The sequence below is a fragment of the Hemicordylus capensis genome, chromosome 6 (assembly GCF_027244095.1).
Source record: "Hemicordylus capensis ecotype Gifberg chromosome 6, rHemCap1.1.pri, whole genome shotgun sequence".
Taxonomy (NCBI): Eukaryota; Metazoa; Chordata; class Lepidosauria; order Squamata; family Cordylidae; genus Hemicordylus; species Hemicordylus capensis.
This window is the reverse complement of record NC_069662.1, coordinates 80806559-81037090: the sequence shown is the minus strand read 5'-3', so window position 1 is coordinate 81037090 and position 230532 is coordinate 80806559. Positions and strand designations below refer to the sequence as shown.

The window sequence follows — 230532 nt, the reverse complement described above, 5'->3', positions numbered from 1 at the left end:
GCCCCAAGGAAGCAGAAGGCTGAGAGCTGCTGGGCAAATGGGAAGGCTGCAGCCAGTGTGTAGGACCAATTAGGACCAGTTCAGGTAGACACATAAAGGGTTTTATATTTTTCTTTTCTTTATTGCAGGAATCTGTGTTGCCTAATTTAATGAAAACTCTTTCTTACAATTGTTCTTACTGCATACCTTTTTCTTTCAATCTAATAATAGATCCTTGATGCTGAAGTGTGCTACTCTTCATTTTGAGTCTGCTTTAGTCATACACGTCTTTGAAGGCTTAGGACTGCTCAGCTCTTTGGGGGAGCATTTTGCCACTATAACCTCCTCCAGGAAACGTATGTGGATGGAGTGTTTTGTTCCACATTAAAGTAAAGTGGATGGTGGCAGCCTATTGTGAATCTCTCGCAGTCAAGGATTCACCCCAGTGAACTCCCCTCTCCTCCACTGACTCTGGTAAGAGTCATGACAACTTGTATAGCTAGGGCGGGGGCTAGGCTGGGAGATGAACACTCACCTGTGTTTCTGGGTCCCCTCTCCTCACTGCTTTGCCCCATCCTCTTTATCCCGGTGCAACTGGGAGGCCAGAAACAATCTTGTTTAGAGAGCAACAGGAGCAGAAAGGATTCCACATACATCTCCAGCCTGCCCATTCAGCATTTGAAATCACCTGCTCCTCTCTTGCTTTATGTGAATTTGACCCGAGGTGGGTTGTGGTGCCATGTCAGAATATCTTGGATTAAAATTAGTTTTGTTAGGGTCGTTGGTACAGACATGCGACAGTTGCATTCTAAAAGTCTGCTCGGACATTCTTTAATGGGCACAGACATGCATATGTAAAGGGACACATAATCAGCTGTTATGTCAGTTTAACTTCTTTGTCTTTTGACTATGACTCATTCTAATGTGAATCTCCATATCCTTTCTGCTGCCAAGCAAAGATATGGCTCTTTGAGAAGGCTTTTCATGGAAGGCGATGAGCTGGAGCTGTTATGATGATCGTTGTTGTCATGCTGACTGTTCGATTGCTGCTCTGATTTGAACAACTATTTTGCTATATTGTTGTTCCTCTTTCTGTTCCTTTGCTTTTAGTTTTTTAAGTAGATTTGATAATTCTTAGAGAAAAAACAATGTACCATTTAAAAGTAGATCAATCAGATGAGAGATTCTGAGGCTCAACACTACTTGGGACCTCTTACAACCTGATTTTTTTATTTTAATGGTCCCAGGCGGGCACCAGCTGAGATCTGTATAGCTTTAATAACATGGCATCATGTTATCCACACACAGCTTTCCAGTTCAAATCTTCCTTGTTACTTTTCTATATTTCAGAAGTGAACCTTAGCTCAAAAGCAAAACCTTGGATCAAATCAAGTCTGCTTTAGAAGGATACCAGCAAAGAACTCAAGGAGATGATAATCTCTTTTACTTATTTAACACATGATCAGAATGACAATGAGTATTTATTTTGTTAATATATTTGTGACAAAAATTGAGAGGATAATGGTTAATCTTTTGCTGAGAATTAAACGTCCCCCACCCCCTCTTCTTCCCACAAGCAATAGTGCTTATAATGTATGGTCACTGTCCGAAATTCCTTCCTATGATTTTGTTCAAGAATCTTAGACTGCAATTCCTTGCACACTTGCTTGGAAGTAAATTCTTTTGCTGTCAACAAGGATTACTTCCAGAAGAATGAGCTTAGGATTTTCACAACAATGCAGTTCACAACTATTTACGTCAATTCTCTGCCAGGTTTTCTTAGATGTAAGTAAGCTGTGTCAAAAGTTTATCCAGTTTCATTGCTACGCTGTATGATCAACAAGAAACTACAGCATCCCTAGAAAACAGGTTCCATAGCTAGGGCTGGATTAATCATGATGTGAAGTATGCTGTAGGCAGGGTAAGGCCCTGACTGATTTGGCTGTTGTACTGCAATGACTGGAGCACATCAGCTGGGTGGAGAAGGTGGGGCTCCTGCTGCTCAGTTCCTGTCACATTTCTCAAGGCTGAATATAGAGCAGTTGTTTCCTTATTCATGTGGCCGAGGAGCAGTGGTAGAGCTACCACTTGTGGAAGTCAGATTTCTGAACGATAGGGATAATTCACAGGATGATAAAGGGAATAACTGTACTCTCTGTATCACAGATTTTTGTGGAGATATTAAAAATAATGGCTGACATGAGGAGGAGCATTAGGCAATGCCCTGCCTAACTTGTCCTTTTGATTTCAAAGGGACTTATTTATTTGAGCAATTTTCCTTTTGTCAGCCAGTCAATGTAAATGCTGTTATGTTGGATTGCATCTCAAGGTTCCCTTCTATTGGAAGAAAGAAATATTTGAATGCAATCCACTGTTTGTTGGCACCTTAATCTTGAAGATTTATTTATTTATTGCACTTTTGGCCACATTTCATCTAAGACTCTAAAACAGTTTACAGCAAATTATAATATTATTAGTTAAAACCGATTAATTCCCTAAAAACTAAACTACAAGAATAAAAAAAAATACATCCAGCAGTGATTAAAGGATTGTATATAAACACACACACAGAGGGAGAGGGAGGGAGAGAGGGAGGGAGGGCTCTCTCTCTCTCCTTTTGACTTCTGCCTTCTTCAGTTGCTCTAATGTTATATGAAAGATACAGTAGCTGCAGTAACAGTTATAGAATGTCCGTGATGGAGTGTTCAGCAGTCTAGGATTGACTGCTGTGGACATGTCATGTGCTGTCTTCGAGGCTGAGGCCTCTTGAGGTGAGTGTCCCAAGTGTATGGATCCAAAAGTTCATTCTCGCTTCCAGTTTCAAGGCATCTGGTGGCATTTCTATAGCAGTGATTCACAGATACCAAATCTGCATAGAGTGCTAGTGAGAGCTGTAATTAAATCACCAGTTAGGAATCAAGGATCACACTGTTGTGATTCAAAATGATGCATCACCTGTCTCTCTCTCAACATATGAAATCAAACCGAACATCAACTGCAGATCCTGTATGTGGCCTATCTGACTGAGTGTCAATGACCAGGACATGGGTAAGACAACAAATGGCCTACGTACTTGCTTCCATAATCACGCCTACAATAACAACAACAAAAATTAGACCATCCAGTAGCCAAATGTTTTAATGCTGGCTAACATACATTGAGGCGAACATACAACCCGAATCGCCACTAGGGGGAGAGGACTGGTGGGGAGGCAGGCAAGAGACTGCCTCCTCGCACATGATCTCCCTCCCCCATTCACTCTGCCGCTCACCGTGGCACACAAGCGGTGCTGTGGCAAGCAGGGAGCTGGAGGAGGAAGTCCTCTGGCATCCCTTCATGCACCACAACAGGAGTTCAGTGCAATGAGGGATCCTCCCTTAGCCAGGTGCTCTTGCCACCCAGCTTGCTGTATGATTGGGCTGCATGCAGACTGAGCATACCCACAACCCCGGCACCAGGCTTAAGGGCGTGCTTGCACTCTTAACCCTGGCTAAAGAGAGCCAGCGTGGTGTAGTGGTTAGAGTGCCGGACTAGGACCGGAGAGACCCAAGTTCAAATCCCCATTCAGCCATGAAACTAGCTGGGTGACTCTGGGCCAGTCACTTCTCTCTCAGCCTAACCTACTTCGCAGGGTTGTTGTGAGGAGAAACTCAAGTATGTAGTACACCACTCTGGGCTCCTTGGAGGAAGAGCGGGATATAAATGTAAAAAATAAATAAAATAAATATAGCTCGGGATCAAAAGTAGGGTTAAGAGAGGAGGCCGCACTGGGATTGGCCCCGATCCAATGCACACAAGCAGCCTAACCCAGGCTGGGCTGCCCTAGCCTGGATTAGGCTGCTCATGAGAATAGCCTTCCTAACTGACTTGTCAATCACTTCAATAGCGATGCCATTGGATGGAGTGAGATTGGAAGCGAGAATGAACTTTTGGATCCATACAGTCAGGACATTCGCCCCAGGAGGCCTCATCCTTCAAGACAGCACATGACATGTCAGCAGCAGCCAATCCTAGACTGCTGAACACTCCATCATGGACATTCTTTAACTGTTACTGCAGCTACTGTACCTTTCATATCACATCAGAGCAACTGAAGAAGGCAGAAGCAGAAACGTCTTGCACATTATATTTCTGTTTGTTAATCAACAACAACACCACACACACACACACACACACACACAATGCAAATAGGCCTTTTAACCTTCCAAAAACCTCTTAACCCCCACCACTGAAATATCTTGGCTATGGTCCTAACTAGAGATGTGAAGGAATAGGAAAAACCTGGGCGGAAACTGCATTGGTCCCCCCTTCCCCCACCCCAGGCCTTCACATCTCTAGTCCTAAGCAGCATTGTTAATAGATAGCAAGCCCTGATGAACTCATAGGAATTTCGCTTTCATCTAGTTTATTTTTATTTTATTTATTATTTACATTTTATATCCTGCTCTTCCTCCAAGGAGCCCAGAATGGTGTACTACATACTTAAGTTTCTCCTCACAACAACCCTGTGAAGTAGGTTAGGCTGAGAGAGAAGTGACTGGCTCAGAGTCACCCAGCTAGTATCATGGCTGAATGGGGATTTGAACTCGGGTCTCCCCGGTCCTAGTCCAGCACTGTAGCCACTACACCACACTGGCAGTTTAGGATCAAGCTACCTATAAATTCTGTTTTCTTGTTTTCCTATTAATAATTAGTTGTCACTTTTACATAGCAATCCTAAGGCCATTTTTAATATGACAACTGCCGGGGATGAAGCCTGCATCTAAGGGCATATGCAGGCAATTGGCAAACAGGTGCCCTAGCAATATTTTACTCCTTGTACAAGAGTTCTGCAAGCCTATAATAAAAGACCATAATTCAATATCCAGACCACATATGAAGGAGGGAAAGCTTTGCATGAGTAGGACAGCCACACTCCTGATGCAGGACCTAGGAGAAGGAGAACCATCCTATATATCATGCCCCCAAATTAGTAAGTGTCATTCTCCAACAGAAATACTGCTAAGCGTCTAGTGATTGATGTGAGCAGTTGTCATCTTTTGCTGGACAAATGCTTCAGGTTAACCTTTTAAGTTTCTGTCTACTGTGTGGCTAAGGAGGTTTAGGGGATATTTTAGCTGCATATTTTTCAGCCACCATTTTCAATATTTTAAAACTGTATTTAAAAAACACTATTTTCCACCCCACATTTAAAGAAAAAGAGAGGCCAAAACTTTAAAAGCAAAAATATAAATACTGACATTTGTCATTCTGGGGGGTGGGGGGAGAATGCTTAGACTGGAAGGTCATTTCTGACCCTTGTAGAAATCCAGTTCTTAGGCTACTTTAATAGCAGGAAACACATATGGAGGTCATTTACACAATCAAAAACTGTGTTCTACCCAGGTTTGATTGCTGTGTGTGCTCCCAGTTTTTGCTTGTATGGAAGCAAGTATAGAGGAAAATCTGGGTAGAAGTGATTCTGTGGAAGCAAGGTAGGAGAAAAAGCTATCCAGGTTTTCCTCTAACCTTGCTTCCACACAACCAAAAATTGGGAGCACACATAGCTCCTAAACCGGGTAGAACACAGTTTTTGATTGTGTGAATGACCTCATTGGTTCTTAAACCACTCCACCCATCACAACTTGCTCAGGCCACATAGTATACCTTTCTGGGTCTACTTTCAGTACAATGGATCCAGTTTATTCATGTCTCCTTGACAAGACATGGAGGCGAGTCTCACAATCAGAGAGACCTGCTGGTGGGGGTTCTGCAAGGAGAGCGTGCTTTGCCTGCTCTCCCTGCAGACAATCAAGACAGAAGCCCAGGTAGTCAGAGAGGAGAGCTGGTCTTGTGGTAGCAAGCATGACTTGTCCCCATAGCTAAGCAGGGTCTGCCCTGGTTGCATATGAAAGGGAGACTTAATGTGTGAGCACTGCAAGATATTCCCCTCAGGGGATGAAGCCACTGTTCCCCCTGGCTTCTCCAAGATAGGACAAGATTTTTATAGGACAAGATTTATTTATTTTTGAATTGTTTTTATATTGTTTTAGCATTGTTTTAATTGTGGCTTTTATGCCTTTTTAAAAGTTATTGTACACTGCCCAGAGCCGCTGGATGGGGCGGTTTATAAATGTAATAAATAAATAAATAGGGAGAATGACAAGTATAATACATTACACAGAACAATGTTTCCCACAAGGTTCATATGATGAATCATCTTCGGATGTAATTACTTCCAAAACTGAGAATATATTAATTTTTAAAATGTTAATTGCTATAGCTCCCCTGTAAGGGTGGCTAAATATGGTATATGGCAAAGTAAAGCCAACTGGTGAGCCAAATGGTAGTTATAACCATGTTTGAACGAATTGCTTTACATACTTCAGGTCTGGAAATTTTACCACACTGAGTGACAAACAATGTGAAGTTCACTGAGTGCAGTAATTTCTGATGATGGATCAGATGAAGCTTAGAAATGTGCATATTTGTACAACTAGAAATGGAGTTGCTGCTATCCAGCATTAGAGACTGGTCTGAAGGTGGCCCATATTTACAGCTGAAACTAAACAGGAATAGCCCTGTAAACTAACTGGACAGAAGATTGTCTAGGAAATATGCATGACTGCTTTGTGTTCTTCGGAGAAGGAGCAAGGTACTAAATAAATATGTGAAAGATATGTGTAACTATGAAGAAATGTACATGAAAACTCACTCTGAGGGTTCAAAATATCTTGAATAGGTAAAATAAATATAGTGTCCTTCTCTATATTAATGTAAATTTTTTTGGCCATCAAAAATGGTCATTGAAAAAAGGAAAGAGAGAAAGAAAATAATATACAGGAAGGGCTATATGCTTTATTCACTACATACCTAATAATAATACTCAGAGGCGTAACTATAGGGGGGGCAGGGGGGGCACATGCCCCGGGCGCCATCTTTTCTGGTCACGTGGGGGGCGCCGCCATGATCAATTTTTTAAAAAATTTTTGTTAATACAAATGTTTCCTGCTCAGTGCAGCAGTGCTGCAGCAGTCAAGGAAGCGCGTCGGTGCCCCCTTCCCCACGAGCAGTCCCTTCCACGCTGCCTGCGCCCCCCCATTGCTTTGCTGGCACCTGGCGGCCAGTCAGTGGCCTGGCTTGGCGGCGGCGGCGGCGGGTGCTTGTGAGGAAAAACCTAAGTGTAATGTAGTATGTTGGGGGGGAGCAGGGGGCACGGTGGGGGGGCGCCATTTCAGTGCTTGCCCCGGGCGCCGTTTCCCCTAGTTACGCCTCTGATAATACTGAGAGAGACTCCTGCCTGAACCTTGGAGAAGCCGCTGCCAGTCTGTGAAGATAATACTGAACGAGATAAACCAATGATCTGACTCAGTATATCTCAGGAGTGCTACTCATCTCCCATGTCTCTACGCTGTGATTTATAAATTATGCAAATAGATTATATTAACTACTACTTGTAAATTAGACAGACTGGTCAAAAGTATCTGACATGCAGTGCATTCCTATGCATGTTTACTTAGAAATGTAATTGATTTCAATGGGATTGACTTTCTGCATAGAATAGCATCCTTACTTAGACTACAATCTTCTGTGCATTCATCTGGAGTAAACATACATAGGATTTCACTGTTCATTGCTTAACTTGTTTACTCATAACAGTTCACTGTACTAATTTAATCACCTTACCTACTCCTTTTGCTCATTTTCTCTCTTGAACAAGTAAAGTGTGTAAGATGCTGTTGGCTACAGTTTGTCTAATGATCTGGCAGCACTAGACAATTTTACTTTTCTGTTTTCATCAGGCAACGCGTTCCTAGTTTAACTTTCTGTATCATCAACCACATTGTACTTTGGGATGTCATTTGAGGATTCATTCATTATTCAGAAGGGAAACAAATTATTGGGAAACACAAAATATAAATGTGACAGCAATGCCTGATTAAGTAATTTGAGTCCTTCCTATAAATTAATGGTGGCATGTTGCTTTCACCCTATCCCCTATGTAGCTGGGCTCCTTTCACATTGCCCCACAACTCAAAACATTGTGGCCTCTTCATCACAGGTGTGTGGGATTAGCAGTACCCTTGAGGTATTAAGTAAATTAGCCCCTAATTCTGAAAGTAGTTGGAGGCTGTTTTTTGTTGTGAATGTACTCCACATCATCGAAATACTGTCTCAGGCAAGAATAGTCTGCATAGTATCAACTTTACATAAACTCTTTTTTATAGCTCCAGAATCAAAAATTTAAAAATCATATTTATTTGTTTTCTTAAAATTAAATTAAAATATTGTAGCAGATTACAAGCCTTTGTCTCAGAGCAAGCCCATGTGAGGGGAAGAAAAATGCTGTGTCATCTCCTCTGTGCTTCCCTAGCAAGGCTTTCCCATAAACTTTCCTGTATCTCTGGTAGTTCTAAGGCTGCCACAACCACCCAGTTACCAACAGAGCTTAAATCCTGCCTGGCCTACTTCACAGGGTTGTTGTGAGGAGAAACTAAAGTATGTAATATACCGCTCTGGGTTCCTTGGAGGAAGAGCGGGATATAAATGATTGTTGTTGTTGTTGTTGTTTAAATCCCACCCCACTGGGCTTGGGTGGAAATCCCAGGGAAAACTCTCCCCTTTTTTGCTATTGTAAAAGTATACAAAAACAAACAAACAACCTTCCATGTGCAAGCTTACATATGGAGAAAAAACTGGTAGTTGCAGAACATCTGAGACATGTTACACCAGAAGAGACCCCCCCTTCCAGCCCCGCCCTTCTCCTGAGTAAAAAAAAAAATCCACTCAGAGAGGCTTGTAAAAATGCAGAGACAGAGAGAGAAAGGCAAAAACTTTATTCAAATGCTGTAGACTGCTTTGGTCTGAGGCTCCCTCAGCTTTTAGTTGCAGGTTAAAATACTCAGTAGGTTACAATAATACTTCAAAGTACCCTAGATGATGTTGGGGTGGCACACTTTAAAAATCATGGTTACCCAGTTGCAAAGAACATGGATGTAGGAAAATGTAGGAAAATACAGAAACACATTTAAAAGCTTACAGAGAGAGACCATCCTACAACAGTATCAGGGATTTTAAAAGCACACAAAAGAAATATAAGTTTCTAATGCAAAATCTGACTAATAAACTGTTCCCTAGGCTGAATCCCCTTTTCCTTGAAAATTCACCCACCATCTGATGAGAATCAAGCTTCATGCAATCCTGTCTCTCAAGGATCTGCAGAGATCCTTCCAGGAGAGAAATCTCCAGGCTAGCTTTTGACCTATTGCTCCTCACTAAGCCTTTCTGCCTGTGCTCCTCTCATCTCCAGCCTAGCTTCTTCTGACAAAGGAACCCTCTCTTCCTTCTCATGGCTCTCTAGGTCCCACTCATCTGGTGTGCTAATTGGCTGAGCTCTGGAGTTCACCAGCCTGTCAGTCAGGACAGGGGTCGCTTCTGGTTTACTCTTTAGGGGAGATGAGGGGCTGGTCAGTGATTGATCACTACATTCCTCTCCTTAAATTGAGACAAGTGGCTGGAAACAGGAGTTCACAACTCCTGTCTCAACAGGGAGTTGAGAACACCAAGCTTATTTCCTAACTTAACTATCTAAACATACAAAACAGTAATAAACAATAATATGTCAATATAACATTTGAATCTCTTGCCCTGTTGCTTTCACCCTCCCCCAGTATCCTTAGGTTCCAGAGGAGATTTCAAAGGGTCCCTGTGACAAGGCCCTTGTCACAATGTTCTTCTTATTCCTGGAACATCATGACAAGGGCACTACAATTGGTGGCCTTAGGGGATTTCTTCAAGTTGGAGGACTCAGGGCTGTGCACATCCTCTTTGTGCACATCCCTATCAGAAAAGCATGATTAATGGCAGACCCATGACTCTATTACAAGTCTGCTGTGAAATCAGAGCAGATCAGCTAATTAAATTGAAAGATGTGGGAAAAAGAGAGAAGACAGCAGCTAGAGGAAGAGAAATGGAAGTAAAATGAGGAATTATTTTCCTTTAATATTTCAGAATCCAAGTGAAAGTTACAACTGTGCTGGATCTGAAGTCAAGTGGCAAAGCGCTCTTTCCACATTTGGATATAAAATCATTATGGTTCTCAGTTGTTTGCAAACCAACTGATCTGTGCTAATTTGTATCTAACAGGAAACGGCCTAAAGATTCAGGTGAGGACACAGCTATACTCATTGCTACATTCTGAATGGGGAGGGGGAGAGCTGTGGTTAATTATACAGATTGCTAATTTAATGCCACTCTCCAGTGATTTATTATATATGTCTTAAATGCACTCAGCATGACAATTCCCCCCTCTTTTCAGAAAGTAAACCCTAATGATTTAGGGAGGATTAAAACTAATCCTTGTTATCAATGAACAAATGTCCTTTCTGTTAAACCTCACTAGTTTTTCTATAGAACCACACAGGCCGAGCTTCAAGCAGATGAATATGAGGCAAGCAATATAGAAATGTTCTGATATTTGTGGGCTGAGGATGTACAGAGCAGCAGGAGCTGCACAGTGTAACTTGTGTGCAATTTACCAGCAGCTACTGTTGGATAATGATATTTTGCTATTAGTAGCGGCCATCTAATTCTTTCATTGGGCAGATTCCTGGCTCTCCAGCAAATGCAGTCAATGTTCCTTAAGAGTCAGTAGAAGGGGCATAGCTAGGGGAGAGGGGGACCATGTTTACCCCTCTCCCCGGTGGCATCTTGGAGTGAGGGTGATAATTAAGAAAATAGAAAGGGGTGGAGCTGGGGAGCGTGGGTTCTTTGAACCCATCTACTCAATTATAGCTACATCCCAGGACAGTAGATTTTTTTTTAAAGATAGGAGTTAATTGTTGAGGCATATACCGAGATGACTCTGGAATGTGGGAAAGGCAACACACCTGGAAGATTTTCACCAGCTGAGAAGAGGGGCTAGTATGTGCGTGAAAGGAAACTGCAGTTTGAAGTATTCTAGGTAAGACAGGCTGAATTAAAGACTAAGCTGACATCTGACTGAGGGTACCTGGGGAGGCAGAATTGTCCTTTGGGGAATCTGATATTAGTAGGTGTCTTGCTGCCAGACAGGAGTTATCTCCACCTGACACTCAACTTGTAAATTAATCAGAATATTACAAAGACACCATAAGAGTCCAGTGAGCTCTGGGAATCCAAAGGAAGTCAGTGAAAAGGCAGTGAGAACAGAAAATTCAATTTTGGGAATTATTAGATAAGGAATTTTTTAAAAATGCACAAGCAACTGTAACACCTGCGGACTGAGGAGTGGACATTTTCTATCATCCATTCCCCTAATTCTTCATAAGCCACCCTTGCCACTGGGAAGAGGCAGGAGCTGCAGACTGTCTAGCTGCCAAGGTAAGAGAAGGCCCTGCTCTACTAGGAACAAAAACATCGTGTGCTACCTGACCTTATTTCCTAGGTAGTGTATTTTCAGTGGGGAGAAAGCCTATTTCTTTTCTTTGGTTACACAGAATATTAAAGGAGCAGCAGTTAGATGTCATGATCCCAAATCCATGAGCCCCTCCCTTGGATGATTTCTTTGGCATCAGAGCCCTGCCCCCACTGGGAAAACCAAATAAACCTGAGCCGGTACCCCCCACATACAACCTGAAGGCACAGCCCTGAGTCCTCCAACTTAAAGAAATCCCCTAAGGACCCACCAATTATAGTGGAGCCCCCCATGGCCCCAGTGTCATCAGACCCAGCACTTGAAGAATTGGATAAGGGCCCTATATGGAACAGAGAAAGGGATGGAGTCCACTCAACCTGCCTAGGCACTTTTTAACATGGTGATTTTCTTTATTTAGCAGGGGGAGAGTAACTGGCCCTATCCACCCCCAGAACAGTACCTCCAGCGACTGTTGCTGGTGTCTATCTTGTGTTTCTTTTAAGAATGTGAGCCCTTTGGAGACAGGGATCCATCTCATTTATTTATTATTTCTCTGTGTAAACTGCCCTGTGCCATTTTTTGGAAGGGTGGTATAGAAATAGAATGAACGAACTATAAAAGCCAACAGTCTGCTGCTAGAACTTGTTGGATCAACATTGTCTTATACTCCAGTACCCAGCCCTGTTACTTTCTTTGGCCCTGGTTCTTGGAGCTGTCTGGGCTCTGGTGCTCTTGTAGAGACCCTATTACAGCCTGAAACAAGATACTAAAAGAATCACAATAGCAGGAGTTGTAACACCAGAGGCCTGGAGAGTGGACATGCTAACATCTTTCATGTTTTTATGATATTGTAGTTGTAAACTGCCTTGGGGTCTTTGGAAGAAAGGCAATAAATACATGTGTATGTGTAAATAAACAGATATTTTAATTATTTATTTATAAGATAGGATAAAATGATTAAAACAATTTTATGAAATAAAACAAGCAATTAAAAATTAACTAACTAAAGGCCTGAGAAAGGTGTACCCTGTCCTCTGCAGATCCAAAGCGCCATAGACAAAAATGGGGATGGGGCGTGCAGTGACCTCTGGTGCCAGGTTGAATATAAAATATAGGTTGAGTATCCGTTATCTGGACTGGTTGGGACCAGCAGTGTTCTGGATTTTGGACTTTTCCAGGTTTTCGAATATTTCCTCATTCGTTTAGATTTGGTTGGCTTTCAGTTAGTTTTTTCAGTTTTCCTTGCCTTTTGGTGATTTGAGCCTTTTAAATACATGGAGATTTCTCAATTGGGAGACTCCCTGAGAGGCTCCCTGTTAGAAGGGGCTCTCTCGGAGGTCGCAACGGTTCCCTCACTCACTGGGACCACAGCTGCGACTCTCCCTAAGGCGTCCGAAGCAGTGGTAGCTTCGGCTCCGATGGCAGCCCCTGTCACGGCTACTTTGCCGCCCAAAAAAGTGGCGAAGAAGACAAAGCACTTAAAGGACCAGGCGGGTCGAGAGAAAAAGAAAAAGTGTAAGCGCACCTCAGTGAGAGGTTGCAGCTGCAGGCAGTTTTGTGGGGTTTTTTGTTACGGTTTTTTTTGTTACGGCATGGTGTCCGGATTTTGTAGCATTTCAGATTTCAGATGTCTGGATAAGGGATACTCATCCTGTATTGCATTTTATATATGTTGGGAATTCTCTCTGGTAAGAGATACCCTTCTATTACAGCAGAGTGCACAGAGGCAAAACACAGCGGAGTCTGCCTAGGCATGCGTGTATGCTGAGAGTAAAAGAAACTTGGAGCCAGTTCATAGTTTCAAATCAATATAAGGAGTCTTTATTGGTGAACTCCATTCTAGATAGGAAAGTGGGGAGATAGGCTCTCTAATCTAGCTAGCTAGCTGGATGCAGAGGGATAGTTTCTGCATCGCTGCACACATGGTGCAGGGAGAGAGAAGCGTGGGTGTTGCAAGGGGGAAGAAAGGGAAAAGGAAGAGGAAGTGGCAAGGCAGGCAGGCAGGAAGTCCCTGAGAGTATCAATCTACATATTAAAGGGATAATGTTAGACCAGTAGAGAAGGGATGACCAATGTCTTGACCCCTCTAGCCCTCTGACTCACTAGTCTGTCCCCCTCTGCCACTGAGAAATTAGACAGAAATTAGCATTTGCAGAGTCCTTCACTTCCAGCAATATAAGCATACAAGTGAATTTTGGCCCGTTGAATAACGGGCGCTAGTAACGGCGCTCCTGGCCCCCCGCCGCCATTCCCCCTCCCTCCGCCGTCCGGCCGCCCTCCCAGCTCCTTTGTGTGTCCCCCCACCTTTAAGGGCCAAATCGGCCCAGGCACTTGCCCCCGCCAGGCCGGGGAGATGGAGGCTGGGACCGGGGGCGGAGCGGAGGCCATGTAACTTTTAAAAAAATTGCTTCTGCCACCGACGCCGCCGACCCTCCCTCCCAGCTGCCGAGTCCCCCTTACCCTGGCCGGCTGCTGTCGGCTGAAGGAAGTCCTTAATTTAAGAGGCAGAGAGGAGCTCGCAAGCAGAGCTTCTCTCTGTGCAAAGCCTCTTGCCAAACTGCCGCTTTGGGCGCAAGGGCTCCACCCCCGGCCCCCGGCCCGCCCCCGGCCTCCGTCTCTTTCGGCCGAGGCGGCGGCTGTGCCGCCGCCTCGGTCAGTTTCCCCCGCCGCCGCTTCTCCAGCGTCTTCGGGGCGGCTGCTTCTGGCCGCCCAAGATGGCTGCCGGGTGCCAGCGATCGTGTCTCCCGCACGGACACCAAGCGTTTTATTAGAGAGGATGGTACATTTTGAGTGCCCCATCTTGAAAATAATATCACAGAACTGCAAAAATTACAAAGGAAGGGCAACTAAAATGACCTAAAAAGGATTCGCTACAATTAATGGAGGATGGATATATCAACTGCTATTGGCCACTATAGATATCTAGAATTGCCATTCTGATAGACAGTGTGCCCTAATGCTGGAGACATCACTTCATGCCTTGCTTGTGAGTGCCCAGAAGCTCTTGGCTGGCAGTCATTGATGGGAAACAGAATGCTCAACTGGATGGATCTTGATCTGATCCAAGAATAATGCTTATGTTCTTGAGATAACAGTTTTCTTCCTCCAGCTGCTGCATTTTCCCTCCTGTTGTTTTGGGGGAAATAAACACAGTATTTTAGTTAATCGTCCAGAATGTACATTGATCACTACTGCTTTATGAGTGACTTCCCTTTTTTATTTGAATGAAGGTTTCATCGCAAGGAAGGGAAAGGCGTTAGCATAGGGAGATGGATAGTAAAAATAAAATTTAAACTGTGGCCCACATCTTCCGCAGCACTACAAGGGCAGGCGAAGGGCGGTGTGCTAGCAGAGCGACTGGAGAATAGCTGTGTTGAAGGCTTCTTCTGCAGCCCAGCATGAGTGGATGCAATTTTTGCATCTCTCTTTTCCCTCCAAAGGCCCTTTGACGCCAGGAATATGTACCTGAGTGACGTGCAACCTTTTGTATGAGCATTTGCAGAATGAACTTCTATCAGCTCCAATAACTGTTTCATAAATGATTGCTTTTAATACATGGGAGTAGTGTGTACACACCACCTTGTATGAAGATTCATACCCTTCAACATTATATAGATGAATAAAGAGATGCCCTTGGGTACTTACATAACTATTCTCATACCAGGAATTGCTGCCTGATTGCTTCTGCCCCCACTATTACAGATTGCTGAACATCTTTTAAACACTGCATATATTTACCCTGCAAAAGCTTGTCTTGCACTGCCTTCTGGGTGTGCTGGTATAATGACCATAACATTTCCCCTTTTAAAATAAACTTTGGAATATCAGAATAGACCTGGTCGTATTTTTTTCTATAGTAGTTGCACTGGAAATGCTTAGCAACATTTACTGTTTGTATTGGTATAGGTAGTTGCTGAAACATACTCTGTATGAGTATGCACATCTGAATAAAATAAGTAAGTAAGTAAATAATAATATAATAAAGCCTCCCCAAAAGGAAAAACAGAGGCTATAATTTACACAAGACAGGTATAGTCCATGAGCCAGGCCCACAAATTTTGACCTGGTACCATCTTTTGACATGGAGGTTGCTGGTTTGAATCCCCGCTGGTATGTTTCCCAGACTATGGGAAACACCTATATCGGGCAGCAGTGATATAGGAAGATGCTGAAAGGCATCATCCCATAATGTGCAGGATATGGCAATGGTAAACCGCTGTTGTATTCCACCAAAGACAACCACAGGGCTCTGTGGTCACCAGGAGTTGACACCAACTCGACAGCACACTTTGCCTTTTACCATCTCAAGGGGGCGGATGTTCACAGTAGTTTTTGGCAATGACTACCCTGCTAAAGATCTACTTCCAAATGATTAGGCTAAAATTTCAGCCATGCTTGCACAGAGGAAAGGGTTAGGGTAACAATGAACAAGCTGTTGTGCCCTCTCTCTTTGGAAGGCATTCCTGCCCATGTTCATTTCCTGACAACATCAATGGAATTTTATAGTCATTTTTGTGTTTTAAAGACTTTTAAAAGCTTTTAAAAGACCATTGCACATTTGCCTTCTGCAGGCCTGATGGTCAGGACAATAAAATAACACTGAAAGCTGCAAGTATTACAAGGCTATTTTCAATACTGCAAGTCTTACAATGCTATTTTTACAATGCTAATGCAATGCTATTTCCCATCTCTAGGGGAGTAGACCTTGTCAATTATCACAATGAACATTCATCCCTCCAGATGGTAATGGTGACCTCAGCTGGCTCATGTGTATGAGAAAATAGAGATTCTCCCTGGTAAATTGGGACAATTGGAGTATATGAGACAGCACACATGTTATCATGTGCATATGCCTTGGCAATTTCCTGCCTGCCAATGATACACATGCACAATCCTCCAATGTGATTCTAGTTTTTCCTCACTGCACTCCTGTCACGTCTGAGATAGCCCTAAAATAAACAGAGTAAGGATTCAGACATTTCTGAGGGTACCGCTGCTGCTGCTTATGATTTTATATACAGTAGTGGCATCCGTATACATACAGTAAAAAAGCAAGACCTGGCCCCCAGAATTATATAATCTAAAGTTAGGCAGGCAAGTGGAGAGACAAAGGTAACAAGGCATGAATTGAAAGCAAGTTGATGTATAAACATAAGCTTTGTTTCAGAAGACTAAACAGTCAAGTCAAAGGCTTAATGTTGGAAGTATGTTTTGACTGTGAGCTGGGTAGGAATAAATCAGCGGTACTGTATAGGTGTTCTAGGAAGTAATAACAGGCATAAGAGGTAGCAAGGGAGAACAGGCAGAGTTGTTTAAGAAAAGAGCAGCCTTAGGACAAGAGAGGGTGACAGGGCTGGAAATTTTATATACTGTACTACAACAAACCTAGTACTCTTAACGTAAAGTGTTGGTTCACTTCATACGTATTCAGAACTCGAGAACAACACCACATGCATGAGTGATTAGGCCGTCACAGATTAATGGTAATAACTCAGAGATAACTTTAATATTTCTTCAACACAATGTTTCAAAGGCTTTAGTTCACACATTCAACTAATAATAATCAAGTAGAAATTAACCAAGTGATGCACATGCATGGATGAACTAGCCCAAGGCTTTAGCCAATTCTGGCTTCCTGAGAATCACACTTGTATGCTATACACACACTTTAGAAAATACATTTGGTGGTTTTGTTCTCTCTTTAGTGTTGAGCTGCCATAATGTTGTTGCACTAGTGCAAGGACATTGTGCAGGAATGTTGTGCAAAGAAAGGAATATCCATTCCAGATGAGTTCTTGCATCTTGAAAGGTTGCAGAACAGTTTGCAGTATGGCCACATTGAGGCTGTTCACACAACTGAAAACTGGGTGTGTCTGGGTGCACTCCCAATTTTCAGTTGTGTGGGAGCAAACAAGTAGATAAGAGAAAACACGAGCTGGGTAGGACAGCTTTCCCTCCTACTTTGATCAAATGCTGGGTATGATGGCGCTGTCCTGCCCAGCTCTTGTCTCCCATACAATCACTTCTCCCTCCTCCTACCTACTTGTTTGCTCCCCCACAACCACAAATTGGGAACTCATACAGCTCCCAAACCTTGGTAGGACACTTGTCTTGCCCTGTTTGCGCTTGTGTGAACAGTCTCATTGTATATGGCCAAAAGAAAGTCTTCCATTAGCAGCTGCACAACATTGTGGAGCTCCACAATTTTGCATAATTCTTCACACCAGTGTGTGCAATTTATTTTGTTGTGTTAGTGCAACACTACTGGATGTCAGCCGTTATGTTTGAACTAAGGTGATCTGAAAGATCTATTGATGGTGCTAGATTTATGATGGTCCAGTCACACATGTGACATGTGAATCATTGCTTGCCATTGTAGTCGCCAAGTGACTATCACATATAGTATAAATAATGCTCGGCTGCAACCCTATACTCATTTACTTGGGAGTAAGCCCCTAGACACAGTGGACAACATCCAGACTAGTTAGTCATTACTGAGCACCATTGTCATCAATTAGACTGCAGGTTGGTAATGGAAGTCGTTCTCTAGGCATTTTGGCTTGCTTCTTCCTCTCTTCCCTTCCAGGCAATACTGCAAAATTCATTGGGGGAATGGCTGTGTTATTTTATTATCTTTTTAGGTACTCGGGATTGCATTTACCTTTTCTGCCATTCATTCTCTCAATCCCCCCTTCCCACAAATCCTCCTCTCCTGCAGCAAAATCCTCTTGCAATACAAGGGGTTTGATGTTAAAATCCCTTATTCTGTAGATGTAGTGTGTGTGTGTTTTTTAAACCAGTTGCCATTTGTGACTGGTTCCACCTCCCAAGGCTGCTGTTTCATGCCTCCCAAGGCTACTGGTAGCTTCCAAGGGTCTGGAAAACTGTAAATCTTCCCACCCCTGAATCACACAATTTAGTCATGATTGATTGATTGATTGATAAAATGCTGTCAAGTCAGTTTCGACTCTTAGCAACCACATAGATAGTAGGGATGGGTCCGAACCGGTCCGGAGGCCATTGTAAAGGCCTCCGGATCGTCTGGACCGGTCCAGACCTGGCCGGTTCGGGTTGAGGGGGTTCCTTTAAGAGCGGGGGAGGGGAGACGTTGGGGAGACGTGAAGCTCGCGCGCGGCGTGCATGTGCACAAAAGGCGTGTTGGAGCCTTTTGCATTGAAGAGCAAGAAGGGGTGGCAGGGAGGTATCCTGTCGCCCCAATTTTTACACTAAATACGAGCGCTGGAGGGGGCAAAGCGGCGGGAGGGGTAAGTAAACCCTCCCCCGCTCTTAAAGGAACCCACCCCACAGTGCCGGACCGCAGCTAATAGATACTCTCCAGGATGATCTGTCTTCAACTTGGCCTTTAAGGTCTCTCAGTGGTGCATGCACTGCTGTTGTAATCTAGTCCATCCACCTTGCTGCTGGTTGTCCTTTAAATTGAGTCCCTTTAATTTCAATGGGTCATGACTATTGTAGTTTGGATATTGCCCAGTGTGATCTACTTCTAAGTAAAAATGCATCCACCCTCATACACATACATCAAACTGAACCCGCTTGTAGATAAACACCATGGAGGACCTAGTCCTCAGAGTGGGGCTTTACAGTAGCCCTGCAATGGCCTTCCAGGTGAGGCCAGCCAGAAGATGCTCTTCCTCTCTGCTTTTTTGCAAAGGCTGTAAAGGCTATCTGCTTCAATTAGATTTTAGGGATGTGCACAGAACCACACCGGGTAGCTCAATGGCGGTGGGGAGTCGCACTGTAAGGGTGGGGGAGGGTGCACTTACCCCTCCCTCCACTTTCAAACTTCGAATTGCCCGGTTCTTGCACCTGTTCGGAGGCCCGTAAAAGGGCTTCTGGACAGGTTCGTGCACATCCCTATTAGATTTAGCCAAGACTGGCTGCTAACTCTTCCGGCAAGGTTGGATTACCATATTTACAAGAATCGCAGAGGACTCTGAATTTAAGACGATGCCCTTAAAAAGGGGGTTAAATAAATACCCCCTAAGAGGGGTTAAATACAGGTTATACCTGCATACTTGAAAGGAACAGGACTCTGAATTTAAGATGAAAATCCTGGTTTTTAACATAAAGAAACTGGGGGATGAGTCTTGGATTCAGTATATTTTCCAAGCGGCCGACAAGAGCGAATTTTATTTGTGTAGGTGGTTTGTACTTTTGAAACGCTGTGCACATTCTTGTTTGCTTGTCACATTGAGTTTGTTTCTATTATAGCTTCGAACGGAGCCTAAGCCTGTTTTTTGTCTATGCATGTCTGTATAAGGAAAGCGGGGGGGGGGAATGAAGAGTCCGTCGCACTTGCTTCCTGCTACTAACAAAACATTCCCGGGATGGGGGAACAGAAACGAAGAGCTCTGTTGGAACAGCAGGGCCCCTTTTTCCCGCCTTCATTTTCAGTTGCCCCAACGGGCGTAACTACTGCGCCGATAGCGGTTGGCCAAGCGGGGCGAAGGGAGGAGGGAGAGAGCACGACGAGGCCGGGAACGCGACGAGGACGCCCGGCTCACCCCCCCTCTCGCCTCCGTCGGTTTCTCTCTCTCTCTTTCTCCTCCCTCCCGACGCGAGCCTGAGACGAACCAGGGAAGGGCAGGGGCATGACGCTCACTCCACGGCGGCGGATCCGGAAGAGGCGGGCGGGAGTGTGTGGATGGACGGACGAGGCCGCCACCGGGGCCTGCCTGGCTAATTGACTGACTGGCTGGCTGCGGGGACGCGCGATGTGGGGGTGAGTGCGAGGCGGGGAGGAAGGCTCGGACCCTGGCTGGGAAGGGCAAACGGAGCAAGAAGGGCGGGTGAGCGGGAAGGTGAGGAGTCGCGCGGCGCGGCGGCTGGCGAGAAGCAGGGAGGGAGCCGCACAGCAGGCCTGGTCCCGGGTTGTGGCGCAGCGAGGCCGAGCCGGGTCGAGCGGGGTTGCTGGGAGGGAGCGGGGGCTGGGAGCGCTGTCGGCGAGAGGGGGAGGCCAACGGGCGGGCTTCAGTTGCGGAGGATGGCGGAGGAAGAGAGGCCCGACCGTTGCCGGCGCCGCTGCTGCTTAACTTCCCCGTCGGGCTTCCATTGTAGGCCCCTCACGCAGCAAAGATGATGGTCGAGGCGCTGGCGAGGTCCGCGGCAACCACCGGCTTTTCCTTCCTTCCTGTGTCTTCCCCACCCTTCTGAATCTTGTCATCGTCCTGAGAGGCCTCCTCGAATCTAACTTATCTCCACCCCCACCGCTTTTTTTCCTGCATCGTCGCTCAAGCACTGCTCAAGGCCCCCCCTCTCCCGATACACACTCTCATCTCCCCGCTCCCTATCTCTGTGTATACGTTCCCCCCCCTCGGTTTTGCTTGGTGGTTTTCCTCCAGAGGCACAGGCAGACCTTCCTCCGCCCAAGGCTCCGTGGCTGTTTAGCCCCCACCCCCACTCCCCGTTTTATTTGCTGTTGACGCCTTGTTCCCTATTCCAGTGGTTTGCCTTGGAAATTAATCCGTGTTAATGTGCTCTAAACATTCCCTCAACCAGGGTGGCTAAAGAGTGGCAAACCAGTAGAGTTCCCCATGTAATTTCCATGCATGCTTATTTTTGTAACTGGGAATATAAAACCTGGCCCCAGAGGTACCTCTTAATAGTGGTGATTCTCTTTATTTAGCAGAGGGAGAGAAACTGGCCTTATCCACCCCCAGCATGGCACCCCCCCCAACGTAGATTGTGAGCCCTTTGGGAACAGGGATCCATCTTTATTTATTTATTATTTCTCCTCTATGTAAACCACTTTGGAAATTTTTTTTGAAAAGCAGTGTATAAATATTGGATGTAGTAGTAGAGTGGGGGTGAACAAAGTGTAAATAAGTGTACACGACTTATTTTTGTGTATATAGTGCAGGTGACTCCCCCACCAAATTTCAACTCCTGTACTCGCTTCCTTTGATAATTTTCTTACAAACTCTAATCTACTTGCTGCTTTCTGTTAAGCTTCCCCCCAGTCACTTGATCATTCAATATCCTCCTTTTAAGTTCCACAACTCCATTACTGTCCATCATGGCTTGCCTTCCATTCTCTCTCTTTGCTGTCAGGCCTCAAAAACCTGTTCTCTCTGCTTTCTGAATCAAGTTTTAAAATACTTTTATTTATTCATTCATTTTTTACATTTTATATCCCGCTCTTCCTTCAAGGAGCCCAGTACTACATACTTAAGTTTCTCCTCACAACAACCCTGTGAATTAGGCTAGACTGAGAGAGAAGTGACTGGCCGAGTCACCCAGCAAGTATCATGACTGAATGGGGATTTGAACTCGGATCTCCCCGGTCCTAGTCCAGCAACCAGTACACCATGCTGCCGCTCAGCTTGCTTGCATCAACTATTGGTTGTCTTTTAATTGGGACCTTTTAGCCAAAAAACAGACCTCCCCTAAATATAGTTTTATGGGAGCTTCTCTCCCCTTTCCCCTTAATAGGTTTTCTCCCCATAAATTGCTAATACCCCAGCTGTGAATCTTTGTGCTATCTTTCTTTACTTTGTAATGGTCAACACATGTGTTGAGGAGAAGGAAAATACTTGTTCACAATAAGTTATGTGTTGATATGAGGAAGCAAGTACATCTCAAGCATAATTATTTTTCCTTGAATTTGGTAGTAATCCCCTTGAGTTAATCTCTGTGCAAGCAGTTATATTTTGAGACAGATAATCTTTCTTTATTTTAATCTTGATTTATTCTGCCAGATATGTTAATCAAGAGTGCTGGTTGAGAGAGGTGAGTGTTGTGCTGTGTGCTATTTTAGGATTATGTATTCTATCTTAAAATAGTTCACTCACCTTAGTAGCTTCTGGCAGAATTGTCCTTTAAAGTTTTTAATACACGCAGAGTACAAAGGGTATTTGACTATTGCACTAAAATTAGCTAGTACATGTGTTCCTCTCTCTGAGCATGGGGACATTTCATAGATTTAAAATAAATTTATAATAACTAATGCTTTGATTTCTGTGATATGAGAAATCAAAAGTGTATTTGCACTTTGGGGGAATTTTATGGCCTTCTGGAAGGGATTTGTTTTGAGGCTTCTTTTTTCCTGCATAATTCCTTGTATTGTGGTTTTATGACTGATTTGAATATACATATTTCAAAATGGCACTGATGATATTAGTTCTTGGCTGGATAAGAAGAACTTTTGTTATAGATCAGACATGGGCCTAGTTCAGATGTTGCATGGAGTTAGGATTGTAACCTGGTTTTGTACAGTGTCCCCTATGCTATAGAATGTGCTCAAGGGAAGTGGACATAAAGGGAGCAGTGGTTCTGCTTTGGAATCTGGTGATCCAGACTTATTCTAGCCACAATTTGTAGATAAACCAGCATTTGAAGTTTGATCCCAAGCTGGATTTTCCCATTTAAGACATCAGGACAAATCCTGGCTTGTTCGAAGTCAGAATAAAACTTCACCTTTCACATGCAAGGGGTGGAAGGAGCATCTGTGTCCAAGGGTAGGGAATGTTGCACACCGAGACCCCAATAATGACAGGACACATATAATTTGAAAGAACTAGGACCACGTAATTGATCAAATTTACAAATAACCTTCATTGAGGAACATACTAAATAGAGTATGGGTGCCACCCATGTGGGTCAGCTTCATAAGGAGGACTGCGCACAACGGTCCAAGAACTGGGTGTTGATTCAGCCTGGCTCCAAGTCCGGACATCATCACAAATGCAAGGTTTTATTCCTGCTGAGGGGAGGCCAGCCTGCCCCACCTGACCCAGCCACAAAACATTGAGTGATAGGCCCAGCCAGTCTCTGAGTAGGGGCAGATCCCAGCCCAAGGGCTGCAAAACTTGCAAGGGCTGTTCCTCGGCTTCCCATTCACATTAATTAGTCCTCCGGTCAAACACCAGTACGAAACAACCTACCTCAACCCGCACTCTCCTGAAAAATGACCAAACATCCTAAACAGTGAAACCCTACCAGGAGAAGTAAGCGAAAAAAGGCCACCCCCAAAGCCAATCGGGTGTGTCCCAAAAAATTCCTACTTGGCCCCAAAAAGGTGACCAGATAACCCTCATTGAAATGGGATGGGTGGGCAGGTGCCTTGCCCCAGAGCAACTGAGAAAGAGCGAAGGGAGCTGGCTGCTTATGCAGCTGCTCCCCCACTCCCGTTGGCCGGCCACCATCACATGCTGGGGAAACAAATAGAAGCCCCTGTGCCCATCCATGGGGCTGTGTGTGGCCCCTGCTTTATCGTGAAGTGCAGTAGTGGGGAGCAGTTTTGTGTGAAACCAGGATTTAGTTAAATTTCTAGACTCCCCGGTTCTTGGGATTTGTCAAGCCCTATCTTGGGCCAGGTTCAAATGTAACACTGAGCCATAGGTTAGTAGTGCTATAAGAATGACCCTTTTGCAAGCTGTGTGCTCATTTGCTTCCTCCCTCCTCTCTTGGTTTGACCCTGGTTTTCACTAGCCACAATCTTAGACTTAATGAGGAATGTAGTTTGTTCGAAAGGGAAAGAGAAAACTTTTAATCATTCACAGAGGAACAGAAGGAAAAATGGGCCTCTTGGAGCCTCTTTTCATGATGTCAAACCAGGTCATTGGTACTAATACTATACTTGGGCAATTTAAGATACAATGTAACCTCTTATATGTAGCACTTTATTTTACAGGCATGCTTGAAATTCTTCCTACTCCTTTTTTGAAAATAGTATAGTTTGACATCATGGTCAAGTCCTGGTTATGTTAATACTCGGTGCAAGCATGTTAATACTTGGTGCAGTTTGTAGTTATGAGGTTATTCTTCAATTTCCAGGTTGTGCTTCTGTATTAAAATATATCTGTGTGTGTTGGTGCCTTTTGGAAAAGAATGGAATCAGAATCTCAATCTTCACTAGAAGTTAATTACTTTGGAAGATGTGTACTTGGAATTATGTCTGCTTCAAGTGGGACTGTGCTCATTTGTAGCTAATTTATGCTTAGAAATGGAAACAATAATATTGCAATTTTGATTATTAGGGTACCACCTTCCTAGCCAAAGGTATAAGCTAGCATGTGCTATTCTGCTGCCTATAAGGGGATAAGACAGTGGTATAAAGTCTTGAACAACCCCCTCCCCCAAAGGGGGGGATTTAGCAGCCAGACTATGAATACTTACATTACTGGGCTTAATGACGGACATTATTTTTTTAAAAAAAATCATATTTATATACTGCCTGATATCTATCTATCTATCTGTCTATTGGCATGTATGTAAACCAAGTTACAACAATTAAAACACTTTCAAAGAATAAAAGCAATACACAGAATAAAACAAAACAATTTCAGAGAATAAAACAATCAGTTTAAAACTAGCTTAACCTGCACAGAGCATCTGTGTGCTAGTACTTGAATGTTCCCCTCACCTCTTGCCCCAGTCCCCCACACAGAGATCTCCCCTCCCTCACCTGAGCCGCACTCCTGCTCCTCCTCAGTCTGGTTGCTTCCATCCCCCTCACCCCACTTGGTCATTCCTCCATCCCTTTACTCCACCCCCCTCCCTCACCCCTCTTGGTCACAGCTGCGGCGTTGCTGGCACCTATCGTCCAAGTTGCAGCCCCCTAGCCCCAGAGACCTCCTCACCCAAGCCTTGCCCTCCCCACAGGAGCAGCAGCAACGGTTGACCAGGTCCTTTCTCACTGCCACCATGGCCGCTCGATCCCCTCAGGCCACTGACAGGCCCGGGCCCATCCCTTGCCTGCCTCCCGCCCTCCACTAATGACCTTTGTAGCCCCAAACAGCAGCTGTGCTTGACTGGGCCCTTCCTTGCTGCAAATAGGCGCCACGATGGCCGCTCGTTCCCCTCAGGCCACTGACAGGCTTGAGCCCAACCCTCGCCCTTCATTCTTTCTCTCCCCTTCTATTTTCCTCTCTCTCCTCTGCTCACTCTTCCCTTCTGTCTTTGTTCCCCTCCCTCCCACCTTTCTTTCTTTCTCTCTTTCTCTCTTTCTCTCTCTCTCTCTCTCCCTCTCCCCCTCCCTCCCTCCCTCCCTCCCTCCCTCCCTCCCCCCCTGAGTTAACAGAGCTTGTTTCCTCATCTAATTCACACAAGGGCAGCCTCCTTCTCCTGAAGGGGCTCTTTCCTCCCTCACAACCACTCTCTTCACAGACCCCTGCCTGCTATCCTTCTCTCTCTCTCTCTCTCTCTCTCTCTCTCTCTCTCTCTCTCTATATATATATATGTGTGTGTGTGTGTGTGTGTGTGTGTATGTAAAAATATTCCTCTCTTCTACAATCAAGAACGTCTTCCAGCCAGTAACAGTTGCACTCCAATTGACCTACAGGTGAAACTCGGAAAATTAGAATATCGTGCAAAAGTCCATTAATTTCAGTAATACAAATTAAAAGGTGAAACTGATATATGAGACAGACGCATTACATGCAAAGCGAGATAAGTCAAGCCTTAATTTGTTATCATTGTGATGATCATGGCGTACAGCTCATGAAAACCCCAAATCCACAATCTCAGAAAATTAGAATATTACATGGAACCAAGAAGACAAGGATTGAAGAATAGAACAATATTGGACCTCTGAAAAGTATAAGCATGCATATGTATTCAGTACTTGGTTTGGGCCCCTTTTGCAGCAATTACTGCCTCAATGCGGCGTGGCATGGATGCTATCAGCCTGTGGCACTGATGAGGTACTATGGAAGACCAGGATGCTTCATTAGCGGCCTTCAGCAATTCTGCATTGTTTGGTCTCATGTCTCTCATCCTTCTCTTGGCAATGCCCCATAGATTCTCTATGGGGTCAGGTCAGGCGAGTTTGCTGGCCAATCAAGCACAGTACACTGTATACTTTTCAGAGGTCCGATATTGTTCTATTCTTCAATCCTTGTCTTCTTGGTTCCATGTAATATTCTAATTTTCTGAGATTGTGGATTTGGGGTTTTCATGAGCTGTACGCCATCATCATCACAATTATAACAAATTAAGGCTTGACTTATCTTGCTTTGCATGTAATGCGTCTGTCTCATATATCAGTTTCACCTTTTAATTTGCATTACTGAAATTAATGGACTTTTGCACGATATTCTAATTTTCTGAGTTTCACCTGTAAACCATCACAGGCTCCTCCTCCTTATCTGCATATGGATCCCCACTGCCCAGTCACCACAGTGCCACAGGCTCCTCCTCCCTATCTGCATATGGAACCACTGCCCAATCACCATGGTGCTTCTGCTCACAAACTCTTGTGAGAGCTGCCGTGCATAGGATTAGCGACGGGTACGTCTAAGAGAAATAAATAAATAGATTAGTTTTAATTAGAAGCCTGAGAAAACAGGTGTGTCTTAAGTGTCTTTTTAAAAAACAGTCAGAGCTGGAGAAGCTCTTATTTTGACATGGAGTGCATTCCAAAGCCCTCAGGCAGCCACAGAGAAGGCCTGGCCCTGAGCTGCCACCAGACGAGCTGGTGGCAACCATAACCAACCTCCCCAGACGATCTTAATAGGCAGTATGGTTTATGACAAGAGAGGTAAGAACATAAGACCAGACCTCCTGGATCAGGCCCAAGGCCCATCTAGTTCAGCATCCTGCCTCGCACAGTGGCCCACCAGATGCCGCTGGAAGCCACAGGCAGGAGTTGAGGGCATGCCCTCTCTCTTGCCATTACTCCCCTGCAACTGGTACTCAGAGGCATCCTCCCTTTGAGGCTGGAGATGGCATATAGCCCTCAAACTAGTAGCCCTTGATAGACATCTCCTCCATGAAGTTATCTAAACCTCTCTTAAAGCCATCCAGGTTGTTGGTTGTCACCACATCCTGTGGCAGAGAGTTCCACAAGTGGATCACATGTCGTGTGAAAAAGTACTTCCGTTTGTTGGTCCTAGACCTCCTGGCAATCAATTTCATGGAGTAACCCCTGTTTCTAGTGGTGTGTGAGAGGGAAAAGAATTTCTCTTTCTCCACACTATGCATGATTGTATAGACCTCTATCATGTCTCCCAGCAGTCATCTTTTTTCTAAACTAAAAAGCCCCAGGTGTTGTGGTCTTGCCTCATAAGAAAGGTGCTCTAGGACCCTGAACATCTTGGTTGCCCTCTTCTGTACCTTTTCCAGTTCAACAATGTCCTTTTTAAAGATGTGGTGACCAGAATTGTACGCAGTACTCCAAGTGTGGTCTCACCATAGTTTTGTATAAGGGCATTATAATATTAGCTGTTTTATTTTCAATCCCTTTCCTAATGATCCCTAGCATGGAATTTGCCTTTTTCACAGCTGCGGCACATTGAGTCGACACTTTCAACGAGCTGTCCACCACGACCCCAAGATCCCTCTCCTGGTCAGTCACCAACAGCTCAGATCCCATCAGCATATACTGAAGTTGGGGTTTTTCATCCCAATGTGCATTACCTTACACTTGCTAACATTGAAGCTCATTTGTCATTTTGTCACCCACTCCCCCAGTCTGGAGAGATCCTTTTGGAGCTCCTCACAATCAGTTTTGGATTTCACTACCCAAAAGAGTTTGGTGTCATCTGCAAATTTGGTCACCTCGCTACTTACCCCTGTTTCTAGATCATTTATGAATAAATTAAAAAGCACCCGTCCCAGTACAGATCCCTGGGGGACCACACTTCTTACTTCCCTCCATTGTGAAAACTCTCCATTTACACCTACCCTCTGTTTCCTGTCTTTCATCCGGTTAGCAATCCACACATGTACTTGTCCCCTTATCCCATGACCACTAAGTTTCCTCAGGAGTCTTTGATGAGGAACTTTCTCAAAAGCTTTTTGGAAGTCCAGGTATACTATGTCAGCTGGATCACCTTGATCCACACACTTGTTGACACTCTCAAAGAACTCCAAAAGGTTCATTAGGCAAGATTTACCTTTGCGGAAGCCATGCTGGCTCACTCCCAGCAGGGCCTGTTCTTCTAGGTGCTTTACAATTTTATCCTTGAAGATGCTTTCTATCAATTTGCCTGGAACAGATGTTAGACTAACCGGCCTGTAATTTCCCGGATCACCCCTGGATCCTTTTTTGAAAATCGGTGTTACATTTGCTACTTTCCAGTCCTCTGGTACAGAGCCTGATTTCAGGGATAAGTTATATATTTTTGCAAGAAGGTCGGCAATTTCCCATTTGAGTTTTTTGAGGACTCTTGGATGGATGCCATCTGGCCCTGGTGATTTGTTAGCTTTCAGTTTTTCCAGACAGTTTAGAACATCATCTCTTGTCACTTCAATCTAACTCCGCTCTCTAGCCTCCATCCCTAAAAAGCCTGGTTCAGGAACAGGTATATGCTCAGTATCCTCTGCCGTGAAGACAGACGCAAAGAACTTATTCAGCTTCTCTGCAACCTCCATATCCTCCTTAATAATCCCTTTCACTCCCTCATTGTCTAATGGTCTAACCGCCTCCCTGGCAGGTTTCCTGCATCTGATGTATTTAAAGAAGTTTTTGTTATTCCCCTTGATATTTTTGGCTAAATGTTCCTCAAACACTTTTTTTGCCTTTCTTATTGTCACCTTGCATTTCTTTTGCCACAGTTTGTGTTCCTTTCTATTCTCTTCATTTGGACAGACCTTCCAATTTTGGAAGGAAGTATGGCTTCCTTGACAGTACCTGTTAGCCATGCTGGCATCCTCCTGGACTTAGTGGTACCTTAGCTCCTTTTGGGTATACAATCTAACTGGGCTTCTAGTATTGTGGTTTTGAGTAAACTCCATGCACTCTGGAGCGAAGTGAGTCTCCTGATTTTCCCTTTCAGCTTTCTTTTCACCATACTCCTCATTTTGGAGAAGTTTGGAGAAGTTTCCTCTTCTGAAATTCAAATGTCTGTGTTAGACTTCCTTGGTGATTCTCTCCCTGCATGTATGCTGAATTTGATGGCACTGTGGTCACTGTTCCCTAAAGGGTCGATGACACCGACATCACGCACCAGATCCTGGGTGGCACTCAGAATTAGGTCCAAGGTTGCCTTCTCTCTGGTTGGTTCCAAGACCAACTGTTCTAGGGCACAGTCATTTAGCGTAACTAGAAATTTGACCTCTTTGTCCTGACCTGACTGTGAATTTACCCAGTTTGTGTGTGGGTAGTTGAAGTCACCCATAATTACAGCCCTTCCTCTCCTTGACGCCTCCCTGATTTCCTCCTGCAACTCCCAGTCACTGTCGGTGTTTTGATCCGGAGGGTGATAGCACATCCCCAGTAGCACGTTCCCTTTCAGGCCTTGTATTGTCACCCACAGGGTTTCTGTGGTGGACTCCAGTCCACCTAGGTTTTGTAGCGTGTTAGAGGTGCTCTCTTAAATGAACCTAAGCTGTTCAGGGCTGTATAGGTAATGATCAGGACTTCGTAATTTGCTCGGAAACATAGCAGCAGCCAGTGTAATTCGTTCAGAATCTGTGTGTTATGGTCCATTCGGATTTATGAGGAGAGCTGATCTTGTGGTAGCAAGCATGACTTGTCCCCTTAGCTAAGCAGAGTCCACCCTGGTTGCATATTAAAGGGAGACTAGAAGTGTGAGCACTATAAGAGATTCTCTTCAGGATGGAGCCACTCTTGGAAGAGCAGAAGGTTCCAAGTTCCCTCCCTGGCTTCTGCAAGATCGGGCTGAGAGAGATTCTTGCCTGCAGCCTTGGAGAAGCTGCTGCCAGTCTTTGAAGACAATGCTGAGCTAGATAGACCAATGGTCTGACTCAGTATGTGGCAGCTTCCTATGTCCCAGAGACCAACTTGGTCACTGCATTCTGGACCAGCTGCAGTTTCCGGACTATGTACAAAGGCAGCCCCACATGGAGTGCATTACAGTAGTCAAGCCAGGAGGTAACCATCATATGTACTACTGTTCTAATGTGTCAGTCTGGGCGTGTCCTCAACCAAGGTGGTCAGCTAGAAGTTCCTGGGCCAGGCTTCAGAGATAGGGAAGGGGGTTATTGGCACCCAAGTCGTCCTCCTAGGCAGCTCCATCCTGGACTGGCTCCTCACCAGGAGACCACAGCCCTCTCTCCCATTCTGCCACCACATCACTGGCTGTGCCATATTTAAAGGCAGCTTCACAATCTGAACACCCGAGCCCCACCCTTTCTGGATCCTCCGTGTACTTTATTTATGCATCCATTATGCAGAGGGGGAGAAGGAAAAAAATGGGACAGTGGGAGCCTGCAGAACACCAAATCATATTCTTGTGGTGCTAAACGTAAACAGGTTTAGTCTTGGGTCTAAAGGACATCTTATTCTTTGGGCCAATTCAGACATAACACCAAACTGCAAGTAGGTGTACTTGAGCTAGAGCTGAGAATTTCACCACACACAATCCAGGAAGTGAAGTTTGGTTACCTCCACCTGCTGCCTAGAGTCTTCCCTCCTCCTCCCTAGTCGTCCCAGGCTCAATCCCAGTACTCGTGGCATTGCTTGAATTGCCAGACCGTGGGCATGGTGTCAGCAAAATACTGAGGCATGGACCATTGGCTACAGCGTTAGCAGGGGCGTGATATAAGGATTCCCTTATATCTTATCTGGCGGCTGTCTTTGACAGGGCAGAGACAAATTAACCCTACCCTTTCCTCCCAACTAACACACGGTTCCAGTCCAAGGCTGAAACTGTTTCTTTTGTGTATGAAACTGGAAACTGTGTGTGAATTTATCTGGCCGACTGCCCCCCCCCCCCGATTTTAAAAATAAATAAATAACAGAACCCAGATAAATATGACGAAAGCTTCATATGCCCTCGTTCTGGTGGGATTAGGGGGAAATCCCGTCTCCTACGCTGCACCACTTCCAACCAGCCCTCCCTTGGTCCCACAAACCCACTTCCCCCGAACCTATCCACTTTAAAGGTGGTTCTTTGTCCATTTAGCAGGGAATATAAAGCAAGCAAGCAGACTTTGGGCTTTCATCCCTCCCCTGTGCCCTTATGCCCATTTCTGATTCTGTGCCTTTTGATGAGGAAAATCTAGCAACAAGACATACCTATTTCCAGGCAGCGAAAGGAGGAGTGAAGTGACGAGTTGCTAGGCAGCAGAAGGCGGAGCATTCACTCTGAGAAACAGCCAGCAAGAGACGTGGGCTGCCTAGAGCTGGCCCATTTCAGAGTTGCTTAGAGCCTCCAAAGGGAGGAGCTTTGCGGGAGGAGCTTCAGCATGAACCCCAGGTTATGGAGGTGCTGAATTTGAATTACATGATGGGGCCAGCAGACCTGTGGTTGCAGCAGCCTAACCAGCTTGAAACCAGGGATCAAATTGAGATTTTGTGGCACTAACAGAACCGTGTTTGGGAAGAAATCCCACATTTGGATGGTCAGAAATGCCTCGAGTAGACTTAATCATGGTTTGGCATTATGTCCAAATTGGGCCTTTTACTGCTCAGTGCACTGGAATTTCTTGGTAAAAAAATGATTTTGTGATAGAAATGTGTTTATAATGTTGTTTTTTAATCTGTAATGGCTGCTCAGCATCTTCAGCTAACTATATGAAAGCATCTGGTTGGTAAAGACCACCAGATAAAAATGAGATATTTTTTGAGTGAGAGAAACTGTTAATGCTTTTCTCTTACGCTTTACTGACTTTTTTCTGTGGCTGCTTGGCTACTCTTAAGTATCAATTCCTTTTGATAATTTTAATATTGTTTTGCCCAAACCTGCTTGGCGAAATGTTACTTGATTTGTTACAAGCTGCTGTTGTGTTGATTTAAAAATTAATATTTACCTGTTTTTTATTTTGGCTTTTTATTTTTATGTTGGATGAATTTTTGGGATTATTTTGTGCAAATGATTACATTGATTATAAGCGTAGTTGAAGCTACTAACTGGGCTAATTGGGAAATTGAGAGAGTTGTGTTAAGCAAGATCCTAAATATACTGTCAAGTAGGTGCGGGCTGGTGTCTGACTCATTGTATATGAATTCAAAGAGAGAGTCATGAAATAGGATCACAAACAAAACTGGGGCCAGAGAATTTTTTTCTTAAACTTCAGTGCTGATGTTTGCTATATGTGTTGTTCCTGTAGTCAGATGAGTTCTTGTTTATGTGTTGTTCCTGTATTCAGATGAGTTCTTGTTTACAAAACATACATACAAATAAGAAATGACACATATTAAAAAACTTAGTCTGTTTTCTTATGTGTAGCAATGAAATGCAGACAACTGGATCTAATCGGATTCTTTGACCTTGAAAGTTTATGCACATCTCCTCCCAGCTCTTGTTTACTCTGCTTCTGAAGGAAGCAGAAAAAGATATCATTGTCTTGCCACCTTTGTCCTATAATATAGTTAGGATAGATTCAGTGGTTCCTCTAATTTTTTTCCCATCTCTGCGTGGAATGAGTTTTGTTCTGGGCAGCACTATGAAGGCACTGTGTGCGCATATGCATTCAGGGTGAGGCCTTCCTAATTCAACCTGAGCGGGGTCTAAAATCAACTGAGCGAACATCATAAAACTTGTGCGCACATGTATGCCTTAGAGGAAACAGTGGATGGATTTCTTTTTAAAGAAGTATTGGTCAATCATATTAATTTTAATTGATTGATTAAATTATTGATTGATTAAATCTAGATAAATATGCATTTTAATAAAGCAGTGGCAATAAGCGGGGAAAAAACCCTTATGCCTTGATTTTAGAGGGAGCATGAATGTGTAACAGCAGATGCTGTGTTAGAATAGGCATTCCCTCCTATGGGGAGATAGAAGGGGGAATACCTCTGCAGTTCTGTAATAACTTGTATAAAGAATAATACACTTGCAAATAAATGTTTTGCCTGATTGATTGGGGTTAACTTTTTAAAAACTTTAAATGACTAAAAGTCCTAAAATCATTTAACTAATGAATCAACCAACTAGTCGTATAATATATAATACTTAATTTGTTTGCTGTGCCGCCTTTTAACACTAACTGAATATAGAATTTTTGTTCCAATTATTTTTTTAATATGGCGGGAATCCAGCATAAAAGCAGCCCTGCAGGATCAGGCCCAAGGCCTATCTAGTCCAGCATCCTGTTTTACACAGTGGCCCACCAGATGCCTCTGGGGAGCCCACAGGCAAGAGGTATGTACATGCCCTCTCTCCTGCTGTTGCTCCCCTACAACTGGTATTGAGAGGCATTGTGCCTCTGAGGCTGGAGATGGCCCATAGACACCAGGCTAGTAGCCATTGATAGACATGTCCTGCATGAATTTGTCGAATCCCCCTTTAAAGCCACCCAAGCTAGTGGCCATCATGTTTCTGGTCCTGTGGTATACTAGTGTTAATATCAATTTTTGCTGTGCTTGCACCTTTCACATAGTTAGCCCACCTGAATGGTTATTGAAGGAACCAATCAATTTCTTAAGGTTTACCTATACAAAACACATGGCCTGTCCGATTAAGTGTGCATACTTCGAGCCTCTGTGAGGACTCAGTGGGAGCTGTTGCACAACCACTCTAGTTCTCTAGCATGTGCAATGTTGTGTAAGAGTGTAACATCAGAGCACTGCTTTCACTTCAGAAACATTCTGTCAAAGCAGCAACGTGTTTCTCCTTTTATAGAGTGCTCCTGGAGCATGGGCAATGCTTGGAAGTATTAGGGTTCTTGGGCAGCAGCAAGTGTGCTAGAGGATTGGGGGAATTGAGTGGGGGCTCCCTCTGCACCCCACAGAGGCTCAAAGCACATGCTTTGTAAAATGTCAACCAGGGTGTTCTGGTAGAGTGGGATGTTGTCGCATTCAAGGCTGTAGGAAACCTAGGAGAAATGGTATGGGTGAAGGGGTGAATGAACAGTGACACATAAAATTAATGAAGAGAGAATAAAAAATACTTTCACACATTCTTTGTCTTAATATACCTATAAAGCACACATGAGTGTGCAAAAGAAAACTATGGTTGAAATCTTTGCCATCATACAGTTGGGGTGCAGGCATGGAGATAAAAGGTAAAACTGGGTTCCCCCTGCCCCCCTTCATAGTTAGGAAAATAGGAAGCTGTGATATACTGAGTAGGACCATAGGTCCATCTAGCTCAGTATTGTCTTCACAGACTGGCAGCGGCTGCTCCAAGGTTGCAGGCAGGAATCTCTCTCAGCCCTATCTTGGAACGGGTGCCCTCATACTAGGGAATTGGAACGTTCCCCTTCTCGTAATCAGGTTAGTAAACCTGTATGTCATTTATGCAATGCTCCTGCATAGGAATAGGGAGGGAAAACGCGACCAAGAGGTTCACGCAGATGAGACAGTAAATCTCTTCTGGAAAAGTTTGTATGGTTATGTGCAAAAAGACAAGAGTATCTCTTCTAAACAGCAATGGGACAAATTGTGGAAATGGATGTTGGACGTAACCCCCCCGATTACCTGATGTGCCTTGAAATCCCCGACCCCCGAGTTACAGTATTACCTGCATATACTTCATAACCTTGTGGGTTTCCAAATCCTTGTGTGTAAATCTTTGTAGATATATCATGTACAAACAACCACTTTGTATATAATTGTGCTTTGGCAACGTACTGTATGCTTTGTTGGTTCAATAAAAAAAATCTTGTCCTATCTTGGAGAAGCCAGGGAGGGAACTTGGAACCTTCTGCTCTTCCCAGAGCGGCTCCATCCCCTAAGGGGAATATCTTACAGTGCTCACACTTGTAGTCTCACATTCATATGCAACCAGGGCAGACTCTGCTTAGCTTAGGGGACAAGTCATGCTTGCTACCACAAGACCAGCTCTCCTTTCTGTCCAATGTTTTGCTTGTTTTTTGGAAGGGAAATAAAGGTATTTCAGGAACACTTCTTTGAAAATACTGCTTTTCCCAGACATTCAGTTCAGCTGTATCATTTGAAGGGTACACTAAACTATGCTTTAGTGCTATCAGAACAAGCACCAGTGAGTTCTGGGCTTGTGTCCTTTTGGTTTATGATGTCCCACAGGGTTCGGTCCTATCCCTTGTGCTGTTTAACATCTGCATGAAACTGCTGAGTGAAGTCACCCATGTTTTTCAGACTGGGTATCACCAACTGGCGGATGATACCCAGCTGTACGCATGTTGATACTATCTGCCATGGAGTGGCTGCAGGTGCACTGAACAGGTGTGCAGAATTGGGTGATGGGATGAGGGTGAGCAAGAGTGTAGGAATCAGAATTATCTGCCCTCAAAGGAGTCTGTTTCTAAACAGCGTGAAACCCTGTTTTGTGTGTGCCCCTAGTGAGATCTAAGGAATCCTATTTGATACTGATCTTGAATATTAATAATATTAATAATAATTAATAATTCAGTTTCTATACTGCCCTTCCAAAAATGGCTCAGGGCGGTTTACAAAGAGAAATAACAAACAAATAAGATGGCTCCCTGTCCCCAAAGGGCTCACAATCTAAAAAGAAACATAAGACACACACCAGCAACAGTCACTAAAAGTACTGTGCTGGGGGTGGATAGGGCCAGTTACTCTCCCCCTGCTAAATAAAGAGAATCACCACGGTAAAAGGTGCCTCTTTGCCCAGTTAGCAGGGGAAAGACTGCAAGTCACACACATTCCCTTCAACTGTACTGGTAAAACAAACTTTAGCCCCTGTCCAGTAACTTGAATAGTAAAGCTGTTTTATAGTGCTTGTTTTAAACAATTCAGTAGAGCCACAAATGTGAGCCCTAATGTTCTTTGGTTTGAATATTAAGAGCTTGTAAACTTAGAACAGTGAGAAAGATCAAGTGTATGTATACAATGGGCAAATTATAAAATGGTGTACCATTCCAAACTTGTTTCCATGTTGGCAAATATACCTTTCTTAATAGAATAAGATGTATTAAATATTTTGATTCTGTGTATACTGGGTATGGCTATTCAATTCCCCAACTTTAGAACTTAATACATTGTCTGTTGTGTCCTGAATACTACTTTATTTGGGGGCAGATCACATTCTGAAATGTTACGATAATGGGAGTTGGGAGGAAGAGTAAGAAGAATTCCATAGTGGTGTGCAAATGTACTGACATGTTTTGGTGGCTATCAGCTGAGCAGTTTTAATTTTTTCCAGGGTGGATTTGATTTAAATCAGACTGATTTAAATCACGATTTATATCACTAGCAGGGTGGATAAAAATAAAAAAAATCTGATTTAAATAAAAAATTGGATTTTTTTAATTTAAATTGGATTTTTTAAATTTAAATTGGATTTTTTGATTTAAATTGGATTTTTTTATTTAAATCAGATTTTTTTTATTTTTATCCACCCTGCTAGTGATTTAAATCAGTTTGATTTAAATCAAATCCACCCTGATTTTTTCATTATCTGAGCACCTCAGAAAGTGTGAAGTGTTCTTTCTTTTCACTGGTAATATACTACGTGTACTTTGTAGAAAATGACAAGCAGTGTAGAAGTAACTAGATATCTCATTTTCTCTTAGCGATCTCCGTATAAGAGGGGTTGGTTAGACTGCACCCAGGCTTGATATATAGAACCTTGATTTTCTTCCTCTGCATGGTATCATGTGAGCTTGAACATGCAGTTCTTGAAAGGAGAGAGGCTTTACCCTTTCCTTTCCTGAGGAGTATGGTGAAAAGAAAGCTGAAAGGGAAAATCAGGAGAGTCACTTCACTCCAGAATGCATGGAGTTTACTCAAAACCATAATACTAGAAGCCCAGTTAGATTGTATACCCAAAAGGAGCTAAGGTACCCTGTTTCCCCGAAAGTAAGACCTACCCCGAAAGTAAGACCTAGCAGTAATTTCTGATGTACCACTAATTGCCCTAGTGCATTTTGGGGGGCTAAAATTAATATAAGACACTGTCTTATTTTCGGGGAAACACGGTACCACTAAGTCTAGGAGGATGCCAGCATGGCTAACATGTAAAGTCAAGGAAGCCATAGAAGGGAAGAAGACTTCCTTCTGAAATTGGAAGGCCTGCCCAAATGAGGAGAACAGAAAGGAACACAAACTCTGACAAAAGAAATGCAAGGTGGCAAAAAGGGAGGTGAAAAGAGAGTTTGAGGAACATTTGGCCAAAAGCATCAAGGGGAATAACAAAAACTTCTTTAAATACATGAGATGCAGGAAACCTGCCAGGGAGGCCGTTGGACCTTTGGATAATGAGGGAGTGAAAGGGATTATTTAGGAGGATATGGAGGTTGCAGAGAAGCTCAATGAGTTCTTTGCATCTGTCTTCATGGCAGAGGATAAACCTGTTCCTGAACCAGGCTTTTTAGGGATGGAGGCTAAAGAACTGAATCAGATAGCAGTGACGAGATGATGTTCTAAACTGTCTGGGAAAACTGAAAACTAGCAAATTGCCAGGGTCAGACGGCATCCATCTTAGAGTCCTCAAAGAACCCAAATGTGCAATTGCTGGCTTTCTTGCTACAATATATAACTTATCCCTGCAATCAGGCTCTGTACCGGAGAACTGGAAAGTAGCAAATGTAACACCGATTTTCAAAAAGGGATTCAAGGGCGATCCAGGCCAATTAGCTTAACGTCCGTTCCAGGTAAATTGATGGAAAGCATCCTCAAGAATAAAATTGTAAAGCACATAGAAGAAGAGGCCCTGATGGGAGTGAGTCAGCATGGCTTCTGCAATGGTAATTCTTGCCTCACAAACCTTTTGGAGTTCTTTGAGAGTGTCAACAAGTGTGTGGATCAAGATGATCCATGTGACATAGTACCTGGACTTCCAAAAAGGTTTCGTTCAAGTTCCTCATCCAAGACTCCTGAGAAAACCTAGCAGTTAGTTTGAGGGGATCATTGACACTCCTGGGTAGGATTTTTCGATCTGCTTCGGTGCTGTAACCACATTTGGCTATTTTTCATGTGAACCTCCCAACAGGGCTATTGAGAGTTCTAGTTGTGGAACTTTCGTGTTGTGTCTAGTTTGGCACTGACTGTAACATGCCATTTTATCCTGGCATGTGATTCCCTAAATCTGATTCACTATTGTATCTTAAGCTGGGTTTTGGCTTTTCTCAATTCAATCTAAATTCCAACTAGATAGTGTCTTACACAGGGTATTAGCCATATAGATAAGTTCCCTATATGTCCCTAGCATGTGTTTTGCAGGATGTGTGTTCATCCCGCCCAGTGTTACTTAAGTTGTTTACAAGTATTGATCAACAACTCTTGCTGAAGTTGGTAAATATCTTGAGACTGAACTAGTTTCTTTCATTGTACTAGCTGCAAGGCAATCTTGCTACTTGGTAGAAGTTTTGGGTGTCGTCATGGGTATTTCAGAGGAGGACATTTTTGTAAAGGTAGGTAGGTTGTCATTGGACTGCTGAAGAGAGAGAATCTACATTACAGCATCTTGCATCCACAGGCCCATGTAGAACAGGTGTGTTGTAAAAGCCCTTCTAGCTTTAGAACATAGAGTATTAAGACTCAAGTTCAAGCTTTGATGGTTTCTAGTAGCTATCTTATGTTTGCTCTGAACAAAGGGTGGGATTTGTTTCCTTGTAGGTGCTTTAGGACAGTGTTTCTCAATGGCCGGTCCGCAGACTGGTGCCGGTCTGCGAGGCGTTGGGTACTGGTCTGCAAGGCATCACTAAAAAAAATCACCTCCCCATACACAAAACAATTTTGGGCTGGTGGGGGCTGCCGTTGTGAGCTCACTGGGGCTCATTTTTAGGCAGGCAGCCCTCACTGCTGGATAATGTTCATTTTGAGGAAGCGAAATGAATGTTATCCAGCAGTGAGTGCTGCCTGCCTAAAAATGAGCTCCAGAGAGCTCACCTGGGCTCTGTGGATCCCGCCCCCCCTTTGTGTGTGATGTCACATGTAGAGGGCGGGACCTGGGACCCACTGAGCCTGGGTGAGTTGTTTGGAGCTCATTACTAAGCAGGCTCCCTCACTGCTGGATAATGTTCATTTTGCTTCCTTGAAATGAACATTATCCAGCAATGAGGGCTGCCTGGAAATGAGCTCCAGAGAGCTCTCGCTGGCTCAAAATTATTTGGGGTGTGTGCCTGGGGGTGAGGGTGGGGGCGAGGGGGGCAACTGCTTTACTAATTGCTGGTCTGGGAAACTGCGCATGAAGAATGTACCAGTCCATTCCTCAAAAAACATTGAGAAACATTGCTCTAGGAGCATGTTAATGAAGCCTTTCTCTGTGAGGGGCATTAGGCTATACTTGTTCCCTTCTGTTGATTAAGCAAAGTGAAGTTTGGTTTTTTTTTTTCCTTTACTGTACCTATGACATGCATATGACTTATATTCAGGGTAGATTTGATTTAAATCAGATCATTTTAAATCACAATTTAATTCACTAGTCAGTAAGACTAGATTTAAATCATGGTTTTTTACATAAAGACTCATTCTTGCTGGTATAATATTAATATTTACAACCGATGAAGGTTTCATTTTTGGTCCTCTTCTAGATAGCAAAATTGCCCAAAATAATCTTACAGAAACCTCTGGAAGAGCATGATATTGTGAATGGATTAATGGAGTTCATTTACCAAAAAACTGAAACATTGCATATATACATCTTCATGCTACATAATTAAAAACTAATCCTTATTTCATAATGAATACCTTTGGACTATAATGTATCTTAAATAGAAAACTATCTTTAGATAGATTTTTCCCTCAAAAATCATTTTATTTAAAAAATCTGATTTAAATATAAAAAATCCTATTTAAATAAAAAAAATCAGATTTTTTATTTTTATCCATATTTTATTTTATTTTAATCTAATCTAATCTTTGCATTCAGAAGTGATACTAGCCATGATACTTGCTGGGTGACTCTGGGCCAGTTGCTTCTCTCTCAGCCTAACCTACTTCACAGGGTTGTTGTGAGGAGAAACTCAAGTATGCAGTACACCGCTCTGGGCTCCTTGGAGGAAGAGCAGGATATAAATGTAATAATAATAATAATAATAATATTTTAAAATATGATGTAAAAATATTATGGGACTTCCGATTACAAACAGACAAACATCTGCCACACAATACACCAGATATAAGTGTATTTGAGAAGAAAGAAAAACAAGTCAAAATAATCGACATAGCAATACCAGGGGATAGCAGAATAGAAGAAAAAGAAATAGAAAAAATCACCAAATACAAAGATCTACAAATTGAAATTGAAAGGCTGTGGCAGAAAAAGACCAAATTAATCCCAGTGGTAATTGGCACCCTGGGTGCAGTTCCAAAAAACCTTGAAGAGCACCTCAACACCATAGGGGCCACAGAAATCACCATCAGCCAGTTACAAAAAGCAACTTTACTGGGAACAGCCTATATTTTGTGACGATATCTATAACAGCAACAACACTGACAATAAAATTCAGCCATCCCAGGTCCTTGGGAAGGACTCGATGTCTGGATAAAACAAACCAGTCAATAACACCTGTCTGACTGTGTGTGTAAATAAATAAATAAATAAATTGCCCTGGTAATCTTTTAATATATATTGCTAGCCTAAAACACCCTGCAGAAACATTCTGTTTGTGTAGAAAGAAATGTAATGGGTGAAATCTTCCTGGAATCCACATTTAAAAATAAATGTACTCTGTCCAGCTATAACTTGGTTATGAAATGGTTATATGAATTACAGAGCTCATGTAACAGCTACAGTAGTTTTACTGTTGCATGTTAATAGGCCTTACACAATGGCCCGGTTCACACGTACAATTTAATTGCAGTTAAAGCTACCAGAATTTGTAACTGTAGTGCGCCTGAATGCACAAAACTGCAGTTGAGTCTCAGAAGTAAACTCCAGTTTGTCCCAACAAACTCCAATTGGAGCCTGAAGCTTTCTCCAAGGTTCACCACCGATAACCGCAGTTTTGCTGCTGAAGTGCTATGCTCAAAGGCAGACTCGCCCCTAACCACAGTTAAGTGCCCATTTCCAAACTCCAATCAGAGATGGTGGATGAGGATGCAGCTGCTCCATACTTTTGGCACATCTCGCTGGTAGCCTCTCAGAAAACCAGCCCTGCCCTTCCTGTCAGCTGTGCAACTATGGAGTTGCCAGGCTACAGGGACGGCAACACGCTCCATCTTGGACCAGCTATCCTATCAAGCCGCTCAGCCGCCCGGGGCGAGCAATCATGGGTGTCCACAAGCGCAAACACACCAAGTGGAAACACAAGCAAGGGAACAAGAGGGGGAAGCTGAGAGGCAGACCCAAGTAGGGTAGCTGTAGCAGCCAAGTTCTGTTGTTCACAAAGAAAGGGTGGGGAAGGGGGACTCAGCCCCATCATTGTGGGGGAATCTTTGCTCCCTATGTCTTACTCATGAGAAGAACCATCCAGGGAAGTGACCAGAATTCCCATGTTGTATCTAGATATTACCCTGCCATTACTGACCAGGACTGCTGTCTCATGAGAGTGACAGGCCATGGAGGCACACATGTGCACTGGAGGGCTTCAGATGCCCAGCCGGGATACTATGTCCCTGCAAGCCCTGGGGCAGGGTACACCAGCAACACCTTTCCTGATCTAGGTGGGTGGTGGACTGCAGGATTACAAGCAGTCACCTGGCAGTCAGGTCGCCCCACAACACGTATGCATGGATTTCTCTGCCCACCATGTCCACACAGCTTGGCAGGGATAGCTGAAAATGCCATCTCCCCTTGCCCAGGGTTCCCCGCGGTGGCTCATCTACATACACCACAGCAATGGCCCTGGCTTGGGAATTCTGAGTGGCTGGAAGGGACTGTTCTGCAGCCCACTGTCCACACCCTCAATGCAAATGGTTTTGGGGGGGTTGCTATTGGCAGGGTCTGAAAGGCAGGCCCGCAGAAGGGATTCCAGAGCAGCCAAGTTCTATTCCTAACCAAGTAAGGGTGGGGAAAGAGGGCCCAGCCCCTTCCCGGGGCAGGGGAATGTTTGCTCTCTTAAGTTTTGCTTCTGAGAAGAACCATCTTTTGGGCACTAACTGAAAATTTACATGTTGGCATTTGTGTTCCAGCCACCATAAGTGGCGCAGCAGGAAATGCCTGACTAACAAGCAGAAGGTTGCTGGTTCAAATCCCTGCTGGTACTATATTGGGCAGCAGCGATATAGGAAGATGCTGAAAGGTATCATCTCATACTGGGTGGGAGGAGGCAATGGTAAACCTCTCCTGTACTCTACCAAAGAAATCCACAGGGCTCTGTGGGCACCAGGAGTCGAAATCGACTTGACGGCACACTTTACCTTATTTGTGTTTTAGGCCAGCCTATTACCCCATGGAGTTCTCTCTTTCACGAGAGTGACAGCCTAAAGAGAGTGAGGGAGGATGCTCCATGCAGGAAGGCTGTGAGGACGGGCACTCGGGCAAGTGGTTTCCTGGTCTCGGTGACTGCGGCCAAGCCACTGTCTAACCCTGCGCCCTGCCAGCCCACCCGCCAATATTGAGATGTGCACCCCTACCTGTGGCCCCCAGTGTGCAATGCAGCTGTCCCGGGGTGGCTTGAAACCAGGACTCTCTACTCCCGGGGAATCTCCACGCCTCTAAATCGCTGACCCTGGCCTGGGAATTTCGAACGGCTGGATTGGTTTTTGTTTCGGTGCTATGGGCAGGGTCAGAAAGTCAGACCCCCAGAAGGAATTCCAGAGCAGCCAAGTTCTGTTTTTCATACACAAAGGGGTAGGGAAGAGGGGCCCAGCCCCTTCCTCTTTTGGGGTTAGATGCCCACAGTGGCTAGCTCATGAACAGGACAGGTCACTGAGGACAGGCTTGGGTCAGGTGAGATCCTTTTTCAAGGAAACCATTGGCTGACCCAGGACGCAGTGGCTGGGCATGAGAGTGACAGGCCATGGGGACACCCCCAGATAGCTCATGAGAGGGACTGTTAGAGTGGAGATGGAAAAAGTAATGTGCCCAGAAAAAGCATAACTGATTCAAGAGGACAATACATTCTCTTCTCCACCTAATACCTACCTCATGAGAGCATCAGGCCATGGCTCCTCTGGTTCATGGCCGTGGCGACTGCTGTCCCAGGGAGCACATTCCTAGTCTTGGGGACCACAGGCAATTTGCTGCAATACTGTGCCCCCCTTCCTGCCTGCACGTCCATATGTACCCTTTCCAGCACTCCGGAGTGGCAACCCCCACTCTCCATGGTCATCTGGAGAGCAGGAGGACTTGCCTCTCCCATACATCCCTGAGCCTGCAGATCTGAATGCAGCAGTAGGGCGGACCGGGAACTGGGAGTCCTGAATGGGAAGAAAGCTTTGTGCCTGTCTGTGTCCATCCCTCTACCAACACCTCACATGTGCTGGGGAGAGGAGGTGTCTAGATGCCCTCTGGGTACTTGCAGGTCTGCACAGGGGAGGAGTGTAGAGAGGTTTCGGGGGGATCTGTTCTATCTTTTAAAAAACAAAAAACAAAGAAAGGGTGGGAAAGTGGGGCCCAGCCACTTCCCTGTGGGAGAGGGGTCACAACCCTTTTTTATTCATAAGCAAGGCCTTGGTTGCTCCTCATCAAAATATGATGGGTGTGGCGACTAAATGGCCACGCAGATTACACTCACTCACAAGAGTGTCAGTCCATGGTTGCTTTGAGTTGAGCTGTGTTGGCATCCAATGGGCAGGGGTGTCCCAGAGACTGCGTTCCTGCTCCTGGGGATGGCGGCTGAGATGCCAAGAAAATCAGCCCCCTGCCCGGCCATCTGCACCTGTGCACAGGTGATCTGTCTCCAGTGGTTCCAGCCGTCCACCCAGCTGCCACATGGTTGGGGGAGCAGAGAAAAGTGGCTTCTCCCACAATTTCCCGTGGCTGCTCATCTGCACAGGCGGACCAGACCTGGGAACTTTAGAACTTGAGCGAATGTGCTGTTCCGTTGGCCCATCTCATGGCTGTGCGCACAGCCAGGCTATGGAACACGATGTGTGGGGATGTCCTCCGAGGTGCGTGCAGTGTTGAAGAGGGATTAGGGGATAGGGGAGTTTTATGTTTCTCAACAAGGATAGTCGGGGGCCCCACTAGAGCGGGGTCCCCTTGAGATTCTCTGGTGGTTAAGTGACTGGCTAAGCTCGTGAGCTTACAGTCCATGGATGGGGATAATGCCTTAATAGGCTCAGGCATATCCCCAATACACTGGCCCTCTCATAAGATTGTTAGCCCGCTGGGGAGCAAGCTGCTTGCAGTGGATTAGTGATAGGTCTGGCTGGAGTGCTCTGCCAGAGCCTCCCCTCACAACACCCCCAGCACAGTACCTCCAGTGACTGTTGCTGGTGTCTCTCTTATGTTTCTTTTTAGATTGTGAGCCCTTTGGGGACAGGGAACCATCTTATTTATTTATTATTTCTCTGTGTAAACCGCCCTGAGCCATTTTTGGAAGGGCGGTATAGAAATCGAATAAACAAACAAACATCTTCCCTCGTGATGGTGGAACAGAACAGAACCCCGCCCCCCCGCATCCTTTGCCCTGCTCCATCTGTATGTCTCATTCTGGCAAATGTGGGTTCTCGCCTCCCATCCTGCAAAGAAAGTGGGATTCCAGGCCCCCCCCCCATGGCCCTGATCCCCCCCCAGGGATTGGAGTTTGGGTGGTGTTTTCTGGTGTGGGGCAACTGGGTGGGGGCGGCGGCAAGGTGCCATGCTTGGCAGAAGCAGGGCATTTAAAGGGCTTTCGCTGCGCTTCCCCTGCCAAGGGTAGGCGGAGCACTCTGAAGACGCACAATCTCGCTCGGCACGCCCCACTGGAGACCGTGGCTAATCACAGTTGACATGGTGACGCTTTGCCCACAGTCTGGCCACCTAGCTGGCGAGGATCAGGCTGAGCAGTTGGGAGGGGCTCCCCTCTCCCTCTACTCCAGTTAGGCTAACAGCAGTTGTACGTTTGTGGCATGAATTGGAGTTGTAATTTTAACTTCGGTTAGGGTTAACTGCTATTAATGTGTATGCCTGAAGCTGGCCCAAGTATATTAGCTGTTGCTAGTCTGAATTAAGAGATATTGGCAGACGCCCAGTGCAGTGTTACGTGTCTACAACGCTGTGCTGTGAGGGCAGCTGTACCCTTCCAAGCCTGTATTGGGACTGTGCAAAACAGGCACATGTGCAAGCAGTGGTTTGTAGGTTTCCCTATATTCCTGAAGGGGAAACTTATGCAAATGCTGCTTGCACAACCACCCATTTTGTACAGCCTCAGCACTGCCTTGGAAGAGTGCAGCATCAAATAACATGTAACTCTGCGCTGGATGTCAGCCTTTGTGCTTGTACAATCTGTTGTCTTGTTCAGGGCTTGCATTTTGGCTTTATTACTCACCTTTACTTTTACACAGTTAAGGATGGAATTCCCAGCATATTAATGGGAATGCTATTGGTTAGGTTCAGTTACATTAATAAGGTGGTATTTGGGCTGCAGCAGGATGGGGGGAATGGTACTGTTATGCTGCTTTATTTTCTTCTGAATTTATAGTATGCTAATATTTTGAGTTCTTCCTAAATGATTAATAAAGGTAAAGTGTGCTGTCAAGTCTATTTTGACTCCTGGGGCCCACAGAGCCCTGTGGTTTTCTTTTGTAGAATACAAGAGGGGTTTACCATTGCCTTCTCCCGCGCAGTATGAGGTGATGCCTTTCAGCATCTTCCTATATCGCTACTGCCTGATAAAGTACAAGTGGGGATTTGAACCGGCAACCTTCTGCTTGTTAGTCAAGCATTTCCCCGCTGCGCCACTTAAGGTGGCTCTAAATGATTAATAGCCACCACAAATTAATTTTTGTTTAATTTTTATTGTGATTTTAGTAAAATAATTCTTGAGAAGCAAGCCTGTCTAACCTAATACAAAAAGTCTGTCATATTATTTCAGAGGTGTTTTGTTTTTAAGAATTACATTGGACCAGACTTATAAATAGTCTCATACTCGGTTGCCTGTGATGAGTATAAATCTGCCTTAGCTGAACAAGCAGGGAAGCTTTTGTACATTAGAACAACACTGTCTTGGTGCATGCTGTCTGTGAACTGACATTTGGGGAAGTATACATTGTATGAATAAATTCTGGGAAGGTTGATATACCAGCTTGATAGTTACCTCTTCTTATTTACTCTCTGGTACAACTCACTCCTGTCTGAATTAACTTTTTAAACTAACTGAATTGATAGGCTATCGTAACAAAGGTGCGTACGTACTATTATAGGCACCTTTAAGAGTATAAAGTTGTCTATAACAGTAGGTAGTTACATGATAAGAGTTACCATGTTATCATTAAGGGTTACATTATATAGCATGTTTACTCTTCATCTCATATTAACAGAGAATAAGCCAATCTTGTGATTATTCTGACTGGTTCATAAAATGCCATGAAGTGCGTCAGTGTAGAAATTGCAGATTACGATCCACATTTTGAGGGGGTCTAAAATCAAGTGGACTAAAATGGTTTAAATCCAGCTGCTCTGGTTTCCATTATTTGTGGACTGAGCTGATAATGTAGTGATTAGTTCAGTGAGAATATAAACCCGTTTCCAGAGTGATGCTTGGGTTTTCTTAGCAGACACAGTTAAAAATGTTCTATGACATTTTTCCTTTTGATATTAAAGTAGGTCTGTTTTTGTGATGGTTTGTTTTAGTTCCTGGTGAAATTAAGATGAACCTTCTCCCTTTTCTTCCCTTTAGGGTTTCTTCTGACAGAATTTCAGTCTTCATATGAAAAGAACATATTTTCTGAGTGATTCTGACAGAATTTGGAATGTTGGCTTATTTCAGCTTCTGATGGAGGAATAACTGGATCTCTCTCTGCTGCACTGGAAAACTTCATAGAAAAGAAAAGAAAATGTCATCAAATAGGAGTCAGAACCCCCATGGACTTAAACAAATTGGTCTTGACCAGATATGGGATGACCTCCGAGCTGGAATTCAGCAAGTTTATACAAGGCAAAGTATGGCAAAGTCCAGATATATGGAACTCTACACGTATCCTAATGCATACTTTAAAGTAATCTACTGCTAATGTCTTTGTCAGTATAGAACATAAACATAAATCTATTCAAGGTTGTAATCTTGTACACCATTGTATGTTTACAAGCTCCTCTGACTTTAAGGAGGTTTACAATCATGGCTCAGTATGCGATATTGCAGCCTAAGTGGCTTTTTAAAGTTAGGTATCTCTATATGAGGGGAAACTGTTAATGAACTTGGAACCAACTATTGTTTCAATTAGATGCATTTTTAACTTGGAGACTGCTTCTCGGTTAGGTTAATTTTAATGTTAATAGGTGTTACTGTTTTCTAACACAGGGTTCAACAAAATTCCAGGCATCATGATGCCTAGAAATTTAACTGTGGCACATAGAAAAAACTGACTTAATGATGACTTAATGATTGCTTCATAGTAATTCTGCCCCTGGGCCAGTCCATTGTCTCTTCTAGTCCACCTTGGAGTTCTCCTGGGCACATCCTCCTCCTTCAGCTTCTCCATGGAGACAGATGGATCCCCTTCCTTTTTGGATGGAGCAGTATTGCAAGAAGCTACCAGATTGTGAGGTGACAGCTGCTGCTTCCTGTAGTGGAGGGATCTAATGCTGGAAGGAGTGGCAGCAGGCAGGAGATATTGATTGTCACTGCTTTGGAGTAGGAGGAGAGCACATGTTTGCTGGTCAAAAGGGGGCATGGAGGCCGGCCATGTGAACAGTTGGACTTGAGGTACAGAGAGGAGGAAGTTCTGGGCTGCACATTCCTTCCCCACTGTGAAACTGCCACTGCCCCTTTTTTCCTCCCCTGCATGCTCTGACATATACCATTGTTGCTATTCCAGCTTCATACACTCTGTGAACGTTTGGCACCGGCACCTACACGTAAAACAGTACAGAAGACCCTCATTATCCTTGTTTCATGTATTTGTGGATGGGCCTTGGAGACCAAGTTTCTTGTTCTGCGGCAGGAAATATATGCAATTTTCACCTATCTACGTCTCCTGAGTGACCAGAAATGACTTCTGATGTCATTTCTGATCACCGTTTTGAACCACAGAACCATTTTGTGGCTCTTAAAAAAAAACAACACCCCCCCACCCCCCCATTTTAAAATGAAAAATAAGAGCATTTGGGGGGCGTTCCTAGAAACCTGGAGAACAAGGTACTATGCTTTTCTACCCTTATTTTTGCTCTCTTCCTGCTTTTTTGACGTTTTATTTTTATTTGTATTTATTTATTTATTTATTTATTTATTTATTGGTTCGATTTTATTTTAGAGTAAGGAACCTAATCCCTGAATTCCCATAGGAGTAAAATTTCTTTATTTGCGGTTTCCATATTTGTGCTCATTGGCAGGAACAGAACCCCGCAAATAAGAAAGGCCTCCTATAATTCTTTTGTTGAAGCTGAGACAGAAAAACCCACACTGCTGCTTCCCACAACTCTTATTCAGAGGCATGCTTCCTCTGAACCTGAAGGTAGGATAGACTACCATGACAATTAACCATGGATTTGTTCTACATGGCTTTGTCTAATTCTCTAATAATTAGAGAATTGTGATAATTCTGTAAAATAATTGTGTGCTATGTGAAGAAGTACTGCCTTTTGTCTGTCCTGGATCTCTTGCAAATCAGCTTCATTGGATAACTCCATATAGGAGGAGGAAAAAACTTTTTGCTGTGTATTTTCTTTACAGCATACATAACTGTATCAACATGTCTTCTATAATATAGACTCATATAGTCACCATTTTTCTAAACAGCTCCAAATGTTTTAGCCTTCCTTTGTAGAGGAAGTGTTCCAACCTCCTCATAACTTTGGTTGTCGTTTGGCATATATTTTGAGCTCTCTTGGGATGCGGTGGTCAAAACTGTGCACATTATTACAAATATGGCCACACCTAAGAATTATATAAGGCAGTATAATTATATTGAATTATATAAGGCAGTATAATTATATTGGCAGTTGTATTTTTTGATCCCTTTTCTAATGTAGTGGTTGACATGACGAGGAAAATTATTCAAATCAATCAAATTGCCCAACTTGTCCCTTTAATTTCAGTGGGACTACTTTGAGTAACTTCATGCCAGCCAGTGTATCATAGTATACACATATTTAATTAAAATTAATTAAAACGTGTGTGATCAAGTTTTAGCCATTTAGGCAAGATTTTCCTTGGAATTTGCTTGTTAGCTTCATTTATGGCTTTATAAGAATCTCTGTTTCTATTTCTGTTCGCATGTTGCACATTGGTATAGATTATTTAGGTTGATTTGTGAGATCTGCAGTATAGATCATGCTGCCTTGGGCAAGTGATTGGGTTGGAGAATGTTAGTTTTCAGTCTTTGAAGGACCCTACAATCCATACACTTGCACCTTATTTAAAGAATAATGCCTCGAATTCCAAATTTGAATGCCTCTAATTTCTTTGACGACCTCTTACCTGGGCCGGCTCCTACCTACCTCCCCACAGACTATCAGCAAAGACAAGTAAAAGTTGCCGATCATGCACGCCTTGGTGGCGATTGGCAGTGTGCAGATGGGAGGAGCAAAGTGCACTCTGGGTCCTCCATGGGCCCAGAATGCAGCACACACACAACAGAGCAGCTGCTTTTGGTATAGCAGCCACTCTGCTCTGTGTGGCTACTCATCCCACCCCACCCCACTTGCTCACTGTTGGAAATGGTGATAGGCCAGGGAGAATCCCACTTACCCAGGGGTTCACACAATCACTTGCTGAGGCAAAACGAACCACACTTTACCTTGGTAAAACCCTGGGTACCAAAGTTGGGCTACCCTCTGCTGGAGCAGCTGTGAGCCCTCCGCCCCTGGTGCTCCAGATGACATGAGCTGTCTGGGGTAACCCAAGTAGCTTGTCTTGTGAGAACAGCCCTTGTGTCTTCCACAGATTAAACCATGGGTAGCTTTAGGTTTTCCACAGAAACTCATGCTGTTTTACTCAGCCCTTGAATATATGAAGTCAAATGTCTGGGTGTACACAGTCATCCTGGAATAACAACCCTTAATCTCTCTTCAATCTCTGATTTATTTACAAGTTCAAGTAGCTTTTAGAGGCTTCAGTGAGAGGGTCAACAGAACTCCATGACAAAATGAGAGGCTTGGGCTCACATCTCCCCCTTCTCCTCTCACTCTCTTTTGCAAGGTTATCTTCTCTTCCTGAATTAGGATGGATGTCCAGAATATGCCATGCATTCTCCCACCTGGAAATAACAAGCTAATGCATAGGAGGTGGTTAACAGATAGTAATCTTGTAATTGCAACCTTGACCAAGCAAGTTAAATATCTTATACCGAAACCAACATCTATCTTCTTGTAAATGGGGATGGTGCATCACAATGAAAGCAACTGCTCTGAAGATTAGATAGGAGGTTCAGTGATTTGACTTATCATTGGTGACTATTTTTCTCATGGAATTATAGTTCTATCCTGTGTTTGACGTTTGTAACATGAAATATTCATTCTTTGAAATAGGAAGTTACTATTTCTGTAGAGCCATCATATGGTGCTTTACAACTTAATAAGTAAAGACAACAAATGCCTGCCCCATGGAGCTTAAAATTAAATACATGTAGGTTTTATTAAATATTTAAAATTCATTGGCTGAATTTAACAAAGTGTGCACTTTAGGCTCTGGTAGGACATAATGTGGCCCTGCCCATGCTGTAGCACCAGCAGGCAAAACCTCCGGCTGTGCTCATGCCCCAGAAGTGCCCTTTACGAGAAGAAACACGTTGCTGATGGTCTACACTGTGTCTCCTCTCTTATGGAGCACTTCTAGAGCAATGCTTTTCAACGTTTTTGGAGTCATGGACCGGTACATTATTCATGCACAGTTTCCTGGACCAGCATTTAGTAAGGGGGTTGCCCGCCTCACCCCAACCCCACCCCCAAGCTCCCCCCCAAAAACAATTTCGGGCAGCTCCCTGGAGCTCATTTCCAGGCAGCCCTCACTGCTGATCAATGTTCATTTCGAGGAAGTGAAATGAATGTTATCCAGCAGCAAGGGCTGCCTGGAAATGAGCTCCAGAGAGCTCCCGGTTCCCTCCACTGGCCCAAAATTTGGGGGCAGGGGTGATATTTATTAGTGATGCCTCATGGACCAGTACACAATGCTTCATGGACTGGCACCGGTCCATGGACCGGTGGTTGAGAAACACTGTTCTAGAGCATGGCTGTGCTAGAAAGTTTTTTCTGCTGGTGGAACAGTGTGTGTGGAGGACTGGGGGAGTTGCACATGGGCCCCTGTCACATCCCTGCAGAGCCTCCTGATGCGCTCACACTGTTAGGATGTCAGCCAGCCTTTCTCTCTTTTAACTTGAATGTTGACTTCAAATTTCCCATACTTGTGAATCTGGGGGTACAGGCTTCTTGACAGGACCTTAAATTGTAAATTGATAGTGCGGCTCAAGGAAAATTGGTTGGTGAAACAAAGAAAGAGATTTATGCTATTTTTATTTCATTTTTCATATTTTATAGTAAAACAAAACAGTTCCCAAAAGAAAAACAAAGGAGTGAGTTCTGTATATTGCAGTAGGGTGGTAATCAGATATTTTAAAAACCAGGGTTAAGGCATAAGAGCCACCAGGTTGTCAAATGTTTAAAGGATGTTCAGATTTCAGTTCTGAATCTCTTATTCAGATTCCAGTTTCTTAAGGAGAAATATCCTGTATCTGTATGGATTTTTTTTTAAACTTAAATATGCAACAGCCCATTCTTATGAATGTTTACTCTGAGTTCAACAGGGACTTTCTTTTAAAGTGCACATTGCAGCTGTAAATTACAGTCAAGTATATGTGACTGCATTGTCTTGTTTGTGATTGAAATTTTTATATCAGAGCTGGAGTTCAGTGTATGTGCTGCCTTATTGGCATAAAGTGTTGCTTACTGTAAAGTGGCAGCTTTTATAGATCCCTCCTTGTAATTCTTGGCTTAACTGCAGTGTACTTCATTGGTTGCAACATGACAGATAGATTACATGCACTGCATTTTGGATGTTGTTTTGAATCAACCCTTGTGACTCTAGCCGAGGTGGAACAGATGGTGCAAATTTGTAAACATCACTTGCACGTGGAGAGTTGGCTTGAATGTTATATATTTTTAAAGAATGTATATAGGAACAATGTTTTCTGACAGATCACTCAGAAGTAAATACTGTAATTCTGGACATATATCTGTTTGTTTTGCAAGGTAGCCAGGGTTTTGTCCTACCTAGCCTGTCTGAGAGCTTTTTATTTTCAACAGTCTTAAGCATATTGGGTTTTAGCTTGAAGAGTCTGAAAAGGCAGTATGTGTAATGGATGTGATTTTTCTGGGTAGTTCTTCAGGCATGCCTTCACCACATGTGAATGTAAAGTTCAAAATGTATTCACCAATTATCTAGTTATGTTTTCATGCATTTTCAAGCTGATTTCCTATACACAATCTTTTTGACTGAAATCCAAATTACTGATACATGTGCCAAAAAGAACACAACAGAGGAGGTGATTTTCCTTTATGTCCCCTGCTCTCTGCAGCCTGTTGTGCTGTCTGAAAATAAGTCCCTAAGGATTCTGCGAAGCTGAGATTCATTTTCAGGAGACCCAGTGGGCTGCAGAAAGAAGGGGATGTTGGCAAAAATAGTTCCTTTCCTGTTGCCTGAGTTCAGTGTCTTCTGTTGCATGCAATGTTAGTCTGGATATCAGCCTTTGTTTTTATATATGTTCCACCACTGTTCCCTGTGTGTGTGTGTGAGAGAGAGATAGAATAGTTGCTTGAGGAGTGGGGTACAAATTCTGTATTCTATATATAAAACAAATTGTATATATAAAATATGTTTCCCAGCTGGGTAGGTGGATGGTGTGAAAGCCAAGAGTGCATACAAGTCAGTTTTACTTGCATTTTATTCCATTTTATGATGTGTTCTTAAAATTGTAAACCACCTTGAGCCATTTTTGGAGGGGCGGGATGTAAATCAAATAAATTTTAAATAAAATAATAAAATTTAATGCAAGCTGCCTTGAATCAGCTGTGAGAAGAGCAGGCCAATAAATATGTTTTAATCCTGCCTTTTAACCATTTCTCTTTTACCAATAAGGTAGAGTTAGATGAGAAACAAATACAGTCTGCAGAAGCTCTAGCAAAGGGAATGTAAGGAAACAATAATAAGGGATGTGAAAAAGCTTAAGAAACATATGGCTAAAGACATAAATTGCTGAACTCCTTGCAAAAATATACAACTTATCCCTACAATCAGGCTCTGTACCAGAGGACTGGAAAGTAGCAAATGTAACACCGATTTTCAAAAAGGGATCCAGGAAATTACAGACCAGTTAGCTTAACATCTGTTCCAGGCAAATTGATGGAAAGCATCCTCAAGGATAAAATTGTAAAGCACCTAGAAGAACAGGCCCTGCTGGGGGAGAACCAGCATGGCTTCTGCAAAGGTAAATCTTGCCTGATGAACCTTTTGGAGTTCTTTGAGAGTGTCAACAAGTTTGTGGATCAAGGTGATCCAGTTGACATAGTATACCTGGATTTCCAAAAAGCTTTTGACAAAGTTCCTCATCAAAGACTCCTGAGGAAACTTAGCAGTCATGGGATATGGGGAGAAGTACATGTCTGGATTGCTAACTGGTTGAAGGACAGGAAACAAGAGGGTAGGTATAAATGGAGAGATTTCACAATGGAGGGAAGTAAGAAGTGGGGTCCCCCTGGGATCTGTACTGGGACTGGTGCTTTTTAATTTATTCATAAATGATCTAGAAGTTGGTGTAAGCAGTGAGGTGGCCAGATAAGTATATGACATAACTCTTCTGGGTAGTGAAATCCAAAACTGATTGTGAAGAGCTCCAAAAGGATCTCTCCAAACTGGGGGAGTGTGTGACAAAATGGCAAATGTGCTTCAATGTTGATGCACATTGGGACAGAAAACCACAACTTCATGTATGCAGTGTTGGGATCTCAGCTGTTGGTGACTGACAAGGAGAGGGATCTTGGGGTTGTGGGTGGACAGCTCGTTGAAAGTGTCGACTCAGTGTGCGGCAGCTTTGAAAAAGGCCAGTTCCATGCTAGGGATCATTAGAAGGGGGATTGAAAATGAAACTGCTAATATTATAATGCCCTTATACAAAATGATTGTGTGGCCACACTTGGAGTACTGCGTACAATTCTGGTCACCACATCATAAAAAGGACATTTTAGAACTGGAAAAGGTTCAGAAGAGGGCAAAAAGGATGATCACGGAGGGGCCTAGAGCACCTTCCTTATGAGGCAAGACTACAACACCTGGGGCTTTTTAGTTTAGAAAAGAGATGACTGCGAGGAGACATAATAGAGGTCTGTTAAATCATGCATGGTGTGGAGAAAGTGGATAGAGAGAAATTCTTCTCCTCCTCACATAACACTAGAACCAGGGATCATCCCATGAAATTGCCAGGAAATTTAGGACCTGCAAACGGAAGTACTTTTTCACATAACTCATAATCAACTTGTGGAATTCTTTGCCATAAGATGTGGTGACAGCCAACAACCTGGAGGGCTTTAAGAAGGGTTTGGATAACTTCATGAAGGCGAGGTCTATCAACGGCTACTAGTTGGAGGGCTATAGGCCACCTCCAGCCTCAAAGGCAGGATGCCCTGAAAACCAGTTGCAGGGGAGTAACAGCAGGAGAGAGGGCATGCCCTCAACTCCTGCCTGTAGGCTTCCAGTGGCATCTGGTGGGCCACTGTGTGAAAAAGGATGCTGGATTAGATGGGCCATGGGCCTGATCCAGCAGGGTTTTTAATATGTTCTTATGACATCAAGGAAAATAATAAAAATAATTTAACTTTACTTAACTACATTAGAAGCAGGAAATGTGCCAGGGAAGTAGTTGGACCTTTAGCCTGTGCAGCAAGGCTGATCTTATGAAGCCAAGACTGATTCATTAATATCCACGATGCACGTCAGTCAAAGCAAACTGGTACAAGTTGCCTTAAGGCCCCTGCTACCATAAGAATAAAGAACCTTGCTTTTAAAAGTCCTTAACTGTTGTCCATTTCTCCCTGTGGTGTCCGAGTAGGGTAAATGGAAGCCAGTCATTCAGTACAGTAGGGGAAATCCTCAGTTATGTGGCTCCCAAGAAAAGAAATGAAAAATAATATCTGGTTTTGCACAGAGGTGTGGTGCAGACATGGTTTCTCGCTACATAATAGAGCCCTGTAAAGCCATGTGCTTGAGTGCTCCCCCTTTCCCTGGAGGAGGAGGTTGAAAGACTGGAGGGAAGAGGTTGGAAGATTCTGCTTTCAATTTTAAACTAACTATAAACTTGTGCGTCATCCAAAATTGGGGAACTGTGGTTAGTTTTAACTGGTTCATTTAAACTCAAAATCAAGCACTGGTTTCAGATCCTAATTTGTGAACAAACCACTAGCAACAATTCATTCCCTGAGTTTGGGTAACATGGAACTGTGGTTAGTTTATAATAGAATCTTTCAGTCTACTTTTTTTGGGCATAAACCAGGCTAGAGATTTAGTAGCCAGAATAGAGGCACAGGCATAGCTGTCGAAAGCAATGGAAAAGGTACATTCTCCTGCTCTACCCAGTACTAGAGAGAAGGATATATCTACATGGCATTATATTATATGTAGTAAAACGTTTTGGTGACCAGCAAGGAGTTTGGGATTTTCCTATCATTGCCACTGAAGAAGACTGGTTGCCAAAATGTGTATGGCTTGTGGGACACTTCTTTGGATTGGACTCCATTCATCCAGAGCTTCATAGGAAGCTTTTATTGGCTCCCTTCTCCAATATCACAGGCAATTGATTCGACTTCTATGAACACGAGATCTATTGTATGAGTCGTATCTGTATAGTTTATAATGATTTTTATTATCCTTTTCACATGGGTCATTTGTGAAGGTTTTACTATCGTATCAGATGAAAGTGGTTGTCACAATATAAGGTTATGCACATGGCAGCCGTGCCCAGGTTAGGGAAGCCCTACCTGGGTAGGGCTGCTTGTATGCAGTGCCGGGATCAAGGCTGATCATGGTGCTGCCACCCTGCAAGCCCAGGTTTCATACCCGGGCTTTTACTTGGGTTAAAGGGTGAGAGTGCACCCTTTACCTCAGGTACCAGCTTGTGTGCATGAGCCTGAGCATACACAGTTGAGTGTCTAGAGCACTCATCTCCCGGGGGAATTTCCAAATGCACTTTACTCATTGTGCAGATTTTGTGGGCGCGCAGTGGTGTGCCAAAAAGAAAAGGTTCATCTAGGGGAAGGTAGGTGAAACTCGTGAGCATAGCTTCATTATGTTATATGCTAGATTAAATAAGAATTTGTACTTGAGGATTTAGATTCTGTTTGGGGTTCTTCATGTATCATGATCACAGGTGGTTCCAATTTCTTTAAGATGGCGGATTTGTGGTTCCTGAAATGCGTCCTTGGGTCTGTGGATGTTTTGCTTGTGTATTGCATGTGGCAGCCTGAACATTTGCATTGTATAACATAAACCATATTAGTGGAAGTACAGGTGAGGCTGTGTCTGATATGATAGATGCCCGTGGTAATGGTACTGCTAAATGTGATGGTATCCCTTAGAAAAGTACAAGTAATATAACAACTGTATTGACAGAGGTGTGATCCAGGATTGCTGATCAGTGGTTTTAGGATAGCTTTCACTAACAGCCTGTGTAGATTAGGTGGTTGATGAAAGCAATACATGGAGGCTCGCTGATAGCTTTTTTCAGATGTTCAGAATTCGCTATCACTGGGTAGCTTTCTTTTATTGCCTGGTGATAGTTTGATGAGGCAGGATGGAAGTCTACTACAAATAGGATTCTTCCTTCCTTGTGCATATGTGTTTTGCTTTTGTAGAGGAAAGAATCTCTTGATATGGCTGATGTCCTATTGCTGTTAGAATCTATAACATGAAGAGAGTATCCATGTTTTAAAAGCTGTTCATTCAGTTCCCTGATCTTTTTGAGGAAATTTTGATCAGGTAACACCGTTCTTCCTCGAAGTAGGAGGTCACGGCTTACAATGGGTAATCTTCCACTCCTTGCTCCAGATAGACTGGAAGTCTCAGGTGTTTTAGATAGGTGAAGATCCGTCCCCTTCTCCCAGCATGCCCAGGTGTAGTTCCCCAGTTTCTTCCTGACTTTGCTCCTGAATAGATGCTTTTGGGCAGGCTCCTGCCCAGATCAACTTTCTAACCCTTTTCCTGCTTCGGTGAGCTTCCTTTTAGTGAATGCATGGATCTTTCTCAGGCAGGGGATACCCTACAGGGATTCCTCTCAGAGAGCACCGGCGGGTGAGGGGGAGGAGGATCGGAGGGCCTTCAAGGAAAAGGCCCACAAGAGGCATCACTGTTCTTCTTCTCCTGACCCATGTGGACAGAAAAAGAAGAAAAAGAATTCGCCCCCCCCCCATGAAAGAAAATTGGGGGGAAGGTACATTCAGCGAGCTGCGTCCCAACGTTTGACCTCCTCCTCTGTGGACTCCAGTCCAAGGAAGGAGGCAATTCCTCCTCTGGAACGAGGACGGTTTGCACCCAAGCCGCTGAAGCATCATTTCCACCACTCTTCCAGTTCTGATTCTGGAGCTAGAGATACCAAACACCCCCAACTGCCCAGAGATCTACCACAGCTGCCTATCTCTGTGGCCCAAGGGCCCCGTGCTATTTTACCTACCCCATCCCAGCTTCCTCCACCTTTGCATAATCCTGCCCATCACTCCGTCATGGGTCTGATTCTGATCTGCCGGTGCCCCTGCACCATGATGAGTCAGAATGGGAAAATGGGGAACTCTCAGAGAAAGTAACTGCCCAGTAGCACCTGTCTCTCCCCGCCTCTTCTCATCCTCTGATTTTTGATGTCCTTTAATCAAAAGCTAAGCAGGCTATTAATGATGTTTCTCCAGTGGATGTAACATAACCCTCAGAATTAGATCAGAATGTTTTTCCTTCCACTTCGGGCCCCTCTGCTTCGGTGCCTTTTCCATCTTTGTTTAAGCAGGTGGTGTTAGCAGAAAGGCAAAACCCAGCTTCCAGTAGACCAATTGGTTCCTGTCCCAGGAAACACTATGCCCTGTCCCCCGAGGTCGCCTCCTTGCTGGCAATACCTCGGGTAGATCCTCCCGTCGTGCAGATGGTCTCAGATACGCTTTTGAATGTTAAAAGCCAGGAACAGTTGAGGTCTTCTAAGGATAGAAAATGCAATCTGTGGCTAAAGAAGGCCCATGAGGCTTCCTCCACTGTTATCAGGGCAGCCACAGCTAACGCTTATGTTTGTCAGGGCCTCCATTTTGTGGGCTAAACAGCTTGCTCCGTTAGTCCCCCCCCCGGAAACTCTAAACTGAGGCAAGTTATTAACAAGATGGCCAAGGCCGCGGCCTTCATAGCAGACTCTAGCCTTGACTATCCAGCAAGCGGCTAGAGTCTTGGCAGCTGGAGTAGTCTTACACAGATCGTTAAGTGACAATGAGTCCCTGCCCATAGGGGGCAGACTTCAGCCGTTTGCCCTCATGTGGCTATCCATGACCCAAGATCGCTGGGTGATAGACATGGTTTCCCAGGGCTATTCGCTGGACCTATCCCTGACACCCCACGATTACTTTTACGCCACCCTGTGCTCCCGGAGAATGGAAAAGCATTTTCTGATGAATGAGGCGATCCAACATCTTCTTCATATTCGGGTGATCAAGCCCATTCCTTGGACACAAAGATGTTTCGGCATTTACTCGCATCTCTTCCTGGTGCCCAAGAAGGATGGGTCCTGGAGGGCGGTGCTAAATCTCAAACACCTCAACAAATACATCAAGAAAAGGAAATTCAGGATAGAATCCTTGCGATCCATCAAGCAGTCTATCCTCCCAGGCGACTTCCTCGTGTCAGTGGACCTCTCAGAGGCATACCTGTAGTCAAGTCAAGTCAAGTCATGTTTATTTACGGTCATAGACCAAAATTTACATACATAATAATACACGTAATATAGTAATAATATATACATAATATAATCAGGAACATGGACTCATCCTAATCAGCAATTTTCCGTTAGCATAATCTGATTTACCATCTGTTGTCTAGCCTTCTTAGCTGCCTCACAGAACTTAGCAACTTTAAATGTTACTTCCTCCTTCTGATCTGAGAGCAGATAGTTGACGTAAAATGCATCTGTATGCCCTGGGAAATCAGTCAGTAAGGAGGAAATATAACAAGTTCGTAAGTCCCTATAAAAAAGACAGCGGAATAAGATATGAAAGATAGACTCCTGTTCTCCAGAGCCACAAGGACATAGTCTCTGTTCTTTTGGGATCCCTCTAAATTTACCTTCTAATTCAGCTGAAGTTAGCACATTAAATCTGGCCAATGTAAACATCCTGCGATATTTAGTGATAGTAATCTTACCCAGGTAATTTGCAGGTTTAGTATTATACATTTGTAAACCTAGGAAAACTTCTTTAGAGATTAAAGATCGATCAATCTGCATTTCCATATCATAGATCCGCTGCTTTAATATCAGTCTCGCGTGACAAAAACCCATTTCTAATAGACCATCCAGGCTAAAGCCATATAAACTTATTTGGCAAGATATTGACTGTTTCCAGCTAGAATTAAATTTATCAGTAAAAATTAAGTGAGCAAGGCCTGTAGAAAAGAAAGAAAATCTCAACCAGAAGCTGAGAATGGAAAACCACATCCGGGCTTCCATCTTAGGCATGCCAGTTTCCATCCTCAATATTACATTGGGAACACATCTAGGGATCTGTAAAATAGATCTCAGAAACTTTGTCTGAACTATCTCTAGTGGAGTGCAGTTAGTATATGGGCCCAACTGCGACCCATAAAGCAACTGAGAGCAGGCTTTAGCTGTAAATAACTTAAGGGCGGCTGGTACAAATTGAGCCCCCTCTTGGTGGAAATATGATTGGATGGTCAATGCCGATTTACGTGCATTTTGGGTAACATATTGCAGATGTGCTTGGCATTTCGTAGTGGCCTGGAAAACAACCCCTAGATATTTAAAGGTCTTAACCTGTTCTAGTTTATGTCCAGCCAAAGACCATTTCAAGGTCTTTGGGTGTTTAGCAAAGGCCATAATTTTGGTCTTGCTATAATTGATTTCCAGAGCGTATTCATGGCAAAAATTAGCCAGAGAGCAAAGCGCTCTACGGAGGCCGACAGGAGTCCGAGATAAAATTACTGCATCATCTGCATAAAGCAAAATATTAACCTGTCTACTGGCCAATTTAGGTGGATGGAAAGATGGATTAGTAATAATATCCACAATGGGGTTAATATAATAATTGAAAAGAGCTGGGGCAAGTATACAGCCTTGCCTCACTCCTCGAAAGGTAGGAATTTCTTTAGTGAGGATTCCAGCTGAGCTACATCGAACCTTCAGACGTGAGTTCTTGTGGAGTTTATATATTAAAAGTAGCAGACGTCGATCAATAGAGGAGTTAAACAGTCTTTCCCATAATTTATCTCTGGATATGGAGTCGAATGCTGATTTAAAATCCACAAAGGCAGCAAAAAGAGTGGAACGGGGTAGATTAGAATATTTCTCCGCTAGATGTTGTAAGACTAAAGCATGCTCAATAGTAGAATGATTGGCCCTAAAGCCTGCCTGCTCATCAGCCAGCACCTGCTCTTTGTCCATCCAGTCCTGGAATTTATTAAGTAGGTGAAATGCATACATTTTGCCAATAACATTAAGAAGGCTGATAGGGCGATAATTAGATGGCAAACGTCTTTGGCCTCTCTTATGTATAGGAATTACAATTGCCAATTCCCATTCACTAGGGGGCGAGGTCGTCTGATCAATTGCTGTAAACAGAGAGGCTAATACCGGCAGCCACCAATCCATATTATTCTTGATGGCCTCTACCGGCAAATTATCTGAGCCAGGGGCCTTACCAGTTTTAAACTGATTCACTATTGAAGCAATCTCTGTATATGTTACTGGGGTCCACTCAGGTAATAAGTTAGGGTCCAGTTCCTGTTCTATTTGTAAAAATGTTGTAGTTGCTCCCTCTCTGACATATAGAGCACAGAAATATTCAGTCCATTCTCCAACAGGTATATAAAAAGATGGCGGGGAAGGTCTGAATTTAGAAGAGAATGATACCAAAGACCAAAACAAAGACACGTTTTTAGCCTGTGCGGTACAGATAAGACGCTGCCAATCTAGCCCTTTGGCCTAGGCATACCTGTATATTCCTATCCTCCGGGAGCACAGAAGATTCCTACATTTCTCCTATAACAGCCTCCTTTTTCAGTATTGGGCACTCCGGCCTAGCCTTGGCCCCACGGGTATTCACGAAGATAATGGTCCATCTCCACCTGCAGGGGGTATGCATTTACTCATAACTGGATGATCTCCTCATCAGGGCTTCATCCCTCCTAGTTGCCCAGGACCATGTGCAATGCACTCTGATGTGTCTCAAGGACCACAGATTTGTAGTAAATCTAGACAAGTCTGCTGCATCTCTCACAATCACTGCAGCACCTAGGAGCCATCTTCCACACCATTCTTGCGACCGTGACTCTCCCACCCAAAAGGAGAGACATGATCATGGATATCATCACCCCTCCCCCTCTGCGCCGAGTGGACCTGATGTTGCTAGCTCATATCCTGGGGCTGATAGTCACCAGAACCTAAGGGGTATACTCGTGAGTCAAATGGGCTTTAAAAAAGCCAAATCTGGCAACAGAGGCACCACCATGGAGTGTACACCTTGGGCCAGGTGGCATTCCCGGCCTCTTCAATGGCTCCTCCTGCTGTTCTAGAACACCATCATGTCTGTGGATCACTGACCAATACACCTCCAAAGTCCAGTCAGGAAGTCCTTCATATTGTGGCTCTCCCCAGCCCTGAAAAGGGGCCTGCTTTTCACAGACCGCAGTGGGCCGTAATTATGATGGGAAGCAGGGACCCTGGTCCAAAACGGAAAAGAGCTGGAGCATCAGCCGGCTAGAGCTGAGGGCAGCCAGACTAGCACTCCTCCATTTTCAGGCATTGGTCAAGGGCAATCAAATTCTCATTTGGATGGACAACACCACCACCTATGCCCACATAAACTGTCAGGGGGGCACCTGCTCCAAGGGTCTGATGAAGGAATCTGACCTTCTCTTCAGCTGGGCTGAAAAGCATCTTCTGTCCCTATCCGCGGAACATCTCAACGGGTCAGACAACCTGCAGGCAGACTGGCTAAGCCGCCAGTCAGTGGATGCTTCGGAATGGAGACTACATCCCCAGGTCTTCCACCAGATCTCCAAATGTCTGTGCTCTCCTCTGGTGGACCTCTTTGCGTCCCCCCTCAATGCACAAGTACCTTCTCCAGGTCTTCTCCAGCTTCCTGTCTCATCAAGTGGAAGCCACGGATGCTCTCACATCCCCATGGCCCCCTGGGCTGCTGTATACCATCCCGCTGACGCCCATCCTTTTGAAGGTCATCGGAAAGTTACAGCTGGAAGAAGCGGAGATCGTCCTGGTTGCCCCTCACTGGCCATGACGTGCGTGGTTTGCAGATCTGATCAACCTGTTAGTTTCCCCTCCACGGTGCCTTCGGCTCTGCCAGGACCTTCTGTCGGAGGGGTCCATTCACCATCCAGACCCCTGGTGGCTCCAACTTCACGCCTGGAGGTTGAATGCCAAAAACTAGCTCATAGTAGATATTCGCAACAGGTTCTGGATACCATCATAGCATCCCCGATGCCCAGCTACTCAGCTCATCTACCAAGCCACCTGGGCGACTTTCTGCAGATGGGCTTGTAGGAAACACGTCAGTTCTATCTCGGCAGAGGTGCCCGAGGTACTGGTCTTCCTCCAGTCAGGCCTGGAACTACAACTGAAACCAGCGACATTGAAGAGACAAGTCTCCTCCCTGGCTTTGATACTGGAAATTGTGGAGCCTGATACCCAGTCCCTGCACCCACACATCTCTCGTTTTCTCAGGGGGACGATGAATTTGGCTCCACCCCTAGTCCCTCATTTTCCATCTTGGAACCTGAATAAGGTTTTGAACGCCCTCATGTCCCCTCCCTTTGAGCCCCTGAGTTCTGTTCCCCTGAGGATACTTTTGTACAAGACTCTTTTCCTGGTGGCCATTACCTTGGCTCACAGGGTTTCGGAACTAGGGGTTCTCTCAGTTTGCAAGGAGCTATTTTTATTTCACCCTGAGGTGGCCGTGTTGAAGCTGGACCCAAACTTTTTTCCAGAGGTTAACATGGTATTCCATCACTCTCAAGAGATTATCTTACCCTCCTTCTGTCCCAACCCTGCACATCACAAAGAGAAGCTATGGCATAATCTAGACATGTGCTGCGCCTTATGTTTCTACATTCAGCGCACTAAGGAAGTCAGAACATCAGATTTTCTGTTTGTGTCTTTCCAATCTCGTACCTTCAGCTATAAGGCATCCAAGACTTGGTTGGCGTCCTGGAATAAGGCATCCATTAAGCTGGCCTACAAGTCACAGAATTTGGTGCCCCCTACGGGTATTACAGCTCATTCCACACGTAGTGTGATGGTGTCCGCAGCCTTCTCTACTCAGACACTGCTAGCTGGTATCTGCAGAGCGGCTATGTGGAGTTCGGCCACGCTGTTTATCCACCATTACAAGATTCCTTCCTTTGCTTCTTCACAGGCCACCTTTGGCTGTAGGGTACTGCAACAAGTAGTCTAACATCCTTTCCCACCCATGTATCAGAATACCTCTAGGGCATGTCCTTTACTGATGAGTTCCAGTACAGGGGGGAAAAGAACATTGGTCTTATCTGAAGGGTTCTTTCCCCCTGTAACTGGAGCTCATCAGGCCCAACCGGATGTTTTTCATCTGGAGTTGGGCCTGCTGATCTATTGTATATAGTTGGTGGGGACAGGTTCACTTTTGGGTGGAGGCAGCTCCAGGGTTCTAGTTTTTAGATTACCTGCCTCTCCTTTTCTGTCACCCTAAACTTCTTGTTCTTACTGTACTTTCTGCGTTAGTTAAATTTGTTTTATTCGAAGTTATCTGGTTTCCTCTAGCAAAATCTCTACCTGTAGACTCACTCTTTGCATCAATCCCAAAACTGGGGATATTGTTCTCTGGTGGGAGGAACTAGCCTTCGTTGATTTCCGGCCTGTCTCGAGCATGCTCAGTGACTAAACCCATACTGATGAGCTTCAGTTACAGGGGAAAAGAACCCTTCACAGGTAAGACCAATGTTCCTTTCTCATTAAAGGTGAAGTTGTTGCATGTAAGGACTAGTGATGCAAGCATGGTCAGCACCTTTGTTAAGTGGCTTCTTAGAGACTTTGTTTTCTATAAATTCTGTAAGAGCATTAATTAATTTATTTTTATTTATTTTTTACATTTATATCCCACTCTTCCTCCAAGGAGCCCAGAGCAGTGTACTACATACTTAAGTTTCTCCTCACAACAACCCCATGAAGTAGGTTAGGCTGAGAGAGAAGTGACTGGCCCAGAGTCACCCGATGTCTTCAGCATGTGGTATATTGGTGTACAGAGAGGTTACAGCATACGTGGCTAGAATAGTATAATTGTCAAACTTGTGCTGTTTGCTAAGGAATTCTATTTTAATTAAAATTCATATATGTATTTAATGTATGTTGGGAGTTCAGATACAAGAAGTTATAAATGTGAATCCTAAATATAGAGATACTCTTTCTGTGGCTGTATTTTTAGATAATACTATGGGACTTTCAGTGTTGTTGTCTTGGTGGGTTTTTGGTAGCGTGTAGAACCTGCCAACAGTGGGTCCCTCTCTAGAGGCTTGTAAGTCTTACCATCATTAAGTTGTCTTAGATTTTCAGTGATGCATTCTTCTACATTAATCACAAATGAGCCCCCTTTGTCCGCTGGTCTAATGGCAGTGTTTTTTTTTCTCATTTGGAGATTTTTCCGGACTGTTCTTTCATTGATGGATAGGTTGTCAGAGGTAGGTGGTGCTGTATGGTGATTCGTTTTTCTGTTGATAGAGAATAAGAAAGTCTCATGTTGTCTCTTGACAGGAGGACTGGATTCCTGTTTGGATTGGGAGTCTAAGTTTTCTTGGGCAAGAACTGAGAAAGTGAATTATCACAGGGTAGCTTAGAGTTCTCGTCAGAGTAGTTTTTAAATCAGTTTTCAAATGCTTTTATATCAGTCTTTATCTGAACAATATTACGTTCTTTTGGTGTGGGGCAAGGCCCTCTCTGTGATTGAAACTCTCTCTATGATAGTCTTCTTGAAGTTAGGTCTACTACAAGTTTTGTATCTAGTATACCATTGGAATCTGATTTTGTTTGGAGTTCAAGGACATTTTGTCAATATCACTTGAATCTTCTATTTTTCTTGTGTTTCCTGCTGTAATAACTTTTTCTTTGAGCAGAAAAGGTCTGTGTGACCTACTAAGAGAGAGTTACTTAGAGAGTTGAATGGAAAGAGAGGCAAGAAGCATTGCAAGATCTCTTTTGAGTTACCTGGTTTTGATGGAATAAGAAGTGTCAAATGTGCTTGGTTTCACTTTATAGATTTATTGTTGGTGATATTCTAGGTTTCTAAATTAGTTTCTTTTTCTGCTGTGATAGTTGTAGATGTTTCTCTAGCAAGGGAAGCTTCTGCAGATAATGGAAGGAAAGAAGGAAGCCCAGCTCGGTTTTGCATGCACATATGAACTGCCAGGATCGGGCTCAATCCCGGCAGCAACATGGTGACAAACCCGCCTGTGAAGCCCCACCTCAAAATGAGGTTAGGAGAGCAAGCGCTCTCCTAACCCCATTTTGGCAATCGTCTGTCAGCTGTGTGTGGGTGAATCCCAATAATGCACTGTGCACTTACACAGTGCATTATTGGAGCTGGGGGTGGGGTGGGGTGTGCGTCTTGGCACACCAACTCCTGGAGCTACTGGAAGGAGCTTGTGATTGTCTGGGCAGGTGATCTGCCCGCCCAAGGAGGCAGCACTGCTCGTCTGCAGGGAGGGTAAGTGTAACTCACTCTGCCCACAGACCGTCCCAGAGCCCTTCTTACGGATCGTAAGAAGAGGCTCAGTGATTACTAACTGAAGCTAGAAGTAGCATATTCAACTCATGTTTCATCTTGTACCAGTTTAGTGGAAGTATAATGACCCTTGGGATAGATAATGGATAATATAGTTCAAGAACATTAGGCATAATCTGGAGGACCTTATATAGATATTCTGTTGTAAGCTGACATTTAGTAATTTTCTCCTGTCGAAATAAATATATAGAAGGAAAACCTTGAATAAAGATACCTTGAATAAAGATGTCTGTTATTCATACTTCTACTTCTGAAGAAGATTTGTTGGATCCCAAGGTGATGCCAGTTACTCATATGTTGTATAGTAGCATAAAGTTGAGAAGGAACTTAACAGGCTTGTCTGGAGGCTCTGGATCCTGGAAGGATAGTCACCAAATATATATACAGTACAAAAAGATGACTGACAACAGAGAGTCAGAGGAAACCAAATTTAAGTTGAATGTTTCGGCTTACGCCGCTTTCAGAAACAGATGGATTTTTAGATTTATTAAAAATATACACCTTACAAGGTGGCAGTTAAGAATGCTGTGTTAGCAGAGTTCCAAGGCAGGTAACAGGAAAAGGATGACGGACGGATGTTGCATATGAATTTTACGTGCTATCCTCCAAATTCAGTCCAAGAGGTGTGAGAGTCTTGAGTCTATATATCCAAATATTTTCTTCTGTGACAGAGAGAGTTTGATTTTTAGATACAAATGTGTTTGCTTCTTCACTATTTGACAGTTTCATATAGCTTGATATCGTTTTCTGGTAACATTTGTAATTGTATACCCTTTTCCTATCAACAAATGGTAGTATATTCAGTGCTTAAAGCTGTCTTCTCTTCAGTTGGCTGAGACCGTTGTTTTGTTGTTTGTGGTATGCAGAGAACAGTATTGTGAATAGTTGTGTACAAAACTTTGTCAGCCATTGCTTTAGTGTTTCTCAACCGCTGGTCTGGACCAGTCCGTGAGGCATTGGGTACTGGTCCTTGAGGCATCATTAATAAAAACTACCCCCTCAAAAAACAATTTTGAGCTGACGGAGACCACCAGGAGCTCTCTGGAGCTCATTTCCAGGCAGCCCTCACTGCTGGATAACGTTCATTTCACTTCCTTTGGGGGTTGCCTGGGGGTGGGGGCGAGGGGGGTGACCCCCTTACTAGCTGCTGGTCCAGGAACCTGCGCATGAATAATGTACCGGTCCATGACTCCAAAAACGTTGAGAAACACTTCTGCAGACAATCAGACACAAAAAGAATCAACCTCAACAGATGTTTATCCTGTCGTCTTAAAAAATAAATAAATTACATTATAACAGATTTTCAGACTTCCTTATGACAATTCTGTTCAAGTTTTACTGCAGGAAGCATCTTCCAAATAACCAGCCTAAATCTGGTGTGCATTTGAAACCATTGCTTCCTTTAAGATCCTGGTAAGCAATTCTTTTTATGGTTTCCTTCTAGATATTTGAGAGCTGGTATAGAGGCTATGGGGAACACCTATATCGGGCAGCAGCAATATAGGAAGATGCTGAAAGGCATCATCTCATACTGCGTGGGAGATGGCAATGGTAAACCCCTCCTACCAAAGAAAACCACATGGTTCTGTGGTCTCCAGGAGTTGACACTGACTCGATGGCACAACTTTACCTTTCATAGAGGCTAGAAGGCATAGATTCCCCCTGCTGACTTGGCAAAGAGGCACCTTTTAATGTGGTGATTCTCTTTATTTAGCAGGGGGAGAGTAACTGGCCCTATGCACCCCCAGCACAGTACCTCCAATGATTGTTGCTGGTGTCAGTCTTATGTTCCTTCTTAGATTGTGAGCCCTTTGGGGACAGGGATCCATTTTATCTTTATTACATTTAATCTTTCTTTGACCATGAGCCCACTTGATGGTGTTAAGCAAGAGGCCAAGTGACTTGCTTAATGGCCTCTCCCTCCTGTCTGCAATATAGGGATAATACTCACCTACCTTGCAGGGTTGTTGTACAGATGAAAAGATAATATATGTGAATGACCTTGGGCATCCATAAGTGCTAAGCATTAACTTTATATTTGTTTGTTTTTAACAAGCAGCGTACACTATATTCCTTAATTCTACCAGTCATGTCTATAACTACTGTACTAGTGTGCATCAATCTAATCAAGCACGAGGTGCTGGTGTACCCACTTCTAAGTCTAAAAAAGGCCAAACACCTGGAGGAGCTCAGTTTGTTGGTTTGGAACTGTACAAGCGGCTTAAAGAATTTTTGAAGAATTACTTGACAAATCTCCTTAAGGTAAGACAGTAACTTTTTCAATGAAATGCTAAACTACCTGGAGATGTGTGTTTGGGGCAGTGCACAAATATATTAACTAACTAACTAACTAATAAACAGGAGAGAATCTAAGGCAGTATTGTGCAACTTGCCTTACAATTCTGTATATTGCTGTCAGTTTTAAAATATAGTTGTTAGGCAGAAATGCAGGCATTGGAAAGACGATCAGAACATGCTATGATCTGCCTGATAGCATCTTGTCAGAAACACTGTTTCAGCTAGGTTGCAAATAAAATGCCTAAGCTTTTAAAATCTATTTCAAAATCCAGTCTCCAACTCAAGCACAGCATCCCCCTGGTGCTGGTTGCTGGTGTCTGTTTAGATTGTGATTTCTGTTTAGATTGTGAGCCCTTTTCAGTTAGGGGACCACCATTTAGTTTTCTATGTAAACAGCTTTGAGAATTCTTTTGGTTGAAAAGTGGTATATACATTTATATTTTTATACTACTCTTCGTCCTAAGACCCCATAATATGGTCACTACAGTATTACTACTAAATATTTGTAGCAGTATGTTATTAAAGCTCATAATACACTTACAGTAATGTAATTATTTTTTACTAAAAATGCTTGAACATGGTGTTTGCAGTGAGCAAATTACTCTATTTGGAATTATTTCAAATGCTGAAGAACAGCAAAGACTAAACACTACTGCGGTCAATGGAGATGGCACATGAGAAATAGGAATGAAAGTGAACATTGTGAAGGCTTAAGAAAGACCTTTGAATTGGGCTGTAATTATACATGTTGTTTTGCAGATTTTTTAATTTAGTTTTTAAGCAAAGTTCGCCCCAATTCAAATGATCCAACAAATAAGAGCAAATGAGCAAAGAAGGAACTAGCTTGATATCCTGGTTTATAGAGTTTCTTAAAGCATAGAATTTTGAAGTTGGGAAGGACCTTGGTGACCTTCCAGTCCAACCCCCTGCTCATTACAGATATCTGCTATAGTATCCATGATAGCTGGCTGCCCAACCTCTGTTTGAAAACCTCTAGCAAAAAGAGCCCACCACTACACGAGGCAGGCAGGTTCACTGTCAATCAGGAGGAATTTTCTGATGTGTAGCCCAGTTCTACTTCGTCTTTGTGACAACCATTCAGATATTTGTAGGCAATCATATCTCCTCTTAGTCTTCTCTTCTCCAGATTAAACATATTCAGTGCCTTCAATCATTCCTCATAGGTTTTGGTTTCCAGACCCCTCACCATCTTTGTCGCCCTCCTCTGAACTCCTTCCAGCTTATCAGTGTACAGAATGAGAAGAGCTCAGAATTGGACAGGATATTCTGAATGAGGTCTGACCAGTGCAGAATAGAGTCGAATGATTACTTCTCATGATCTGGACGCTATGCCTCTGTTAAGGCAGCCCAAGATTGCATTAGCTTTTTAAAGCTAGGATGAAAAAAGAGAGGGGAACATGCTGTCTTGTTTCTCCTTCTTGCTTGTTCACTGGTTTGTTGGATTGTCTGAAATACACCTATGGTATGCCCAAACATTTTACAAAGTGTTATGAATTGCAGAGAAGCTATATATCTCCTTTTAAAGATTTCTGTTATACCACTTTTCAACAATATAATTCTCAAAGCACTTTACAAAGAAAAATAAGATGATGATGATTCCCTGCCCCCAAAGGGCTTGTAGTCTAAACAAAAACACAAGGTAGACACCAGGAACAGCAGCTGTAGGAATACTATGCCAGGGTTAAAAAGGGCTGGGCTGGCTTCCTTCTGCTAAATATGAGAGAATCACCCTTTTGAAATGTGCCTCTTTCCCTAGTTAGCAGAGAGTTTCTTAGTATTTACTGTACCCAGTAAGACTTTAAGTTAGCTCTAAGCCTTGTAGATGGGCTGCCAGGCTCACATTATTGGGTTCTGAATTACAGGTGGCCCTCGTTATTTGCACTCGTTATTCGCACGGGTTCTTTTCTGGCCTACAACTCCGGATAATGAAACCACAGATAATGAAACCATAAGCCAGTTGGAGATGGGGGGTGGGGGTTAGGTTCTGGAGCCCAGGAAAATGACCAAAAAATCACTGAAAAGACAGGGTAAAATCAGAAATAAGGATGGAGCACAGCACTCTACCTTGGCTACCTCAGCCCTCCCACTCGCCAATAATGCCCCCCAGCTTCTCCAGTAATGCTTAATCATGATGTTTCCTCACCCCACTGTTGAAGTCCAGCACTTAGCAGCACAAGCCCCTTGGCCTGTGGTTGGCCAAAGAGGCAGCACAGAATTAAATCCAATTCAAGTACATACACAGAAGAGTGTGTGAGAATCAAGGAGGAGAATCAATTTTCAATGGGTAATTAAATCAATCTTTCATTTAAATTGGATTTTAATTACAATTTAAATTAAATACAGTACTATAATTATCAAAATAAAAAATAAACTAGTTTAACCCACGCAGAGCATCTGCGCACTAGTACTTGGTTGTTCCCCTCACCCCTTGCCACAGCCCCCCTCACCTCAAAGATCTCTCCACTCTCATTTGAGCTGCATTCCTGCTCCTCCTCCTCCATCTTATTGCTTCCATCCCCCTTACCCCTCTTGGTCACAGCTGCAGCGTTGCTGGCACTTATTGGCCATGCTGCAGCCCCCTATCCCCAGAGACTTCCTCACCCGAACCCCGCTCCTGCTCTTCCCCACAGGAGGAGCAGCAGTTGACTGGGTCCTTCCTTGCTGCTGCCACTGCCATGGCCGCTTGTTCCCCTCAGGCCGCTGACAGTTCTGGGCCCATCCCTTGTCTGCCTGCCTCCCTCCACCATTGGCCTCGGTAGCCCCAAACAGCTGCAGTGCTTGACTGGGCCCTTCCTTGCTGCCAGTAGGTGCTGCCATGGCCGCTCGTTCCCCTCAGGCTGCTGACAGGCTTAGGCCTGTCCTTCGCCCTTCCTCCTTTCTCTCTTCCCCTTCCTTCTTTTCTCTCTTTATTTCTCCTCTACTTCCTCTTCCCCCTCCGTCTTTCTTGTCCTCCCTTCTTTTTTTCTTTCTATCTCTCCCTTCCTGAGTTAACAAATCTTTCATCTTGTTTCCTCATCTAATTCAAACAGCAGCCTTCTTCTCCCGAAGGGGCTCTTTCCTCCCTCACGACTTCTCTTTTTGCAGACCCCTGCCGTCTGTCTGACTGGCTATCTGGCTATCTATCCCTCTCCTCTACAATCCAGAACATCTTCCCACCAGTAACAGTTTCATTCCAACTGACCTTAACCATTACGGCTCCTCCTCCCTATCTGCATATGGCATCCCCACTGCCCAATCACTATGGTGCTTCTGTGCTCACAGGCTCCTCCTCCCTATTTGCATATGGAATCCCCACTGCCCAGTCACCATGGCGCTTCTGCTTGTGAGCTCTCACGAGAGCCACCACACACGGGATTAGCCACAGGTAAACTCTAAACATGCACACCAAAGCACTGCACTGTCCTCCTCCAAACTCCTTTCAGAATCAATGAGTACATGTAGCAAGAACACAAGCATGTAAGGGCAGAATGGCACTGCCAAAAATTGCAGATATGCAAAGCCACATGCCGCACATAATGTGGCCAAGTATAAATTGCCTGATGGCAGATATGTGAAACCACAAGTGCCAAAACTGCAGATAATGAGGGCCACCTGTATTGAAAGATACCAATTTGGTTGCTTTTATTAACAGGTAAAAACAAAGCCAAAAGTGCAAACATCCACTCTGAATCTATTGTGAGCACTTAAGGCTCTTTCTTCTCCATGAAATAAAATAATCACAGTGCAGCTTACCCTCAAGTTGTTTTCCTGAATAAGCTAAATAAATATGTAGCTAGTTCTGCACTTCTTAGGACCTTAGAGTTAAACAACTCTGCAGCTCAGATGGGGCGAATGTGCTTGGATTGTTTATAGAGTGATCGGTTAATACTCCATTGTCTGGAGTGTTGATTTCATGTTGATCCCAGAGAAGTGTAGTGATTTCTGTTTAATGCTGGACCAACCACTGGCTGATGAGCAAACGCACATATGAGACTTTCCATAGAGATGTTTTTAATGGCTTAACAAAAAAGGGAAAAAAAGTGGTAAAGCCTCTTGAGAGAGGCTGTTCTTTCTTACCTTCCCACAGAAGTGGAACCAACAAAAGGCATTGGACTTGTTTGCTTTCATAAACATTCCTTTGACCACTTCAGGGCAAGTGACTAAGGGACTGATTTAGGCACAAAAATCTTTTGTAGCAGAAGTTAATTTGAAGCCCATATCTATATAATCATTTTGTATATGAATATAGAAGAATTTGCAAAAGAAAACCCAAGACCAAGATCAATGGCAATGTTTGACTTCTACCTTTGTATGTCCCTGGTGATTCAGGAAGATTGGTGATTGTGAGTACACAAATAGCACTGGATTGTAAATTTTACTTGAAGGATGACTTCTGGGTAACTTCTAAAATAACAATTTACTTCATTTTTATGCTTGTAGGATTTTTAAAAGCCCTGGCATTACAATTTGATAATAAGTTTATGATAATGGTGGACTAATACGGATTTTGTACAGGCTGCCCTTTAGATATTTTTAGTGGCATACAATTAGAAGATGTAATGAGAATACTGCCTTGTGTTGTTTCTGTTATCTTTTTTTGATCCTGGTACACAGAGGAATTGGGATTTGGCTTGCCAAGCGGAACCCTGTACTTCTGGCTACTTCATTTTTATCTCTTTCTAGAACCTGTGGGTGCTGTTCGGCATAGCTGCTTTTCCAATTCAATTCAGTTTATTATGATCACAGATCAGCACACAGATCAAATCCAGATACAAGAGTCCCCAAAAGTGAACATTGATACCAGTGCATGCATATATATAAACATACACATAAAATATACAATTAAGAATTATTACATAAAATATAAAATTGAATAAGTTAACAAAATAAAAGCAAAATAAATTAAGAACCTATATTAACCATCTCCAACACATTTATTTTATTTATTTATTTTATTATACAAACTTATATACCACCCAACATTTGTCTCTGGGCGGTTAACATAAAACACACACAAAAGTTAAAACAAATCAACAGTTTAAAATCAACTATAAAATTAAAATAAACAATTTTTAAAAACTGAGAAAGCTTGTGTGAAAAGATGGGTTTTCAGGTGTCTTTTTAAAATTGCCAGAGATGGGTGGATCGTATCTCTGCAGGGAGCGCTGGGACTCATCGTTTGTGGGTCTTAATTGCAGCTGTACAGAATTTGGCCAGCAGATGTGAGACATCGGTATACATATCGGAAAGAAATAAGTTTATATAAAACTTATACTTTTCCATGAGAAGGGCAAAGTTACACTTTGGGAAGCAGTGTTGTTGGTTCTAACAGCCAGGCAAGCTGAGGACATTCCTCTTTGACAATTCTGAGACAGCTCTTAGGTTTGTGCCTCATAGTGTCTTTGCCATTGATTTAGATGCCAATCTCCATTTCTGAATTACAGTGCTTGTCACTGTTCACTGCCCCCAAAACATATTCTGCAGTAACTGGACCCACACACTAAACATTCTCCCAACTCTTGGTTTATTCCTTCCAGCAAACTGTTGCCACACATTTGTACAGAACTAAGCTGGTAACTATCCAACAGATGTAGCTCTTTCAGAAAGAGGCAACCATTTTCTCCCAGTGTGCTTTGAGACTTGGAAGGAAGTCAGAGATTGTCCATTCCTCAAGTCATGGGAAGATGGCTTCCCCTTGAGTTACCACACACCTTGTGGAAAAGAAGTGTGGTGTAAAACACAGAAGCAAGGCTCTGCTTGGCAAACCAAACCTTAAGTGTCACTTGGTTGCTTCTCAGGCTCCAGCTGTGCACCTGACTTGGGGGTGGGTATGTAAAAGGGGGCAACAGTTGCTTGTAGCTTTGTATTATGTCCTTTCTGTATTGGTGGTTTATCTCTCTTTCAGGATGGAGAAGACTTGATGGATGAGAGTGTTCTGAAATTCTACACTCAACAGTGGGAGGATTATAGGTTTTCAAGCAAAGTGCTGAATGGGATTTGTGCCTACCTCAATCGACATTGGGTTCGCCGTGAGTGTGATGAAGGCCGTAAAGGAATATATGAAATCTATTCAGTAAGTGTTCATAAAAGCCAGTAGTTTTCAATGGGGAGGTTGCTGGGTTTTTTTGGTTGAGGGGGGAGGCATAGAAATTGTGTATATTGTGTTGCTTTGTTTTGCTTCATGTAAATCCCTTCTGGAAATGTATTGGACTGGATTTAGAAGGATTTCAGTAGCAGTGATCTGCAACTATAAAATTTAGTCTGCATTTTTAACTCAAGAAAGGTCACTTGTGTTCCTTGTCTTGTGGGCCTCTTGATGCATTTCGCTGACTGAATCTTACATTTCTCATATTGATAAATATCATGTTGTGAAGTACGCTCATGCATTTCGCGTTATTACTAGACCTCAGTTTGTACAGCAACATGAACCGGCCATAAAGTGGTATGGGTAGAAGAATTATGTAAGCATTATGTAAGAATAATGTATGCGTTGGGTCCTGATGTTTGATGGCTGATTGTATGGAGACCTGTTCACTCTGGAGACTGTCTGTGTGGAGTATGGGAGGGGCTTGTGCAGCTCCTCCTCCATGCTGTTTTAGTGCTGCCCCCCAGTGAAAATAGAAACTGGGACTAAGTGATTCATGATTTGAAGTAAATAAAGCATACACCCGGTATTTGGATTGTGAATGTTTCTACGTTTTGCTGTTGCTGACAAATAGTGATGAGTGCCAGTCCCTTTATTTCATTTACTTACCTGAGCATCACCAAGATGCTCTGTTTTTTCACAAACACTTCTTAGCTGAACACAATTTCTAATATTGCCAAGAGGTCTCTGCAGAACTGATGGGTGTTCTGTTCAACAGCTCATGAATTAGGTGGTATTTGCCTACCCTATCTGCTTGACTCCAGGTGTATTCACATCCAACATCAGTGTAACACATCTTTCCTTGCAATGTGAAATTTGTAGCCTTCTGATGTTCATGGTTCTTTTCTTTTCTTTTTTGTTGTACCCTTCCATTTCATTTTCCAATGATAGGATAGTTTGAGGCATTTGAGAAAGAAACAAAATAATACCATGTAAAGGTTATGATCAGTGGGAAGGGGGGCTGTGATGGATTGCCCTTTATGGAGTGTTCTGTTGACTCCTTCCTTGGGTCTGAAAGATGGGGTATTAAATCCCTTACATAAATCAATGATCTGGATAGTGATCCGTTGCATTCATAAAGAATGGGTTCTGCGCCTGCGCAGGGACCTCGCGGACCGATTGACTAGCTCCTCGTGCCACCTCCAACTGCCTTGCACCTGATCATGCTCTCATTAAACAAGGCAGTTGGGGCGTGTCTTCCTCAGTTTCTTTTAGACCACTATTGCGTCTAAACCTCGGATCAGATTGCTCCTCAAAATTTATTCTTTGATACTACGGCAAAAGACTTGGAACGGATTCGGAACAACGTTTTGGTACTCAACTTTGGACTGTTTAAAGGACGTGTTTTGGGTTTAATAAATAAAGCCTTTGGGCTTAGAATTGCCATGAGGCGGATTGGACTATGGCGTCAAAGCCGGCAGTTAAAACGACGTTTAAAAGATGTACTAACTGCCGAGTGAAATTACCTTCTACTGATACCCATGACGCCTGTCTGCTATGCCTGGGAGAGCAACATAACCCAGCGAACTGCAAAATCTGTTGCTCTTTTTCTAAACAAACTCTGAAAAATCGAGCACTGAGATTGAGAGCGGCGCTTTATGAAGACGCTCTCCGACCCCCGACTCTGAGACCTTCGGTATCAGGACCCTCAACGTCGAGGTCGGTGTCGAGCGAGACGGTGTCTTCAGTATCGGTACCTCTCTTAGTGTACTCTGCAAGCGCGCAGTCTAAAGCCACTACAGAGCAGGAGTTTAAGCAACCAGAAGCTGTGAAGAGGAGGAGGCATAAGCACAAGAATGCTTGTTACTCCTCCACGGATGAGGAGGGCAATTCCTCACCACCTAGGAAGAAGACCAGAAAGACTCGTATTCAGAGTAGAACTCCTTCGCCTACGGATTTGCAAACCGAGGCTGAGGATTGGGACACTACTCTGAAGATAACACCGTCGCCTTGGGTGCTGCAGAGCTCGCCATCGTCGGACGGTTCGCCCTCAGCGTCGGGATCGGCAGTGGCATCGGCATTGACAGTGGTGCCGAAATCTGCATCGATGCCGGGATCGGTATCGATGGAGCCAGTAATATTGACATCGACAGCGCTGTTGGCACTGGAATCGGCATCCATGGAAGGGCCGAATGCTCCGTGCGTGTCGACATTGACAGCTTCGACATTGAGGGGAGTGCAACCTGCGGTATGACACTGAACGGCAGTAGTCTTGACTCCTGCACGGACCCCGATTCAGTCTCCAGCAGCAACGCCTCTAGATGCCTATAGGCCAGAAGAGTTTATGGACTTTGGGGAAGCAGTGTTGGAAGAGGAAATGGCCCTACCTAAGGCTAGGACTTCGCTGATGGCTCTGTTGGAGTCTAGTGAGGGCACACCATCGGGCTCGACCTTCCACGGTTTTACTGCTGTTGAAGCATTGGAACAATTAACAACCGCTGAGGTTCCCAAAACTCCATCCTTGTCACCAGTGAGAGCACCGTTATGGCCACAAGAGTCGAGTCGCCTCGTTTCCACTTCAGCGAGCCCAATTAGGCATCTAGTGGCCCCGACAGCTGAGCAGCACAGTCTTCCTAGGCCCGTGACTGTTTTGGCGCGCCCAACTAATGTAACTGCAGCCATGTCGTTGGATATTGGTCACATCACACATACTTGTGGATTCAGGCTTAGCCCAGACATAATCTATCCACCAGACTATGCTGAATATAAAATCTGGAAGGCGCAGCAGAGACTCTGTCATCCTCGTTCGATACCGCCACTACCAAACATGCAGCAGTGCCCTTTAGAGTCGCAGAGGGCACCAAACGTAACTAGACCAACAAGACGTCCAAAGGCTGTTATAAAAGATCAACAGTAGCCCCTAGGGGTAGGGTGGCTTCTATGCATGACACTTTGAGCAGTAGTGGTAGTGACACGGACACCTCATATATATCTGACACTGACGGGGGTAATCTGCCTGAACCTAGTGAGCCTGACCCCCCTTCGGAGGTTGCGCCGAAAACTTCAATTTCTCCCATAGAGGAGTTGAAGGTGTACCACACATAAATACGGGAAATGGCGGAGGCCTTGGGCCTTGAGGTTAAGTTCCCAGAATTAGATCTGAAGGATCCCGTATACAATATGATGGCGAAAGCAAAGCTTACCCACCCAGTATCTCTTCCAATGATACCAGCTATATCAAAAGTGGCTCAGTCCACGTTGGAAGTACTGCAGCCATCCACGGCCACCTCGAGAAAGTTGGAAGGTTTATATCGGGTACAAGAGAAGGAGAACACTTACCTTGTGAGACATCCAGATCCAAACTCGATAGTGGTTGAGTGTGTGTCTATGAAGGGTGGTCAGCGTCACACTACCCCTGCAGACAAAGAGGGTAGAAAGCTCGATGTTTTGGGGCGGAGAGTGTATTCCACTTCTAGTCTCGCTGTCAAAATAGCGAATTATTCTGCCTGTATGACACAATACGTGCACCACCTCTGGGACATGTTCTTCCAGGACTCGCCGTCAGTGTCCTCCGATTACTTGCAGAAGGCATTGGCACAGACCTATGAGAAAGCAACTGTAGTGACTAGGCATTTGCTTAGTACTTTTAAACATCCGGCTGAGACTGAGTCACGGGCCATGGCCATGGCTATTACTTTGCGATGCCATGTGTGGCTCAGATCGACAAATTTACAACCCAAAATGAAAGATAAGATTGAGCACTTACCCTTTGATGGGAAAGGGTTGTTTGCAGAGTCAACGGATGGGACGATGGAATTGTGGAAGAAGATGAAGTTTACAGCAAAGTCCTTTATGGCAGCTACATCTTCGACGGGACAGCAATCCCGTAGTCTCTCCTATGGAAGACAACAAAACCGTTATTCTTATAGACAGGATAGAAAGGAGTACAGAAAACAAAATAGACCTTACCAAAGGAATAAGCCCTATTTCCAAAAATCAGAGGGCCAAAAAACAGCCAAAGAGCAGTCAAAACAGTCTCTTTGAAGTTCAAGTCCATCCACAGCACAGGCACATAGTAACACCAAGTTCAGTACCCGAGGCTCCCAACACCAGCCTTGTGGTGGCCAATGTTTCCATCAAATTGGCAAGGCTTGTACAAGCGTGGCACAACATAACATCAGATCAGTGGGTGCTGAAAATCATAAACTCTGGTTATGCAATAGAGTTCAAGACTTTGCTACCTTTTCAGGGTGTGAAGTACACCAGGTCAACACAGGTGTTACGAGAGGAAGTAGAGGTGTTACTAGAGAAACAGGCAATAGTGCAGGTGCAGTGGATGGACAGAATGAGGGCGTTTTAATCCAGGTATTTTCAAATCCCCAAGAAGGATGGCGGGATTCGGGCGATAATGGACTTGAGAGATCTGAATTGCTATGTAGATACGAGGAAATTCAGAATGATAACTCTGCAGGGAATTCTACAATTCCTGGTGAACGAAGAGTGGGCTGTCACTCTGGATCTGAAGGACGCCGATTTTTACGTGGGGATCTGCGATAGGCACCAGAAGTACCTTCGCTTCACAATAGGCAATATAGCATACCAGTACATGGTTTTGCCGTTCGGCCTCTCTACGGCCCCACGTGTATTTACAAAGGTGATGGCAGTTGTTGTAGCATTCTGAAGAACAAGGGATGTGATATTATATCCTTATTGGACGACTGGCTCATTGTGAACAGCAACAAAGAAAAGTTACTTTCTCAGATTCAGCTAGTCCTGCAGCTCCTGAACACTTGGGGAATCAATGTGAATTGGAAAAAATCAAAATTGATCCCGCAAAGGCAGGTGGATTTCATAGGCGCGGTGCTGAATTTGGAGGAAAAGAGAGCATATTTACCAGAGTCCAGATACCAACAGATCAGAGACCTTGTACTCTTGTTCGAAAGGACACCGCGATCCTGGCAGAGTCCATTCAAAGGCTGCTGGGGTTAATGGCATCCTGCAACTCAACCGTAGCCTATGCCCGTCTACACATGCGTGATCTCCAGTTATGGTAACTGCGCAGTTTTTGCCCAAACCTAGACAATCAAAAGAAGCTGTTGCTGATTCCAGGGTATGTGTTAGAATCTCTTCGGTGGTGGACCCAGCACAACAATCTTCGGACGGGGGTAATGTTCCAGCCCAGAGCGCCATCACATTGGGTGACAACAGATGCCTCCCTTTGGGGTTGGGGAGCGCATTGTGGCCGTCATCAGGTCCAGAGTCAGTGGACCCTGGAGCAGAGGCGCAAGCATATAAATTACCTGGAACTCCTGGCTGTGTTCTTGGCGTTGAAGGCTTTTAGACCCCAGTTGAGAATGGTGCAAATAAATCTGGACAACACAACCGCCATTGCATATTTGAACAAGCAAGGAGGGACGGTGTCCCGGTCCCTGTGTCAGCTGAGCAAGCGGATTTGGATATGGTGCATTGCACACGACATATTCCCCATGGCGTTGCATATCAGGGGAGAGGACAATGTCCAGGCGTACGAGCTGAGCCGGAGGTTACATCAGAACCAGCATCACGAGTGGGAGATAAACGAGGTTTATCTGCGGCCAGTGTTCAAGAAATGGGGCTGGCCAGAGATAGACTTGTTTGCGACTGCTGTGAACAGAAGATGTCAGAGGTTTTGTTCGCGTGCAGGACATGGCGAGAACTCTCTGGGTGATGCGTTCCAGCATCTTTGGACAAAGGGTCCCTTTTATATGTTTCCTCCACAACCACTGATCTCCCGGGTGTTGTCACAGTCCGAGATGGAACGAAGGGGGTCCTAATAACTCCATGGCGGCCCAGGCAACCATGTTTTGCACTCTTGCTAAGGCTGTCCCGTGGCCAATATCATCGGTTTCCGGATTGCCCAGACATGTTAAGCCGAGACCAGGGACTGATACTACACCCGCAACAAGACACGTTGAAGTTGACAGCTTGGCGAATAGGTTAATGAGTAAATTACTACTTAATAGTAGAAAACTATCAACCAGGCGTAATTATACAAGTAAGTGGCAGAGATACAAGATCTATGCAAGACGGAAGGGGCTCTTCCCAAGGATAGCGACGGTCAAGCAAGTTCTACTTTATATGACTACCTTGAAGATGTCTGGTTTGGCAAACGCATCTCTCCGTGTGCACCTTGCGGCGATATCAGCAGAGCATAAGGGCTGGGATGGAACAACAGTTTTTTCACATCCTGAGAGTAAAAAGTTCCTGAAAGGGTTAAATAATTTGTACCGTTGTTAAGGCGGCCCGTGCAACAATGGGACCTGACGTTAGTTTTGAACGCAATGACAGAGCAACCGTTTGAACCTTTGGCGGCAGCTGCATTGAAGATAGTGATGTTGAAGACGGCATTCTTAATTGCAGTGACGTCGGCTCGTAGGGTAAGCGAGTTAGCAGTGATGCATGCTCACCGCCCTTATACCCAGATTTACCTGCAGAAGGTCTTAATGCGCCTAGATCCAAGATTTAGGCCAAAAGTGGTCACAGAATTTCATATAAATGAGGATATTGTGCTACCTGCATTCTTGCAGAGCCCTCAGACACAGTTGGAAGTAAGGATGCACTCATTGGATGTGAGGAGAGCATTGTTACACTATCTACAGGCTACTAAATCGATAAGGAGAACGAACAAACTGTTTGTGCTTTATCGAGGGAAGGCTAAGGGCGCTTCGGTTACGTGTCAGCGACTTTCCCAGTGGATTACACGAGCTATAAGGATAGCGTACAACTCTCAGGGCGTGAGGCCGCCAGGTTCTATAAGAGCACATTCTACAAGGGCTTATGTAGTATCGGCTGCAAATTTGGCGGGGGTGCCAATGCCAGATATCTGTAAAGCGGCTACTTGGACGACATGTCATCCATTTGTAAAGCATTATGCTCTGGACATTTGGCAGTCAAAGGATGCAGAGTTCGGCCGTAGTGTTCTTAAAAGAGGCCTGCCTTGATGACCCGCCACCAGAAGGGGAAGCTGGCTAGTCACCCATTCTTTATGAATACAACGGATCACTATCCAGATAAACAGGTTGCTCACCTGTAACAGATGATCTGGAGGTGATCCGTTGTATTCATAATACCCGCCCAGCCTCCCCGCAGAATCAAGGCGATGGGATCAAAGTAGCAGAAGAGATTGTCAGTACAAAGAACTATCACTGGCGGTCTGCAGAAACTGAGGAAGACACGCCCCAACTGCCTTGTTTAATGAGAGCACGATCATGTGCAGGGCAGTTGGAGGCGGTACGAGGAGCTAGTCAATCAGTCCGCGAGGTCCCTGTGCAGGCGCAGAACCCATTCTTTATGAATACAACGGATCACCTCCAGATCATCTATTACAGGTGAGCAACCTGTTTATACCATGGGACAGGAAAGCTTTGTGATGTAGCTATGAGTGGACAGTGTGAGGCAACATGCCTTGAGCACTGGGAACACTCTGAGGCAGGCCTGCTCGACTTTGGCCCTCCTGCAGATGTTGGCCTACAACTCCCATAATCCCTCGCTATTGGCCACTATGGCTGGGGTTTGTTTGTTTGTTTGTTTATAATATTTATACCCCGCCCCTCCAGTGTACTACTGTTCGGGGCGGTTCACAACAACACGATAGACACAGATACAATAAAAGTAATAAAATTAACTAAATTTTTAAAAGTCAGATTAAAAATTATTATTAGGTTCAAATTAAAACTGAAAATTATAAAAAGCTAAAGAACCTACCAGATATAACAAAACAATAATGGAGCATTAAAAAGCCTCCTTAAAAAGGTGTGTTTTGAGATGTTTCTTAAAAACACTGGGGGAAGGAGCATGGCAAAGCTCTTCAGGGAGGACGTTCCAAATCTGAGGAGATTATGGGAGTTGTAGTCCAAAAAATGCGAGGGGGCGCCTACGTTGAGCAGGCCTGCTCTGAGGGAACTGCTTCCAACAGCATCCATGCTTGGAGCTGAGTTGAGCCCCCTACAAAAATGCTTCAGCTGGAAGTCAGAATCCAGTCTGTACAAGCAAACCCTGACTGATGTTATAGCAGCAAGTGTGTTTAAGTAAAGCACATATCTTTGGTCAAAATTTGGCTAATAAAGGCAGTGCATACAAACTGAAGGGATTGGAGTAGGTTTCCTCTGCCCTACATGCTAATTTTTCACTCCTCTTTTTCTGTTCAGCAGTTGGCACTCATGGGGGAGGGGCTTTATAATGCACTGAGCAAGTAAGAATGTTGAATGCTGTTCTTTCTTCTGTAACTCAGTGACTCAGAAAACACTGGAAAGGTGTTTTGCATGTAATTAAGTTGAAGAAATACTGGTCTCTTAAAAGTACAACCTTCTCAATTGTTGTCTGCTTTACATTTAGGCCAAGCAAATACATATTTTTCTGATATTGACACTGCAGCACTTTTCCATGTCCATTTCCTACCAAAAAACCCCCAGACCTCTGCTTGTAGCTTTGCTGACCTTTCGTAAATTCATCAGCTTGGTGTTACAGCTATATTATAAAAGGATCTCTTCCTGTTCTGTTACCATTTTCTCATCCATAAAAACATCTGTGGGGCTTTTACACAGAGATGTGTGACATCTGTGGAGCTTTGCAGCATTGTAACGTATTTATCTGAATCCAAGACTAGTCTTTTCCCAAGTTATTTGAAGTTAGAAGTTAGGGGGTCATCTTAAATTCAGAATCCTCTTCCTTTCTGGTAATACACTTATAACCTGTATTTAATATCTATTTTTAAGGGGGTTGTCTTAAATTCAGAGTCATCTTCTGTTCAGGTAAATACGTAATATTATCAGTACTCCTTCCTGTTTCTTGACAGTAATTTTCCTGATTCCTGGTTCTGTAATTCTCCATTTCATGCTCTCTTTTGAAACATTATTTCAGTACATACAACCCAAAGAGGCTAAATTTAGCAGTGTTAATAATGCTATTTAAGATTTTAATGTGTTCTTCCTGTGCTTTGATGTTTAGATTTCCAAATACATCATTTGGTAGGGGGGGAAATGGGCATTTTATGGGTGGTGTCCTTGAATATGACCTTAATGTTGACTACTCTAAGTTCAAAACCACTAGCTGATATCCAAACTAACATTGTGTGCCAAAAAATGTTTCATGTGCACAATGGGAGTGGGGGGTGGGCAATTTTTCACCGATCTTGTCTTCTCTTTGTAGCCTACTGTCCCTCCTGAATACATCCTTGGGGATCTGTTTTTGGGAGCCAAAGAGGGCTACAGAAGAAAAAGGGAATGGTGAAGATGGTCTCTATCCCATTGTGTTTGTGATCATTTTTTGGCACATGCAGCATTAGTCTCGATGTCAGCCACTGTTTGCTTTGTAGCTAGTATGTGTAAACATTTTGTCTTCATTGACATTTATTAATTTATGGAATGTGATGGGCACTGATCTCAAAATAAGGGGAAATGATTGGTATGAATTTAGAATATTTGGATTCAGTGTTTGAAAGACTCTGGGATAGCTTAGTTAGCCTATACTGTCTCTAGTAATGTATGTCTTAAGCCAGTGAATTGCAAACTGTGTTTCAGGGAACTCTGGTGGTCCTCATTGAGAAGAACAATAATGGCAGACAGGGTTACCTGAACGATGGTGTACCCACTCTTTTCCTGCAATGCTCACCCACAGCGCAGTGTTAGGCATGCTCTAGGGCATATTCTCATTCCATATGGGCAACAAGTGTAGCTACTGTCTTCCATGACCAGTGTCTGTGTCCCAGAATCCTCCGTAGTTCGCAGAAATATTGTGGCAAATGCTCAAGGCCCTTCAGAAGATGAGCTAATTTTGAAAGTGTTCCTGAAAGGAAGGTGTTTCCCCCCCCCCTTTGATCACTGTCTTCAATACGTATTATCATGCAAATTCTACAAACCACTCTTTTTATATTTATTGCCCTTTCCTTTTTTAAATCCTAGCTTGCATTGGTGACCTGGAGGGACTGTTTGTTCAGGCCACTAAATAAACAGGTACATATTTCTACTGATTGCTGTATCGCTTTATGAGGTTTGCATTATATGTCACAAATCAGTATTAAGATTAATGGCAAATATCATATATCTTAAATAAGAGTTGGCATTTCAGTAAATGCAAGATATCAGCATCTGTCAAAAGAAGATATGCATAATATATGGATGGGTGTAGTGCCTTATTGATCAGGATCTGAATGTGTGCAGGACCACATCCCAAAAGAAAACTTTAATTTGGCATAGCTCCATCCTGGGAACAATTAGGGGAGTGGTGGTGGTGGGGGTTTCCAATTGGCTACAATGGAATCATCTACAGCATTACAAGGTATGTACTCTTAACCAGTGGATCTATGTGCATCTGTTGGAGAACTGCATCCAGAGCCAGAGGTTTTTTAGAAGTTTCTGCTGAAAGCTGTTTCCATTACTGAAGAATGAAATGGTTTAAAAACTCAAGTGGCTTACCTCTTCAGAAGTGCAGATGAGTGGAGTGGAATAGCAGATCTTTTGCTGTGTTTGCAGTTCTCTTCTATTTGATCGCAGGTGCCATTCATAAATTTATCTAATTTGTTCTTGACACTGTTGACTCAAAACTTTGAGCATTTTTCCTACCAGCAGTGAAAGGCAGGGTGGATAAGCTTAAAATCACCAAGAAAAGATCGGGTTAAAATCAAAGGTCTCATTTTGAAATCTGTGTATTTCCTGAACTGATAGGTATAATATATTGGTTTGCAACCTACCTAGGAGCATAATCTGAAAACTTCTGTCATTGAGCCCACATAATTCAAGATCATATTTACTTTGAGGCTAGAGACCATATTTATGTTTGGCTTTTCTCGTACAAAAACACTTACTTGAATGTTGACCCTGCAATTATATTCATACTCATTTGAAAGCGTTTGCATTTAATAAAGTGAACGTGCTTCTGTGTAAAATATGCATAGGATTGGACTGTAAGTGTCCAGACGTTTCATAAGCAAGGGCTAGTAATTATTGTGCAAAATATTTTTCAGTGAGATGAAAAGAATGTCCATGCTGTTTCACTGCTAGAGAAGTAAATATTTATAGCTAGAAGGTGTGGCCTGTTGTTGACTGGGTGAAGTCATTTTACATAGATTACACTGATAGGAAAGTTCAAGAGATGAAATATAAGTCATATAATTTTTTAATAATGTGCTTGCAAAAGGGAATTAAAAGAACAGTTTGAAATTAATAGGATTACAACTTCAATCATTTATTCATTTTACTGAATAATTACCATAATTTGAATTTGGGAAGGATCTTCTTCTTTTGGGTTTGTGGATTATTGACCCAATTATTGAGCATTAAAAATCTTTTGAGAACAATAACAGTTAAAATATTATATTCAGCATTTCTGCTAAAAAAAACACCCAACAATTTTTGAAACCTTTCACTGAGCATATTCTAATGGCAGGAGTGTGTATGCAAAATGTATCATTAGGTAATTGGGAAATAGAATTTTATTTTGCACAAATTCTTCAAAATATATATAAAATCTGAGAACTGAACACATTGCAGAGCATTGTAAAGTAAAAAGAACACATTGCAGAGTAAAACAGGAATACCAAATCACCCATATGATCTCCTTGCATGGGTCTGGAGATACATGTTGTAAGCGGTCTTGGAGAGCATTTAATCAAAAGGCCAATCTATACATCTTTAGAATAAATAAACAGAATGACATCTTTAGGATTCTAGTGCCTATGATAACTTGCTAGTCCCTGTGTAACCCGCACTGAATAAATACTAGCCAACCCCGCACAGAGCATCTGTGCGCTCATTGGGGCCAGCTGTTCCCCCCTCACTCTCCCTCCTGCTCTGGTCTCTCTTACCCTCCCCCGCTTCCATTCCTCTCCTCCCTCCCCACCACCACCTGCACAGAGCATCTGCGAGCGGGAGGCCAAAAAGAGCCCCGCTGCTGTTCCTCCCCCCGGGCGATGAACAGGGAAGCCCCGCCGCTTGTTTCCCTTCCACCCAGCCTCCAACGGGTGTTGCACATTCAGCCCCACTCCTTTCCCCCCTAGCCCTCCCCCCAGCTTCTGCCCCAGTCCCAATGCCCGCCCGCCTGCTTCCCCCCCATTCCTTCAGGCTGCTTTCCCCCCCACTCCCCGCCGACAGTTTCTGCTGCCGTCTCCTGATGTCCACCTCCTCACTGTGGCTGCCAGCCACCATCTTGCCTGAGCCCACCGCCGCCTCCTCTGCGCCGCCTGCTCACAGCAGCCGTTGCCAGCCACTGCCAACGCCTCCCCGCCGCCGCTGGGACTGCTGCTTCCGCCTCCGCCTCCCTGCTGTGGCCAGGCCTGCCACCTCTGCCTCCGCCTCCCCAATGCGGCTGGGCCTGCCACCTCTGCCTCCACTTCCCCAACATGGCTGGGCCTGCCACCGCCGCCTCGCCTGCTTCTCCTCACTGCCATTAGTTTTCAGTCTGGCGAACATCAGCCAACCGGCATCCAGCCAATCAGGTGCCTCCCTCGCCAGCACGCATAGCCTTGCCACATCCCTACACATGGCTGGTGGCTGGCTAAGAGAATTAAGTATAATGATAGACTGTCAGAAGTCTGATATTTCCCTCATGGTTCTCATACATGATTATGTTTGTTTGATATATAGCAGGTTCAGAAACTACCATGGGGTCCTAAACAACATACAAGTGGGTCCCAAATAACTCAGTAGGGAGCTGTCAGGAGGGTAGAGGCCTTACCCGACCTATCCAAAGTGTGGAGAGAGTCAGGGCCTTTGGGAGGGTGATAGAGATAGAAGCCAACAACTACTTGGTTTCTTTGCCGCTCACAAAGCCAAGAGAAGGTGCAGCAGTGGCAGTTCTTTGGTTGATGGGCCAGTGGAGAGTTCCCTCTTGGGAGAAACACTCTAGGGCTCATCTAGTGAGTGGTTAAATAAATGTCATTGCTGTGCTGCCCTTGGCTTTGTGAGCAATGGAGGATCCAGGTGGTTTCAGTTCCTGTACCCCTGCCTGCTTCCCTGTGCCTCGGATAAATCAGAGCAGTTCTTCACTTTATGTTCTTGACAATGTCTCCTCCTGAATTTTGGATAATTGTGCAAGTTGAGTACAAAGAATTAAGTGAGGAAGCTATGGAGATACTGACTCCCTTTGGTAGATTCCTGCTTGTATGAATCAGAGTTTTCAGCAGTTTTTGTTATGAGTAAATACCTAGTGCAAATAACTTGGAACCAGAAATGAGATTGGCAATCTTAAACATAATACCCAGGTTTGAAAAACTAAGTAGGAGCAAGCAAGCTCATCCTCATTTAAAAGGTAAATGTGCTTTATCTCTACCTAATCAAATAAATGGCTGACATCCCGACTAACAAACTCTGTGTGCGCCTGACATTAATGATGCACTAGCGCCTGTGCTGGTCTGCTGTCCGTCTAAAGCAGGGATTCTCAAGTCCAGATGTTACTGGACTTCAACTCCCATAATTCCCAACCAAAGGCCGCTGGGGATTATAGGAGTTGAAGTCCAATAACATCTGGGGACCCAACGTTGAAAATCCCTGGTCTAAAGCATAGGCACTCTTCCAGTCTTGTGCAAGAGTGCAAATACTTTTTGGAGCCTGCCTGAACTTTGGAAGCACTCTGCTAGACTGGAAATGTGTCACTTGACTCTCAGCAACGTGTTTGGTCTACACATCATTAGTCAGGATGTCAGCCAGTAGCTTTAAATAGGGGGTGGGGTGTGTGTGTGTGTGTGTGTGTGTGTGTGTGTGTGTGTGTGTGTGTAGCTTTAAATAGGGCTAGGATGTGGGGGGGTCACAGTATCAGAACGTTTGAGAACCACTGATATATAGCAGTGGTTCAGTTCTAGAATATCAGTTTAAGCACATCTACATTAAAATTAAATTTTCTTTTAAAACCATGTTCTGTTTAAAAAGCAACATTAACTTCAATTGAAATTTGTTTGAAATGGATGAGAATTCAATTGAAATTAACTATAATTGAAATTAAAAATATTTTATCCACTTTGGTAAAAAGAAGTTAATAGGCTTCATCTTTCTGGTTCTATTATAAGGAGTTTTGGGCAGTCCTACGCTCTCAAGTATGTGCTAAGGTGCCATATGTAATTTGACTAGTTAATGTCTTAACTTCTAAACCCATGTTTCTAAAGGTAACAAATGCTGTGCTGAAGCTGATTGAAAAGGAGCGAAATGGTGAAACAATCAATACGAGACTCATAAGTGGAGTTGTTCAGTCTTATGGTAATTGTTTTCATTGTGAATATCCATATGCTAGACATACATGTAAGGCCTGAGAGTATCCAAGGCCCAAGCCTATCGAAAGCGGGGAAATGCTTGTGTCTGTGTATCTTTCCATGTCTTCCTTGGATTCACAGATTTGTAGTAAGACTTCACAGCTTTTCCAGCCTCTTGCAACAGCCCACCATGCTGCACTAACCCATGTCTAAGATTCCCTTAGAAGAGTGTATGAATTGCTGGGAAAGTGAAAGTCTTATTTGCTATTATCACTGAATTTGAGTTGGGGAGGAACAGAAATAGAATAACCAAAAAAAAAGAAGGCTGAAGGAATAACTAAAGGGTGGAGTGACAGTTGTGTATGCCAGCTCATAGAAAAGTTCCCTGTGATGTAGAAGCAGGAGTCAGATGCTACTTCTCAAAGACTGGAGCTCATCAATAACACTTTCAGAGGCCTGTCTTGTCAGATGAGGTTGTTGCTTGTGAAATGGATGTGTACAATGGCCTGTGTAGATATGGGGTAGTGAATAGCTTTCCCCTCCTGAAAACAAGCAAGTCTTTCCTAATAAACAATGGCAGCTTGTGATTTGAGGAAAACATTCATTGTGATAGAACTGTCTCAAATGAAAGCAACTCTGTCCAAATGTTTGCTTTAGTGAAGCTCCTAAGACTGAAGTCCTGTGCAGACATCATTGCAAAGCAGTCCAGTTGAAATCAGTTGCATAGATTGTGCTGCATTCAGAACTTGTAGACTGGGCAGAACTTGTATTTTAGTTTTGGGATTGTTGGCATAAGTTTCCTCCTCTGCAGTTCTCATGGGTAGAATTTGTTCTTATAATGAAAAAAGTATTAACAAATTCAGGTTCTTAAACTAATAACGAAACAAAGTTAGAATTTATAGACCATGACAACTTCATGTAAGATTGTCTTTATGGCTTAGATCGCAAAATATTACTTAACTAAATCTGAAAAGGTTTACATACAGGTTCCCTCCTGTCTTACGTTAGCTTTCCTAAATAAAGTTGACTGAATCTGAATGGCTTACTAATAGTTTTGTAATTCATTTGTAATTGGAAATTTTAATCAAGCACATGAAATTTACACTATTTAATAGCCTATTTCTTGAACAGTAAATGTACTTTTTCTCCCCGGTATGTGTGTGTTTCTGCCCCTTGTGCTTTTAGTGGAGCTGGGACTGAATGAAGATGATACTTTTGCTAAGGGGCCTACACTGACAGTCTATAAGGAGTCCTTTGAATCCCAGTTTCTTGCTGACACAGAGAGATTCTATACAAGAGAAAGCACTGAATTTTTACAACAGAATCCAGTTACAGAATACATGAAAAAGGTATGTGAGTATTCCATTGTCTGCTTTCTAGATCAGGAAAGTGCTTATTCTGTTTAAAGAAATAGTTTGAAATCTGTCTTGTATTGTAGAGGTTGAGGGGTTACCTAGTGCCAGTCAACTCGAATCTTTCAGTTTCCATTAACAGATTCAGCAGAACAATAATTTGGCTAATTGGCTTTTCTCTGGATTCATTTAAATGTTAGTTTTAGTCACAGTATTGAGGAATGAAGGAATAGCTCTAATTGTCTTCCTAGACATTTGGCTTGGTCAAACTTGTTGACTGCAGGTCTCATAGAGGAGAGCTGGTCTTGTGGTAGCAAGCATGACTTGTCCCCTTAGCTAAGTAGGGTCTGCCCCAGCTGTATATGCATGGGAGACTTGATGTGTGAGCACTGTAAGATACTCTCCTTAGGGGATGGAGCTGCTCTGGGAAGAGCAGAAGGTTTCAAGTTCCCTCCCTGGCTTCTCTAAGATAGGGCTGAGAGAGATTCCTGCCTACAACCTTGGAGAAGCAGCTGCCAGTCATTGTAGACAATACTGAGCTAGATAGACCAATGGTCTGACTCAGTATATGGCAGCTTCCTATGTTTTTAAAGGAAAGCCATGTGAAGGTCACCACAGCTATTTCAAAAGGAAATAGTTCTCGTTAAGTATAGAAATCCTAGCAGTATTCAGATAAATCTTAAAATACTTGAAATCTTGTTGAAAATGAATCAGATTGAGGAACTAGCTTTCATACTCCCTTCCCACAATGATGAATTTTATGTTGGAGATACTGATAAAAACTCCATAAGGAGGTACTGGTAAGCAGGAAGACCTTTGCTTTCCAAGGATTTATGTCTTTTCAAAAATAGGCATAAATATGCTGGCATAATATTAATAAAAATAGGCATAAATATTACCACCATATTTACCCTTTTTCTTTTTTTCAGAGAGCATTTCAGCTCTGAGGAACCCAAAGTCTTGATCTAACTGAAGAAAGTAGTTGTTCACTTTTGTGTTTAACCTTTTTTTAAAATTCAAGTTTAGGGATGCACATGAATCAATTTGAATTTGAATTAATTTGATTTGGAACAGTTGAACAAAGTAGAGATTCATTTGAATTGATTCAAATTCATCCAAATTTGAATCAAATTTGGGCGAATTCAATCCACTCTGTTCAATGGTTCCAAATTGAATCAATTTTAATTCAATTCGAAGTCGGATTGATTCATGCGAATTTTGTGCCCATCCGTATTCAAAGTGGTGTGTGTGTGGCTAAACTGTTTATATCTTGCAGCATCCTTGTGTGGTAGGTTAGGCTGGAAAATGGTGACTAGACAAGGTTACCCAGTAAGTTCTATGGCAAGTAGGATTTGAACCCAAGTTTTCCTGATCTGTATCTAATACACTGACTGATTACCACATGGAGACTAAGTAGCCAATAAACTATACACACATTAGGCTCTCTGCTGGATTAGACCAAGGATCCATATCATCCAGCATTCTGTTTGCAAAAGTGACCATTTAGGTGCTTCTGGGAAACTCACAGGCAGGGTAAGAAGGAAACACCCCTCTCGTGATAGTAAATAATTATGATCCTGGAAGAAAAAGTCACAGAGTGATTTGAGTATGGCCTACTGAAATAGACTGCATGCCAATATGATGAATACTTCCAGTGTTGATAAAAATAAATGGTTTTTTATTTTATTTTAAAATTTAAATCAGATTTCAAGGCCTGGTTGCCGAAATGAAACAGCATTATGAGAAGTGTATGCCTATTATTATAGTGTGCTCCTACCTTCTAAAAATGAAACCTACATCTATCTCTGAATATGTATTAAGGTTACATTAGGCTCTGTGGTCAACAGGAGTCGACACTGACTCTACGGCACAGCTTTACCTTTAAACAACAAGAAGGTACTAGAAAATGTACTTTTACTAGAGGATGATCTTCCTGACTAGTGGTTTAAATAATTAAAATTTGTCCTCCGGTGAAGTGATTTAAATTGATTTGATCTGATTTAAATCAAATCAACCCTGAATACTTGCAGTACTGACTGATATTTTCAACTGTGAATAGTTTGAAGGGCCGATCTACACATTGCAGTCTCTTTAAAGTCACTATACTGGGACTACCCAAGGAGTCTCAGAGGGAGACTCCTTGAAACCCATCTCCCTGTGGTATTTTGTCATTGCAGTCGCTGTAACATAGAGCCCTGCATTGTGTGGAGATCCTCACCACCACTATGCTTCTGGGTGGCTGGTGCTATAGAGATGCAATACATAATTAGGGTGTCTGTATGTGGTGGGGGTGTGTGTGGCAGCAGTAAAGTAAGAATCAGTCTTGGTTGGATAGTGAGCAAGAGATGTGGAGTTTATTTTTATTAAGCTTATTTATTTAAAAAATATTTTTATATAAAATTTTTATTTAAAATATTTCTATACTGCCCACAACTTGTGTCTCTGGGTGGTATTATTAGTCTTTCGTTTGCTGAAACAAGTTAATTCTCAACATAGCATACCGAAAAGCTCCCCCTTGCTATTTTTTTCAATGAAAATATTAAATAATGATAGTTCTCATTCGTCTTTGCAGTAGTAGTGAACTCCATGTTATATTAGCAGTATCTGAGTTTTTGGGAAGGGCAGGCCCCAGAAGGTACCTATGTAAACCGTTCCTTTGTGTGAGCAGTAGCTGTAACATAGTTACAAGTTCCTTTGAGAACCTATTTTATTTTATTTTATTTCAATTTATTTATTTATTTATTTATTTAAAATTTCTTGTATATCACCTCCTCCAAAGACTAGGTGGTGAACAACAAAAATACCAATAACAACTTAAAAAGAAAAGAATTAAAGAGCAAAAGCCTGGCAAAAACAGGTAGATCTTAAGAAGGGCCATAAAAGCAACTTAAAGAAGAGGGGGCTAAATGAATCTGGGGTGGGGGAGAGTGTTTCAAAGAAGAGGGGTAGCAACAGAGAAGGTCCTCCTATGGGCCTAGGCACACTAGACCTCACAGGATGGGATACAACTGGCTGAGAGAGGCGGCGGCAGCAGCAGCAGCAGTAGTAGTGAGTGTAGAATAATCAGTAACATACCAGATAGTTGGAAATACTAGCCTTATATGAAGGACAACAAACTGCTGTAGATTCCCATTAAACTGCAGCTTCCTTCTCCAGTATGGAATGACAAAGGAGAATCCAGAGTTTCGCTTCTGTTTCTGCAGTAGATCATAGCCATACAATCCGATCACAAACAGAATAGGTGTCCACAGATCCACTCAGCAGGGGGAAGTGCCCTGGTGAAATGGACAGCCAGCAACGCTCCTCCTGTCTTTTGAGCTCTCACTTGCATTGTAATTTAGAGTAGGGATGTACACGGAACCGTGGAGCTGTGGTCCGACACTGGGGTGGGGGTTCCTTTAAGGGCGGGGGGAGGGTGTACTTACCCTTCCCACCGCTTCCCCCCGTCGGCACACGGGCTTTTTTGTAAGCATTTGGGGTATCCTGCCACCCCAAATGCTTACCAAAAAAGCACGCTGGCGGAGGAAAAGCACCCTGCCCTTAAAGGAACCACCGAACAGCCCCAAGATTGGACCGGTCCGGAGGCCTGTAGAGTGGCCTGCGGACCGGTCCGTGCACATCACTAATTTAGAGATGATACAATATGGCGGGAGTCTCCCCTAATGTTTCTTGTCATAGTCCTCTCCCATTAGAAATTACAAGACTCGAGGTAGAGGAAGCTGGTTTGTGATGAGCCCAAATGGAGGCTGGCTAGTAAGCCAGGGAAACACTGGTAAACTCCTGATGATACAAGCAAGTGTATAGAAGGGCCCATAGCTCAGTGGTAAGAGCACTTGCTTTTTGAATTCTTAAGGTCACAAACTTATACCTAGCATCTTCAGTTAAAGTACTTCAGACTGCAGGACAGGGAAAGTTCTTCGTCTGAGACTTTTGGAAGCTGCTGCCAATGAGGTAGTAAGAGTGCTTAGAACCTTAAGGCAGCTTCATATGGTGCAAAGTAGTATACATTGGGATAGTTTTCAAAAGCTTTTCTCCAGATAACTCCAAATACTCTACCATTATATTCATCAGCATAGATGAAACAAATGTAGCAATAAAACCTTCTATGAGCTGTCACAATTCAGAAGTTAAAAACAGCAAATATTTTCAAGCGACACCCGCCAAGAGCTGGGTTCAAATCCTCACTCACCCAGGAAGCTCCCTTGGATGCTTTAGGCCAGGCATCCCCAAACTGCGGCCCTCCAGATGTTGCTGAACTACAACTCCCAGCATCCCTAGACACAATTTTTTGTGGCTGGGTATGCTGGAAGTTGTAGTTCAGCAACATCTGGAGGGCCGCAGTTTGGGGATGCCTGCTTTAGGCCAATCATTCTCAGTCAGCCTCACAGGGTGGTTGTGAGGATAAAATGGGAGGGCACAACTGTGTACACTTCTCTGAGCTCGTTGAAGGAAGGGCAGAATTAAAACGTGGAAAGCAAATAAAATACCTAAATGCCTCTACATGTAAAATGTTTCTTTGCAGGCGGAAGCTCGCCTTCTGGAGGAACAGCGAAGGGTTCAGGTCTACTTACATGAGAGCACACAAGATGAACTAGCACGAAAATGTGAACAAGTACTTATTGAAAAACATTTGGAGATCTTTCACACAGAATTTCAGAACCTATTGGATGCTGACAAAAATGAAGGTAAACTGTCTCAAACTTGGCTTGTGAACATTTTCTAGTGATATGTGTTTATCTAAACGTGCTCTGGGTGGTTATATCAGGAGAAGAGAAATACGTTGTTGAATACAGAGACAAACTCCATTTGTAAAGTTTTTAAAGAATTACAGTGCACAGTATTTTAACTTTGTCACTCAAAAAATCTATTTTCAGTCACAGGAGCACTTCTGTGGAGAAAGGCTAGATATAAATTAATAAGCAAACTGAGATATGGGAAGGAAGTTAAAGTAAGGATCACTTGCAAAATAATTCTCAGTTGGCCTGTTTGAACATTACAGTGATTTCTATTCCTTAATAATTTTGGGCTGTTGCGTTGTGGCTGCTTAGCTTACAAACAGTAGCCTAGTTACCTTGGTATATTGTGTTCTCTCTAGTACTATTATTTTCTAGCCTATGCAGGTGTTGACAGTATTCCTTCGGCAGCTGAAACACTAGAGTTTTCAAGTTGTTTAGAAAACATTTTAATAAAATATATGCTTTATTTTAGCTCTAAAAAAAATGTGCAACCATAATGTTCCTTCTGAACAGTGGATGCTAGGTCATCTTATGTCAGCAGTCTCCCACTCTTTTAAGGCTGTGAAATTCCTACAATCTGTGTGAAATGTTGAGCAGGATGCTATGTTGTTTGCTCAGTATCTCCAGGAAATAATTTCCTTTGACCATGCATAATAAGATTGCAAAGATGGCCAGAATAAAACTTAAGATGTATACACCAGCCTTATGATGTTGCTGTCAAGGTTATAATCTGGGGCAGGAGGGAGTGGACAGGCGAGGGACGAGTGAGAGTGTGGCAGTGAGGGGGCAATAAAGCAGGGGCAGTAGCAGAGGGCAAGGAGAGCAAGAAAGTCCTAGCTCAATAATTAGTCAGAAAACCTGCAAGGTTTAAGACCAGAGTTAAGGCTGTCTTACTTTGGCTCAAGCCTCACAAAACCAGGAAATTGGAACCTAAGGATGATGGCATCATGGATGTGCCATGTGATCAGTAATTATGATGTGCAATGCTACAAATTGTGTTCGCTTACAGATTGTCCTCCATGCACCCACTTTTCCTTGGTCTTTGAGGCCCAGCTCAAGATGAGGATGGAGTGCCTGGCACCATGGTGTCCATATGGGTTCATTGGAGGCAAGCTGTAACCAAGCAGAATTTGTGACATTGCACAACATCATTATTGATCATGTGGCACATCTATTAAGGCATCAGCTGTAGGTTCTAATTTCCTGGCTTTGTGGAGTTTGAGCCAAAATGAGATAGCCTTAACTGTGGTTTTAAATCAGCAGGGTTTTTTTGGCTATCTCATTTCCATGGTTTGTGAAACGGAAACTTATCATCATTGTTGACAATCTAATACCCTTCCCAATGTCATATTTAGCTTTGATTCTAATGAACACTGTATAATATAATACAGTGAATTGCAGTATATTTCTAAAACAGTTGTAAGATATTCTGCATTACAATGGTGTAGTAGAATCCGTGTGGGGTAGTGACTAGAGTGGTGGACTAGAATTGGGAAGACTCCAGTTAAAATGTCCATTCAGCCATGAAACTCACTGTTTTTCTTAAAGTCTCCCTCTCTCTGCTGCTGGGGAAAGCACAGCACTGTGTGGTGTGTGAAATGTTCTTCACACTGGAGATTTATTTATTTATTTTGGCCAAAGTGGTCCCCGCTGGAAAAATATTGAAGATCACTGACAGCTGAAGCTTTCCCACTGTAAAAATATAGCCTTTCCCCACTCACCAATGCATACAGTTCTGAAAAAAGCTTAACTCAAGCTGTTAATGTAGAATACCAATCCTAAATTGATGTGTCATCAAATTAAAATTCTGTATTACTGAAGTGACCATGATTTTTATATCTTTGTGGACTGTAAAATGTGGCTTATTATTTAAGCAAAGACTGAATTGTTCTCCTTTATCCCCTGGTGCAGAGCAGGTCAATTACACTAAAACAATCCAAACAATTGTATTTATTGATGGATTCCCCCATCCAATAGTTCTTTGGTGAAAAATTGGGATGATGGAAGTGGAACTCAAGTTAATAGAAATGTAAGAATGTGTTTCCTTTTCTTTCAGATTTGGGGCGTATGTATAACCTTGTGTCTCGAATCCAGGATGGCCTTGGGGAGCTGAAAAAACTTCTGGAAACACATATTCATAATCAGGGTCTAGCTGCCATAGAAAAATGCGGAGAAGCTGCTCTAAATGCAAGTATTTCTTCAGAATTAGTTTCATGTTGAATGCCTTGCTTAATGTTTGTGTGTACACATTCACCTTATTCCAGATTCATAATGACTTTATTAAAGGGAGTTGAAATGGTTTCCATCAAGTTTACAAAAGGGTAGAATAGTAACTAGATATTTCTTACAGATTCAGGGGAAAAACCTAAGTAGTTTGATTTCATGGTTATATCCAGAATTGGCAGTCCTAGCATATGCCTGCAGGCAGTTAGAGTAGGTTCATACCATGTTGCCCCATGGTTTGCAGTCTCATTAGAACAGTCCTGCTCAGTTGGGCTCCAGGCCTATCCAATCCAACATCTTGTTTCTCACAGTGACCCACCAGATGCCTGTCCATTTGGACAGGCCACTCTGTTTAAAAGAGTATATGTGAAATAGCCATTTTAAGAGCACTCAAACAACGATTTCATGCTACCCTTTTGATGGTTCATTCATGCTTCAAGGCATCTGCTTATGAAAAGTTTGAGAGCACTCAGCTGCATTTATTTCAAGTAATCTTTGAAGGGATTATTTTGAGAGAGGCTAGCCAACAATCTGGTTATTCGCAGAGGTTTTCTAGAGTAAATGACATGATCACTGCACACGTGCAAGGAAAACCTTCTCAGAATCATAGTTGGTATTTGGACAACATAATCTGAGAGCTTCAAAGCAAACTATTTTTACATTGCTATTTTTAGTTGCTTTCTCTCCAGTAAATGACACTTAGAGGTGTAAAGCAGCAAAACCGGTTAAATTCCTGCAAAACAATAAAACCCTAAAATACTGTAAAAAAACATACCTCCAAGATGCCACCCAACAATCAAACAGTAAAACTGCTAGATATCCTTATGACTGGTTAACTAAAAGCTAAAGCTTAAAAAAAAAAAAATCTTAGCCAGAAGGAAGCTCATTCAGAAGAATCTACATTTCCACCTCTTGGCAAAATGCCAGCTAAGCGGGAGTCACTTAGGTATTCATGGGAACCGTATTTTACAGCGTTGGTCCTGCCACATTGTTTCTAACCAAATAAACACATTTTGGACTGGTGCAAATAAACCCAGGCTGTGTGGCGGTTTAAAATTGGAGTGATCAGAAGCTCTCTGCTCATATAGCTAGCTGGTTGAGGTGGATGTCCGGAACCACCTGTTTGGCGTACCACTGCAAACCCATGGTGGCAATTGTTGAGATTATTTTTCCCTTAAAAAATAACTTCATCCCAGAGTGTATCACTTCAGACTTCAGGTGGAGTCTTGCATGATGAAATGCTGCTCCATTAAAAAAAAAAAAAAAAGCCTCCACATAGAAAACTAGCAATTTCCCTGGCGTACTGTGTGTAGGTATTTTTAATGTGCTTCGGTGGCAGCTATCTCCTGTCTGGTGCAGTCCAGACACTGACATGCTACCTCATCAAGAACTAGACCTAAGTTGCTTAGTAGAAAAAGCTCCATTGAATAGTCAGAAATAACTGCGCGAAGCAGTGTGTTGATGCTCACCATGCATTTGCTTGTTGCTTCAAGCTGCTTCCATAACCAAATAAAACAAAAGGCCAAAAGACTGCATGCAGTTCCTTAAATGATAAACAGAGATAATATATCAACAATAAAAATAATCAGTTGTCCAGATCATTATTCCTATTTTTGATCTTACCATTTTGTGCCTCAGCAGAGATGTGGAAATAATGGCAACATTTTATGTTGGACTTTGCAAGGGCAGGAAAGTGACCTAGAATTCCAGCTTTCTTCATAAATCAATAGAATGTGTTGGTTGGGAAAGGTTTAGTCTCTCCTGTGCAAACTTGGCAAAGAGGCACCTTTTTACCATGGTGATTCTCTTTATTTAGCAGAGGGAGAGTAACTGGCCCTATCCACTCCCAGCATAGTCCCTCGAGTGCGTGTTGCTGGGGTCTATCTTATGTTTCTTTTTAGATTGTGAGCCCCATTCATTCATTCATTCATTCATTCATTCCTCTGTGTAAACCGCTTTGAAAACTTCTTTTGAAAAGTGGTATGTAAATATTTGTTGTTGTGATTGTTGATATTAAAGTTTCATGGAATTTGACATTACATGTAATCCCTCATTACTGTATTTTGGGGTTGAAATCAGGGTGGATTTGATTTAAATCACAATTTAAATCACTAGCAGGGTGGATAAAAATCAATGATTTTTTTAAAAAAATAAAAAAATCCGATTTAAATTAAAAAATCCGATTTAAATCAAAAAAATTTGATTTTTTTTTAAAAAATCATTGATTTTTATCCACTCTGCTAGTTATTTAAATCGTGATTTAAATTGTGATTTAAATCAGTTTGATTTAAATCAAATCCACCCTGGTTGAAATGCCACTATGCATAAGTTTTAAAAAATTGTTTAAAGGCGCCTGCGGCATTTACGCTAATGCAGTGCTTACGTGTGAAAAACGGGCTGGAAGGAGGCACGGCAGCAGCACAGCAGGGCGAGAGGCTCCAATTGGCCAAGAGGGAGCTGCCGCCGGAGGCAGAGCAGTAGGCAATGGCAGAGGAGGAGCAGCAGTGATAGAGCAGCTGGGCCTTTCTGGCCCCGGGTTTCTTGCTCCTCCCCGCCTTTCATTTTTCATGGCTGTTTGGGCTCTGTTGTGGGGGGGATTTTGGCCCTTTGCTCTCTCTCCCAACGAGGTTTGCTCAGGCAGGGGTAGCCAGATTGGGCTCGCAGTGCAGCACTTTTAGAAGTTGTGCAAATGGCTTGGTTTAGCTGCAGCATTTATGCCAATGGGGCGTTTCTGACCATTTGAAAAATATTTCCAGCCTTTTTTCTTCAGTGCAGTGTTTACGCTGATGGGGTGTTTTTGCTGGAAAATATGGTAACTGTAAATGGAAAAGAGGACTAGGTACTAATATTTCAAACAAAACTTGTATTTAACTCTATAATATGTTCCAAAAGTCACTGAATATTTGAGACTGCAATTGTGATCCCATTTACACTAGAAGCTGCTATTGAACTTACTTCAGAGTGAACTTTGGAGAGAGCTTCTGTAAATTCAGTAACACTTGATATTGTACACCATCATGATGGCATGTGACATACTTGCTTGGGTAGGAACAATTGTTGGAGGTGCAGAGAGTAGAGGTAAATCTTTCTGGCTGACATCTAGACTAACACACAAGTGCAGCGAACAAAGCTGCACGCACTCACAAAAAAGTCATGTAGCTGAATGAATGCTCACAAGTTGTTCAAACTCTTGAGTTCAAACTTTTGACTCCAGTAAGGATAGCAGATAGCTTTGCAGCATTCCTTGCCACATACATGGGTAGAGGAAGAGGTTTCACAGCAGAAGCACCACCACAGATTGCACAAACACACTCTGTTGTACCAATGCAATGCTAGTCTGGAACACAAGCTCTCCATTTATTTAATTTTTATTATTTCCCCCTTTTTCCTTTATTGCAATAAAGTTATAGCATATAAACATAATTAAGGGTGATAATAATACAGGTAAATATAACTAATAAAGCGGGGGGTGGGAGAGAAATTAGAAAAAATCCTTTATCACAGCTTAATAAAGATAGGATACAACCAACACAGGATAATGTAAAAATAAATAAATAAATAAATAAATAAATAAATAAGAAAAGAGATTTATGTTTTTTAACCACCTTTCAGGATATTTGGCTTATGTTTCAAAGCACAAACAGCCATGAAAAAAAAACTCAGTTCAAATGCAGACAAAGAACACATATCAGTAATCCAAAGTTGTAATTCAAGAGTAAATTTGTCCTTTCAGTGTTGTATTGTAATCCTTTTGGCAACACTCCAAGCATGAAGAATCCACAGTTCTTGATGTAGTGCTAAATTCCATATGCTGGGGATATACCCCAGCAATACATGAATGTCGTTAACAGACAATGATAGCTGCAATGTCATATTGGCTACCTTATGAATTTCAGACCAAAATGGTGCAATAATGGGACAGGATCAAACCATATGTGTAAGTGTATCCTCATACAAATTACATCTCCAACATGTAGCAGTCTGCAACTATCCCTTTTTAAACGTTCTCTGAGAATAGAGAATGGAGTAGATAGACATGGAATAAAATTTTCTGATGTATTAGCCACATTTTAAGATCTAAAAAGGCATGTTTCATTGCCTTCCGTGACCCAGCATTGCGGCTTCAGCCTTAGGTGTATTTAGTAAATGTTCCAATCTAATAATAAAGATGGAATTTCAGAATCTGCAATTGTATCAAGTACTGTGACAAATGTTTTAGCTGTATAAACTGCCAGCTAGCATTTGAAGGTATATCAAATTCAGCTCTCAAAGTGTCAAATGATTTAAAAACAGCTCCAGAAGATATCAATTGATCTAATGTGGTGACGTTGTGAGAGGCCCAGGTGGCCCAATAAAGAATTACTAGCAAGCTTTAAACTGGGATTCACCCACAAGTGAATCCACGTGTAAGCTTTTCATGCTGAATAGGATCAAAGCCATATCTGTAACCGGGATTCTCCATATATGCCTTTCCACTTTAATTAAACATTTAATAGTAAGCCAGTGGTTCTAACACCATATTGAGAAAAAGAGGAGAAAAAGGACATTTTTTTGGTGTTTGCTCTGTTCTAGCCTAATTAAGGGGGATAATATACCATTGGTGATAACTTGTAAATAAGGAGACCTGTATAATATAGGAGCCCAAGTTAAACAAAACAAAACTTGGGGGAAAGCCAAATTTGATAAAAACATGTTTCAAGAACCCCAGATGGACCATATCAAATGCCTTCTCTGCATCTAAAGAAATTATAGTGGCCAGGTCTTGTCTCTCCGAGGACAGAGCAACAATCTGATATTGTCTTATCCTTGATGATCAGATATAAATCTGGTCTGAATGAGACCAGTAATGGTGGGAAGCACAGTCTGTACCCATTATGTCAGCGTAGCTATCCGTATCTTAGCATCAACATTTAACAAAGAGATTGGTCTATTGCTAGTACATAATTCAGTCTCTTTACCGGGCTTAAGAAAAACCATTATATACACTTGGTTAAAAGGAGGGATATGTTTATTTTAAAAAGCATCATAGTAGACCTCCAGTAAGATTGGAGCCAAGAAACTATTCTATTTCTTGTAAAAGTCTACGGAAAATCTGTCTCAGGGGCCCTACCGGAATTCATGAATGTAATTGTGGCTGTTATCTCCTGTAGAGAAAGGGGTGCAGCTAAAAGATTGATTTGATCTTGTGTTAGATGTGGAAGATGCACCTGTTGCAAAAAGCTATCTGTATCTGCGTCAATATCAGACTTATTACAGGCTGGAGTAAAACAAACAAAAAAAAAACCTGCTGGTTTATTAATTCAGAATCTATATAAACATTGCTTTGAGTATTGTGAATAGAAGTGATAATGTTTCACTGTTTTAACTGCTTCAACCTGGAAGCTAAAGGTTTACCGCTACCCCCACACCCCAATCTAGATCACACTCTTGAACTCATACCACACTTAAGGTTTATATGTCAGATTTTAGTCTAGCAGATATATGGCATCTTCTCAATCCTTCTCAGTGAGAATATACCTTTCTTTCTCCTGTTTATAAAAATTGTTTTAGCCTGGCTTATTTTTTTGATATCTCGTTCCTTAGTGTCCCAGGTTCAGGCATGTAATATTGATGTCATAGAAATCTCAGATCATGCCCCTGTTAAGATGGTTGTTCATTTGGAAAGTTGCCCTAATACCTCATTCAGGTGGTATATGGATGTATCCCTGCTGAATTATCTTCAATTTACTAGACAAATGGAATCGGAAATGGAGGATTTTTTTTTATTTTAACAGGGGCTTCATTACATCATTATCATTGGTTTGGGATTCTTTTAAAGCATTTTTACTGGGCCAGATCATTGCTTATAATTCATACCAAAAAAGGCAACAAAAAGGGCTCAGATGGTATATCTTGTGCAGCAAGTTAAAGACTTATCCATCCTTTGTGTTATGTAGAACTTTTCTTAGGGCTAAATATGAACTTAAGTTGTATTCTTTAGAACCTGAATTTTTGTTGAATTGTACTAGGCAAAGATATTGCGGGTGGGGGTATGGATCTAGTAAACTTCTAAGCTCTCCATTTAGCTGAATCAGCTAGTGCAACATTATTCTGGATGATCAAAAGACTCATGTCTTCTGAAATTGTTCAAAAATTGCTTGTTAGAAACTCATATATTCATCCCTCATCAACCGCGTGGGTTCTGTTCCAGCAAAATGAACTGACAAACTGGGATTTGGTTTCTGTAATCTGATTCATCTATACTATATATAGAGAAAGAAGTGGAAAATATGTTTCTAAGGAAGTTTGCTTTATTGGTTTTGGAAGAACAAAATAAACTAATATTTTATTGTATGGTTTGTCTTTTTTAGTGTGTTTGGTTTATCTTGTAATCAGTTAACATTTTTAAGAAAGAAGGCTTAGTAAGGTAGCATTTGTAAACCGCCCAGAGATGTAAGTTTTGGGCAGTATAAAAATGTGTTAAATAAATAATAAAATAAATAAATAAATAAATTTTGTTAGCAACAAAGTTTAGACAAGTGGGAAAGAAAGGGAGGGGCATACGTTGTAACAAAAAGTGCTATGATATTATCCATGTTACTGATACTTTAGTTTGGTCCTCACCACGTTTTATCATTTCTAGGATCCAAAAATGTATGTACAAACGGTATTGGATGTTCATAAGAAATACAATGCACTGGTCATGTCTGCATTCAACAACGATGCTGGTTTCGTGGCTGCACTAGATAAGGTAAGTAGGTATATTGATTTAAAACTCTGTAGTCACCATTGATATTAATGGTTTTGAAGACTGATGAAAGTTTTATTTTCTTCTTTTTTGCAGGCTTGTGGTCGATTTATAAATAACAATGCAGTGACAAAAATGGCCCAGTCATCCAGTAAATCCCCAGAGCTGTTGGCACGGTATTGTGACTCTTTACTGAAGAAAAGGTGCGTGTTCCAAGAGAAATTCTGTGATCTCCCAAGAAATTAATTTTCTAAAATAAAATTGTAAGGCAAACCCCATTATACGTGAAACCGCTATTTACGGGTGTCTAATTGACACCCAATTTCATTATCTGGGGATACGAAAGGGTTAAAACCCACATATCCATGGTTCCTAGAGGGCTTGGAAGTGACTGCGGAGATCATGTCCAGCCACCATTTTGTAAGGAGGAGCCATTTTGCTGCTCATTTCTTTTTTTAAATTGTTGGGTTTTTCCCCTGTGCTTTTTTTGCGGTGTTGGGGGGCATTTTGTGGTTCTGGGGGTTATTCCTGGGCACATGTAGACCCTGTGGTGCACGGTACAGCAAACAATTTCAGTGATTTCCACCTTTTTTGCTCTTTGCAATTTTTTAACCTTTTTTGTCAATTCTGGAACTTAACCCCAATCCTCATAAGCATAATGCCTCGTTACTCACGAGAGCGGAGTCCAAGAGCTGGGGAGCCTACACTAATACACTGGTCATGTTCAGTTCTAAGCAGTTTCTGCACTTTTTCGTATTCTCAGAGCCCCCTAATAATTGTTCCAGCACTGAAGCGATGCCTCTCCCATTTATTCCTAATGCAAGAGGCGTCGCTTCAGCGCTGATATAATTCTTAGTCACCATAAAGGCTCTGAGTATTTGGTAACTGGAAGTTGCTTAGAACTGGATGAAACCATAGTAGGCTCTTGAACCAGTGGGCTGCTATGCCTTATGTATTTAGGGTCTTTAATGAGTCTTTAATGAGGGTTTAATCTTGCAGAGTCTAGGAAGATCCTGCATTTCAAGTAACTGCAGGACTTCTCACAGCAGTGAAAGGAGTACATCAGGGACCAAACAAGCTGGAGATCTCTACCCACTTTTTCCTTTGGGGAGGCTATGAATTGGTTTCTGGAATATTTCCATTAACACAATGCTAGGGAATTGTCAGATGCTGTTCAACTATTCTAAACTGCCCTGAATCTTTAAGATGGCTTTTGGCTGGCTAAGTAATTGAATTAAAGGTAATAAATGTTTTTACTATGGAAACTGCCCCATGTTGTTTGTGTGAAAATGTGAAGAAGGGTTCATAAATTGTAGATGGTAAACATGCTGTGAATTATAACATAATGGATTCACTTTTGACTGCAGCTCGAAAAATCCAGAAGAAGCTGAGCTTGAAGACACACTCAACCAAGTGGTAAGGTTCTTGCATATAAGGTTGTCTTCTGCATTCAAGTAGTAATTTAATTTTTGCAGGCTGCTTCAAAGTGAAAATTGAAGGTTGAGGGAATAGTGAAGGAATATCCTCAGTTTTGGTGCTTACATCGTAATAATTTAGAACAAACCTTTTTTTAATTTTTAAATTAAAGTGAGCTGCACTAATTTATAGAAATTCCTGTTGATTTAAATGCATACTGTGCTGGCTGTCCTTGAAAAAACCAAAAAGCCCCTTTATACTTTTTTAAAGTTATGGAATTGAATACTTGCCTGATTTAGTGAGGGAGAAGTTGTGGATGCCTATGAGTGCTTTTGAATCCTGTTTGTGTTGTTTGAAAATAAATATTAAAAATCTGTGTTCTTTTTAGATGGTGGTTTTCAAGTATATTGAAGACAAGGATGTATTTCAAAAATTCTATGCCAAAATGTTGGCAAAGCGACTTGTACACCAGAACAGTGCTAGTGATGATGCTGAGGCAAGCATGATTTCCAAACTCAAGGTGATTTGTGTCTCTTATTTTTTCCTTATTTCTAGGACCACACTGAAAATTGATGCTGATAAATTGCATAAGCTTGCATTGTGCTGGTTGAAAATGTCTGCTTGAAAGAGTGGATTTTTTTAAATGTTCTGTGATACTTTCATTTTGTTTCCTGTTGCTGGAATGAGATGAGTGTAAAAACAGTTTCCCTGCACACGGTCAGCTTCCAAATCCAAGGGAGCAAATTGCTGAAACTTCTCACTCATCTCCACAGTGAACATTTATGCGAATCACCAAAGCTAATATATAAACGCCTCTCTCCGGACTGAAGAACTTGACTACCCTGCTGTGTGGCAGTTTGTATAAATTCCATTGCACAGCAACTGACCTGTTCATTTGCAGCAGCCACCATGCAGAGAACTGGTCCCTTTTCAGGCCTTTGCAAAGATTTTGCAAAGCAGTCTGATCCTGCACTTGGTGGCTCTTGCACACAAACAGGTTGCCAGTAGTTGATAACAGCTACATACATTTAATAGAATTAAAAGCTAGGTAGCTACTCTTTTTTTATTAGGATCGACTAAAATATCACAATGTAGTCATCAAGTTTTTTAAAATACTTATTAAAGCTGGATATTAAGCAAAACAAAAGAAAAAGCAGGGCAGGGAGGGTAGAGGAGACTAACTTTGGCATAATCATTACTAATTACTGATTATTAATTATTTGATCATTATTAAATTATCATTGTAAATAATAATGGAAGACTCCCCAGGTTGTCTCTAATTTGCATTATCTTACAATCTTAATTTCTGCTAATAAGTAACTACATTTCTTTTGCTTTTCTCTACATTTTTTCTCCCTGCTTAATTTTTATTATTTTATTTATGATTTATTAATTTTTAAATTGCCTAACCCAGCTGGCTCTAGGTGGTTCATATAAATAAAGCAGAGAAAAGTAAAATAACCCATTAAATACTATTAAAATTCAAATGGTTTAAAACAGTTTAAAAATCTCTAAAGGCCAGGCTAAGAAGATGTGTGTTTAAGGCTCTTTTAAAGGCTAGTAAAGATCTTAAGCCTCTAATATCTTTCTTTCTTTCTTTCTTTCTTTCTTTCTTTCTTTCTTTCTTTCTTTCTTTCTTTCTTTCTTTCTTATATCCCGCTCTTCCAAGAAGCTCAGAACCATAACATGGTTATTTTTATTCTCACAACCACTCGGTGAGGTAGGTTAGACTGAGAGATACATGACTGGCCCGGAGTCAGGGAGCTCATTCTGCAGCCCAGGAACAGCTACAGAGAAGGCCTGACCTCAAGTCGCCACCATGCGAGCTGGAGACAGACCTCTTTTTATGAACTTAATGTGTGGTGGGGAATCTAACCCGGTCCTAGGCCTTTTAGTGCTTTGAAGGCAATTACCAGCACTTATTTTGCCCAGGAACACATCAGCAGCCAGTGCAACTGTTTTAAAATTGGCATAATATGGTTTCTCCAAGAAACTCTGGAGGCCAATCTGGCTGCTACATTTTTGAACTAACTGAAGTTTTCAAATTTCATATAAAGGCAGCCCCACAAAGAGTGCATTGCAGTAGTCAAGCCTAGAGGTCACCAGTGAGTGAATCACTTTTGAGATCATTCTCTTGAAGGAATGGGTGCAGCTGTTGTAGTGCCTGAAATTGATAGAGAGTGTTCCTGGCCGTAGCCTCGGCCTGAGACACCAGGATGAGGCCTAGGTCCAGAAGCTCACCCAGACTACATACCAGTTCGTTTGGTGCGAGTGCAGCCCCACCCAGAACCGGATGTTCAATTACATCTCTTGAATTATGACCCCTTACCATGAGTATCTCCATCCTGTTTGGATTTAACTTCAATTTAGTATCCCTCATCCATCTTATTACTGTCTGTAGGCAGGTATTTAGGGAGACTATGCCATTTTTAGCCTACTTTCCAGTAGGCTTATGATATCACCCGGCTTTCTTTGTGTGTCCGTCCATCCATGTGTGCCCCCCGCCATCAACTTCTCAATGCCTGGACCAATATGAATCAAATTGGGTACAGTTGAAGGGACTCATAGGGACACCTCAATAGTGTAGTTTTGTGATGTCATTCATCCCGATCCAAGATGGTGGACATGTGAACTTTTGAGGTGCAAGTGGGCTAACTTGTCAACTGCCTGATTTGAACCAAATTTGCTACAACTGTAGGGACACATAGGGATGCCCAAATAGTATGGTGTGTGATGATGTCATCCACTCCAATTCAAAATGGCGGCTGTGTGAACATCTGAGGCACAAGCAGGCTAATTTGTGGACTGTCTAACCAATTTAAACCAAATTAGGTACAGTTGCAGTGAGTGACACACAGGGTCACCTCAGTGGTGTAGTTTGTGATGATGTCATCCACACCAATTGAAGATCACGGACGGGTAAACTTTTGAGGCGCAAGTAGGCTAACTTGTAAACAGCTTAACTGATTTAAACCAGAATTGATGCAGCTGTAGGGATACATAGGGACACCTCCAATGGCATAGTTTGTGATGATGTCATCCACCCCAATCCAAGATGATGAATGCATGAATGTTTGAGGCGCAAGTGGGCTAACTGGTGGACTGTCTAAATGATTTGAACCAAATTACATACAGTTGTAGTGAGTGGCACACAGGGACACCTCAATGGTGTAGTTTGTAATGATGTCATCCACCCCAATTCAAAATGGTGAACACGTAAACTTTTGAGGTGCAAGTGGGCTAACTCTTGAATCGCTTAACTGATTCGAACCAAATTTGCTACAGCTGTAGGGACACTTCAATGATGTTGATTGTGATAATGTCATCCACTCCCATTCAACATGGCGGCCACATGAATATCTGAGGTGCAAGCGGGGTAATTTGTGGACTGCCTAACCCATTTGAACCAAATTGGGTACAGTTGCAGTGAGTGACACACAGGAACACCTCAGATGTCGTCAACCCCAATACAAGATGGCGGACATGTAAACTTTTGAGGCACAAGTGGGCTAACTTATAAACAGCTTAACCATAGGGATGCCCCAATGGTGTAGTTTGTGATGATGTCATCCTCCCTGATGACATGATGATGGTGGACGTGTGAACCTTTGAGCACAAGTGCACAATTTGAACCAAATTTGGTACAGTTGTAGTGAGTGACACAGGGTCACCTCAATGGTGTAGTTTGTGATGATGTCATCCATGATCCAAGATCGTGGACACTTGAACATTTGAGGCACAAGAGATCTAACTTGTGGAACTCAATCTGAACCAAATTTAGTCCGGTTGTAGCGACAGTGAAAGGAAAGTAGGCTGATTAATTCTTACTAGAACAACTTGTCTGATACTGGTATTACAGAGAAATAGATTTGGGTATCCTCAACATATTGATAACACCCTGCTCCAAATCCCCTGATGATATCACCCAGTGGTTTTACGAACATGTTAAAAAGCATTGGAGATAGGATGGAGCCCTAAAGGACACTAGTGGTGTGCATTGCTCCGAACCGGTCCGGATGGGCACGGGGGAGGGGGGAGGTTGTAGCTTTAAGGGCGGGGGGTGCTGCTTCCCCCCCCCCGCTGCTCTTCCCCCTCCGGCGCTGTGGATTTTCCAAAAGGTTTTGGGGCGGCAGCGCTCCTCTCTGCCGCCCTTGGCCCCGTCGTTAGCCCGATAGTGCTTTAACATACCGTACGCATGCGCCCGTTGTGGCACCCGCCACCACGAGCGCTCTGTACGCAGCAGACGTGTGACACGTACGGAGCGTGCACGGTGGCGAGTGCGCACGCGCGCCACAACGGGCGCATGCATATGGTATATTAAAGCACTGTTGGGCTAACGACGGGGCCAGGGGCGGCAGAGAGGAGTGCTGCTGCCCCAAAACCTTTTGGAAAATCCACAGCGCCGGAGGGGGAAGAGCGGCGGGGGGGTAAGTACCACCACCCCGCCCTTAAAGCTACAAACACCCCCCCCCCCCCCGTGCCCGAGCCGCCGGACCAGCTCGGAACCGGACCAGTTCGGAGGCCTCCAGAATGGCCTCCAGACTGGTTCGGGCACACCCCTAAAGGACACCATTAAAAAATCTAGTCTCACAGAGCAACTGTGTCCAAGCAACACCATCTGGAATCTACCCAAGGGATAGGAGCGGAGCTGCTGCAGTTTCCAAATCTGCTGGCGCTCCAGAAGGATTTGATGGTCAATGGTATCAAAAGCCATAAGAACAGTCCTGCTGGTTCAGGCCCAAGGCCTATCTAGTCCAGCATCCTGTTTCACACAGTGGCCCACCTGATGCCTCTGAGAAGCCCACAGGCAAGAGATAAGGGCATGCCCTCTCACTTGCTGTTGCTTCTCTGCAACTGGTGTTTAGAGGCATCATGCCACTTGAGGCTGGAAGTGACCTAGAGTCACCAAACTAGTAGCCACTGATTGACCTGTCTTCCATGAATTTATCTAAGCCCTTTTTAAAGCCATCTGAGGTAGTGGCCATCTTCAAATCATGTGGCAGAAAATTCCCATGTGCTGTGTGAAAAAGTACATCTTTTTGTTGGTACTAAATTTCTTGGCCTTCAGTTTTATGGGATAATCCCTGGTTCTAGTGTTGTGAGACAGGGAGAAAGATTTCTCTCTTATCATGTCTCCCTGTAGTTGCCTCTTCCAAACTAAAAAGCCCCAGATGTAGTAGCCCTGCCTCATAAGGAAGGTCCTTCAGGCCTCTCATCATCTTGGTTTCTCTCTTCTGCACCTTTTCCAGTTCTACAATGTCATTCTTAAGATACAGTGACCAGAACTTTATGCAGTACTTCAAATGTGGCTACACCATATATTTGTATAAGGGAACTATAATATTAGCATTCTTATTTTCAGTCCCCTTCCTAGTGATCCCTAGCAGGGAATTTGCCCTTTTCACAGCTGCCATGCACTGAGCCAACACTTCAGTCGAGCTGTCTGCCATGACGCCAAGATCTCTCTCCTGGTCCGTCACTGATATTTCAGACCCCATCAATGTATTTGTAGGGTGTTTTTAAAATAAAAAATAAAAAAATACCCGAAATAGTTTAGTGTCATCTGCAAATTTGACCACTTCGCTGCTTACCCTAACTTCTAGATCATTTATGAACAAGTTAAAGAGCACTGGTCCCAGTACTAATCCCTGGGGGACCCCACTTTTTACTTGCCTCCTTTGTGAAAACTGTCCATTTACTCCTACCCTCTGTTTCCTGTCCTTAACCAGTTACCAATCTACACATGAACTTGTCCCCTTATCCCATGATTGCTAAGTTTATTCAAGAGCCTTTGATGGGGAACTTTGTCAAAAACCTTTTGGAAGTCCATGTATACTATGTCAACCTGATCACCTTTATCCACATGCTTGTTGACACTCTCAAAGAACTCCAAAAGGTTAGTGAGGCAAGACTTGCCCTTGCAGAAGCCATCCTGGTTCTCCTTCAGCAACGTCTGCTCTTCTATATGTTTTAACAATTTTTGTCCTTAAATATGCCTTGCATCCATTTACCCAGCATAGAAGTTAAGCAATCCCACCTGTAGTTTCCTGGATCGCCCCGCCTCCTCACCCCTGACCATCACTTTTTGAAAATCGAAGTTATATTAGCAACATTGGTTCTGGCAATTTGTTAATTTCTTGTTTTTTAAGATCATTTTGACCATTTTCTCTTGTCACCTCAATTCGGCCCAGTTCTTCAGCCTCCAAGCCTGAGAAACTCAATTCTGGAGAAGGTATATGGTCAGTATCCTCTGCCATGAAGACAGATGCACAGAACTCATTCAGCTTCTCGGCAATCTGTGTATCCTCCTTAATAATCATGATCTAAGGGTCCAACTGCCTTCTTGGCAGGTTTTCTGCTTCTGATATATTTAACAAAGTTTTTGTTATTCTCCTTGACACTTCTAGCTATATGCTTCTCATAATCTCTTTTTGCATCCTTTATTGTCTCCTAGTATTTCTTTTGCCTGACTTTGTTCCTTTCTGTTCTCTACATTTGTGTAGGATTTCCATTTTATGAAAGAATTCTTCTTTCCTTTTTATAGCTTCCCTGACTCTGCTTGTTAGCCATGCTGGTGTCCTCTTGAACTTGTTGATATCTTTCCTTCTTCTTGGTATACATTCCAACTGAGCTTCTATTATTGTGGTTTTAAATAAGTTCCATGTTTTCTGGAGTGATTTGACCCTGCTGATTTTCCCTTTCAGCTTTCTTTTTACCAATACCTTCATTTTTGAGAGGTTTCCTCTTTTGAAGGCCAACACATTTGGACTTCCTTCACAATGCTTCACTTGCATATAAGCTGAACTGGATCACACTATGGTCACTGTTCCCTAATGATTCTACAACTCTGGCATCCTCACACCAGGGCACCACTTGGGATTAAGTCAAAAGTCTCCTCTCTGATTTGTTCGGTGGCCAACTGTTCTAAGGTGCAGTCATCTAGCATGTTTAGAAATTTGGCACCTTTGTCAACACCCACACATGAATTTGCCCAGTCTGTGTGAGGGTAATTGAAGTCATCCATTATTACAGCTTTGTCTCTGATGCCTCTCTGATTTGCTTCTCCAACTTCCAGGTCGTTCTCAGTATTTTGATTTGGAGGGCGATAGCACATCTCTGGTAACACATTTCCTTTCAGTCCTTGTATTGTCACCCATAATCATTTTGTGGAGGATTCCAGTCTTCCTAGGTTTTCTAGCTTGTTGGATTCTATCACTTCTTTAATATACAGTGTTACTCCACCCCTAATCCACCCCTTCCTGTCCTTTCTGTAGAGTTTGTCTCCAGGAATAACAGTGTTCCCTCTAGTTCTCATTGTTCCACCAAGTTTCTGTTAAGCCCATTATATCTATGTTTTGATTAGCAACCAAGCACTCCAGCTTGCCCATCTTGGCTTGGAGGCTTCTGACATTGGTATATAAACACAATACACAGAGTCTCTTACTTGGCGTTGGTGTATGCTATCTCCCTTACTTTCATTTTACCTTTCTGACCAGCTGTTGTGTTCTTCCGTTTGCTCTACTCCTGGTTCTATTCTGTCCCCTTCTAGTTTATCTGAAATGTTTGCACCCTTGCACCTTAGGAAATTTTGCTTGCCAAACCAGATACCACCCATTTCCTGTTGGCAATCCTCCAGGTATCATCTTTAGAGCTGCTCTGCGACCTTTTTTATTTTAAGCACCAACAGCCTGGTTCCATCTTGGTTCAAGTGGAGCCTGTCCCTTTTGTACAGACTTTGCTTGCCACAAAAAGTATCCCAATGCCCAAGAAATCTAAACCCCTCCTCCCAGCACCACCATCTCATCCACACATTGAGACCCGTCAGCTCTGCCTATCTCACTGGCCCCATATGTGGAACAGAGTAGCATTGAGAGAATGCTACTCTGGGGATCCTGGACTTAATCTGCTACTTAGCAGCCTAAATTTGGTTTCCAGGACCTTCCAACTGCATTTCCCCAACATTGATTTATTTATTTAACATATTTCTTAGCACCCGAAACTTGCGTCTCTGGGCAGTTTATAATTAAAATCATTTCACTATTAAAATCATTAACATTAAAATCATTTAAAACCCAACATTAAAAGTACTAAAAACTATAAATCTAATCAAAAGCCTTGGCGAACACATATGTCTTCAGTGCCTTTTTTAAAGTTGCCAGAGATGGGGAGGCTCTTATTTGAACAGGGAACACATTCCAAAGCCCAGGGGCATCAACAGAGAAGGCCTGTCTCAGAGTATCTACCAGACGAGCCAGTGGCAATGGTAGACGAACTTCTCCAGATGATCTCAACAGGCGATGGGGTTCATAGCAAAGAAGACATTCTCTTCAATATCTAGGGCTTAAGCTGTTTAGGGCTTTATAGCACCTTGTTTTTTGCCCGGGAACATATCGGCAGCCAGAGTTGCTCTTTCAGTGCAGGAGTAATATGGACTCTCCGAGATGACCCAGGGACCAACCTGGCTGCCACGTTCTGAACCAACTGCAGTTTCCAGATGACATACAAAGGCAACCCCACGTAGAGTGCATTGCAGTAGTCCAGCCTGGAGGTTACCAGCAGATGTACCACCATTCTGAGGACATTCATCTCAAGAAATGGACACAGCTGATGTATCAGCCGAACCTGAGACACTAGGGAGAGGTTCAGATCCATAAGCACTCCCAGACTGTGTACCTGTTCCTTGTCGAGGAGTGTGACCCCATACAGAACCGGCAGATCAAAATCATCTCACAATTATGCTGGTCTTGGACCGTAAAAAAGATGATTGATTTAATCATCTCCCGAGTTCCAACACCACACAATAAGTACCTCCATTTTATCTGGATTCAGCCTCAGTTTGTTAGTCCTCATCCAGCCCACCACCACCTCCAAGTAGGCATTTAAGGAGGTTATGCCTTCTCCTGATGATGTTGACATGGAGAAATATATTTGGGTGCTATCAGCGTATTGATAACACCCTGCACCAAATCTGATGATCTCTCCCAGCAGCTTCATGTAGATGTTAAACAACATCAGAGACAGTATGGAGCTCTGAGGGACACCATACAAGAGTTCAGATTTTGAAGAACACAGTCTCCAAGAGACACCATCTGGAATCTGCCCGTGAGGTAGGAGCAGAACCACTGCAAGGCAATGCCTCCCACCCTCAATCCCCTCAGATGTTCCAGAAGGATACTATGTTCAATATTACTGAAGGCTGCCGAGAGAGCCAAAAGAACCAACAGAGTCACATTTCCTCTGTCAATTCCCAGTTGGAAATTATCCATCAGGCTGACCAAGGCAGTCTCGACCAGTATTCCCTCTAACAGAGATTCCCAGAAGTTGTTGACTACAACTCAGTCCCCAGCTGCAATGGCTTTTACATGGAGATTATGGGAGTTGTAGTCAACAACATCTGGGAATCCCTGTTAGAGTTCAGGTTTTGGTCTCCACCCAAAAGCCAGTTTGAAATGGATCTAGATCATCAGTTTCCTCTGAGACCACCTGGAGTTTGGAGGCCACCACCCTCTCAATCACCTTGCCCAGCCATGAAAGGTTGGAGACAGGCCTGTATTTGCTTCTCTGTGGGATCCAAGGCAGGCTTCTTCAGAAGCATTCTAATTGCTTCAGACAGGGAGGCATCCTCCCCTTCCTCAGAGAAGTATTTATAATCTGTCAGACCCTTTACAACAGCCTACCTGACAGATAGTATAAGCCATGTTGAGCAAGGATCAGGAGAACTGGTGGTAGGCCGCACCATTCCAACCAACTTGTCTACATCCTCAGAAGTCACAAACTGAAACTGATCCAAGGTCATCACATAAGAGGAGCTGCTAGACACCTCGAGATCAGACACTAACAATTGTGGAGTTTGAATCTGTTGGCCCAAATACAAGAGATTTTGTCCACACAAAAAACTGTTTTTTAAAAAAGTTGCAGTGAGTAAATTGTTGGTTCCAAGTACAGATTCAAGGGGCACACACTAGCCTCCTCACAACCCTGAACAACTCTGCCAGACATGATCTTGTGGGCGCAATACGGGCAGAAAAGAATCGCTTCTTTGTTGCACATATCACCTGAGCATATATCTTCAAATCCACTCTATGTAATAATCTGTCCGATTCGAGTTGAGTCTTTCTCCACGTGTGCTCTAGTCGTCTACCTCACTGTTTCAGCCCCCATAGTTCTTCCATATGCCAAGGGGCCAGTTTTGAAGCAGGTCGGAGAGCACACTTCGGAGCAATCGTGTCCACTGCCCTGGTGAGCTGGCTGTTCCAATTCTCCACCAGGGTATCAACAGGGTCACTGGTAGATCCAATGCTAAATCCATCCAAGGTTTCTCAGAATCCTATTGGATCCAATAACCTCAGGTGGACCATCCGAATGGGTCCCTCACCCCAGAGGAGGTGGGACATGATCTTGAGTCCAACCTTAGCCAGATGGTGTTCCGTCCATGACAATGGCGAAATCACAGGAGTCCCCACCCACAGAACACCACCCTGTACAGAATGAAAGACCAGATCAAGCATGTGACCAGCAACATGCATTGGTCCTGAGACGACTTGAGGTAGGCCCATCGTTGTCATGGCCGCTATGAACTCCTGAGCCACTCTGGACAAATTGGTCCCAAAGTGAACATTGAAGTCCCCCACCATCACAAGCCTGGGAGATTCCAATTACAAGACCAAGTCCATCAGCCTAGTTTGGGATTCTGTTGGGCAGTGGGGCGATTGGTACACCAACAGAAGTCTCAGTCTATCCCTGGTCCCCAAACTTAAGTATACACATTCAATAAGGTCAGACACCAACAGGGATCTTGGCAAGAGAGATGATGTTCTTATAGACCACAGTTACTCCATCCCCCACCGTCCCACGTCGCCAACATTGTTGGTGCGGTTGTTCTCAGCTGACTCCTGAGCAGCACTACCTAACAGCCTATCTAGATGCTGAGAGATCCAGAAGAACCAACAGAAGCCTCCTTCAGACATTATGAAAAAGCCTCGCTGTAGCTTTGAAGAGGGAGGAAGTCCCGCCCTCTGCATCATTCGTCCATGCACCCCACCACTCACGGTTTTGACAGGGCTTTTCGAAGAGCCTTACCTGGGATGGCAGGCACATCCATGATTGCAAGGGCACCTTTGCAATCATGGATGAGCCCAACATCACGAGTGATTCAGTGGGGGCAGGACTTCCTCTCCCTTCATAGCTACAGTGGGGCTTTTTCATAGTGTTTGAATTGGGCTAGAATCAGTTTCTTTGCTTTGTAATGGATCTGTGTGTTTCAACTAGTGATGAAGACAAATGTAACAGATTTCATACTTCCAAAAAAGAGAGAAGCCGGGGTTTTTTTGTCTTTAACAACAAGCAAAAATCTGTCTCACAACTTAGCAGAGGCTAATCAAATTATATTTATGTATGACCTTCTGCATTCTTTCCTTAGAATGTTAAAAAAAGTCATCTTTACTTGTGGTGTTCCATTCATTCCAAATGTGTGTCACCTCCCCCCCCCCCCCCGCTTTTTGCATATCATACAACCTGAACAATACGGTAATTCTAGACAAGCTTGCTGACTACTATGTGATATTTTAGTTGGTCCTAAGTATTACCTTGCTTTAACTTTTGGATTCTCCTCCCACCCCCATGGACCAACATGGATACTTAAGGTTTTTTGTTTGTTTGTTTAAATGGAATTTAAAGTGACTGCTGCACCAGGGGATCATTTTTCTTCTTTTACATGTACTGGTCAAAGACTGCAATAAAATTTCTCTATCTTCTGTTACAGTTGTTTGATATCTTAGCCCATTGGGATTATGCAGAGCAGTTAATCAGCCTTGCAGATATTTACATATGAAGCTGCCATATATGGAATTGGACCATTGGTCCATGTAGCTCAATATTATCTCTATCAGTAGTTCCCTCAGAGTCTTGGCAAGAAATCTTTCTCAGCCCTGCCACTTTTTAACAGGAGAGACCAGGGATTTATTTTCGGACCCTTTTGCATGCAAACTATATGGTCTGCTACTGAGCTGTGACCCCTCTTCAATAACCTCATAAAAATCCCAAGTTATATACTTTCTAAAGAGAAGGAAGCTTATGAGACCACCATGTCTGTGTGTATTTGTATGTGTGTTCCTCTGATAAACTTGTGTTTGCAGGACATGGGAGCGGGTCCTAGGGAATCCTGGTGATGGGGTGTGTGTTTGTTTGTTTTGGCCAGTCTGCCATGTTGAAGATAGGCAGCACCCTTCTGAAACCCATGTGCTGACAGTTGGAAATTTTCCAAATTCATAGCACATGAGAGGAAGTCCTAGGCAAGAGTTGTGTAAAAGGCTGAATTACTTTTATTGATTTGATGGTGTTTCTTTTGTGTGTGATCTGTTTGGCAGAACTCTTGTTTGAACAGAGCGTCATTGGTATTATAGCACCTTTAATGACCCTTTAGACTTTGGACTGCTTCAAACATGAAGCAGCCCAACTGAAACCTCAGGGAAATTTAGCAGAGGTTTCTGAAATAAACCCAGAAGGGCACTGCTGACAGTCAGCAGTTTTCGCCCATTTCTCAAAACTGTAGTTTGTAAGTGGCGTGCCTTTCATCTGTCTTCATCTCCCAGGATGGCCCATATGCAGTCCTGGGCTGTTTTGCTCTGCCTTGCTCCTGCTAAGTCCTCTCCCCATCACCCACTTCTCAACTCTTGGTCCCAATTTTACGGCTGCACTGGGCTAGCATCTCTGTGAGTGGTAGCCCTTGGAGGGTGAGCAGTGAAAGAAACATACAACATTTATTATGCCTTGGGGCATAATGCTAAGCCCAGGTATATAAGCGGTCTTCAAACCAGGTCTTGGTTGGGCAAACATAAATAAACCACAATTAGTGCCATGGCATTGATTTGGACAACAAAAGTCACCTCGGTCACATGAAATAAGGCAAGGTTCAGTGTGATATCTGAACTGGCCTTTTAGCTAACTGTTGCCTTTTATAGTAAAGTGTGGTATAATTTTCTAAATGTGGTATTAAGACACGACAGCCTTAATTTAGGGATTTTTTAAAATGTGTAACTGCAGGGCAGGGGCTAGAAGCCACATGGTTCAGATGCCAATTTAAAGACTATCATATGAATTAAGGTGGCAGTCTTTTGTCCCATTGGCTTTACTGCTATACTGCTTTTGAAAAGGATCTGTATTTCATTTAGTTCTGGAGAGGAATTCAAGTTACATTTGAATGGGAGACTACATGTGAGCACTGTTAGATATTCCTCTTAGGGGATGGAGCTGCTCTGGGAAGAGTATCAAGGTTCAAAGTTTGGCATCTCCAAGATAGGGCTGAGAGAGACTCCTGCCTGCAGCCTTGGAGAAGCCGCTGCCAGTCTACATAGAAAATACTGAGCTGTATAGACCAAAGGTCTGACTCTGTATATGGCAGCTTCCTATGTTGATTTTATTCTTCTAAAAAAGAAAAATATTGCTTCTGTTAGAGAATTTGGAAACCGGATCTTGCAATGCATTGTGTGCTTCTTACTCTTTCCTTCAAAATTTACACCATATACTTCTCTTCTGTGATTAATTACAGCAAGCTTGTGGGTTTGAGTATACTTCAAAGCTTCAGAGGATGTTCCAAGATATTGGTGTAAGCAAGGACTTAAATGAACAATTTAAAAAGCACCTGTCCAACTCAGAGCCATTAGATTGTGAGTAAAATTAATGTAACTATTTAAACTCCTGACTTCTTGTTGAATTGCCTGGCTGCCTTATATTCTGTGATATAATGAGCAATTGATGAATCAATGAAATACTTTTTTCATTATGTGTTTGAGAGTTAGTTCTAGTATAATATCATTTAAGAGCCCAGGTTGTGTGTCAGAAGCAGGACCAAGCAAGATGTATCATTGCAGAAGAATTGTCTTGTAGGTCAAGGAAGTCATTTGAACTCATTTAGTTAACGCAGATAAGAGATGTGGTAGGTGTGCTATTTATACATTTGCTGGTTGGTCTGATTTGATCCCACAGATCACATTAGGAATTTGAGGATTTTGCCCAGAGTCTGAAAAACATGTCTGTTTGATATTCCCTAAGACAGGGGTTGGAACTCCTTGGGACTTGGAAGCAACTTTAAAGGGGGCCAGGAGGCAGGGGCTCTATACTTGATGTAAGGTCAGGAGCAGTGGAAGACAGACAGGAATACAGGAGACCAACCACCACCTGGTTCCTCCACTGCTCAGCAAAGCCAAGAGCAGGCACAACAGAGGGGCTTCTTTGGCCAGCAAGCTGGAAGAGAGTTCCCTCTTTGAGACAAGCTCTAGCAAGTGTCTCTTGAGACGGAGCTCTCTTCTGACTTCTTGGCCAAAGAATTGCTGCTGCTTTGCCTGCTGCCTCAGCTTTGTGAGTGGTGGTGGACAGTGTTCTAATTTTTTCAGCTGTGTGCAGAATGAGTTTTGTTCTGGGCGAGAGTATCAAGGCAGTGTGCGCGCACATGCATTCAGAGTGGGGCCTTCTTGATTCAACCTGAGCGAGATCTAAAATTAACGGAGCGGACATCAGAAAATGTGTGAACGCACACACATGTGCACGCCTTAGAGGGAATGATAGTGGAGGAGCTGGGTGGTTGTTGGCTCCTGTCTGTCTCTCCATGTCTTTGAAATGTTGAAGCAGCTCTTCAGGATCATTTTAAGTTCCTGACACAATGCCTCTTCCTGAATTTGGATTAATGTGCAAGCTGAATACAAAGAATTAAGTGAGAAAGCTATGAAAATACTGACTTCATTCACAACATCCTACTTGTGTGAACTATAAAGAGCAAATAGCAATTGGAAATAAACTTGGAGCCCAACATTAGATTGGCAGTCTCAAATATAGAGCCCATAATTGAAAAACTAAGCAGGAGTGGAGAGGCTCATCCTTTTCGTAGAAAAGGTTTATGTGCTTTTATTTATCTCTAACGAAGCAGATGAGTAGGTTTAATCAATGAAGGAGTAATGTAAAGTTGTTGTTTATAGGGGGCCGCGGTATCAAAGACCCAAGACACTTTTTTTTTTTTTTTGGTCAGCTCTGGCAGCATAGTTCAGAACCCTCTTCCTTTTTGCATATCTTTTCCAAGCCATGTTTATGTTATACCACTAAAATATATTTAGCTAATTCATTCTTTTTTCTTCCAGTGGACTTCAGTATACAGGTTCTGAGCTCTGGGTCCTGGCCCTTCCAGATGTCATGTGCATTTGCTCTCCCTTCAGAGGTGAGGCTAACTTAGTCCTTAAGCTTGTGTTTCAGTTTTACAAGACAACTGAAATTTTATATGCGGTCCATGGCAAAACCAAAGTCTGGTCTAAGACAAAATTATGATTGGCACAGTATTTTAAAAGCAGACTTGGCCTTTGTACTGTTTTGCACCGTGTATAAAGGGTGGCCTATTTTCCTTCCTTTTTTGTCTACAAATGCAGCTCAGTGACCACTTGCTATGACGTGTTCTTAGCCTGCTGGGTCAAAACTATGCCAGTGGAAGTAGTTTGTACCTTGCTCCTTAAATGCTTGAAATTGTGGGCTGCTTAGTTTTTGTCTGGTGTGTCCGTGGCACATGTATGTGTGTTGTGAAATAGTGCAGTGATCTTTACTATTTATATAGTGGGGGCTCATTCTGAGGAGAGGAGAGGAAAAGGGTTCAGTGCCCCTGGCTGCAACATGCAGGGGGCAGGAGGAAGCAGAGGGGGAACAAGAGAGAGTGCCCACGAGTGTGGGGGTGGTTGCTGCAGCAGTGGGAGGGGGGAGAGAGCGAATACATGGGAGGAGGAGAGGGGAGCAAGAGGGAAAGAGCACGGGAGAGGGAGAGAACATGGAGGGGAGGAGGCAAGAAGAACGGTGAAAGGCAGGCCAGGGGCCACCACTGGGTTTTGTTCAGTGAGGAACAGTGAAATAGTCTACCTTGCTCAGGAGCAGAAGTAATGCATTTTCATCCAAGATTACATTTGTCCAAATATTTGCAATCGGTTACACTTCAAGCTACTTTCCAGAGCCTTCATTTCATGAGCTTTCTAGTTGGAATAAAATCTTCTGTACTAGACAAGTTTGGAATCCTTTATAGTAAGGAGTACCAATAGAAAAAAGAAAATTTGCTTTTAGCCTGCCCGAATTTGTAAAAACCAGACGGTTGCTAATTGCTTTTAAGTTGAAACAGCGTAAAAGTTCATCTTTTAGTAACTTTTACATATGTAAATACAATCTCCGAGAAAACACTCTTGTGTAGGTAGGTTCTATTGATATAAACAGGAACTCTGCAAGAGAAATAGCCCCATTCAGATAGTACTCTGAACCATGATTTAGATGCCTGCCCTCCCTATGCTCTCCTCCCTGCCTTCTCTTACTCCTTTGGGTGCTGGAAGAGATTGAAAGCTTCCTCTTTTGAACAGGGAACTGCACCTAGTTTAAAGGCAGAGGCTTTCAGTCTCCTTCCTCAGGTGCATGAGAAGGGTGGAGTCTGTGAGGTCATGGGGAGGGCAGGCTCATTCATGAGTCCAAACCGTGGTTTAGCTGATCATCTGAACTAGCTAAATGACTTCTCTTGCACAGTTTCCATTCATTTTAATAATGCTTGACATGGGGTCTTCCCAGTTGATCTTATTTTTCCTAAATACTTCCCTGTGAAAGGCACATCTTGATATAGTAGTTTGTAAATTGCTCCTTTAATTTAAGTTTAAGTTTTTAAGTTTAATTTGGTTAAACTTGATCTAAGTTGGCAGCATGCATTTAAGATTAAACATGTGGTTAAAATGTGATTTTAATACAAACAAACATGTATTTAAACATGCAGCTGGAGCGCAGTTACCAGAGATTTACTGCTTTCTATGCTAGTCGCCATAGTGGAAGAAAATTGACCTGGTTGTATCAACTATCCAAAGGAGAACTGGTTACTAATTGCTTCAAAAACAGATACACATTACAGGTGAGGTGCACCTTGTGTTGGTAAACTGATTCTACAAGGACACAGTTAAATCTGTACTCTACTGCTCCTGTCAAGCTGCTGGAGCTTCTTTCCCTCCCAGAACAAATGTAGGTAGAAGCAAATGAGTAGCAATGAGAGGGCCACAGTGTGTTTGTTTATAGCAGCTTTGAGTAGTAGTCCTGTCTTTTATCCTCCCCACCATTCTCCATGCATGGTTCTCCCTTCTGTAATGCACTTTATGTGACCTAGATTGTGAGGCCTGTAGGAATAAATATCTCTGAACCTATACATTAATACATGCTTACTCTTGGCCTCTTGGAGTCCTTGGTACAAGAGAGTTTATAAATCAAAATAGATTACTATGGTTTTAATGAGATCAGCTCACTTGAAGCACTTGGCTGAAAGCTTTTGACAATCAGCATGCTTGATAAAAAGGGACTGAAATGAAGATGAGCTCTCCTGTTAACTTCTTATTAGTTATATGCCTTGAGGTCCTTAAAGCACTCAGTGGACATAAAGAGGCTGTTGCAAAACTGGAGGATTTGACTGTGGTACTTGTATTGAAGGAAAACATTTTCAACATCCATTTGTATGAAATAACAAATAGTAAACAAAAGAGTGTCTGAATTCAGTTGATCAGGCTTTGTTCAGGTTCCACTTGCTTTGTTTGTGAAGACTTAAATTGCTTTCAAGTCACTTGAATTTGGGTTTTCAACAAAAACATTCTCTTCCCCCCCGCCTCGCCTGAAGGCATCTACATTCCAGATGGCAATTCTATTGCAGTATAACACAGAAGATGCCTACACTGTTCAGCAGCTGACAGACAGTACCCAGATAAAAATGGTAAGCTCTTTATCACATTAATTGTAGCTTTGTTAATTAATATATATTTATAAATTACTTCTTTGCCTTAACAGGTATCTAAGGCAGCTGACAATAAATCACAATATTTATTTATTTTTTTAAAAAAGTCCGCTCCCCAAGCCTCAAATATCAGTTACCAGGTTAGTTTTTGCTCTGGACCACTGGAAACCACCTGGCGTTTCTTTTATTCCAGAAGACTCCCACTGCATTGGATGCGAAAACCAGCAACTTCTTCAGTCATCTGCTCAGTTTTCATTTTGAGAAAGAAAGTTTTCAATCCTTTATGACTGAAGATAAATTTGAAAGACAAAAATAATTATGGCTAATGCCTCATGAAAGTTCCAAACTTTTTTTGTTTTTAAAGGCTCAGTGAGATTTCTAGTGGTCAGGTGGGGCTTGAGTACTCTGCATTACATAGTTGACCCGCCCCGTAACTAGCAAAATCAAAGTAAGCAAGTATATGCAAATACACATTTGTATATGCTGCACAATCCTGTTTTCTTAATGCTAAAGTTATTTGAGTTATCTTCGAGCAGAAGTTTTCTTTTTCTTGATTGCAAAGGACTCACTGCCCTGTAGTATACCCAAAGGATTAAACTCGATGCATTGCTTCAGTTTTGCACAGAAACATCCTGTTTTCATCTCTATCAACTGAAAAACATAGGGCAGGATCCAGACAAAGTCTTATTAATGAAATTAATGGGATTTGTTAGTATAACTAATTTGCCTCATTGATTTTAGTGGTACTTAATTATGACTAATAGTCTGGAAGCTGCCCTTAGCTTTTATTTTCTTAGATAAGATTATGAGAAATCTTAACTAGAAATGGAGTGAAGGACTAATTCTTTTTCCTCCTCTGACTTCTAGGATATTTTAGCGCAAGTACTACAGATTTTGTTGAAGTCAAAGTTATTGGTAAGTTCTCTTGTTTGGTTGTGTGTGTGGTGATTGGTTGCAAACATTTTCTGACATTGCTGCTAATTTTTGTTTCTTCACAGGTTTTGGAAGATGAAAATGCAAATGTTGATGAGGTGGAGCTGAAACCGGATACCTTAATAAAATTATATCTTGGTTACAAAAAGTAAGGAATATCAACTAGTATAAGCCACTCAGGCATAATTGTAGAAGGCTTTCAGACCTCTTGTTCTTAGAACTGGTAGTTAGCATTGGAGAGTTGATGTCTAGAGTATCCATTAGAACACAGGCATACAATTCCATGTCAGTGTCACTAACGTGGTGATTGAGCAAACACTTGCTGCAGTTAAACCTAAGCGAATTGATTTATCTGTCATTGGCCCTATTGGATACATATACATGATCCCCACCGCAAGGTCATCTGAGGAGGTCCGTCTCCAGTTACCACTGGTTTGTCTGGTGGCAACTCAGAGGCAGGCGTTCTTTGCAGCTGCCCCAGGGCTGTGGAATGTACTCCTGGCAGAAATCTGTAATCTGAATTCATTGCTGGCCTTTGGGTGAGCCCTTACAACCTATCTGTTTGGCCTGGCCTTCCAGGGTTTTTAATTTGTTGTAAATTGTTTTTAACTGCTGTAAGTGTTTGGCCAGGTTCTCCAGGGTTTTTTTTTTTAACTGTTTAAATGTTTTAACTGTTAATTGATTGTAATTGTTTTTATTTTGATGTAAGCCATCTTGTGCCTTTTTTGGAAGGGCATCATATCAATCAATCATGATTTGTTACAATGCCATTGGACTATCCAGCTCTAAATGCCCCAGTTGTGCATTGTGAGAACAAGACATAAATTGTACAAAATATGTTCTAGTTGCAATATATTCTCAAGTTTGCATATTTTTGCAAATAACTTGTTTCCAAAGTGTTACGGTGGGGAAGGATACAGAGTCAGAGAGCTGCAGAAGTTCTTGCCTCTGAATGCCCCTCTGAGGACGTCTGTAGTGTTTTGAGCTGCTAACAGAGTGAACAACTGTCCAAATCTCTGACGAATGCGATGCAAGCTTGGTTTTCTTCCTTCACTTCAGATTTGTGTGTGGTCTGCTGTAGAGCATTCACTATCCTTGAAAGTATATGGAAAAGCCTCTGCTTGCACATAGCTTGCTAAGCATGTCACACTTGCTGTAGGTGCAACTGAGCTTGCTGAACCAAAGTGAACATTTTTTCGTTATGCAACAATGAGGGCTAGAAACATATATTTAAAATCATGTTCTACATCATGTGGTACACCTTTTAGAATTTTTATAACTTTTGTTCTTGCTGTATATAGACTTAATCTTGCCTAATCTCTTCCTGGCAGCAAAAAACTAAGAGTGAATATAAATGTGCCAATGAAGACTGAACAGAAGCAAGAACAGGAAACTACACACAAGAATATAGAGGAAGACAGGAAACTTCTGATCCAGGTGATGGGTTCGAGTAACTTAGACTGCGAGCTGAAGTTCTTAAGTGGGCTGGTCTTTGTTAGCACTTGCTATATAAAATATAGTAAAACTATATATTCCAAATGTGAAGTGAGCTTATTAGAAATCCACAAGACTGCAGATCGTCATAGATGGATTATCTTATTGTTGAAAGTTTATGCAGATTATGAATTTGTACATTGATATTTCTATATTCCACTAATTCTTCATTAAACCAAGCAACCTCTGTATATTTGCAGTGGTTCAGCCAAAAATCTTTGGTAACCAGTGGCTAATCTAGGATGAAATGTTATTCTTAATGCTGTTTTTCCCCCCTTTGTATATTAGGCTGCTATTGTAAGGATTATGAAGATGAGAAAGGTCTTGAAACATCAGCAGTTACTTGGAGAAGTGCTCACGCAGCTGTCATCAAGATTCAAACCACGAGTCCCTGTAATAAAGGTGTGTGGGGAGAGCAGTCCAGCTCTAGTTAAAATAGGAAGCTTTCCCCCTCAATATTGAAGTGTGCATTTGTGGCAAAGCTGCATCCTTCTACATAGTTCAGAATTGCTATACTAAGCTGTGTCTTCAGATAGTGCCAGGTGCAATATGAATTTTGTTTTATGCTTTGGTACAAAACACTTCGCAAACACCAGTCTCAATCAGTGTTCTCTCTAACCTTTTTCATCTGTGTGTAGAACTAGATTTGTTCTGGGTAGCAGTATTTGCACACATGCATTCAGGGTGGGGCCTTCCTGATTCAACCTGAGCGGGTTCTAAAATTAACTGAGCGGACACCGAAAAATGTGTGTGTGCACGTGCGCACGCCTTAGAAGGAACACTGCTCATCATCTCATCTAGTTACCAGGTTTTTTGCCAAGCCTTTGAGACTATGAGTACTTCTGTGTTGCTCAGGTCAGAGCTGCCAGTACACTTTAGCTTGGTGCAGTGTCTCCCACATGAGTTTCAGATCTGGTCAGTTAATTTTATCCAGGTTTTTAATACTACAGGAGGACAGTATATTTGCCATCTCTTCCAGCTTGGCCCGTCTCCCTGCCTTAAAACAGAAGTATAACTCCGTAAAAGTGTTGTTTTGCTGTTGTAATTGTTTTTGTTTGCAGTGCATCAGATCTATAGAAGTGAGTTACTAAATAGGATGTAAATAAAAACTCCCATGTTTGCTTTTTCCAGAAATGTATTGACATTCTAATAGAGAAAGAGTACTTGGAACGTGTGGATGGAGAGAAGGACACCTACAGTTACTTGGCTTAACAGTTTTTAGCAGCTGTCTGAGTGACACTCAGCAAATAGTTATGTGATTGAAAGAATGAGAACTGAACTTCATAGCAGCCAGCTTGCTGCCGTTTGGACCTCCATTTTTATAATTGAGACCAGGACTCCCATCAGCCAGTCTCGGAACTACATCAGACCTGCTCAGGATTGATACATTTCAAGTATGTAAATATGGATACCAATGCCATTTAACCTAATTTAAGAACAGAAAGGAACCCAAAACCTTCTCCTCTGGTGGGTTGCATGCTACTGCATTTAAATCAATACATTGGCTATACAACGAACAGCTGTTGCACCAGGCAGCACTTATACATGTTGGCAGCACTTTGAGAAGTCTGATTTGGGCCCATGTGTAATCTGCTATGAAAAATCATTTGTATAGTGTGTTTCATTTTTTAATGTGTGATAAATAAAGAGTTTAAAAAACTTCTGTACGAGTTGCATTTGATTTTATTAAGTTCCATGAGTTACTTTCTTAAATGTAAATAAAGGTACAATGATTATGAAAGCCAGATGAATTGGGTACTGTTTTGCTTTCAATTTATCTAGCAAAATAAACACATTGCTGGTTTCAAAAATTAGAGTCTTGCACAACTTTGATATTTTGGTATTCTGTGGGGATAATGTAGTATTAAACAGAACAAGATTTAAAGTTTTATACAGTAGGTCTCAAATATTTTCTGCAAAACTAACTTTAAATATTAAAGCACTTGGTATCAAGTGTTTACTGAGTGTTCAAAGTGCTCCAAATATGTTATCTTGATAGAATGCTTACACCAACCCTGTAAAAGGTCTGTTGCAGTTGGAACCCTGAGCCAGAGAGGGAAAGCTCTGCCTAAGGCTACCTAGTGAGTTCATAAGAGGTAAGGTTCAAACCAGGGAAATCCAGATTTGCAGCTGTCACCTACCTTTTCCACGAGCTCAGGACAGTAAATATCTTCTTGCAACAGCCCGTGGGGGCAGGCTAGAGTGAGGACATGACTATCTTAGGTCTGAGTGTCCTGCATGGCAGAGAATGGGCTTGAGACCTTGACTGCCGTTAACTCTCACTGGCTCTTCTTGTAAATGCCAGCTAAAATTTACAAGTTACAGCTAGGTGCTTTCAGTGAGAAATGGGAGTGGCTTCAAAAACAAGTCTGATCATGGAGAGCCAGGACACCTCTTCTCCTCTGCCCCCACCAAAAAAAGGCAAGCTGTACTTGTTCCACAGCCTGCACATGGCATTGGCATGCTCAAAATGTCAATGAATAGGGCAGTTCTCTGAAGAGGCAAAGGCTGTAAATGTGTGAGATTGTTTCCATGATTGAAAGTGCCCCTTTTGGGGGAAAGTCTGGAGGGGAGGGAGAGAGACCACTCAAAAACCATGACAGAACACAGCTGGTGCCCTTTTACCATAAAGAATGAATTTTCAAAGTTAAACCTCAGATTTGGGGGATATTTAACCTTTGCTGTAACCCTGTCTTCCTTCAAAAGATGGAAGTATACCAATTAAACGTAAAGTTCAAGTATCCTTTATTCAAGGTTGAAAAATGTACCACACTGCATTATTGCAAAAGTTCAATGGTACAAAACATGTTGCAGCTGGTGAGAAGACAATAAAAAGTTCATTTTTAAAAATTGTCACTATAAATTACAGATACAGTACTTTGCAAATTCTGCATTCCAAATTGCATCAATTTAATCTTCAAAAAATTGCCCACAGTACTAGAAACTCCTGAAGATAAGGCAGCTGTTTTATAGAAGAGGTAGCTGGTATCAAGGGATTTCCATTTCTCTTTCAATGCCTACATACTTAAGGGCATCAGCCTGGCTGTATCTGGAACAAAATGGAAAGCATTTTCAGATTGACACTTTGTAAATAGGTTAAACACTTAAACCAGAAGAATGTGTGTATTCCACATCGTGATGGTGGGGAGTGCAAAATTTCTAGTGGATTAACAGCTTCTACCATCTCTCTCCTGCATGTATGTTAAAGCTAGGATGGCTTTTCAGTTGAAATACCTCCCAAAACAATTCTATATTTGACACTTCTTTAGCTTACACCTACTGGCTGACACAGCATGCAGAAGACTGTAAAAGATGGAAGGGAACCGCATAGGCTGGGTCTGTCCCATTTCTATGAACCCTTCTGCAATTGCAGGCTGCAACTATACTTCCATCGAGAATAAGGGAACTATTGTCACAGCCTTCAATCATGCAGGAGTTTATAGGAGTGGACCTGGCTATGCCACTGTGCAGGTGTTTCCTCTGCATGGTATGTCATCTACTTTCTCCATTCCATGTTTGGCAACAAGACAGGCAAGTAGAAGTTATTCTCATGACTTGCATATATGCTGAAACAAAGGAAGTGGTTCTCTGATGCGTGATCTTGTGAATGGGCTGGTTTGGAGACACACCACCTCCACACACAAGGCTGGGGACATGCCCAGAGTGTACCTGCCCTGATGTTACAGGAAGACATCCCAGCACTTTTAATTGTGTGAGGGGAGCATTCATCTGAATCAACCTTCTCTACACATGCTCCAAAACCTCATTTAAACAGGCCCAATGAGTAGTTCTGAAATAGTGTGAAACAGCTGTCATGAGGGAAATTACACAAAGTAATCTCATTGACATTAAAAGGATAAGCATTTTTATTTCCCACTTTTCCTCTGAGGAGCTCAGAGCAGTGTACATGCTTATTTTTATCCTCACAATAACCCTGTGAAGACTACTTTGAGTAATTTCCCTCATGGCAGCCATCATACCTACCTATAGTCAAAAAACAGCTCTTCACCAGTTTGAATGGCTCTCTTAGCAAATATACCTATTCTGTGATCTCCATTAACCATCATGACTGTAAAACAAAAAGTGGAGTCAGTACAAGACTTTAACACCTCTTTGAATACAAGTTAGTAAATTACTGCTGTCAAATGTGTAAACATTCACCTTTTGCATAGCAGTTTGGATTGACTGAATGGTTTGCAAATCTTATCTTGTTGCCCTTCCGTGTTGCATCAACCACAAAATCTAAAAAACAACAACACACCACATAGTAAGTTTGCAACAGTCTGGAACATGAACAAGTCCTAGCACATTAAAATGGTTTGTATGGCTGGAAAAGCCTTCCAGGTATCTGCCACTAGGGCTAAAACATTTGAAGAGAGAGTTAGATGATGAAACTCTTAACAGTTTAGCTTAATTTACCTTGCATCACATTTGCCCAATCCTACAGTAAAGCTTATTTTACAAATCCATACTGAAAAGGCTTAATTTCAAATACTTCCCCAAACACCAGTTAACATTTTCCTAGTGTGTCAGCCTTCCCTATTAGGGATGTGAAGAACATTTCATGCTCGCAACAGAACACCCTTCAAATGAAGGGCCTGTTTTGAGCATGGAACTGAATGACTCCATTTCGAGTGTTCTGTGTGCCATTGTGGAGGCATATTTCCCCCATGCTGACTGGTTTGGGCACTGGGTTCCCAATGGCTTGTGATCTCCAGTTGGCTTCTTGGTTGGCTTTTTATCGTACAAATCAACTTGATTTGTGTAACAAGCCAACCAAAAAGCAAGGCGTTCGGAAGCCAATTTGAAGCTAGTGCCAAAACAAGTCAGCATTGGGAAAATACACCTCCAAATGATGCTTGAAATGTTCTGAGCTTGTTCTGTTGGAACAACCGGGCTCACCTGCTTGTTCAGACAGAATGTTCTTGGAATTTGCATTATGTTCAGAGCTCAGCCTGGAACACAAATCTCTTTCTGTGCACATTCCTATTGCCTATCATGCCACCTAACATGGTGAGGTGTGCAATGGATATGGCTTCTCACTTCTTAAAATTGTGTTAAGACTCCTGCTACCTTCCCCCACCAAGGCAAAGCTTGAAAATAAACACAGCTCTATCTAGTTTTGTATATCGTACAGCTAAGGCCTGAGATGTATGTAGGATATATTTAGCTGGAAACAGTTACATTAATACTACCGTGCCATATCCCAACAGAGAGTAAGTAATGAGTGGGTTGATGTAATGCAGGGGCAATGACAACACATACCATTATTCAAATTGAACAGAAAGCTGCACATATATTTGTCATATACTTTTCCTCTTCTGTCTGCTTCATCCTGAGAAATAATCTGTAAATAATTTGAGACTGTTGTAATAACTCAAGCAGGAGGTTGGTTTTGTCTCCCTCATCTTCCCCAATGTCTCCCACTCCTAGTTGTAAGCTGGCAAAACAGCTGATTTAGCTGAACGGAAAAAATACTTAAGAACTAGATACTGCTTCCTTTTTGCTGCTGATAAATCTTTTACAGACAGTCTCAGGTGGTTCAAAGCTAGATTCATTTTTCAGACCCTTGAACTTTTTCCTCATCTGCCTTTGCTTAGGAAGGAGAATCAGGACAAATTTGAATCCTTTCTGTGAACATATGCCAATATTAGCTTTATCCTCAGGTGTCTACCAACAAGATCATGGGGAAAGCCTATCCAGTCCTAACAATCCTTGGTTAAAGCCTTGTGGCATAGCACTCCATGGTGATGCATTAAAACTAAACATGTGCTATCAGGGCACTTTAGGTTTCTTATGGGGATGGATAGATTATCATGCTTTAAAACACACACACACCTTATCCCATCCCCACAAATAAAATGCTGCTAAAGCAATATCCTGTGCAAATCATCAGAAAAAAAGAAGAGTAACTCTTTGAGAGAGGGCTACATTTGTGTCATTCTATCCTTCCAGTTATGAATTATTTTTAAGATTACCATTTGAAATAGTTAAACGTAATAGAATTGTCGTTCTATACACAGACTTTCCTGAAGTAGTCTGAATACTGTTCTCTATATATGACATGTTAAATGTATTACCTCACCACAATATTCAGAGATGAATTCATTTTTCTGCACTGGATCCTTAATGAAAATCCCCCAGCCTGCCACATCTGAAGGTGCCAGCAGCAAGTGCTAGCAGAATGAAAAAGCAAATGCCTTAAGTTGGTAGAACTGGAAATACTTAACCCTAGCAAATACATTATGCAATGGTTACAGAACAAACACCAGCTGGAAAAAACTAACAACCAGTTTAGTCACACAAACAACAGCTCCCATGAATCATACACTCATGTGAACAGTGCAATGCCCAAAGTGGGGACTCATGGAAGATAACAAGATTAGAAAATGCAATTTTTAAATCAAAGGTGTTGCTGCAATTTGCCCTTTTTCAGAAATTAATTGACAAACTGGAAATCTTTTGAAAAGATCTGTACCAGTTATAGTACTTCCCAGAACTTTATACACTAGCCTTCAAAATTCTACACACATCTTTGCAACAAACTCACCTATGGACTGCCTCCACAGCATATGCTGCACAAGCACCCTCTCTCCTATTACAATGTTTACTTCCTGAATTTTTTTTTTTTTTGGCTCAGTAGCATTCAAAATTCCACTACCATTTTCTTAAGACCATCAAATACTGGCTGACATGATGTGCTGCAGTATGAAGCTCCTGCACACAGCAATGGGTATTGCCAAGGCCTCATGAGGCAGCCCCGATGCTGTAGGGAATGTGCAGATGTGCAGGCACTGTCTCCTATTCACGATAATGGGGGGAACTGCAGCAGGGCTGCTTGCGCAACTGCCTGTTCTTAACAGCATTAGGGCTGCCTTACAAGTCCACAGCAGACGGTCCACTGTGATGTGCCATGTTAGGCACACAGTGGGATGTAATGTTTGCACAGCTGCACAAGCACAAAATCACATTTATGGGTAGCAGTTGTAATAAATTAAGACAATGTAATTCCATAGCCTCTAGATGCAATATTTAAAATTAAAGTAGGATGAACCAGCACATTCCACATTAACTAATGAAGTAAATCTCATGTCCATCAGTGGTGAGACTTGTGCATCTGCTGCAGCTTTGCAGCAGGTAGGAAAGCGAGTATATTATGAAAATGAAGCAACAGGCCAGACAGCAGCCTTTACCAGAAATGATATGAGCCTAGAATTACCTGTTGCCAGCCAGAGGGTTTATGATAAAAATGTTGCCACCACTACTTTCTACTGAAATGAATGTAGCAAGCCATAGAGAGACAAATCTGCCTACCATGGAAATGTTTGTACCGTCACTAGAACAGCTTTTTCAAGGATGGCTTGGAATTAAAATTGGGTTCTCCTGAAGTAGTCTTAACAGAATACTGTTAGACTCGTGTCAATCTTACTATAGTACAAGCCATTTCAGCTTTAGATGACTTAGAAGGATCTGACCCCACAAGCATATACACCACCACTTAATGTCTACACTTGTAGAGGTATGTGTAAACTGCCTATTAAGGATCGCATCTGTAATATACAAACTAATTATACAGTTTTGCATATGTGGGCCATCATTTGGTGTTGCAATCAATAGGTAACATACAAGGGTTATTCACCTTCAACTTGGGGAAAAAAAGTAATTTGAAAAAATGAAAACGCCACTGTGAAGATCGCCAGATGAACTAAAAGATATAGTTCCAAGGAGCAGGCTAAGAAAAAGACCATCATCCATTTTGCTGGGCAAAGCACTCTTGGGCATACCTAACCTAGAAAAGGCAGACTTTGTACTGGATTGTCAGGTACAGACAGGAACAAGTTGTGTCTGGAATGTGCAAAAAGAGATGAACCACCTTTTTGGATCCTCGCTGAATGCTGCAGTTCTTGCAAGAGACATTTTTGCTGTCCCAGTGATCTGCTGCTCCACAAGTCAAGCAGAGATCTGGATCACATTCACGTACAGCCAAGTAGCAAGGACACTGCTTAGTATTGCACTGTGCTTTGCAGCGGCATCCAGGAAACCTGTTTTGACCTTCAAGAAGAACAAAGCAGAAAGCTGAACCAACTTTTGACATTTTGCATGCAACAGGCTTGCCCGTTATCTAATACTTCATCCTCAGATCTGAATAGTCCAAAACACCATTAGCTAAGGGGCCCTTTGCCTGATGTCTGCTTCAAGTGTACAAGCCATCCCTGCAGAAATTATGCACAGCAATTAAAACGAAGCACACACAAGAGCTCCAAACATTATTTAAACTTTCACTGCAGAGCACCATTTAGACCAGTTGTGCCTACCAAAACACCTATGTATGGTTTGTACCTTTGAATGCACTCAATATTCCTCTACAGCTACAAAGAGAGCCTGGAATTGATGGACAAGCTCTGATTCTCGGAACTTGTTTACTACTAGTGATCTTCTTGGAAGTATCTAATAAGCTTTCCAAGATTTGTAGGAATATATTTTGAAAACCTCTGTACTAGAAAATGAGTTTACTCATGGCTGTTAACTAATATCTGCCTCACCAACTTCTTTGGCTTTTCAAACAGTTTCTATCATGTGAGCCAGTCAGCAGGAATACTACTCTGTTTAAGTCCATTCTTTAGACAGAACTTGCTTTCCCTTCTTTGAAATGCTTCTAGCACGCCCCAGCAATTCACAAAATTATCCAGAACTCTTAAAATTCCACCACTTATTCAAGCAGATTGACTTCTCCAAATTAGATGTAAAAGTACTAATTTCTTAAATCACTTACATTCTGAACTGCACTGACAAAACTTCTCACAAAAGTTCTGAGCAATGACACAGGGGCATGAACTATCGCAAGGCTGACGTGGGTGATCACATGGCTGGTAGTTGTAAACATGATTGGATGACCCATCTGAACAAGAATAATATTTATAAGACTTTAGGAAAAGAAAATTTCACAGAATGTCTTTGAAGAACTTAACAGTAGAATTCCCATCTCCCCACAAAATAAAAATCTTTACATAGTGCTTTAATTTTTTTTTAAGGCAATGAAAAGGAGAAACAAGCTAAACACACCATGTCATAATTGTACATATTGACTTGTTTCCCCACAATGGGTGTGTGTGGGGTGGGGGAGAGGACCCAGCAACATTTGGAATTTCCCGTTTCACTGATTTCAATAGGAGAGTTAAAGAGAAGCTTACAACTTCTCCCACTGACATCAATAAGATGCTAATACTCCTAACATTTGCTGAAACAAGCCCAATGGATTATAACCTATAATTTCTTCTGTGAATGGAAGAAGTGCTGTTCATATAAATTTTCACTAATTTCCCCTTTTCTCTGCAGCCTGCTCAAATCTGCTCTTCCACCCCTCAGAAGCATATTTTTGGTGCGCAAAGGGAAAGGGTGTGTGATCAGCAGCAGATGGAGCTTTAAATGCTATCACCTGACTTATTATTTTGCAATGTGTTCTAAGGCTAACATGAAGATCACTCCAAACATTAAAAAAACATCTTGGGCAGAAAGCACTTCCATACATAAAAGTGCATGTAAATTGTCATATATGATGAAAGCACACATATCACTGTAACAGGTGCATGCACAATAATTCTTGATCTACTTGTGGTTTTGATGGTTCCGAGGTCTGTGATACTGGACATGATCCTTGTTTGTTTGTTTAATTTCGTTCAACCACCATGCATTGTTAACTTAAATGATTAGAAAGGGACACAATAGTTTCCTGAGGAAAGTTCTAGGCCTTTCCCTGGGCACCCCTGTTGCAAGAATGGAGGCAGGGCTGCCCTCGATCTCTGTTAGACTCCATCTGATAAGTATTAAAATATTTTAAGAAACTTGACAACCTTCCAGAAGATCATCTAGTTAAACCTTGCCATTGGCACTACCAAGAGGGGAATCAGTGGGCTTATATGCTATCCCATATTTTGCAAATGTACTTGCTGCCTTCACTAGAGGAACTTAGGCCCTGGGGTAGGGGAAAAATCCGTGATTGGCTCCTTGAGCCAGATGCCAGCAGAGATGCTGGTCTAGTCCAATATTCAAAGTTTTCCCTATGGCATCTTCACTTCAAGAAAAAAAGATCCACTTTGCATTACCTACTCAACCTCACCAGCACACCACTAAGGAAGACATTTGTCAATTTACATTTTCAAACCATGCCCTCAGCATATCCTGAGGAAAAATTTCACAAAGTTTCCATGGAAGAACACCTTTGCCCCTGTGGCCAGGGGCAAGTGGAGGACATTAAACATTACATCCTATACTGCTCCTTTTATGAAACATCAAGAGAAAAAATACGGGGTCAGATCATTGATACATTCATAGGTTCTGAAAAGGAATGTGTTAACTACTTGCTTGCGGATGTGTTTCATTATGTCAAGCGGTCATTTTTGCTTTATTATCTTTTAAAATTAGGAAGAAAACTGTATCTGCTAGCCCTGCTAAATATTTTTCAGAGGTACTCAAAAGAAAAAGCCATTAAAGCCAATTATTCAAATATCATGTATACATACTTTTTTTTTTTTAAGGATGGTAGTTTATTCCCAAGAATCAAAACATTAATGTTGGGTATTTAGCAGAGGAAGCATTTTTTAATATCAGAGCTGTATTACAGGAGAAGGAGAATCTGAGGTAGATGTGATTTTCGTTTGTTAAATTTTTGTGTTCAAGTCCAGTGTTAACAGGAACACACTTAGGTATGATGGTTTGAGGATTTATTTGCAACTTAAGATACTGACCTGGTAAACTGTTGAATTATATGAGCAGCTTAGGCCTGTATATGTACATATTCATTTTGTACCCTACATTTGGGTACAATTTTTTATTTTTTATTCAAATTACAAAACAACATTACATGGTGAAACCACCCAAGATTCATAATTTCAGTTTTCTCCTATAGTTTTGTATCTCTGTGTAATGGTATTAACTATATGAATAAGTAATGTGTCCATTACATCCCCCAGAGTCCTACTAAAATTACATACGTAAGTTTCTCTGGGCTCCCACATTCACATCAAGGTGCAGTTCCATGTACACGCCACTTTAAAAGGGACAATTCAGTTCCCTGCATTGAAATGAATGTGGAAGCCCCAGAGGGCTGGGAATATCCATGGGCTGTATTTTTAAAAAAGATTGGGGTTGGCGAGGACAATCTCCACCAAGCATCAAATAGAAACAAGTTAGCTGTGATTAACTTGCCCCTTTGTTTTCACGAGTCATTTTTTAAAAATATAAACCCATGCATTTCCTGAAGCCCTCCTGTCTACAAAGATTCACGAGATCTGGAGATGTACAAGTTCAAGCCCTCATGTAGTTTAATACTTCTTTCTTGAAAAACAAAAGCAGAATCTTAGAATTTTAAAAGCAAGTGGAGTGTAAAGAAGCTAACCCTTTTTCAGCTGTATTTTTCGGCAGTGAGCAGCCCACAACCTGTAAAAACACAAGAACACAATAAGGTCTATAGGCTGCATTGGGCTGGAAAATTTAGCAGAGTCATCCAGCTGGATCTTGAAAGTAGCTTTGAATGAAAGAGTCTTTGGTTTCATTTATCAAATAATAATTTTAAAAAGCTTAACAGAAAGAAAAATGTTGTCCCCTAACAGAGGAGGGACAATTTTCACTAATCTCTTCCCTCTGAGCTCATTGTGCCTCCTAAAAATATGTTCCTGAGGCTCGGGGAACCACAGGGACATATTTTTCAGAGACATGGAGGGCTGCACGCCCAGCACAGTACCTCCAGTGACTGCTCCTGTTGTCTATCTTACATTTCTTTTAGAATGTGAGATTTTTAGATCTTATTTATTTATTATTTCTCTATGTAAACCGCTTTGGAAACTTTTGTTGAAAAGCGGTATATAAACATTTATTGTTGTTGTTGCAGAAGGAAAGTGAAATGTGAAAATGAAAGACACCCCTGCCCTGTTGTGCATGCAAAACATTTGATTTCTATTCAGCACTGGATCGATTCACACCATATGTTTCCTGTCCATGTCAGCAGACCCTTCTTTGAATACACACATTAATGTGAACAAAGACAATCACTGATCTAGTCAGCAGAAATTTCTGTAGTCATGGCAGTATTCTCTATGCTGTGTTCACAGAAGTTCTATGTGCACACAATTCCCCATGCGCTTCAATATACATCTGAGTGAATGACTATGAATTAGTATCATAGTAACTTGAGGCCCAGAAAGAACACAGAATTGCATGTGTTTGTCCACTGATTTCAGTACACTTAAACATACTAAGGGATGTAAAACTTTAGCTTTGCTCTTAGTGTACAATACACTTCAGATTTCTATTTCTTCCACTCAAATATCAATACTATGGTAAATTCTTCTTAATTTACAGTTGGGGAATTAAAGCTAAAAATAGGGACAACTTACATACAATATCCCAAGTCATCTTACTATCCATTGGACCACAGTGGCTCTAAGATTTCCTTCCTTCTCCAAGATTTTCACTGGCCTATTTTTGTTCAATCCCTATATCAGACTGAAATTCTACTAATAAAAAGCATTCTGTGGAGGTGTTGAAGAAGAAGAAAAATACTAAGACCCTTCACAATATTCAACAACCCACCCCCCCGAACAACTTTCAGATTTCAGAGCAGGAAATCCCCTCCTCTCTAATAAGAGGCGGTTGGTAGGGAACATGAATTAGAGGGGTTGCAAGGTAGACCGTCAGAAAGCTAGATCGATGGCCTCTCTCTGTTACTTACTAATTCTTATAAGACTACAGAGGGTCTAACTTTTTTTTGGAGGGGGGGGACAACTGGGCAATTAGCTGGGAGGAACATGGTTCACATTGGGTACAGAATATTGTTCTAATTACTTGAAGTAAAACAGAAGAGTTCAGGAGACTCAATACAAGGCAGGATTTCTTATTTGCCAAATAAGATGTTTATACATGATGAAGTTCCACTAGGATCTCTCTGCAATGCTTATATTACAAATACAAGGTTATGTCATAGGGAGGTTTGTGACCAACCCATCTAAGATGCCAATATTCAGGTCCAGGAAGTCTTAGGATGAGGCAATGAGTGCACATGTGTTTTGATTTTGTTCTCACAAAATACATTTACTATAGTGAGAGTTAACAATAGTTGAGTCTCCTTCAGCAGGGATTTTATTAATGTGGTTTTAATTCCCTTTTTGCTCTTAAAAAGCCTTAGTTCTTGGCTTGCCAAGATATTGCTGACATCCTCAGTGCTGAAACAACCCATTTACCTGTGTTTCCTCTTCTTCTTTCTTGGAGGAGTATCAACATCTTCAGCTGGGGCAGGAGCAATAATACTAGATTCCTTTACTCTAAACTCATACACCTAGAAAGAATGATACATGTCTCAAAGACACTTCAGCCATTTTCCATGAAGTCAGCATGGATAAGAGCATGGATAAAATTGATGTGTATGTAAGCAACATACACACGACAGCAATGAATGCACCACTGAGAGACCTTAAAAGGCCAAGTTGATGACAGATCATCCTGGAGAGAGTCTATTTCTGTGGTCACTAGGAGTTGACACCAACTTGATGGAACTTAATTTAAGCAACATATAATTTATTTCTTTATAGAATTAATTTGGTCTCGGATGACCACGCAAAATCTAATGCAAATTAGAGGATTTATTAAACATAAGTTATTTTTTGTACACTATAAAAATGCTAAAAATTTGAAGTCCTCAGAAAAGAGACTTTAGTATCACTACTCTATCACTCTTTTTTGAGAAGTATTCTCTTTAGCTGTCACTTCGCTCTTACCTGTCTACATGTTTTGGTCCCAATTAACCTGGCAATTGCACAGAAATTATCATAGTAGGTTCCAATGAGGACTCTGAACATTGAAGCTTCTGCACCACTCCATTCAACATTCTCAGGAGGCTCGATATTTGGCTTCATCTTGATTGGCGTTTGACACCTGGAATTTGCTTCTGCAATAACAAGAACATTGAAGCAATTTTTCAAAACCCTTGGAAAAAATGCAGAAAGAAAACCAATACACTACACAGAATATTTTTTCAATGGGATACCACTTTATTTATAAAATAACTACTTAGGCTCCTAAAGGGACTCTTAATAGTTTCCTTTTGCCCTTCTGATAGAGTCTAATTTGGTGTTCCCTAAACATCTCTGGTACACAGTTTTTTTGAATAAATTGGAAACAAATCCAGAGCAGTTACATACAAAGGGTGCAGCCGATGACTTCCTTAGAGTGTTGGTGTGACTGTTTACATTTTTAGTACTATTTACTTAATTTATTTAATGTGTTTATATGTGTTTGAAAACATATGTTTGTAATTGTGTAAACTGTTAGTGTAAGTAGATGCAGGAGGTTGACTAACAGCAGCAGCACCAACAGTAAGACCCCTGCAGGAAGGACAGAGAAACCGCATTTGGAATGCAGGACAGAAGAGAGAGCAGTTACGGAAATCAGAGTTCAGTTGGTCTGGTGAGCTGGAGACTTGAAGAAGAAGGGGAAAAAGGAGTAGCGAACAGGAAGGACTTCTCTGAAGGGGAGAGAAGTGAGGCTCAAGGAGAAGCAAGGGGTAAATCTGCTCTCTATAAGAAAGCCTACTGTCTGTTCAAAAAAAGACCTGAAAGTCCTGAGAGGGGAGGCCGGTCAGAAACAAGGTAATCAAGCCAGGCACCTAACCTCTATGTGCAGTGTAGGGAGGAAAGAAAAAAGAACCCTAACTGTGTGACATCTGGAAAATATCTGCACTGCTGTAATTTGTGAGTTAAATGTTTGTGTAAACCCAGAAATGACTATGATTTTTTTTTCACTGAAACCTTGTAACCATCACCCTTGTCCTTTCAGTATTCTAAAAAAACAAATACATTTTAATTCCTCTCCTGCATCACCAGAAGAGATACCCCATGCTATCATACAAACAAACAGAAAAGAAGATAATTTTTGGTCTCAGATCTTGCCCAGAACAGATCTGAGCGGTGGCAGCAGACACCATGAAGCAGAGAGACCCTCAAAGCAAGTATTTCTCTGTATTAGTATCACTGAATAATCCAATCACCCTCTGTATCAGGAAGTCAGATAACCTGCCTTCAGAGAAGACTAACTTGGAAGGAGGCATGCCTGGAGCCTTAACGTTTATTGTAGCACTCTAGCAGTTCGCTCAAGTCACCGAAATCTCAACCACACAAAAAAACAAAAACAAAACATGCAAATCTGTACATTCTGGAGTTTTCTTCAACAACCCAGCCCTTAAACTCTAGTTCTTTGCAGAACCTACAGGATAATACATGCAATTAAACTGGTGGGAAATCGACTTGCTGTTTCCTAGCCTGGTACTCCATTAAAAAAAATCTATGGGACCTAATAATATATTTTTTAATATATCCAATAACAACAAAAGCTATTTGGAAGTAAACTAGTGAGCAACACTGTCTCACCCGAGGAGCTTGAAGTCTCATCTTTCTTCTCCTCTTCTTCTTTATCATTATTTTCACCTCCAGTTTCGGTCCCAGCTTCTCTGTCACTGTCTGTATCCTTTGATTCCAGCACATTTATAGTTGGAGTGCTAGGCCTGCTGGTGTTATTTGGAAGCCTTCCCCTTCGGCGGCCCCCTGGGCGCTTGGGTGGTGTTTTTATTCGCTCAGCAGTTAATGCGGCTGCAAACTCTTTGGCTCCTTCCTAAACATCAACGCACACATAGAGGACAAGGATTTTAAGAAGATAATAAGTAGTAGGGTTGATGAGTTGTAAAAAAATGTAGTTCCAAAGACTTATGTTGCAGACACAGACAGGGCTTGCATGTGTTCAGTGGGTGGTTTGACTTTTCTGAGCAGCAGATGCAGACAGACAGACGTGTCATGCTATGTACAAACCATGTTGGAAATTCCTCTTATTTTCAGCAGAGGGTTGCTTTATGGCATGGAGGACCATTGAAGTGAAGGGGAATTTCCAAAGTTGTTTGACAAGGCTTTTTGAGAAATTCAAGTTCAAATCTCCCTTCGGTACACACCATTAGTCACACAGTTCTTTGGATGATGTTTTAATTATTATATAATGTCACACAAAGTTTCTTTAACTTTGCTTTCTTCAAAAATATAAATGAAAGTTCATTATACAAGCCAGCTGGATAAGGGAGGTCATGGGAAACATTTAGCATTACTTATCTGTTCATTTGACAGCTTGGCAGTCTCATTACCCCCCTATATAAATGAAGTTCTTCAAGAGAAACCCAGTCCAATCACACAACTAGAATTGTGAATAGAAGGTCCTTGATAGTAATACTTTTCAGGGATCATGATGGCCTTAATCATAAGAATTCCAGAATCTGAACCACAGCTGAAGTGGCATTGGCAATCCTCCTCCTTTCAATGTAGCGTAGCAGTATTAGGAACATTCACTTGCAGGTAATGTTTTGTGTGTTTGTTTTTAATTCCAGGGATTATCATTGGGTCACTCTGATGAAAAAATGAAAAGCAATGTCCTTCAAACTTCCATCTTGCACCTAAACTCATTTAAATTTTATGAATCCTAGACAAATTTTCACTTACAGAGGATGAGATATCTGCTAATCAAAGATCTTTTGTCATGCAAAGACAGTGCAAAAGTGGTGCAACAACAAAAAAAGGCAGCAGCAGTCAGAGAAATGAAAGTGCAGGAAGCTCAGTGCTGAGCTCTCCCTTATCCCCTCAACCCTCCACGAGACTCTGATCTTCCTATCCTAATTCTTTTTAAAAGAATGGCTAAAAACATTAGCCTCATTCAGAAGTCATGGAAAAGAGATACTGTGGCTCAGCGGGGAAATGCTTGACTAACAAGCAGAAGATTGCCAGTTCGAATCCCCGCTGGTACTATATCAGGCAGCAGCAATATAGGAAGATGCTGAAAGGCATCATCTCATACTGTGTGGGAGGAGGCAATGGTAAATCCCCCTCCTGTATTCTACAAAAGAAAACCACAGGGCTCTGTGGGTGCTAGGAGTCAAAATCGACTTGACGGCACATTTTACCCACATACAGCATCTCAAGCAGGACTGGAAGTATGAAGAGGCGAATGCTGCTTCCGTGATGGCAGGCTCTTTCATGATCAGAAAGCTGAGGTGCCCAAGCTTCCTGATCACACAAGTGCCTGCTATCACGGAAGCAGCATTCACCTCTTCAGTAGAACACAGTTGTAGGCATGAGCGGTGGGCTGAGGAGGGTAGTGACAGGGTGGGGCAGAACTTTTGGCCCTGTTTGAGATGCTGTACATGGGTACAGCTTCCCTTTTATTTAACATCTTAATGAGACTATTGCCTCCATCAAATCTGCTGTGGATTCACTTCAAGCTTCAGCAAACTCATTCAGCAGTCACATGGGGAAAGTATAGTTTTGAACCGATAGTGCTGAAGAGCACAAGAAGAACAAGAAGTTCTGGTAGCAATAGCAATAGCACTTACATTTATATACCGCTCTATAGCCGAAGCTCTCTAAGCGGTTTACAATGATTTAGCATATTGCCCCCAACATTCTGGGTACTCATTTTACCGACCTTGGAAGGATGGAAGGCTGAGTCAACCTTGAGCCCCTGGTCAGGATCGAACTTGTAACCTTCTGGTTACAGGGCGGCAGTTTTACCACTGCGCCACCAGGGGCTCTGGTAAGAACTAATCTACCTACTTTCCTTTCACTATTCCTACAACTGTACCAAATTTGGTCGAAATCAGTTCCCACTTGCATTTACATGTCCACCATCTTGAAGCGGAGTGGATTACATCATCACAAACTACGCCACTGAGATATCCCTAGAACTGTACCAAATTTGGTTCATATTGGTCCAGGCATTGCAAAGTTGAAAGGGACACGGGGACACACACACACAATGCTGGGTGATCTCAAAGGCATTCCTTTCCTCAGGGAAAGCAGGCTAAAAACTCTACTATCCAAGCAAAGGTGGCCAATTTTGAAGGTCATTCACACAGAAATATTAAAACTGTAGGTGGTGCGAAAGATTAGAGCAACCCAACCACGTTAACTTTGTTGATTCATTTATCTAGTAATTGCTAAACCTCCCCAGGATTTATTAGAAATAAAGCATACACACAGAGTACCCATCCTCACAGCTTGTGGAGGGGGCAGACCATGAGCATTCATAGCAAAATTCCTGCAATTTCCTGTGAAAGACATTTTGCAGAGAGTGTGGGGAAAAGGAGAGTATATTGGTGTGAAAGTTCCATATGTATAATGACCTTCCCTGATTATGCTAAAGATGTTGCTACAGTTCATCAGATGACTAAATAATGCAATGTCCAGTTCTTTTATTCAATTTGCAGCAAATTTCCGTGTTTGCCTTGCCAACAGTCTGCATTCCTTAGTCAATACAGGAGAAGCTGAACAGTTTTTACTGAATTTGGATGCCCCCATACCCAGTTAAGAAATACATTATAAGAGATTCACATCCAATTTACAGCCACAGTGTAAATCCTGAGAATGGCCTTAAGCCCTTATTTTTTGTTTTCTGCCCTTTAAAGTCTCCAAAGATGCCACTTGATACTCTCTATGGCAAAATGGGGGTGTCTCTTGTTCTAGAATTTCAATTAGAAAATATTTATTTGTATTTGTGTTTGTGGTAAGGCATGAAGTTACACTAGAGGTTTTGAACTGAATGTAGTAGAGGCAGCAAAGCCACTGTGGGGATTGGGCAGTGGGGATTCCATATGCAGATTGGGGGAAGACGTTTGTAACAGTTAAGGATGGTTGGAGTGATACTGTTACTGGGAGAATGTGCTTTAGCTCTGTGGAAAGAAGAGAACTGTTATATTTTATTTCAAAGAAGAATAAATCCTTGGCTGTTTATCCTGGGTGACATCTTTAACTGTCAATTCTGATGTGAAGACAGAAGGATTGTTGTGCCAAGCCAACACAACCGCCCTAAGATGCTTGTGGAATCAGGGCGTGCACTAAAAGTTTCCTCAAATGGTGGCAGGGGACTGATTTCCCAGCTACAAATGTTTCAAAAGCTCATGGTGAGGCATCTGACTCACTCCTTTCACATTTCTCATGTTATATAGAGGCTAATTGCCTGGAATGCGATATGAAATGTTGCCCGATATTTATTGTCACTTTCTATATCCAGAATGTTTGAATATTACTTTAGCTGCAGCCTATGCACACAGGAATAGATTTAGATTTTACTTCTCTATCTTACTTTTATGGCTGTGTCTATTACTAATTATTATTATAATTATTGCCATTGCCATCACCATCTCCTACTTAAATTCTCCATTGATTGGTTGTTTGACAGACAATGTGACAGTTAATAATCTATATATTTAATTCTCTTAGCCGGCATGCGTGTCCTCCTGGATTTGGCGGCAGAACTCTCACGACACATTGTGAGAATTCCGGCCTTTGGCGAAAAAATGGAGGCAGCGGCGGCAGCGAGCCGCAAAACAGCCAGAGGAGGTGGCGGTGGGATGGCCTGGCCAGGCTGTCTGGAGTGAGGCAGCGGCGGCCTCGGCTGGGCGCTGGAAGGTGCTGGGGGCGGACAGCCTGGCCTGGTCAGGCCATCCCGAGTAAGGAGGCAGCAGCGGCGACCTTGGCTGGGCGCCAGTAGGCACCGGGGGCGGGATGGCCTGGCCAGGCCGTCTGGGGAAAGGAGGCATCGGCGGCCTCAGCTGGGCGCTGGAAGGCACCGGGGGCAGGACGGCCTGACCCATCCTGGGTGAGGAGGCGGTGGCGGCAGCATGGCCTGACCCGTCCCAGGTGAGGAGGCGGCGGCGGTCCGGCCACTAGGAGCAGGAGGCAGCAACGGGATGGTCAGGTGAGGGGAGAGGAGGAGAGCCGGCGAGAGGGCAAGGGGGCGGGGAAGCAAGTGGGGCAGCTGCCCTGTGGAGAGTGTAGGGAAGGGGGAGGGGGGCGGGCAAGAGTGTGGGGCGGGCAAGAGTGTGGGGCAAGGGGCGGGAAAGAGTGGGGCGGGGAAGGGAGAGGGAAAGAGAGTGGGGCGGGGGGCGGGGAGAGGGAAAGAAAGTGGGAGGGCAGGGAGAGGGAAAGAGAGTGGGGCGGGGCGGGGAGAGGGAAAGAGTGGGGCGGGGCGGGGAGAGGGAAAGAGAGTGGGGCGGGGGCGGGGAGAGGGAAAGAGAGTGGGGCGGGGAGAGGGAAAGAGAGTGGGGCGGGGGCGGGAAAGAGAGTGGGGCGGGGCGGGAAAGAGAGTGGGGCGGGGGCGGGAAAGAGAGAATGGGACAGGATGGCAGGGGGTCAGCCGGCCCCAAAGACCACACAGATGCTCTGTGAGGGTCAGCTAGTTTATGATGTATTTACTGCAAACTTATTGATATGCTCATCCATTCATGGGTATGGTCTTTTTTCATGTATGCATATGCACGTGTATGTGTATATTTATGTGTGCTCATTCCCTCCCCACCTAATTCCCCTCATATTAAATTTTTTATGATAACTGCACCATACTGATGCTAATTATAATTAGAAGTTAAATATCCTATTTCTTTATTAGAGACTCCAGCTGGAGAGCTTATTCCTTATTGGTAGAATAATACATGATACTAGGTCCTACAGCCGTTTTATCTTTTTATTTCTCTCACTCTCCTTTATCTCTTCCCATTAGATCCTGGGATTCCTTCTCTCAGTTTTGCTATTATTTATTTATTTATTATTTCTGGTTTACACAGTCAGACAGGTGTTATTGACTGGTTTGTTTTATTCAGACATCGAGCCCTTCCCAAGGACCTGGGATGGCTGGATTTTATCATCAATACTGTTGGTTATTATAGATATAGTCGCAAAATATAGGCTGTTCCCAGTAAAGTTGCTTTTTGTAATTGGCTGATGGTGATTTCTGTGGCCCCTATGGTGTTGAGGTGCTCTTCAAGTTGTTTTGGAATTGCACCTAGGGTGCCAATTACCACTGGGATTATCTTGGTCTTTTTATTATTATTATTATTATTTTACATTTTATATCCCGCTCCTCCTCCAAGGAGCCCAGAGCGGTGTACTACATACTTAAGTTTCTCTTTCACAACAACCCTGTGAAGTAGGTTAGGTTGAGAGTGAAGTGACTGGCCCAGAGTCACTCAACATGTATCATGGCTGAATGGGGATTTGAACTCGGGTCTCCCCAGTCCTAGTCCAGCACTCTAACCACTATGTGGGCTCCTTGTCCTCAGAGCAGTTTTTTATTTCACCTTCTTGGGATGTGCAGTTTTGTTATGTATGGGGGTATGAGTCAGGTGCTTAACTCCCATTTATTTGTTCTAGCTTGGTTTTCCCCCTCCCCCTGGTTGGATCACTTCCTTCCTCCTCTGCACTATCCTCTTTATCTTCTCAGTCTGTTTGAGGTTGCAGAGGTATGCAGCCTTATTGGCTCTCTACCTTATTGTACAAGTATGGCAGTATTATGGGAGGGTTTAATTGAGGTGTGCTTATGTATCATTAAGTGATATTTATTTTCTTGGCAGTTTGGATGCACACTAAATAGCACTCAAGATCCACAGTTCGTACATGCTTTGTCCTCATTTCACATTATGAAATTTTGGTCTGATGGCAGTATCTCCAGCTCTAGAGTGAATAGGGTTTCTGTGGTGTCCTCCTCTCCATCCGAGATATTTTCTTCTTGCTCCACTTCTATGACACTTAATATTGCCAGCTAGGATGAAAAAGGCTTGAGCAGTCCAAATGCTGGGAGATTTTGACCAAACTGAAAAAACTGAAATGAAATTCCTTCAGGAAATCAACATGCTGCCAGTTGACAAGGACAGGATATTCAGAGATTGGATCAGTGAAATTTTTGCCAGTGGCTGACATACTAACTAAATTGCTTATGAGCAGCCCCATTAAAATCAATAACTTTCTACTAAATTGTCACAGCCAGTGACTTTACAACAAAATTGGGGTGATTATTCTAATTCATAAACATTCAAACATGCAGGTTCAGTAGGAAATTACAGACTGTTTGCTTATGTTTTCGTGAATCTTCCAACCATGATGTTAGCATTACTGAATATCTACAGTCCAAATATGGATGCACCAGATATTGTTCATTAGTGTTTCTACTACTTGCTGCCCTAGTGGCCATCTGACAGTTGGTGGACATTTCAACAAAACAGTGAACCCTGTTCTACTGGCCTCTAACCTTGTAAAATAGGCTTTGTGGCAAGATGAAAATTGCATGCATGTGGGTCTGATTTGGGTCTGCAGATATATGGCATGTACCACACCCCGATGAGAGGAAGTACTCTTGTTTCTCCTATTTACAAGAACTGTTTTAGGCTAGATTACTTCTTAATATCAAAAATATAGTGCCATAGTACACTAGATAACATAGCTATTTCTGGTCATGCTCCAATTACTCTTGGTTTACAGATGGATACTCCCTCACATAATAAGAGATGGCATTTTAACACTTTTAAAAACGAGAGAATTAGAACTCAAGTAAGTAGTGAGATAAAGGGGGATTTTTTGCACTCAATGCATCTGAGGCCATAGTACTGGATGCATGTAAGGCCTAAATACAAGGTCATATCATAGTTTAACATGCCAGCATCTTGAAATAATGTATGGACCTTTTGCATATGGACCTCTTTCCCATAAATAAAGTGGTTTTTATTCTTACTGGTATCCTTGAGCATACACAAAATCCAGATGTGGCATTCAAGAAATGTAAGCATGGAGATAAGATTCAGGCTAAGCCCGGTTTAGGCAAGATGGTATCTTGAGGCATAGGACTACTGTGCCACTGTAGATAGGTGATCATTAGAAAAGATCAACCAGAGAGTTTGATCTGCTGAGTTCTTGGAATATTGTTGGCTCTGCAGTTTGAATGTTGGGATTTAACAATCGAGAAAGATTGATTTCTGCTGCTCAAATGAATAGCTGAATAAATGAGAGTACTCAAAAGTCACCCAGCCTCACATGAGAAGTGTGGATGTCTGCCTATACTCAGATTCTGTAAATTCTGGAGGATGCAGAAACTAAACAGCATTTGACAGTTTTTACTAAACAGCCACAGAGTGCCTAACATTATGGCACCACCTCATGTGTCTTCCATTTGTGACTCCATTTCCATCTATTTCACAAGTGCTTAATGCCCACTTATTCTAGTGCATAATCATTATAAATACACACAGCATCATCCATATGAATGATGCTTTACAAGGAATGAAAATCAAAAGGCAGGTCCCTACTCTACGGAACTTACAAGAGAATGAAGGGAGGAGTAAACAGGGGAAATTGCTCACAGAGTCCTATCTTTGCAAGATTGTCTTCAGAATTCCATAACACCACATGTTTCCAGGCCAGTATTATGTCAACAAATGTGTAAAACATATCAACTGCAGAATTTGAAAATTACCATTTTTTTTTATTGCAGAGTTCACAAATGTGCTCCTGCTGCTCCTGCCAAGCTAGTGATGATCAGGCACAACAATACCAGTTTGTTCAGCTCCCTCTCTAGCCAAATGAAACAGACAACATGGCTAAAGCTGAAATAAGCCAAGATTTCTATCCAAAGCCAGTAGTAGTAGTAGTAACATTCAAGAATAGTGCTGAAGCCCCCCTCCCCCGCCCAAAGTTCTTCTCAATCCCACTGATTGGTCCAACCTGTCCAACAACGCAGGTAGAAAGATCTCCTGGCCCCTCCTATCTGCCCAGTCTTCAGTGCTGTGGACCAAAAGGAAGAGGGAAGGAGGAAGCACATTTGGAGAATGACAAGATGGTGTCGTTCATAGAACCTTACAAAAAGCATCTAGCAAATCTCAAACTTTATTTCTTTCATTATATAGTTAAATAAAATCAATTTTATCAGCTGATATACTTTCTTTCCCACCCAAGAGTTAAGAAAAGGAAACTCAAAACTCTTAAGCCAAGGAAACAAGATGTCTTACCAGATGTTGGTAGCAGTGTGGCCCACAAGGTTTATTATCGATTGCAGTTTCTGTATTTTTCCGTTTGTAAGTATTAGGAGTTGCATGGAATGCTATAGAAAATGTAAAAGACTGGAATAAGCCTGGCTCCAAGAAATAGCTTCAGTTACCATTTTCACTAAATTTTTACAAGGCAACAATAATTATACTGAAAGTCTAATGATAATGAGTTTTCATTTAAACAAAGCTTCTTTCTTTTCAAGTAGTATGAAAACCTTAACACAAGAAGTTACTGATACTCCTGCCCTGACTACTTAGCATTGCCGGGGTAATGAAGTATGAATTATTGCAACTTTCAGTACTTAATATCTGCACTACAAGACTTTAAGAATCATTATTACAAAATGGCTCTGATCAAAAGTTCTGCAGGGATTTTAAGGGTGCTGGAGATCCAGTACATAATTTCCGATTATTGGAGAGCATTTTGGCAGTAGCTACTGATTTGAGAATTTGCTAGCTTAACTAAACTCTACTGCTGGCATGCTTGAGCGCTATCAGGTGATAGGCCATATTTTTTACAGCTTGTGCTAGGAACTGCTTTGCAGTTAGGTAGTGTTAAGTGAAAAATAGATAGTAGGGGAATGAATATTTCAACATGGAGGCAATAAGACAGTAAACAATTGACCACAATCGACTGATATCCTGACGTGGCATATATATTCTTGGGGGACTGGTTGTGTCATGTGCTTAAGCATGTAAAGATCCAATCAGAAAGCTACAAACAATTATCATAATTAAAACTTATAAAACTAGTTGTATTGGCTGGTACAGGGTCCTTGCATAGATCTTCATACAGAAGCGTGCCTGGTCCCTCATACTGGTTGAGTTAATTGTTCTTATGGCTTCTAGGGATGCGCACAAACTCATGCAGGTGTGGGTGGGAAGCAGTTCCCTTTAAAGGGAGATCTTTACCTGCTCCGCTACTGCCCTACCACTTATTCTACGAAAGGCTGTGCATGGCAGTGGCGTTGTTTCCTGCAGCCCATGTGCAGTGTCGGCACACACACGGCTACTGCACAAGCAGCCTTTGGTAGAGTGAGCACTACGCCTGGAAAAGTGGTGGGGTGGCAGAGGGGTGCTTTTTAAGGAACCACTCCCTGCCCTGCCAAACCGGTTCAGTTGTGGACGCCCGAGCCGGTTCAGCACTTCCCAAAGAAGGTGCCGAATCGGTTCATGCACATCCCTAGTGGCTTCCACCTCCAGTTGTAGTAAGCTCTGAAACAAAGACTTGTTTTTAAGTAAGACTTTGTCTCTGCCTGAAGCTATTAAGGAAATCTATGCCTGAAGCATAGAACTTAACTTCTGATGGTGATGCTTCTCATTGAGTCTAGGCCAAGCTCAGTGTGAACCATCCCAATAGCAGCTATTCATCTCTTTCAAGGGGTCAAGAAATCTGGGCATTTTGGTGTATACATAGCTTACCCATCATAAAGGGGCAAGACACTCAACAACCCTTCAGTTGAAATATGGGTCAGCTGTGATGTTTTGTCTACAGTGTTGTCTATATTGTCGAATAAATAATGATAATAATAAATGGTATTTGAATGATTGGTTCACTATTCCCCACACTTCTGTATTTTGCAAAACTAGTTGTATTGTCTTGCTTTTGTTATGGGTCATTCACCATAATAAAGATTCATTCATTCTGTATAACTGATTCAGGATTAGTGTGTAATGTCTTACAAGTCTCAGTTAGTAACCTTTCAAAGTCCTCATGTTTAAAGTTATTTATTATTATCTATCTGATTTCTATACCACCCTTCCAAAAATGGCTCGGGGCAGTTTACACAGAGGAATAATAAATAAATAAGATAAATCTCTGTCCCCAAAGGGCTTGCAATCTAAAAAGAAACATAAGATAGACACCAGCAACAGTCACTGGAGGTACTGTGCTGGGGGTGGATAGGACCAGTTATTCTCCCCTTGCTAAATAAAGAGAATCACCACATAAGAAGGCGCCTCTTTGCCAGGTTAGCAGGGGTTTTGGAAGAGGCTCAGAGGACTGTGTGCCTTCATCTGAGGACCGTTCCACTTCTTCATTTGAAGGGGCCTCTTGGGATGCTGATTCCAGAGCATACAGAATTATGAATAGAGGGGGACTGGTGTTAACTCCTGAGTGATCTGAGACATGATGTCTGGTAAAGTATGAACCAGACTGGCCCTCTGGTGGTCAAAGTTGGAATGGAGAGAGCCCTCATGGGCACTGGCTTGTGCTATAGATTCCCTCCTGGTGTGGATGGAGTAGTCAGAAAGGGAGTTCACAGATATGGGCCTTGGAGGACTGGAAATCCTTTGAGATTGTAAATCTATAGAGTATTGGAGAGTATTTGGCACAATGAGCACATCTGGTCAGAATGCTCTATCAGTACTCCTGTTGTCAGGCAGAATAGGTGATCTGTTCCTCCTACGAGTCCTGGATCCTCTAATGGCTTCTTTGGCCTGGAGAGAATTGGCAGCCACTGTCTGAAGAGCATGATCTAAGGTGGAGTCACCTAGTTGGTGGTTTCTGTCTAAATCTGCCCCTCTCCCATTCTGGAATGGCCTGGCCTGCAGGGCTGGACAGGACAGATGACTGGGAGCTTTTCCTGTTAACCTCAGCTGGCCTTGTGTTCAGAATGGGATCAGTGGGCCACGACTGTTAGCAGCAGTACCCCTGATTATTTCGTACTGGTGTAGCTCCCTAGACACAAATATCTCTGATCCATTGTGAAATGTCTGGTGGCAGGCACTCCCTGTGTAAGGAGAGAGAGATTGGGAAGAGATCAGGAGCTGCTGGAGTTGTATCCTGGGGACCTTGCCCTGGAATGACTGGTTCAACCAGTGCTGCTTCCATTGGGGTCTCAAAGGGGCCCTCCACGGGGGCAGGGGTACTCATGGTTACCAAGGAGTCTGGGAGGTGCAGGGTGGATCATGACCACTGTTGTGTGACTGTCTGCACTGGTCCTGGTTGGTCAGAAAGAGGGGAGCCCGCTGGTGTTGAGGCATCCCCTGCATCCTCTATCCCTGAGGCAACGGACTGCATGGGCAGGGCCAGTTCAGTACTATCCTCGAGCTGCTCACAGTTCTGAGGTGCACCAGTATTGGTGTGCTCCTCAACTCCGAGAGGCATGTGCACTCTGCTCTCCTCATTGCGGAGGAAGAAGAGTAACGCGTGGCCTGTTGCCTTGTGCACTTTCATTTTTGCTGCACCGCATGGCCCTCTGGTGGCAGGGCTAGTGAGTGTTTTGGGGCCATGTGGTTGTGGTCCCGTTTTCTATGCTTAGCTCTGCTCCGGTCTTGCTGTGTGGATGGTCCTTGTTCCATGTCCTCAAAGAGGGACAGAGTGGGACACACTCTTTACATGATCTTTTTTTTTCCAGGGGAAAATGGAGACAAGAGCAACAAGGTAGTAGGAAAAGAGAGGAAAATTACTTAGCTGGAAGAAGAAGGTAGAATGAAGAAAAAATGCTGGAGCTACTGTGAAGTCCTGTTCCTGGGAGCAAGGCAAGACCAGAACTGGGAGGATCTTACCAGAGGCCGTATCGGATACTTTCATTTCTTTAGAAGTCCTGCTCACAAGGGAGCAAGTGGGCATCACAACCCACTACAATTGATACCTTCCTACTCTGGAAGAGAAAAGGCTCCTTCAAGGCACACACGGTAGCAGTCAAAGAAAGACTGAGGAAATTAGATGGGAAGTGGACGGTTGGTGATGTCACTAGGGGCAGGATTTGTGCCAAACCTATGAGGAAAAGCTCTAAAAGGTTCCAATTCATGGTTGTACACATGCACAAACCCATCGGTTTGAAATGCATAAAGACAACACATAAAAACTTTGGTATTTCTAAGGCACAATTATAAGCAGTTAAGCAGAATGTGGCCACAGATGTTGAAGACAAGTGTCATGATGCTTGTAAATGTATGCTACTACATACTTTATTGAAAGCTCAATGTGTTTTTGGCCAAAAAGGCCCTCTTCAGGGGCAAGTATGTTGTCTGAAAAATCTTACAAGAGATCTTGTGAAAAATACTCCTTTCTTACTAGAAGCAAAATGAAACCTGGTTGTGCTTTTAATATAAAGCATCACATATTGACAAGCATCCCAAGATGTGTTCTCTCTTTTGCTGGCATTTTGTGAATGCTTCCCAGCTTTTTTGTACTTTCCACAGCTGTTGAAAGCATACAGAAAATGAACATATAAAGCTGTCTTATGCAGAATCAGACTGTTGGTCTATCTAGCTCAACATAATCTACAACTGACTGGCAGCAGAATTCCAAGGTTTCCGCAGGATGTTTTCACAGCCCTACCTGGAGATGCCAGGGACTGAACATAGGATTTTCTGTATGCAAAGCATGTGCCTCTACTATTGAACTATGGCCTCATCTCCACTCTTAGTGCAACAGCTACATTAAGTTCCAAGACCAAATGATCCACTGAAACATGTACGCTCTTTGAGATATTCAATTTGGCCAGCTTAGTCCAATGGCTTTTTGCACATCCAAGAGCTCCAAAGCATATAAAGCTGTCTCCTTTCAACAACAGAGGAACCAACTCCACACATGCACCCATATGTGTATACTTACAAAGTGTGTATACTTACAAAATACTAAGCACAGATACAAAATAACTACTATTGCACTTACGGTGTAAGAAGCAATCATATTTGAAACATCGCCTACAGAAGAGGGTATGAAAGGAGTGCAGACTTTGCTCCCTCTGAACAGATTTGGCATTTGGCCCATCTATGTTTGGTGTACATTCAGGAGGAAGAGCTCCTGGAAGCTGCTGTTCTGTGAGTTCTTTGTATCTACAGAAAAAGGTGGTGGTTGTTTTTTAAATGTTGCAGTTTTATAAAGTAGAAAGTACCATTTTGCTGCCCTTTCATGTAAAGAGTAACCCATCTGAATGAAACAACATATACTGACTAACAAAAATACTTTAATCTGGCTAAAACCATTTCTATTATTTGTTGCCAAGGAACATTTTCATCAGTCTACAATGTCACCTGAACTGAACAGTATTTTATGCTATCATAAAAGGATGTTACTAGAACTGGATAGTATAGCACATTAGCACTGAGTACGAGCATTGTCTACTGAAAATCCTATCAGTTTCAAGTGGGGGAGTAGGAATTATAAATGCACTCAACTCTCCCACTGAAATTAATGGGACTTAACTTTGCCGGATCATGTCTTTGCATTCCTGTCAATTTCTATGTTAGTAAACAAGTATCCTATACAGGTAGCCTTCATTATCCATGGGGATTCCATTCTCAGTTACAACTGTGGATAGTGAGAACGTGAGGCAATGGGAATTGGGATTTAGGTTCCTGGAGGTGGAAAAAAGGCTTTAAAGGGCAGAAATAAGAGGGGAAAAGATTGTTCACCTGTAACTTATGATCTGATAATGATCCATTGACATCCATAAGAATGGGTACAGAGCCTGCGCAGGATCCTCACGGATGGAATACTGCAACTCCTCAAGGCACCCCACCTCCACAGCTTCAACACAGACTATTTAAGGCGGGTCAGATGCTATGCTCTTCAGTTCTTGGAAGACCGCAAATGAGGACAAGCATCCTTAAATGGCGAGTTCATTATTGGGGTAAGATCTGCACACTCATTATGCTCATAGCCCAATGCTACTGTGGTGGGGTGGACAGGAGGATCTGATGGATGTCAACGGATCACTATCAGATCATAAGTTACAGGTGAACAACGGGTTTATCTGGATTGTGATCCATTGAGATCCATAAGAATTGTTTAGTTAGCTCCCTGAGGAGGAGGGTGCAGTAGTTATTGTAACATCCTTTTTAATATGCCTCTCCCAGAGTTAGCCTCCACTGCAGAGCAAAGATCTATGGCATAATGTTACAAATGTAATTCTGTGGACCATGCATGTTGCTGCCTTACAGATATCCTTAAGCAATATGCCAGATAAGTGTGAAGCCGAAGAAGCATAGGCACACGTGGAGTGGGCCTTGATAGCTCTTGGAGGGTCTATTTTCTGTGATTTATAGGCCAGTATAATCAGTTCCAAGCCACGTAATGGCACAGTGGGGAAACGACTTGATTAGCAAGCCAGAGGTTGCCTGTTTGAATCCCCGCTGCTATGATTCCCAGACTATGGAAAACACTTATATTGGGCAGCAGCAATATAGGAAAGATGCTGAAAGGCATCTCATACTGTGCGGGAGATGGCAATGTTAACCCCCTCCTGTATTCTACCAGAGACAACCACAGGGCTCTGTGGTCGCCAGGAGTTGACGTTCAGCTCAACGGCACACTTCACCGATAATCAGTTCCACTAGCCAGTGGAACATACGTTGTCTAGAGATGCAGGATACATCTTTGGCCAAGCTTTGTAAGTGATAAAAAGGCATTTGGTAGACCTGAAAATCTTTGTATGATCCAGGTAGAGTTCTACGGAATCTAAAGAATGCATAGCTTTCCCTAATGGAGCGGATGGGTTCCTAAAGAACATTCATAGCAAGATGTCCTGGTTAAGATGGAAATCAGATACCACTTTGGGTAGGAAGTCATGGTCCATACACAGTAGTACTTTGTCCTGGTAGATTTGGGTAAATGGTGAATCTATACGTAGAGCTATCAGTTCATTGACCCTTTTAGCCATTGTGATGGTTATAAGGAAAGCCATCTTCAAGGTTACTAGTTTAGTAGTGGCAGTCCTCATAGGTTTGGACGGGGCTTGTTTTAGTGCATAGAGGACTAAAGAGATATTCCTGTGTGCGACTGGGGTATATACAAGAGGATATAACTTCATCAGGTCTTTCAGAAATGCTTTGCTATCAGGGCGAGAGAAGAGTATCTTGCCATCGCAACCAGGGTGTTATACTGATAGTGCAGCAAGGTGTACTCTCAATGAGACATTAGCCAAGCCTTGAGATTTTAAGGTTGTCAAATAGAGAAGAACTTCTTTTATGTTAGCCTGTCTGGGCTTGGAACCTCTCACCTTAGCATAAGACTTGAACCACAGCCATTTCCCCAAGTAATTCCATCTTGTGGAAGGTTTGCAATTTGCATTGGTTAAGTAGAATCTTTGCTAGAAGTCTATTAGCCATGCCGTCAGGCACAGTGAGAGTCTGTCTGAATGCAACACCTGGCCATTGTTTTGAGTCAGAAGATCTGTTTCCTGTGGCAATCGGAGGTACTGGTTTCTGGATTGTTTGGATACAAGTGGAAACCATGGTTGTCTTGGCCACCATGGTGTTACCAGAATGCATGCCACCTGAGTAGTCAGTAGCTGAGCTACCATGCACCCTATCAAGGGCTGTGGGGAAAACATGCAAGGGATTGTCTTCAATCAATCCATCTGAAAGGCAACTCCTAATGACAATGGATCATGTCCTGCTCTGGAACAGAAGCAGACACATTTCATATTACTTGACGTGAATAGGTCTATGGTCAGATACATCCAGGTTTTGAAGGGGAGAGCGATGTAGCCCCGCTTCAGCTCCCACTTGTGGTGCTGCTGATGAGCAAAGGTGTGGCTTAGGCTGTCTGCTAAAACATTGTCCAGACCCTTTATGTGAATTGCTAAGGGGTAAATCAGATGCCAGATGCACAGGTGCCAAAGTTGCAGGTTGTGGGCACAGAGGGATCATGACACTGTTCCTGCCTGTCTGTTGATATAAACCAAAACAGTAGTGTTGTCCAGTTTAACTTGTACTATTTGGCCCCTCAGAAATGATAGCAAAGTCTTCATTCCTTGGAACACAACAAGGAGTTAAAAAAAACTGATGTGGAATTTTCTTTGCTGTAAAAGCTCCACTTGTCTTGTATCTGATGGCCATTGCAGTGAGTGCCCCAGCCCATCAGCAATGTATCTGTCGTGATCCAAATAGTAGGACTCATTAATTGAAAAGGAACACCACCCAAGAGATTGCCCATGCTTGTCCACTATCCCAAAGAGTTTAATATTGTTGTAAACCACCCAGAGACTTAAGTTTTGGGCGGTATAAAAATATGTAAAATAAAATAATAATAATAAATAAATAATAATATCTGAGCAGGGATTTCGAGGCGTACGTGTTGGTTGTATACGTTTGGGCAGAAAATCGAAACAAACCAAAGCTGTAGTTTCCACATCTTTAGATAAGCATGATGTACTACTGTCTTGCATGATGCCATGAGACCCAATAAATGTTGTATGTAATGGGCAGTCTGCATGGGATGCTGATGGAAATCCTGGACCATCTCCTTGATGCAGTGTTGGAGTAAGTACGCCTTCTTCGTTTCAGTGTGGAGTACAGCCCTAATGTAGCTTATGGTGCTTACTGGCTCTAGATGAGACTTTCCCCAATTGACCTGGATCCTCAGATCGTGGAGATCTAACACATATGTCTGAGAACATAACTCGCTTTGGTCTTTCGATGTTATAAGCCAGTTGTCGATGTTATGAGCCAATATGGGTGAACCGCAATACCCTGCATCCTCAGATGAGCCACTACTGCTGCCATGCACTTGGTAAATACATGGGGTGTGTGTGTGTGTGTGGAAAGGCTGAAGGGTAACACTTTGTATTGGTATATTTGCTCTCCTACAGTGAATCTTAGGTACTTTCTGTCGTCCTTCCTGATGTCGATGTGAAAGTACGCATCCCTTAAACCCGGAGTTACAAGCCAAGTTTCTTGATATAGAAGTGGTAATATCTTCTGTAACGCTGTCATGAAGCATTTTTTCACATGGACACATTTGTTTAAGCGGCAAAGGTCCACGATTGGGTGGATTCCGCCTCCCCTCTTGAGTATCTGTGAACAAGAGTAAAAACCTTCCTGGCTGTGTGCCCACTGCACAGGGGCAATATTGCCCTTTGCTAATAGTTCCTTCATCTCTTCCTGTAGTGACCGAACTGGTTGTGTAAAATGCATCCCGGAAAACTTTGGGATCATCTTGAATTCTATGGCGTACCCCATTGAAATTATCTTCAGGACCAGCGGTCCGATGTTATGCAGTGCCATGCAGGGGCATGGAGTACCAATCTGATAGTGTTGGCAATAGGTAATAATGGGGTGGCAAACCTGGTGGAGCTGGTTGCCTGCCATGATGTTATTGCCCATGATGGGTGAGGTATTGCCAAGATGGAATTGGCTGGAAGATATAACTGTAACAGTGGGCGGTTGCAAGCCTCAAAGATGTTTCTGAGGCTCCGCTTGCTTGGTATGCCAACCTTAGTTATTTTTATTTTTGTTCACATATGGATGTTTGTTGTAAGGGTGATATTGTTTCCTGAAGTCATTCTTGTCTTGTTGCTTATATGTGGGTCTCTGCTTGGAGTAGGACCTGTATATTGAGGAGTATGTCGATTTGGAAGCAGTTGTAAAGGTCTTTGTGAGTTTCGATTTTTAAAATTTCTCCATAGTGGAGTCAGACTCCTCACTGAAAAGACCTTTCCCACTGAAGGGAAGGCCCTCTATTTTTTCTTTTATATCAGCCTGTAGGGTGGAAGAGAACAGCCAGGCATGCCGTAAGGGAGACAGCAGTTGTCATAGACCTGGACTCTGTTTTAGCTGAGTGTTTTGCCATGCTAAGTTGTTGACATGTCAATGTGAACGAATTCACCATGGTTTGTTTGAATTTTTTTTTTTTTAATCCTCAGGCGATAACATGTCCAAATCTTGTTGGAGGTCCTCCCATAGGCAATGATTATATTTTGCCATGCAGGCAGAGTAATTAGCTACCTTGATAGCCAGGCAGGCGGTGGAGTGCACTTTCCTGCCCATGAGGTCTAATTTTCATCCTCCTTTATCCCCAGGTGTTGTGACTTTCCCCCGATTTTGCAGATGTCACAAAATCGATGACCAGTGAATTTGGGGCTAGGTGCTTCAAAAGTTAAGTGTTTTCTGCTTCTTGTACCCGATATAAGTTCCCCAATCTCTTAGAGGTAGGCGTGGAGATGTGTATAACCTCCCATGAACTTTGCGCCGCTTTGGAGATCACAGGAAGAACTGGTAAAGCTATGGCTGTGTGGATTGTGATTTCACCATGAAGTTATAAACTGGGTCATCAATGGTGACCAATTGTGATTTTAAGTCTGGACCCAGGGCCTCAGCCATCTCTATTGGTGGTATGCTTTGATCTTCTCCGTAGGGCAGACATGCGTGACCAGTAGCACGTCTGTTGGAGTATCAGCCAAATTGTCCAAATCTTTGTTATCCAACTCAAAATCTGAAGAGCCATGATTACTATCAGAAACTGAATGTGCCAGTGACGTAAGCTCAGGTGTTTGGGTTTCAGTAGAAACCATCTTATGGTTTGATTTTTGTCTGTGTTTGTGTCTCTGTGGTCATCTTCTTTGGCTTAGGGTCAGGGACCACTGGCTGAGTAGTTGTAGACACCAATTTATGCACAGGAGGTGGCGTAATAGTTTGGGTCGACATTGATTTGCTACATGTAACAGGCTTGTAGTGAGAGACAGTGGCATCCCCACTTGCCAAAGTGTGAACCAGTAGTACCTGTGTGAGAGATGATGTCAAGGGGTAGTAAGGCTTTGGTTGTGAAGGCTTCCATGGTCTGTGTTCCTGATAATCATAGGGAAAACCCGGAAAGGATGAGTCTATGTCTGCACCAGCCAGAATAGTAGGAGGCGTGGTGCGGTGAGAAAAGCCACAAGCATGCCACGAAGAAGTAGTGGTCAGGTGAGCCACGGATTGGGCATAACATACCAGTGGTCGAGTGGTAGTGGGTTGCTCTATGGCTGGAACCAGTGTGGGGGCCAAGGTATCCTCTGGGTCTTCTACAGGATGCTCGGGGCTCTGAGGCAGGAAGAACTTGAAAGTAGTCATGGAAAGAGTACTTACACTGGAATCTAATATGGAAAGTAAGGTTTGAGTCATAGATGGGTCTAAACCAGGGTCACCATTGTCTTCGTTTTCCTTAACTTCGAAAGTGGGGGCAGGTGGTCAATATTGAGATGTAACTTGTCTCGATGCCGACAACACTGGAATGTCCAGTCGTCAATGGTGTTTTCAGAACCGCTGTCAACCGTGTTTTTGGTGTCGACAATTTCCTTCGGTGTCGATCCATAGGCGGTGAAAGGCACCAAAGAATGCACTGGTGTCGGGGTGCTGGCAATATCGACCTCGGTCTCGATGCTGAGATGATCATCGGTGTCGAGGGGTGGTCAATGTCGAGAACTTCCCTCAGAGCTGGGGCTTCTGGTTGGTCAGTATCAATGGTCTGTAGAGCAGGAGAAGGTGTCTGATCCTCTGTTAGATCGATGGTCTTCGGTTTCTTAGTCTTGGGAGCCGAAGGGGCTTCCTTTGCAGATAGTCTCTTTACTTTCAACTTCAGGTGCCCAGAAGAAGTTAGCTGTTTGGGACTTTTGAAAGCCTTTGATGTCGAAGCGGATGTTGAGGATTTCAACTGCTTAGTCGAAGCCACCCTCGGAGTCAATGCTGATGCAGTCTTCGATGTCAATGGTCTCAAAATGTCGTTGTAAATTGCAGCACAAAGCCTCAGAACCCAATTCTTTCTTGTTTGTTTTGAGAAAGACAAACAGATCTTGCAAGTCGAGACATTGTGCCCTTCACCTAGACAAATCAGGCACTAGTCATGGAGGTCTTTTGAGGGGAGTTTTGCTCTGCAGCCCTCACACTTCTTAAAAGTCTTTTTGTCAAATTTTGAAGCCGTTGTCCATAAATGGTGTCAGGTCTGTTCCGTCCCGTCATCAATAACCGTAAAGATAAACTTTTTTTTAAAAAAGAGCGTGAATTCACTAAGAACTTATCCGAATGAGGAGCGACAGCATGAGATCTGATCACAACAGTGGTCAGAAAAAAACAAATGAACATAGCATCCAGCCTGCCTTAAATAGTCCACACTGGAGTTGTGGAGGCAGGGCGCAGGTGCCTCGAGGAGCAGCAGTATTCCACCAGTGAGGATCCTGCTCAGGCATAGTACCCATTCTTACGGGTCTCAACAGATCACAGTACAGGATTAAAGTGCTGTACCGTGCTCTCCAGCTATGGCCCACTCCCCCAACGGCTCTGTTCAGCAAAATGGTGGCCGGATAGGTAAATTTGTATTCACCCTGTTATATGTCGTTTTTAAAACCACATATAACAGGGTTGGGTCTACATGGCCTGACTGCAGATACATGTAACTGTGGGTGTTGGGATCCAGCCACCGTACTAAGATAAAATCTTTCATGAATATAGCTGGATATTGGAGTGAGTTTGTTTTTTAAAACGCTATTCTGCCTCATGTCCTACCATCTCACAATTAACATCTACGCTTCAAACTCCATACTAGAGAGTAGATTTATGTACAAAGCCTAGTCATTTGACCACATGGTGGAAAAACTTGTTCATTACTAAGGCCACTGCAAAGTCACTCATAGCTCCACCTATGGCAAATCCAGCTTCTACTCACAGCCAAGTACAAAAAAAGCACTGATATGGCAAACAGATGGAATGGCACCAAAGAAAAAATGTCCCTCCCCCGCCGCCTATATCTCTGCCTAGTTTCACAGGATTGCACCACCTCTACAGCGAACTCAATAAGTCTGGTCAGTCACTTTAAGTATGCAGCTATAACCATTTTTGTAATTTTCAACAATAAAGCTACAACAATATACACTCTTCAAACATCTAGTGAATTTCAACAGGACAAGCCTGCACAACATATAGACTACCAGGCATGTAATGTGATTAGCCAAATGCTCAACCACCCCATTTTAAAAGTAGTTTTACTGAGCCTCTAGTAGGATGCATTGGGCTAGTAGGATGCAGGCCTGCTATAACATTTCTCTAAGAACTTGAGATTTTGTACTGTGCAATTTAAGAAATTACTTCTTACTTTTCTTTTAATTCCTCTGCTGTACCCTTATCTGGAAACATGGAGGAGATAGCTTCAAATATCTTGTCAGAAGGGAACTTACGAGGAGGATGGCTCTCTTTGTCTACACAGAAACAGAAGCACAAAAAGATAAGGACTATTCACTTTCATCTCTTGCCTATGAGCTTTCCAGAGGCATCTGGTGGGCCACTGTGTGAAACAGGATACCGGACTAGACAGGCCTTAGGACTGATCCAGCAGGGTTGATCTTACTGTATATAAGGGGTGCAAGATCTAAACAAGCCAAGTTTTGGTGATCATCTGTAGCATTGATCCTAGGTTGTTAGGTTGATTTAAGTACAATAAACCTTGGCTCTGTGCGATATCTGAACCAGCCCAATATATCAGAACAAGTTTCACACAGACCTATCATTCTTTCCAGGACAAAACATGCAACCGACTTCTAACCTGCACATCCCAGAACAAGGACATAACAGAATACCTCTAGCCAAGCAATCCAGATTTCTTGGATGTTCAAACTGTTTTTTACTGGATTTATGCCGACTTTGACAAAGTTTGAAAATTCCTTATTTTAGATCTACATGTTAGGGATGAATATATGTAGAACTCATCAGCCTCCTGATCGGGAGCTGCCTTTATCCTGTATTAGAGGACCCACAGGCAAGCATCTGACTGCAATGCAATTGAAGATCCCCAGGGGTGTAAGCCTGCCCCAGAAGTTGCCAGGCAGAGTTAATCCACATATATCAATCACTGAATCATTTCATGCTTGGAATAAAATATGTAAAATTTCCACCTTTGATATAATATAATTTTACAAAAAAGAAAAAGAAAAAGATTAGATTTGCAGCTTGCCATTTTGCCAAGGAGCTCAAGGACAGCAAACATATGGGTTATCTTATTTTATTATTGACAACACCTTTTACATTTTGTTATTATGAGAGATAGTAACTGGACCCCATGGTCATGGCTGAACTTCCCCAGACTGAAATCCAACGTTTGAACTACTATACCACATTGACTGTCACTGAAAGTCTACCTGTGGTGTGCCTTTAAGCACTTAACAATAATCACAACTGTGTCTAATTCACAACTGCCACTTCACCCATACAACTCATCACATGATGCTGCAGTAAGCAAATAGCAAAGGAGCATGTGGAACTCATCCCCAAACAATAGTTTGTTTGGAAAACAAAACAAATGGTAGTACTACTCTAATAAATATCTGTTTTGAACATCACACTGACTGTATTTGGCCAAACCAGCATACTTCAAAGATCTTTGAACCCTTTAAAAAAAAATACCTATTCTGTTGGTCTCCCGATTTTTCTGCTTTTCATCTCTTCCATCAAGATTGTCATCATCGTCTTCATCTTCATCATCATCATCGTCATCGTCATCATCGTCACTATACTGACCAAGAGCATTGACCAGCTCTACAAATATTTCATCATTGATAAATCCACATTCTGAAATTAAGAATTTTAAGAAATTGAAGAGGCATGCACTTTCTAAAAGGCTGTGTAAACTTTAAGATGTTTAACTGTTAAGTGAATTAACCAAGGAAACAAAGAATAGACAAATGACTGTATTTAAACTGTTGTACCATTCAAAAGAATCTATTCAATTCTATATTTCATCTCCCATTAAACTGGCCTACTACGATGTATAAATTTATTAGGACAATGGCGATGTCTCCTAAATCTCATATAGCATTTTAAATAGTATTTATTACTCCATTAAGCAACTCGCCATTAGGTAGAGTATTATTTTTTTGTCCTACATTTATTTACTGTTAAATTTATATACTGCCTTTCATTAAAAACAATCCCAAGGTGGTTTACAAAAGTTAAAACACATATAATAAAAATTACGATTGAAAATATTTATCTAAAAATATAAAAACAAATCTGATTTAAAATACATAATATACAAACACAGAAAACTATACATGGATAAAAACACACAGAAACAGCAATAAAACAATCATGTAAAGGCCTGGATAAAAAACCAAGATTTAACCAGCTTTCTAAAAACTGTGACGGAGTCCAAGGAGTGAATGGCCACTGGGAGAGCATTCCAAAGCCTGGGGGCAGCAAAAGAAAAGCCCTGACCCGCGTGCACGACAATCGAGCCTCCCTCATTGTTGGCACCTGGAGCAGAGCCCCCTCAGATGATCTCGTCAAGCGGGCAGAAACCCTTGGGAGCAGGTGGTCCCTCAGGTATCCCGGGCCCAAACCATTAAGGGCTTTAAAGGTCAAAACCAGCACCTTGAATTGGAACCGGAAACACACTGGTAACCAGTGCAGCTCTTTCAAAATGGGTGTGATATGATCACACCAGGCAGCTCCAGATAGAACCCTAGCTGCCGCATTTTGTACAAACTGCAGTTTCCGGATATTCTTCAAGGGCAGCCCCATGCAGAGCACACTGCAGTAATCCAGCCGTGATGTGACTAAGGCATGGGTAACTTTGGCCAGATCTGCCTTCTTGAGAAAGGGACGCAGCTGGCGCACTAGCTGAAGCCATGCAAAGACACCCCTGGCCTGTGGTGCCTTTGCACGCCTCCACCTGAGCTTCCAAAAGCACAGCCAGGTCTAGTAGTACCCCCAAGCTATGTACTTGCTCCTTCAAGGGGCGTTCAACCCCATCCAGAACCGGTAAAATCTCCTCATCCCGACTGGCTCTCCTACTAAGCAACATTACCTCCGTCTTATCTGGATTCAGTTTCAGTTTATTAGCCCACATCCAGCCCATCACGGCCTCCAATCCCCAATTCAGGACATCCACTGCCTCCCTAGGATCAGGTGACAAGGAGAGATAGAGCTGAGTGTCATCTGCATATTGCTGACAATTCAGTCCAAGTCTCCAGATGACCTCTCCCAGCGGCTTCATGTAGATGTTAAACAGCATGGGGGACAAAATCGAACCCTGCAGGACCACACAGGCCAGTGGCCACTGGGCCGAACAGTAGTCCCCCAGCACCACCTTCTGGACCCTCCCCCCAAGAAAGGAACGGAGCCACACCAACACAGTACCTCCAATTCCCATACTCAAAAGGTAGTCCAGTACGATGCCATGGTCAATGTATCGAATGCCACTGAGAGGTCCAGCAGAACCAACAGGGACGCACTCCCCCTGTCTAGCTCCTGGCGAAGGTAATCCACTAGAGCGACCAAGGCAGTTTCAGTCCCATATCCGGGGCAGAAGCCAGATTGAAAAGGGTCCAGATAATCCATATCATACATGAAGAAGTGTTGTTGTTTTTAAACAACCTCTAAAGATTCACATTTCACTGGCAGAGCAAGGACGCTCTTCCATTGGTTGAGGTGATTACAGTATCAGTGGTGCTCAACCTCCTGCAGTGTGTAAATAGGCTTCACTGACTTCCAGGGTTCTGCATGACTGCTTTTGTGCTGATTCCTTAAAAAGGAAATTCAGGAAATCTATTATTTGTAAATTCCTCCATGGATATCATGTTTTCTCACTGGCAATGAAGTTTATATAGGAGTGGAGAAGAGGACATGAAGACCACAAGAAGAGTACAGGAGTCACTCATTTTCTACAGGTTCTCGCACTGTGGTTTCGGCTATTTGCAGTCAGGCTAAAGACATCCAATTTCCATTATTGTGGGGGTGATTTTAAGCTCTTCATGGTTTCTGCATGGGTGTTTCACACTGCTGGTGTTATTTCCAGCTTGGAGACATCGTGGAGTCATGTTGGGGCTTTTTCTCCCCGGCATTTAGAGGATTTTTCGGTGGGGTTTTTTGGGGTTGTTGGTTTTTTTTGCAAAATTCAGAGGATTTGGGGGCTCATTATTGGAGTAACTGGGGGGTTAAAGGTACTGTGCTGTGTTCTTTTCTCTGCTCTCCCCCTCCTTTGGTGATTTTTAGCACTTTAACATGTGTTGAGGAACCTAACCCCAAGATTCCCATTATTGTGGTTTTGGCATTTGTAGTTGTAGGCAGAAATATAACCCACATGAAAAATGAGGGCCTTCTATATTCGAGTTATAAAACTAACACCCCCAAAATTGTCCTCTTATATGTTGTGCCAATATAAGATAAAATATTTTTATTTGGTTTCTCCCCTGCCCCCTTTTTTTAAAAAAGAGCAACTGTGCAGTCAAGGGAGGAAGATCATCAGAGGAAGTCAGTGTCCCCTGCTTTTATCTTTAACCCTGGAAGCAGATGAGAAGAGCTTCTGTCAGGGCTGGGTGAAATCTGCTTCTCCCACCTCTCAAAGGTGAAATATCTTCAAAATGAAGGGCAAGCAGTACATTTGGTTTAACTCATGTCTGAGGGAGATTGAGCCTGTTCCCCTAAAGCAACAGGTCACTTATCTGTAACTAATTCTTCTAGTGGTCACCTATGAGTTCTCACACATGTATAGGGACCTTCTAGAGTTCTTTTGTACCTGCTGTGTTTTTGGCAGGAGCACTGCCTTCTCTGGTGCTGATGTCTCTCTTAGAACCTCTGATCCAAGAGAGATTAAGCGGGAAGAAAGGGTGGGTGTGTAGGATTTTATTCTATCAACATTCTATGAACTCTAAGGAATAACCTGTTTGAATGACAAGTACACAATTATCCAGTGTTATGAACTCCCAAGTTGTCAGATAGCATCATGGTTGGGTAGCAATTCTCTGGTGGTAAGAGTTAGGTTTGTTTGGAATATGTTGGCTGATTGGATTTCTGCTGGATTTGCTTGTGGCCATTGTAGGGGGTAGGCTTTCAGTACTTTCTTTGCTTGTGTGAGTGAAGGAATGCTCAGGCGTTTGTGAATGGGAGGCGGATTTAGATGTTCTATTCCATTTGTGGCAGGTTTAGCTGGCACTGATGAGAGATTCATAGATCATGCAGGAGTGCACAGTTTGTGTACATGCTCCATGGTTTCATCTGTTTTGGACATGAAAAGCACCTTCCCATCAATAGTGAGATCTTCAATTCTCAATTTCGCCTCTGCTGTTAAAATGGAGAATCTGAGCCAAGCATAGTTGGCTCATCTGAGGTGCCATGTTGCATGCTGCGCAGTCGGCATAGTGCCCAGAAGAATGTTTAGCTAAGCAGTAGGATTCCTTTTGGAAGACTGTGGCAAGTTCTTTCTGGTCTGGAGGTAAAAGATCCAGATATGGATTCAGTTTCTCCCAGAGGAAGTGTTTCTACCTGTTCATATAGGCCTGGTGGCAATCTTGAGTTACAGAGAAGATGTGGAGTATATGTGGCAACCTATCAAGTTCAACTTCGTGTCCTCACAATCAATAGAAAAGCAAAAAAAGAAACAAAGTCTCACGGTGCTGTGAAAACTTTTATTAGTCCAACACATTTCAGCAGAGGCCTTATTCAGAGGAAAACTAAAATGACATTCTAAAAAATTACAATTAAACCACTTCATAAACACACATTTGGAACAATATAAAATCCATAACAGGTAAAGCTCATGACTACTTACATTTGTAGTATTTCCAAGAGACCTTTTTACAAGTAAACCTTTGCCTTCTTACACCAAGCTTATACCATTCCCAACTGGAGAAGCAAATTTATTCTGTTGCCAGTAGACCCAGCTGTTATCAATAGGCACTGAGAGGGTTCTTTGTGGTGGGATTTCAACTGAACTGCTTTGACCACAATTGAATTAAGTGGTTTTTGTAAAAAGCTGCAGGTATATAGTTGGACCCTATACAATGTTTCAGATTGTTTGAAAGATAGTTGAACAAGTAATAGCTTCTCCCAGCAGGTATATATGGCGTCCAAGAGCTGAGTGAACATGGGAAGTGCCACTGGAGAACTGGCATCTGAGTCAATTAAGTCAAATATAGGGTATTATTTGGGTTTTGTTTGTTGCTTGACCTGCAATCCTAAGCATGTTGCTATATGTAGAACAAATAGCTACCCTGCTAATTAAGGTAAGAGGCACCTTTTAAAGTGGTGATCTCTTATATTTAGTAGGGGGAGAGCAACTGTCTACATTCTTTTCAGATTGTGAGCCCTTTGGAGACAGGGATCCATCCTATTCATTTACTTTTTCTATGTAAACCATTTTGAGAACTTCTGTTGAAAAGTGAAATATAAACAGCAGCAGCAGCAGATGATGATGATGATGATGAGCGTAGGTCCTAAAAGGGCAACTCAGGATGTGAATCTCGGCATTGGGTCCAAGGTGGATATGGAGGCCACGTAGGATGCTGAAGGCAACAACCAGCAACAATGTTGGAGCTGATGGAGGAGGGCCAGGAGGTTTCTCCACATCTTGAGGGGCCACCACATCTTGAGGGGCCACCACATCTTGAGGGGCCACCATTAGGAACATAGAAAGCTGCCTTATACCAAGTCAGACCACTGGTTCATCTAGCTTGGAATTGTCTACACTGACTGACAGTGGCTTCTTCAATGTTTCAGGCATGCGTCTTTTGCAGCCCTACCTGGAGATGCCAGGGAATGAACCAGGGGCCTTCGGCATACAAGCAGATGCCCTACTACTGAGCTACAGCCCCATCCTCTCAGGAGAATATCTTACAGCAGATAGTACTCATGTGTAGTCACCCCTCCAAATGCAAACCAGGATGGAGTCTGCTTAGCAAATGGGACACTTCATGCTCTCTATCGCAAGCCCAGCTCTCCACCTTTTGTGGTATGGGAGCTAGATGTTCGATTCTCCAGTTTTCTTCCTTCAGTGGCGTGGATTGGGATGGTCTGCCATGCAGTCACCTGGACCAGGACTGAATTTGAGAGAGACCTAGATCTAGATTTTCTGTGAGTCCTCGACAGGGAGGGAGCGAGTTGATATTGATAAAATGGGATCTGCAAGTCCAGTTGTCGGGTTCAAGCATATGAAGTACTGTAGTGAGGTGATGGAGACCCATAGTAGATCATGTATCTGTTATCCCCTTCAAGTTCCTAAGTCCAGGACGGTCTATGGTAGTGGGTGTCCACAGACAGACATGAAAAGGGATGACATAATGTCTATTTGTGCCCTGCAGTTCATAGTGGTCATCGAGAAAATAGTCAAGGCGATTCTTTGGAGCAGTCCCAATGTTTGAACTTGTAAGATTTTTGGCACTCATATTGGTAGTAATTCTGTTGGGTCACCCTGCTTTGATGGCCATGGCGTTAGTTCTAGAGATGGATCTGCTGGGCAGCTTGAAGTGGAGGAAGCTGGAGATAGATGGCAGCTAGAAGCAGAAAGTATATATGTCTTCATCCTCAATCCTGAGGCGTTTAGAGGATATGTGAGCAAGATCTAGCTGAGATTCATCAAAGGCTGGCTGAGATGTATTGAGATCTTGTGTCTGTGCCAAGGAGGTGGCTGACTTGGTCTTCAGCTTCTTGGGCAGTGTTTGTTCCAGCAGTAACTTAGACAGTATGATTGCTGATGTGGAGGGAATTGGAGTTGCTGTCGACTCCACATGCTTTCTGGGGGCACAGACTGCTTGCACTTAGGTGATCAGAGTCTTGGAGCATCCTTAACCTTCAAATCCAAAAATGGTTGGATCTGTGTAGACCCCAAAGGAGTCCATATCAGGACTCAGGTTGCCAGTTGGCTGGAACCAGGATGGGAATCCCCTAATGAGATATTTGTGGGGTGGTCCTGAAATCCGGGTTTAGGCAGCAGTTGCAAAGACAGTCTGTGGGTCTGAGAGTATTTTCCCACAAAAGAGAATGCAATCTTAGGACCTTGTCCTGCCTTGCTTGCTTTGTAAATTTTTGACAGCATAATCAAGAGTCTTTCCCTAAGCAAAGCAAGCAGTAGTTGTGCCAGTTTGTGGACAGAAGCTTGGCCCAGCAATAGGAGCACTAGGTTTGAAGGTGACCTTCCCACTCGCCATACAGCAGAGGGTGTCAAATTCTACTCTTCCCCCACCAAAGATGGATATAGAGGGGGAAGGAAAGGAGGAGGGAAAGGTGGATCACAGAGAAAATGAAAATGCAAAACCGACAGAAACAATAGTGAACATATAGAGTAGATAGAATAAATGAGAGAAAGAAATTGTAGTGATTCCCCACCCATGCTACCCACGCTAAAGAAGGCACCTCAATGCCTGCGATGTTGATCCAATGATGGTCAAAAAGAACTGAGGAAAGGCAACCGGAGCACCAGAGAGGAGGAGGAATTCCTGTCAAACAAACAAGGACAAGAAAGGCCTAAAAGGTTCCCAACAAGGCCTCCACAAATACAGAAGAGCCAATAGGTAAAAACCACAAAAACACATAGGCCGCAGCTCCTTAGCTGTGACTGCTTCTATCTAACAATAGATTCCTCCTGGAAGCAGCCCCTCCCCCTTATGAGGTACAAAGCTGGAGAGTGGTAAAAGTCAAACAGCAGCACTGAAGCCTATCAGTTTTGCAGTAAAGTGATGCAAATAAAAATGCAACCCACAAAAATATTTGAGGATACATGTTTTATGTTATATGTACTAACATTGAAATGGTCCCAGCACACCAACAGCATGGATTTCTCACAGGATCTATCCGTGCTTTCCATCATTTCTTTTCTGTATGTACGTGCACAAATATTTTCCCCAGTGTACTTTTTACTGTACTCGTGCACAATGGTGCTGTATGCCATTTGTACTTTCTAGATTTTTCACACACACAGCTGCTTTTTATCAAATTATTAGAAGAAACTTCACTCTCCATGGTCACTAAGGAGGTCTTAAAGAAGGCAAGTAACTATGATATTGCAGCATAGTCAAGTTAACTGCTGCCTGTTCTGAGGTGTGTGGCCAAATAGGAACCAAGCCTTGATTTCAATACGTATAAGTAGATTTCAGCAAAACAAAACAGTTGACTTGTAATAAATTTACTATCAGTTAACATTTAATTCAGAAACATAGGATTACCAACGCAGGTAAATCACACTGGCGAATCATGGCATCTCACATATTTACACAGTGTAAGACTCACCCCTGTCTCCATGCACCTTTCCATCATAATTTTTTATTAGCTCTTCAATAAATGTTCCATCCTGGTCAAGTACTTCATCCCCCATATATGGAATATTATGCAAAACGGTCTCATCTTCTACCTAAAAATGAGTTTAAAATAATAGATATAAAAAACAAAAGCAAAAGATTTCTCTATCACAAATTAAAGTTTTTAAAAAACCCTGAAGGTATTTTGAACATAACATATTTGCCATGGTATTACAGAGCCAAATAGCAGAGAAACTAATAACTTACATATGGAGATCCACTAAAATATTAAAAATTATACTTGTATCAAAATTCTGTCCACACTCCCAGCAAAATAACTATTTACATATACACAACATTGCCCAATAAGAAAAGGTACCCTACTTATGCTTAAAAAAATACTTCACACAACATACTCATCTCAGTCCAGCAACTGTTTATAGGTGAGAGAGCTCCAATGCATTCAAGAAGCGTTCCCACATTCAAAGGCTGTCTCATTCATTCAAACAGAATTAGCAAATGCAGCTGTACATTCCTTTGCATACAAAGATGTGCTTCTTCAACCAAGATGAAACAGAGCAATCAGGCTCTGAACCAGGCAATGGTTAAAAAGTCCTATAACTCATTTCCTAAAGGCTAGCAAGATTTGGCTTCTATTAGCAATTATACTGTGCATACAACTCACTGCAAGGAATTGTTTGAGATTAAACACTATGGCCTAGTAGTTCATATCAGGCACCACTTGCATAAGTGTCAGAACAGAATGTAAAACCACTGGGGAGCTGCAGCCAAACAGTGGTCCTGTAGAGATGCACATACAGAACCCCAGCAAGTTCTATGTCATAGCAAACATTTTTCAAGCAAAATTATGCATGAATATTACCATACATGTGTAAACCACCCCATCTTGAGAGGCACCAACGCATATAAAGAGTGCTACTATGAGAGAATGATCCCATACACTTTCATGCGAATTGCAATCTATTCTGTACTGGGTAGACTTCACTTGGAATCCAGTTCTGAGCCCCGCATTTTAAGAAAGACATGGATAAACTGGAACAGGTTCAGAGAAGGGCAACAATGGTGGTGAACGGTCTGCAAACCAAGTCCTATGAAGAATGACTGAAGAAGCCAATTACATAAAAGGAACAGACTTGTTCTCTGTTGCTCCTGAGGAAAGGACTAGAACCAAAAGGTTGAAATTACAAGGGAGGAGATTTAGGCTAATCCAGGGGCTCCCAACCTCCAGAAGTTGAACCACAATTCCCATTATTCCTAGCTACAATTTATTGTGGCTGGGGATGATGGGACCTGAAGTTCACCAACATCTGCAGTACCATAGGTTGGGAACCCCTGGACTATACATTAGGAAGCATTTTCTATCTGTTCAACAGTGGAACAGTCTGCCTCGCGCAGTAGTGGGCTCTCTTTTACTGAAGAGGTTTTCAAAGAGCACGGATGCTGCACTAAGCAGAGGTTTGGAGCAGGGGTTCACTTCCGACTCTAAAATTATTCTATGCAGGGACATTCTATCATATGTGGTGGACTTCTGGCAGAGCACAACAATTTTGGGGGGAAATCCACTCTAAGATGCAACAAATTTTAAATATAAACTTTCCCTATTCACCTGAGCTTTTTTGTTGTTGTTAAATATGACTAAACCTTACATACCTACTAAACACATGGACTTGTCTTTATGTATGATTACTGCTGCCAGGATTCTCTATGCTGCCAACTGGAGATCACAGGCAACCAGGAACTTGGACGAATGGCTACTAAACAGAGGCGTATCTAGGGAAAATAGCACCTAGGGCAAGCACTGAAATTGCGCCCCCTGTCCAAACATCTGACACCCATCTTTCAGATAACTTTACCATAATATCAGCTCAAAAATACAACTCAAGCTCGTTAATCTTTTAAAATTTCAAAAACTATTTAGCAGTGGACGTAGCCAGACCAAAAACGCTGGAAAACTACAAATTTCAGTATGCTGGGGCTCATGAAATACCCAAATACTATGTGGAGGTGTACTTGGAAAACTAAACAGAAGTGCCTGTCTAATTCTCTACTATGCATTGTAGCATCACTATTACATAAGTTTTAAAAATAAATGGAGAATTTGAGTTTTCCCAGATACTCTGAAAATAATTAAAGGATATGCAGAGTAAACTGTGTCACTGCTTGGAATATATTCTAGTATTTCAGAAAGACATGAGAGCAAGATGAGACAAATGAGAGCAAGAGAGCAAGAAACTCCCAGTGGGCCTTAATACTAAGGATTTCACACTGATTCAAAGACAAACTCACCATCAATAGCCATATTATTAAGACATCACATTTAACTCACTTATCACAAGTTGTTGTTGTTGTTTCCCTTCTTTTTCTTGTATTTATGCTGGCCTTGGGCCGAAATAAACCAATACATACATACACACTTATCACAAGAAGCAAAGTAAGAACAAATGAATACAATCCTAGAAGATAAGCCTCAGCTCAGTATTCACAAGCCCTGATTCTCTGTACATAGTGCCAAACTGAATATGTGTACAGTGACTTATATTAAATTTTAAAAATATTTTTTACCTGTAGACCCTTCGGGGCACTTCCTATAGGCCGTGGGCGGGGGGGAGTCTGCAAACGTTACCCCTTCCTCCGCAGGCCTCTAGGGCCTCACAGGGACCATTTGAGCATGTGCAGTGGCCATTTTTAAAAATAATTGTTTTTTTTAAAAAATGGCCACTGAAAACAAAATGGCCACCGCACATGCTCAAACGGCCTCTGCAAGGCCTGAAATGGCCTAGGGCCTCACAGAGGCCATTTGAGCATGCGCGGTGGCCATTTTGTTTTTGGCGGCCATTTTTTAATATATTTTTTTTAATTTTAAGTAATTGCGCCCCCCTTCAAGTGGCGCCTGGGGCACGTGCCCTGCCTGCCCAACCCTAGATATGCCCCTGCTACTAAAGCTATAGGAATATGCCTCGATGGCTAAGATCACTGCTTATTTACGGAATACCTCAAATGAAATATCTGCATTAACCTGGGAACCTTTCATAAATTACAATTTAGCACAGGGTCAACATCAACACCCAAGATTGGGTTTGGTTTTGTTTTTAATATTGAGGGTTGATTAACACATTACTTATAAATTTTCTGTAATATCTGATGTGAGGGGGAAGGTTGGCAAAGCGGAATCTCAGATTGTCATATGCAACTGTTGATAGTTCAAGAGATGATAATGTAATAATCATGTTATTTATTTTCTTATTAAATAAAAATATTATTAAAAAATAAAAAAATCTATGATTCTATAAGAAGCACTATTATCCTGCTGGAAATATTTTGGTTAAAAGTTTTACTTTTGTTATTGCCAACTAATAATATATTTTATATAAACCGTGTTTAAAATTATTTATTCTAAATTAAAAATAAATACCTGTTGCACAGTCCACGCAGTTTAAGAAATCATTTTTTTCTGCTGCAGTGAAAACAGCTTACATTGCAACTGCTCAAATCACATGCCAGCTCTGACAAATGGGACACAGACACCTGACTCAATGGTTTTTAGGTGATGGAAGGCTGCTTAATGAAGGGGTTCCTCCACCATTCCTAGCCAGGCTGCACTCTATTGCAGCCATGTTCCATCTCTATCTCAGTTCAAAGAACCACCTTATGAGTCATGGCTGTGATGGGTAGGGGAAGCACATCCAGACTGTGTTAGAGTTTCTACACTAAATGCATCTGGATGAGTAGTCCCTACATTGGTACTTGCATCATCAGTCCTACAAACCACTATCACTACACCAAGGAGGATCAGGCAGTTTGGTATTTTGTTAAGCAAGGTAGTATATAAAATTTAACAATAAAATAAACATGAGCAAAGATAATCCAAAATCAAAGAAATTATACATAAAGGTTTGATTCAGTCAAAACTATGTACTGTTAAGTCACAAATTCAATGGGACAAAGATACGCATACACTTCTCTTTCCCACTGAAATTAATGAGGCTTTATTGTGGCTATATTTGTCTCAAGTTATTTGATGCTGCAGATCTGTATGGAAAACTTTTTGCATGCTTCCAGTCTCCTGTAAGAATTAGGGATGTGCACGAACCTATTCGGCACTCCATTCAAGAAACACTGAACAGGTTTGGAACCGCCGCATTCGAACTGTTTCGAATGTGGGGGTGGAGGTGACTTTAAGGTGAGGGGAGGGTGTTCTTACCTCTCCAGATGCGTTTCCTCCTCCAGCACTGCTTTAAAAAAATGCTGGTGTGGGGCGGCTTATACGCGCTTGCCACCCAGGTCAGCGTAAAACCACACACACACACACACACACACACACACACACCACTGCTGGTTTTACGCTGACTGGGGTGGTAAGAGGGCATACAGCTACCATGCAGCAGCATTTTTTAAAGCAGCGCTGGATGGGGAAATGTAGCAGGGGAGGTAAGTTCACCCTCCCCACGCTTTAAAGTCACCCCCCACCCAACCACCGGCAGCCTCCCGGGTGTGCACGGAACCAGTTCCGTACACACGCCTAGTAAAAATCTATTAACTAAAAAGGTAAATTAACTCTGATGCTTTCTGCAAAATCAAAATATTGAAGAATAGAATAAGTTAATCTTATAAGATCAATTACAGCACACAATAAAGACGTCCAAAGTCATTTATAACCAGTCATGACATGGTGGCAGTGCCAGAATGATAGCACACTGGGTCAGGTATTTTAGTTATAATACTGAGTCATGCAGAGCACACTACAATCATTGGCTTCCATTTTCGTTAGTTTATTTCCCCATATTTTATTTACCATAAAGTTTTGCTGAAGGGGAGACCAGGAGTACATTATGGGTACTGAGGCAACAGCATTCAGAGTCTTGAGAGGGATGGCTTGCTTTGGGAAGTCTAAGTCACTGGTGACAGAACACTGAAAGAAGAGACATAATTACATTACTAGTAGTAAATTGTTTTAAAACTAGGAAGCAAAGCAACAAAAAAAAGTGACTTTACCCCTTTGAAAATCTATAACTTTATTTGGAAACATGAACAGTTCTAATTCAACAAGCATAAACAGCCTTAGAAATCCTTGCAGATGCCTGATTCTAACTTGAACCAACCCCCTATAATATAACTTTTGCTTATATGGATGGTAGATATACCTATACTCTAACAACAGGCAAACAAATAAAACTTGTTATGCCAATAATATGGCTGAGTTGTGTGCATGCAACCTAGAGCAATTTGTCATATGCCTCTATGAAGATGCCACTTAGCAGCCTTGTGGACAGTCAGTGTAAGAATTTGTTCCAAGCAGCCTGCAAGACCCCACTGCTCAGCTTGCCCTGGCATGCCACCCTGCTACATACACAGGCATGGAAAGGCTGCCTAGTTCTTTAGAAGGAAGACTGCACTGATGGCTCCTAGTTAGATGGCTGCCTGCCTGTTGCTTTTAGACAGAAGTAGAGAGGCACAGGACAGAGAAAGTGCAAAAGAAACAATGTGTATGGTTTGCTACTCTTGTTGGCAACTAATTTTGAACAAGGGGCATATTTTGAACTGAGCAAGGGCTGAAATACTAACAATATTGACACACTAGCCACTGATTCACTCTTGTGTAAACCAGAACACTAGCAAGGGGCTCTTGAATCTTCCCTAGTGTGAACAACCACCAAGGCTTGTCCAAACTTCATGCAGCCCACCATGCACCACAATAAAAGCTGATTCACATTTGCTTGGGTTTTTTGGTTTGCACACAAGTCATTAATTAAGGTGTCTAAGAAAGGGAGGGCTCTGTCAAAGCTTCTGTTGGTACCAGAGACAACAGGCTCTGATTTCATCTCAGCTGGAATCGGAGAAAGCTGCAAAAGTATATATAGTGAAGCAGGGCACGCTTGGGATAAAGGGCTAATGCTGGGGGACCCCATGGATATCACTTGCTTAACACATGATTAAACAAGAAGTTCAAGCTCCATTTTCTTATTTGTCTCATGAGAAGATTCAATTTTTGTCTAGCCAAGGGACAGACAACTGGTGTCTCTCTCTCTCCGCCCCACAACACCCATACACAAAGGACTGCCAGAAAGGAGCCTGTTGCCTCTGAGGATAAAGGTCACTTTAGAGATTGAAGATCAGTTCCTTCCTTCCACACAATTTCAATTAAACACACCTTTTGAGTTCCAGGAAAGGATACTTCCTATACAGGTTGTTCTGCCCATAAACAAAGAATGTCATATTTTATCATTATGGAGAGAAATGCTAACCAACTTTCTTCCAGTAAAACAAAGACGTGTTGACAACTTTGTAGCTGGATTTCTACAACACATCATGTTAACCAACCTCCCTGGTCCCACGCAATGAGCTCACAGAAGTCATGATGTGTACAGGTTGTATCCGTCGTTGTTTCCATTCTTGATTTAAGATTTCAGTTCTTTCTTGTATCTTCTGACGATTAGAATTAAACATACTCTGGAGATAAAATAATTTTAAAACAAAATTTAGATAAAAATTCACACACATTTATAAAATTATTTAGTACCTGAGAACAATGTTCATGTCATTGTGGAAAACTACACATATACAAATAATAAAATCCACTACAGATATCATATACCATTTATAAAGTATATGTTCCTAGATTTCAGTAAACAAAGAGTATTTTATACTCCACTTCAGCAGTTCAACTGCAGCCCACAGTGTACTATCGAATGGCCTTATACCATAAGAGATATACTGAAAATATGGGGTTAAGAAATGGGGATGAAAAAGACTGCTCTCTCTTCCTTTATTCCACAGGGTCCCGTGGTCCGTAAAGCAACAAATCCTAAGTACCTTGTCTCAAAAACAGCTAGTCAAATACAGAAAAATTTTATTGCATCTGGCAAAATTACACATAAACTGATCCAGGAATTATTCTGCTGTATAAAGTCCTCAGTCACAATATTTGCTCATCAGCATATAAGGAGGATGTATTCCCAGAGCTATTAACATGTAGTACTCTATCACACACCATCATGCCAATATTATAACCAATGAAGTCAGAGTAAGTGTTCGGAGTAGCACAGCAGTATTGACCTAATGTAGAGTAGAACTTAAGAGCATGAGCTATGGGCCAGGAATTTCAGCTCAAACTCACCAGGGAGCTTTTGCAATATATCAGGGTTGTTGCATTACTGAGATAATGGCCAAGATCAAAATAAGCCACATACTCACTCCTGAGTATGCTATTGCACTAGTGCAAGGACATAGTACAGTGATGTTGCCCAAAGGCAGGAAAGTCTGTTCCAGATTAGTTCTTCCACTAGCAGAAGATGTTGCAGGGCAGACTAAACAACCTTGTATGTGTCCTGGAAGTCTTCTACCAAAAGTTGCACAACATCACAAGGAATCATAGCTTTGTGCACCTCTGCAAACTTCTTCAGTATGTGCAACTTATCCTGTTGTGCTAGTGAAACACTAGTCTAGATCTCACTACATGTCCTGACCTCTAGGATTAGCTGGAAGGGGGGGTGGGGCAGGTCCTGAGAAGTCCATGTGTGAATGCATAAGTCCTTTTGATGCTCTACTCATAGGGGCTATTCACACGATCGTGCAGGTGAGAAGGCAGATTTCAACCTACCTTCCCCAGACCAACAATCAATCTTTGTCCCTTCGGCATGTGAGCCATGTGCCCACACAATCCGCACTGCCGGGAGCAGCATGGATCATCAGAGGACGGGACTCATTTTCCCAGGCTCCAGATGTCCCACAGGCACCATGCGATGAGCAGAGCGCCTTGGAGAATTCCCCCATCAGAAGGGCTCTCTAGGTGCCCATGGAGTCTGAGGAGAGACACAAGCCCAGAAGTTAAGGGAGTGCTTACTCCCTTAACCTTGGCTAAGCGCTTAGGAGTGGGGTTAGGCTGGGCGGGAACGCCGGGATCCAGGTGGTCAGGCCCAGGCTAGACTGCTTGTGAGAACAGCCTCATTGTATGTGAAGTGCTTTTGAATATTTAGCAAGTGTTTTTATGAATACAAAATATTACTACTGCCATATGAAATTAAAACTCAAAGGGTGGCATCAAGAGCTTTAGCATAGTGCAAAGCTCCTTCAATGGATGGAAGGAGTGCTGCACTCATGCACTGGAGTGCTGGCCTGGATGTTGCCCAATAAGTCTTAATCGTGGACACTTTTAATGTTCTAAAGCTACTTTACATGGTCTCATCAGAACAATTTATGGAGGGAAGTAGTCATTTTAAAGTAATCTGAACTGTGATGCTGCTCCCTTCATTTTGCCCGGCTATAACTCCAGCCATTCTGTCACAAGAATTCAAATTCCATGCTGAGAATGATGGGGATTATGCACTTTGTATACACATGCAAGACCTATTCTAATGCCAATATACGGGTCTGTCTAAAAGAAAGGACAATGCTTTGTGGGAAACAGTTAAACAGATCACAACATAAGCAACTGGTGCAAATGCACTAGAGATTATTAAAGAGGAGTTTATTTCACTGAACAAAGATGCCATGATGAGTTCTCCTCAAAACCAAGGTGTAGGTAGGGTGTTAGTCAAAACCAGGGTAAGACATTTAAGAACAAAACCAGAGTATTTAAACAAATTCATATTGAATAAGAGTCATTTTAATACCTTATTACTGGTATTAGGTGTCTTAGTTACCTTTACTTCATCTGCCCGTCTGAACCTCTTGAGCTGCCTAAGTCGCATATATTCTGATTTTACACGCTTCCTCCAACAAATTGGTCCTTTCTCGGATTTCTTACCAGTCTGACCCATGATTATCCCTGCAAGAAATAGAACCTGGATATAAAAATCATAAACGCAGTTAGCTCTGCTCTAAGCATTTCTCTCAACAGTGCCTTATCTCCATCAATGCCATATGTTCACACATGCAAGGACGTCTGTCTGAATGAAGCATTATGGGGATATAGAATCTTTTGCAGGTTCCAGCTTGATTAGAGTGCCATTGTTTCCATTTAGAAGTTCAAATTACAGCAACCTAAAAGACACCCTTCTGTTTGTTACCCACGTAGTGGAGTTGTAGAAATTTACATTTAAGATAAGCTTCAGGACTTTTGCTGCTAATTGTATGGTTACAAGAAGCCACAGAAGTATCAAAATACCTAATGCGTAATAGTCAGGCCTGTGTTCACTACTGTTACTCCATGCTTCTAGTAAACAAAAGCTGCCAATAGATTCACCTCTAAAAATCTCAAAGAAGTGAGTTGAGTGGCAGTAACAACTTGCAGCCTGCTCATGGCAAATAATTCAAACAACCATTAGTCAAAAGGATGGAACAGCCACAGATGGCGGGGCGGGGTGGGGCGGGGCTTATTTTAAAATAATGCTGGTGAGCTGCAATGGAGGCAGATACAACTATGTGCTTTTTAAGTTTAAATGATATGAATTTTTAAATTGGAGTTAAAATATAAAAAATATTCTACACAGGAAAAAAGGCATTCAGTATATTCATTTGTAGTTGAGCAAACCACCTCATTGTAAATTACTCAATGGATGTGAAAAATAGAGTAAAAGTGTCTTTGAATTTGAGTAAGAGTTTCTTTGAATGTGTTAACATGCATGTGGATAAAGGTGATCTGGCTGACATAGTATACTTGGACTTCCAAACAGCTTTTGACAGAGTTCCCCACCAAAGGCTTTTGAGTAAACTTAGTAGTAAACTTAGTAGTGCCACCTTAAGTGGCACAGCAGGGAAATGCTTGACTAACAAACAGAAGGTTGCCAGTTCGAACCCCCACTGGTACTATATCAGGCAGCAGCAATATAGGAAGATGCTGAAAGGCCTCATCTCATACTGCGTAGGGGGAGACAATGGTAAACCCCTCCGGTATTCTACCAAAGAAAACCACAGAGCTCTGTGGGCTCCAGGAGTAGAAATCAACTTGATGGCACATTTTACCTTTAGTAGTAATGAGATAAGGGGACAAGTTCAGATGTGGATTGGCAACTGTTTGAAGGACAGGAACAGGAACTGTTTGAAGGACAGGAGACAGAGGGTAGGAATAAACTGACAGTTTTCACAGTGGAGGAAGAAAGAAGTGGAGTCCCCCGACAATCTGTACTGGGACCAGTGCTCTTTAACATTCATAAATGATCTAGAAATTGGGGTAAGCAGTGAAGTGGCCAAATTTGCAGATTACTCTAAACTAGTGATTCTCAAACTTGGGTCCTCAGGTGTTATTGGACTTCAACTCCCATAATCCCTAACCAAAGGCCACTGAGGCTGGGGATTATGGTAGTTGAAGTCCAATAACACCTGAGGACCCAAGTTTGAGAATCCCTGCTCTAAACTATTTGGTGTAGTGAAATCCAAAACAGGAGCTCCAAAAGGATCTCTACAAACTGGATTAGTGGGCAACAAAATGGCAAGTACAGTTCAATGTAAGCAAGTGTAAACTGATGCATATTGGGGCAAAAAACCGCAACTTCGCATACACACTGGTGGGGTCTGAACCGTCAGTGACTACCGTATCCAGGAAAGAGATGTTGGGATTGTTGTGGAAGAGCTTGTCGGAAGTGTCAGTTCAGTGCATGGCAGCTGTGAAAAAGGCCAATTCCATGCTAGGGAACACTAGGAAGGGGACTGGAAATAAAACTCTAATAATATAATACCCTTATACAATATATGGTGCAACCACATTTGGAGTACTATGTTCAGTTCTGGTCACTGTATCTTAAGACAGACATTGTAGAACTGGAAAAAGTGCAGACTGGGACCTGGATGATCGGGACCTGGAGCACCTTACTTATGAGGCAAGGCTACAGCATCTGGGGCTTTTTAGTTTGGAAAAGAGGCGACTACAGGGAGACATGATAGAGGTGTATACAATTATGCATGGAGTAAAGAGAAATTTCTCTCTCTCTCTCTCTCTCTCTCTCTCTCTCTCTCTCTCTCTCTCTCTCACACACACACACACACACACACACACACACACAACACTAAAAATACAGGTTGCTTACCTGTAACTTAAGATCTGGAGGAGATCCATTGTAGTAATAAGGAATGGGTTCTGCACCTGCGCAGTGACCTCACGGGCTGATTGATTAGCTCCTCACATCGCCCCCTCCACCTGCACGTGCTGTGCCGAGTTGTTAAAAGAGGCGGCTGGGGCGTCCATTTTCCAGTTTCTTGCAGACCGTCCAAGGTGACGATCCACAAGTTGAACTGTTCCCCCCCCCCTTTTTTTTTAAACCTGCAGTGGGGATGGCTGGGAGAGGCTTATGACTACAACGGATCACTTCCAGATCTTAAGTTACAGGTAAGCAACCTGTATATCTGGAATGTGATCCATTGTGGTCATAAGGAATGGAAGATTAGCCAGCTTTTCCTCTAAGAGGTGGGTGCAGTAAACCCTTGCTCATGCTAACTCCCTTTTTAGTACGTTCCTCCCGAAATCTGCCTCTTTCACCATCCTCAAATCTAATGCATAATGTTTGATGAACGGCAGTTGTGAAGACCAGGTGGCTGCCATGCAGATATCTGACATCCTAATGCCAGACAAGTGGGCTGCGGATGTCGCGTAAGCCCTAGTTGAGTGAGCACGCACCATCCTCGGCGTGGCAACACCCTGACACTTATACGCCATGCAAATAGCTTCCACTAACCAATGAGCTAGGCATTGTCGAGAGATTGGGCAGCCTTTACACTTCCCTTTGAAACCTATAAAGAGTCTCCTAGTCTTTCTGTAACTTTGTGTCCTTTGTAAATAAAATAAGAGTTCTCTGCACATCATGTGAATGAAGTGCTATCACTTAAGGGTGTTTCTGCATTTTGAAAGAAGGTGGGCAATACCACTTCCTGGTTAATATGGAAGTCCATCACAATTTTTGTGCGGAAGCGCGGGTCCAATCTCATGACCACTTTGTGAGGATAGAATTGAGTATATGGTTTATCTACCCGGAGAACCGTTAGCTCACCCACCCGCTTCGCAGATGTGATTGCCATCAAGAAAGCAGTCTTTAATGTAAGCAGTCTGAAGGGTGCCGTTGCCAAAGGTTCAAATGGCCCTTCTGTCAATGCCAATAACACTAAGGATAAACTCCATTGTTCCATCGGCTGCTGTACAGGTGGATATAAATTATTTAACCCCTTCATGAATCGCTTACAGTCTAGATGGGAGAACACAGTCTTCCCATCCCAACCCCTATGTCTTGCTGAAATGGCTGCCAAATGTATCTTGATAGACACATTAGCTAAGCTTTTAAGTTTCAAGGAAGTTAGGTATAGCATTACGTCCCTAGGAGTGGCCCGCAAGGGGCTGACTCCCTTATCTTTCATATAGGCTCTAAAGCGCCTCCACTTGCTAGTGTAATTTTTCCTTGTTGACTGCCTCCTACTGTTGAGTAGGATGTCCCTCATAGACCGATCCTCCAGGCTGTCATCTTTAATGTGTGGACCTCAGGGTGCAAGACCTTTCCTTGTTCTCTTTGCAACAGATCTGGTACTTGAGGGAATCTGAGATAGGTCTCCTGTGACAATTGTAGAAGCAGTGTGAACCACAGTTGGCATGGTCACTACAGTGTCAGTAGAATGTAGTTGGCTCTGTCCTGAATAATCTGCGCCAGCATGCAACCTATCAGTGGTAGCGGGGGGAACAGATATAGGAGTCCCACACTCCATGTGTGTTGGAATGCATCCCCCAGGGACCCTTCTCCAATGCCTGCATGCGAGCAATAGCTTGCACACTTCTTGTTGGCATGTGTTGCAAATAAGTCCGTCGCAGGGACCCCCCAGGTATTGAAAATCCTTTCGAGGTATGAAGTCTTTATCTCCCACTCGTGCCTCTGGCCGTAATCCACAGTTCTGCTGAGCCTGTCAGCCAAGTGATTGTCTACACCTGTTATGTGGAGTGCAGTCAGGTAGATGACATGCCGAACGCAGCATTCCCATATCCGTCGAACAAGAAGGCACAATGATATGGAGACTGTCCCACCCTGACGATTGATGTACGCAATTGCCGTCGTGTTGTCCAGCATTATTTGGACCACCAACCCCTGTAATTGAGGTTGGAATGCTTTCAAAGCCAGGAACACTGCCATCAGTTCCAGGTAATTGATATGTTGCCTGACTTGGAGATATGTCCACGTTCCTTGAACACAATGGCCATCACAATGTGCACCCCAACCCGTCAAAGACGCATCCGTCGTTATGCAGCAATTCAAGGCCAATGGCTCGAATGGTACCCCCTGAGTTAGATTGTTGGGCTCCATCCAGCAATGCAAATCCCTCAAGACCACTTGTGAGATTTCCAAGCACATGTTTTGGCTGTCCACACTGGGATGGAAGTTGTGCATATACCAGTGTTGCAATGTGCACATGAGCAACCGTGTGTATAGAACCGTGGTGGCACAGGAGGCCATCAGGCCCAATAGCTTCTGAATCTGTACTGCTGGTTGCTGCGGGTTTTGCGCAAATCTCTGAATCAGTGAATGAATCTGATGAATGTGCTTTTGAGGTAAATAAGCCCTTTTCTTTTCGAAATCCAGCACTGCACCTATGAAATGTATTTGTTTCCTGGGAATGAGGCTGGACTTTTTCCAGTTGATAGTGATCCCCAGGTCCTCGAGCAGGTGGATCATGTGTCGAACTTGTTCGATCAGCAGTTCTTCGCTGTGGCTTACCAGGAGCCAGTTGTCCAAGTATGGACAGACCATCATCCCTTGCATTCTCAGGTAGGCCACTACTACTGCCACCATCTTGGTGAATACCCTCAGTACAGTCGAGAGACCGAAGGGTAGCACCTGATATTGGTATATTTGATCTCCCACTGTGAACCGAAGATATTTGCGGTGATTTTCCTGGATGCCCACATGAAAGTAAGCATCCTTCAAATCTAAGGTCGCTGCCCAAGTACCCTGGGCCAAGAAAGGAAGAATAGCCTGTAATGTCGTCATTCTGAATTTCCATTATTGCCCTGATTCTGCCATCCTTCTTCGGCATCTGGAAGTACCGGGAGTAATAGCCCAATAGTCTGTCTGGCCACTGCACCTGAACAATCGCTTCCTTCTCCAACATGACTGGCTTCCGTGGGTGTTAAGGAGGCCATGTTGTGGTTGAAGGACAGTTTGTGCAGTGGACGGACAGTCCTGTCAAAAGTTTTGTTTTGGATTATCCTTATTTGGACGTGTAGTATTGCCTTTCAACTTTTGGTTAAAGCCTTTAGACTGTCTATATGGTCTATACTGTCTTTTGAAGTCTCTTCTGTCCTGATATTTGAAGGCTCTTTGGCGAGTGAAGGAGCGGCCCTTTGACGAGTTTCCCGTTTAACCTGAGGATGTCATGAAGGTACGTGCTGTGAATTTTGATTTTTTAAAAATGATTCCATTGTAGAATCTGTATCGTCGTGAAAAAGGCCTTTCCCATCAAAAGCAAGGCTTTCAACTCTTTCTCTCATGTCTTGTTGCAGCGACGCTGAACAAAGCCAGGCATGGCAGCACATGCTCACTGCTGTCACCATTGTGTGTGACTCTGTCTCCGCGAGATGCTTAAAGGCGCTCAACTGTTATCTAGTTACTGCCGTTGTCTTCTCATAAATTTCATTAAATTTCCATTGGAACTCTTCCAGTGTCATGGACGTAGAGTCTTGTAACAAGGAGTCCCATAGCAGGTGACTATAACGCGCCATGCAGGCAGCATAGTTTGCAATCCGAATAGCCAGGCTAGCTGTGGTATAGATCTTTCTACCCGTCACATCAATGTTACGCCCTTCTTTATCCCCAGGTGTTGTATGACAGCGTCCTCCCCGGGATGTTGATGCACAGTCCACGACTAACTAATTGGGTGCTGTGTGATGCAAAAGGTATGTATTCTCTTCCTCACAAATTCTGTATAAGTTCTCTAAACGCTTTGAAGTAGGTGTGGAGATGTGCAAGGCTTCCCATGCTGTTTTAGCCACATTATTAATTGCTTGGATCATATTAAGGGCTACTGGGTGGGATGTTTTAGACCTGCCCATCATGTTATAAACTGGATCTACAACACCATTGTCTGGGGACTTTTGTTGCCAGAACCTAAGGGGTATACTCGTGGGTCAAAAGGGGCATAACATAGGAATGGCATCCCTAGGGCCTCCGCAATATCCCGTATAAGGGCATGATATGCTTTCAACTCCTCTGTGGGAGAAGTAGAAAGTCTGGGTGGCACATCTGATGGTGGATCAGACCTCCCACTGATGTAGTCAGAATCTGAACCTGTTGAAGATACTTCTTCCATATTGCAGTCTCCCGGCGAAGAGGGTGGTTCTGAGGGTGAAGGGTTGATTTTCATTTCCTCTTGCCCCCTGGTTTCTCCAGTGGCTGCACATGTGGTTAGGGTAGTGCTGCCAGCGTTCGACTAGCAGGTTGCTCCAATACTTGCACTGGTTGTTCCAATACCCGCACTGGCTGCAGCACACAATGAAGTTGGGGTTGATGTTGATCTTGGCACTGAGCCTGCTCTGGTATCTGCATGGCTCTCCAGCGCAAATATTCAGCAGCAGCATCAGGCAATGTGTGGCGGAACCCGCAGGTATGCTCTGGCTTCCTCTGAGGTGAGTATAATCTTTGTGGTTCCATGTGTGGTCTAGACGCGGAAGATCTGGATATATACGCCTGTGCTGGATTCGACATCGAGGGTTATGTCGATGGAAGTACCAATGTCGATGGCTGTGTCGAGGGCAGCATCGATGTCAAAGGTTGTGTCAGCATGGATGGTGCCGTCAATGTGGAAGGATACAAGAAAGGTCCATGTCTGTCTGATATATGCTGTACATGTAGAGCTGAGCAAGAAGGCGTTATAGGTGGGAGCCTAAGCTCATTCTCATCCGGCTCAATATCTAGAGCCCTGTACTTAGAAAACATTGGAAGGTCGATCCCGATGGCGTACGCGATGCAGAGTCCATCAGGTCCCTTAGGTCAGTATACTGCTCCCTGTCCTGTACATGTAACCCTGGTGTTCTCGGCATTGACGGAGACTGGTTAGGGGTCCGTGCTGGAGAAAGCAAGCAAATTACTTTTCCTGTCAATACTGAGGTGATCGATATCGATGGGGCAGATTGCGTAACTCCCGTCGGTGTTGACATTGATATATGAAGTTGAGCAGTAGACAATGTGGATGTGGTCTGCAGCGTATTACTAGGCATCGGTCGGGGGCTCAGCATCGAAGCACCACAAGCCTTAGAACTATGCAGAGCAACCGAGGTGGACTCGTCCGAGTCGCCTTCGAATGTCTGCGCCACTGTAGGGGAATGGGGTGCGAATTTTCTTTATTGGCAGCGGCCCTGAATCCCCAGATGTTATTTTCTCTTGGCACGCGCGTTCATGTTTGTGTTGCTTCCTAGAAACATCCTTTGGCCTCTTGAAGCCGTTGTCCCCCGGCTTCTCCGAATCCATCAATGTGGTTTTAGACTGCTTGCGTGCAGTACCACAGACATCAGGCTGCGCCTCCGCAGCTACCTTCGACGTCATAGAGCTCGATGTCGACCTCACTGACGGCACGGTTGGTGAAGTATTAGGGCGTGGTGTTGGCTGGCAGAGTGCCTCGTCATATAACGCACCCCAAAGTCGAAGTGGCCTATTTTGTCTTGTTTGTTTGGAGAAAGAGCAACAGACTTTACAGGCTGTAGTGTTGTGTTCCTCTCCAAGACACATCAGACAAGTGATAATCTGTCGATGGAAGCTTTGCGTGGCATTTTACACACCGCTTAAAAATCTTCTTAACTTCCATCACATCAGTAATCCAAGGTCAGCATTCGTAAAGACGACGATCTTTTCATCAGAACAAGTCCGTTACTAGACCTTCCATTACACAAATCTTTTCATCAGAACAAGTCCGTTACACAAATCCTGTCAGTTTACCTTTCTGAGTTCAAGTCCGTAAAATATCAGTCAAAACCAAAGCCAAGTCCATTATCCAAGTCCGTAATCCAAATTCAAGTCTGTAGTCCAAATACAAGTCAGCAATAAGAGCTAAATAAGCTAAGCAAATAACAAGGAGCTACAGCAATGAGGTTTGAACGCTAAGGCGGTCTGCGAGAAACTGGAAACTGGACGCCCCAACCGCCTCTTTTAACAACTAGGCACAGCACGTGCAGGCGGAGGGGGAGTCGCGAGGAGCTAATCAATCAGCCCGTGAGGTCACTGCGCAGGCGCAGAACTCATTCCTTATGACCACAATGGATCATGATCCAGATCCAGGGGTCACCCCATGAAACTGAAGATCAGGAAATTTACAACCAACCAAAGGAAGTACTTTTTCCACACAGCGTGTAATTAATCTATGGAATTCTCTGCCATGGGATGTTGTGATGCCCACTAGTTTAGATGGCTTTAAAAGGGACTTAGACAAATTCACAGAGGACAGGACTATCAATAGCTACTAGTCTGGTGGCTATAGAACATCTCCAGCAAGATGCCTCCAAATACCAGGTGCAGGGAAGCAACAGCTAGAGAGAGGGCATGCCCTCAGATGCCACAGGCTTCTCAGAGGCATCTGGTGGGCCACTCTGTGAAATAGAATGCTGGACTGAATGGGCCTTGGGCCTGATCCAGCAGAGCTGTTCTTATGCTAATTTACACTGTCCTGCAAAAGAACAATTAATTTTTAGACTGATTGCATAAGCTACTGTTGAAATAGCAGAAGTTTAGAAGTGGGCATGTTTAAGAAACAGAAAGTGAATAAAGCCAAAATGAAGTCTATTTATTCATGAAATTTAACCTAGTAAACATTTATATTATATTGCATTTACGAACTCTTTGTTGTTCTAGTACTTTAAAAAGCAGCTAGACAATTACACATTGTGATTTCTATGTACTTGGCTATGAAAAACCCTTCCAGGAAACAAATAAACCAAGGCCAAATAAACAACAACCTTGATTCACAAAAATGATTCACAATCCAACACACACACCCCAACCCCCTTTTAATAACATTTAACTGCCTAGCAGGAGGATTCTGAAATGGGTAGCAAGTTATCTACCACCATATGAAGAGACTTCTTGAGGGCTGAGTGCCCTATTGACTTTACCTAGTGCAACACCTGAACTTAAAATCTGGCATTGCTATTGTAAAGATTACTATGTTTCTCTTATTTCTATTATCTGTCTTAAAAGCATCTCTACACTTCAATTAGCTTTGGAGATGAAACAGAGCAACTGCTAGAGTATCTTTTCTAAATACGGAGGAACAACCATTACTGTCTCTCTTCTTTGTCCCAGACCTCCTGAGTGCAGCCTGAGATCAACTCTAGAACCCAGTGGGGCTAAGCTACATGACTCTTAACTCTTCCTTTTAGGGCTATTAGCTAAAAATGCCCAGTGACCATATTTTCTACTTGTTTTGCTTTGCCTAACATCCAGTCTGATAAAGAACACTTCTGAAGAACCTGAACTTGCTGATATTGCATCATTCTAACAAAGGTGGCTGAAATCCAGACTAAGTGACTCATAAGTAGTCCCACTGAAGTTAGTGGGGTATGTTAATGAGTAATTGAAAATGAACTACTCATAAGTAATTTCATCCGAAAGTCAGCCAATATTACTAGAATTGTAGTCTCTCTCTCTCTCACACACACACACACACTCATAAAACGGCTTGCAAGCATGCCTCCTGTGCCACAAAGCCCAGACTTTCTGTGTCTAGAAGTACCCGAGGAAACTGCCAAAGTTTGTTCGAATCAATCTTAACTACAACCCATGCTTTTCCAATGAGTGACATTGGGGTTTGGGGTGTATATTGTTTGTTTGTTGCATTGGGGGGGACATTAATGCATTTTTCTGGAATTTTAGATCTTTTTGGGTAGTCTGGGAAAGGTCAAGGATGCTGCTGGCTTTCCTGCTGGCTGCCCCACCTCAAGGACTCACATGTCGGCCACTGCCTGCTGCTGCCGCCACTCCCACCCAGTGTGGTGCAGAGCACCTCCAGCGTGCTGGCAAGCCAGCAGTCCCTGCCAGTTACCCAGCCCCCAGAACAGATGGCCCTGGTGCATGTGCAGAGTCAGCACATGCAGACAGGCCATCTGAGTCATGGGGATGGGGCAACCAGCAGGGAACGCCGGCACGCCAGACCAAGGCAGGCACTCTGCACTGCACCAGACAGGACTGGTGGCAGCACCTAGCAGGAAAGCATGCAGCATCCTTGACCTCTCCCAGACTAACAAAAAAGATCTAAAATTCCAGAAAAAATTATTAATGTCCCCCAAAATTCAGAAAAACCTCTCTCCTTGGGGGAAAAAATGGGATGGAGTTAGGATTATGATTCGAACAAACTTTGGCAGTTTCCTCGGGTACTTTTAGACACAGAAAGTCTGGGCTTTGTGGTACAGGAGGCATGCTTGCAAGCTGAGCTGGACCGGGGGACAGTGTTCTGCGCCGCCCTAGGCAGGAGCAGTTGGCAGTGGCTGGCAGGAAAGCCAGTGGCAGGCTTGTCAACATTGTGTGCTGCAAGATCTCTATACAGGAAAACCTCGGTATTCATGGGGGTCCCGTTCCCAGGTAGTACAGAGGATACCAAAACTGTGAATACCGAATAAACTGGGTAATGGTAGGGATGTGCACGAATCAGTTCTCAGGTCATGTTGGAGGCCTGCAAACCAGTTCACTGGTCTGGTGGTCCGATGGACCGTCGCTGGGTGTGTGTGTGTTGCTTTAAGGGCGGGGGGTTGTACTTACCCCTCCCGCTGCTTTTCCTCCTCCGGCGCTCCAGTTTTCAGTCAACTCTTCGAGGCGGCAGCGGTCCTCCCTGCCGCCACTGCCCTCTTGTTGTTGGTAAAATAACACGTGGAAGTAACATGTGCGCATGTGCCCGCTGCCGTGCGCATCACACACATCACTGTGACGTGCGTGGCACTCGCACATTGGCGGGGGGGCGCATGCGTGCGTGTTACTTCCACGTGTTATTTTGTCAACAACAAGGGGGCAGAGGCAGCGGGCAGGATCGCTGTTGCCCCGAAGATGTGGCTGAAAACTGGAGCGCCAGAGGGGGAAAAGCGGCGGGAGGGGTAAGTACACCCCCCCCGGCCTTAAAGCACCCCCCCCAGCCATCGAACCATGCCTCCACGGTCCGTGCACATCCCTAGGTAATAGCATCATGGGGGTTAGGTACATAACGGGGGGAATCAGTTGAAAATAGTGTGTGTGGTTTTGTTTTTTAAGAAATTGGCCAAAAATGACCCTAAAATGCAAATAAAAGCAGGGCAAAGTGCCCCACTATGCTCCAGGGATCCTCAGCAGTCTTCATTGCTACCATGTGCCAAAAATTGACATAAATTAGAAGGGTTTGTTTAAAAAGAAATAAAAGCACTCTGTGCGCACACACAGAAAGGCCCAAAATGGGCTACAAACAGTCATTTAGGAGGCAGGCAGGGAGGAGTCCCTGCTGCCACCTCTGCCACCATCTGCTGCTGCAGCCACCTCTGCCACCATTCTGAAGGTACCGCTACCGCCATCCACCTTGGCCCCTCCACCAACCCAAGCACTTTATTTGTAAAGGGGAATCCTTGCTGGATTTTACAAATCCGACCCGTGGACACACGAGTCTCCTCCCTACCCCCCGGCATATGCCAAGGTCAGGTGCCTATTCCCCGACTCCAGATATGTGAAACTGCGAGTGTTTAAACCACAGATAATGAGGTTTGCTTGTACTGGTTGTGGGCAATACTGTGGACATTGCAGTTCCAAAAGTCCTACTGCACAGACTCTTTCAGCAGGCAAGGTGCATTTTTCTGCCTCTTAAAATGCAACTTTGAAGATCAATTGTGAAATAACCATCGATTTAGGTCCCAAAGGGATATACAAAAGGCATTTTCTGGCATGTAGTCTAAATGCTGAAACTATGCAAATTGACTACAGAAACATTTAAATACCACTTCTTCAGTCAAAAAAAAAAAAAGTCAACAACCCTTTATACCCTGTTCAAAAAAGAAAAAAAATTAAACTTCTCTACCTAAGCCATTTTCCAGCTGATCGTCACCAGATTTGCAAAGGTGTCTCTTGTCTGTGAATGTATGCCAATAGCCAGGCAGATTGGACAAAAGGTTGTGATTTTATAAGCAATAGAATGTTTAGGGCTTATAATGGTGGAACACTGAACACTCTCAATCTTAACTATATATCTTAATCTTAACTATACTTAACTTGCACCAGTATAATAATGGCTATGAGCCCTAAAAATCAGAAACTAGAAGGCAAAATAAATAATTTTTCAGATCTCAGTGTGCATCTAAGGTTAAAAAAATAAGAGAAAACCCCATTAAAATATTTGAGACTGAACATGAATGCAATCTTATTTTTTAAAGAAGTTACAATACTGATAAAGAGGAGAAAGGACATATAATGGACAGGATGGAAAACAATGAAAACAATTTATCTAACTGATCACTGCTAGTGCCACGAAAGCTTTGTGCCTTTAAAACAATGAATTACGATGAATGAATTAGCTGGACTGAACTGAATTAGTTTTAGGTGTGGATTACAACTGGGTACCAGCAGTATGTAGTAAATCATATTGTAATTGGTTGCCATGGTCATACTCAGAACATAGGTACACATAAACCAAGGGTGTCTAACTGTGGCCCTCCTGCAAATGTTGGCCTATAACTTACTTATCCATCTTATTTATTTCTCTATGTAAACTGCTTGGGGAACTTTTGTTTTAAAGTGATATATAAATGTAATACAACAGGTGGAAAGGCCCCAGCATAGACCTTTCCTCTACTATCTGAAGCACAGCCTTTCTTTCTTGACAATACGCATGTTCACAACAAATAGCATTTTTTAAAGGAAATGTATAGTCATAGTAAAGAATTGCCTTGCCCACTTGTTTTAAACAAAACAGAATTACTTTGGGGGTGTTAACTGGGAATGTATCCCTATTAATATTAACAAAACAGTCTCATTAAAAAATGTTTTGTTATATTTTGCAAGTGCCCTTGACAAAAGATTTAATAAGTCCAACTCAGGCTTATTAGAGACAACAAAGAGGCATCTTAGGGTCTCCTCAATTTTTTCCTCTCCTGTATCAGGGATTCTCAAATTTTGTGGCTGGGGATTGTAAAAGTTAAAGTCTAACAACATCTGGGGACCCAAGTTTGAGAACCCCTATCCTATAGAACAATCAAGAACAACATGCATGAAGATGGTATATGGCTTGAGATGCAGAAATGGAATCTTCCAAACACTGAATATGGTGATATAATCAGTTGCATTTAAAAACAAAAAACAAAAACATTCCCTCTACTTATTTCTCATGCCCTACCCTGCCTCTGAAGAGCCTAGAACCTCTACACATGGTTTTCCCCCCAAAACTGTTATTTATGAAAACAACTAACTATGAATCAAGATTCTCACTCTGGACATGTGTGTAACTTGTATGTTAGCAAATGCTACTCCTACTTATTTTAAAGGTAAAATTATTTCATAATATTAAGAAACCAGTTCTTCTGCAATTGTGTATAAAATTGCTTGTATTAGATATGTACATTTGCAGCTCTGCTGCCAGCTACAATGTTTGTATTCTGAAAAGAGGCAATAAAACGAGCTTGCTCGTTATGCCTAAGCTACATTGGTCTCTTTTCAATTTACCAAGAAAGAAACTACTTATAGAAAATGTATTAAAGTAAAGAAATATTTTTATTTTAAACCATGTACAAATAGTTAATGACAGCTTTGGGTAATATAGTAGATCAGGTTCATCACTTCAATGTCCAAGTCAGCTGCAATAGATCACAATTGCATCTGAAATGCAAGATGGAAGCTTATGTGACTATTTGAATGGCTATCTGGAATTGGTGCAGAATAGGAAAACCAGTTAGTAATTTACTGATTTTAACTATAGATACAGAATAGCAAGAGGGCCACTAGGATAAACTGTATACAGACTAAAACAATCCCTTCACATTATGATGAAAAGCCTGCTTTTCTATTACTCTCACTAAATCCCAGCCTCATTTGTTTGAGCAGATTAAGGAATGCTCAAAACAGCTGGGTAATCAGAAGCCAGGATAAACTGAACTACTATCTCATTACAATTACAGTTACATAGGGGTTTTTTGGCACTGACAACTGGCCGTGTTGGTTAACCAAAGGATTCAGATAATAAAGGCTCTGATGTACCCAATTTCATAACCAGAAATTACATCCCCATTCATTTTTGGCACAAGTTAACTATATTTGCAACTTACACTAGGGATGTGCCCGAATCAGTCCGGCACCTCCTTAGGGAAGTGCCAAACAAGCTTGGGCACCCGCATTCAAACCAGTTCAGCGGGGTGGGGATCAGTTCCTTTTAAAAGCACGTAAGCAGGGCCTTACCTGCTCCTCCGCTGCCTCACTGCTTTTCCAGGTGAGGTACCCACGTTCCAAAAGGCCGTGTGCAGGCTGCTGGGAGCAGTGCTGCAGCCACACGTGGCCTTTGGCAAATGGGTACCATGCCTGAAAAGCGGTGGGGCAGCATAGGAGCAGATAAGGATCTGTTTTTTAAAGGAACTGATCCCCACCCCAACCACAGCTACCTGAAGCAGTTCAGGCACATCTCTAACAATATGTTGCCCCAAGTAGTTTAGTTGGGAGCCTATTGCAAGGATTATCTTGATGGCAAAGGGTTAGAAAATAGGACAGTATAAGTTTGAAAAGAAAATAAATGCAGCTTCCAAAAGGTAAACAGAGAAACAATTTGAGTTTGAACACATGGCAGATGCCAATGAAAAAATCTACTTAAACTAGTGGGCCCGAGAGCAGAGCATCTGTGCCTCTAGTTGGGCCCAGCCGTACACACACACACCCCACGCCAGCATGCCCGGCTTTCTGGATGGATGGCCAGCCAAACGGCTGCTCCCCGCCCCCCCGCCAGGCCGTCCCACTGCCGCCTCCCGCCGGCCAGGCTAGGCTGGCCTGCCACTGCTTCCTCCATGCCCGAAGCTGCCATCTCACCCGGGTGGGCCAGGCTGTCCCACCGCCACCGCCTTTTTCTCCTGGCCAGCGGGGCTTTGCCTGCCAGTCACCCGCCTACCTCCTCGCCACCACCATTATTTTTCCGAACCACCGCCTCCTCCTCCTACTGGCCAGCGGGGCTTCGCCTGCCAGCCGCCCGCTCACCCCTTCTCGCCACTGCCACTATTTCTCTCCACTTCAATGCTGAAACTCTTGTGTGCTCTCTGTCAGCCAATTACCTCCTCCCCCTCTGTCAGTCAATCACTTCCTTTCTGCCACGTCCCCACCCATCCCATCTTGGAGAATTAATTATTTGGATTCTGTCACCTTACATGGCACAGAAGGGAAATGCTTGCCTAACAAACAAAAGGTTGGCGGTTTGAATCCCCACTGGTACTATATCGGGCAGCAGCAATATGGGAAGATGCTGAAAGGCATCATCTCATACTGCGTGGGAGGAGGCAATGGTAAAAACCCCTCTATTCTACCAAAGAAAACCACAGGGCTCTGTGGACGCCAGGAGTCGAAATCAACTTGATGGCACACTTTATCTTTACCTTTATGTTATAGCCCAAATTTGTGTAAAGAGGAGATATCAGCATCAGGCTGTGCTGCTTCCTTTCAAATATCCTGCTTGTTAATGTCATAACAGCATCATGCTCATCCTTTTTCTTTATTGGGGGGGGGGACCCCAGAAAGAGTCTGCCCCAGAGGGTCTTTTGAGCTTTAAGGAAGCCTATTGTTTGGACGTTTGTTCCAAATCATCAAAACCCATATAACATAACGGATGTTCCTTGTTTCAAAGCATCTCAGCTCTAGCTTCATTAATTTATTCTTAAAAGGGACACACATGCACACCACTTTTTCTTTGAACAACCCTTATATGCAGCCACCTGCCTCCCTTTGTATCACTTTTTTATTTCAGAATTAATAAAGCACCCTTTTTGGTTGATTCACATATGTTCATATATGAGCACAGTGATCACAGGCTCGCACTCATCTGAGAGCTATGCTATGACAGTTATGATGGTGAAGAGGAACTACTATGGCATCACTGCATCAGTCCTGTAGTGCTTTTCTAAGCAATGATCAGAGATGGGGGTTGGCCAATTCCATGCTAGGCATCATTAGGAAGGGGATTGGAAATAAAACTGCCAATATTATAATGCCCTTACACAAAATAATGGTGCAGCCACACCTGGTGTACTATGTACAATTCTGGTCACCACATCTAAAAAAGGACATTGAAGAAATGGAAAAAGTGCAGAAGAGGGCAACCAAGATGATCGGGGCCTAGAGCACCTTTCTTATGAGGCAAGGCTACAACACCTGGGGCTATTTAGTTTAGAAAAAGTCGACTGAGGGGAAACATGATAGAGGTCTATAAAATCATGCATGGTGTGGACAAAGTGGATAGAGAGAAACTCTTCTCCTTCTCACATAACACTAGTACCAGGGATCATCCCATGAAATTGATTGCCAGGAGGTCTAGGACCAACAAACAGAAGCACTTTTTCACACAACGCATAATTAACTTGTGGAATTCTCTGCCCCAGGATGTGACAGCCAACAACCTGGATGGCTTTAAGAGGAGTTTGGATAATTTAATGGAGGAGAGGTCTATCAATAGCTACTAGTCGGAGGACTAGAGGCCATCTTCAGCCTCAAAGGCAGGATGCTTCTGAGTACCAGTTGCAGGGGAGTGACAGCAGGAGAAAGGGCACGCCCTCAACTCCTGCTTCTGGCTTCCAGCGGCATCTTGTGGGCCACTGTGCGAAACAGGATGCTGGACTAGATGGACCTTGGGCCTGATCCAGCAGCGCCATTCTTATGTTCATTTCTAAAAATCCATTATTTCATAAAATAGATTAGTAACAATGGATAGATGCCAATTCAACATTAGGCAAGACTGACAATCTCAACATTGTAATTAATGCTTTTCAGATATTATACCTTGGAAGCGTGTGAGCTAGTACATATATGTTTTATTGATTTATAAACAGAAGGATAATATGGAGATCCTCCCCCCACTAATTATATTGTTCAAACAGGCCAAATCAGATCACAATCTCTTTAAAGCACTAGGAAACATGTTACATTATAATTTTCCGAGGGGAAAAATTATGCAAATGGGAAAAATTCTTATGGTTTTCTGGAAATTTATTCAATTCAAATTTTTCAGGAAAACCCACACCTCTGATAAGGGTGTGGAGAACATATGCCATCTATTTAAAAAGGTCTTGTCAAAAGACACTCCATTTTGTTACCCAAGACTCATTTGATTGAAACAACCATTTGATCAGATATGTGCTAAAAATTTCTTTTTAAAAAGAAAAGCATTCATACTTTTAAATATCATAAATGTGTAGTCCTAGTTGACCTGTAAAATGCAGTTTATGTACTGTACTTCCTTCTATGGAACTTGGTGTCAAGCTGAATGGGATGGGACCTGGAGGAAGCAGATTCCAAGCTACCCAGTGAAATGTTCAGGTTTCTCCTGAAGCTTTGCTACCTACAACAACCCTCTGGCACTATCTGCCCCTTTTGATTTAATTTTACCACTCTAAACATAAGGTGGCAGAGCAACAGGCCGCTTGTTTCCCTGTAGGAGGGCAAAACAACATGTCACAGTTCTTTGAAATGAGTGTATCTCTAAGATGAACAGGGACCAAATCAGAAAGGTAGTGTATTCACCACTCTCCAGATGAAAGAGGGACACAGGCCAGAGAAAAACAAGCAAATTCAAAAGAAACAAGCAAATTCAAAGAAAGGCCTTTGGAAGGACCTAAGTCTGGTGCATTCCTCTATTAAAGGTAGCAGTGTGTCCTGTGAGGGGCAAAGGTTGAAATGCATCTGAGATCTGACAGTTATATATAACTTTATATAACACTGGCTAACAATTGCAATTATCTAATCTATTATTGTTTTACATGAAAGATCTTCAAATTACATAGCTGGTAGACAGCATGTTGAAAGAACAATGTATAGAAAGTGATATTAAGACTCTCTTGTAGAGTATTTCATGCACCATTGTAAGACAATTTTTTTTTCATGAGATCCCCCCCCCCCCCCATTTTCCTATTTTTCCACCTCTAGCCTTGGGGAAGATCGGATGTGTGGGGGAGGGGGATACATTTCCTCTCCAGGTCTTAACATTTCTATGCACAAATGCAGGTGTATGAGTTGACAAATCAGTTCCTTTGTTGCCTGCTCAGCTAAGTGTTGTCAGGTACTGTCATGAAGGCTGAGATGGTTGGCTTCGTTCCTTTGATCACCTAGAACTATGAAGTCATTCACACTGTCAAAAAGTACATTCTACCCAGGTTTGGGAGCTGTGTGTGCTCCCAATTTTCAGTTGTGTGGAAGCAAAGTAGGAGGGAAACTTGGTAGAAGAAGTGATTGTGCGGAAGCAAGATGGGAGGGAAACCTGGGTAACTTTTCCACCTACCTTGCTTCCACACAATCACTTCTTCCCAGGTTTTCCTCTTACCTTGCTTACACACAACCAAAAATTGGGAGCACACAGCTCCCAAACCTGGATAGAACATAGTTTTGATTGTGTGAATTACCTCAATGCCTATCTTCCTGCAACCTCCATGTGTGACAACTTGACAATTTACCCTAACAATGTTATTTCTGATGCAAATTCTCTTCCCCTCTTTTCCAGATAACCTTCACTCCTAAAGGACGGTTGGGTTTGATGATTTTGTGAATTCACTTCCTGAAGAGGAGTGATCTCATAAAACCAAAGGACTTGAAGGAAAATTAAGTCCCTTCTTTCCCTGAAGTCATCTCTGTCCTCTGGAGGTTAGGAGCAGCTTGCAGACATGTTTTGAGAAACTGCCTGAACCAGAAGCTCTTTTATTTTTTTGGTCAACTAAGCAGTATGGCCACCTGGCTTGATCTACATAGTCACATACTAATATTATCATCACTGCACTTTCCTTTTGAACCTTTTTGTTTGCCCTTCTCTCCTTACCTTGAATTTGTCTGTGCATTCGGATTTTTCCTTAATAAATATATTTAATAAATTTCCTTAATAAATAGACTGTGCTTGAAGATTGTTTTCACATTTTGTCCTATCCACATTCACTGGACTTATGCTAATGAGTTTGAGACCTACTCTAGTTCCAAGGGAGTTTCTTTTAAGTATCTGTGGACATCAAGTAAGAGAGTATATGAAGAGAGAGAGAGAGATCCTGAGAATTTATTAGGGTTTTTTGTTGTTTTTTTAAAAAGAGTTCTGATCCTCTGAATGATCAGGTAGTGATAACTGATACAAAGAGGTTATTTTGAGGGTGCTTCAGAGCGGCTGAATCCCTCTCATGACCCACAACCAGTAAAAGAGGGATCTTTTAAATCTTTGCCCTCAAAGTGAGAATATCAAACAACCTGTAGCTTGCTACGACTTCTTTGCAAGGCATTTCACAGATAAAGTTGCTCATATCTGTTCCAACTGCACTACTATGAAAGCAGTACAAGTATAAGGTGTGTTCTGGATTCAGTCACTGCCTGGATGAGGCAACTGGCAGTTGTTAGCTAACTGGAATTGTTTGGTCTATGACTTGTTTGCTCAACCCAAGCCTATCTTGGATTTTTACATCTTAGGAAGAATTTTTACATCAACTGTGTCTTGGAGGTAATTAATGCCTCCTTGAAATGAGGAATAGTTCCAGACATCTTGAGACAGGCAGTTGCAAAGCCATTCCTAAAGAAACCCTTTAACAATTATTGACCAGTCACCAAGATTTCCTTTCAGGGCAAGGTGAACAAGCATGTGGTAGCCAGCAGACTCCAGGTATTCCTAGATGAAACTGATGTTCTAGACCCATTTCAATCCAGTTTCCAGCCTGGGGTTAGGACTGAAACATTCCTTAGCTGCCTATATGGATTACCTTCCAGGAAAAAGAACAGAGGGGATGTGTTTCTGTTTGTTATTTTACACCTCTCAGCAATTTTCAGTAGCATCAACCATGATATCCTTCTGGACTGCTTATCTGGGATGAAACTGGAGGCACCATACTCTGGCAGCTTCTTATCCAACTGGTGTTGCTGGGGGACTGCTCCATCTTGTCCACCATGCTGTTTAAGATCTACATAAAACCAATACAACTGTCTAAAAATTCGGGGCATTCTATCAATATGCTGACAACACACTGCTCACTCTCTCCTTTCTATCTTTTTCATGTGTGGCTGTAGATAGCCTGAACAAATGTCTGGAATCAGTATTGGTACAGTATACCTGACAGATAATATACTGAAGCTCAGTCCAGACAAGATGGGTACTTTTGGTTGGTGACACAGCTAATCACAGAATTGGGATACAGCCTATTTTAAATAGGGCTGTACGCCCCCTAAAGGATCACGATCAAAGCTTGGGAATAGCATTAGTCCTCTGGCCAACTGACCTGCTTGAAAAACAAGACCTGGCACCACTAATATGTGCTTGATAACACACAGCTTTAACTACTACAGTGTGCTTTATGTGGGGCTGCCTCTGGCAACTGTTCATAGGCCACTAACTGCTACTAACTGTAAGAAATACATTTCACCAATACTTAAAGAACTAAACTTGCAGACATAATTAGAAGCCAGTTTTGACCAATAAACTACGAAGCATCTTCCAGTGCCTTTGATGGCAACAAGAAACAGAGCTTTTCTCAATGAGATATCTTGTATCTAGAACTAGTTTCCTTTTGCCCACAAGTCAAGTTCCCTTTCTGATGATTTTCAGGAAACAGTTACTGCTTTTATTTAGATTTTTACCTGGTGAACAAAATCAGATATAAATTTTCATATCCGAGTTTTATTATGTTTTATGTTATTTGTTAACCACTTAATCAGAGGGAATCCCTCTGATTAAGCAGCGGGATACCAATATTTCAAAACTAATCTTATTGTACAGGCAAACACCGTTATCCATGGGGGTTCTATTCTCCACTACAACCGCCGATAATGGAACCATGGATAATGGGGCATTAAGTCAATGGGACTGGGGGGGTTAGGTTCCAGGAAGCTTTAAAATTGAAAACTTAAGCGCAGCAAAAACAGGCAGAAATAATATAAACGTAGTGCCCTACCATGCTTCACAGGTTTGCAGCAATCCTGCAGTGCCCCCCAAATGTCCGAAATTGCCATTTTCCCATGAGTTTTCATGGAAAGTTTTTTTTTGGGGGGGGGGTTTCTTAACTAAATGAGCCACAAAATTACTCATCTTCACAAAATGGTGGCCAGAAATGACCTCTGAGATCATTTCCGGCCACCTCGAAACCACAGAAATTAACTCTTTGGGGAAATTTTTTTCCTTGTATTCTGAGGTCAGGTGTTAATTGCCGGACCACGGATACACAGAACTGTGGGTGTCAGGTCCACGAATGGCAAGGTTTGCCTGCATAAAAGTATACCACATTTGCTTGCATTGTGTTCCCCCTCCCTGAATGAATAGTAAGTCACTCAAGGCCATACAACTTTATTAAATTCTCACATAAAGGCATTTTTATAAAGGATATAGAGGATAACCTGCATATAGATGACCACACAGAAATTACAAACACATATTTAACTAGTGGCCAATTTTGGCTAACAAATGTGTTCACACACACTGCAATACATACATATTAAGTTTTGAAATGTGAAAGTTTATTTTCAGGTTACTTTCCTTTTTCTACACAGAAGTGACTTCCATTATACCATATGTTCAGCAGCCTTCAGCATTTGGCAGAGATGTGGGGTAGAAATTTTTTCAACACAGAAAAGTTTTCCCCATACCTTTTTCCCCCAGTGGAAATATTTCCATTTCTAAAATTTCTACTTGGCTGCTGGAAATTTTTTAGAGATACAGTTAGGAGAATTCAATATGGTAGAAGTTGTTTTTAAAACTATATAACTAGGTCAAACATGCCAAATTAGACCATAATCTATTTAGGGCCTTGGAACAATTTGTAAAAAAAAACCTAGAGGGGAAAAATAATGCAAATCAGGGAAGTTGGCAGGGGAATTTTTCCAATTCAAAGTTTTCCAGAAAATCCACATCTCTGGTATTTGGTAAATGAAACTATGGCTTCTGATTCTCTCAAGTTCTTGTCCCGGGATTTACAAATCTGTAAAGCTGAATTCATGCATTAACATTAACATATGTGAATCACTTCCATGCTGTAATGGGAACTACATGGATTGGATGAATTATGTTGCTTCCCCCATGTTTATTTTATTTATTATTTATTCAATTCCTATACCTCCCTCCCAAAAATGGCTCAGGGCAGTTTACACAGAGAAATAATGAATAAATAAGATGGATCCTTGTCCCCAAATGGCTCACAATCTAAAAAGAAACATGAAAGACACCAGCAACAGTCACTGGAGATACTGTGCTGGAGGTGGATAGAGCCAGTTACTCTCCCCCTGCTAAATAAAGAGAATCACCACGTTAAAAGGTGCCTCTTTGCCCAGTTAGCAAAGAGTTGTTCCCATGTCAGCATGAACTGCTCTTCTAATTGCCATTTATACGTTACCAGTGAAGTATGGGATCAGAACACACAGAAACCACTCCCACACTACAGCATATACAGGGTTCAAGGTTTGTACGGCTTTATAAATGGCCTCAAAGAGGAGAAACTGAGAGACTTCAAAGATCTTGACATTGTCCATCAGGGAAAACCCACCCATCCAGAAAACTTCATACACATCCAAACATGCATGTATGTAGGAATTGCATTGATAATTGAAACAGAAGATGATGGGAAGAATGAATAGATCTACGGGATGAAAAAGAAGATAAGAGTGCCAAGAGACCATAATCACAGAATGCCCTTGTGCCCAAAATCCACAACTACATATTCTTAGGTACTAGCATCAAATTTCAGGCAACTCAGATTATTCTAGTACTGGAGACAGAAATTAATTCTTTTCCTCTCTCTGACAACAACTTTAGAGATGAATAGCAAGCTGTAGATTTGATCCACCAGCAGGGCAGATTTGATTTAAATCAAATAGATTTAAATAAATTCTCAGGAAGACTCAATTTAAAGATTTAAATCACAATTTAAATCAGAAGGATTTTTTTAAATCATTATTTTCTATAAAAATTGCATTCTTGCTGTCTGATATAACCTTGATACATATTCATCACTATTCAGAGATAGATTTAGGTTTAATTTTTTAGAAGGTAGAAGCACACTATACAGGTGAAACTTGGAAAATTAGAATATTGTGCAAAAGTCCATTAATTTCAGTAATGCAAATTAAAAGGTGAAACTGATATATGAGACAGATGCATTACATGCAAAGCGAGATAAGTCAAGCCTTAATTTGTTATAATTGTGATGATGATGGCGTACAGCTCATGAAAACCCCAAATCCACAATCCCAGAAAATTAGAATATTACATGGAACCAAGAAGACAAGGATTGTAGAATAGAACAATATCGGACCTCTGAAAAGTATACTGTGTACTGTGCTTGATTGGCCAGCAAACTTGCCTGACCTGACCCCATAGAGAATCTATGGGGCATTGCCAAGAGAAGGATGAGAGACATGAGACCAAACAATGCAGAAGAGCTGAAGGCCGCTAATGAAGCAGCCTGGTCTTCCATAACACCTCATCAGTGCCACAGGCTGATAGCATCCATGCCACGCCACATTGAGGCAGTAATTGCTGCAAAAGGGGCCCAAACCAAGTACTGAATACATATGCATGCTTATACTTTTCAGAGGTCCGATATTGTTTTATTCTACAATCCTTGTCTTCTTGGTTCCATGTAATATTCTAATTTTCTGGGATTGTGGATTTGGGGTTTTCATGAGCTGTACGCCATCATCATCACAATTAGAACAAATTAAGGCTTGACTTATCTCGCTTTGCATGTAATGCATCTGTCTCATATATCAGTTTCACCTTTTAATTTGCATTACTGAAATTAATGGACTTTTGCACAATATTCTAATTTTCCAAGTTTCACCTGTATATTATATTGCAATTTTCTGATCTCACCACCACCACCAACCCAAGATTATTATTTTTTTTAATCAGATGATGATTTGGTCATTTTAGTTAGTAGCAAAGGAGATACACACTTGCATGTTCAAACATGCTCCCTTCAATCACTCCAAAGCAGGCGCACTTTTCATTTTGCTCTTGCATTTCTTTGCTATAAGGTTTTCATTTTGCACACATGCAGCATGCTTGTCTTACCAGCAGGTATAGAACTTCATTAAAATATTCCCAAATGGGGTCACTTTTATGGCCTTCTGTCCTGATACGTATTTCCCTTCTATAATGGAGGTTACACTCAAAGTAAGTTTCCTCAGCATGAATATGTTCTGCTCACTTCCTTTTCCCTGCTCCTTGCATTTATATCCAGACTTCTCTTCCTTGCTCAGATCTCCTCCATCTCCCCAAATCCTCTGTTCACTGACCTTTTGTCTTCACTCTGTTAGAGATAGGGTGGTGGTGCTAAAGGTTTGACTGTGTGCATGCACATGTACTGTATTTTATGGACTATAAGTCGCTACGGACTATAAGACGCACCTTAATTTTAATCCAGTTTTTCAGAGTTTTAACATATTAAACTGTTATCAAAACTGTACAGAAAAGTCCTGCTAGCTCCAGGAAAGGACTCTCAGCCTTGCTTCAGTTTGTTCTCCTTTCTTCTTGCCTCAGATAAGTCCTCTTTCAATTGCTCCTACTCCACTCCTTGTTTTCTCTTCAACCTCGCTTCTGACCCTATTAAAAAAAAAAACACCTCTTTCGTTTTTGAGCTTTCCTTCTCCTCACCAGAATGCACATACTTGGGGTGGGCGGGCAGGGGTCATATGAACTTCCAGAGGAGGGAGCAGCCACCACTCTCTCTTGGATGTTCAAATGCAAAAGTAGGCTCTCCTACTTTTTTGCACTTTCTTCAGCTGAACATGTTTGCAGAAAGTAAAACGGGAGGGAAAGCTGATAACGATGGTGTTGCTGGTGGTGATGTAAAACTTGCAGGATCCTCGGAGGCCACCGGCTCGTTGGGGGAGGAGGAGGAGTCCACAGCCCAAGCGGCAGAGGGTGAGCTGGTGCAGAGGGTGAGCTGGAGTGGCAGTCCCCAGGCGGCACGGGGTTAAAAGAGGGTCGCCCCCAACCCCCTGCTTTAGCATCCGTACAGGCTTTGCTGGGGGATAGCCCCCCTCCTCGAACCTGTTGGGCAGTTACGAGTATAAGACGCACCTGAATTTTGGCAGATATTTTTTGAGGAAAAAAGTGTGTCTTATAGTCCATAAAATACGGTATACCTCCTGCAAAACAGGACGGATCATGTCTGTTTTCCCATCTCCATATGCTTTTAACAAGTATGTTCACAACACATAATTAGAAGGTATGATTACTATTCATAATTATGGATACCTCTTACCTAGGTTCATTTTTTCTCTAAGAATTGTTTTGAGGAATTATAAACTTTAAATTTAAAAAATCATTTTTTTCCTTTACAAAAATAATTGATTTTTATCTGCCCTGCCCACAAGTGGTTTGTGGAGCAAGGGAGCAGTGGTTTCTTTGGCTGACATGGTATATATTCAATGTTCCTTTCTGTTTTGGAGCAGCAGCAAAAGTTTAGCAGATCTTTACGGCTGCTTGCCTCCAGGGTACAAAGTGAGAGACGTGGGAAACTGTCCCCCAAGGCCTTATTTGCAAGACTGATCTTGTTAAAAGAATGCACACGTTCCAGTATATTTGATAATTAACTGGATAGATTATCTGATCTTTATCAGGAGATCCAACTTCTTGGATAGCACTGAAGTTAAAATTGTGCACTGAGCAGCCAGATTTGCTAAAAGCAAATTCAATTACAAAACGAAAGAAATCAAATTGCTGCAAGATGGTTGAAGCATAGGTGCAGTATAGCTACAATTTAGGACATGAAGGTCACAAATTATTGTTAAATTTATTTATTATTGAATTTATATACCGCCTTTCATTAAAAACAATCCCAAGGTGGTTTACAAAAGTTAAAACACATAATAAAAACAACAGTTAAAAGTATTAAGCTTAAAATATGAAACAAATCTGATTTAAAATATATAATATACAAACACAAAAACTAAACATGGATAAAAACACAGAGAAGCAGAAGTGGAGCAGCAGCAAAAACACACAGAAGCAACAAATGCAAATATTTGTCTGCTTTTGGTAGTATACTGAATTACTAGCTGCTAATAGAAACACCCTCTCAGATATATATTTCATAGCTTTAAGAGCAGTTGTTGGAATTTTGCAACAGGGGCTTAATTCTGTCTACTATGAGAAGATTCAAGACCTGTTCTTTTTAAACAAAGAAAATATAAGTCATGTTTTTTCAAACAGGGTCACCAGGAAACCCTGTGAGCTTCCTTTCCTACATCTTGCTTTCCTATTAATTGAGAAGGGAGGCTTGGAAGACTTGAAGATGACCAAGAATTAACTGAGGGTTCTGCGCCTGCACGGAAGCCTCTCGGTGTTCTACAGCTCCTTTTCGGCGCCTACAACCCGCACCACATGACCACGCGGCTATTTAAGGCGGGAGGCAGCACAGGCACCTCAGTTCCTTGGAGACCACCGAAGCAGTCAAGTAAACAGTTAGGTTCTACTACAGAAAAGTAAGTACTACTGCTGAGCAGAGGTCCGGGAGGGTCTAATGGAAATCAACGGATCACTACCAGATCATCAGTTACAGGTGAGCAACCTGTTTATCTGGGTCATGATCCGTTGAATCCATTAGAATGAGTGTTTAGTTAGCTCCTAAAGGAGGGAGCAGTAGAGTTACTGCAACACCCTTTTGAAGACACCTCTCCCAAAATTCACCTCTGCAGAAGACCGCAAGTCTATAGCGTAGTGCTTTACAAATGTTTGCTCAGGAGACCAAGTAGCAGCCTTACAAATGTCTTGAGAAGATACGCCAGACAGGTGAGCAGCCAAAGCACCATAAGCTCTTGTGGAATGTGCCTTGATGGTCTTTGGTGGCTGAACTTTCTGTAGAGAGTATGGCAGACAGATGGCTTCCACAAGCCAGAGTAACAGTCTCTGTCTAGACAATGCCTGTCCTTTGTTTACTCCCTTATAGGAGACGAATAGTCTCTTTGACGACCAGAAAGGCTTAGTCCTAGAAAGGTAATAGAGAAGCACTCTGCGAACATCCAAGGAATGCAGGGCCTTTTCCAACGGCGTGGTTGGCAACTTAAAGTGGGCAGCACCATGTCCTGATTGATGTAGAAGTCAGTCACAATTTCAGGTAAAAAGGTGATATCTGACCAGAGGAGAACCTTGTCTGGGTAGAAATGGGCATAAGAGACATCCATCTGGAGAGCTGTAAGTTCACTCACCCTGCGAGCAGTGGTGATAGCCACCAAGGCAGCAGTCTTCAAGGATGCCACCTTCAATGCTGCGGAACATGCATGGGTTCGAAGGGCGGCTCAGTCAGGGCAGAGAGGACCAGCGAGATAATCCACTGCTCAAGTGGCTTACATATGGGAGGATACAGGTTAGTGAGGCCTTTCAAGAAACTTTTGTAGGAGGGATGGGAGAACAATGTCTTGCCATCCCACCCTGGATGCCTAGACAATAGTACCGCCAGGTGGATTTTGATACATTTGAAAGCTTTGCCGTTTTCAGAGAAGTCATATAAAGTATGATCTCATGGACTGAGACCCCCTTAGGGCGGAATGCATGCCGAGAAGCGTAGACAGCAAATCTTTTCCACTTGTTGGCATAGTTCCTTCTTGTAGATGGTTTACATTGATTCAACATGATCCGTTTCAGCAGCCAATCTTCCACGCTGTTAGTTGTAGGGTGAGTACTTCTGGATGTAGAAGGTGCCCGTTTTCCTGAATAAAGGAGTTCTGGATGGTTCGGAAGTCTCTGAAAAATGTTCGAAGCTAGTCTGAGTAAATGTGGAAACCATGCTTGGCGGGGCCACCAAGGCGTGGTCAGGATGCACTTCACATGGCCTGCCAGTAGACATGCCACAACTCTGCTCACAAGAGGCAAAGGGGGGGGAACATGTAAGTCCAATGTCTGACCAGTCCATCTGGAAGGCATCTCCCAAAGACAGGGGGTTGTGGCCCACTCTTGAGCAGAACAGCTTGCATTTTGCGTTCTGCACTGTAGCAAATAAGTCAATCTCCAGGTGATCCCAGAGCTGAACTATGCAGGTAAGTGTCATTCAGTTCCCACTCGTGTCGGACTTCCATCGAGAATGAACGGCTGAGGCCATCCGCCACTATGTTGTCCGTGCCCTTGATGTGGATGGCCACTGGGGTAATGCTGTTCTTGATACACCAATGCCAGATCTGAATGCTCAGGGCACACAGCAACCTGGAGACCGTCCCACCCTGTCTGTTGAGGTAGGCGATGGCAGTAGTGTTGTCCAAGTGCAGTAGTACCACCCTCCCTCTTAGCATCAGGAGGAAGGCTTTCATGGCTTGGTAACCACCAGGCACAGAACCCATTCTAATGGATTCACGGATCACAACCCAGATCAAAACACACCTGAAGGGTGGAACAGAAGGAGCTTTCCACCTGTCACCCAGCCTGTGTGTATTGGATAGCCCCTGGGCAGAGAACCTTCACCAATCTATGCTGGACTTGTGTGAGCTGCTGCATTCTCACCACACTAGAGTCTCAATTTGAGTTGAGAAGGAACCTCAAGAAGAGTGGCTGCTCTGCACTAACGATAGCCTCCCGACTGCAGTTGTAGGAAAAGATCACAGATGTTTTCTCTTCCTTTTTAAATACCTGTATTGGATTAGAATCCCAAGGCATAGAACCTTGCACACAGAAGCAGCTTGTAGTGTAAAAAATGTGCATGAGAAACTCAGTATTCTCACCTGTGAAACAGATTATTAACAACATAAGAACAGCCCTGCTGGATCAGGCCCAAGGTCCATCTAGTCCAGCATCCTGTTTCACACAGTGGCCCACCAGATGCCACTGGAAGCCAAAGGCAGGAGTTGAGGGCATGCCCTCTCTCCTGCTACTGTTACTCCCCTGCAACTGGTACTCAGAGGAAGCCTACCTTTGAAGCTGGAGGTGGCCTATAGCGCTTTGACTTGTAGTCGTTGATAGACCTCTCCTCCATGAAGTTATCCAAACCCCTCTTAAAGCCATCCAGGTTGTTTGCTGTCACCACATCTGGTGGCAGAGAATTCCATAAATGGATTATGCATTCTGTGCAAAAGTACCTCCGTTTGTTGGTCCTAGCTTTCCTGGCAATCAATTTAATAGGATGATCCCTGGTTCTAGTGTTATGTGAGAGAGAAAAGAATTTCTCTCTATCCACTTTCTCTACACCATGCATGATTTTATAGACCTCTATCATGTCTCCCCGCAGTCGACTTTTTTCTAAACTAAATAGCCCCAGGTATTGCTTCATAAGAAAGGTGCTCTAGGCCCCTGATCATCCTGGTTGCCCTCTTCTGCACCTTTTCCAGTTTTACAATGTCCTTTTTTAGATACAGTGACCAGAATTGTACGCAGTACTCCAGGTGTGGCCGTACCATCATTTTGTATAAGGGCATTATAATGTTAGCAGTTTTATTTTCAATCCCCTTCCTAATTATCCCTAGCATGGAAATGGCCTTTTTCACAGCTGCCACACATTGAGTCGACACTTTCAACGAGCTGTCCACCACAATCCCAAGATCCCTCTCCTGGTCAGTCACTGACAGTTCATCTCCCATCAACGTATACTTGAAGTTAGGGTTTTTCGTCCCAATGTACATCACTGTATACTTGCCAACACTGAAGCGCATTTGCCATTTTTTCACCCACTCACCCAGTTTGGAGAGATCCTTTTGGAGCTCTTCACAATCTGTTTTGGATTTCACTACCCGAAAGAGTTTGGTATCATCTGCAAATATGGCCACCTCGCCGCTTACCCCTACTTCTAGATCATTTACGAATAAATTAAAAAGCACTGGTCCCAGTACAGATCCCTGGGGGACCTCACTTCTTACTTCCATCCATTGTGAAAACTCTCCATTTATACCTACCCTCTGTTTCCTGTCTTTGAACCAGTTAGCAATTAACACATGTACTTGTCCCCTTATCCCATGACTGCTAAGTTTTCTCAGGAGTCTCTGATGAGGAACTTTGTCGAAAGCTTTTTGGAAGTCCAGGTATACTATGTCAACTGGATCACCTTGATCCACACACTAGCTGACACTCTCAAAGAACTCCAAAAGTTTTTTGAGGCAAGATTTATCTTTGCAGAAGCCATGCTGGTTCTCTCCCAGCAGGGCCTGTTCTTCTATGTGCTTTACAATTATCGATGCTGCATTAGAGAGGGCTTAAGATAAACTTCAGAAGACAGCCAAGACAATGTTCCATTCCACACACAGACCCATAATTTTTAATTATATTTAATTTTAATTTCCCTCAGAATTAACCCATTAGGTTAATTTTGCTGGAAATTAACCAAATTTATATGAATATTGCACATCTCATATCTTGTCTGGGTAAAATACAGATTATATTGTTTGGATTTGGGAACCTAGTTTATGATGACCAAATGCAGCTACTTGAAACCTAGAAATCTAAGGAAATCTGTTTTAGAAAGCATTTAAAATGCTAACAAACAGGTACATTTAATTCCAGGTACACCTTGTTTCATTGAGGGCCACTTTTAAAACTCCCTTTTGTTCAAAAGGGCTATACCATTAGATTAGCCACAGAAACGCGCTGTTATAATTTTGAACCCTGGTACACTTACTCCACTATCTTAAGCACACTTTCCTGAGAAGAAGTTCTATTGAACACAGTGGAATTTAGTTCCAAGCACTGAGTGGGTAAGCTGTCCACAGCACAATTGGAATGAGCACATTTAAAACAAAACTGACAAGCACTCTCTAGAGATTTAAATTTACTAACATCATTCCATACTGAGCCCTGCCTAATTTGATAATGTCATCAGGAATAAATCAGTGCCTAATAGTCTGCCCACCCATCACCTTTGCAAGATTCCTCTGCAAATCCCTCCTTTTCCAAATTGCAAGCTTACCATGATGAGAAAGAGGGAGGCACAAAGGGCCTTGCAGCAACTATAAACCTCAAGACTGAGATTTGAATGCTAGAATGTGAGCACTGTAAGATATTCCCCTTAGGGAATATCCCCTTTATGGGACTCCGAACCGGTTCAAATGGCAGGTGACTCTGCCAGTTCGACAGCTGGGGTGTTTGTGCAGCTTTAAGGGTGGGGTAGGATCCACTACCCCCCCCCACCTGCAGTATTTCCCCCACCGGTGCTCGGTTTTCTAAATGTCCATCGGGGAGGCAGTGTACCTCCCTGCCACCCTGTTCACATTTCCTGGATGTACCCGGAAGTAGCAGGCAGACCTGCGTGCGACGTGCATGTTGGGCATGCTTGTGGAGCGTGCACACACGCACAGGCACATCTGCTACTTCCAGGTACATCTGGAAAACGTAGTGGATGGGGCGGCAGAGAGATACACTGCCGCACCGATGTTCGTTTAGAAAACCGAGCACCAGCGGAGAAAATGCGGCAGGGGATGAGGAGTGCATCCTCCCCCTCAAAGCTGCACCCCACCCGCCACTGAATTGGCCCCTGCCGGTTCCGTGCACATCCCTACTCCCTATTGCCAAGGTATGTTTGTGAAATGCGGAAGGGAGCCAACAGTAGTGATGGCTTGTGCAAAACCAAGCCAATTCAAAATCAGACTGAAACTTTAGAGGTCTAGATCCAATTCAGAATCAGCTTTGGCAGTGAATTGCCAAGGTGACTGCTCCGTCACTCATCTCATATTAGTTCAGATTTTATCAAACTTATTTGAAAAAGAATCAGGAAGGAGTCAGATTGTGTGTAAGTCTTGGCAAATGTCCCCCCATTCCCTGCTAGTCCTCTCCATTAGCCATTAAACCCTCCTAAATGCACTCATTACTTACCCCAGCAAAAGTGGGGAAGGGAGCTCCTTCCTTCCCCTCTATTGCTTTTGCATGCAACATGCCAAAAATAAAGACTGTGTTATGCAAGAGACATTTTCCCTCCTTTCATTTCCCTTCAGCTTTGCTGATTGGGAAGAAGAAACGTACCAAGGCTAGTTTGAGTTGTAGTCAGTTGCAATATATAAAGACAATAGTCCATACAAAAACTGCAACTCCCAGTCTAGGTGCTTTGCTTGCTGTTCAGCTGAGCTGAAGCAACAAAGAAAGGACAGGGTGGGGAAGCATCTTACATACTGTGAATTTGGTGTGCCATATGCTAGAGCAGGCCTGCACAACATAAGGCCTGGGGGCCAGATCTGGCCCGCAGGAACGCTTTTGCTGGCCCCAAGGTAGGAGCATCCTGCAGTAGGAACCATTAACAGCAGGATTAATGAAGAGCTCAAGGACTGCATGCCTAGAATTGGAGCTTTAAATCAACTATGATTGAGGAAGAGGAGGAGATGACTTGATATTTGTTTGGGGCTGGCATTCACTCCAGGTGCCCCACTGACTGAGCAGGGATAGGGCCTATTTTATGGGCACTCTCCTTGGTTAAAATTGTGGGTCTTTTGACAAGGGGGAAGATCCATAAGTAACTAATAGTTGCTTCTATTAATGTTTTTAATAATTTTAATGTCATAATGCACTGAAAATTGACCTCGGCCCCTGCAAGCCAAGTCGTTGTTGGTTCTGGCCCACTGGGGCATTTGAGTTGTGTGCCCCTGTGCTAGAGCAACAAAGAGGAGTAAGTGCCCCCCCCTCCACAGTTGCTGGGATAATGGAGTGTTTGGAAAGGCTGGAAAACTGGCGGGGAAGACTGGTCAGAGTGGGACCAAACTTTGTCAATCTTTGGCTTGAAAGTGCAGTTTTGTGAGTTTGCACCTCCGTGTGTGTGTGTGGTGGTGGTGGTGGTGAGGGATTTAAATCCAAGATTTATGAACCTGAAGAACCCCTGCTAACTGAGCTAAGAAGCACCTTTTATTTATTCATTCATTCAATTTCTATACCGCCCTTCCAAAATGGCTCAGGGCAGTTTACAATTAAATTACAATTTTTGAAGTGGTGATTTTCTTTACTGAGCAGGGAGAAAGCAACTGGCCCTATCCAATCCCAGCACAGCATCCCTTCAATGGCTGTTGCTGATGTCTATGTTTCTTTTCTAGATCGTGAGCTCTTTGGGGACAGGGATCCATCTTTATTTGTTTTCATTTCTCTATGTAAGTTCTTAGGGAACTTTAGTTGAAAAGCAGTATATAAATATGCAAAGTAGTAGTAGTACATATCTAGCAAAATAGGTAAATGTATATTTCAAACACTCACTTTTCAGGATTCAGCACAATCATTACTTTCAAGTAAATATGTTAGGACCGGACAGTCAAATGCACAGCATTCACACAGGAAAGGGCCACAGTTCAGTGGCAGAGCACATGCTGTGTATGCTTCAGATTCCAGGTTCAATCCTTGACATCTCCAGATAGGAATGGAAAAGACCAAAAACTGAATCCCTATGAACCACTGTGTCCAGACTCCCTGGTCCCAATGCACACAGGGTTACCAGGGCAATAAATTAGGATACAGATGCTATTAAATTTGAAGATTATCAAAAAGGCATGGCAAACTTTCTGAAGCCTACAAGGTAGGGGGAGAGGATATTTAGGCAGTGGACAGAGGAGAAGTTGGCATGCAATAAATGGCTAGACCCTAACTCCGAAGGGCAGTCAAAGGAGGACACGGTGATAAAGAACTTCCTCCTTTCCCTTACTAATTTAAGGAGTAGTGCTTAACCCAGGTGATAGATGGATGTGACTAGGAAGAGGAGGCGGCAACAAGCAACACAGGAAGCTCCTACTTCCCCAGTGAACAGAGGACATTGTGGCTCCTAAATTTTTAGACTAATTCCTAGAGTCAAACAAAATTTGTTATGCATTACTGAGGCCTTCGGAACAGTGTTCTCTCTATTTTTTCTCATCTATGTGCAGATTGAGTTTTGTTCTGGGCGGCAGTATCAAGGCACTGTGTGTACAAGTGCATTCAGAATCGGGCTTTCTTGATTCTACCTGAGTGGGATCTCAAATTAACTGAACGGACATCAGAAAGCGTCTGAGCGCACACGTGCACATGCCTTAGAAGGAACGCTGCTTGGGAAAGGGGGAAAGGAGGAGGTCAAGACAAGTGCCATAGCCACAGTGACATGCTACCAAGTCAAAGTAGACAATACTGACCTAGATGGACCAGTGCTCTGACTCAGTATAGGCAGTCACATAGGTTCCTATATAGACACAGAAGTGCATCTCTGTCAGTTGCAAAATAATGACAAAACACTGACGTTTCTTTCAAGACACTGTAAATAAATGAAACAAAATTTCATAGTGTGCTAGCAGATGTAGCAGAAATATTCAAATTATAGCAAATTATAGGTAGAAACATGCTCTACAAATGACAGAACAGGTTTAGCACAGTATATCAGCTTAGAAGAGGCAATGTTTGAGACGCTAAACTCTAGTCAACCAGTTATAAAAATTATAACTATAATGAAAAAAAGTATGTTATACAAGGAACAGTAAATGCATTCTGCAGTGGAAGAAGTTGCAAAAATATTCTCCAAACACAAGGAAGAATTTCATGGATTCCAAATGCTAAATGTTAACAGTATGAATTTATTCACAGTCGAAAAAAGTTAATATTTCAAAATATGATTCAATACACAATTGATTTTTCTAGAACGCACTCCCTCACAAACCACTGCTTCTGTTCTATCTGCATTTACCAAAATGAGATTCCAACAATTGCATAAAATGCAGCTAAAAACTGTATTATTGATATTTACTCATTCAGGTTTTCTAATATAGGCAATGATTAATTTTTAGCAGCAAATAATTTCATAAGACATTTGAGCCATTTGATCTTTGACTTCATTTATAGAAACAGATTTACTTAGGCAAACTGCCATCCAAACCTTTACAGCTTCACCCTAACTATGTTTACTCACAAGTAAGATCAAGGGAGGCTGCTTCCTAGTAGAGTTATAGCATGAACCTACAATTAAGCAGAATAAGTTTTGTTCAACAGACTGCACTTCCAAGTAAATATGCACCAGGATGCAGCCAAAGTGTGCACGGTGGGATTGTAATCCTAAACACATCAAGCACTATTTGCTTCTAGGAAAGTCTGATCAGAATTACAAGCTGAATGTATTTAAGCCACATAGGCGATCAGGAAAGAAGCATACTAACTAAAAGTTCCTATTTATTTACAAGAATGTTTTTCAGATTGACATTACATTCTTAAACATTATATAAGATTTTCTGGGATAATTCAGTTCCCTCAAAAGTAATTTTTGCCTATTAGGCTGGAACATGATCCAATATCCTTTTGGGCCTTCAGGTTAAGAGGTGCTAATCTATTATTTAATTAAAACAAAACAAAAATCCAGTCCTCCCTGCAGGGCTAACGGTAGTGTTCAAAATGCATATTTTAAAAGGCAGGCATGCATTCTCTCTTTCTGCTGCCGCTTTAGCGAAATGGCGCCAAGTCTGTCTTTAAATGCTATACAAGCGCACTTATCAGCTCCATATTTAAAAGGCACAACACACACAAGTGCATAGGCAAAGGTGGACCATGAACTGCAGCTAATGTACAATTAAAATTCCCTCAAGGCTACAAACAATCCTGTGATACTGTATTCTGTGCAGGCTGCTCCAAGAAAAACTTAATTTTTAAAAGCCTCTTTAAACACAGTACTTGTAACTGAAATTGTCCAAGCCAAACATAGGCTTAAAATACTAATAGAACAGTACTAAAAATTGTTTTGAAAGATAATTTCCTATATACACCTTTCTTCTACAAATACAAAATAACTGTTTTGGTTTTAACAATATTCCTTAATAAAGTAATAGCTTCCTGCTCTCATCCCCACAAACCACTGAGTTCCTGTTCCCCCAATTATGTATAAAAGCAACTTATCTCAAAGCAACAAAGCTGAACTCTGATCCTTGCCACTTTGTAACATCAGCTTGTGGCTCAGTAGCTGCCTCCATCTGCTTCAAGAAAGGCAGATGCTGCTATCCATCTCCTACTTGTGACAAAGGATGATGACCTAGCTCCAGATGCTACCACCAAGCACAAAGTCTTAATATTATAGAAGGGGGTGGGGTGGGGGACAGAAGACCTCTAGGACTTTGATTTTCTCTTCTCTTGTATACAGTACACCCCTTGTACATTTGTTTTCAGCAACTACAATAATGGCCTGCTTTTTACAGTATTTAGAAAAAGCAAAATCCACTACAGTACTACATCAACAAGGTTTTAAATGTTTAGTTTCCTTACTGGCACTTGAGAAAGACTACTGTATATCCCAAAACACACACACTTGAGCACTGCAGATAGCTAACATCAAGAGATGCTGCCATGCAGTGACCTTTCCAACTCAACAAAATAACATTGCAGAATTCTTTCTCTGAAACAGAAAGAATGATGCAGGGCAGTTGCTTTTAATTGTAAAGAGCAGATGTGCACAATTTGAGAGCCACTAAGCCAAATGCAGCCCATCAGCTACATATAGCAACCCACAGGAGGCCTGACAAACCTCTTGTTTCTGCTTCCTGCCTCCGACTGCCAAAATGGGGAATGGAGAATTAAGCACTGACAGGCCACAAAACATGACTGGTGGGTTGCATTCGGCTTGGTAAGTCACAAGTTATATAAGCCTGTTTTAGAGGGTTGGTACAGTACCTAATTGGATAAGTGCAATCCAGCAGTACCAGCTGTGAAAGCAGGCACATGGTAGTGGTGAGGTGAGAAAAATTGAAAGTGAACTTGAATAACTACTTGTACATCTGCAATGACCACTTAATTAGTAAACATTGTACACAAAACACAATTATCTTTACAATTACTTAAATGTCCTTTGAATTTAAATTTGAGACATTCTATGGGTCAAACATGGCTTCGATGATTTTGACCTACAAGAAGCAAACAGAAGACATACAAACACACCCTCCTCACATACCAACTGGATTTTTCTTTTAGGGAAAGGTTTTCCCAAAACTTTTTTTTTTAAAAATGCAGTTGGCTGCGTTATATCAGAGGTAAAGGTAAAGTGTGCCGTCGAGTCGGTGTCAACTCCTGATGACCACAGAGCCATGTGGTTTTCTTTGGTAGAATACAGGAGGAGTTTACCATTGCCATCTCCTGCGCAGTATGAGATGATGCCTTTCAGTATCTTCTCCTATTAAACACTACTAAATTGCTCGTCAGCAAAAAAATCTTTAACAAGTTATCTCCGAAAGATACAATAAAATCAAATTATCTGATACAGTAGGTTGGATTCCTTTCAGTGAATCTAGTGACTCAGATGTTCATACAGTGGGAAAGGCTCTAATAAGGGTGCAGGAGGAGACGGTGGCCAGCAGGTATGATAGAAAGAGTAGCGAAATGTGTTTGTCCACAAGATTATTGCTAGTGATAAGGGACACTACAATAGAAGTTTGGTACCTCCTTTTCTGAGGTACTAATCTTTGCATTTTATTTTATAATATAAATCACACATTTGGACAGGACTTTAGTGCTAAAGGTGCAAGGCATATGGGCCAAATTATGCAACTAATTAGGCATAGCTACCACTGTGCATAAGACTAACCACTCTCTCACTTTTCCACTATGAGTAACAGTGGTACCAAACAGGGCCATTGTTAAGCATGCTTTTCTCAATATTAGTGTTGCTGCATGAGAAAAGCAACCCAACACAGTGTGACTCTTTAGAAAGTCAGCATGATAAGTCAGTTAAGCATACTATTTCCTTTCAAAGTTTCCTGCTCATTTTGCTCAATTCACAAACTTGCATCATGTTATACATATTTGAAACATGTTGGGAGAGGAGGCCTGCCCAGTAAGCCCTGTAAGTTATATTACAGTGGGTCATATGGTGATGCCAGTTTAACAAAATCATAAGGGCTGAAACTTTTAGTTGACCAACATATGCAGATTTAATCACTGAAAGAAGTTTTAGCCTATATACCACATGCATTTTAAGCCATCACTCATCAATATAAAATTTAAGTTTGTATGTCAGTTAACTCTGCAGAAACCCACTCTATTTTGTTTAGGCTGAAAGCCCTAAAATAGCATCATTTGGCCACTATACAATAATATTACAAGAAGATCACTGGAGTGAGGACATCCACCAAGAAAATCCTAGTGAAAACCCACTCAACCAACGCTGCTATGGATAATGCCCATTTGATGATAATCTATCACAATGCATCATCTTAAAACTGGCCACAAACTTTAAGTGGCATTTGAATTTAGGCCAATTTAAATTCACCAGTGATACCAATAGAACTAGATCAGCTTCAAGTTAAAATTGTGATTAAACGGAACACTTTTATGAAATATGGTTTTTACTAATATTATCCCGTATGACACTTTTTGCAACTATTTTAGAACGAACAACTCATCTAATATATGAAAACAAAAGCTTCCTCATAAATAATGGGAGCCAAGTTACTAAACATCAGCTTCTGTAAAACTAGAAAAGCATATTCTACTGAGATGGTTTAAAACTCTCAGGTCTGAACAATCTCCTATGGGCAGCTCCCCCCAATAAATAAGATTTCTGCTGTGTTCCAATTAAATCATTTCAAATTCTCTATAATTTGCAAGGTATCTTTTCTTTCAAACAATCCTTACATCCTGAAATAGAATAAAGTAAAGAAGGTTCTGCCGGAATTAAGCAGGGAAGGGCAGGAACACATCACATTTCTCAAAATATAACCTATTCTTTCCCTTCCTTCTGCAGCTGGGTGTCTAAGAGCTCACCAGCTGCCTGCTCAGTCACTCCATTGTGTCTGCAGATCTGTGCACTCCTTCCATGGAGAACCTACTTAGGCAGGCTGGACAGTACCAAGCTAAACAAAGGACACTTGACACTCCAGGTCTTTCCTCCAGCTGTCACTGCATCCCAGGACTTTGCATCCCTTTGTGCCTCTTCAAAAGCACTTATATCCAAGAGTTGACCATGATACACCTGCACCTAATATGAAAGATCTCAAACATACCCCACCGCAAACCTTTTAAGCAAGCATCAAACTTCACCATCAGTTCCCACCCTCCCTTCTTACCCACATATTAACCCATGACTCCCAAAGCATTAATTACAAAGAGCCTAATACTGCGCTAAGTGTTGTACAAGTAAGAAATGGTTAGTCCCTGCATCTCTGCTTATATTCCTCTCAACCCTCCCTTAACCCCCTCTCCCCATAGAGAGGCCTTTGCCTTCCCACAGGGTCCTCACTTGCCCTCCTCTTCTAACACCACTCTCACTCTCCCCCCCCCGCCCCGCGACGCACTTTGCCATTTCCCTATCACAACTCAGTTGCACGCCTTAAGAGCCCTCCCCCATTCACCCTCACGTAGCCATCCCCGCCACCCCATTCAACCTTTCTCTCGCAAACCCTCCTTCGCCCACAGCATTTAACCCTTTCTACTGAGTCCCTCGATAGATAACACAGTTGCTGGAAGAGGCTTCCACGAAAGGCGAGACCCCCGTCCCCATGCTGTCCTTTGGGGAAGCCACGCCCCCCGCCTTACAGACAAGCCCCCCACCCTGACTTGCCCCATCCCCCGCCCGCCCCCAAGCACGACAAAGAGCCCTGAGCGGGCGTGTCTGTCTCTTTTCCTCTGCACACACCCCCCCCCCGCGCCGCCACTCACCCCCTTACTAGCAGCAGCAGCAGCGCCACCGCCGGTGAGTCCGGCCGCGTCCCTTTCTCCGGCCGCCTTCCGCCCACTTTTCTTCCCTGCCCGTGCGCGCGCGCCAGGTTCACTGCACCCTTCTCCCTCTTCTCTTCGTCCTCACAGCTCCGGACAACAGAGCGCCAAACCCGCCGGCGGCCCAATGGCCACCGCTCTCGTTGGAAAGAACCTGTCGTCGTCTGGATTGGATCGGAGGCAGCCCTCTCCGCCCCGCAGGGCTTGGGTTTCGCCAATCGGCAACGGCGGGAGGCGGTGCAAGAAGCACCGAGGGGGTGGGGAGTCCGCTTCGCCCCCCACGTGCGGGGCGGGAGAGACGGAGGGAAGTTCTTTGTTCTCGCGCTGGCTAGAGGCGGGAGGGAGTTTTCTAGCTCTCGCTTTCTCTAAATTTCCTTTCCTTTATCGCCACCCCTAAGCGCCCCCTCTTCTCAAGTTTCCTTTCCTGGTGGGGTGAAAGAAGCGTGACAACTCTCCCTTAATTTTAAATGGCGGAAGGGGAGTTTGTCCCGTCCGAATAGTGCGGGTGCGTGCTCAGGTCGGGTGCCCGCCTGATGAGTTTTAAAGCGGCAAGCCGTTAACGGTTTTAACAGCTGTGATTTGTTGTTTTTTTGCGCGCGCGCGCACGGTAGAACAGAAATTCGCGCGCTCCCAGGCAAGGCTCTGCGCCCAGCTCCCGCCGGCGCCTGTTGCTTGTTTAAGGCTGGCCAGTCGCTGTCCGCCTCCGTGGGGGGGGGGGGACCCCTTCCTCGATTAAGGTTCCAATCCTAAACACACTGGGACTAAAACCTATTGAATGCAATTAGATCTACTTCTGAATAAACCTACATGGCGTTGCGCTGGACGTGAGTGCAATCCTGTACATGCTTAGAGGTAATGATTGTCATTATACACAGTAGGGACTACTGAGTAGGCTTGCCGCGTAAGATAGTTCTGCCACTGCTCGATCCTCTGCACTGCAGTTTGACGCGCCAGAATCCCACTATTTTTAATAGACTTAGACGCGCATGAGTGCTGTACAGGATCAGACTTGCAAACCATTTTTTGACACTGCAAGTACAGTACACTGGCGAGCGAGCTTAAGGATTTCAATCCCAGCTGCTAGATAAAGGTATACGGTGAGTAGCATTGCCAGAAGAATGCGTTGCATCTTCTGAATGTTTTGTTTTCCCTATTAAAAGTACAAGGCATAATACAGAGTAACATCGGCAAAGAAGACAGGTCCATTCCGTAAGGCGCTTACAGTCGGCAGTTCCGACTGTGAAATCTTACACTGCAATCGAATACACACTGTTGGGAAAGAAGCCTTATTGAGCACATTGCTTTTTATTGCACAATGCCTTGGGCACGTTTTTGGTGGAGAGGCGATTCAGAAATATTATACATAAATAATCAAAATGGCGCTTCGGGGGGAGGGTCCTCCTAAGAACACTACCATTCATTCTATAAGCACGATCCAGCTAAAGTTATCCAATTGATTTTGATGGGAGTGCTGAGCCCAAGCCTAGCCTGCCTATGTTTACCCAGAAGTACTGGTAAGTCCCACTGATTTCAATGAAACTTACAAATAAGTATGCATATGACCAGCTTTTAAGTTTGTTCTTAACTCCACCACATCCCCCCATAGAATTACTGAGCCAAAGTTTTAACATTGGTTATGGTGTCAGTGCAACTCAGTTATTTAGACTAGAGCATCTTTACTTAGAACTATGACCCTTTGAGTTCAATATTACTTATTCCTAAGTGTGTATATTATCGTAACAGATTGCAAGCTCTTTGGGGCAGAAATCTGCTTGCTTTGTTACTCTTATCTGTAATGTGCCCTGAATGTTGATGGTGCTGTAGAAAAATAACAAATGATAACAATAGAAAAGGGAGGAGCAGAAAGGGTAATATGGGATTAATATGAGCAGAGGTGGCTGTGCATACGGAGACTTTGTTTTGTTTGCAGATAAAAAGCTAAGCCATGGCTTTGTGGAAAAGGTGGGGTTTCCTGAGCAAGGATTTAAAGCAAGAGGGAAGGCTGGCAGCAGCAGGTAACTGCAGAGGAAGGGAGTTCCAGACATAAGCAGCAAGGGAAAATGGGAGGAGTCATTTGAGAGAATGCCTACTACAGAATTGTGTTGGAGTGCACTGGGATGTGCTAGTGCAGTGATCTTCACTATTTTTTCAAGCAAGAGCCACTTTGGGTAAAACAAAAAAGCCAAAACAAATAAACCCCTTCAGCATGAGAGCCATTTCCTACTACACTTTCCCCAGCTTGGGGCATTTAAGAGAAACAGAGCTCTGTCAAGCCTCAGCTCTAGGGAAAATGCAGGGAAGGACACTTGGTAGCACTCCATGCACAACTTCTCAGATGTCACTGAGAATCCCCTGCTAACTGAACAAAGAAGCACCTTTTGAAAGTGGTGATTGTCTTTACTGAGCAGAGGGAAAGCAACTGGCCCTATCCAGCCCCAGCACAGCATCCTCCAGTGGCTGTTGCTGGTTTGTTTGTTTTTAGATTGTGAGCCCTTTGGGGACAGGGATTGAGCTCTATTTATTTATTTTTAATTTCTCTTTGTAAACAGTTTTGGGAACTTTTGTTGAAAAGTGATATATAAATATTCGTCGTAGTAGTAGTCGCTGGGGATTGACAAGGCTCCATTTCACTTAACCTCTTGCCCTGGCACTAGAAGCACAGCACTGCGCAGTGGGAACAGTCACCTCTGCACAGTGCTGGGGTGTGCGCGCAAGTGTTCAGTGTGGCATTTGCCACATATTAAACTTTGGCCGAAGTTTTCATCAGGGAGCCGCACTTAGGGTTGACAGGAGCTACTGCTGACTCCCAGGCCTCTCAGTGAAGAACACTGTGTGAGGACTCACCAGTTATTTTTATAGACTTGGTAGCACCTGTCTCTTTTCCACTGCTGTTAGTTAGTGTATGCCTATTTGTTTGTATGTATGTATGTAGCTGAGCCATAATTTAATTTTTAATCAAGCTTGGATCCTTGTCGAATATTTACATACTTGGTTTCTAAGCCATGAAGTTGCTTGCAGAACTGTTTGCTTTCAAGAGAGCTTTTTACATTTTATTTTAAATTTTCTATGGCCCAGTTCAGATGCAGGCATAAAGGGTAATATCATACTGTGGTGAGGTGCAGGGTCACTTGAGCCTGCCACCCTGCATACGAAGTAGTGTGTCATTAGGGAATATCCACAATTTGCAGTCCTTCTAGTTGTTGGCGATGGATGGTTCACAGAAGTCAGGCAAATGACATGAGCATCTGTAGACCCAAGGACTCTCTGATGTAATGGTCCAAGCTCACATGTCTTCTGGAAATACTGCAAGACTTATTTTTAAATCTGAGCAAGCATTTTGTTGTTGGATAAGGTGCTAGTTATTTTAATCACATTTTATTTTAAATATTTTTATCTTATTAATATTTCAAAAGTGAGTTTATGAATATGATCTCTGAGTGTAGGGGAGGAAAACAGAGTGGATTACCAGTCTAATGCACTCTTACTCAGAAGTCCCATTGAATTCAATGGAACTTACTGTCTAATTTAGTATGCAGCCTAAGGGTGGAGTTACATTGTGTGTCATTCTGTAATTCTTCCTTCAGATTCTTTTTAAATTATTATTATTATTACACAACGTAGGTGCTGTGGCTGCAATTTGAAGCAGAAGATTGATATAGGAGAAAAACATTCAAAAAGGTCCTTTCTTCTTACTCTGTTCCCCAGCAGGATAAACGCAACTGTCAGGGGCAGGCAGGATTTCCACAAAAACGGTTAAGAAGCTCCTTGCAGCCCCAGTGGTCACATGATGTGTGAGTGTGTGTGTTGTATTTTAATATCAGCGGGGAAAATCACAGAACTACATATCATCACATGTAATTTTTCCCGTAGACTGCATATTCAAATCACAAGGCTTCTATATTTGTTAGGAACAAATCAAACATTGCCACCAGGTGAGGGCCTATGCATAATACTTCCCCATGGCTCTATGTGGGGATTGTAACATTTGCAAACTGCTTACTAGGTGGGTTGAACTGATTGCATGAAGGGTCTCCATAGCAGTGCCACATATTTACTAATATGGTGATATGTTTGTCTGTCTGTTTTTATTACATTTATAGACCACCTCACCCAAAGGCTTTGTGCAGTGTACAACAAATTTTAAGAAAAACAAACACCATTTAAGACACATTGCTTAAAACAATATACAAACAAGTTTAAAACAATCCCAAACCATTTAAAACCAATTAAAATACCCCAAAACAATTTACAAACCTTGGAAGGCTGGGACAAATAAGTACGTTTTTAGGGCTCTCTTAAAGGCCAGCAGTGAGCCTAAACTGCGGAAATCTGCTGGGAGTGCATTCCATAGGCTTAGTTCCAAGTCGTCACCAGACATACCGGTGGTAACTGGTGATGGACCTCTCCAGATGACCTCAGCGTGCAATGGGGATCATACAGAAGATGGCGCTCTATAAGGTAGTGTGTCCCTTATCCAAATCAGTTTCAGTTCAGTGGAGTTTGCCCTGCTTTAACTCTTTGAGGATTAGGCCTTTAAAATTGTTGATTGATAGGGATGTGCATGGAACCGGTGGGGAAATAGCTTCGAACTGATGGTGAGGGGGGCAGCTTTAAGAATGGGGGAGGGTGCAGTTACACCCCCCTGTGCTCTCCCCTCTGGTGCTCTGTAAAAATAGTCCGGTGGGGCGGCAGTGTACCTCTTTGCCGCCCCGTTGATCCCCCGCACAGGCACTTCGTCACTTCTGGTGGGGTGTTCAACGGTGCGGCAAGGAGGTACGCTGCCGCCCTGCTGGACTATTTTTACACAGAGTGCCAAAAGGGAAGCATGGGGGGGTATAAGTGTAACCTTCCTCTGTCCTTAAAGCTACCCCCCCCCCTTTCAAATTGGCCTATCGAAAAAGGGCCTCCAAACTGGTTCGTGCACATCCCTATTTATTGATCCACCGACCTCTGACTATAACACATTGCTATTACTTTGACTTCAACCGTTATCAGCTTGGTGATACAGCCACAAAATGTCTGTGACTCACTATCAGATCTCAGCCTACCTTTTGGGAAACACTGTTACAAAATTCCTCAATAATGGCTTCTGTAATCAATAATAATTTGCTATAAAGAGCAAATATTTAACACAGATATTTGATAAAAAGTGTGGTGTGAAAAGGAGTGTTAGGAAAATATTGCAGTAGCTGTTTGGAAGGATCCTGCTGTTTCAATTTCAATCAATTTAATTCTCTCATCAGCTGAAGGGAGAATTGAAGAAAGGGGGTATTTTTCAGGTGAAATTGACAAAATTTGTAATTTGTGTATCATTGTGCTAGAAATTCAACCTTTTGAACAAAAATTGAAGTATTAGGATACTAGATAACATAAATGGCATAAGCAAATGGAATTGGTGTGGTACACCTGGAGCAGCAGAAAGTCCTGTAGGTCTGCCTATGGCATTAAGTAGGTCTCCATGCCCCACTCACCTCCAGTATTACACAGCAGTTCATCCATTCATTATAAATATGATGAATACTGAGTTTACTCCACTCAGTCGACCTGAAGTAAGATCACCTTAGGCTGGGCTCAGTGGGAGGGCAATGAATACACTAGAGTGGCCCTATGTCATGCAGTGGAGTTGTGACACATTTGTCAAAAATACTGGTCACCAATGCATAGTGGGCAAAGTTGCATATAAATGTACCATAAAGTTCATCACAAATGATCATAAATGATCATCACAATTATAACAAATTAAGGCTTGACTTATCTCGCTTTGCATGTAATGCGTCTATCTCATATATCAGTTTCACCTTTTAATTTGCATTACTGAAATTAATGAACTTTTGCACGATATTCTAATTTTTCGAGTTTCACCTGTATGTTCAAACTTAGATACGCAACCTCAGAACTCAAATCCTCCAAAGCAGGGAGCTTCCTTCAGCCCCTTCTCCCTGTGACTGTAACTTCCTCCTTTTTGTTACTGGCCAGAATAGCTGCTACTCAACCTATTCCAATTTCTGATTCCTTGGGGCCGGCTCCAAAGGAAGACAAAAAACGGGGGAAATACACACTATGAAGCAACCAGTATGTGTATCTTCTATTTTTTTCTTCCTCGGGGATAATGCCTGGAGCCACCCTCAAGGAATGAGAAGCTCGAAGCTGCTACTCAAGCTGTTCCAGCAAGTAACAAAAAAAGAGAAAGTTACAAGAACCAGGTAGGAGGGGCTGTAGGAAGATCCCTGCTTTAGAAAATTTGTGTTCTGTGGCTGCCTGTAAGTTTGAGCATAGTTACTAGTTTGTGTGTTGGGTGAGGATGAGGGGACGCAACCCCCACTTTCTGCTTTCTCCCCCTCTGCTTTCCTCCACAACTACAGACTTGGGTATTTAAATATCCAAGCCGGTTGGCATGGAGGAAAGCCAGGGTAGGGCTCCTGCCTCAGTGACTGGACTCTCCCCAGTGCTCATCAGCCACTAGTGACAGTAGATTCTTCTCCCAAGGTGTGAGCTTTTCTGGCTTTCTGCTTTTGCCTTGCAATTGACAGATGTACTTACTAGCAACTGGAACACTCAATCAGACACACTCCTTTCCCCCAGGCTTCAGATACATTATCTGCCTTTTTAAAAAGTGTAGCATGTACATTTAATTTAAACATTCATTCATAACTTTACAAACAAAAAAACACAGTTGGGTTTTTTGAAGTTGTAAAACTGCTCTGGTACTGTGGGGAGTGGTGGCTTCATGATGCTAAAGGTACCAGCCAATCAGTGCTGTGTTCATCTGCTGCAAACTTGTAAAAGTGGTTTTCCCTGAGCTTAACCACGCAGGTGCAAGGTGGGATCATTTGCACAGAATGTGCTTCCAGAGTTGTCCCATCACTGAAGCAATATTTTGTTTATTCACGGGTTAAGTGTAATTGGAACAAGTACTCCTACTTTTTACGTTCATATATTTTTGTAGAGCATTGGTTTTGGAGCAGGATCCAGGTCACTAATTATGTATAAGCAACCAAATTCCGTTCTGAATCACACTGATGTGCATTTAGAATACTGTGATAGGAACTCATTGCATCTCTCATCACAGGTCTCATGCTAGAAGCAAAATCCATCTTTGGCTCTGTGTGTCAGACAGTGCCTACACAGCACTTAAAACCCACTTAATTTTTAAAAAATAGCCATGATATTTCAATTATTTATTTTTCATAGTTCAGTGTTTGGAAACAAGGGCTTACTCCTGACTTTTTTGCACATTTGTAACTCTATTGATTTGTCTGGCATTACTCCCAGTTTCTCTTGAGAGTTCAGAATCAAGCCCAGCAAGTACAGATGACTAATTCAATGGAGTGAATGAATCAGGGGCTAATTATGTAAATAAGCTACTGTGCCATTATGTGTTTCTGTGATCATTTCTATGCATGAGTGAATGACTGTGTAGCTTATTCAACACGCCATATACTTGTGTGGTCCTTCCATCATTTCCAGAGTCTGAGGACAAATGTATTTATCTATCATAGCCAGCCCTTCCTCTGTGAGCTTAGGGAAGCAACCATGTGGTTGTACCATTTTATTCTTGCACTAACCCTGCAAAGATATTAGGCTGAGATGGGACTGATGTAAGGCCACCCAGTGAGTTTCACGGATGAACAGGGTGGTATGGTTTTTAACTTGAATCTCTAGCATTTGAGCTACTACATCACTAGCAAAAATATTTAAATTACTGAAACATGCAAAAATTTGACCACACCTACTATTCTATGCATATTGTCCCATTAAATGGGTATTACTTCTTTCTAATGAAACAGGATTGGGAAGCAGAACTGTTTTAAGACAACCATGAAGCGTAATTAGCTGTCATGTGGGGGCTCCATTTGATTGATTTAGCTGTACAATTCCATAACATCTACTTTGACTTCAAAAGACAAAAACTTCTTTGAGAGGTTTTCATTGAAAACCAGTACAGGAGAACCTCGTTATTTGCAGTACCTCTATTCATGGTTCCGTGTATCCACAGATGGATAGACACCCATTTCCAGTATCTGTGGATACAAATGAGTTAAAACCCATGTATCCATGGTTCCTAGAGGGCTGGAAGTGACTCTGGAGGTCACTTCCTGTCCCCATTTTGTCTTGGAGAGAGGAGGATACAGGAGGAGCCTTTTTGTGGCTCATTTCCTGGAAAAAAAATTCCCCACAATTTTTCATGGTTTGGGGGGCCATTTCGTACTTTGGAGGGTATGCCTAGGCACATAGAGGACGCACAAAGCACACCACAGTAAGTTTGGGGCAATTTGGGGGCTTTTTCTGATTTCCCCTTCCACCCTAGAACCTAACCCCTCTTTCCCCATAGTGCTAATGCCTCATTGCTCACGGTTCCGTTCCTCGCGGTAGTAGGTGAGGAATGGAACCCCCACAAGTAACAAGGTTCTCCTGTATATACAGTAAATAATAGTAGCAGCAGCAGCAAAGTCTAAAGGTGTACTTCTTCCAAAGAAGCTGTGATTGATTATGTATTGTTTAGACCATAGTGTTTTGCCAAACTTACAAAGAAATGGACAAAACAAGAAAATGAACAGATTTTGCTGTATTGTACAATTGTATCATTTGGCACAGTTTGACTCTTGCTTTACATCAGCATCTTTGTTTCCAAACCTCCTGCCAAAAGTAGATGTTTTTATTCTATAACTTGTTAGAGAAATCTGAAAGTTTCCTAGTCTGAGTGATTTATTACAGGAACACTTGTTTGCTTGCTTGTTTTGTTTATTAGCCATATATCTATGGACCTGCTTCAAAAAGGGAATTTCTCTGAGGCTGGAATCTGAAGAGCTGTTCAGGCTTACCTGTGGACTTTTGTGCTGGCCCAAAAGAATCTGTGAGTTTCTTTTTCTTTGAACAGTTGAGCCCCTATATCACAAACTGGGGAACTCCTCTCTTTTATAATAGTAGTTTGCCATGCCACATCAAAGGTTATTCATTTCAAGAAAATAAAATAGATTCCCTAAGGCTCATGGACCATATTTAATAGTAGTTTGGATCCTGACCCTATGCACACGTAACATAGGTCCCGTTGAACTCATTGGGGTTTATTTACAAGTAAACATTGATAATTAAATTTTACTGCAAGTTTACTGGGCCATCGAACAGAAATGCAATGCTGTATGTTCAAATATTAAATCACTCTTTCAGAAATCCTCTGTTCTCGTCACAAAACAGATCTGTGATGCAGGCAAAGAGCATAATCCTTCAAAGTTAAGCTTGTATACACCCCATTAATACCAGTGGGAGAGATTGAAGTATTGGAACTCTCAAATGCGTAACATTGCTTGGCTTGTGTCTAAAACTGTCAATCTTTAGGTGAATGAGATAGGTGAGATGAGACTGTGTTCACAAGCATAGTGTGACATTTCAAATTATTGATAAATAAGGGCAATGTTATGGGATCAAGAAATGCAAACATTTCTGTTCCAAGAAACAAAGTTACCTACTGTATTTCCTAATTCTTTTAGATGCCATCCACCTCTAAGTCCTACTTGTGTCAGTGGGAGAGTTAAGCATGCTTTTAAATACTGCACTGTATGTTCATTGGACCTCTGTGCATTTGTTTTTGCATGTGCATCTGTTTGTGTTTCTGCAGTTATGTTGTATGCATGTGTTTTTGTATTTGAGTTGTGTGTGTGCGTGTATTTGTGTGCATGCGTTTGTGCCATGTGCTTTGCATCTTTTTGCAAAACACATGGCACAAATGTTGTGTCTGTATTTGTGTGTTTGTGTTTCTGCATTTGTTGTGTGTGTGTGTGTGTGTGTGTGTGTATTTGTGCCGTATGTATGTGGTTGTGTTGTGTGCATACGTTTGTGTGTTTGTGAATAGGCAGTAAATAGGCTAAATAAAGCTGAGATTACCTCAGAGGGTTTAAAATAAAATAGGTGTAGGTAAAGTAGCTCTGCCTATTGAAGCCAGTGAGACCTTCTTATTGCAGAAGTCAGGTGCAGTTCTCTTGTCAGTATTCTGACAATGGGGGATGGGCAGCAGGACACTGTCAACTGAGAAAAGTGTGAGGCGATTCTGAAGTAGTTTGAGGGAGTCACTCTGCCTGCCTGACAGATAAGAGAGTTGTGTCTGTGTTTGTGCATTGAACCTTTGCATCTGAGAGGGGGAAGAAAAGGATGCTACAGTCATGGGCAGGCTTACTCAGAAATAATCCCACACACTGCTTCTTCCTCACACAGCTCTAACTACCCACCTGGCTTTCCTAATATATTTCTCCTCCTCACTCTTCCCTGAGAGTTTACATCCCATCACTAACAGAACAGGCATTGCACCTGCAATAGAATCTAATGGCTGGCTCTCCCTACCTATCTCACACTACTGGCAACATGTGCCAGCATTCCAGCTTCATTGAACTGCTGCTCAAAACTTCAACAAACCATTTAAAAGGCACTCCTTCTAAACAATTCTGGAAAAGTACATCAGTCATTCTCAGCTGCTGTGGGTTATCATCCCGTGTTCGCTCCAGAGAGCCAGGACTTATGTAAATTAAGTAACAAACCTATAAAAGCCCAGGGAGGATAGCCCCTCCCAGTTTAGTTAGTCCTGCCAGCTCCAGAGCAGACAGAGCTCAAGCGTAGATCTTTCTCCTCTTGCTATTCTTTCCCTTTTGGATCTCCTTTTTACCCTGCTTCTTTACTTTTATTTCCATTTATTCTGCTAAAACAAGCAAACAAAAAAACCCTTGCTTTCCTCTTTCGTTTCCTCCCACTCTCTCCTCCTCTCCCCCCTCCGCCTGCCTCATGGAGTCTCGCAAAGGGGGCATTTTGCAGGGCCTGTTGCCCAAATCTAAATGGTCTTCAGAGCCTGCAAGAACAAGCTGGTCCCTCCACCACTGCATGGCGGTACCCTCGGTTGAGAGCAGCCTGCCCTGGACCATTG

The 230532-nt window shown here is 42.7% G+C and overlaps 2 protein-coding genes across 9 annotated transcripts; one reads left to right on the top strand and one right to left on the bottom strand.

Moving 5' to 3' along the window:
* The first annotated feature begins 19816 nt into the window (after positions 1–19816).
* CUL1 (cullin 1) lies at positions 19817–127053 on the top strand. Of its 2 annotated transcripts, none has more exons than XM_053265739.1 (22): positions 19817–20096; positions 46820–47116; positions 68229–68403; positions 74345–74512; positions 84463–84513; positions 88656–88746; positions 89925–90088; positions 94614–94776; positions 96884–97014; positions 103673–103780; positions 103874–103980; positions 105145–105193; positions 105582–105713; positions 118740–118857; positions 120322–120398; positions 121968–122099; positions 122850–122942; positions 123831–123878; positions 123962–124044; positions 125228–125333; positions 125679–125792; positions 126522–127053. In XM_053265739.1, the coding sequence occupies exons 2-22, from the start codon at positions 46977–46979 to the stop codon at positions 126600–126602; spliced, it is 2331 nt and encodes a 776-aa protein (XP_053121714.1). In that variant the 5' UTR covers positions 19817–20096; positions 46820–46976; the 3' UTR covers positions 126603–127053. The 2 variants fall into 2 exon arrangements, with proteins under 2 accessions (XP_053121714.1, XP_053121715.1); XM_053265740.1 differs by having other exon boundaries at positions 19817–20175.
* Positions 127054–128118: 1065 nt separating this feature from the next.
* On the bottom strand, positions 128119–220171 carry EZH2 (enhancer of zeste 2 polycomb repressive complex 2 subunit). 7 transcript variants are annotated; one of them, XM_053265737.1, is made up of 21 exons: positions 219567–220171; positions 214079–214197; positions 179648–179772; positions 177327–177455; positions 175801–175917; positions 170980–171100; positions 163384–163548; positions 162080–162182; positions 153905–154068; positions 149242–149333; positions 140807–141047; positions 139160–139329; positions 138626–138720; positions 136786–136826; positions 134164–134289; positions 133264–133442; positions 131471–131566; positions 130656–130737; positions 129552–129632; positions 129375–129459; positions 128119–128439 (listed from the first exon to the last, which is right to left on the bottom strand). In XM_053265737.1, the coding sequence occupies exons 3-21, from the start codon at positions 179762–179764 to the stop codon at positions 128379–128381; spliced, it is 2265 nt and encodes a 754-aa protein (XP_053121712.1). In that variant the 5' UTR covers positions 179765–179772; positions 214079–214197; positions 219567–220171; the 3' UTR covers positions 128119–128378. The 7 variants fall into 7 exon arrangements, 6 of the variants coding, with proteins under 6 accessions (XP_053121712.1, XP_053121711.1, XP_053121707.1 ...); XM_053265736.1 differs by having other exon boundaries at positions 214079–214125; XM_053265732.1 differs by lacking the exon at positions 214079–214197 and adding an exon at positions 199807–200004.
* Between the last annotated feature and the right edge of the window lie 10361 nt (positions 220172–230532).

Coding starts and splice junctions, on each gene's coding strand:
- CUL1 (XM_053265739.1), top strand. CDS start 46,977: ATGTCATCAAATAGGAGTCAGAACCCCCATGGACTTAAACAAATTGGT. Junction 105,714..118,739: donor GCATGATTTCCAAACTCAAG/GTGATTTGTGTC, acceptor GATTAATTACAG/CAAGCTTGTGGGTTTGAGTA. Junction 118,858..120,321: donor CAACTCAGAGCCATTAGATT/GTGAGTAAAATT, acceptor TTTTTCTTCCAG/TGGACTTCAGTATACAGGTT.
- EZH2 (XM_053265732.1), bottom strand. CDS start 199,879: ATGCTACTGAAAATTGCTGAGAGGTGTAAAATAACAAACAGAAACACA. Junction 162,183..163,383: donor TCGGGAGACCAACAGAATAG/GTATTTTTTTTT, acceptor GTTTCTGTGTAG/ACAAAGAGAGCCATCCTCCT. Junction 149,334..153,904: donor ATATGATTGCTTCTTACACC/GTAAGTGCAATA, acceptor CATTTTCTATAG/CATTCCATGCAACTCCTAAT.